The sequence below is a fragment of the Pelophylax lessonae genome, assembly GCF_965119305.1.
Source record: "Pelophylax lessonae genome assembly, chromosome: 6".
NCBI lineage: Eukaryota > Metazoa > Chordata > Amphibia > Anura > Ranidae > Pelophylax > Pelophylax lessonae.
This window is the reverse complement of record NC_138773.1, coordinates 45,325,446-45,560,680: the sequence shown is the minus strand read 5'-3', so window position 1 is coordinate 45,560,680 and position 235,235 is coordinate 45,325,446. Positions and strand designations below refer to the sequence as shown.

General features: G+C 44.2%; 4 protein-coding genes across 4 annotated transcripts; 1 reads left to right on the top strand and 3 right to left on the bottom strand.

The window, feature by feature from the left end:
* Positions 1–22,855: 22,855 nt before the first annotated feature.
* On the bottom strand, positions 22,856–101,145 carry RHOT2 (ras homolog family member T2). The gene is made up of 19 exons (XM_082260969.1): positions 101,017–101,145; positions 94,937–94,995; positions 88,602–88,683; positions 86,328–86,371; positions 84,105–84,158; positions 81,917–81,969; positions 81,717–81,825; positions 81,528–81,629; positions 78,572–78,670; positions 76,719–76,827; positions 74,312–74,432; positions 65,256–65,340; positions 63,546–63,691; positions 60,378–60,478; positions 48,830–48,960; positions 38,570–38,650; positions 34,000–34,122; positions 25,994–26,190; positions 22,856–23,523 (listed from the first exon to the last, which is right to left on the bottom strand). Exons 1-19 carry the CDS (start codon positions 101,051–101,053, stop codon positions 23,406–23,408), a joined length of 1,851 nt encoding a protein of 616 aa, XP_082117095.1. The 5' UTR covers positions 101,054–101,145; the 3' UTR covers positions 22,856–23,405.
* Positions 101,146–114,912: 13,767 nt separating this feature from the next.
* WDR90 (WD repeat domain 90) lies at positions 114,913–191,155 on the bottom strand. The gene is made up of 43 exons (XM_082261190.1): positions 191,040–191,155; positions 188,879–188,970; positions 187,627–187,803; positions 183,414–183,552; positions 176,220–176,390; positions 175,384–175,507; positions 173,931–174,001; positions 173,708–173,817; positions 173,448–173,633; positions 171,676–171,732; positions 171,285–171,353; positions 169,635–169,745; positions 169,293–169,438; positions 169,020–169,077; positions 164,229–164,347; positions 162,740–162,901; positions 162,521–162,651; positions 160,659–160,775; positions 160,005–160,240; positions 158,501–158,640; positions 158,281–158,411; positions 157,148–157,278; positions 155,264–155,425; positions 153,949–154,077; positions 145,069–145,202; positions 142,701–142,777; positions 142,490–142,618; positions 140,127–140,309; positions 137,276–137,352; positions 137,012–137,114; positions 135,071–135,192; positions 134,733–134,892; positions 131,349–131,539; positions 128,165–128,333; positions 127,969–128,080; positions 125,252–125,423; positions 125,041–125,163; positions 123,350–123,515; positions 123,137–123,267; positions 122,658–122,801; positions 120,497–120,616; positions 120,007–120,091; positions 114,913–115,093 (listed from the first exon to the last, which is right to left on the bottom strand). Exons 1-43 carry the CDS (start codon positions 191,047–191,049, stop codon positions 114,936–114,938), a joined length of 5,535 nt encoding a protein of 1,844 aa, XP_082117316.1. The 5' UTR covers positions 191,050–191,155; the 3' UTR covers positions 114,913–114,935.
* Positions 191,156–196,367: 5,212 nt separating this feature from the next.
* Positions 196,368–213,075, top strand: LOC309557289 (zona pellucida sperm-binding protein 4-like; the record flags this gene model as incomplete). Its single annotated transcript, XM_082259948.1, has 13 exons — positions 196,368–196,545; positions 198,531–198,652; positions 199,360–199,453; positions 204,052–204,204; positions 206,111–206,298; positions 207,295–207,395; positions 207,468–207,595; positions 211,001–211,190; positions 211,310–211,457; positions 211,971–212,046; positions 212,125–212,247; positions 212,402–212,518; positions 212,930–213,075. The coding sequence occupies 13 exons, from the start codon at positions 196,368–196,370 to the stop codon at positions 213,073–213,075; spliced, it is 1,764 nt and encodes a 587-aa protein (XP_082116074.1).
* Positions 213,076–228,167: 15,092 nt separating this feature from the next.
* On the bottom strand, positions 228,168–229,526 carry LOC309558577 (tripartite motif-containing protein 16-like; the record flags this gene model as incomplete). Its single annotated transcript, XM_082261654.1, has 1 exon — positions 228,168–229,526. The coding sequence occupies one exon, from the start codon at positions 229,524–229,526 to the stop codon at positions 228,168–228,170; it is 1,359 nt and encodes a 452-aa protein (XP_082117780.1).
* Between the last annotated feature and the right edge of the window lie 5,709 nt (positions 229,527–235,235).

Below are 235,235 nucleotides of genomic sequence, written 5' to 3'. Positions count from 1 at the left end.
ATAATTAATAATACAAATTGAATTTGTGTACAGTATTGCATGACCATGAAAATGTCAGTTAAAATAATGCAGCGCCAAAAGGCAAAACATACCCTGGTCATGAAGGGGGGTAAATCTTCCAGGGGGCAAGTGGTTAAAAGGGGGTGATTCTTTTCTATACCCACTATACATGAAGCTTGCATGTTCTCCCTATGCTTGTCTTTAGCTGGCCATACATTATACAATTTTCTTGTTCAATTTTCTTTAGATTTGTGTTCAACTTAGTGGTGCAAGGCAAAAAACAAATGACCAGGTGCTCCTGGGGTGCCTGTTGGGTAGGGGGTGAAAACTGCCTGTGAAACTCCCAAGGGATTGCTATGCTGCCAGCCAATAAGCATGGGATGGATGCTGACACAGAAACGTACGTTTGATGGCAGCGCATAGGAACACCGGGATCCAAGGGAAAAAGCCAGGTAGACGTCCAGTATAAAAAAGAACAGTTTATTGGTGATGGAGACCAGAAAAGGATAGTCAATTAAAATGCATACATCACCCTGGGCTGGAGTTAGACATGGGCTCTGGCAGCGTAAATGTTGGAAAATCAACCGCCAAATACCGCTGTGTGGTGTGTGTCCGTTTGTCCGCTGTGTTTCTGGTGCGATGACGTGTACCGGAAAGACGTCACTCGCTATGAGGAACCAGGAACCAGGGTGGAACGCAATCAATCTTGTTGCCGTGACTACATGTTTTGCGCGCATGGGCTTTATCAAGTCACGGAAGGGAACGACAACAAAGAATTTAAAGCCAGGAGGAGGGGCGGAGCTGTAAATAAAGACCGTGAAGAGGATTAATATGTACTATTAACCTGTCGGTGCCCTTATCTTACTCCTGACTAATAGGGATGATCGAACTTTTGAAAAGTTCGGTTCGACCAGAACACCCGAACTTCCCGAAAGTTTGGGTCCGGATTCCAGAACCCCATTGAAATCAATGGGACCTGAACTTCGGTAATCAAAAAACACCATTTTGAAGCCCTAAAACCCAATAAATGCCCCTAAAAAGTACCTAGGGTTCTGGGTCATGTCCCAGGGACTATTAATCCCACAAAAAAAGTTCTTAAAAATTGTCGTTGTCGATAGAGAGCTAATTATTGAAAAAATTATTGGAAAAAAATTTTGATTTCTTTGGATTTCGTGTCTGGGGGGTCTAAAAAGTGTACCTATGAAGTTTCAGCTCTGTAGCATGTCCAGAACCAGAAAAAAAAAAAGATTGTTTGTCTTAGAATTGCAGTAGAGCAGGCATATGGCTCCGCTATTTTCACACCTGGCCGTTTTTGTTGCAGGCGTTTATTGGGCTTTTTTGTGGACGTCTTTGGAGGCAGGCATAACATCTGAACTTTTGTATAGGGGTATATATACACACACACATATATGTATCTATACACATACACACATATAGGTGGGAAAGTAGCGGAACCCTATGCCTGCGCTAATGAAATTATTTGCAGGCATAGGGCTCCACTCCTATCACACCTATATATGTGTATGTGTATATATACATATATGTGTGTGTGTGTATATATACCCCTACACAGAAGTTCAGATGTCATGCCTGCCTCCAAAGACGTCCACAAAAAAGCCCAATAAACGCCTGAAACAAAAACGGCCAGGTGTAAAAGTAGCGGAGCCCTATCCCTGCTCTACTGAAATTCTAATACAAACAATCTTTTTTCTATGGCGGTCACCCTGACATGGAAGAGTTTGGTCACCCTGCCATAGCAGTCAGAGTCAGTTCACCCTACACTACACTACGGTCACACTGACACTTAATTCTTTCCCTACAGAAACTAGATTATTGAATCTAACTATAGTGGTATATAGTACCCTAACTACACTAGATATCCCTTTCCTCACACTAATAATTGCTAAATTACACTTTTGCAGCACGAGTAACAGAACTGCTTCCACACTCTTCCACAGCCCCTATATTCCTCCTGCCCCCTCAATTGGCTTTTACTGATGGTTCTGGTCCAATCACTGGCTTTTAAAGCCCAGTTCCTGTCCCATTGCATTTTGGTCGGTTCTGGTTGCCGAATTCCAAACTTTTTCCGCAAAAAGTTCGGAATTCGGCCGAATTTCGAACAGTCAATGTTCGGGTCGAACCGATGGTCGATCATCCCTACTGACTAACAGAAGAATTTAAAAATGTAAAATCCGCACAAGTCCTCTAAAATTTAGAATGTTATTGATATATGTGCAACTTTAAAACATGTAGAGCCATAGGCTTCAGGCTTTGATGTGCACATGTAATCTCTACATGTTGCATTTTTTTGGATTTAACAGAAACAAAACACTCAACTCCAAAATGGATACGGCTCAACCCCTGCCCACAAAACTCATAAAGGGGAGAGGACAATAGAATAAGAGAATAATTGATGAATACAAATAAATATAAAGTGGGAGAATAATTGATGAATAATAATACATGTGAGGCTGTCTCCATTCACATAAAAAAATTGACCTTTATTATAAACAATCTTCAAAAACACATATCACATGATATAAAAAAAAAATAGTGGGATGCAGGAAACAGAAAAATAAAAATCTTTTGAATAGAGAGTGAAACAGCATGTGGTTGGGTAAGGAAACAAGCCTGACCGGTTATACGTACAGAGTAACTTAGAAAACATTTGTTCATATGAGTACCCACACACGGGGAATATTTACTTACAGCCTGTATGAATGTATATAACCAGACTCTATTCAATAGAACCAGCGCTGTAATTGGGTACTTGGATTTATTCGTTGTTTTCATGTATAAGGACACATATAATCATGTATTGCTAATATGCTTAACCACTTGCCGACCGCCGCACGACTATCTACGTGGGCGGTCAGCCCCTCACAGGCAAAGTGACGTAGGTCTACGTCGCTCGCCTGTGAGGGTTTAGGGAGCGAGCGCGCGCCGCCGGAGGCGCGCTCCCGCTCCCGCGTGGTCACGGACCCCCCCGCGCGTGTGACCGGCGGACCCGATCGCCGCCGGCCACTCTGCGATCGGCGGGGGAGAGGGAGAAAGTCAGGCAGCTTGTGTAAACAAGCTGCCTGTCATTCTCCTCTCTGTATGAGAGATGATCACATGGATCTACTATGTAGATCCATTGATCACTCTGCATACAGTTGAAGCCCCAGCCAATCACAGTTAGAAGCACGCCCCTAGGGACACACACAGCCCCTCCCTCTCAAATAAAGTTAACCCCTTCACTACCAGTGTATTTTTACAGTAACAGTGCATATATATAGCACTGATTACTGTAGAAATGTCACTGGTAACCCCAAAAGTGTCAAAAATGTCAGTCAAGGGTCCGATCTGTCCGCCGCATTGTCGCAGTACCGCAAAAAAAATCGCAGATCGCCGCCATTACGCGTTAAAAAAAAAAACAACAAAAATGACAAAAATCTTTCCCTTTGTTAGTAAACGCAATAACTTTTGCGCAAACCAATCAAAATACGCTTTTTGCGATTTTTTTTACCAAACATAGGTAGCATAAAACAAATTGGCCGAAAATATTAAAAAATTTTGATTTTTACATTTATTTTTGGGGGAATTTCATATAAAAAAAAGGGAAAAATATTGCTATTTTTGCAAAATTTACGCTCTTTTTTTGTTTATAGCGCGTGATCAAAAAATCGCACAGGTGATCAAATACCGCCAAAAGAAAGCTCTGTTTGTGGGAAAAAAAGGACGCCAAATTCGTTTAGGTACAGCGTCGCACGACCGCGCAATTGTCCGTTAAAGTCACGCAGTGCCGAATCGCAAAATACCCCCTGGTCAGGAAGGGGGTAAAATCTTCCGGGGCTTAAGTGGTTAATCCACACTTTGGAAGTATAGTGGATACTGGTGTGCTGCTTGAAATTCAGTTTACAGTTCTATTTTTTTTATTCGTTTTCATCCGTTTTTCATTCTTTGTCATCCGTTTTTTTTTTTTCAGTTTTTCATCCTTTGTCATCAGTTTTTTATCAGTTTTTCATCCTTTGTCATCCATTTTTTATCAGTTTTTCATCCTTTGTTATCCATTTTTTTAATCCGATAGGGCTCTTTCACATGGTCCGCATCCGTAGGCGGATCCGCGCTGCTCAGCGGGGATCGATCCGTGATCTCCGCTGAGCCGGCGGATGACAGCTCCGTCTCCGCTTGCAGTGCGGAGAGGGAGGTGTCACAGCCCCCGCTGCTCTCTATGGGGACCGCCTGTCCGCTCTCATCCGATCCCCAGGATGGATGGAAAATAGGGTTTCCATCCGTCCGGATTTCACAGACAGGATCGGATGCGGATGGCAGCGGGTGTCAGCGGACATGTCACCGCTGACATCCGCTGCTCCATAGGGCTGAATGGGGCATCCGATCAGATCCGCCTAAAAAACTGACAGGCGGATCTGATCAGACCGCCCGTGTCAAACAGCCCTTATTCATCCTTTGTCATCAGTTTTTTATTAGTTTTTAATCCTTTGTCATCCATTTTTTTTTTATCAGTTATTAATCCTTTGTCATCAGTTTTTTTTATCAGTTATTAATCCTTTGTCATCAGTTTTTTATCAGTTTTTCATCCAATGTCATTAGTTTTTCATCTGTTGTCATCCGTTTTTTATTCGTTTTCATCCTTTGTCATCAGTTTTTTAATCACTTTTTTCATCCTTTTGTCATCAGTTTTTATCAGTTGTCATCCTTTTTTATTCATGGTCATCCAATCTTTTTTTTTTTAATAAATGAAAAATACGGCTTTCATCCGTTCAAAAAACGGATGTTGACAGAAGCGGATGAAAATGGATGTAAATGAATGATCATCCATAAACATCCGTTTTTCCATAGGAATGCATTGATGTCCATTTTTCATCCATCAACGGATGGATGAAAAACAGACAAACGGACAGCATGTGTGAAAGGGGCCTCAGTGAGAGTTCACTCACTATATATGGAACCTCCTCTGGACCAGGATTAAAAGTGCCATTAATGGGATGTGAATACGCCTGTGCGAGGGAGGTAAGGAGCCACATATTTCTTTTTGAGAAACTCCTTGTACTCTCTTTTTGTTCACCTCCTCAGGCCCACACATGCTTCAATCTCTATTCAAAGGCCCCTTTCACACGGGCTTTCCGATCAGGTCAATCTGTCAGCTTTTCTGGCAGACCTGATCTGATCCTCCATGCATCTCTATGGAGCAGCAGATGTCAGCGGTGACATGTCCACTGACACCCGCTGCTGTCCCATCCTGTCCGTGAAATCCAGACGGATGGAAACCCTATTTGTCCATCCATCTGGAGGATCGGATCGGATCAAAACAGACAGGCGGTCCGTTTTCATCCGATCTCCCATAGAGGAGAGCGGGGATCTGACAGGACCGCCTCCGCACAGTGAGCGGAGACGGAGCTGTCATCCACCTGCTCAGTGGGGATTGGCGGATCAATCCCCCGGTGAGCAAAATAGAGTCCGCTGGGCGGAAAGCCTGTGAGAAAGGACCCTATTAATCGCCGATCATTTCCATTACAGAACAGCGCCTAGAGCTGCATAAATTCCAGTATATATACCATAATATGTAGACGCGATAACTTTTGCATGAACCAATTAATATACAGTGCCTTGCGAAAGTATTCGGCCCCCTTGAACTTTGCCACCTTTTGCCACATTTCAGGCTTCAAACATAAAGATATAAAACTGTAATTTTTGTGAAGAATCAACAACAAGTGGGACACAATCATGAAGTGGAACGAAATTTATTGGATATTTCAAACTTTTTTAACAAATAAAAAACTGAAAAATTAGGCGTGCAAAATTATTCAGCCCCCTTAAGTTAATACTTTGTAGCGCCACCTTTTGCTGCGATTACAGCTGTAAGTAACTTGGGGTATGTCTCTATTAGGGATGATTGAACGGTTCGGGACGACCATCGGTTCGACCCGAACATTGACTGTTCGAAATTCGGCCGAATTCCGAACTTTTTGAGGAAAAAGTTCATGATTCGGCAACCAGAACCGACCAAAATGCAATGGGACAGGAACTGGGCTTTAAAAGCCCGTGATTGGACCAGAACCATCAGTAAAAGCCAATTGAGGGGGCAGGAGGATGGTAGGAAAGTGATTGGAGTGACTAGGGGGTCCAGAGGCCAATCAGTAGTGAATACGCCCCCCAGTATATAACATAGCCCCGCCAAATCTCTAGCACTGTAATACAGAGGCTGTGGAAGAGAGTGGAAGCAGTTCTGTTACTCCTGCTGCAAAAGTGTCATTTAGCAATTAGTAGTATGAGGAAAGGGATATCTAGTGTAGTTAGGGTACTATTTTCCACTATAGTTAGATTCAATAATCTAGTTTCTGTAGGGAAAGTGTTAAGTGTCAGGGTGACCGTAGTGTAGTGTAGGGTGAACTGACTCTGACTGTTATGGCAGGGTGACCAAACTCTTCCATGTCAGGGTGACCGCCATAGAAAAAAGATTGTTTGTATTAGAATTGCAGTAGAGCAGGGTAGTGGCTCCGCTACTTTTACACCTGGCCGTTTTTATTTCAGGCGTTTATTGGGCTTTTTTGTGGACGTCTTTGGAGGCAGGCATGACATCTGAACTTCTGTGTAGGGGTATATATACACACACACATATATGTATATATACACATACACACATATAGGTGTGAAAGTAGCGGAACCCTATGCCTGCGCTAATGAAATTATTTGCAGGCATAGGGCTCCGCTTCTATCACACCTATATGTGTGTATGTGTATATACATATATGTGTGTGTGTATATATACCCCTATACAGAAGTTCAGATGTTATGTCTGCCTCCAAAGATGCCCAAAAAATGCCCAATAAAATGCCCAGGTGTGTGGTTGCAGGCGTTTTTTTTGCATTTTTTGGGCGTCTTTGGAGGCAGGCATAACATCTGAACTTCTATATAGGGGTATATATACACACACACATATATTTATATATACACATACACACATATAGGTGTGATAGGAGCGGAGCCCTATGCCTGCAAATAATTTCATAAGCGCAGGCATAGGGTTCCGCTACATTCACACCTATATGTGTGTATGTGTATATATATATATATATAACCCTATACAGAAGTTCAGATGTCATGCCTGCCTCCAAAGATGTCCACAAAAAAGCCCAATAAACGGCTGCAACAAAAACGGCCAGGTGTGAAAATAGCGGAGCAATATGCCTGCTCTACTGCAATTCTAAGACAAACAATCTTTTTTTTCTGGTTCTGGGCATGCTATAGAGCTGAAACTTCACAGGTACACTTTTTAGACCCCATAGACACTAAATCCAAAGAAATCTCATTTTTTTTTCAATAATTTTTTCAATAATTGGCTCTCTATCAAAAATATTTTTAAGAACTTTTTTTTGTGTGATTAATAGTCCCTGGGACATGACCCAGAACCCTAGGCACTTTTTAGGGGCATTTATTGGGTTTTAGGGCTTCAAAATGGTGTTTTTTGATTACTGAAGTTCGGGTCCCATTGATTTCAACGGGGTTCTGGAATCAGCACCCGAACAGCTCGAGCTCAGTGAGGTTGGTTGGAGAGCGTTTGTGAACAGCAGTTTTCAGTTCTTTCCACAGATTCTCGATTGGATTCAGGTCTGGACTTTGACTTGGCCATTCTAACACCTGGATATGTTTATTTGTGAACCATTCCATTGTAGATTTTGCTTTATGTTTTGGATCATTGTCTTGTTGGAAGACAAATCTCCGTCCCAGTCTCAGGTCTTTTGCAGACTCCATCAGATTTTCTTCCAGAATGGTCCTATATTTGGCTCCATCCATCTTCCCATCAATTTTAACCATCTTCCCTGTCCCTGCTGAAGAAAAGCAGGCCCAAACCATGATGCTGCCACCACCATGTTTGACAGTGGGGATGGTGTGTTCAGGGTGATGAGCTGTGTTGCTTTTACGCCAAACATAACATTTTGCATTGTTGCCAAAAAGTTCGATTTTGGTTTCATCTGACCAGAGCACCTTTTTCCACATGTTTGGTGTCTCCCAGGTGGCTTGTGGCAAACTTTAAACAACACTTTTTATGGATAGCTTTAAGAAATGACTTTCTTCTTGCCACTCTTCCATAAAGGCCAGATTTCTGCAGTATACGACTGATTGTTGTCCTATGGACAGAGTCTCCCACCTCAGCTGTAGATCTCTGCAGTTCATCCAGAGTGATCATGGGCCTCTTGGCTGCATCTCTGATCAGTCTTCTCCTTGTATGAGCTGAAAGTTTAGAGGGGCGGCCAGGTATTCGTAGATTTGCAGTGGTCTGATACTCCTTCCATTTCAATATTATCGCTTGCACAGTGCTCCTTGGGATGGTTAAATCTTGGGAAATATTTTTGTATCCAAATCCGGCTTTAAACTTCTCCACAACAGTATCTCGGACCTGCCTGGTGTGTTCCTTGTTCTTCATGATGATCTGTGTGCTTTAAACGGACCTCTGAGACTATCACAGTGCAGGTGCATTTATACGGAGACTTGATTACACACAGGTGGATTCTATTTATCATCATCAGTCATTTAGGTCAACATTGGATCATTCAGAGATCCTCACTGAACTTCTGGAGAGAGTTTGCTGCACTGAAAGTAAAGGTGCTGAATAATTTTGCACGCCCAATTTTTCAGTTTTTTATTTGTTAACAAAGTTTGAAATATCCAATAAATTTCGTTCCACTTCATGATTGTGTCCCACTTGTTGATTCTTCACAAAAAATTACAGTTTTATATCTTTATGTTTGAAGCCTGAAATGTGGCAAAAGTTCGCAAAGTTGAAGGGGGCGGAATACTTTCGCAAGGCACTGTACACTTATTGGAATTTTTTTTACCAAAGACATGTAGCAGAATACATTTTGGTTTAAATTCATGAAGAAATTAGATTTTTTTTTTTTATTGGATATGTTTTATACCAGAAAGCAGAAAAAATCTTTTCTTTTCAATTTTTTTTTTCATTTATATAGTAAAAAATAAAACACCCAGTGGTGATCAAATTCCACCAAACAAAAGCTCTATTTGTGTGAAAAAATGATATAAGATAGAATGTTATTTAATGTTGCTTTATTTTCGTATTGCTATGATATGTGCGCACATGATCTTTCTTATTGCTGCTTTTGATTTTTGACGATGTACCTTGTTGGCAATGTTTGTTTTTGTAACTTTTTCATTTATCAATAAAACGTTCCTGTTAAAAAAAAAAGAAAAAATTATATAAATTTAATTTGGGTACAATGTTGCATGACTGCGCAATTGCCAGTTAAAGCAGCACAGTGCTGAATAGCAAAAAATGCCCTGGTCATGAGGGGGGTAAAACCTTCCAGAGGTCAAGTGGTTAATAAAGCTCTACTTTGTATTAATTTTTACACATTCTTCATAGTTTTGTTTTTTTCTCACTCCGTTTAGAAAAATATATTGTCACTCCAGATATTTGAAATGTTTGCCAATGTGTTTAACTTGTTGAAGATAATTTGCCAAGAAAATGTAAGTGTGAAAATTCACGCAGCTTGTGCATACATGTGAGCGCCCACATACATGCAGACAATAAATAAACAGCCAGAAGGATGATGACACTGCCGGCTACATGATGACTAAGAACCAGAGGAAACCAGCAGCTTCTACTGCACCTGTGACCTTTGGTGCCTTCTACTCTAGCAATGGGACAGGGCATAAAGGAGAATCACAGGGCCCCATAGCAAAATTTGATGGAGCCCTCCCCTGCTCTCTAAAGCAGGGGATAGTATCATCTGATGTCTATGTATAAAACATCTGTTGTGTGGATGTGACAAACATTTACACAACCAGGGAGAAAATGACTGTGCTGCTTCTACTATGTGTGATTCCTACATTGTCAGCGCCATCTAGTGGCCATTATGTGTTTTTTTCCCAGAAATAAATCAATCAGGAAAAAACAGCATTGTGGCCACTAGATGGCACTGGTGGTACAGGAATTACACAAAATAGTATGGCAATTTTTTTTTTTTTTAATTCTTTATTTAAAGGTATGCAAAGTGTAAAGGAAATTTCTACAGCCTGTATATTATTTTATTATATTTTGTATGTATTGCACACTGCACTCATTGTGCACATGGCCCTAATAATGTTTTCATTACATGTCTTTCGAGTCCTGATTAGAATTAGCCTGCCTATGTTACGCCCCTTGTTACCATAAAAGTACAATTGTAATAATAATGTGATATCTACGTAATCATGTGTATAAAAACCTTCAATTGCGTCAAATAAAGCAGAACAGTTCATTTCGGAAAGATGTATCTTTTTGTGTCTGTTCCCTACTGCAGTAGTTATTAATTTGGAATGGAACCACTAATCAATATGAGGATAGGGGTTGCCTAGCTATAAAATGTCCAGAACACAAAGTATACAGAAACAGTAGAAAAATATGGCTTTAAGGTCCAGGTAATTGTTTCTGTGGTACAAAACAGGAGATAAACCAATGTAGGTTGATAGTTTTTAGGCTCGGTTCACACTGATGCGATGCGGGAAGGCTGCGAATTCGCAGCCTGTTCCCGCATCGCACACGCACCCCCGGCAGTTCACACTGCCATATGCGATCCGCTGGGGGTGTCAATGTAATCTTAACGACACCCCCAGTTTGATCGCATATCGCAGTGCGATCGTGCAGTTCGCACAGGATCGGATCGCACAAGTCTGAACCGCTGTGCGATCCGATCCTGATGCGGCAGCAAAAATGCCTCCTGTGCGTGTTTGCTGCGGGTGCGATGCGAATTTAGCCATACAAACTGTATGGCTATACTCGCACCGCACAGCTGATCGCATGTAATGTCGGAGCAGTGCGCTCCGACATGACATGCGAACCCCGCACACGCAGTAGTGTGAACCGGGGCTTAACCGAAACCTATACCACCCGTCTGTTCATAAACAAAACATGTTCTGCAATACAAAATAAAAGGTAACTGTAATAGAAGACAGTGCCACGTGGTAGACTAGTGTTTCTCAACCCCCTTTCAGTCAAGGCACCCTTTAAAAATTATGGACAGTCTCGAGGCACCCCATTCTAAAATGTAAAAACTTTTCTAATTGTTTTACATATCGCAGCAACAGCCACACGTGACGTAGGACACCCAACGTTAGAGGTGATTTATTCTTCAAAAGCAAATATACTTTTGCAAACTGGTACTGACTAGTATCCAGTGTTTCTCTTCTCCTCCAGTTTTCTCCATCACTCAGCTAATGTGACCTCAACACTGATGGAGAAGGGCAGGGGAGGGTAAAACAAGGATGCTATGCAGGCAACTGTCATTCTCCTTATCAACTGATGATGCCATTAGTCGTTAGGACGCCGGCAGCTAGAAGGTTTTAAGGTTGCACAATGAAAACCTGTGGCTTTGTGTAACTAAAAGGAAGGCTTTATCCATATGTTGGCTTGTATACAATTTTTGGGCAATGGTCAGGCATTTTGCCAAGGCACCCCTGAAGAAACCTCAAGGCACCCTGGTTGAAAAAGGCTGTGGTAGACAATGTCAGAAGGAACAACCACCCTATGAACCTGTTGGCAGGGCCACGACCTCCACCGTCATCTATCTCCTGGCCGGTATGAGGAGGCAATGAGCTCCCCCTCTCATGTGGGTAACGGTGGCTACGTTCATGATGTTCCCACCAACTGACGTGTGCATACCAATAGGCATTTTCAATTGTTTGCAGACAGAAAAGAGGACACTATCAGTGTCATGGAAAAGAAGAGAAGAGAGGAAAGGGAGAGACAGATGGGGGGAAAAGGAGTAGAGGGAAAACTTGTCACCTCGCTATCTCCGCAGGGAACAAATATTCACCCTCCAGATCTTCAATCAAAGGAGCTTGTCAATAGCTTTTTGTAATCCTCCGAGTAAACAAACTCGTGCCAACAGAACTATTTTTTGAGGAATTTATTCCGTAGACCTTTTTCCGTGGCCACGAGGTCTTCCATCTTGTTGATTTCGGCTACTTTTTTCAGCCAGGAGGTCACCGGAGGAGGTTGTGTCTGCTTCCAGAAATGCGGTATGCAGCTTTTTGTTGCTGTGAGCAGCAGGGGTACAATAGAGCGCCTGTAATATTTGCTCGGGAACTCATGATGGTGCAAAAGGAAGAGCGCAGGGTCCAGCCGAAGCCTGTGGTTAGAGAACGTTTGGGTTATACCTAGGACCGCAGTCCAGAAGGGATGAAGACGGCAGGACCAGAAAGTGTGTAGAAGGGAGCCAGGCTCCTCCCCACATCTCCAACAAAGATCCAAGCTTCGAGGTAACATTCTGTGAATCCTAGTCAGGGTATGGTACCATTGGGTCAAAACTTTAAACCCGGATTCCTGATGCTTGGCACAAATAGAGGTTTTGTAAGAACACAGGACCTCTACCTGTTTGTCCGTAAAGGTTAGTCCTAGGTCTCATTCCCAGCTAGAGATATAGGATGGCCTATAACCAAGAACTGAAGAAGCAGCAGCACCCTTTTTGTTACCCTCTACCACTCCTGGTTGGGGGGCTTCCTTTAAGTCAGACTTAGGAGGGGGAAGACTCGTGGGGCATAACTGACGTGGGGCACAGACTTGAAAGGTTCGGACACAAGAGGAGAGGGTACAGTAGCCTGGGGGGACACAGAGACAGCAACAGAAGGAATACATACAGACACAGGAGGGGCGGCCACAGAAACTGGGGAGGGATCCTGAACAGGACCATGGGAGTCGGTCACGCCAGAGGAGGATGGTACACCAGGGGCCTCATCCTCCAACCTGTCCAGCTTCAACAGTTCACATGTTACCTCTTTCTCCATATTGTGCCAGGCCTCAGGACATCGACTGTAGGGATGGCCAAAGCGCAGGCACAGGTTGCACCTTATCATCTGGGTGCAGTCCTTGGCCACATGAAACTGTCCCGACACATTGAACATATTAATGCCCCTTTTTTCCACAGCGGTGACACAGCTTTGGCTGACAAGGATAGAAAATAGTCATCCTATCCCTCCCTATGAAAGCCGAGGAGGACAGGTGATGGACAATCCCATCCTTGGCCAACCTGACCGTTACCGACCAACCCCCAGTCCAGATGCCACGTTCATCAAGGATTTTATCTGGCTTTTCAAAACCTCACCATAATTCTTTAACCAGACCTTTAAGTCCAGAGCTGGAACACTCTCATTAGTGACCTTTGTGAAACAGCAACTGACCTTTCCATTCAGGTTTTGACCTGCACAGAGCCTCATATCATTCCCAGAACAAGTCAAGACCCTCTGGCCTGGTGAAGCTAATTGTGTACTCCCGGCTCCCAGCTACATGTATTAGGGCATAAAGGTCTTTTGCCCCAAAACCCATCTCCAAAATCATATCTACCACCACACGCCGTGCTGGAGGGATTGCACCACCTTCCCATTTAAGAATGACTACATTACGCCTTGGACCTCCAGCAGAAGCCAGAGACCCAAAACCACAACCAGGGGTGCTCAAAGTGGCAGCGTGTGGTGGAAAACCCTGCTTGGAAGCAGAGTTCCTCTTTGGCTGTAGCCCTGGCTTGATAATATTGCCAGGAGCACAGCGTACCACCTGAGCAAATGTAGGCTTATCAGGGCCAAGGCCCCACACTGATGTAACTTTAGCCTGTATATTACCATTATTAATAATTGCTTGGACTGAGCCAGCAGGATTGTCCATTACACCTGTATGGGTACGATTGTCCATTACACACATATTGGTGGGATGGTCCATCACACCTGTACTGTAGCAATTGCGATCAGACACACAAACATCAGGTATAGTCACAGTTTCTGCTGCAGTACCACGTCTCCTGATGCTGTGCTGTAGAGTCCTGCTCAGCAGCTGTGACTGGACAAACAGCTTTGGACTTAGCAAAAGGTGGGTAAATGGGTTCTGCTGGCACTTGTAGTCCCTCAGCTGAAATGTCATTTTGTAAATGCAGTTTTTCCCGAGAAGAAACATCAGCAGGCAAAGTATTGCTGGATATAAAGTCACCAGCCTGGGTGTCATTGGGCAAACCCTCATTAGTCATGGTGCTAAATGGCACAAAATAGTTTTATCCATTACTTGGGGCTTGATAGGCTTTACTTTATCAGGCACATTGTCAAGCATGTTCTCCTCACCATCATTCTGGAGGACTCTTCTCCTGCCTCTAATCCCTCAAAAATCTTCTTCAGAAGTGATGTAATGTGCTGGTTTACTTTCCGTGTGTTTTTTCTTCTCTGAGCATGCCCAGTCTAGCTCATCAGATTTTTGTCTGCCGAAATCTGTACTGACTGACGGAAAACCGGCCGTTGTGTTGACGGCCAGCAAATATTTTATAGCCTGCACACCAGATTTTTTTAGGCCGAAAAGTCGGAGTCGGTTGTCGGAAGCATCATACTAACAAGCCGAAAATCGGCCGATTGGACGTTGGCCGAAAATTCCCGAGGCGTGTGTATGAGGCATAACTCTCCTCTCCTGAAATGCTCTATGCTGTTCTGGAGGACTCTGCTCAGTTCATTGACTTTCACCTCTTAAACATGCTACAACTCACTTCCTTCCACTACTAGACCAATAAAATAAATCCCCAGGTGACATTGCAGCCATTATAAAACCTTTATTTCACAGAGATCGTCCAATATTTAATAAGGAAACATTTGTTGCTTTCATTCAATTTCAGCCCAGAATTTTAATCAGCTTTACACTGAGTTTCAACATCGTTAAAAAAATACATGAATATCCTCAAGACGATAAATTCAAATACTGTCAGTCTGTAGCCAACGGAGATGATTAATAAAATATCGCTCTTTATTTTTATCCCTCCGACAGGATCCGTGAAATTGCAGAGTGCTTAGGGAAGAATATGCTGCTGTGACATTAAGGGGGGAGGGGCTGCACAGTACTTTATCCAATGTACAACTACAGGTACCAGCATGGCTTTTCAAGAGGCCTTGCGTAAAACAAAGGTGACTGACCACAGTTCTCCTTTTAACACCAAATGGAACTTGTATTCCAACAATCCCATAACACGAGGAACTCTGGCTGAATCTGATCATTTTTGAAGTGTGCTGTTAAAAAGAGAATTCCAGCTTACCTGTTTCAATCAGCAGAAACATACAAAAGCATTTACTAAGCAAATAACAATTAGGATTGGAAAAGAAAAAAGAAAAAGAAAACAAGGGCTGTGTGATTTTATTGCTCACCTTGAACCTTTCTATCCCTCAGTATTAGATGGTTCTAAAATTGCAAAAGCTACTTCCAGCCAGCCGTCCTGATATATTGCCAATGTGTGCGAGATTAATTCTTGGGGATTACAGAAGAGGCTTCAGCTCCCCACTCTTGACCACGCATGGAAGACACACATTGTGATAGGCATAGCAGTGTGGGATAGCTTGAAAACCTGAATCCGGCAAGATGTGGATCTCTTTTTTTACCTAAAATAGGATCAAATATAAGCAATGGAAACCTCCAAGTTTCTCTTGGGAAAGGTTTCCTTCTTTGACTGGTAAGAGGGTCCCAACGAACTGGTCTGCTGGATTTGTGAGGCTGGCAGGTCATGAGATGTGTGACACAAGAAGCCTTCATTCCCCCCAGCCCCGAACTGCACACAAGATTTCAGAGAGACAGGAAAAGGAACGTTAAGCTGGAAATTGATCTGTCCAAAGGCAGTGGGAAAATAATATAAATGGCAGCTCCAGGATACACTTGTAGCACCCTCCTATTCAGGTGCTAGATAGGTAGCATAGTTTTGATTTTGGCTGCTTATCAGCAGAATTGCAGGCTAAAGTTATGTGCTTCCTGCTTATCAGGGAGCAGGATTAAACAGTTAGGCCTGTCGCATGTTCCCAGGTGTGATTCATTTGGTCTGAGGGAGTGTCCTCACTGTATCCAATAGGGGAGCCTGTTGGACGGTGGAGGAAACCCAGCCAGTGACACACAGGCTTTTATGACTGTCCCAGTGGGTTGGCACAAGCAGTGGTGCATCCTGGGATAGGTTATAAAAGCCAGGGGCACATGTGACAGGGGGTCTTTGGGCAGGAAGCCAGGTCCCAGGAGGAGGGTGACGGCTGTGTCCCCTCCTGTTGCTGAGGAAGGTGGTCACAGGCGGTCAGCCTAGTGCACCAGAAGTGTGTTGCTGAACCAAGAGGTCCTGTGGATACTGACAGTGGAGCAAGTGGCAGAGCGACCTGAGAAAATACTGTGTCCGTGAGTACCAGGGAGCTTGCCAGGGGTCTGCCCAGGATGGTGACCACTCCAGGAGGGTGTCAGTGGACAGAAGGTCAGCGCACACAGTCAGTGAGAAAGGGGGTGCCAAGTTAGATCCTGAAGAGTAATTAAAGTGCGAGTACATATTCTTTATCTTCACTTCAGTGGCAAGGTGAAGCAGCAGCCTTGCCACATTTTGCAGTCAGTTGTCCTCAGGAATTGTGCATAGTTCAAGTTGGAGTATCCCACTCATACCTTCTCCCATCCAAGTTCGAAAATAATAAACAGAAAACCAAATCCCCTGGACTGTTCATTGTCTGATCCAAGAACTGTTAATGCCGTGTATCCGCTATCAGTTGCTAAGGTTAACCCAGTGGACCCAAGAACCTGTAATTCTCAGCGGCTCCCTAGGGGGAAGTGCTACACACTCTACACAGAAAATGCAGACTATGTGTGGACCAGATAGAAGTTCTAGCAACACTGGAATGTATTTATATAGATAAAACATTAGCAGGAAACTGTTACTGCAATGTCAATTATAATGCAATGACTTCTGATTCCACACTCCTCAATCAAAAGCCCAGATTTTAAATATTCCCTTTAATTTGGTTGCTTTTAGGATATGTCTGCTTCAGAATAACAGGGCCACCTTAAAGGGGTTGCTGCCAAGCCAAAGACCTGTGTGAGAAAGATCTGGGAGACATGGCTATTCCTATACTCAGGAATAAGTTCACCTACATCATCCTTAATGCCTCATACACACACCATCAGATAATCGCACAAAAAAAAAAAAAAAACGCTTTAGAATTGATCGCACGATAATCTGATCGTTAGTACACAGCTTTCGACAGTCGATCAAGACATTTCGTCCAACAAAATTCGAAGGGACAAAACTTTTGTCGTACGATAGCCTAGCGAAGGACAATCGTTTAATCAATACAGTATGCGTCCGCTAAAAATCGATAGACAAAGACCGCGCATGATCAGAAACACAAAAATAATCTGGAAAAGGCCTGGCTGCCACTGTTTTTGTTTTGCACCATCTGATACGTAGCTATGCAATCAGGAAGCTTTTCCAGAATCATACGAAAAAAAAATCATATGTTTAGTACACATTGTTGAATTCAATACTAGTATCATGCAACAAAATGCGAACGATAAGTCGTTCGATTATCTGATCGTGTCTACGAGGCATTAGCCAGAGAATGGCTGCTTTCACCAGAGCCTGATCACACAGATGTATTTTTAGATGCAACACATTCCTATAAGCACCGCTCCTCATTTTACATTTTTATTAGGAAAGAGACTAAAACGGGGCGATGTGTGTCCCACTTACAGGATAGTAGGAGACCCGAGGAGAGGCTTGCAGCTAGGGATCAGAGGTAGCACAGAGTCTAATATTGGCTACATGTCATCAGCTTTATATCTATTTGGAGTAAGTATTCTCTCCAACTCCAATGTGACAATGCTGGGTACCTGAGCAGCCAATCATCAAGCACCAGCGCTGTCACATGGGAGGAAGGGGAGCAAGTCAAATGATCCCTAGAAGCAAGTACCGGATGTTATTCCACTTCCATGGGCAAGGGAGTGAACAGAATAGAGGCAGATTGTGGGGCCACCGTTTATTTGAACCAAATATTTGACCTTCAAGGTCATACCCTACATCACTTCTTGGACAAAGTTTTTTTCTGAAGGGGGGTCCAGCTCTCTCAATCTACACCCTCTATCATCTCTGCAATTCCTTCCATCATTGTATCCCTTTTCATCTCTGCACCCCCCCCTTCCACCATTGTACCCTTTTCATCTCTGCAACTCCTTCCACCATTGTACCCTTTTCACCTCTGCAACCCCTTCCACCATTGTACCCTTTTCACCTCTGCAATCCCTTCCCACCTCTGCAACTCCTTCCACAATGGTACCCTTTTCACCTCTGCAACTCCTTCCACCATTGTACCCTTTTCACCTCTGCAATCCCTTCCCACCTCTGCAACTCCTTTCCACTGTTGTTCCCTTTTCACCTTTGCAATCCCTTCCACCATTGTACCCCTTCCACCATTGTACCCTTTTCACCTCTGCAACTCCTTCCACCATTGTACCCTTTTCACCTCTGCAACCCCTTCCACCATTGTACCCTTTTCACCTCTGCAACCCCTTCCACCATTGTATCCTTTTCACCTCTGCAACCCCTTCCACCATTGTACCCTTTTCACCTCTGCAACCTCTTCCACCATTGTACCCTTTTCATCTCTGCAACTCCTTTCCACTGTTGTACCCTTTTCACCTTTGCAATCCCTTCCACCATTGTACCCTTTTCACCTCTGCAACTCCTTCCACTATTGCACCCTTTTCACCTCTGCAACTCCTTCCACTATTGTACCCTTTTCATCTCTGCAACCCCTTCCACCACTGTACCTCTCATCTCTGCAACCACCCCCCCTTTAAACCATTCCACCCCCTCCACCTCTGCAACCCCTTCCACCATTGTACCCTTTCATCTCTGCAACCCCCTTGCACCACTGCACTTTTTCACCTCTGCACCCCCCCTTTAAACCATTGAACTCCCTTCACCTCTGCAACTCCTTCTACCATTGTACCCTTTTTATCTCTGCAACCCCTAACCACCATTGCCCTCTTTTCACCTCTGCAACCTCTTCCACCAGTGTACCCCTGCTCATCTCTGAAACCCCTTCCACCATTCTACCCAGTGCCCCTCTGCAACCCCTTCCATCACCCCCCACCCTCCTTTAAACCATTCCACCCTTTTCATCACTGCAACCCTTTCCACCATTGGACCCTTTTCATCCCAGCACAGCTCACCTGAGAATTCAGGAATCCCGTGCCTGCTGCAGAGCACATTGGGCAGTAAGTGGAATTTGGGGTGGATCCAAATGAAGCTGTAAGCATTTAGAAGGTTCATACACATTTTTACCAATAAAATTCCATGACTTCAAGTAAATATTCATGACCTAATGTTTCATGAAATGTCTATGTAACTATTGTAATTTAAGCAATATTATCAACTATATTCGAATATACTGGAGGAAGAAAAAGATTTGATGGGCGCTCCTGCTTGGGGATAAAGATTCAGTTCAGGCAGTCATGATGGATATGGTGCAGCCAGACTGGTATGGATGGCACAGATGCACAAATGCGGCGCTTACATCGAGGGCAGCTCTTTTTTAGGCTGAAGCAACAGTCCCACGAACAGACAGAAAAGAGAGAAAGGCGCCACTCAGTGTAGCAGATGTAAATAATTTTATTGACACATATTAAAAACTTACATGGAGGTAAGCATCTATCTTCATAGCTCGGCGTCCTTACGGGTCCGCGGTGTTTCCGTCCCTGAGGCGGACCCCGGAAGGACTCCGAGCTATAAAGATAGACGCTTACCTCCATGTAAGATTTTAATGTGCGTCAATAAAATTATTTACATCTGCTACACTGAGTGGCGCCTTTCTCTTTTCTGCATATTCGATTATACAGTGATTGTGAAACAAATTTCCATGACTTTTCCAAAACTTTGTGGGTTAAATTATTTTCCAAAACTTTTCCAGGCCTGGAAATTGCCATTTTAAAATTCCATGACTTTTCCAGGTTTTTGTCGACCGTATGAACCCTGCAATTAAAGCCGCCCCAGGCCCAAGACAGGGAACTGAATGAATGCCATTTACAACATAGTAAGTTCAGTGGCTCATTTTGGTTTTGTAGATCAGATGGGGATATTCAAACCCCTGGGTTATCCATTATCTTAATAGAGGTATAGGCGCTATAGGTTGCAGAGGTGAATGTTGTGTGCCTGCTTGAGGGAAATAAACTGGTTGTAAATATAATGAAGACATCTTTCCTAGCACCCAAGTTCCAAAACTATAAATACGGCTAAACTGGATTTGCACTGTTTCATTGTTGGCCTGCCTGTCCTTATAATTTCCCCTACTGAACATTCCCTATACATAGGCAATGAGAAAGTAGATTCAACTATCACAGGGCGATATTTCACTGGTCCAATATTAGCACATTTATTCCTCAAGAAAAAAAAAAAAAAGAGAAGACTTTATATAAATGAAAATAAAACTTGAAGACAAGACATGTTTCACTTTGGTCTTCACTGGAATCGTTCCAACAAGGCAAAGTTTAGAGGGTCAGCCCACTTTAAAATCTGTCATTTGTTTATTCAGGGCAAAAATAACAGGTTCTCTTGATTAGGCACCCCCCAACCACTAATATTAAACTTTTGGCACTCCCTCGCTGCTTCATTCATCTGTCAGATTTCTTGAAATTACTTAATGCATCCAGATTTGAGGGAGTATGCAACTGAGGATCCCAGGATGCAGTCGTCAGACCAGGACAGCCAATCGCCAGCGGGCACACTGCCACATGGGGGAGGCGAGAAGGTCACCAACACTGTGTAAACTCCAACAGAGACAGACAAGGATTAGACACAAGACTCTTAAAAAAAATTGAATCAGTAAGTGGTGTGTGTGGGGGGAGGGGGTGGCGTCCATACAAGGGAAACAAAAGACCAGCAGCACTCTGATGACATCAGCAATGATAAATCTTTATTGTTCTGAACAAAGAACACAGGTGGACTGCCAAGATTCTTCTCACCTGACATATTTCACCTGGAAAGGGCTTCATTTTCGCTCTTCGACTAAAGCCGGCCATGAATATTCAGCAGGGATCAGTAGAGATTTGAACCATGTATGGGCAAGCCGATTGTACCCAAGTTGATCGATCGACCGACTTGGCTACAACCAGGATGTTGGATATTGCATGTGAACACTAATTTGCCGGGAGAATAGAATGGCTCTATGGGAGAGATTCTTTACATCAACACTAACTGTGTTGATGGGTGAATCAACCAATTTTCTTTGGGAAAAAAAAAACGCTACTTTTTTGGTCAGCTTAAACATTTTCCAGGTGAAACGCAACACCAGTGAGGAGGGTCCAGGCAAACCTTCTGTGTCTCTTTTTCTGAACAATAAAGTTTTTTATTGCTAATATTAACTGAGTGCGGCTGACCCTTTTGGTTTTGACATGTGGGGAGCGGGGAAAAGCTCCATTCGGGCGACACCTGGGTCCAGCGGAAAAAAGGCAGACTGTGGACTGCACCGGCCTCTCCTGGTGCTTTAAGAAAGCAATTCATGTCAGGGAGCTAGTGGGGACTAAACACCCCAAGAACTCCAGCATTAAAATCTCTGCAGTTCCCAGCTGCACCCATCTGATTCAGTCATTATAAGGGTCTCCCACTTTCTCGGTTTGATTTTTCTATTAATAAATGATGAGAAGTGAGACTTTTTGGCATGGCGGAGCCGGTAACTTCAGAGTGTTAATATCACCATTGCAGTACCTAAGAGGTATAAAAAGCCAGAGGGTAAATCAGTCCCAGCTGCCTAAATATCAGTTTAAGCCTTTAAAAGGGAACCCCACCCTAAACTGTGACTACTGGTCCCCATGACTAAGCCCCATGGGTGGGACGAAACGAGGATGGCCTGGATGGAGGCGGTTTCACTTTCCACACACAGGTATGTAGTGATGTGTAGGATTTTTCTGTCTTTGCATTGGTTGGCTGCATGAGCTTCTGGCTTCCTATACCTTCCAGAGGCTTAAAGCCTTACGCCAGGAATACTATGACTTTAAATAGTTTGTCTGGACCAAGCTGGCCCAAACAAACGATTTCCTTTACTAATCGATGCAACGGCTCTGAGTGCAGTATGAACTGTATGTAGCATTAGCTGCATACCGTATACAAGGCTGTATTCTGGCAGCAGGACAGGGACTTCTTGTACCATTCCCAAGACAAAAGGAAGTCAGGCTGAGCACTGTTAAGCCATTCACAGGAAGCCTTGAGCTTTTATGAATTAATAAAAGGCTTCCCCTTATTGGCTGAGATTGAGATGGTGACATCATAGGAAGCATTGGGTTTTTATGAATACAAGACTTCCTCTGATTGGCTGAAGTGGAGATGGTGACGTCATCCACCCGCCTCTCCACCTCAGCCAATCCGAGGAAGCCTTGTATTCATTCATAAAAACTCAAGGCTTCCTGTGACGTCACCATCTGCACCTCAGCCAAAGGAAGCCTTGTATCGATTCATAAAAAAACAAGGCTTCCTGGGAATGGCTGAGCAGAGCTCAGCCCAGTTTGATTTTGTTTCGGGAACAGGGCGGGAAGTTCCCGTACCGCTGCTGGGACACAGCGCTGCATACTGTTTATAGCTGATGCTACATACAGTTTATACAGTGCTGACAGCCGCTGCATCACTTAGTAAAGGATAACGCTAATTTCAGTCAGTGTGGTCCAAGTAAACTATTTAAAGTAATTAGTAGTTAGGCTATAAGAAACCAAGATTTGCTGACAGCAATCAGACATTGCCCTTTCATGCCAGGCTAAAACAAAGAGTCACTTTCTCACAACTGGATTTCATCAGTCAGGTATGTATTCCAAAGAGACCCTATCACTTCGCCCATTTGATGCTCACCCTTCCAGAAATAACCTCCAACTTCTTTTTCTACCTAAATTGGCATAAAATATCCAGTATTTCCAGGTATAGGTGGGAGCAGGTGACCTCCTCCTGTGTGGCAGTATTTGGGTCTATTATGCCGAGCACTGTCACATGGCCGAGGGGGGTGACATCAATGTTCCCTTTAGGTTACAACATCAGCTGACAGATTGTTGAAATGCGATCAGTGAGGTGGAGTGAAATTTCAAAAACATTAACACTTTGCTCTGTATCGACCGATTGACAGTGTCTCATTAAATTACTGAGAACCCTCTGACAATGATATTCCAACCAAGCTGACTGGTAATGGAAGCAGCGTTCTCTCTTTGCCGAAGTCCAGAAGAATTGAAGAAGTTGGCATTGGATTCCACTTGCCGGCAATCACTCAGAATTAAAGCATCACTTCTGATTGGAGTAGTCCTTTAATAGACTAGAAAAGCAGTTAAAATAAAGAAAAAAATAAAAAAAAAAACTTAAGAAGTTGGGCCTGTTGAGTTTAAATTAGAACAAAGTTCCTCTGTGTCACAAGAGGGAGCAAAAGGTTAAGAAGGGATGATAAGATCTGGGTGACCTGTGGGAAGGGGGCTGCCCCTTTTAACAGGAGGCTCCCCCTTCAAACGTAGGCGTTTAGCCGATATAAAAAGCAGATGTTCCCGTCAGTCACAGTGATTAGTGCTCGAGGGAGTTAAAAGTCTTCAGGCTGGTTCGTGTTGGAGAAGGAAGAGGTAATGATGGCTATTTGCTGCGTAGAAGTGCTTTGTAGAGCGTGAATCCCACAACAGCGGCGACTGTGGCTCCCAGCGCCACACGCAACCAGAACGATGCTGTGCTGAGTTCAGTGTCATGGAGGTGGCTGCAAAGACAGGCAAGAGAAAGACATTGTCAAGGCCTCTCTTTGCGATGACATGCTGATATGCATTTCACTACAATACATGTCGTTTCTGCTCTATTTAACCCTTTTATGACCAGAAGTCATTGAAGCCTAGGTGTCCAGACTTAATTTAGGGGTGTCCCTTAGGCCCCTTTCATACTTGTGCGAATTGTCTTGCGATTTGGGACTGCAAAGTCGCATGACAAGTCGTACTCCATGATTTCCAATGAGTATCGTTCATATCTGTTTGACTTCAAAGTAGTCTCTGCACTACTTTGGGTCGATTTTAATGCGTTTTGAGGTCCATTGGCAATGTCCAAAGTCCAGTCAAAATCGCGGTAAAAAAAAAAGGCAGTAAAATTGCGCGACTTTTAGGTCTCATAAGTGTGAAAGGGGCCTTAACAAATGCCTGCAGCATTGGGAACCTGTTACATATTCCACCCTAAAAATGGGTGAAACATGTAATGTTCCCAATGCTGCAGCCACTGCCCGATTCCTAAATCCCCCCCCCCCCCCCTCGTGCCAGCAGTACAAAAAATGTTCCCAACGATAAACTTATCCTCTAGCACAGGTCATAAAGGAAACAATGTAAAGTTTACCTTTGGGAACATTTCTTGTACTGCTGGCACGGGGGGAATCCCATTTTCTCTTTCGTTCATTGACAGACACAGCTCCTGATATTCATAACCATTGGGACATCCCACAGCAGTGATAAACACGAGGGGTGGAAAACAGCAAGAAATCCGGACGGATGGAAACCCTATTTTCCATCCACCCTGGGGATCGCATTGGATGAGAGCGGACAGGCGGTCTGCTCTGATCCGATTCCCCATAGAGAGCAGCGGGGCTCTGACACCTCCCTCTCCGCACACAGTCCGGAGAGGGAGCTGTCATCCGCCGGCTCAGCGGGGATCGGCGAATCGATCCCCGCTGAGCAGAGCATGGTCTGCAACGGAATGCGACCGTGTGAAAGGGGCCTTAAGGTCTCATTTTTTTGGAATGACACCCCAAAGCATCTACAGAAAACAATTACACTACAGCATGGAAAAAATAGAGCAAGAACGATTTGTCTTGCATTGATACACCATCACATTGTATTGCTGTGACACACATACGTTACCACCACTCAGTCTGGAGTAAATGGCCCCCCAGGACAGTTGAATTCGTCATTGACATGCTTGGTTTATAAACAAAGCCGTGTGATGACTGTGTCATAGTTCCAGGTCTTCACTGACAACTGGGAACCAATCAGTGTGATTCCTAATCATGTGATCATCCTGGTAGCAGTCAGTGGAAGGGTCTTACAGTTAGGAGGGAGCAGAGGTACATACTTCTTGCCATAAAAGGGGAAGGTAGACTATGGGGGTAATAACGAAGTCTCGGTTCACACTGCTGCGATTCCAAAGTCATGCAACTTTGTCCTGTGACTTGGATGCTTTTTAGGAGCCTGTACAAGGGTTGAAGTCGCATCCAAGTTGGACCAAAGTAGTGCAAGAACCTTTTCTACTGTCAGAGTGACTAGTGTAGCATCAGTTAAGACGGCTCTCATAGACAAACATTGCATTTGACGTATCATGCTAATTGGGTTCTCACAAGTCAGATCCCATGTGGTAGCAGAGTGAACCGAGCCTAAAACTGAAGCGTGCAAAATCTGGTGCAGCTGTGCATAGAAACCAATCAGTTTCCAGATTTTATTGTCAAAGCTTAAATTGAACAAGCTGAAGTTAAAAGCTGATTGTCTACTATGTAGAGCTGCACCAGATTCTGAGTGCACCTGTTTTAGTAAATCTCCTCCTAAGGCCTCTTTCACACAGGCGGACCGTTCAGGACCGCCTGTCCGTTTTTTTGGCGGATCTGAACAGACGGTCCCCCCATGCATCTCTATGGGGGATCGGATGTCAGCGGAGACATGTCCGCTGACATCCGATCCGTCAAATCTGGACGGATGGAAACCCTATTTTCCATCCGTCCAGCGGATCGGATGGGATCGCATGAGAACAGACCGACGGTCCGTTCCCATCCGATTTCCCCCATAGAGATGCATGGGGAACTGACAGCTGTGTCTCTGCACACAGCGTGGAGACACAGCTGTCATCCTCCTGCTCAGCGAGGGATCAGCGGCTCGATCCCCCGCTGAGAAAAACGGAATCCGTCCGACGGACGGATAGTGTGAAAGGGGCCTTAATGTCCCTCTGCATGGAACATCATGCAGGGGAACGTAATTCAGTTTGTACAATTCCAATAAAAATCACTGCTTTCTATAATGGCCATCAGGCAAATCCGTTGTTACGAAGGAAAAAACAGTGCCTTTCAGGTAAGTTCAGTATCCATGCCTGTAACAGATCAGGGCTGAAAATAAATAAACGTGCAAAAGAGAGAACATATTCTCTTCCCGCAAAGCCCCACCCTCTTGTTCTTTGGCATAAACCATGTCCCTAGGCCGGATACTCACGGGAAGGCAGCAGCTGCAGCTAGCTTGTTGTAGATGGTTTTGTCCATGGTCCCCTGGCAGCTGAAGTGGTAGGGAGGCGGCAGGCGATGCTTGTGACAGAACTCAGAGGGTGAGATCCCATGCTGTTGCTTTACTTCACCTAGGTCCCACTTACACCCTACAAACATGCAAGGCGTCTGACTCTCCATGTAGTGTTGCTATAAAAGGAAGAAGGAGACACAGATGAGTTGGCGCACACAGGTGACCCTACCTGGGGGTACTCATTATTGAATGTTTTTTCTAAAGGGACTTTAATAAAGTGTACCTAAACTCAAGAGCAAACATGTAATACAGTGGGGAAAATAATTATTTGATCCCCTGCAGATTTTGTAAGTTTGCCCGCTTACAAAGAAATAAAGGGTCTATAATTGTTATTATAGGTGTATCCTAAATGATAGAGACAGAATATCCACCAAAAATCCAGAAAAAAACACAATACAAATGTTATAAATTGAGTTGCAGTTCAGTGAGTAAAATAAGTATTTGATCCCCTACCTGAGCTTTCACTGCGTGTGTTAATTGTAAGTACTAGTATGACATATATGGTGGCAGGGTAAATTTGCTTTGGAGATCTGAACAAAACATCAGTCTCCCATTCTAAAATACAGTTGTGTTCAAAATTATTCAACCCCCACTGAAATTGATTGTTTTGGCCAGTTTGACATTGATTTTGATCATTCAGTCATCCTGCTTACAATTAAATCAAAGAGGCACGTGTAGGTCAGACAAATATAACATAACATTTATAATGAAATAACCACAAATGTTTTTTCTGTGCTCACATCATTATCACTTTTATTCAACCCCCAAGTGACATTCAATCTTAGTACTTAGTACAACATCCTTTTACAGTTATAACAGCTTTTAAACGTGAAGCATAGCTTGACACAAGTGTCTTGCAGCGATCTACGGGTATCTTCGCCCATTTGTCATGGGCAAAAGCCTCCAGTTCAGTCACATTCTTAGGCTTGTGCACTGCAACTGCTTTCTTTAAGTCCCACCAGAGGTTCTCAATCGGATTTAAGTCTGGTGACTGTGATGGCCACTCCAAAATGTTCCAGCCTTTAATCTGCAACCATGCTCTAGTGGACTTGGAAGTATGCTTGGGATCATTGTCCTGTTGAAAGGTCCAACGTCTCCCAAGCCTCAGGTTTGCGACGGACTGCATCACATTGTCATCCAATATCTCCTGGTACTGAAGAGAATTCATGGTACCTTGCACACGCCGAAGCTTCCTGCAGAAGCAAAACAGCCCCAAAGCATGATTGACCCCCCGCCATGCTTCACAGTAGGCAAGGTGTCCTTTTCTTCATAGGCCTCCTCCAAACATAGCGTTGATCCATGGGCCCAAACAGTTCTAATTTTGTTTCATCAGTCCACAGAATACTATCCCAAAACTTCTGTGGTTTGCCCCCATGACTTTTGGCATACTGCAGTCGACTCTTCTTATTCTTTGGAGACAGCAAGGGGGTGCGCCTGGGAGTTCTGGCATGGAGGCCTTCATTACGCAGTGTGTGCCGTATTGTCTGAGCAGAAACTTCAGTACCCACATCTGACAAATCTTTTTTTTCAGTTCCTCAGCAGTCACACGGGGACTTTTCTCCACTCTACGCTTCAGGTAGCGCACAGCAGTCAAAGTCAGCATCTTTTTTCTGCCACGACCAGGTAGCCTTTCAACAGTGCCCTTTGCCTTGAATTTGCGAATGAGGCTTCCTATGGTGTCTCTTGGTATGTTTAACATCTTTGCAATCTTCTTATAGCCATTGCCCTTCCTGTGAAGAGTAATCACCTCTTCTCTTGTCTTCCTGGACCATTCTCTTGACTTCACCATGTTTGTAACCACACCAGTAAATGTCTAGAAGGAGCTGAGTATCACAGTCATTTTAAAGCTGCCTAATTGGTGCTTATTAGGCTTTATTGCTGCTCCCTGACATCCACAGGTGTTTTCAATACCTGATTGAAAACACTTCAATTAACCTCTGTTCTTCAGAGTGGTAGTCTTTAAGGGGTTGAATAATTGTGTCAATGAAGAATTCACAAAAGAAACATTTACTACTGTATTACAAAACCAATTGATGTCATTTTATTTGCATATGGTTCTTTAAGAAGTCCTTGTAGGATTTCATTCTGAATACAATTGCAAATGTACACTAAATTCCCTAAAACCCTTTACAGCATTGGGGGTTGAATAATTTTGAACACAACTGTACCTCTAGGAGGAGATTCACTCCCAAAGCTCGCCATCTGGGCCCGTGCTGGATTTTTGCTATTCCAGTGTAGGTTTTATTATCCCAAATCGGACTATATGAAGTATAACCTGTCATCCGCTGCAGTTGTTTGGATTTATTCCAGATTTTCTGAAGCATTACATATGTGGGCATTTGTTTATTAGGCTTCTGGGCTGCTTGTGCCTCCAGACCCTCTGGAATAGAGTTAGCTCCAGTGCCAACAAGTAAAAGGCGAGCAGAGGGGCTTTTGGGGGCAGGTGACATGGAACCTATTAGGTATTGGAGTTGGGCAGCTAAATCATAAATCCAGGGGTTTGGGAGTGCCAAACCCCCTCTATACTTAGGAAGCGGATCTAGCTTGATCCTTGGGGGCTGAGTACCCCAGAACAGCGAACTAAAAAGAGAGTTAACCACCCAAAACATTTTCAGAGGGATCACCACTGGGGAATTGTGACAGCTTGGTCACAATGTATAATGAATAGAATACATTTATTCACACGTAATGCTAGAACCTTAGCTAGGATCTTCATATAACACTGTATCAGGGAGATGGTCTATAGGAGCTCGAATCTAGGGGGTCCTTTAGTGGTTTTAGTAGTAATATGACATTTGCCCTCGACATATAGGCAGGCAGGCAGTTTGTCTTGATGGAAGCATTGAAAACCTCTAGCAGCTTAAGTAGAATTGACTCCCCATAAGTGGTGTATACCTTCATAGGGGTACCATCCCCCTCAGGAGCCTTGCACATAGGGAAAGAACAGGCCGCCCCCTGCAGCTCATCCAGAGTGATCATAGCGTCCAGGGGCAAACTTGCCTCTGGGAATAAAGTGGGTAGGGGAATATCATTGCGGTAGCTCGCCAGTGCCTCAGTAGAGTAATTGTCTTTAGAGCCATAAAGATCTGTGTAGAAGGAAGCTAGTTCAGTGAAAATTTGATCCGGTTCATTAATCACCTGGCCTGTGGAGGAACGGATGGCTCCAATAGCTGGAGAGGATTGTTGTGATCTGGAAATTTTTTCCAGTAGGCGACCCATTTTCTCCCCTTCCTCATAGTATGGCATTTTTGTGAAGAAGCGTTTCCATTCTGCAGCGAAGGATCTTAACTGGTCCAGTGAATCCTGAGCCGATATCCAAGCCTCCCTCGTGGACTCAGAAGGGTACAATACATAGACATTTCCAGTTGATGAACCTGGCTCTCCACATGTTCGAGAATGGATGATTTACGCTTGACAGCATTGATTTCAGACGTGCCTCGGAGGTACGCCTTAAAGGCTTCCTACTTCAGCATGATAACTTCGCACTGGCTATGGGTATAAAAGAATTGGTCGATTTGGGAGGATATACGCTCGTGGGAAGAGAGAAGCTTAATCCAAAAGACATTTAGTCGCCATGGAGCCTTGGTCAGAGATGTAGGGGGTTTGGTAATCAGCCATAGTGTCAAGCGGGGGTGATCTGATATTCCCCAGGGATAGTACTCTATCCGAAGTGTAATGGAGAATGTGGGTTGTGCCTATGCAGAGGTCTATACGCGAGAGTGATCCATGCTTCTTGGAGAAGCAGGAGAACTGTCGGGCATTAGGGTTCCGAAGACGTCATACATCCATCCAGCCCACCTCCGCCATGAAATGGCTAAGAGTGGTACCCCTCCCCAGGGAGGAGGATGGCACCGGAGGATGCCTGTCTTGGTGAGGGTCAAGAAAGCAATTGAAATCCCCAATGATCAACACTGGAATGTCAGGTTTGTCATTCAGATACGTCAGCAATAATTGCAAAACTTCCCTTGAAAATGGGGGAGGAATTTAAACACAAGCTAAAGTCATTGTTAAATTATATAGTTTACAATGAAGAAATATAAAGCAGGCATAGGAGTCTACCAGTGAGTTCAATTCCTGGTAAGCAATTGCTCTATGTATCGTGGGTGGATTGATACGCCACACCAACCCAGGAGTAGTGTAAATAGTTCACTGTGTCTTGCGTCAGGTGAGTTTCCTGAAGACCTATAATACCTGGATAGAACTTCCGAAGGCAGGAGGTAATCACTGTGCGTTTCAGTGGGTCACTTACCCCTCGGACATTCCAGGTAACCAGTGGTGTGGTTGTCATGGTAGCCATTGGGCTGTGTAAGTCATCAGGAGTAAGCTCCATAGAAGCCAGTAGGAAGTGGAGACTGGTAAGACAAGATGCAACTTGAAAAGATTGTCATGAAGTAAGATTTTTTGGATTGAACCACTGAAAGTGAACCAACTGTGCATTAGGCAAAGCTGATGAGAACGAGCTTTGTAATATTAGTGACTTGGCCATGTCCAGTACAGTTGGAATGAACTCGAGTTTCACTGTGCCCGAGGGGTCAATAGGTGGGGAAAATGTCATGCGCCAACCGGGTACAGAGAACAGTTGCCACCAAAACAGTGGCTTATAACAGTTGGAGCAGTGCAGATGGAGCAATTGTGTGTATGAAAACAATGCTCAGGGCACTGGGGTAGTAAGAAAAGTTAAGCCCCGTACACACGCACCGATTGTTGGCCGTAAATTTTCGGCCAACGTCCGATCGGCCGATTGTCGGCTTGTTAGTATGATGCTTCCAACAACCGACTGCGACTTTTCGGTCGAACAAAATCTAGTGTGCATGCTATAAAATTTTTGTTGGCCGTCAACAGAGCGGCCGATTGTTCGTCAGTCAGTACAGATTTCGGCCGACAAAAATCAGATGAGCAAGACTGGGCATGCTCAGAGAAGAAAAAACACACGGAAAGTAAACCATCACGTGACATCACTTCTGAAGTTGGTTGTTGTTGGCCGAAAAAATAAGTGTGCAGTCTAGAGCACATTTCAACCAATACAACACCACTGGACAAAAGTCGGCCGATCGGTCGGCCAACAATCGGTGCGTGTGTAGGAGGCTTTAGTAGCAATCTTTTTGCTGGGCCGCCGCGATCACTGCATCTTTTTCACCCCTGCAGGTCATCATCGGCACCTGGGGAAGAAGAGGATCTGTCCAGGCACTGCTAGCAAGCAGGGGGCAGCGGTTGTGGTCAGTAAGGAGCAGGAAAAACGGTGAGGGAAGGATCATGTGAGGATACACAGCGGGAGCTCTGTGATATGTGCCCACTCTCATGCCGTTGCAGGCCACACCCCCCCCCCTGATAACATTGTCTGAGATAACACTGTAACGTGCACAGGGCAGCACTGGATTTAGGCCATAATCAATATGTATTGTTTGCTCTTATTGAACAGATAAAACAAAATACTCTCAGCCCCGGTTCACATTTATGCAATGCGGGAAGGCTGCGAATTCGCAGCCTGTTCCCGCATCGCACACGCACCCCCGGGAGTTCACACTGCCATATGCGATACGCTGGGGGTGTCAATGTAATCTTAACGACACCCCCAGTTTGATCGCATATCGCAGTGCGATCGTGCAGTTCGCACAGGATCGGATCGCACAAGTGTGAACCGCTGTGCGATCCGATCCTGATGCGGCTGCCAAAAAGGGTCCTGTGCGTGTTTGGTGCGGCTGTGGTGCGAATTTAGCCATACAAACTGTATGGCTAAACTCGCACCGCACAGCCGATCGCATGTAATGTCGGAGCAGTGCGCTCCGACATTACATGCGAACCCCGCACACGCACAAGTGTGAACCGGGGCTCAATGGCAAATTTAACCCCTTCCCGCCTGGCCCGGCATCCCTTTAACTGGGATATTACGCCTGAGAAACCGGAAAGTTTGCCTAATCATGTGACAACTGTGATTGACTGTCACAGTGGTCGCATGATTGTGTGTAGGTCCTGCTGGCTCCTAATCATTAGTATACACCAAAAGCTGTGTTTAACCAGTTCAGCTCCAGAGCAATTTTTTTTTAATTTTTCGCATACATGTAAAAATCTTAACTTTTGGAAATAAAATGACTTAAAACCCCAGAAAATGATATATTTTTTGAAAGCAGAGGCCCTGTAGAATAAAAATGTGATCGTTGCAAATTTTTATGTCATATGATATTTGGGCAACTGTTTACTAAATGCATGCGCCGCAATATCGCCAAAAACGATGGTGCCCAAAAATCTCTACAGGAGACGCTTTAAGAAGCCTTTACAGCTCATCAGTTTAGAGTTAACTAGGAGCTCTTGTGCTAAACTTATAGTTCTCACTTGGATGTTCGTGGTGACATGTTACACGTGTGGTGCAACCACAGTTTACACGCATGTGTGCTCACCCTGGGTTTTAATATATTTTATTTTTTAAAACTTTTATTTTATTTATTTTCACTTGATTGCTATCACAGGGGCTTAATAAATCCCTATATGATAGCATTGGGCAGATGACAGGTACATTTTATGGAGACATTAGGGGGTCTAATAGACCCAATGTCTCCTCTTCCCTTCATACCATTAAACCAAGCCCAGATTGGCTTGGTTAGAAATTGTGCATCATTGTTTGCATGGATTCGCCTCGGTCCCACAGGGATCTCTCTCCCCTAGCTGGCGGCTGTGTTCCTGGGCGACAGTTAAAGCGGGAGAGACCTGGAACAATGGGAATGAGGGGGGGGGGGGGGCGGCACTGCCGTCTCTGTGAAAGTGATTGGTAGCTATGGAGCTGCCACTTCACTTTCACTTTGAAGCCAGGAGCCAGCTAAACAAAACCTACACAAGCTGATGGCTGCTATCAGCTTGTAAATGAAAGGGTCATTTTTTGGACATACATAGTACATACAAAGAGCTGAACTGGTTATAAGCTAGGTCTCTGCAATGGAAGCACGCAATGAACATTCTCTAATCATAGAAGCCTCTGCTGCCGGTAGATGCATATGTGCAGCATTTGTCGCATATACGCCTTACGTTAGTGGCAAGAGGTTAACAGACCAAAAGGGAGCAAATCATTCAAGTTCATTTTTAGGGTATTACATACATTTTAATGTGGTGAAGGGGAAGGGGGAAGTGAAGAGGGAGGGGGAGGGGAGGGGGAGGGGAAGGAGGAGGGGGAGGGGAGGGGAAGGAGGAGGGGAAGGGGAAGGGGGAGGGGAACACACAGCACACAGGAACAGAGTTGAGGCTGTCCATCACAGGCCAACACCAGCAGATGACATGGCTCCCCAAATCATCACTGACTGTGGAAACCTCACACTGGACCTCATGCAACTTGGATTCTGTGCCTCTCCACTCCTCCTCCAGACTCTGGGACCTTGATTTCCAAATTAATGCAAAATATTCCACAGTCCGTGATGAGAGCTGATTGGAGGGAATACACCTCCCTTCACACAGCACACAGGAACAGAGCTGAGACTATCAAACACAGGCTGTGTGCTGGAGCTCCCTCCCCTGTCACCTTTTTTCTCTTGGTGTCAAGAAAACTTTCAGAAGTGACTAATTCGGATAGCAGAGGAACAAAGCATCAGACAGAAATGAGTGCTCCTAATCCATAGTACACACTTGAAGGATATGCTTTGTTCATATTTCATGTCTGAGGTTTACAACCCCTTAAAAAAAAAAAAAGAAAACACTGTGTGGGAATGATAGTGCAGAACCTTGCTATCCGAGTTGCTATGTAACATTATTGTGTATGGTCTGACCAGATTGCTTTTTCTGTTTAATCCTTTTCTGGTTGTCTTCTTTTTTGTATTTGTTTTTCCTAATGTTGATCTGTATACTTGTAAAACCCTAATAAAAAGAAATGTTACAAAAAAAACCCCCTGTCATAGCCCATAAGATGGCTTCCTTCGCCATGACAGATACCTGTGAGGACTCACCTTGTATATACTGGCGCAGTAATTGAAGGATTTGGGGTCACTGACATCATACATTAAACAGGCCACATCACAGGCAGCATCTGACTGTTTCAGGAACTCCGTATCCACATCCACCTCAAATAGCTGGGGAGAGAGAATATTTTAAAGGGGTGTCTGAATCTTGCTTAAAAAAAAAACAAAACATTAAATTCCCCTACAAAAAAAAACACCTAAAAAGAAACAGAGAAGCTGCAAACATAGGCATTGTCAATTTCTCTATCCTTCTTATAATACGTTTTTCAGGAGGGTTTACTACTCCTACCTACTGCACCATAAATCCAAGCCCATCAATAACAAATAAGTCCCATCTCCCATGACAATGGACTTTACCCTCCTTTGCATACGGCTGCCAAGTCATGGAAGACTTTGCATTATTCTGAGAGGCTGAATGACATCTGAGCCAGTGAAAAGCCAACTGAAATGCCGGCACCTAGAGATCACCATACCGGCAGCAGCCTTCCAAACCTTCCTGTTATGGTCAACGCCAGGCCGTTCTGACAGGCAAAGCTCCACACTATTGGGTAGTGTAGGAGTTTACTGCCAAGCCCCACCCCTACACAGGGTTACTGGCCAATCACTAGGATCAGAAGCCTTGCTGGCTAATAAGAAGGCAAAGGAAGCAGGAAGGGGTGGAACTGAATTTGTTAGTGACCAGGTGGTTTAGGAGGCAGCAGTCTCCCACACTTTAGCCGAGTGACAGCTGGACTATAGGGAAGTTAACCACATGAAGAGCAGGCCTTTTTCTGACACTTTTTGTGAAAATCTGTTTTTTTTTGCTAGAAAATTACTTTGAAAACCCAAACATTATATCATTTTTTATTTTTAAAAGGCCCTAGAGAATAAAATGGTGGGTGTTGCAATGTTTTATGTCACACAGTATTTGTGCAGCGGTTTTTCAAATGCTTTTTTTTTTGGGGGGGGGGAAATACGCTTTATTTTATTTAATTATTTTAACGGACAAAAACACAATAGAATACCCAAATGTTTGGTCAAATATAAAAGATGTTGTTACGCTGAGTAAATAGATACCAAACATGTCACGCTTTAAAATTGCACATACTCGCACCACGGCAAAAAACTATATACATTTTATTATCCATAGGCGAAACTTTAAAAGCCTTTATAGGTTACCAGTTTAGAGTTACACAGGAGGGCTGTTACTAGACTTATTGCTCTAGATTTGATGTTTGCAGTGATACCTCGCATGTGTGATGCGATCACTGTTTATGTATGTGCGTGGGACCAACCTGTGCGTTTGCCTTTGCGCACAAGCACAGGGGGGCAAAGACGCTTTTAAAAAATGTTTTTAAAATGTTACACTGTAGTCCCTTTAAATTTTTTTTTTTTTTTAGCACTTTTATGGTTATCACAGGGAACATAAATATCCCCCATGATAGCAATGGGCAGTGACAGCTACTCTTTACTGATAGATCTGGGTCTATCAGACCCCATATCTCTCTGCTGACCTTAAAAGCTTCGGATCATACCAAGATTGGTATGATCCGATGCTTTTTTCAAACTACGAATGGTTTGTTTACAACTGGCGAAACCGGAAGTGATGAAACGCTCATCTCTTTTGGTTTCTCAGACCATAGAGATGATTGGGGCTGTTCCATGTTCAGCTCTATGGTCAGCCAATGGAACCGCTGGCTACACATTGCAGTCTCCTGGTAGGACAACAGAGCCTGGAAGAGCCACGGAAGGCAGTAAAAAGGGGGTTGGGTGATAGAACATCCCCTCCCGTTGCTTTTAAAAGCAATCCAGTGGCTAATTAGACCCCTGGAATTGCTTTTACAAGAAAGCCGTCCGTTAGCTGAAAAAAAAAGATACAGCTGCAGGCATCATCCAAGTATAATCACTCAAAGTTCAGCGATGTACCAGTACTTTGCAAGTTGGCAAGTGGTTGAAAAAAAAAAAAAAAACACCCTTTTAGGGAGTTCCCTCACACTGCAAGCAAAGGTTAAAGGCTTGTTTTATTGCCAAGGGTTTCAGAAAAAAAAATACTTTTTACTTATGTTATACCTCATTCCTGACGCCTCTCTTATTGTGACCGGTGCCTCAAAGCCTCTTCTCTTTGGCCCTCTGGATGGCCGTCACAGCTGTGATAACGCCATGTACAATAGAGGAACAGCAGTCCCACAGTGTAAGTGAGGACACCGAGTGTAAGCCCACCACCTACAGCCTAGGAGTGAAGACAGCACAGCACCAGCTGCTGGGGGAGCGAGGGATAGGGCAGGTAAAAGTGGTATCCTAGGCATAAATGACCATTTAACCCTTGCAGTGCAGTGGAAGCCTCGTTGCAAGGGTAGCTTGTTTTCCCAGGTCTCCGAAGTTCAGCTTAAAGTAAGTGTGCATTAAATATTTTGGTGAGGGACACGGCGTCCTTACAGACAGCGTCGGCTCAGAGATTCAGGTCAGGCTGCTCCTCTGTGGGATGACATAATTAAGCTGTCAATTAAAGGAAGAAAGAACGGGACCAGAGCGGTAGACATCGTGGCCTTGGGATTGCAGACAGAAGCGGATGTATTTTCTGCTAATGCAAACATGACAATCTGACTTCTAAAGAGATGAATTAATATTTCTCTTGCTGTATATGTTCCATTTCAACCCATTCCCAGGACATATGGAAAAAAACAATCTGTTCCTTTATATCAGTGTGTCCCTTCTGCGTATTACTGAAATAATGTCACTGTGAAATCTGTGTCATACTTAAAGTATAACTAAAGGAAAAACTTTATTTTTGTATATCATTGAGAGGGATTAGAACTCCTGTCATTTTTTCTTGCTTTCTGTGCCCCCGTTAGGGAGATTCACCCTATTTGTCCTGTTTACCATTATCTTTGAAACAAAGAAAAAGAAACCCCTAAATTTTGGGTTGTCCTCAGAAAAGTAATAGAGGGGAACTCTTCCAATGGGGATACTAGTTCTGGAGACCTTGGGGTCCCCAAGGAATTTCCTTACTTGCCAGGGATTTCTTCTCACTTCCTGTTTAGCTATGGGACAGGAAGTGAAGGGAAATCTCCGCAATGGGACGCAGATGACTAAAAAAAAAAAAAAAATCTGAGAGGGGCTATAACCCTCCATTACTCTATCCAAAATGAAAGGAAAAAAAAAAAGTTTTGCCCATTGTTCTGCTTTAATAAAGTAGTGAAGGCACAAACTGTGCAAAGAGGGAAAAAAATGAGGGTACTAAGAACTGTCCCATTTATTTGGATTTAGCTTTAGCACCTCTGAATTTAAAGGACATGATGTCAAAGCTAATGAGACATCTCTTTTCTACTTAAAGGGAAACTCCACTTTCAATATATATATAAAAAAAAAATACTAACGCATTTGCAGTCACTACATATTATTTTAAGAAACTTGTGCTTTGTCCATGCAGGGGAAAATTAAAGGGTTCACTTTATTGCCGACCCCACCAGCTGCACACAATCCATCTTACCTTTGTTCCTTCGCCATTCTGTTTGGTCATTGGGAAATAAGTGTCATATTGGGTATGGGGGGGGGGGGGGGGAGAGACGACATGTGACTGACTTCCCATCATCCACTATGAAGTGTGCTGGTTCTTCACTGTCACATAGGGGTCACGATAGTCCTCTACCCTGTGTAAAGCCAGCCATACATGGATTGAAATTCAGCCGGTGCAGCAGATTCGATCCATCTATTGGTAGGCTGATTGTACCCAAGTTGTTCCATTGACTGACTTGGGTACAACCAGGCTTTCCGATTTTTCACATGCGATTACTGCCAGTGGTTATAAGCGCTAGCAGTAATCATTGTGGTCTCTTGGCCGGGAAGACTCTCCATGACCCCCCCACCAGCAGAGCACAATAGCGCTGCAGGGGGCATTCCCTTATTAACACTGACTGTGTTGATGGGGGAATCAAGTGATTTTCTTTCCTTCCACCATGAAAATCAAATCATCTATGGGATGCTTAAGCTCCAAGTTATAATACAACACAAACAAGGTTAACTTTCTTTGTTCTGGAGGGCCAAAGGGATTGGTGGGCCAGCCAAGGAATTAGGTATGTGCAGTTTGTGAGGCTGGCACTCTATGAATGGCGGAGGCGAACCGCTTCAGATCAGCTTACTGATTTTCCCTTCCATGGCCAAAGAAATCCAAATAACTCTCTTTTACTAATTACAACATTGCTCAGATGGTGAGTCATGAAGAAGGAGCCTCCCATTGAGCAGTAAGTTTAACCACTTGTCCTCTGGAAGGTTTTACCCCCTTCAGGACCAGACCATTTGTTGCTATTCAGCACGGGCTACTTTAACTGGCAATTGCCCGGTCATGCAACACTGTACCTAAATTAAATTTATATAATTTTTTTTTACACAAATAGAAGTTTGTGAATATCCATGCAAGGCATATAACGGACTTTTACGGATAAACTAAAATTAACTGGATAATTCACATCTTGCATGCAATGGATATTTTAATTACACATTTCTGGTGACACAGTGCTGAGGGACCTTTTCATAACACAACACAGACCAACTATAATGTGAAAAAGCTGGTACTACTTACTATAAGATACTTTTCCTGCCCCCCAACTAGCACTGTGTTGATGGAGTAGAAGGAGGCTTCCCCACGGTTCCGGTGCTGCTCCTGAGGAAAGAGGCGATAAAAGGTTCACATGAGGAACAGACATAGGGAATACATACCACTAACATGGTGGCTGGAAGGGACCAAAAGCTGACGGGGACAGTCAAAAGGAAACACAGGAGGTGATTGTAATGCTCCCAGTTTTCTCTTAATTAAAATAATAAACATGTCACACGTATCTGCTCTATGTAAAAGCGCAAAGATCAGCCCCCAATCCCCCTCTTTTCGGGTCCCCTCCCGGTAATATTGGATCCTCCCTTTTGCTGAGTGCCCCCATAGGCAATAGTGCAGGCAGGCTCAATCCCAAGCCGCCCTGTCTGCGTCTATTGACACATATATTGGGGCTCGGCCCCGCCCCACGCTCCATCATAGGATTTGATTGACAGGAGCCACTCCCTCATCACAGGATTTGATTGACAGGAGCAGAAATCAATGGCTCCCACTGCTACCAGTCTGCCCAGTGAGGAGGGACAGAGCCCCAGCTCTTGGGCACAGTGCTGGATCGAGATTGGGCTCAAGTAAGTATAAGGGGGGGGGGGGATCCTCTGGCACAGAAGGTTTTTTACCCTAATACAGATAATGCATTAAAGTGGGTGTACCTTGTACAGCTAAAGCATCAGAAGCCAGCTGTCCCCTGTCTTGTGAAGAAAGATGAATCCAGCATTGTTTAATCCTCCTCGCTTTCTTTCATGCTTTCAGAGTGACACATTAAAAAAATTTGTGTTGCTGCACTCCCACTCCTTTGACTGACAGACTTGTGCGTGTGTACAGCTTTTCCTAAGTTACCTCCTCTGGCTCTCCCTTGATTGGCTTGATGGATTGCTACTTGCCATATTCTCATTGGTCAGTGTAAGACAGGTAGTGATCTCCACGAGTTCCTATTGGTTGGTACTCATGAGGGGCGTGGCCAGCCAACAGGGATACTGTGCTTTCTGGGGGGGGGGGGGGGTGTAGAGATGGGAGGCAAGTCTGCTGACGTCACGACCTTGCCTCCTGATCTCTGGGATGGAGACGCCCACCGATCGGCACTATTTTGTGGGTGCACACAGGCACTGGGAACAGAAATGACAGGTAAAAAGTACAGTGATTTGCTTTAGACCCGTGGACACCTTGCTGTGGCACATGCATTTTTGGGTGCATGCAATGGAGGTTTACAAGCACTTTAAGGTAAAAAAACAAAACAAAACAAGAAAAAAACCTTATAAGTGGAAGCAAAGTTCCATACATTACTTTTACCTATAGGTAAGCCTATAATAAGGCTTACCTATAGCTAGTCTACATTACATGCAGCCAGTGACATCATTAGCGCATGCGCCCAGAAGGAACGGCCAGTCTTGCCGTTTCTTTTAAACCCTGTGCCATAATCAGTGACTCCGTGACGATATCGCGGCTCCAGCTAGTCACAGATCCTGGAGTATGCGAACCCGGAAGCAAGACAGGTGAAGATGGGAGCCCACTGCAGCTCTGAGACTCTAGATTTAAGGTAAGTTTAACATAATGTGCAAGCCGTGCCGTTCCTTCCGAGGCTTGTGCTGTAATCAGCGGCTCCTGCACGCATGCGCGGGATTAATGTCATTGCGGCTCCGGTCAGTCACATAGCCGGAATCTGCGAACCCGGAAGCAAGACGGGAGCCCGCTGCAGCTCTGAGATCTCAGCGCGGGAAGGCTTAGTTTCAAGGTAAGTTTAACATAATGTGCTAGTAATGCATACTGGCACACTATGCCTTTACCTCCCCCCTCCTCTTTTCTGTTTACTTTGAGGTATAGTTACCATACACTCATAATATCCATTTTGCCTTTATACAAACAGAATCCATGGTAGTTGGTACGCCTCCCCATATGTGACCAGTGAGGATCTAACCCATCATTGCCTCTGATATATATTCAGAGACTTTCCTGGTACTCTAACATAATTAGCCCTTATTTTTCGTGTAGGGGCTTATTTTACCCCCAATATGAAATTTATTCCCCACCACTGACATTGGTCCACCTTAAAGCGGAGTTCCGGGCACAAAAACATTTTTTCAGTGAACATACCCCCGGGACAGTCATGGCTAGTACATTCCACAATGGCTAGCCTCTGATCTATCCCGGTTCGCACTTACCTGCAAGAAGAAATACTCACTTAGAAAATTTCTTCCACAGCGTTGCCATCTCTGTTGTGGGCAGCTGAAGCCGGCGCGATCCTCTTCTGCGTCCTCTTCCGCGTCTTCTTCTCCCAGAATGCGCCTTCACCGGCCCCTCTCGTCACTTCCGGTGCGGCGCCGCATTCCTACACAGCTTCTGGGCATGCCCAGAAGCTGTTTAGCAGGGAATGCGGTGTCGCACCGGAAGTGACGAGCGGGGCCGGTGCCGTCGCATTGATTCCTGGGAGTGAGGACGTTCAGCTCCCAGGAATCATTGCAAACTGGAAGAGACGGCGGAGCCGCGGCCACAGAGGGAGGAAGTGAAAAAAGGTGAGTATTTCTTTCTACAATTACGAGGTAAGTAAAAAAAAAAAAAAATAATCCTAACTATCCAATTCCTTTTCAGGTGAAGCAAAGCAAGCGGATGGGCACAAAAAAAAAAAAAAAGTCGATTTTGTGCCCGGAACTCCGCTTTAAAGGGCTCCCGTGGATACCTGCACAAAAGTGTGGTTCTCCTGCCTGCCTTATTTTCAGGTCAGCATAATCATGAAACTGTATACTAATGTAAAATTTGATGTGATATAAAATTATGATTATAATGTATACATTTCTTTCATATTTCTTTAGTGCAGCATCTACCTGGTCTTTGTAGTGCCCTGACGAAGCTATAATTGCGAAACGCGTTGGTTTTTCAGGGACCTCTAGACTGCACATACATTGAGATCCGTTGGTGTGGTATATTGTATTCATCACAAGCACATAGTAATCACGGATCCATGTATTTTAATATGTCTGTTATTTTATTATGTTATTTTTGTCTTTTTTAACCATATGGCAATAAAGTTGTACATGTTTTGTACATAGTGGTGTTGTGATTGCATCCCTCCAACCATACACATGCCGATATATAGTCCCGCTTTTCTGGACCTCTCGGTCTTTGGGTTTCCTTTTTTGTTGCTTTACCTTGCAGGGTGTAAAAAAAAAAAAAAAAGTCCAGCGGTTTACAACCGCTTTAAGGCTTTTAGAACTACTTTGAATTCATAATCCAAGAAAATAAGATGCTGGCCACAGACATGAGAAGTAGGCTAGAGAAAACTACTCTGATCAACCACAGATTTCATTTTCTTCAGATTTCAGCATAAACAAGAATGCCCTGTAAAGGGCATCCCATGTTATCTCATATCTATGGTCATGTCTATACGTGGAAAAGAGGAAACCACAAAAGCAGGGACACAGCCATAAGCATGTATATATTCACAAACAGCTACTTTGGGTGGAACACCACCAAAAACCTGGTTAAGGCTCCGTTCACATCTAGGCGTTTTGGGGCGTTTTTGGGGCGTTTTTCTGCTCTAGGATCAGCTCTCAAAACGCCCAACAAGACAAATCCTATTCATTTCAATGGCCCCTGTTCACATCTGAGCGTTTTGACGCTGTTTACAAAACGCCCAACGCTCAAAAAAGTACATGAGCTTCTTTTTGGGCAGATTACAGGCGTTTTCCATTGATCTCTATTCAATCTAAAAACGCCTGCACAAAAATCGCGGTAAAAATCGCGGTAAAAAAACGCCGCAAAAATCGCGGTAAAATCGCAGTAAAAAACGCGCGAAAAACGCTACGCTCAGGTGTGAATGTAGCCTAAGGGTTTTTTGCCATCTAGTTGGGAAGATGTTCCCTCACCTCTTGTCCAGTGGCACAGGAAGTGAGGGAAAACAGTTCCAACAGGTAAAAACACAAATAAAAACAGAAAATTTTCAACAGAAGTGAAACAGAAGAGATAGTAAGATCTGTAAGGTTTTAATTGCAGTCTGCATTCCTGTTGGGTAGGACATCCCTCACTTCTCGTCCCAGTGATTGTGGTCACAAGGAATGGAAGTGAAGGAAAACGTGCGTGTGTTTGTGAGTTACACAATACACTTACCTTTCCCCGACTTACTACCAACTGCATCTAGCTGAGGGTGACGTAATGCTCCTTCCAGCCAGATCTCAGAGAATGTGGGCTTGCCCAAATCTGCAGGTGATCCTGCACTATGTTGCAGTGTCTTCCTGCAAAATTTGGGCTAATCAGCATTCCCCGGGATCTTGTTGGCAGGAGATAACGTCACTCCCTGCACTATGGGAATCGGAAAAGGTGAATATATTGTCTATTTTTCCCTTCACAAGCTCCTTTTTGCATTTTTATACAGCATTTAAAAAAGGGGGAGGGTCACAATGAAGTGCAAAAAATGGATTTTTGTAAAATCTTACCGTAAAATCCTTTTCTCTTAGCTCATTGACAGACGTAGTCCTCGGTGATACAGCACCTTCGGGTTATGTTGCCTCCACAGGAGCAGGACTAGACAGGAAATTAAAAAGCTCTGGCCACACCCTAGGGGCAGTCCCAGAGGGTATATCCTCTCTCTCTGCCTCAGCAAATCAGTTATGTGAAAAAGCAGTCTTTAGAGATTTTAACCCAACTCAAAAAACAGAGGGGCGGGGACTACGTCTGTCAATGAGCTAAGAGAAAAGGATTTTACGGTAAGATTTTACAAAAATCCATTTTTCTCTAGCGCTCATTGACAGACGTAGTTCTCGGTGATACAGCACCTTCGGGACGTCCCAGAGCAGTATCACAACTGAGGGGTGGGAAAATGAAATCAAATCCCAATCTAGAAGGCCCAACCGGTGCCAACTAGAAGTTTACAATGCTCATCCTTAATGATGAGACTCAACAAAAAAGAGAAAAATTTTTTTTTTTTTTTTTTTTCAAACAGAAAAAAACCCTCGAGGTAGACCACCGGTCTCCTCAAATTGCGGCCTGCAAAACCTTGCGGCCAAATGAGGCATCCGCCGATGCCATCACATCAATCTTATAGAATTTTGTAAAGGTATGTACCGACGACCAGGTGGCCGCCTTACATACCTGGACCACTGACGCCTGATGGCGAAAGGCCCAGGAAGTACTGAGCGCTCGAGTGGAGTGCGCCCTAACAGGGAACGGAGGACTCTGACCCTTAATAGAATAAGCCTGTACCACCGTTTGTCTAATCCATTTGGCAATGGTCGCGGCAGATGCAGGCAAACCCTTTCTGGGGCCATCCGTGATCACAAAAAGTGAATCCGTCTTACGGAAAGATTCCGTCGCTTTCAGGTATACCCTGATTGCCCGAACCACATCTAAGGAATCCAACGCATGTTCCCGATGATGCTTGGGCTGAGGACACAAGGAAGGTAGTACAATATCTTCATTCAGATGAAAATCTGAAACCACCTTAGGAAGAAAAGATGGCTTAGGATGAAGTACTACCTTATCCCTATGAATCACTAGGTATGGGGACTGGCATGATAATGCAGCCAGTTCTGACACCCTGCGAGCAGAAGTAATAGCCACCAAGAAGGCCACCTTCTGGGATAAAGTAAGCAAGGGAATCTCCCTGATGTTTTCAAAGGGAGGTTTCTGTAGAACCGACAAGACCAAATTAAGATCCCAGGGCGGTAAGGGCGCGCGGACTGGAGGAGCCAGGTGCCGCACCCCCTGGATGAAATTCCGCACCAAGGATTTGGTAGCTAAAGGTTTCTGAAAGAAGATTGCTAATGCTGAAACTTGACCCTTGATGGTGCTCAAGGCTAGCTTCTGCTCAACCCCTTGTTGCAAAAAGGCCAATATTCGAGTCACCGAATAGGTACGTGGAGGAAATCCTAAAGATTCGCACCACGCAATATAAGTCTTCCATGTGTGATAATAGACTTTACTGGAAGTCGCTTTCCTTGCTTTAATAAGGGTAGGAATGACTGAAGCTGACAAACCTCTGTCCTTCAGTACTTGGGTCTCAATGGCCAGGCCATTAAACCCAGCGACTGTAAAGCATGATGGTAAATTGGTCCTTGAGACCACAGACACTCCCTGAGACGAAGTTCCCAGGGAACGTCTACGACTAACATGTCCAAGTCGGCCAGGCCGGCTTGAGGAGGCCAGCCTAGAATTTCTAGGACCACTGGCGCTGATAGAATCTGAACCAGGCGTCCCTAGAGGTATCTGGCCCCGACCATCCGAGAAAGTCTGGTCGTTTTCTGTTCCCACACATTTATCAGATACCTGATAGTTATCAGGAAAGGTGATCTTTTCTGGTTGAACCTCAGGGACCGAAGTCACCCGACTAGAGGCTACTTGGCCTATCTGGTCAACCAGATCCGATTCCTGTGAGGTATAGGGACTAATCTTAGGAAAAGGTAAAGGAAAAGATCTATTCAGGGAACGGTAACTACCGCTTCCTGTAGTACTTAAATGTTGGAAGGGAAGAATCGCACCGGTAGTAGTGGTTGATGCTCGATCTAATGTCCTGAATACCGGTGAAAACGTCCCCCCACCCTGAAACCGGGTGGGGGCGCACCTTCAGGCTGTGTACTCCTTTGCTTCGGGTTTGGCTGGGTTGGTCCTTTGCTTGTCCGACCAGCCCTTCTTGAACCCTCCTGGAGGAGTCTTGCCTTTCCTGCTAGTACCAGCCGGGCGCCCTTTATGGGCGGTAAAGAAAAGTCCTCGCTTGTTGCGAGGTCCCTTAGCTTTAGCAGCCTGTGGCAAAAAAGTGCTCTTGCCCCCAGTGGCATCCTTAACCACTTAAGCCCTGGAAGATTTTACCCCCATTCCGACCAGGGGGTATTTTGCGATTCGGCACTGCGTGAATTTAACGCACAATTGCGCGGTCGTGCGACGCTGTACCTAAACGAATTTGACGTCCTTTTTTTCCCACAAACAGAGCTTTCTTTTGGTGGTATTTGATCACCTGTGCGATTTTTTGATCACGCGCTATAAACAAAAAAAGAGCGTCAATTTTGCAAAAATAGCAATATTTTTCACATTTTTTTATATGAAATTCCCCCAAAAAAAAATGTAAAAATCAAAATTTTTAAAAATTTTCGGCCAATTTATTTTATGCTACCTATGTTTGGTAAAAAAAAATCGCAAAAAGCGTATTTTGATTGGTTTGCGCAAAAGTTATCGCGTTTACTAACAAAGGGAAAGATTTTTGTCATTTTTGTTGTTTTTTTTTTTAACGCGTAATGGCGGCGATCTGCGATTTTTTTTGTGGTACTGCGACATTGCGGCGGACAGATCGGACCCTTGACTGACATTTTTGACACTTTTGGGGTTACCAGTGACATTTCTACAGTAATCAGTGCTATATATATGCACTGTTACTGTAAAAATACACTGGTAGTGAAGGGGTTAACTTTATTTGGAAGGGAGGGGCTGTGTGTGTCCCTAGGGGCGTGGTTTCTACTGTGATTGGCTGTGGCTCTAGCTGTAAAGACACTGATCAACGGATCTACATACCAGATCCGTTTTATCAGTGTCTTTGCAGCGAAGAGAATGACAGGCAGTTTGTTTACACAAGCTGCCTGACATTCTCCCTCTCCCCCGCCGATCGCCGAGTGACCGGCGGACATCGGGTCCGCTGGTCACACGCGCGGGGGGGTCCGTGACCCCGGGGGGGCGCGCGCTCGCTCCCTAGACCCTCACAAGCAAGCAACGTAGCCCTACGTTAGTTTGCCTGTGAGGGGCTGACCGCCGACGTAGATAGTCGTGCGGCGGTCGGCAAGTGGTTAATGATTTCATCTAGGTTGGCCCCAAATAGACGATTCCCCTGAAAGGGGAGATTTGTCAAGGTCTTTTTGGAACCTAGGTCAGCTGACCAGCATTTTAACCACAGCACACGTCTGAGGATCACCGCTGACTTAGATGCATGCCCTAATAAGGGAGTAGTGTCCAAGGCTGCGTCACAGATAAACTGTAGCCCTTGTATAATCTGTTCCATCAAATCAGATGTCTCCTGGGGAATATCTTTTCCCCTAAGATCTTGGCGTACCATTTTCGCCCATTCCGTAAGTGTCTGGGAAACTAGACCAATAACAATTACTGGTCTAAATGCTGACCCTATCAGGGAGAAGATGGTGCGGGACTCTGCTTCCATCTTTCGATCCACCGGATCCTTAAAGGACGAAGTGTCCTCCACTGGAATAACCGTGGCTTTATTCAGCCTGGAAATAGGTGGATCCACCACTGGTGGTACCGTCCATTTCTTAATGATGGATTCCTCAAACGGATAGCGTCTAGCAATACGCTTGGAAATAGTAAAGGTACGTTTAGAATGCTCCCATTCTCCTTTAATCTGATTACCGAAACATTTAGGTACAGGAAAAACCTTCACCGTTTTGATGGGCTTATTAGTACCAAAAGGAATCTCTGTTTCAGTTGCCTCTGCCGGTAAAGCCTCAAGTTTTAAGGTTTCCTGGACTGCCACAACTAGTGCGTCCACCAATGCTTCTTCCTGAATTATAGCAGGAGAAGAAGCGTCCTCCTCACTGTCTGAGGGGGCTTTACCTGGGATAACAGCCCTTGCAGAGGAACCTGCAACTGCCGTGACCACCTCTGAATCAGAGTCAGAGGTGTCAGATAGTATAGGGGTAGGCGGGGGTCGCTTCCTTGACCCCCGTCCCTGACAGGCCGCCTCCACCCGAGCCACCATAGACTCCAAAATTGCTGTAAATGACTCTATACTCTGTGCACCGGCGGGTCCCGTGGCCCCCTCGAGGGAAACAGGTGGGGGAATATGTGTGGCAGGGTCCATGATAAATTCCAGTCACTTCCTGGATAGTATAATTCAAAAATAAAAACTTTTTTTTTTTTTTTTTTCTCAGACCCCCAGCGCCACAAAAGCCCCTTAGTGTTACCTGCTAGGGATCCCTATCGATCGAGAGAGAGAGAGAGAGAGATAGACCCCCAGGCTCACCACTTGATGCTCAGAGTTTAACTGCAACAGGTTACAGCGCTGTCTTGACAAACAGGAAGTCTTTTGGCTGGCTGCCCAGGAAGAAAGGAGGCGGCTCCGCCCCTCTGCACGCCTTCCGGCGCCTCCCCCAAGCTCCACGAGGTGTTTGGATCACCTCAAACATGGCCGCCCCCATGCTGGAGACACGAGGCTACGCCAAAATGGCGGCTCGTGCGATCCAGCAAAAAAAATGGCGGCGGCCTGTACTGAATAGCGGTGTGCTGCAGGGCACACAACACTCTCTCTGCATGGGGATATGGCGTGGTTGGCGGTACCGGCCCTGGCGGACCGCATGGCCATTCGGGAGGCCTGCAAATAGCTGGAGATCTGATTAGGAAGGCAGTCTACATGTCCGTGGCTTCTGACTGGTAGGTAGCTTATTCTTAACACCGTAAGATTCCCAGAATGCCACAGATTACATCTTTTTAACATGTATACAATTAGATTGTTAGCTCCCAAACCAAGCCTCCTGGCTTTTTGCACATAAAATCACACTCAAAGTAGGAGGATCTGTGTCATGTTATAGGATAGAGGGGGACTCTATCTTACCATACAGAGAGGGGCCCGCGTTCACCACAAGACCCGTCAGGGGAAAAGGGGGAACATACTACTCACCATACCGGAACCAGGCGGGCACCAACTCCTGACAGTACCCCTCTCCACCGGGGCGGGAGGGCTGTCGACCGATATGGACGCCGTGACTCATGGTCTTTGGCGTTTCAGCGAGACGTTTAACTCGCGTGGACAGTCCTTTAATGGGACTTTGTCGCGGCCGACCCAGCGCGGAGCTATGGCCTGCACGCGCTAGTAGGCTGAACTGGGGTGACCACCGGATCTCAACATCCAGCCCGTCGCCCAGTTCAGCTTTCTTGCTTGAAGATCTCACAGGAACACTGGAGAAAAAAAGCTGTCTAAAAAATCCTTTAAGAAAAAATTCTTGCCAGGACCTAAGATCCCAGCAAGGTATCTAGGTCCTTACTCCTAACTAGACAGAAAATAACTGATTTGCTGAGGCAGAGAGAGAGGATATACCCTCTGGGACTGCCCCTAGGGTGTGGCCAGAGCTTTTTAATTTCCTGTCTAGTCCTGCTCCTGTGGAGGCAACATAACCCGAAGGTGCTGTATCACCGAGGACTACGTCTGTCAATGAGCGCTAGAGAAATCTATTTAAAAGGCAACATTCCCTTTTTTTTTTAACATTTCCCACTAACACCAATAGAGGGCAGCTGGTTACAGAACAGGTCACTTACCTCAAGGCTCTGGCCAAGGAAGGCCCGCAGGAAGGCCGACTTCCCTGTCCCTCGAGGGCCAATGACCTTACACAAGAAAACGCTTCTCTGGGTCTGTCCCTTTTCCAGGTCTATCCTCTTCTCGCGGGTCACTAAGAAGAAGAAAGAACAATGCTGTACGTTTGTTTCAGATAAATCTCTAGATCGGGGGTCTCTAAATGTTCTAAACTAGCTCTTTAGACTTTAGGTGGGCTGGACTGGGACCATTGAATGTAGAAAATGTTCCGGTATCAGAGGGAGTAAACAATGCCCAATCTTTGTCGTCAGTGAGAGGAATTGTGCCCCATTGTTGATATCATTAGGAGTAATTGTGCCCCACCGTTAATGACATTAAGGGGAATTTTGCCCCACTATTGGTGTCATTAGGAGGAATTGTGCCCCATGAAGGGTGTCACTGGAAGGAACTGTGCCACATCAATGCTGCTATTAGGCACCATTGTTGGTGTCTTTGGGAGGAACTGTGCCCCATTATAGGTGTCATCGTTAGAAATTGTGCCCCATAATTGGTGTCATTGGGAGGAACTGTGCCCCATCAGTGATGTTATTGGGCCCCATTGTTGGTGTCATTGGAAGGAACTATGCCACATCAATTGGCTGTACTTCCCACTGAAAACGGAAGGGCTGGGAGTGTGAGGAGTCCGGCTATCTGGACGGGACAACTAATAATTAGATAGAGGGATTGAGAGATACCTGCGTGGACCGACTCTGAACCACTTTACCTATATCAGCTGGAGGACAATTAGCATATGTCCGAAGAGTGAGAGGAGCTTGGATAACCATACCTAACGCTCTTTTTGAGTGTTGTGGAGGTGAGCGGCCACTGCACTCAGTGTTGGATTGCGACCTCACTGGGACACACTCACTTTGCTGTGTTTGAAAGTGTGACCTCACCTGTAGATTGCACTGGAATATATCACTTAAGTTCGTGGCACCCTGCACTTTAATCACCGCATTGGACTGATATAAGCTTAATAGCTATTTTTTGGACTATTTATGCACCTTTAGTTTGGCACTGCTGCACTTGTTGAGTCCGTTTTTGGACACTCTATATTTGTTTACATCAATATTATCACCTCATGCTGCTATTTGCACATTTATATATCAATTTTGTTCATTGTTGATTATCATTTGAATGAGTAGAAACGATTCACATATTATTTATTTATTTGTATCTCACTGCTAGTCACTTGTGATTTTGCAATAGCACTTAGATTTGGATTCAGCAGACCGATCAGGATCGGATTATTATTTGAGAATATTTTATTTTACTTCTTCATCATCACTTTGATTTTCCTAATTTTCACACTGTATTTTAGTCATTTACCTACACATTTATATATTTATTTATTATCTGATTATTGTGATCTACAGCTGTTTGAGACTATTGGGTATTGATCACTGAAGGCAGATAGAGTGGTCCCCCTCATTTAGAGTTTAGCGCTGATTTCTTTACTTTTAATACTATTGTGATACGTGGGGACACTATCAAATCAGCTGCTTGCTCGGAGGAGTTCCATGTCCGATAGTAGTTTCCATTTTGAGCTTTCACAGTGTCGCTTACCTCATTATAGCGCATAGGTTTACTATTCCATATGCCACATCAATGGTGCCATTAGGCCCCTTCAATGGTGTCAGTGGATACAATAGTGTCCCAAGGACCAGATAAAAGCAAGCAAAGGGCCACAGTTTGGAGACTCATGTTCTAGATCATGAGTTTTTTTTCTTTTTAAGCCCGTAGCGTGTGAAACACACTCAAAAGACTTCACCCGGTGCATAAAAAAGTGCACACACACAAACGTGAGGAACACAAAAAGTGCACAGGGTGTGCGAATACAAATGGTCTTCCCTCCGAAGAGGTAGGACCCGAACCTCGATCCCCCGGGGCGCAAGACTCCTGACAGGGATTTAAGGTACTCATGGTCTGTCTGGCCGAAACCAGACCGACCCCGTTCTTCAGGGGGACTGCCGAAACAGCCCCCACCGAGTACTAAGTGGGGCTCCCCCGAAGGGAGACCCCATGAGAGAGGGCGGACTAAGCCAAAGGCCATATCCACCCCCTCCCAAGACTCAAGGCAAGGCCCGAGGACCCACACCCTACAAATCGTGCAAGTGAAAAAAAAGGTGATAGAAAGTGACAAACTACAAAGTAAAAGCACACACAAACAAAAAGGTGGGGGAGGGGAAGTGGAGAGGTGAATTAGTGCCCTTGTGAAAATACAAGGGCAGGCCTTCCGGCCGGAATAAAAATTCCTCTGGTCGAAGCCAAAAGGCCTTGCCCAAGAGGCAGGTGCTTAAAAAAGTGTGCGTAGGTGCAGTGACCATGGTGCCGAAAAACTCAAGGCGAGCTGCCCCTCACCAGTGAGAATTAAGGCACCCCTGGGCTGCCACCCCAGGGGCACATACACTACGGGCTCTTTCTACCCCGGCCCAAAGGCCAGACCAAGTGTAGCCCTATCCTACCAGGAGGCATCAGAACTTTAGACAGCTTAGGGTGAGCCTGCCTTCAACTGGGGACAAGCCTTTTGCAAGGCCAGATTCAACCCAGGAGGAAAGGCCCTCCCACCGCCATCCGCCGTTCCTTACCAATCACATCCAGGAGCAGTACTAACCAGTCGGACAAGCTGGTTTTCTCGCTCCCTTCAAACTGGTAGGGGCGGACCCATTCAAATCAGGAAGGCATTGGAACCATCCGGCTTTCTCTGGTTTGGCCTACTCCGGTCCTCCAGTTACGCCCAGAGCGCCCCGGTTAACTTCGGCCACCACCGATACTAACCTTCAGGTTCCATTCCAACACTGATAAGAACAGATACTACACTTGATCTTAGCCAAAAGGCCGAGAAGGTTCTAGATCATGAGTGTCCAACCTGCAGCCCTCAAGCTGTTGCGGAATTACAAGTCCCATGCCTCTGCCTTTGGGTGCCAAATTCCATCATGCCTTTGCCTTTGGGAGTCATGCCTGCAACTGTCAGCCTTGCAATGCCTCATGGGACTTTCCTAGCAATGCTTCATGGGTCCTGTAGTTCTATAAAAGCTGGAGGGCTGCCGGTTGGACACCTATGTTCTAGATGATAAAATCGACCTTATAGTCAAATGTTAAGCCCAACTCCAGCCACATTTTGTTGTTTTGGACAAAGTAAGGTACGGATAGTTCAAATACATAAAAAAGTGAAGTACTGCTCCAGGAAAAATCTCCTCCCTTGCTGCTCAGCTGCCTCTGAGTACAGATCAGGTGCCGACCTGTTTGCAACAGGGGTACACAGAAGCAATAAGGCTGGATGGCGGCACTCCGATGCAATCGCCTTTGATTCTTTGAAGTAAAAACAATAAATCATACAGCAACCGTTGATTTATTGTTTTTACTACAAAGAAAAGGTGATTGCATCGGAGTGCCGCCATCCAGCCTCATTTCTTCTAAGGAAAGGATAGAACCTCCTGTTTTTCATTTGCAATGCATGGGACAAGAAATACAGGGAAATCCCTCTAATGGGGACATGGACCAAAACAAAACACATTTTTTTTTAGTAGAATGAGGAAGTTTTAGAAACGCTGTAAGGTTATTACTATCTGCATCTTCCTGTCCCAAAGAAAACCCTTGTTTTATGTCTTGTTGTCATAAAGACAGGAAGTGAGGTGAAATCTGCCCAATGAGGTCAAGGAGAGCAATAGACATTTGATAGAAACGTTTACTATTCTATCCAACACTAAAGAAAAGTTGGGATTTAGGTTTCAGCCACGTGCAAGGTGTTGTACTAAATGGACAAATACAGAGCTGAAATACTTACATTTCCTGGAGAAAATGCTCCAAGCTCCCCCAGTGCCGCTTGAAGACAATTTGCCCCATGATCTGTATAAAAGGGGGGGCTTGGGATAAAAATCAACTGGCTAACCCCTCCCCTTCAGCAGAGATCATCTGAATAAATGTCTGGGCTTTTAGTTATGCAACCTGCACAGGTGAGAGATAGGAGCAGTATTTTCTCCAGGAAAGAACAGAATTTCCATTTATTGCACTTTAGAAATCCTTCTCACCAGTGTTGTCAACAGCTTTATAAGTGTACACAGTACAGGTCCACTTTACATCTTTCAACACTTAAGAAATATAAGACAATTCCTCTGACTCATCCTAGATAATAAAAACCTAAGGTTTTAGGAAAAAGTCGCTTCTTGGTACAAAATAAGGTGGAAGGTGGTGGTGACACGGTTATGTTAAGAAACGACACTTCCAAGGAGTGGGAAAACAGTGCTACTTATATAAACTAGACATTTAACTGCTGCATTGAATTATGGGAAGCCACTATCTCAATTCAACAGAAAACTGTGAAATCAGCAATTCTGTCGAAGCAGTGAAGCAGGAGTCACTTTCTACTGTTCCCAAAACATGAACTTAGCAAAAAGTGATTGTAAATCTTTATTTAATTAAAATAACAAAACATGTTATATTTATCTGCTCTGTGCAACCGTATTGCACAGAGCAGCCCCAAACTTCCTCTTCTGGGGTCCCCTGCTGGCGCTCTAGGCTACTCCTCTTCTCCTAGCGCCCCCATAGCAAGCTGCTTGCTATGGGGCACTTGTATGGGCTCAACCCTGAGCCAGGCTAGTTGCATACATTGACACACACAGCGCAGCTTGGCCCAGCCCCCCGGCTCCTTCCTCACTGGAATTGATTGAGAGCAGCAGGAGTAGATGTACAAATGTGTACATCTAAGGGAGCCTGTCATGCAGTACTGGATCACTGCAAAAGAACAGCGAGTTAGCGGATGGAAGCTCTTGTGCATTTCAGTTGTATACGGTGGGGAAAATAATTATTTGATCCTCTGCAGATTTTGTTAATTTGCCCACTTACAAAGAAACAAAGGGTCTGTAATTGTTATCGTAGGTGTATTTTAAATCAGGGCTCAAAATGTCAAGTCCTGAGCCAGGCCCTAAAAGTTACTCACCAGCAGTTGCCCCACCCAACCTCTACCCTACCCTCACCTGCCCCTAATTCCGCCCCGGTCTGCCATACTGTGATATAAAGGGGACTGCACTGTAAAGGAGCACTGTTATGATTATCACATTGCCCCTTGCAGTCACCGCTTACCAACTGCTGTGTGGCCTGGTCATCAACAGGCCATGGACCGGTACTGGGGTGGACCCCTGCATTAGCCAGCCCTTGTTAGCACATGTGGCCCAGGCCCGCTGAACAAATGCCTGGTGTGCTCTATAGCCAGTCCGGGCCTGGTTGTACATCATTGGAGGTATGAAGGTTTGATCTGATTGAACATGGTCGGGAAGCCTAATACCATTCCTCTATCCCCCTAGAGATGTGTTCACGGATCCAGAGACATGGAGCTCTGCACTTTGCTATGACTTGTGACACTTGTCCCCTGCAGTGATCTCACCTGTTAAACACTTTCCTGATCCCCTGCACAGGGCCGTGGCTGCTGGTGATGCTCTCCACTGGTAGGTTCTCGATGGTGAGCGCCACATGGTTGGACGTCTCAGGAATCATCGCTGTTCCAGTCTCAGTAGAGCTGGTTGGACAGCGCACAGAGGAGGAAGAGTGCCCCACTGCTCAGTGCCATAGGTATTGGCCTTGGTGAGATGCCAGACAGTGTCTACATACAGAGCCTCTCCTGTTCTCTGCCTCAGCATCCAGCCAGGGAAAGCCAGAGTCCAGCACTCTGTGAGGCCGGGAGTCAGCGCCGCTGGGGGGGGGTGCAGCGAGGATGTGAGAGGAGGAGACGAGACTGGTGAGTTTGTTAGGACATGCAGCCCAGTAGCCTGGCCACAACCTTCTCCTCAGCAGCAGCACTGAGTTCTGTGTCTAGGCTGGGGTGCCCTTAGGGTCCACTGGGTGCCACATCTTCTCCCCCCTGCAGGATTCTGGCTCCTGCTGATTCTGCCTGCTTCACTCGCCCTCACCTTTTTGTCCCTCGCCAAAAGCCAGCAGACGAATGGAAATTTTAAGGGCTGTTTTCTAAATGATAAAGACAGAATATTAGGCAAATAGAAAAAAAACACATGATTCAAATGTTATAAATTGAGTTGCAGTTCAGTGAGTAAAATAAGTATTTGATTCCCTACCAGCTAACAATAATTCTGGCTCCCACAAGCCGGATACAGTATGTGCTCATATGGTACACAAATTAGTCCTGCCAATTTCAGAAGGTGCCTCTAATCACAACTCATTATGTGTATAAAAGATACCTGCCCACAGAATCTCTTTCTTCCATTCAAACCTCATCATCATGGGCAAGACCATAGAGCTATCAAAGGATATCAGGGACAAGATTGTAGACCTGCACAAGGCTGGAATGGGCTACAAGACCATCAGCAAGAAGCTTGGTGAGAAGGCAATAACTGTTGGAGCGATTATTTGCAAACAGAAGAAATACAAAATAACCATGAATCCACCCTCGGTCCTGAAGCTCCATGCAAAATTTAGCCTCATGGGGTAAGGATGATCATGAGAAAAGTGAGGGATCAGCCCAGAACTACACAGGAGGAACTTGTGAAAGATCTCAAGGCAGTTGGGACCACAGTAACTAAACAAACTATTGGTAACACAATACGCCACCATGGATTAAAATCCTGCGGTGCCCGCAAGGTCCTCCTCCTCAAGAAGGCACATGTACAGGCCCATCTGAGGTTTGCCAATAAACATCTACATGATTCAGAGAAGGATTGGGAGAAAGTTTTGTGGTCAGATGAGCCAAAAATTAGGCTCTTCGGCATTAACTCAACTCGCCGTGTTTGGAGGAAGAAAAATGCAGACTATGACCTTAAGAACACCATCCCTACAGTCAAGCAGGGAGATGGAAACATTATGCTTTGGGGCCGTTTCTCTGCTAAAGGTGTAGACCGACTATGCTGCATTAAGGGGCCAATGGACGGGCCATGTATTTTAAAATCTTGAATGGAGAACCTTCTTGCCTCAGCCAGAACACTGAAGATGGGTCGTGGATGGGTTTTCCAGCATGACTATGACCCAAAACTTACCACCAAGGCGACAAAGGAGTTGCTCAAGAAGCACATTAAGGTCATGGAGTGGTCTAGCCAGTCTCCAGACCTTAATCCTATAGAAAATTTATGGAGAGAGCTGAAACTTCAAGTTGCCAAGCGACAGCCAAGAAACCTTAAGGATTTAGAGAAGATCTGTAAAGGAGAGCGAACCAAAATCCCTCCTGAGATGTGTGCAAACCTGGTAACCAACTACAGCCAACAAGGGTTTCTCCACCAAGTACCAAGTCATGTTTTGCTTCGGAATCAAATACTTATTTTACTCAATGAACTGCAACTCAATTTATAACATTTGTATCATATGTTTTTGATGGATTTTTGGAGATATTCTGTCTCTATTATTTAAAGAGGTTGTAAACCCACTTTGTTTACATTTACCCATAGGTAAGCCTACATTAAGGCTTACCTATAGGTGCTATAAATATCTCCTAAACTTGCACCGTTTAGGAGATATTTACATTGCATGCAGGCGATGATGTCATCGGCGCATGCGCTCTGAAGGAACGGCCACCCGTACCGTTCCTTCAGATCCCAGTGCCGTGAACGCCGGATCCCAGGCGCATGCGCGGGAGTGATGTAATCGCGCCCCCGGCCAATCAGATGGCCGGAGGACGAGATCCAGGAAGCAGGACGGCCTAACATGTCGGCCGTCCTGTCGGCACTGCAGGGGCTTCGTTTTTAGGTAAGTACTTCATAATGAGCTAGTATGCGATGCATACTAGCTCATTATGCCTTTGTCTTTACAGGTTTTTTTTTTTTCACATTTTTTTAAGTGGGGTTACTTCCTCTTTAAAATACACCTATGATAAAAACTATAGACCCTTAATTTTTTTATAAATGGGCTAATTTACAAAATCTGCAGGGGATCAAATAATTATTTTCCCCACTGTATGAGGTAAATGGTTATGTCTTGTGTATTTTGATTATATTCTTGCCACTGTGGTTGTTGCTTTTAGACCATAGGGAAAAGAGACTGGCTGCAAAAAAAAAAAAAAAAAAAAAAAAAAAAAAGAAAGAAAAAAAGTCTCTCTAGCTAGAGAAAACCCAACACAAACAAGTATCACGTCAAGAAATACCATCTAAGATGAATGGTAATGTTCTTTGACAGCTCATTGGTCCTAGGATATAAAAACATCGAACCAAGGAATTACAGCATTGCTACAAGGAGCAGCTTGTACGGCTATCATTGCATCCTGATGGTGATTAATTCTATAATAGCCTGGATAAGAAAGTGAGGAATGCTGGGAGTCTGATTCACATTATCCACAGCTGATACAAGACTCACATCTGCCAGGACACAGAGAGAATGTCAACATCTAAAGGGAAACTCTGAGCAAAATGTTTCTTTGGGTTAAAGCCGATGTGTGATGTATTCTTCAAATATATTCCTTGCTTCCCTTTCACCCCCGGATAAAAAAGCAATACAAACGTTTGATTGAAATGTTCTCCTTTTTAACTACTTCCAGCTCAGGCCAATCCTGACGTTTCTCTCCTACATGTCGTTTTTTGCTAGAAAATTACTCACAAGCCCCAAACAGTATATATATATATTTTGCAGAAGCCCCTAGAGAATAAAATGGTGGGTGTTGCATTTTTTTATGTCACACGGTAGTTGCGCAGCAATTTTTCAAACACGATTTTTTTTTTTTTGGAAAAAAATATATTTTAATGAATTTTAATGCAAAAAAAAAATATATATATATATATATATATATATATATTTTTTTTTTTTTTTTGCATTAAAATTCATTAAAATATATTTTTTTCCAAAAAAGAAAAAAAATCGTGTTTGAAAAATTGCTGCGCAACTACCGTATATATATAGTGACGCTTTAAAGTTTTGTACAGGTTACCAGAGTTACCCAGGAGGGAGGTTTAGCACTAGAATTGTTGCTCTTGTTATAATGTTCACAGTGATACCTCACACGTGTAGCGTGAACAACCTTTACACATGTGCATGCCCTGCGTATGCGTTCAATTCTGGGTGCAAGTACACAGGGGATGGGGGTGCTTTGAAGGAATTTTTGATTTCAGTTTTTTTTTATTTTTTTTTACTTTTACACTGTCCCTTTTAACCACTTCAATACAGGGCACTTTCACCCCCTTCATGCTACACTGTGCCAATATGAATTTTTTATATTTTTTTTCACACACAGAGCTTTCTTTTGGTGGTATTTAATCACCACTGGGTTTTTTATTTTTTGCTAAACAAAAGAAAAAAGACTGAAAATTTTGAAAAAAAAATCAAAAACAACAAAAAAATTGTCTTCGTTTCTGTTATACAATTTTTCAAATAAGTAACTTTTCTTCTTCACGGATGTGCGCTGATGAGGCTGCACCGATGGACATTGACAGACTGCACTGATGGGTGCTGAGAGGTTTCACTGATGAGACAGCACTGATATGTTGCACTGATGGACACTGATATGTTGCACTGATGGGGCTGCACCGATAATCAGTGCCCTGATCAGTGTAAATGTCCCCTGTAACTCGAAAGCCAGGTATTGGCTTTCCTTTCCTCTGACAGCCTGACCGTAGACTGACAGTACTATGGAAAGGAAATGACCATAACCAGCATTTGTTTACATGTGATTGGCTGTGATTGGACACAGCTGATCACATAGTAAAGAGCGTACTTCATTGGTTCTTTACCCTGATTGGTAATGAGCTTTGTCCCAGTGCACCACTCAGAGGAGTGCTGGGTGCCCCCGGGGGCGCGCATGAGCAGCACGATGCAAAGGACGTCATATGACATCCAGTCAGGATGGTAAAGCCACCGTCCGGATGTCATTCTGCAAGCCGAGTGGGAAGGTGTTCATTTTTTTAATAACTTGTTTTATACTTATCACAAGAAATGTAAACATCCTTATAATAGAAATAAGGCACGATAGCTCCTCTTTAAGGAGACATCTGGGGGGTCTCTTCTACCCTGCAAAGCATGAGATCAAGAAAACCAAACAAACAAACATTGATCTCATGCTTTCCAAAACAAAAAAAAAAGGCAGTATTTACATCTGACAGAAGTAGAAGTGACATCATGATGTTGCTTCCGGCCTCCCAGGACCATAGAGATAGCCGGGGACTTCTTGCCCGAGGCCATCTCTATGATAACCCGGTGGCACCGCCGGATTGGATCCCAGGCTCTCCGATTGCATAGGAGAGCCCGGAGAGGTGCCGGTGAGCGGTGGCTAATAAGCCGCTAGGATGGCTTTCACATAGATGGGAAACGCTGGCTGAGAAAAACAATACCGGGCATCAAAATAGCTGCAGGCCTCATCCCTGAGAGTCAAGGATGTCCTAAGATCTCCACCCAGGGGGAAGTGGTTAAAGTACACTGGTTTGTAGACCTGTGATGTCATCAGCAATGTCATCTTCGCTGGGTGTCTCTACTGATCTTGGCTTTTACTAAGCTGTGTTGTAGGAGCAGAGATGTATAGTAACGAAGTAGAACTACTTAAGTACTGTACTTAAGTACCGAAAGGCGGTATCTGTACTTTCCTAGAGTAGAATTTTTTTCTCCTACTTCTACTTTTACTTCACTACATTTTTTCGATGATTTCGATACTTCTACTCAAGTATTTTTTTTTTGTGCTGCATAGTTACTCGTTACTATTATAAAAATTACCACTGCCAGAACAGTAGATGGCAGGTTGCATAAAGCTCAAAAAAATGTGTATAATGTCATTTGTAAATCAGCGCATACGAAAATAAAGGCTGTGTATAATAAAAGCTGCTATACCAAATCTTTCCAATAAAAAGAAAATATGAAACAAACAAATAAATGATGCTACAGCGCTTAAAGTGCATCAAGAAACTACTAACAAACACAGGATAATCATTTGAATAAATCATTTGAAATAATAAAAACAATATGATGTTCAAACTTTTGACTTCTTTCTTTAATAACTACATAACACAGTACTTGTACTTCTACTTTCAGTACTTGAGTAGAATTTTTTTTTCAAAACTACTGGTACTTTTTACTTTTAGTACTTAAGTAGCAATTTTTTTGAAAAAACTACTTGCAATACTTAAGTAAAATAAATGTTGAATACTTTAGTACTTCCACTTAAGTAACTTTTTCTGCGAGCACTTCCACTTCTACTCAAGTCACTTTTTGATCGAGCACTTGTACTTTTACTCAAGTAGAAATTTCGAGTACTTTATACAAGTCTGTGTAGGAGGGGGTTGGAAGAAATAACATTGAAATATTACAGCTGCCTTCTCTATAGATTTATTTTGAAAACTCTTAATCAGCAGGGTGGCTCTTGGTCATGTGTATGTAAATTATGTTTACCTTGATAGGATGGATTAGTAGGCTTCCAGCTTTAGGAGTTAGCAGTTCTGGATGGACTGCATTTGCACCCAGTCTGTTCAACACCCACAATGACACAGACAACAAGAACATACCCACTGGTGCTCTATATGCATTGCCCAACTCTAAATATACCTGACCCTTCCTTAAAGTCAAATTTCCCTTTGGGGAACATGTTCTATAAACCACTCATACCTGTGATAGCGTGAGTCTGACTGTCCTGTTCACACAAAATGGGGTACCCTAAATACCCCAGGTGTTCCAGGCATCGGTGTACATCCAGGTAAGCCACAAGCCTGCCAGCAAAACAGAAAAAGAAAGAAAGTTAAAGGAGATTTTAAAACTTTTACAATTTGTTGTGTATCTGTATTTACCTCTTGCCGGCCACGTAATGCATATGTGTAGCAGCAAAAAGAGTTGGACTTAATACCAACACATGTATCAATGTGCGGCCAAGGTTTCTATGCTGAGAGCGCACTCCCTATGAGTTTCCTTCACAGTAAATGAGCTGTCAAAGATGACTGATCGATAGCCAGGATACTGACCCCTGATCATGTGACCACTGTGACAGCCAATCACAGTGGTCATACAATCCCCTCCTGCTCCCTAGAGTGGGCAGGTAGGTTTTCATTACATACCTTATTATCTACTTGACCTCTAGAAGATTTACCCCCCTTTATGACCAGACAATTTTTTCTATACGGCAGTGTGTTACGTGCAGTTAGGCAAGTCGTAAAGGTTTTGTCTCTCTCAGTTATTGGACAGTGAGAGGAGAAGCAGGAGATTGATGAGCTTATCTCTCTGTTCCTATTCTAATTACAGATATTAACAACTTGTCTCCAGAAAGATTTACCCCCTTTATGACCAGGTCATTTTTTGCAATACTTTACTGTGTTACTTTAACTGACACATGCGTGGTCATGCAACAGTGTACCAAAATAAAATGTATTTACTTTTTCCCACAAAGAGAGCTCTGTTATGGTGGTATTTGATCACCTCTGCGTTTTTTTTTTTGTGCTATAAACAAAAAAAGGCCGACAATTTTGGGGGAAAAAAAAAAAAAAAAAATATATATATATATATATATATATATATATATATATATATATATATATGTGTGTGTGTGTGTGTGTATGCATGTATGTGTATATATATATATATATATATATATATATATATATATATATATACACACACATATATATATATATATATATATACACATATAGTATATATTTTTTAGTTCATGCAATAAAACCTATCCAATAAAAGAAAACCTAAAGTTTTAGAAAATCTAATTTCTTCATAAATTTGGAGAACGCCAATATGTATCCTAGAACATGTTTTTTGGCACAAAAAAATCCAATTCAGCGTATATTGATTGCTTTGAGCAAAAGTTATAGCATCTAGAAACTTTGGAATATATATTGGAATTTTTATTAGTATTTTTTTTTTTTTTAGATTAATAATAGCGGCGATCAGCGACTTCTAGTGGGACTGCGATATTGCGGTAGACTATTGGATACTGACACTTTGTCAAAAATATGCACTGTCACTGCACTAATGACACTGGCTGGGAAGGGGTTAAATTCTAGGGCATCAAAGGGTTAAAATGTTTGCCTAGCCAGTGTTGCGTGTTTGTGTACTGTGTGCGGTGTTTTTACTAAGGGAGGTGATGGATTTTATTCGCTGCTTTGCAGGGAGTGAAAATACTTCTCATCCCCGCTGTCAGGACGGAGCTCTGCCTTGTTTACATAGGCAGAGCACCGTCCAGTCTCTCTCCTCAACGATCCCCCATCCACTCACCGGCATCCGCTGATTGGCTTATGCGGTGACTAATCAAAGCAGAAGCGTTGCGCCCCCTAGGTGGAAGTGAAGAATCACGTATATATGCATGTTCCTGTGCAGAACGGTCGCCCTATAGCAGTATATTTGCTATGAGGCGGTTGTTATGTGGTTAAAAACACAGTGATACTTCTCTATGAAATACAGGCAGACCATGGCTGGTCAGAGGCTGCTCCCTGAAAACATCACATCTCCTTGCTTCAGTACTCCTCTCTAGAATCCTTAGCCACGACACGAGTGGGCTGGCTCTTGGGAGGAGTTATGCAAATCTCAAATTGCCTTGATGGGTGAATGTCAGTCTAGATCAGCCTTTTTTAAGCAGGGTGTCCAGGCACCCAGGGGTGCCTTCAGGTTTCTTCAGGGGTGCCTTGACAAAATCCTTAAAATTGTATACAAGCCAGCCTGAAGCCTGCCTTTTAGTTATACAAAGCCACAAAGTTTCATTGCGCACCATTACAACCTTCCAGCCACTGCTGTCCTAACAATCAATGACGTCATTGGTTGATAGGTGAATGTTAAGTGCCTGCATAGCATACTTGTTTGCCCCTCCCGCACCCCTCTCCATCAGAAATGGGATCACATTAGCTGAATGAAGGAGAGAAGCTGAGGGAGATGAGAAACATTGGAATACTAGACAGTAACAGTGTGCATAAATGTATTGGCTTTAGAAGAATACATTACCTCCAACATTGGGTGTGTGGATATTGTCGTGTCCTGGAAAACTTTACGCTTAGTTTTTTATATATTATAATGAGGTCCCTAATTTTAGAGGGTGCCTTGACTAAAAAAAGGTTGAGAAACCCTGGTCCAGAGCAGTGAGTGTTCCTAGACAAATTGCATTTGCAGGCAGAACACACTAGATAACACCCACATGTGATGCTGAGCCTCCATTATTAAAGGAACTGAAATCTGATTAATAAAAGGGGCGAGCCTGGGACAGTCAATAGATGATGCTGGACATCTTACAACCAGGAAATGAGGCGGGCTCTATCTGATTTGCTGTAGCTTCTAATGCACATTGTGAGAAGCTCACAGTGTGCAGTGAAATCAGAGTAAGCAATATAAGTCCAGGAGAGGAGCCGCTACAACTGTGCCAGAATAAAGGGAGGGCTGGAGGTCAGATTTAGCCAGCAAGAATTGCTGAGCCACATAAGACACTCCAAAAATAAGATGTGACGCACCAGGGCACACGTACGCTAAAAGCTACTAAAAGATTATAAGTGTAGACCAACAGCAACCTACAAGGGTCAAGTCACACAGCAAGACAAGAAGGTCTTGGGAATGCAACTCTATCGGCTGTACATAACTAGACTTTCATTGATCAATTCAACCAATAACTTCTAACAACCAGGTCATGTAATATGAAAGCCATCCAACTGGATCCGACATCGTTGAAAGTGAAAAATCAAATTGCCGGTAAAGCAAATCTAGGCAAAGGAATAGCAGCACACAGAGGACTGTCACTGCATAAGACTAATGGAAACACAGAATAGATGATGAGATGGCTGTTTAACTTACGTCCACTGACACAAGTATCCATGCAGAGGCAGCAAGCCGTTCCCTGCCACACACACCGTGCTCGGCAGCTGAGGGCCCCAGGCTGTGTAAGGGAAAACACTGAAAAAACTTTGCAGCTCAGAAGGATTTAGAGCACCATCGCCATCCTGTGGAAAGAAAGGGAAATACTTTTTATCATGGGTATTGAACAACTGCGTCATCTACGGTGTACCTTCCACCTTTACTCTTTAAAGTGGAACTAAACCCACCAATTTAACCCTTTCCCGAAACAGTTACATTCAAGGCATGCTGAGAATGATAACTGTCACAGTTGCTTGTACTCTCAACTAAAATGTCGAGCCATGAAATGGCAAATTTCATAACTAGTCACATGGCAACTGCAGTTCAAACCGAGGCTAAGATGGCAGCTTCCTTGGCGGATGCGGATCTTCACCCTCCAAAACGCTATCCCTCTGCTTTCCCCCCTTCTCCAGTCCTCTACATAAATAATGATCTTTTTTTCCCCTTTAAGTACTCTTTTTTTAAGAATTTGTCCAATCACGCCACGCCACGCCCCCACCCTGGCCCCCCGTGCTCCCTGTGTCTATGGGATATGCATTTCAAATACACCAGGAGGCATAGCTCCAGAGGCACGCCGGCTGGACCCGGAACAACTGGCAGCCTATCGATGAGGTCATAGCAAAACATGGCGGCGTGGGACCGAATGCTGGTAGAAGAGGATCCCAGCTGGACAAAGGATCTGCTGGGGGGGTGAGGGGGGCACACCACCAGGTAAGCAGGGGTTGGGGGTGAAAATCTGCTTTAAGTCTTTTTAGGTTCCGGTTAATCACATGACCGGTATTGTACCTAGACACACCCCGCTATATCCCCCCCTTCCTACATTATTACATTTAATAAAGCAGCACTGTTATTTCTCCCCATTCCTACATCAATACATACACACATCAATACATACACACAGCAATACAATAAACAGCATGGCTATTCCTCTATTCCTATATTTAAGCTGAGGTTTATTAAACACACATCATACCTTTTCATGTTTACCCCCATCCGATCAGCATGCAAATAACATTTTCAGTAAAATCCCTTTGTTTTGAAGTGGGTACAACTGGGTTTGTCTGCTGGTTTTTGCTTTGAGTGTGCTGTGAGGGGCCAATAGACTCCTGTAAATTTTACAGCACTCTTCCAAGTGTTATATAAAAGAACACATCCCTGGTATCCCTTTAGATGTGTGTGTGCCCCCCCCCCTGCTGGTTTCAGTGCTGCACACTTGAGCTGTGCATTCTGCTGATCGGTTGCTCGACCATGCATGTTTAAAGGGATGTTGGAGATGTGTTCTTTCATATCATGCTCTGGAACAACATGCCTGATCTGATGACAGAGAAAGCGGATAGCTGTGAGCAATGGGCAATTACAGTACAGATCTTCAGGAGAGGGGATTGATGATTGAAGTCGTTCACACAGGAAATGAAGAGGGGCACAAGATAGCTGCTGTAGCTTCAAAGGGTTATATTATGGAGATGCAACTTTGGGGGGAATTAAGAACATACGGTTTTAACACAGCAGAGAACTTGCTACAAGTGTTGGGGGGGGGGGGGGAGGAGGTAAGGTTGGAGTTTAGCTTTAATACATTTCATAATAGGCAGCATTTCCTGGTTTCCCACATCATTAGATAAATAAGCCGTGCGTGTTTCACACTCCTCTCACCAAGTCATGCTTCTCGAATGTCTTCTGCAGGAATTGGTAGCCGAAGTGGTTGAGCTCTGTGGAGGAGTCGTGAGGAATGCGCAGTCTGTGGGGAGGGAAGGAAGAAATAATTATCATTGGAGACAATAGAAGAAAATGCGGAGGTGGAGGACGACAGCCTTCTATTAACCTCATAGATACTTACATAGGAAAACATGACAACAGGGAGATCTACTATCATCAAAAATACAGATCTAAAATCTGGAGACATCTGCTGCCTTCCCAGTGCATAAATAGGAAAGCTGATTGGGTTTACAGTACTGGGACGGCTTGTATGATACACAGCAAGATAACGCAAACATTGATTACAATAATAATGGAGGGACTGTAGTAGGGAGAGATCGATTATCGGCAGAGGCCAATATGCACTTTCCCCGATATATCGTTATCGGCCCCAGAACTGCCCGATATTGCCGTATTTTCGTGACGTCATTCTGCCTTCTTAGGCCGTCTCCCTCGCCTTGGACAGCCTCGTCTGGAGTCGGGACTAGTCTCGCGGGAGTGTATCACAGCCATACACCCACCCACAGCAGCCCGGTGCCAGCCAGCCAGCCACCCACATCCACAGGCCCTGTACCAGCCAGCCAGCCACAGGCACTGTACCAGCGAGCCACCCACAGGCCCTGTACCAGCCACCCACCCACAGGCCCTGTACCAGCCAGCCACAGGCACTGTACCAGCGAGTCAGCCAGCCAGCCACAGGCACTGTACCTGCCACCCACCCACAGGCCCTGTACCAGCCAGCAACAGGGCACTGTACCAGCGAGCCAGCCAGCCACCGTCAGGCACTGTACCAGCCACCCACCCACAGGCCCTGTACCAGCGAGCCAGCAAGCCACCCACAGGCCCTGCAGCAGCCAGCCAGCCAGCCACAGGCACTGTACCAGCGAGCCAGCCAGTCACCCACAGGCTCTTTACCAGCCAGCCAGCCACAGTACCAGCCAGCCACAGGCACTTTACCAGCCAGCCAGCCACCCACAGGCCCTTTACAAGCCAGCCAAAGGCACTGTACCAGCCAGCCACCCACAGGCCCTGTACCAGCCAGCCACCCACAGCCCCTGTGCCAGCCACCCGCCTACCACAGGGTACCAGCCAGCCACCCACCACAGGGCGCCAGCCAGCTAGCCAGCCACCCACCACAGGGTGCCAGACAGCCAGCCACCCACCACAGGGTGCCAGCCAGCTAGCCAGCCACCCACCACAGGGTGCCAGACAGCCACCCACCGCCAGGTGCCAGCCATCCATCAGAGAGTGCCAGCAAGTCAGCCACCCACCACACCGTGCCAACAAGCCAGCCATTAAGCATTAAACAAAAATTAACATGTTCAGTACCAGATTTGTGTCAAAAATTTTCTTTATTTTTCAAAACTTTAACTGTACAAAATATCGGCCCATATCAGCCGATACCAATATATTGTGACCAAAAGGAGGATCTGGTATATGGGTAAGTACTGTATGTCTCCTTTTATTGTTTGGCTGAACATAAATGAGCAAATAACCCTTTCAGTGCAGGCACAGCCCCACTGCAAGGGATCAGTTTTTTTTTGTGCGGAGTTGGGCTTAAAATGAATTTAAATTTTCTTCTGAACAGGCATCATCACAGGTCGTAACTCTCTTTTTTATGGTGTACATTGGCATGCAGTTTTGTGCATTGCACTGCAAAAAAATGCAACATGCCTTCATTTGCCTCAACACACCACACTAGTGTAGTATGAACAGGGCACATGGACATCACTTGTTATCCCTGAGTTGATCAGCATAGATCAAATCACAGTGTAAAGAAGACCCAAGGTGTTTTCACACATCCTTATAACAGCATCTTTACACTCATTCTTTAACCACCTCAATACAGGGCACTTCAACCCCCTTCCTTCCCAGACCAATTTTCATCTTTTAGCGTTGTTGCATTTTGAATGACAATTGCGCGGTCATGCAACCTTGTACCTAAACCAAATTTGTGTCATTTTTTTCCCCACAAATAGAGCTTTCTTTTGGTGGTATTTGATCACTGCCAGGTTTTTTCTTTTTTGGTGCACAAATAAAAAAAGACAGAAAAGTTTGAAAAAAAAAAAAAAGTTTTTTTGTTTAGGTTATAAAATTTTGTGAATAGATAAGTTTTTTCCTGCACTGATGAGCACTGATGACGCCGCACTGACAGGCACTGATGAGGAGACACTGATTGGATGGCACTGATGGGGTGGCACTGATATGCAGCACTGATGGGCACTGATATGCAGCACTGATGGGCACTGATCTGTGGCACTGATAGATAGCACTGATATGTAGCATTGGTGGGCACTGATAGGCAGCGCTGATGGGCACTGATAGGCAGCACTGATGGGCACTGATCGGAGGCACTGATGGGCACTGATAGGTGGCACTGATCGGCACTGATGGGGGGGCACTGATATGCACTGATGGGGGGGCACTGATATGCACTGATGGGGGGCACTGATGGGCACCTATAGGCAGCACTGGTGGGCAATAATGGGCACTGGTGGATGGCAATAACGGGCACTGGTGGGCAGCACTGATATATGGCATTGGTGGGCAGCACTGATAGGAGGGCACTACTGGCAGGCTGTTTGCCATCCCTGGTGGCCATCCCTGGTGGTCATGGGTGGGCATCCCTGGTGGCTCTAGTGGCACCCCACCCCCCCCCAGGGCTGCACTGGTAATCAATGTTCTGATTACCAGCACAGACCCCCCCTGTGAACAGTGAGTAATTAGAAATACTCACTGATCACCCCAGCTCCAGTATCGATCCTCTTCTTCTCCTCCCTGACAGGATCTGTCAGGGAGGAGAAGAGATCGAAGCCGTTACAACGGCTGTATTTACATTGCATGACGGCTGTGATTGGACACAGCCGTCATGTGATCAGGAGGGCCAATCACAGGGCCCTCCTGCCGCATCTTGTTGCGCTGTGTCCGAGGGACACAGGCACATCGAGATCGCGCCGCTGCGCGTGCACGCGGCGGCACGATCTCGCTCCTTCTGAAGGACGTTCCGGAACGTCCATTCAGAAGGACGAGACTCCCACCCGGCCGTATATGTACAATGGCCGAGTGGGAGGTGGTTAAAGTAATATTAACCACTTCTGGACCGGAAGGATTTGCCCACTTAATGACCAGGCCATTTTTTTGCGATTTGGCACTGCGTTATTTTAACGGACAATTGCGCGGTCATGTGACGCTGTATCCAAATAAAATTGATGTCCTTTTTTTCCCACAAATAGAGCTTTCTTTTGGTGGTATTTGATCACCTGTGCGATTTTTATTTATTGCGCTTTAAACAAAAAAACCCTGGCATGTCGGCCTCCTGGTGAGGCAATCCTGAGAACCATGACCCTATACTAACCTGCAGCAAAACCCATCTCCACCATCAGGGGCTCTGATTAACACCGGTTAGTGCTTAGATCCCACAGCTAGGGTAAGCCCACAGGAGGAAGCCTGAAATGACTACCTCTGTTTTATCTGGTTAGATTTCTTGACACCTTTGTATGGAAGGGTGTGACGTGTTTCTTGTTTCTATTTAGATGTACTGAACCTTTAATGAAAAGCACGGACACACTCATTGACATAAAGAGTGAATGAGGCTCCTGTTCCCTCTCACACAACCAATATGCAGGAACAGGTGCTGTAACGTCTGCAGTACGCGTGAAGAAACCAAATACACAGATGCTGCAGTTCATAGCAGATCTGAACTTGCTCTGTAAAATGTTCAATTAAATATAGTTGTAGTTCACACAATTTCTAGATGAAGATGCTGCCGTCACAATTCTTCGCCCACTACAGGCTGTACACAAAGAGGATCGTTCTATCCGACTGGAGCACTGCCAACGGTGTAGGTAGCTACAACTCACAGCAGAGGATTGGAATGAAAAGCCACTGCATACTAATGATTCCACAAGGAGATGTGTTGTTTAAAGTCATTGCCGCTGTCAGTATTGAGACACTAATTTTACCAATTTCCCATGACAAAATAAGCCAGATCTAATACAGATCTGTCTGATTACTATTTTATTGAGTCCATTTAAAGTGATAATAAACCCAAAACCAAAAATGTAATATATTGCAGATTACCAACCATGAGTGTATTCGTTTACTTTTTATAGGTTTTTCCCCTCTGTTTTCACCTGGTGATATGGCCAGTAACACACCTCCTGTATTAGAGTGCCACCACTCTGGATGAAGGAGCACAAGGGCACCTATGGCAGGTAGCATTGCTGAAGCCACATGACCCTTGACGTAACGTGAAGGACGGAGCCTGGGTGATCGCAGACTGGAAATTACGCTTTTACCCGTATCAGCGGTATTTTTTAAAGTGGTTGTAAAGCCTCAAGGTTTTTCACTTTAATGCATTCTATGCATTAACCACTTTAGCCCCAGCCCTATTTCGGACACTTTTTGTTCACAAGTTAAAACCAGTATTTTTTCCTAGAAAACTACTTAGAACCCCCAAACATTATATATATTTTTTTAGCAAAGACTCTGGAGAATAAAATGTCGGTCATTGCAAAATTTTTTGTCACGCGGTATTTGCGCAGCGGTCTTTAAAACGCCATTTTTTTGGAAAAAATTTGAAAAATCACATTTCACTGCATTTAAAAAATACTAAACAGTAAAGTTAGCCCATTTTTTTTGTATATTGTGAAAGATGATGTCACGCCGAGTAAATAGATACCAAACATGTTACGGTTTAAAATTGCGCCCCCCCGTGGGATGGCGACAAACTACGGTCAATAGAGATCTCAATCTGCGACGCTTTAAATTTATTTAAAGGTTACCAGTTTAGAGTTAGAGTGTAGCTCTTTTTTTTTAATTATTGCCCACGCTCTGGCGATCGCGGCGATACCTCACATGTGTGGTTTGAACAGCGATTTCATTTGCGGCTCGACTTGCGTATACGTTTTTTTTTGTGCGCGAGCTAACGGTGACGGGGACGGCTAAATTTTTTTTTTTTTTTTTTTTCCTATTTATTTTTTCTTTTTTTTTAAACTTTATTACAGGTTTTTAAAAAAAAAAAAATCTGATCACTTTTATTGCTGTCACAAGCAATGTAAACATCCCTGGTGACAGCAATATGTCGTGACAGGTACTCTTTATGGAGGGATCGAGGGTCTAAAAGACCCTAGACCCCTCCACTACACTTCCCTGTATGCAAAACGCCGAAAACGGCATTTTTGCATACAGCCGTTTTTCAAATCTGCCGCCTTTTGCAGCACAGTAACCCGGACGTGACGTCATGGACGCCGCCTCCGGGTTACGTCATCGGAGACCCGATCGATGCCGTTTCCGGCATTCATCGGGACTCCATCCAGCCGGCGGACGTGCCGGCTGGGTGCTCGGGGCTCCCGGTGGGACGGTAGCCCCGAGCAAAGCCGCGGAAGGCGGCGGGAGGGGGGGGACGTCCCCTCCCGCCCCCCCGGGTAACGATCGAGCGGCTCCCGAGCCGCATCGATCGTTACCGACGGAAAGCCGACCGTCGGCTTCAAACAACGGTACCGGGATGATGCCTCTAGCTAGAGGCATCATCCCGGTATAACCCCGCAAAGTCTGATGACGTAGAGGTTACGTGACTGGTAGTAAAGTGGTTAAGGTAAAAAACCTTCTGTGCTGAAGCTCCCCCCCCCAGACCCCTCCCCCTTTTCTCACCTGAGGCAGATCCGATACAGCGATGTGCCCAAGCATAGCGGCTCCAGACACTCTCTCCTCACTGGACAGACTGATAGCAGCAGGAGCCATTGGCTCCCACTGCTATCAATCAAATCATGTGACACTGGAGCGGGGAACAGGGCTGAGTCCCGCTGTCTGTGTCAATGGATGCAGCATCGGGACTCGGGAGCAAGCTCGCACAGGTGCCCATGCCACAGGTGCCCATGGAAAGCAGCTTTCTGTGGGGGCACTCAATGAAGAGGAGGGGCCTGGAGCTCCGGCGGGACCCCAGAAAAAGAGGATTGGGGCTGCTTTGTGTAAAACGACTGCACTGAACATTTAAGTATAGGCATGTTTGGTATTTTTACAAAAAAAAAAAAAAAAAAAAAGAAGGTTTACAAACACTTAAAGCGGTTGTATACTCATGAAAAAAAACAAACCCTGCAGGACAAAGGCATAATGAGCTAGTATGCATCGCATACTGGCTCATTATGAAATACTTTCCTTAGAACGAAACCCCGACACGGTCGTCTGGACAACGCTGAGGGCGCTTGACATGTTCCCTCGGCGTCTCTTCCTGGTTCGATGACGTCACTCCCGAGCATGCGCGCGGGAGTTTCACTTTCCGGCAAGAGCCGGCAAGGAGCTCTGAAGGTCTGCCGGACCTTCAGAGCGCATGCGCAGCTGACGTCAGCGGCTGCATGCAGGTTGAATATCTCCTAAACCATGCCGGTTTAGGAGATATTAATTGTACCTACAAGTAAGCCTTATTATAGGCTTACCTGTAGGTAAAAGTCAAATAGCGGAGTATACTACCGCTTTAAAGCTTTTAAGATGCACAATTGTTTCTTTAATATGATGTGAGTGCAGTTTTGTAGAATAAAGTGTAAGTTCCATTTATACTACACCATTGGAGGCTTTCTTTGCTGTGATACAGCATGGCCGCATGAGTATTCGTTTTTATGCACACTGAACGTTATCAAAACGCCAGTAGAAAGCTGCAGAAGGCATTTTTTAGCTATTTTGCAGTAGAGTTTTTTAGCTGTAGCGTTTTTTAGCAAAACTATACTCCCACAAAAGCTTATGGCTCAAAAACGCTGATAAACGCCCAATAGCAGCGTCTTTTTGGCGTTTTTAGGCTTTTATCAATGTTAGAGCATTTTTACAGCTGAAAAACTCCTCTTAAAACCCACTGGTTCTTGGAGGGTTTTCTAGCCAGACAACGCCCCTGCCAAAAACTGCTGATAACAGTCTATGTGTGCATGGACACATAGGATAACATGCTGGAGAGTTTACTGGCTGCAGAAAAAAACATCAGAAGCCAAAAACATCCAATGTGCATGAGGCCTAAGGCAGCCTTAAAGGGGACTTCACCCAAGTTTCCTGAAAGATAACTGAAGAGCACAGACAGGCTCCCTAGTGAACAGGAGGTCCTAGTGAACTCACTATAAATGCACAGAACAGCACCCATACATCTAGGAGAACCTGGTGGAAACATCACATGCCTTATAGGACCTTGCATTCCTTGTGGGTAATATTTCCAAGGTGACAGCATTGTTAGCACTGAGTTTGTACGAGAGAAAGGATCCTGTTATGGCACTTTATTTTTACAGGTTTCTGCCAAATTACACTGGAAGATGCATGATTCAAATGTATTCGCTGTTTACGGACATATGGCACCGATAGCAAGCACAGAAGTCTTTGGACTATATACATGCATGTCTAGGACAATTTTTCAGAACTGTATTACTACATGATAATTTGACCTTACGGTGTGATAATTACTATTTTTTGGTTTATTTACACTTTTCTTGTGGTAGTACTGATATAGACCCACGTGTGGTTGGAAGTTAATAAGTAGGGCAGCACTATAAATTCCCCTTTTGGGTGAAGTTCCGATTGTTTGCTTCCTCCCTCTGCCCCTCCTCAGCTGCAACATTTGGCCCCTTTTGGGGGGGGGGGGGGGGGGTAGGTACCTGGTTCTGACAGGTCCCTGCTCCCATGTCCGATCGCCATGCTAATCTGAGCTGAAAGTTTCCTTCCCCTGCAGTCTTCTGGGACACATCACAGGTCCCAGAAGACTATGGGACCATTCACAAGGCGCAGTGCGGCTCGTGCATGCACAGTAGGAAACCCGCTTCACAACCTGTTTCCCTTACTTGAGATGCTGGTTCCTGCACCTGAAGCGGATTTAAGAATCGGCCTGGGTGAGGACTCTGCTGGATCCCAGGACAGGTAATTGTAAAAGTCAGCAGCTACAGTATTTATAGCTGCTGACTTTTAATTTTTTTGGGGAAGCTAGAGCTCCTCTAATTCTTTGTGTTCACATATTATTGTGGGAACACAAAAAGTGTTAGCTGCTACCTTAGTATTGTTTATTGTTGTATTTTGGTAGAACAGGAGTTACAGGTGCATCTCATAAAATTTAAATATCATTAAACAGTTATTTTACTTCAGTAATTCAATTCAAAAAGTTAAACTCCTATTTTATATAGATGCGTTACACACAGAGTGATATATTTCAAGCATCTCTTTCTTTCTATTAATTTTGACAATTTAGGCTTACAGCTAGTGAAAACCCAAAATTCAGTATCTCAGAAAATAGAATATTACACAAGTCCAAAAAAAAAAAAAGATTTTTAATACAGAAATGTTGGCTTACTGAAAAGTATGTCCATGTACAGTATAGTATGCATTGAATACTTGGTCGGGGCTCCTTTTGCATGAATTACTACATAAATATGGCGTGGCAGAGGGAAGCATGAAGTTCTCTAGAATTTCCTGGTAGAGGGCTGCACTGACTTTGGACTTGATAAAACACAGTGGGCCAAAACCAGCAGATGACATGGCTCCCCAAATCATCACAGATTGTGGAAAATTTTGCATTTCATTTGGAAATCAAGGTCCCAGAGTCTGGAGGAAGAGTGGAGAGGCACGGAATCCAAGTTGCATGAGGTCCAGTGTGAAGTTTCCACGGTCAGTGATGATTTGGGGAGCCAAAGTGTGTAACGCATCAATATAACATATAGAAGTTTCACTTTTTGAATTAAATTACTGAAATAAATTAACTTTTTTGATGATATTCTAATTTTTGAGATGTACCTGTATTTTGTTTCTACCTTTCTTTAGCATTACTAGAAACAGAAAACAAGGAATATATGTGTGTCGAAAACAAAAATCAAATTTGCTGTTCTTCACGAATGCGCCTCCCCGTCCGGTATTTCTATGTTCTGAATTTTATAAATGCAGTTATTAAAAGCATAGTAAGAATGCAGGAATAATTCTACACAGAAAGAGAAAAGACAAGTAGATGAAAGGAAATCACTCACAGTCAGCATAGAAAATGAGGAATGGGAACTCACGGAGGGTAGAGGTAGTCGTCAGTAAGTTCCAGTGAATCATCATATCCAAAACGTCGCAGTATGGTCCAGGTGGTTTCGTGGCGTCCCCGCTGGATAAACAGGGTGTTGAGGAAGAGGAAACCTGAAGAGAAGATAAATTGTGGAAATGGGAAACCAAAGAACCAAAAAAAAAAAAGAACGATGAAAAAAAGAGTTTGTGTGACGGACCGCGTGCTTCCAATCCGTTTACACTGCAAACACTTTGAATAGCAGAAGTACCAGGAACACAATAAGGTGGCCTAAACCAAACCTTTCCTAAGAGAACATGGGGGCTTCCATTGACAAATTATTTTGAAAGTGTTAGATTATTATTACTGTACAGGATTTATATAGCGCCAACAGTCTGCGCATGATCATCATACTATCCCAATGGCTTCAATACTTTGGCATACTGAGGCATTAACTCAGAGCAAGCTTTCAGAACTCCACTATGAGTGCTCTGAGGAGAGTTCTGATGCGATTCTTGCTTTGTAATCACCATGCTTATTCTGGTTAGTGACACCTAACTTACCCAAGAAAGAGACAGCCAGGCATTTAGGGTGAGCAATGGCGGCCTCCATAAACCTCCTAGTAGCATTCCTGGAAAACGCTTTTAATTTATGCTCTTTGCTGATCAGTGAATTGCAGTCTGCAGCTCCATAACTTCCATAGAATAGCTAAGGGCTATTTCAAAGTGAATCCATCAGCTGCTCTAGCTTTTAGGCCTGGTTCGCACTAGTAAAGACATAAAGCCTCAAAAAGATATATCAATTTTGTTTTTTTTTACTAGTCTGGCATCCACCTTACCCCTGTCTTTGTGGCAGTTTTTATTAGCCCAGAGCAGGTATACCATGAACACACCAGAGCACTATGTAAAGTAAGGATCAGTGAAACAAAATTTATCCTCTAAGGAGCAAAGAGTTAAAAAAACACTGAACAGCCTCCCTCTAGGATCAAACAGAAAGAATGCAACTCCATTCACAAGAGCCTTAGTGACAGGGTCAGTACACCAAAAACCGTCTTTATCAGACGCTAAATGGGTGTACAAAGGGGAAAGCACCAAGAGCAGAATGTATAACATCCAGATTCAATTTATTTCAGATACACATTTTGCTCAAAACAGTACTCGATGAAGGGGGACACTTTGAACCGCTGTGTTGGCTTTTTATGATATAAGATTCTGAAATACAACTCAATCTGTGCAATTGACAACGTGCTTTGTTACTTGCACACCTAGTACTACTTGAGCAAATAGCCAACCTTCAGCAGATTGCAGGTGCAATGTTCAGCTCTTGTAGTCAGTGTAGTGGTCTGTCCATACCTTCGATATAGGCAGACAGTTACCGAATGACAGGAAGCTCAATGGACTACAAGAGTGTTCAGCAGCACTCTGGTAGTTCATTGAGAAATACAAGCCATCAGCTGCAAAGGCTGTCGGTACTTGTAGTTCATTCATTCACAGAACTCTGTAAATGCATGACATAGCCATGTGGGTAGAGCCCCGCATGACCACGTTCTTTTCAAATTCTGACAGCAGGTGCAATGAGAATATCCCCAGCCCACTGTCACAGTGAAAGGGTAGGAGGGAGAGCTGCAGGAGCAGAAATATGTTACATGTTCGACCCTATAAACGGTTGTAAAAAGGTAAACATATCCTTTAACAAAGTGACCATGTTGAAATAAAATGAATGGACTCTACAGACAAAAACAGAGCTGTCTTGTCTGCCTTGAAACAGCCACCAGGTCCACGGGATAGCGCAAAATAATGCTGGTGCATTGCTGTATACAGAAAAATTACATCTATCTTTGGTAGGACACATGACGTCCTTAAAGGGATAGTTCACCTTTACTACAAAACTGCCTATGCAGATGAGGGGCATCTGTAGATAAAAACAAACTGTGCGGCACCTTGCAATAGGTGTGGCCATTTATATACCTTATGAGGCCTGACTAGAATACTCCCAGGACATTGCTAAGTACTCCCAGGACATTGCTAAGTACTCCCAGGACATTGCTAAGTAAGGCCTAGTCATTACTGCTCACCTCCATTATCATGGGAGTGAGCTCTTAAATGCTGAGCTCAGAGCTACTGCATCAGGGAGAGAAAGAGTATTTGAGGGGGTTTGTATCAGAGAAAGAGCTTACTCCTGTGATGGTGGAGGTGAGCAGTAATTACTAGGCCTCACTTAGCAACGTCCTGGGTGTACTTAGCAACATCCTAGGAGTACCTATACACCTATAGCAAGGGTATTATTATTTATCTTTACTCAGAGTTGCAAAGTTTTTTTTATCTACAAACATCCCTTATCTGTGTAGGCAGGTTTTTTGTAAAGGACTATCCCTTCAAAGTCTTAATTTCATCATCCTTCAGTTGCACCATTAACCTTACCATCTAGCGTCAGTCCGTTGTCCCGTACGCCATCTGCTGTGTTCTTTTTTACAACCATCTTCACATCTTCTAAGGCTTGAGGTGCCAGCGGGTTCCCAAAGCAGGACTGCTATCTCCCGACAAACAGGACACATATTATACACAAATGCATAAATAACAGAAAATGGATACATTAAAGCGGAGTTCCATCCATTTTTTTTAACCTGCAAGCATTCCCACACCCACCAGCAATGCTATTGTAAATAGGTAATTTTTTTATTTTCTAAATACCTTTTTTTATTTTATTTCTTGCAGACCTTCCAGTACAAGCTGCCTAGGCGATTACATCACAAGGCGATTCCCACGGACTCCTAGGATATCAGCGTCACCTATCCCAGGAGTCCATGGGAATCGCCTAATACTGTATTCAGCGCTGAGCAGTGACATTAATGTGCAGGCGCGAGATCGGGATGTGCATGCTAGGTAGCCAGCTGCACCGAAACCCCGGAAATAAAGACTAGCGGGCTCCAGATGCCGACAAAGGCAATGGACCCTGCCTGTAGATCAGGTTAGATTTAAACAATTTAAAACAAACAAGAAGGAAAACACTACTGACTGTATCGAAATGGTACGTTAGAAGTAGTAACAATGACTGGGAGCATTAAAAAAAATTATATATTTGGGGACTGGAACTCCGCTTTTAAAGAGGACATGTATGTATATATATATATATATATATATATATATATATATATATATATATATAAAAAAACCCTCAACCAGTTTCTCCTTTACAGTTGAACAGTTGCTGATTAGTTGCTATGAGTGTCTCTCTTGAACTGTAGTTTTAGATAGTTTGGATCCACAATAATTTTTCTGTTGCAGACTATTTCAGCGGTTCTAAACCTTATTGGATTCCTTATCATAGTTAGGCAAGAGAAGCTTAGACTTAAAGTGGAACTCCAACCAAAAGGAGAAGCTCCGCTTTACTGCCTCCTCTGCCACATTTGGCACCTCTTGGGGGGAGGGGGTATCTGGTTTTTGCCACAGCGAACTGAGCCAGAAGTTTGGCCTCTCACTCCTACCCCCGGAGCTAGGTATGCTTCGCGCACGTGCCATAGGAAATCGGCTGTAAAGCCGCAAGGCTTCAATGCCGGTTTCCCTTAGTCAAGATGGCGGCGCCAGCATGCGATAACTGATTGCAAAATTTGCTGGATTCCTGCACAGCAGTACCCCTGGACAGTATTTGTAGCTAATGACTTCATCTTTTTTGGTGGAGCCTGGATCTCCTTCTTAAAAATATAATTCTAAGCAAAACTTTGATTGTAGCTTTGGATAGAGTATTGTAGGGTTAGAACCTCTTTCCTAATGTAACCAAACATTTAAAAATAAATAATAAAAACAAACAGTTATAATTTTGCAAAAAAATAAGTATAAGGCACCATTCAAATATCACAAAGCAGGAGCGAGTGTTCCAGCTAGGTGATTGTCACGATTCACTTGAATGGACTGCCTTATGCGCGTTTGTCAACCGAAAAAGAAGGTTCTGCTCCTTTTTGGGTGACAAGTTTCACGCAATTTTTAAAGGTGCTGTTTGCTGCATGTCAATTTTGGCAGAATGGTATTGAGTTTGGTGTGCCATTGAATAATAATGGCACCCAGACGTGCCTTGCAAGTTTTGCAGCAATTGGCATGTGTTTTTGAATTGCGCGCAGATCGCCGCGATTCTGCCCACAATTCCAAATCCCAAAGTGTGAATGGGGCCTAGGGAAACTAAGCAAAATGGCAGACACCGCAACAAAAAAGCATAAAGATTGTGGCTAATAGTAGATGAGCATATCAAGCAGATATAAGAACAAAGCCTGGGATGATACCTGGAAATAGTTGAGCTCATCATCGCTCAGGATCTGGTTGTTGTCCTGATCTGAGATAGTAAAAATTCGAGTCAGGGCTTTCCTGCACTGCGGTCTCAGCTAAAGAGACAAAACAGACGATGTAAAAATATGAATTATACTCAGACACCAACAAAGTAAGATCATTTGCAGCCTGGCAGCTGAAAGACATTGGATGAACAAGCCTTGTTCTAGAACAGTGGTCCTCAACCCTGGCCTACAGGGCCCACTAACAGGCCAGATTTTAAGTATTACCTTGGGGAGATGCAGACTAGAGTACTGCAATCACTGAGCAGCAAATGATATCACCTGGGATGTATTTCAGTTATCTTACAAATCTGGCCTGTTAGTGGGCCCTGAGGACCAGGGTTGAGGACCACTGTTCTAGAACACTACCTCCAAACACCAATAATATCATACATTACATAAAACAAACTCATACTACTACAACTCACAAACAAGGACAAGTGGTGTAGCTATGAGAACTATAATGCTGTCTAAGAAGATCCTACCTGCAAACATGAAAGAGAAAGCATAACCTAGAAGGTTATGGCAATAAAGGAACCAAAAAGCCCTCTGCTGACATTTTTAGGATATGTGATAGAATAGGGCCCCTTTCATACGGGTGATCCAATCCGGTCTACCTGTCAGTTTTTCAGGTAGACCTGATTGGATGGTCCATGTATCCCTTGGAACAGGCAAGTGTGAAAGGACTTGTGTGTTTACACCTGCCGACCTCTGGGTCCAAAAAACAAAACAAAAGGGGATCTGTCCTCTTTTGTTTAGGCGGTTCCGAAGGTAGTTGGGTGGAAGCGGACACCGGGGTCTGTTTACCCCCAGCGGCCCATAAAGCAGAGCGAGCTTTGTCCATGGTCACTCAGTCAGAAACTGAGAAGACATGGAGTTATCATGCCTCCACCCTTGCTCAGATCAGTAGGGGATTTGCGAGTGGATACCCTGATGATCGGAACAAAATCCACCCTAAAGCTGGCCATACATTACCACTTGCTTACTGGGCACTTTCCCCTCCCCTTCCTGCCCAAGCCAATTTCCAGCTTTCAGCGCTGGCGCCCTTTGAATGACAGTTGCGCTTTCATGCAACATTGTACCCAGATGACATTTTTAGCATTTTTTGAGACAGATAGACCTTTCTGTATACAGCAATCCAGAAGGCTGGATGCACGCCCTAGGGGGTGCGGTTCGGGGAGGATGTCCATCCATCTTTCGGCTATAGCGCGGTAAGGAAGTGGTTATACAATTTTTTGTATAATTTCCTTTTGATTTATCTTAAAACTATGTAGTGCAAGGGCCTGCCCAATTGGATACAAATTGAAAAAGTGTTGCTTTAGGTTTTACCTCATATTATATGGTGTTTGATAAATCTAAAAAAAAAGAAAAATTGTATAATGTATGGCCAGGCTAAGACTTGAATATCTTATGTTGTAAGAAGCCTTTTCTGTGCTACACACACTGGTTCAGTAGAGGACTTTCTAGTTTGTTAGTTCCTACTTACAATAACCTTTTGGGTTATACAGTCTCATCCCAAGTCCTACTTCCACTGAAGCCATTGTTTTCTTGAACTGCACCAATGAGAGCCAACAAGACTTAACCGCTTGCCGACCGCCGCACGACTATTTACTGCGGCAGTCAGCCCCTCACAGGCAAAGAGACGTAGTACTACGTCGCTAGCCTGTGAGGGTCTAGGGAGCGAGCGCCCCCGGAGGCGCGCTCCCGCGCGGTCACGGACCCCCCCGCGCATGTGACCGGCGGACCCGATGCCGCCGGTCACTCGCGATCGTCGGGTGGAGAGGGAGAAAGGCAGGCGGCTAATGTAAACAAGCCGCCTGTCATTCTCCCCTGTGTAGGAATAGTGATCATACGGTTCTACTATGTAGGACCGTTGATCACTGTTCCTACACCTCAAGCCACAGCCAATCACAGTTAGAATCACGCCCCTAGGGACACACATAACCCCTCCCTCTCAAAAAAAGTTAACCCCTTCACTGCCAGTGTAATTTTACAGTAACAGTGCATATGTATAGCACTGATTACTGTAGAAATGTCACTGGTAACCCCAAAAGTGTCAAAAATGTCAGTCAAGGGTCCGATCTGTCCGCCGCAATGTCGCAGTACTGCAAAAAAAAAAAAAAAAAAAAATCGCAGATTTTACGCCATTACGCTTTAAAAAAAGACAACAAAAATGACAAAAATCTTTCCCTTTGTTAGTAAACGCGATAACTTTTGCGCAAACCAATCAAAATACGCTTTTTGCAATTTTTTTTACCAAACATATGTAGCATAAAACAAATTGGCCGAAAATGTTAAAAAAAAATGTTAAAAAATTTTGATTTTTACATTTTTTTTGGGGAATTTCATATAAAAAAATGTGAAAAATATTGTTATTTTTGAAAAATTGACGCTCTTTTTTTGTTTATAGCGCATGATCAAAAAATCGCACAGGTGATCAAATACCACCAAAAGAAAGCTCTGTTTGTGGGAAAAAAAGGACGTCAAATTAGTTTAGGTACATCGTCGCATGACCGCACAATTGTCCGTTAAATTCAAGCAGTGCCGAATAGCAAAATAGGCCCTGGTCAGGAAGGGGGTAAAATCTTCCAGGGCTTAAGTTTAAACAGCTGTTTGTATTTTGGAACGACTTTATAATTTTAGGCTGTATCTGTGATATAAACCAGCTAGTCTGACTGTAGAGTAAGCTATTGAGGCATAAAGAAATTATTTGCATGTCTCTCCCAACTATCCTGAAATCTAGAAAAAGTCCTCCTTTTTATGGGATACGTGATGGAATGAGATGAGTGAATACATTCTGTTCTAAGAAGGCTCTATACCTGTAGATCAGCATCATTTAGTTTTATTATATGTATTGCATACAAACATCTCTCTGTATATTCTCTTTATCTACAGTGCATCTTTAATTTACCTGCTTCTCCTCTGGGTCATATAAAGGTGCTGTGGGGTGTAGTACTGCTTTCTGGGCATAGTAGAAGACTTCGGAGATGTTCTTGAGGTTTTTAGCTGAACACTGGGAAGTGGAAAAAAAGAAAAGGATTGTCACTCTTAAACTTCTACACCCAACAATACACAGCACATTTCACACCAAGATCTTCACCTCTACACATGTCTCAATCTCTGAGAACTGGTTCATGATGGGCAGAATGGACTCCATGGAACTGCCACACTGCAGGTCTGATTTGTTCCCCACAAGGATTATGGGAAGTCTGTATGGAAGACAAAATTGACAGATCAATACGGTTTTTAGGAATAACATATTAGTTGGAGTAGGGAGTGTGGTAAAACAGGTGTCTTTACCGAAAGTTGCGCTCTGCCTTGCCATTGACCATGGGAATCCACTTTGACGCGATCTAAAAAAGAAATTTTATTAACCTCCCTGGCAGTATGATTATGTCAGGAATTCTGTACCAAAAGCGGTACAATTTTTTGCATGGAAATTTGGCGTTATGTATTATAGGCCTACAATTCTTAGTAATAACTGACTTAAACCTGACCAAAACAAGAGTCTAGTAGACATCCCAGATGTGATAAATTTGAAACACAAACACATGAATTATAATCGAATCAATAATATAATTTTATTATATAATATAATAAATACATATATTATATAATAAAATAATATTATTGATTAGATTATAATTCATGCGTTATATATTATATATGTGTGTGTTATATATATATATATATATATATACACATACATACATACATACATACATACATATACACACACACACACACATATATATATATATATATATATATATATATATATATATATATATATATATATATATATATATATATATATATATATATATATATATATATATATATATAATATAATATAAATGTTATGTGTTTGTGTTTTGTGCAACGTTTCAATTTCCCTCCCTAGTTCCGCTCCCATGTAGCATTGCTGCTGCAGGGAACGGAACCAGGAAGTCATCACACCGACGGAGGAGCTCGGCTGGCGATCACAGCAATGGGAGATCATCGCTGGATCGCCAGGAGAAGGTAAGAGACAGCGCTGCAGGCTCTGCTCATCTACCCCGAGCGTGACTCGGGGATACTGATAATAGCATGGAAAATCCACCCCGAGTGACGCTCGGGGATACCGCTAAGCAGGTTAAAGAAACACATGAGGGACCTTTTACATATTATAAAACGTTTTACAATTTATGAGGTTATAGCCTTACTGCAGTTTTGGGGCTTGCTTATACTCGCTTTAAAATGTGGCATTGGACATACTTTTTAAAGCACTCTGAACTCCAATCAAAGCACCTGTCAGTAAATAAAATGGTAAGCTTACAGTCCTGTTCACATGTTGTGTTTACATTTGCTTCAAAAATGATACCCGTGTCGATTTCTTTGTGCTTCAAAATGTCTCCAAAGCCTCCAAAGAAGTCTATGACAATGCTCGCTTAAAGCACCTGAAGCTTTTGAAAGGCTTTTATTCACAATTGGCTTTGTTTTGTTTTAGAGGCATTGCAGGTATAGGATTTCCCAGGATGCTCTTGGAAACCAAATAGTGAACTGGAAAGACATCAGCAGCAGTCACTTTGGGTTTATGTGTTTATATTCTGGAAGAGTCTGGTGCAGACGTCACATCTGGTGTGCAACGTGGAGCAACAGGAAGAAAAGCGAGGTCCACATTGTGTGCAAAATGGGAACGCTATAGCAGAAGGTGAGCAGGGACCAGAGAGATAGGACTGAACAGCAGAGCTGGGGGGCCAAAGCAGGAAAAACTAGCAGATATCATTCATGCTGCGCAGCATGGGAGTAATATAGCAGGAGGTGAGCAGGGACCAGAGAGAGAAGAGGATCAGCAAACCAGAGGATCAGCAGAGCTGGGGTTACTTCTGAGCAGGGGATCTGCTGAATGAGGGTATTAAAAAGCTGGAGATCTGCTGAATGAGGGTACTAATAAGCAGGGGATCTGCTTAACGAGGGTAATAATAAGCAGGGGATCTGCTGAACAGTGGTACTAATAAGCTGGGAATCTGCTTAATGAAGGTACTAAAAGCAGGGGATCTGCTGAACGGAGGTACTAATAAGCTGGGGATCTGCTTAATGAGGGTACTAATAAGCAGGGGATCTGCTGAACGGAGGTACTAATAAGCTAGGGTTCTGCTTAACAGGGGTACTAATGTTGCCATGCAATCCAGTACATCATATCTTCATTTTAGCGCAGCTCCGGTCTGTGTTGCAGTGTGAATGGGACACACAGGAAACAAGTGTTTTCTTTGTGTCCTTGTGGTGACAGGCATTTTACAATGCAGTAAAGCGCCTGCCAGCGCACAATGTGTGAGTACAGCGTAAGTTGGCTATAGAGTTTGCGTGTGTGGTAGAAACATTAAAGTACTATACATTTTTTGGGAAGTAACTTGTATAAATGTCTCAATGAATTGTACTGTACCATAGGATTCTTTGACTTTATATAAAGTGGATTAACATTTTTTTTTTAAATGGAAGTGCTTACCTTCTCAATGGTATGTAAATCTGTGACATCATAAACAACGCAGACAACGTTCGCCTGCAAAGTGAAAGAACTTCAGATTAAGGAAGTGGTAAGTTAGTAGAGGAGCTTGATAAAAGGTAGGTGAAGAAACAGAGAGAGTGAAAATAAAGATAGAGACAGATAAAAGGAGAAAAAGAACAGATACAGGAGAGAGAGAGAGAGAGAGCGAGCGAGCGAGATAGAGAGGAGAGAAAAAGAGAGAGAGATAGAGAAAGAGAGAGATAAAGATAGAGAGAGAGAGAGAAAGAGAGTAAAAAGAGAGAGAGGAGAGGAAAGAGAGAGAGAGAGAGAGAGAAGAGAGAGAGAGAGAGAAAAAGGAAGGGAGAAGAGGAGAGAAAGGAACATTCTCTTTAACCACCTCCCACCCGGGCCATTGTAAATATAGGAGAGGATCGATTCTGCAGCTGGGGTGATCAGTGAGTATTTCTAATTACTCACTGATCACAGGGGGGGTCTGTGCTGGTAATCAGAACATTGATTACCAGTGCAGCCCTGGGGGGAGAGGGTGCCACTGGAGCCACCAGGGATGCCCACCCATGACCACCAGGGATGCCCACCATGGCCACCAGGGATGGCAAACAGGGCTCAGAGAGCCTGCCAGTGGTGCCCCCCTATCAGTGCTGCCCACCAATGCCATCTATCAGTGCTGCCCACCAGTGCCTGTTATTGCCATCTATAAGTGCCGCCCACCAGTGCCCATTATTGCCCACCAGTGCTGCCTATCAGTGCCCCCCATCAGTGCCACCTATCAGTGCCTATCAGTGCCACCGATCAGTCCCCATCAGTGCCACCGATCAGTCCCCATCAGTGCTGCCTATCAGTGCCCATCAGCGCTGCCTATCAGTGCCCACCAATGCTGCATATCAGTGCTATCAGTGCCACATATCAGTGCCCATCAGTGCTGCATATCAGTGCTACCTATCAGTGCCCATCAGTGCTGCATATCAGTGCCACCCCATCAGTGCCACCCCATCAGTGTCTCCTCATCAGTGCCTGTCAGTGCGGCGTCATCAGTGCTCATCAGTGCAGGAAAAAACGTATCTATTTACAAAATTTTATAACCTAAACAAAAAAACTTTTTTTTTTTTTTCAAAATTTTCGGTCTTTTTTTATTTGTGCACCAAAAAAGAAAAAACCTGGCGGTGATCAAATACCACCAAAAGAAAGCTCTATTTGTGGGGAAAAAATGACACAAATTTGGTTTAGGTGCAGTGTTGCATGACCGCACAATTGTCATTCAAAATGCAACAGCGCTAAAAGCTGAAAATTGGTCTGGGAAGGAAGGGGGGTTTAAGTGCCCAGTATTGAGGTGGTTAAACTAGGGTACTCAGCAAACACTCTCTCTGCATGTCCTAGACTCCTGCCAAACAGGAACTTGAGAATGAGGTGGTAATTTATAGAATCTAGATGAAAGATAGGTGAATAAATGTTGAAAGAGATAAACAAATCAAGGGAAAAGGAAAAGAAAAGAAGAAAGAAAAAATAAAGAAGAAACGAAATAGTGAGAAGAAAAGAAAAAGGGAACAGGGAAGAGAAGAGAAGAAGGGGAAAGAGAATAAAAGAGAAGAGCAAAGAGAAGAGAAGAGGTTAGAGGAGAGAAGAAGAGGATAGAGGAGAGAAGAAGAGGATAGAGGAGAGAAGAAGAGGATAGAGGAGCGAAGAAGAGGATAGAGGAGCGAAGAAGAGGATAGAGGAGAGAAGAAGAGGATAGAGGAGAGAAGAAGAGGATAGAGGAGAGAAGAAGAGGATAGAGGAGAGAAGAAGAGGATAGAGGAGAGAAGAAGAGGATAGAGGAGATAAGAAGAATAAAGAGAAGAGAAGAAGAGGAAAGAGAGGAGAATAGAAAAGAGAAGGGGAAACAGAAGAGAAGAGAAAGAGAAGAGCGAAGAGAGGAGAGGAGAAGGAGAAGAAGAAAAGAATAAAGAAATTCTCTTTAAATTGGGGTTTGTCAGTATACGGTCAGATCAGGTTACAGACCCCATGTTAGCAGGAAGCAATGTACTGAGCCATTGGAGAAGAGCTGACTTTGCACTTTGGCACTCTTACATACTCAGCCTGTGCCTAATTCAGTCAGCTTACTTACTAAGCCAGGAGATTTCCATAGCAGGTGAATATATACACTGCATGCAAAAAAAAAAAATAAAAAAATACTTTAGTAGTAAAACCAGATTACATTTTACTCACCTTTGCAATCTCTTCCCTGAGCTCATCCTCTGTCTGTTCCACTTCTACACAGGGAGAAGAGAGTTAGCAGCATCCATTAAAGGAAAAAAAAACAGCTAACCTACATTCACACTAGCTGCATGCTAAAACAATTCATTTTAGCTTTTTAGCCAGTGTCTGCTGTGTGTTGGCGGTGGAGGGCATTGCGTTTTTTCAACGCAAATGCACTGGCTACTTTTTTTTTTTTAAACCTTAATGGAAATGACATTTTATTAATTTCTACCTACTGTACCGGAGAGACTGTGCAGTGACCGGTCGGATGAGCTCCGGTACATTTCTGGAAAAATGTCTGCATGTTTGTGCAAAGCACTGCAATCCACCTGAAGAATGTGTTGCAGTGTGAACAAAGTACACAGAAAATACCTGTTATCTATGTGCTCTTGTGGTTGCTGGGCTTGATCCAATATGGAAAAATATCAGCCACCACACATGCAAAGCATTCTCTAATTGGATAAGGTGGCGATCATGATGTCACGGACCTCTTCTCTTCACCTCATCACTAAGAAAAATGCAAAGCATTCTCTGAATGACAGTCATGACGAGCAAATGACCCCCTGTGGTTAATATGCAGAAGGGCAGCCACTGGTCACAGCACCTGGAAGACCGCAGGCATCTGTGTTACTTGTAGCTCCGGTTACCCCAGTGATTTACAGCAGTGGTCCTCAACCCTGGTCCTCAGTTCCCACTAACAGGCCAGGTTTGCAAGATAACTGAAAAACAACGCAGGTGATATAATTTGCTGCTCAGTGATTGCAGTACTCTAGTCTGCATCTCCCCAAGGTAATACTTCAAATCTGGCCTGTTAGTAGGCCCTGAGGACCGGAGTTGAGGACCACTGATTTACAGCTTCTACACAAGCAGATCAGGTATCACATATGCATATTTACATTGTACCAAGCTGGCCCTGTGACATATATCATCCCGCGAGTTCAGTTTTAATTGTGCCTAATCAGTACTCTGACAAAAACAATCAAGCATTCAGGATGATTTAGGCTCCTTTCACACGGCCGCTCCGTGTGAAAGGTCCGCTGCGGGACTTTTTTTTTTTTTTTTTCAACGGAGCGGATGACATTTCTGTCATCCGCTCCGTGTGCCCGCATATCATCCCATCCATTTGCGGATGATATGCGGACCTAATGTAAGTATATGGCACTGCGGATGACACCGCTGACATCCGATTTTCCTTCCTTTCCGTTTTTTACACGGATGGAAAAATGGGGTTCTGTTCCGTTCCAAAAAACGGAACAGAACTGAAAGGAGGAAAATCAGATGTCAGCGGATGGTATTCCGCTGACATCCGCAGTGCCATTCACTTACATTGATGTCCGCAAAAAAATAGGATGATTTGCGGACACACGGAAAGCAGCGGAGCGGCCGTGTGAAAGGACCCTTACTAAAACTGGAGCGTGCAAAATCTGGCGCAGCTCTGCATAGAAACCAATCAGCTTCCAGGTTTTATTGACAAAGCCTAAGGCTAAGTTCACATGTAGGCGTTTTGGCGCGTTTTTCTGCTCTAGGATCAGCTCAAAAAATGCCAAACAAGACAAATCCTATTCAATTTAATGGCCCCTGTTCACATCTGAGCGTTTTGACGTTTCAAGCAAAACGCCCAACGCTCAAAAAAGTACATGAGCTTCTTTTTGGGCAGATTACAGGTGTTTTTATTTTTTTCCATTGGTCACTTGTCAACCTAAAAACGCCTGCACAAAAACGCTTGTAAAACGCCTGAAAAAAACGCCCATAAAAATGCCTGAAAAAACGTCTGTAAATAGCAACGGCAAGATGTGAACGTAGCCTAAATCCCAGTTCACTCTGGTGGGGCTTTGAAATCGTGGTACTTTAGCAAAAGGCTGTGACTTTTCATGAGATTTGGAACTGTAAAATCACATGACAAGTCGCACCGGTGTGAACTGGGACTAATTTAACAAGCTGAAGTTAGAAGCGGATTGGCTACCATGCACAGCTGCACCAGATTATGAACTTTCTAATTTTAGGTAAATCAACAGCTTGAATATTCCCCCCACCAGTCATCAGAGGGGTAGCTCTGACATGAGGAAGCTAAGCTTCTGCCCCTACCAGGATGACGACCTCCACACAGAAATACTTTTCAGAACAAGGAATGGAATGTTTGTAATATAGAAAGAGAAGCTGCAGGAGGCCCCAGAACATATTGATGGCTAGTTTGTTGCTCACTGCTTACACAGCGTCCCCAGTATTGGTCTTCTTTATTTATACCTGAAAAATCCACAATGTGTGTTGGCACTTTTTCTGGGGTCACATCGGCTGGTATGGTGATTTCCTCCGCTCGAGCTGGAACCTAAAATAAATTTTTTGAAAATAATGAAAATCCGTGCTAGGATTCAAATAGGCCCTAAGACTCCAACACAAAGTATAAATCAAATGGAAAATTGGTAAAGTGCAGTGCTAGAGGAAGTGAATAAATAAATCCTGACTATAAATTATCCAATCATATAACAAATACAAATGTGCAAATAAAGCAAATGATCAGCTGTGATATACTGTACATTAGCAATTCATATAACAATTACCCAATAAGTAACAGCCAACAAAAAAACACAGGCGGCCCTAATGACGAAACGCGTAGGGCGTAGACAGAACACACACTACCATGCATGCACACCAATCTGCAGCCATCTTGGTTACTGGCACAGTGAAATTCTCTGATGTTACACACACAGCATGCTCTGCAATACATTGTAAGTGCAGTTACATATTAAAGCCAGTTTTTTATGTACATTTACACTACGGGACCTGTGGTTTTTTTTTTCTCCTTTACTGTGACATGAGTTACTGGTCTTGTTGAAGAGGATCGGAATGTCCATCTAGTGATTCGGGAACAGGCTGCAGTGGTTATACACCTTTGGGTCCTTTCACACGAGCTTTCAGCCTGGCAGACTCCGTTTTGCTCAGTGGGGATCGATCCACCGATCCCCGCTGAGCAGACGGATGACAGCTCCGTCTCCGCTTACTTTGCAGAGATAGTCCTGTCAGATCACCACTCTCCTCTACAGGAGATCGGATGAAAACGGACCGCCTGTCCGTTTTCATACGATCCCATCCGATCCGATACTCCAGACGGATGGAAAATAGGGTTTAATTCGTCTGGATTTCATGGACAGGATCGGATAGCAGCGGGTGTCAGCGGAGATGTCGACGCTGACATCTGCTGCCCCATAGGGGTGCATGGGGGTTATGATCAGGTCCGCCTGAAAAAACTGACAGGAGTACCTGATCGGAAAGCCAGTGTGAAAGGGACCTTACTCACATGGGAGTCTTCTGAGGTGCCATTAAGAGAGCAGAAGGCATATGACCACTTTATATTTGGGGTCATATAATTCTGGTAAGCCTTGTTTGCACAATGGGGGGGTTGTGTATGACACATAAAGCTTTAGAGCTGGAGATCTTATCACTGGCATTCATACATTTCAATTGGCCTAGCCCTTCCTTCATCTACTATACTAGGCTTGTCCTAATATTATATTGCACTTGGGGGTGAGATCAATGCTGTTGAATCTGTAGTGCAGACTCTGGCACACTTTCATTTCATTTATGGTTTGAACTTTTGCATGCTAACATTTTTTGCACATTGATACATTTGGCACTTTACTTATATATTTGCACTGTTTTTGTATTTTTGCATAAGAGTGGCGGATGTATTTAATAATACAAATATTGCACAGATTTTTGTGTATTTGTACAGTGGCTGTTACATACTGTGTGATTGTTATAGGAATTGCTAATTTATATAAAATACAGTTGATAATATTATTTTGACATTAGCACATTTGTAACTGTTATGTGATTAGATAATTTGGATAAATTATAGTTGAGGATTTATTTATTCACTTCTTATAGAGCTTCACTTTAAGTCCCGGTTCACACTAGGGCGACCTGTGAGGCGACCTGGTCGCCTCACAGGTCGCCGCAGGTCGCCTCCCATAGGGAAGCTGCGGACCCGTTCTAAAAGGAGCGACACAAGTCGCTCCGACCTAGAAAAAGGGTCCGGAGCTTCTTTGGGGCGACCAGGAGGTGACCGCCATAGACTTCAATGTTATGAAGTCCGTGGCGGCCGCTCCAAGGTCGCGGCGCGCTGCTCGCACCGCGACCTCGGAGGTCGCGGTGCGAAGTAGCGTCGCCCCTATGTGAATGGGGCCTGACAGTTTTCCAATAAATATTTATGACTTTCTAATTACATTTTACTTGGGTGGTACAATATGAAATAAATAGCAGAGACAACAAAGCTAAAATCCAAATCATCAAAAAGAAGCTAGTTTCTAAATTTAAAAAACACGAAGAATGAATAAAGTGTGTTTGCCGCATGCTCAGCCCATAAAGAAAGTAATGGGCATTCATTTTTTTTTTTTTTCATGCCAGCAATTAATTAGAGGGGGTTAGCTGGAAGCAGTTTAAGGGGGTACTTTGTTTGCCCAGATTTGGACTAGGGTCGATCTGGTCCTGGTGTCTGAAGACACAGCAGACTAAGATACAGATTTACATCATCTACAGCAGCCACATCCTGTAAATGCACCAGCAAGAAATACAGAGGACCTGCAGTCTTCTAACATAATTTGTAATAAAAATATATTTGCCATTCTGAAGCTTCCCTGCAACCACTTTGCATATTATTTTATATATACTTTAATTCTGTACTTGCCAAATACACTGCAGAAATCTCCCTCCACTAAGTCTGGCTGCAGCCATTTTAACTGAGGGCGGCTGAAGCTGCTGACTGTTTACTTTCTGGATTTACAAAGAGGCACACACACACACACATATATATATATATATATATATAGACACACACACACACAGTATAACAGTGTAATTTTGCTGTCCCCTCAAAATAACTCAACACACAGTCATTAATGTCTAAACCGCTGGCAAGAGAAGTAAGTACACCCCTAAATGAAAATGTCCAAATTGGGCCCAAAGTGTCAATATTTTGTGTGGCCACCTTTATTTTCCAGCACTGCCTTAACCCTCTTGGGCTCCATGCCCAAGAGGGTTAAGGCAGTGCTGGAAAATAAAGGTGGCCACACAAAATATTGACACTTTGGGCCCAATTTTCACCAGAGCTTCACAGGTTGCCACTGACATCCTCTTCCACTCCTCCATGACGACATCACGGAGCTGGTGGATGTTAGAGACCTTGCGCTCCTCCACCTTCAATTTGAGGATGCCCCATAGATGCTCAATATGGTTTAGGTCTGGAGACATGGTAGGCCAGTCCATCACCTTTACCCTCATCTTCTTTAGCAAGGCAGTGGTTCTCTTGGAGGTGGATTTGGGGTCGTTATCATGTTGGAATACTGCCCTGAGGCCGAGGGAGGGGATCATGCTGTTCTTCAGTATGTCACAGTACATGTTGGCATTCATGGTTCCCTCAATGAACTGTAGCTCCCCAGTGCTGGCAGCACTCATTCAGCCCCAGACCATGACACTCCCACCACCATGCTTGACTGTAGGCAAGACACACTTGTCTTTGTACTCCTCACCTGGTTGCCGCCACACACGCTTCACACCATCTGAACCAAATAAGTTTATCTTGGTCTCATCAGACCACAGGACATGGTTCCAGTAATCCATGTCCTTAGTCTGCTTGTCTTCAGCAAAATGTTTACATGCTTTTTTGTGCATCATCTTTAGAAGAGGCTTCCTTCTGGGCCGACAGCCATGCAGACCAATTTGATGCAGTGTGCGGCGTATGGTCTGATCACTGACAGGCTGACCCCCCACCCCTTCAACCTCTGCAGCAATGCTGGCAGCACTCATACGTCTATTTCCCAAAGACAACCTCTGGATATGACACTGAGCACGTGCAATCAACTTCTTTGGTCGACCATGGTGAGGCCAGTTCTGAGTGGAACCTGTCCTATTAAACCACTGTATGGTCTTGGCCACCATGCTGCAGCTCAGTTTTGGGGTCTTGGCAATCTTCTTATAGCCTAGGCCATTTTTATGTAGAGCAACAATTATTTTTTTCAGATCTTCAGAGAGTTCTTTGCCATGAGGTGCCATGTTGAACTACCAGTGACCAGTATGAGAGAGTGAGAGCGATAACACCAAATTTACCACACCTGCTCCCCATTCACACCTGAGACCTTGTAACACTAATGAGTCACATGACACCGGGGCATGACACCAGGGAGGGAAAATGGCTAATTGGGGTGTACTCACTTTTGTTGCTAGCGGTTTAGACATTAATGGCTGTGTGTTGAGTCATTACACTGTTATACAAGCTGTACACTCACTACTTTACATTGTAGCAAAGTGTCATTTCTTCAGTGTTTTCACATGAAAAGATTTAATAAAATATTTACAAAAATGTGAGGGGTGTACTCACTTTTGTGAGATTCTGTGAATATATATATATATATATATATATACACACATACATACACACACACACACACACAAATCGATATACAGACAGACACAAATGCACCACTGCTTGCCTGTATTTCTCTTCTCTGGATGAATAGATCTCTGCAGTCTCCTGTTATCTCTGCCCTCACCCAGCCCCCTTCCAGCTCTGCAGCCATCATTGGCTCTCCTATGACTCATCCCTTCTCCTTTGCTGGCAAACTCTCACAAGAGTTACAGATAGCTGTACATGATGTCATTAGCCCAGGATGTTTACCAGACAAGAAAGAAAAAGTGGGCTATATAAGGTATTTACTGGCAGAAAAAGAATGTTTTACTATCCAAAGTTAAAACGTCAAGGGCAAAAGATTTAATAGATGGGAAAATCCTACCGACAGACTATGTGCCAGAAGAGACTGGAGACCTGGGGACATGCTGGCATTGAGGTAATGTGATGTGATACTACAGCCCTTCTTCCCCCATCCCCCCCCCCCCTTCTTGTTGCTGTGTCTAATTGTGTTGATTCATGACACATAGACGATGGTCTGGACTGGAGACATCTCTCCGCAGGGGGTGTGTATTGAGAGACTGCCTGTTTACCATAATCTCATTAGGTTATCTGTAGCCTGTTTCAATGTACAAATGTTCAGTTCCCATTGGTTGTTCCTTGTCCCCTTCCCCTCTTTGGCAAGGCTAAGGGGAGTGTCCCTAACTGTGTGTAAAACTGTATGTCTTGGAATTTAATAAACAGCTCTGCATGTTTAACCCTCAACACCTGTGTGGATTGTCTCGTGATTGAGGGGTTACGGGCTGGGTATGGCTAATCGGCAGGCCGTGGGTGAGTTTGGAGGACGGGAGACACCGGTCTGGCGGATGTGCCCACCGGGGGTATCTAAGATCCGTCACAGTGGGGGCAGCGGTGGGATGTCTCCTGCAGTCCAGGACATCCAAACCACCACCAGGATTCAAGATCTGGGCAGCTGCCGAAGAGTGATACGGGGACCAGCCAGCATGAGAGCTGAGTTCGGGAGGAGGCTGCAAGGCATGCGGGAGCAACATCGGGGACCAGCGACAGAGCACACCATGCTCGGCTGGGAGGATGTGATCCGCCGGCAACTCTGGCATGAGGCGCTAAGCCACGAGCGGCGCCATCAGGGGAAGATCCTTCCCTCCTCCGCAGAGATGTACTGGACGCAGTACCGTGCGTGAGAGGTTACATAGTTAGTAAGGTTGAAAAAAGACATCAGTCCATCCAGTTCAACCTATGATGCGTGTGTGTGTTTGCTTTTAACTGTACATTGTATACCCCTGTATGTTGTGGTCTTTAAGGTGTCCATCTAATAGTTTTTTGAAACTATCGATGCTCCCTGCTGATACGACTGCTTGGAAGAGAATTCCACATCCTTACTGCTCTTACAGTGAAGAACCCCTTACGCACTTTAAGGTTAAACCACCTTTCCTCTAGTTTTAGTGAGTGGCCACGTGTCTTATTGTATCTCCTCTCTCTGAATAGTTTGTTCCTTATGCTCGGGTCACCAGTACAGTATTTGTACATTGATATCATATCCCCCCTCAATCGTCTTTTCTCCAGAGAGGTGTTCCTGAGGGAACGACCGCGTGATGAATGGAAGACGGAGCTCGGAAGATCCGTCACACCCCCCCTCCCCCCGCCAAAACACTTCACTCCTCACTCAATCCAGCACCATGCCCTTCTCTTCCTGCATTCACAGGACAGAGGCGGCAGCAGCAAGAACCACTGACTCCTGCTGCTGTCAATAACATCCTGTGAGAAGAGCATAGAGCAGGAGGTGGGGTCAAGTCATCCTGTGTATGTCAATGAATGCACACAGCCCTTCCCAGAAGCGAGCCTGTAGATGCTTCCTATAGCGGTGCACAGAGAAGAGGAGGAGTTAAGAGTTCGGTGAGAGACCTCAGAAAAGGAAGATCGGGCATAACATTGCACAGAGCAGGTAAATATACAATGTGAATTATTTAAAAAAATTTAAAGAAAAAACTGCTTTAACCCAATGTGTTTAACAGCACTTTAATATGTATCAGTAAAAAGCCTCCCTTTCCTTGTTATCCTAGAATAAATAGGTCAGATACATGGTGTACACAGTCTGCTGGCAGCCAGGCAATTCCCAGAATTCTCAGCAAAAGGCAAACGTGAAGTGAAAAGCACAAACCTCATCAGGGAATTCCTCTCCCACCAGAGCCATAATCAGAGACGTCTTCCCCACTTGGGCTGCAGAAAGAAAGAGAAGATTAATACAGAGCAAGATACAACTGCAGCTCATGTTTTCTCCGAGTTATGGAGAACAATTCTCTTATATAACGGACTCTCCATGGATAGGAAAACTTCAACACAAACAGCTGCACCGATTTCTGCTTAAAGTGGAGCTTCCAGATACAACAAGCCGTATTTATCAGCCCTATGGAGCAGCACAGTGGTCATGGAGGGGGAAGGGTGCTAATTTAATTCAAAGAGTGAAACTCATATATTTTATATAGATGAGTTACACACAGAGTGATCTATTTCAAGCATTTCTTTCTTTTAATTTTGATGATACGTAGTTAGTCTGGCTGAAAAAGACACAAGTCCATCTAGTTCAACCAACAGAAGGAAACCATGATTAAGATTCACAGCTAGTGAAAACCCAAAATTCAGTATCTCAGAAAATGTAATTATTACATAAGACCAATTAAAAAAAGGTTTTTTTAATATGGAAAAATTGTCTTACTGAAAAGTCTGTCCATGCACAGCAGGGGTGGGGAACCTACAGTTCGGGGGCCGTATGCGGCCCCCGAAGTCATCTGGTCCGGCCCCCCATGCAGCTGAGTCTGTGTCTCTCAGCTGATCTGTCAGAATGGAGCCGATGCTTCCTGTATAGTTCCTGCTCTGTTATGACAGTCCGAGTGAGTCACAGGCAGAGTGATATCAAATGCAGTACCAGCCAGAGTCAGCAGTACCGACAGCATTACCAGCCAGCAGTACCTACAGCACAGTACCAGCCTGAGCCAGAAGTACCCACAGCAATACCAGCCAGCAGTACCCGCCTGAGCCAGCAGTACCAGCCAGCAGTACCCACAGCACAGTACCAGCCATCAGTACCAGCCTGAGCCAGCAGTACCTACAGCACAGTACCAGCCTGAGTCAGCAGTACCCACAGCAGTACCAGCCTGGGCCAGCAGTACCAGCCAGCTGTACCCACCATCAGTACCAGCCAGCTATACCCACCAGCAGTACCCGCCAGCAGTTATTTTCAAAACTTACCACCACAAAAAAGTCGACTGCGCTTCAGACTGACCGACGCAAACCTGGAAAAGCTGTTGCAACATCATCAATACCAGCTAACATCACACACCTCACCAAAGAGAAGCAGTTGCAGCCATCACATTAGGGGTGAGTTAATTAATTGTTTGACCAAATATAACAGGCTAATTTTTAAAGGTGATCATTTTGTACGGCCCCCGAATGATTTTATAAATACCCAAATGGCCCTTGGCAGAAAAAAGGTTCCCCACCCCTGATGTACAGTATAGGATGCACTCAATACTTGGTCAGGGCTCCCTTTGCATTACTGCATCAATGTGGTGTGCCATGGAGGCGATCAGCCTGTGGCACTGCTGAGGTGTTATGGAAGCCCAGGTTGCTTTAATAGGGGCTCATCTGCATTGCTGGGTCTCTCATCTTCCTCTTAAAAAACCCTCAGATTCTCTATGGAGTTTAGGTCAGGCGAGTTTGCAGGCCAATCAAGCACAGTGATACCATGATCAATAAACCAGGTATTGGTGGTTTAGGCAGTGTGGGCGGTGCCAAGTCCTACTGGAAAATGAAATCAGCATCTCCATAAAAAATGATCAGCAGAGAGAAGCATGAAGTGCTCTAGAATTTCCTAGTAGAGGGCTGCACTGGCTTTGGATTTGATAAAACACAGTGGACCAACACCAGCAGATGACATGGCTCCCCAAATCTTCACTGACTGTGGAAACTTCACACTGGACCTCATGCAACTTGGATTCTGTGCCTCTCCACTCTTCGTGCCGGTTCACACTGAAGCGGCACGACTTCGGGGCGACCTGTGAAGTCCCGTGCACCGCGACTTCAGCGCGACTTGCACGTCCTTCATAAAATGAATGTCTATGCAAGTCGCTCCGATGTCGCCCCGAAGTAGTACAAAACCCTTTTTCTAAGTCGGAGCGACTTGTGTCGCTCCTATTAGAACGGCTCCTGTACTACACAGTGGGAGCGACGGTGCGTGACTTGTCAGACTGACCAAGTCGCCTGACAAGTTGTACTAGTGTGAATGGAGACTTCCTCCAGACTTTGGGACCTCGATTTCCAAATAAAATGCAAAATATTCCACAGTCAGTGATGAGAGCGGATTGGAGGGAACACATCTCCCTTTACACAGGACACAGGAACAGAGCCGAGACTATAATTCACAGGATGTGCGCTGGAGCTCCCTCCCCTCTAACCTCTTTGATCTTGGTGTCAGGAAAACTTGTGGGAAGTGATTCATGGTGATAATGGAACAACAGACAAAAAATATGCTTAATGCTCTGGATTAAGACAAGTACACTATAGAAGGATATGCTTTGTTCATATTTTATTTTTGAGGTTTACAACCACTTTAACCCCTTCCGCACTGCTCACTAGAGCACTACTGCGGCAAAGTGGCTCAATAACGTCTGGCGACGTAGACCTACGTCGCCAGACATTCCCCTCTCTCGGCGGCATGCACGCGCCGCCGGAGGCTCGCTCCCACTGTATTCAGTCACAGCGGGAGTCGGGCCAGGGGAGGAGAGGTGGCGATTGCCGCTGCTCTTCCCCGATCATCGGGGAATCGAGTGTGGAGATCCGCCCGCTTGTGTAAACACAAGCGGGCGGATCTCCTAAGTGACAGACAGGGTCAGATTGCAGGGTTCAGCATAGCTGAACCTGCGATCTGTCCTTGTGTCACATAGTCCCCTCCCCCCACACACGTCAGTAAGCACCAGGCATACATTAACCCCTTGATCACCAATAAAAATTAACCCCTTCCCTGCCAGTGTCATTTTTACAGTAACAGTGCATATGTATAGCACTGATTACTGTAGTAATGTCACTGGTACCCCCAAAAGTGTCGAAAATGTCAGTCAAGGGTCCGATCTGTCCGCCGAAATGTTGCAGTCTCGCAAAAAATCGCAGATCGCCGCCATTACTCGTTAAAAAAAAAAAACACCAAAAATGACAGAAATCTTTCCCTTAGTTCAGGCATGTCCAACCTGCGGCCCGGGGGCCGCATGTGGCCCAGAACCGCAGGCAATGCGGCCCACTGCCCCCTGACAATTTTATTTTTTTTTTGCTGGGGAGGAAGGAAGTCGAGTCGGGGGCACGGCCACAGAGGCAGCCTCGGAGGGGATCATCCACTAGTTGTGTTAAGTTAGTGCTGGGGGGGGCTGCAGCACGGGAAAGGCTCGGCGGCGTTTTATTACTTATATACCTTAACTATAGTATATATTTTATATGCGGCCTGAGAGAATTTCTGTACACTCAATGTGGCCCAGAGAAGACAAAAGGTTGGACACCCATGCCTTAGTTAGTAAACGCAATAACTTTTGCGCAAACCAATCAAAATACGCTTATTGAGATTTTTTTTTACCAAACATAGGTAGCAGAAAACAAATTGGCCAAAAATTAAAAAAAAATTTGATTTTTACATTTTTTTGGGGGGAATTTCATATAAAAAAAATGTGAAAAATATTATTTTTTCAAAATGTATGCTCTTTTTTTGTTTATAGCGCAAAAAGTAAAAATCGCCCAGGTGATCAAATACCATCAAAAGAAAGCTCTGTTTGTGTGGAAAAAAAAAGACGTAAATTTTGTTTGGGTACGGCGTCGCGCGACCGTGCAATTGTCAGTTAAAGTCGCACAGCGCCGAATCGCAAAAAGTGGCCCAGACGTAAGACAGCAAAATCCTCCGGTGGGAAAGTGGTTACGATGGCTATACCCTCCCTCATAGATTTCTCCATCTATGCTAAACAGTGTTGATGGAAGAATCCCCACTGCCAGCTTTTGTATTATGACGACAACTGGATGTCTGAATACCCAAACAGTGATTTCATCTGACTGGCTGCAGTCGCTGTTCGGCCGACAATTTTTAACCCAGCTGTTTTGATTTTTCTGTTCCAATATATTTTTAATGAAGTTAGTTCAAAAATCACAGTTGCATACATACATAAAGAAAGTACTTCGTTCCATAGAAATACATGTTATAATGTAAAATTGTGACACGGGGATAGGAGAATTGCAAGTAGAAATAGTGAAACCGCACTCAGGTAGATGAAAGCAAATGATGTGTTTTATTCTTCAAAATCATGGATATACAGACAGTGCAGGGAACAGATGATCCAGGTTAACGCGTTTCACGGCTCACATGGCCGCTTACTCATAACCGTAGATATCCATGATTTTGAAGAATAAACCACATCATTTGCTTTCATCTACCTGAGTGCGGTTTCACTATTTCTACTTGCAATTTTCCGGATGACGGGTCTTACCAGCACCAGGTCGGACTGACACACCTGAGCGGCTTGTTCCTTCCTTTCTTTACGGGGATAGGAGAAACAACAGTAAAATGCAGCATGAAAAACATATGTATGGTCCAACATAGAGCTGCACGATCATTAAAAAAACAATCGCGACCTCGATTCAACCCCCCTCACGATCTTAATCCGGCATTTCCACGATTCAGCGCAGAGCCGTTCTCTGCTCACAGCTGAAAAAAAAATAAATAAAAAAAGGCAGCTGGTGTTCTATCAGAAAACCCTACCCCATCAGATTTCCCTACCGACGTCATTTCCGCCTCGGGTTCGTCATGCACCAGCTGTAGCCGCGTCACACATCCTACTGCGCATGCACGGAATAGGTCGGGAATTCTGAGAACATCGTAAGGGGTGAGGGAAAAGTCCTACTGCGCATGCGCGCCAACGGATCGGGCAGCGGCATCTCTTATAACAATCTCCATGGCACGCACTGCGTCGAGCCGACAATGGGACAATCCTATTCCCTACCCTCACGCGCACGCCCACTGTCTCATTGTTGGGTCGGCGCAGTGTGGGGCACGGAGATCGGATTGTCGGCTCGGTGCAGTGTCGGGTCAGAGCAGTGTGGGGGATGGAGATCGGATTGTCGGCTCGGTGCAGTGTTGCGTCAGCGCAGTGTCGCGTCAGCGCAGTGTGGGCCATGGAGATCGGATGGATGTTTGTGATAAGAGATCCCACTGCCCGACCCGTTGGTGCGCATGCACACTGGGACTTTTGCCTGACCCCTTACGATGTTATCAAAATTCCCTACCTATTCTGCGCATGCCCAATAGGACGTGTGACGCGGCTACAAGCTGCTGCATGACGAATCCACAGCTGATCTCAACCGGAAATGACGTAGGTAGGGAAATCTGACAGGGTAGGGAAATCTGATAGAACACAGGCAAAGTTGATCACAGCATTGTTCAGCACGGAGATAAAATGAAACATTGTATCATCCATCTTTGGCCGCAGCTGTAGCTCACCTGTGTGAATGACATCTAACAGGTAACAAGAGGCAGGATGGGACTTCACCGCCACCGCTGTGCTGAGTGCCAAGCATTCATCCCTCCCCCAGCAGCTACAACCAAGGTTATGACAGGAGGAGGGGCAGAGGAGCTGGGCCAGCACAGACAGTCGCAGAAGAGGAGAGGGCTGTGTTAGAGAACTGACTTTTCCTAGAGATGTCAGACTTTCTAGCAACCAAAAACAATAATTGATGGAAATACAAAGCAATGCAGGATTTGTCTGTGCTCTGAGCCGCCATGTTTGTAAAGGGCAGTTCCAGGAGCATGCTACTTCTACATCACCAGTGTCACCTGTACATCACCTGTGCTGCACATTCTATGGGACAGGTGAAGGAGATTGCACGATGTGTTGGGGGAAGGGGGGTGCTGGTTTTATTGATTGATGAATGGGGGGGGGGGGGGTCCTGCGCCCCCCCCCCCCCAGGTTCTCCTCCTCAATAACCTCTATAGGATCACCTGACACACTGTCAGAGCCATTCTCAGGCCGTTGCCCCCAGCAACCACTAAAAACCGCCCAGGGTTGGTTGCTACGGGCAACATGCCCTCCATGACCCCTGCGGGTGACACAGGTGGAGGCAGCACCTGTCAGGGGTGACATTGACACTCTCCCCACCCTGCTGAGACAGGTAATGGTGTCCCCCCCCTCCCCAACGTGACTACCCCGGGCTCACCCTCCCCTAGGAGGAGGATCCTCACGTCCCGCTTCATGGCTCCAGCGCCGCCAACACCTCCGACTTCCGGGTGCCCAGGCGGACCGCCAGTGACAGAGCCCCGCCACTTCCGGCGTCCCTCTCCACCAGCCACACGTCACATCCGCCCCCGGGCGCTTAGCTTCTGCTTGCCATAGCAACAGAGGGGGGTGGGCGGGGCCGCTACCTGCCTAGGAGCACGTAGGCGGGGGTGGGCGGTGCCTGGGCTGTTGCGCTTTGGACAGCCTTCTCCATATGCCGAAATAGAAGAAAGACTGTTGCCCATAGCAACCAATCAGCTCACTGCTGTGGCTAAAATACAGCGGTATTGGTTACATAGTCTAGCTGAAAAAGATAAACCAATAAAGTAGTCATGGGAAACTTACTTCTCCTCCCCCCCGCCTAAAGTCAAGCATTTTGTTTCAAAAGTTTGGAGACCCCTGACCTACATGATCAGAACCCCCCAAGATACATAAGCAAATAGCTATATATGGACAATTATGTCACCGCTGTCTCCCCCTGTTCAGGGAGCTGTCATTTGTGTTAATGTGGGAGATCGGTCATGTGTAGTGGATTTTTTTTCTCGTCTAGTAGAACTTGTTATTGACGATGGATTTACAACAGGGGACTTTTTTTGCGTTTTTTTTTTAAAGAAAGGAATTTCTAAGTTACAACTCTTATTTTCTGTGAATGAATTCCCCATAATCATTTATGTAGGGGGGGAGATTGGTATCTAGGGGCCCTCTTATCAAGCCTCTGCCTGCAGACCCCCAGGACTACTGGGCAAGGTTTGTGGGAAAGAGCCCCTTGTCTTCATCAATGTGGGAACAAGGTGCTTTGTCAAGTGGGGGTCCCCCCTGGCAAGGCGTGCCGCCCCTATGTTGAGGACATGCCCTAGGGGGGACATGCTCATCTCCCCCTTTCCTGGCCTGCTAGGCTGCATACTTCATCATCCCCCATATCCTCATCCTCCTCCTCCTCCTCCTACGTATCCTCCCCATCCTCCGTATCCTCCTCCTCTGTATCCTCCTCCGTATCTCCTCCTCTGTATCCTCCTCCGAATCGTCCTCCTCCGTATCCTCCCCATCCTCCGTATCCTCTGTATCGTCCTCCTCCGTATCCTCCTCCTCAACTTCCTCCTCCTCTGTATCCTCCTTCATATCGTCCTCCTCCTCTGTATCCTCCTCCTCCGTATCCTCCTCCATACCCTCTGTATCCTCCTCCGTATCCTCCTCCATACCCTCTGTATCCTCCTCCGTATCCTCCTCCATGCCCTCTGTATCCTCCTCCGTATCCTCCTCCATACCCTCTGTATCCTCCTCCTCCTCTGTATCCTCCTCCTCCGTATCCTCCTCCATACCCTCTGTATCCTCCTCCGTATCCTCCTCCATACCCTCTGTATCCTCCTCCTCCTCTGTATCCTCCTCCGTATCCTCCTCCATACCCTCTGTATCCTCCTCCTCCTCTGTATCCTCCTCCTCCGTATCCTCCTCCATACCCTCTGTATCCTCCTCCGTATCCTCCTCCATACCCTCTGTATCCTCCTCCTCCTCTGTATCCTCCTCCATACCCTCTGTATCCTCCTCCTCCTCTGTATCCTCCTCCATACCCTCTGTATCCTCCTCCGTATCCTCCTCCGTATCCTCCTCCTCCTCTGTATCCTCCTCCATACCCTCTGTATTCTTCTCCTCTGTATCCTCCTCCTCCGTATCCTCCTCCTCCTCTGTATCCTCCTCCATACCCTCTGTATTCTTCTCCTCCTCCTCCTCCTCTGTATCCTCCTCCTCCTCCGTATCCTCCTCCATACCCTCTGTATCCTCCTCCTCCATACCCTCTGTATCCTCCTCCGTATCCTCCTCCTCCTCAGTATCCTCCTCCATACCCTCTGTATTCTTCTCCTCCTCCTCCTCCTCCGTAGCCTCCTCCTCACCCTCTGTATTCTTCTCCTCCTCCGTATCCTCCTCCTCTGTATTATCCTCTGTATCCTCCCCATCCTCCGTATCGTCCTCCTCCTCATTCTCCGTATCATCTGTATCCTTATCCTCCTCCTCCTCCTCTGTATCCTCCTCCTCTGTATCCTCCTCCTCATTCTCATCCGTATCCTCATCCTCCTCTGTATCCTCATCCTTCTCATAATCATCCTCCTCATCCTCTGTATCCTCATCCTTAGCAACTCAGTTACAGTAAGCTCAGTAACAATAAATTGCTTTAGGTCCTTTCACAGCACATTGGAAAATACACCACCAGGCATATTGCTGCAGGCCCTATGATGTATGGGGAGCCTGCAGTACTGGATATAATGAAGGGTTGCTCCCCATTCAAACTAGGAAAGGACGGACAATGCATTTTGTATATGTGTATGTGTGTGTATGTATATATATATATATATATATATATATATATATATATATATACACACCCTGAACCGTCTGTACCAACACTCATTTCCTCCTTAGGTGTGGAATCAGGTTAAAAGCGAGTGTCTGTTCCCTCCCGTCTGTTTCCGCTTCTATACCTGCATTGCTTTGTATGGATTCCTGTGATAAGATTATCAGTTTTCGTTATACCATGACTCATTGTGATAAGCACATTAGACCTTCACCATCCTCCCATAGATAGATATATATATATATATATATATATATACAGTATATAGTCTACCTGCACGTCTCACAGACACATGTACTGTACCTCTAGGTTACAAAAGAAGAAAATAATTCTATACAAGAATAAGGTTGGTGTATCCTAGTAATGTATCAGAATTATATGATTCATAGGTAATACATATGGACCAGCACAGATCCCAAATTATTAATGCAGAACTAAACCTTCATTTCCTTTTCAGCCAAGGAAGCTGCCATCTTGGTCTCGGTTTGATCTGCAACTGCCATAGTCCTGCACATGTGATCAGTCATGACTCCAGCCATTTGATGTTTTGACAGATTGGATAAGAACACAACCAATGTGACAGTTACAATTCCTGGGACACCGGAAATGTAACAGTTTTTTTGAAACTGTTATATTGATGGATTTAGTTCAGCTTTAAAGCGGAACTGAACCCATCGATCCAATGGTTTCCCAGCTGGTTGTGCTCTGAATTGGATTGTTAAACCATCAAATGGCTGGTTACATAGTTAGTAGTCAGGTTGAAAAAAAACACAAGTCCATCTGGCTCAACCAATAAAAAACAGTGAAGAAAACCCAACCATACAATCCTATACCCGCAGTTGATCCAGAGGAAGGCGCAAAAAAAAAAAAAAAAAAAACCCAGCAAAGCATGATCCAATTTGCTACAGCAGGGGAAAAAATTCGTTCCTGATCCCCAGAGAGGTAATTGGATATTTCCTGGATCAACTTTACTTTTAAATATTAGTATCCATTTATATTATGTACACCTAGGAAATAATCCAGGCCTTTTTTAAAGCAATCTACTGCAGTGGCGTAGCGTGGGTTGTCAGCACCCGGGGCAAGGCAAGTCATTTGCGCCCCCTAACCCGCAGGATTTTAGCACTCGAGTCTCTTCCACTAGATTAGTTAAAGAAACCCTTACCCCCTAAGCACATGTATTGTTTGTTATGAAAATACTGATGTAATTACTAAGTAAGTAAAATGCATCTAAATACAAGTTTAAATGACCAGCATGCCCCCTTTCATTGCAGAGAGACCAGCATGCCCCCTTTAAATGCAGAATTACCAGCGTGCCCCCTTTCAATGTAGAATGACCAGCGTGCCCCCCTTTCAATGTAGAATGACCAGCGTGCCCCCTTTCAATGTAGAATGACCAGCGTGCCCCCTTTCAATGTATAATGACCAGCGTGCCCCCTTTCAATGTAGAATGACCAGCGTGCCCCCTTTCAATGTAGAATGACCAGCGTGCCCCCTTTCAATGCAGAGAGGCCAGCGTGCCCCCATTCAATGCAGAATGGCCAGCGTGCCCCCATTCAATGCAGAATGGCCAGCGTGCCCCCATTCAATGCAGAATGGCCAGCGTGCCCCCATTCAATGCAGAATGGCCAGCGTGCCCCCATTCAATGCAGAATGACCAGCGTGCCCCCATTCAATGCAGAATGACCAGTGTGCCCCCATTCAATGCAGAATGACCAGCGTGCCCCCATTCAATGCAGAATGACCAGCGTGCCCCCTTTCAATGCAGAGAGACCAGCGTGCCCCCCTTCAATGCAGAGAGATCATCGTGCCCCCTTTCAATGCAGAGAGACTTACCTGCAGCGGCGGCTTCTCCTCAGTTCCCCGCGTCTCCTCGAGTCCTCCCGCCTCCTCCTCAGCCAATGGCATGCGTTCGCCTTTTGGCCAATCAGGAAGCGGGTCTGGGACCCGCTTCTTGATTGGCCAGGAAGATCCGTGTGACAATAGAAAATTTTCATTCGCTATTGTCACACAATGGGTGGGCTCGGAGCGCAGGGTCCACCCTTTTTTGAAGCCTATTAGAGCCTCTGGCTCTAATCAGGTGATTTAAAAAAAACACTCTGTGACAGTGCCAGGCTGCTGACTTACTTGCTGCGAAATTGACCGAGCAGTGAGGAGAGGCAGCATAGGAGGGGCTTGCAACGCCACCCCACCCTACACCAATGGACAGGTGAGACACAGTCCAGCCCCGCCTGACCCGCCATTTTCAGCCATAGGCCGGCCACGCTGGAAATCTCCCAGCCTAAAGATGGAGGCAGCCGCAGACAGTGTGTGAACTGTGTATGTCAGAGTCAGACAGACAGAGTGACACTGCAGATGCGCCCCCCCAGATGTTGCGCCCGGTGCGGCCGCCCCCCCTGCACCCCCCACGCTACGCCACTGATCTACTGAGCTGGCCAGAACCACCTCTGGAGGGAGTCTATTCCACATTTTCACAGCTCTTACTGTGAAGAAACCTTTCCGTATTTGGAGAAAAAAATCTGTTTTCCTCTAGCCATAAAGAGTGCCCCTTGTCCTCTGTGATGACCTTAAAGTGAATAACAATTTATGTATTTATAACATCCCTTATGTATTTATACAAGGAAATCATATCCCCCCCATAAAGTGGAGTTCCACCCTAAAATTGAACTTCGGTCCATCGTCTTGCTCCGGGTCACCTGAAAAACAAATGGATAATCACAATTTTTTTTTTTCACTTACCTTGTTTTAGAAGAAAATATACTCCCCTTACTTCCTCTTCCTCCCTCTGTGGCCACGGCCGCCGCCGTCACTTCCTGGATGGCAATGATTCTTGGGAGCTGAACGTCATCGCTCCCAGGAATCAATGCGCCTGCACCGGCCCCGACGTCAGTTCCAGTGCAGGCGCGGCATTCCCTGCTAAACAGCTTCTGGGCAGAGAGGGAGGTGTCAGATCCTCGCTGTCCTCTACGGGGGTTCACCAGAGATATGTAGCAGAATACACATTGGCCTAAATTAATTGAAGTAATTTGATTTTTTTTTATATATTTTTTTATTGGATACGTTTTATAGCAGAAAGCATAAAATATATATATTTTTTCAAATTTATTTTTTGTTTATAGCGCAAAAAAGGTGATCAAATACCACCAAAAGAATGCTTTATTTGTGGGGGAAAAAAAAGACAAAAATGTTATTGGGGTATAGTGTTGCATGACTGCGCAATTATCAAATAAAAAAAGTAATGCAGTGCCATATAGCAAAAAAATGGCCTGGTCATAAAGGGGGGGGGGGGGTAAATCTTCCAGAGGTCAAGCGTTTAAAGTATAACTAGGGGCTGTTTCACACAGGTGGCTGAGCTGCGGTTCAACCACACAATTTTACCATTACAGCCAGACAAGAGCTGTACACATGCTGGGGCCCAGGCGATTTTAAACCCCCCTATGGTTGTCAGCCATGGAAGCTGCCATCTTGACCTCTGCAACTGCCATAGTGCTGCACATGTGATCAGTTACATCAGCCAAATTTAATGGTTTGACAGTTTAAGATCACAAGCAAATATGACCGTTATCATTCCCAGAATTTAACAGTTTTTTTAAACTGTTAAATAGACGGGTTTATTTCCACTTTAAAGCGGAGTTCCAGCCATTTACTCACCTGTCCAACGGTCCAGCGATGCGGCCGCCGGAAGCCTCGATCCTCTCCCTCGGCGCCGGCATCACTGCTGTGGGCACCCGGCTGTTACAGTTTGCGGCTTCATAGCCGGGTACCCACTGCGCATGCGCGAGTCGCGCTGCGCGCCGTGATTGGCCGGCAATCTTCTGGGACCTCTGACGTGTCCCAGAAGATTGCAGGGAGGGAGGGGGAGAGGAGAACTTCCGCTCAGGGCGCTGCGGCGCTCCGAGCGGAAGTGGGAGTGGGTACCTGTCAAAACTAGGTACCCGCTCCCCCCCCCCCAAAAAAATGACATGCCAAATGTGGCATGTCGGGGGGTCAGGACTCCCTAAAGCGGAAGTTCCAGTGAGATGAATGAGAGCACACAGCAACCACAAGCCAAAGTGCTCAACTTGTAGTTGTGGCAATTAAAAAAAAAAAAAAGAGAAGGTGTCAGGAGGCAGCAGTAGCCCCCCGAGTGTCTGTTCGCCTCTGCTGTACTGCCCACTGAAAAGCGATCCACTGCAGATCACTTTTCAGGGGGCGGTAAGCTTACCTCCTGTCTAAAAGAAGCCAAAATTTTTTTTTTTTTTGAGGGACATTTTATCAGAGACTCGTTCAAAGTATAGTCCTTGTACTGTCCTCTGTAATGAATGAGTCCACCTCAGGTTAAAACAGGGGGGTACTTATCTCCGGAGTCACTACCAAGGGTACTTCTTCCAAATAGGTTCCATCAGAGAAGAGTCATCATTAAATTGCCAAAAGATTTTGGAGTCCCAGGGGAGCAGATAGGGAGACAGAGCGGAGACAGAGCGTAGGGTCTCCTTAGGGCAGTGACTCCGGAGATAAGTACCCCCCTGCTTTAACCTGAGGTGGACTCATTGTTTACAGAGGACAGTACAAGGACTATATGTTGAACAAGTCTCTGATAGAATCCTTCGTCCCTCAGAGTGAGATTTAATACTAGATTGGGGTCACTGAAAATATATACCCTTACAGCTACCCTCTATGGTGACTATATACTGGGGATTGACCGATATAGTTTTTTCATTGCCGATACCGATATTTTGGTCATCGCGTATCGATCGATATTTTCACACACTAAAGAAAATTTTTTTTTTTAACTTGACAGGTACTCTTGTGGAGGGATCTGAGGAGTCTAAAAGGCCCCAAACCCCTCCTCTGCACTTAAAAAAGCATTCAAAACGCCAAGTTTGGCTGTTTTGAATGCTGTCATTTATTTTAATCTGGCTCCAGTACCCGGAAGTGATGTCACTCATGACATCACTTCCGGGTTTTTGCATGGAGACCCGATCAGAGCCGAATGTGGCTTTGATCGGGTCTTCAGCGGCCGTATAGGCTGGTTGCCCGAGTCTCCCGATGGGACGGGAGACCTGGGCGAGCCGCGGAAGGCGGCGGGACGTGCCCTCCCACTCCTTGTAATGACAGCCGAGCGGCTTCTCAACCTCATCAGTTGTCATTACAAGACAGCCAACTGTTGGCTATGGACGCCGGTACCGAGGTGATGTCTCTAGCTGCAGGCATCGCTCCGGTACAAGCACTTTCCGAAATATCTTTCACCTCATCTTTCACCTTGGTGCCCGATTCCAATATATCAGGGAAAGTGCATATCGGCTCTCGATATATCGGCTTTGCCAATAATTGGTCATCCCTACTATATACCATATGCGAAACATCAATTACTGGATGATATTAAGAAGATGGTATGCTTGTTAAAGTGGACTATGCCTGTTTGCACGTTGCTATGACCACTTAGGGTTAATATATGCGAGGGAGGCAAAGATTCCACTATTTGGATGTTAAAGACATTTACTGTATTTATTATACCTCCTCTAGACCACAAGTATAGCACCGTCATACCTACTGAATTACATCCAATATATATGAACGTGGCAAAGGAGGGAAGCTGATATTTTAAAGCCTTCAAACACAATTTATGAACTATCCATAAATGTGTACTAGTGATCGGTCGATTATCGGCAAAGCCGATATATCGAGGGCAGATATGAACTTTGCCCGATATATCGGAATCGGCCTTTTGATTTACCGAAATTTTGCTTGTACCGGAGTGATCCCTGCAGCTAGAGGCATCACCTCGGTACCGACGTCCATAGCAGACGGTCGGCTGTCTTGTAATGACAACCGATGCGGCTGAGAAGCCGCTTGGCTGTCATTACAAGGAGCAGGAGGGGAGACGTCTCTCCCCTCCCGCGGCTCGCCCGGGTCTCCTGTCCCACCGGGCCCCCGGGCATCCTACCTTCACCGCCACCGTCTGACCGGGTCTCCATCTGCACCGCCGCTGTCTGACCGGGTCTCCATTTCTTTGAATTCGGCGCCGCCGAGTACCCAGAAGTGATGTCATTACATGACATCACTTCCGGGTACTGGTGGTGCCGAATTAAAAAAAAACTTCCAGCATTCAAAAGAGCCAAACTTGGCATTTTGAATGCTTTTAAGTGCAGAGGAGGGGTTTGGGGTATTTCAGACCCCCAGATCCCTACACCACAGTACCCGTAGACATAAAAAAAAAATTGTAAATGTCCGAAAATATCGGCCGATACCGATATCCGATGACTAAAATATCGGTGGTAAAAAAAAAAAAAACGATATTGGCCGATCAATAATGTGTACCCCATATCTACTTAAAAGGAGTGATCACCAAGTATACCGAAGTCACGATGCTTCAATCTATGCACCAAATCTTTATTTCATTATCACTTTAGCCATCAGATCCTTTCATCCATCTGCACTTTACATAGGTTCTGTTGTGTATAGACAGATATCAAGCTTATTTCATGTGTATACATGTAGTGCAAGGGAGGTCGGTGGGGAGTAGTGGGTTTAGTATATATGTTTTTAATGTGTCTTCATGCATGTACACATTATTATTATTATTTCAGGTACTTATATAGCGCTGTCAATTTACGCAGCGCTTTACATATACATTGCACATTCACATCAGTCCCTGCCCTCAAGGAGCTTACAATCTAAGGTCCCTAACTCACATTCATACATACATATTTTAATCTTTTTATTAAAGATGATGATTGTTTCCAAATGCTAATGGGATAAACCGCACTTTTTTTTTTACCTCCCTGCAATTTCAAACATAGACCAACTAAGGGTACTTTGGGTTTTTGTATATTAGAATATATGAGAGTGGGTAGAGCTTATATCCATCGGTTTGAGTTTTTGTTTTTTATCTTTTTATTCTGCGTAAAATAATCTTTCACATTATTCAAAAAAAAAAAAAAAATAAATAATTGGGGTAGACGTGTTTTTTGTTTAAATTCATTAAAGTGCATTTTTTTTCCAAAAAATTCCAATTGCAGAACTGCTGCGCAAATTTTAACAATCGCCATTTTATTCCCTAGCATGTGTGTCAAACACAAGGCCCGAATCTGGCCCTCCAGGCCATTTCATGTGGCCATCGCACCTCTCCTGCAGCTGCAGGAGAGTTCTAGCCCTCCTCTATCTAGACCCTGCTCTTTCTGCTTCCCAGCAACGCCCCCGCTTCTTCCCAGCATCAGCACATGGTAAGGGGGGTGTACTGTGATATAAGGGAGGGTGGGGAACGCTTGACTTCTGATGATGAGGGGGGTGCTCTGGATATCTAGTCTTACAGTTTCAACCGGCCCCTTTGAGGGCAATCCTAATGCGGATGCGGCCCGCAAAGAAATTGAGTTTGACACCTCTGCCCTAGGATCTCTGCTTAAAAAAAAAAAAAAAAAAGTATAGTCTTTGGGGGTTAAGTAATTTTTTAGCAAAAAATACAGATTTAAACTTGTAAAACAGAAAGTGCCAGAAAAAGCCTGGTTGGCAAGTGGTTAAACTGAATGAGCTGTTTTACAAGGAGAGGGATTACATGCTGTAGTCTGCTACGGAAGAGTCCTGTTATACAACGTATGAAGAGACTTTAATGCCTCCCACGGCCACGGGTGATTGGAGCACATCTGCATTCTGGATATTGTACGCTGTGCCGGGCCAGTTAGGACAAGTCCAGGAGCATCAAACATTCGTAAGAAAACAAAACTCAAGAGACGCGTAACTTTTACCAACTTTTTTTTTTATCAAAAGTGAACCATAATAAAACAGAACATGTTAAAAAAACAGTTTAAAATCATTTCATCAGCAACTGAAATGTGCAAATAACATTTTAAATAAAAGTTTTTGTCAAAGCAACGTTTACAATCTATGTACAAAAGGCACTTCTATTCGCAAACGATTGCTCTCACTACTTTTCTTTGCTTTTAAAAATATCCTGTCACAAATATATACTTAAATACTTTTCTTATTGGTAATTAAAAAAAAAATAAAAAATGTCATGCAGTATGTTTTTGGGGTAGCATGCCCCCCTGGCTGCACATTGAGGTTTTACCCGCTGGCTGCTGTGTCATTATAGGACATAACAATGACAAAGCAGCCAGAAGGTGAAACCAAGAGAGCAAAGTTTGTCACCAAAAGGACAGGTAAATAGTATTACTTTCTCAACAGGGTGCCTCTATTTCAGTAACTTTATACTAGTGATGGGGTCACACTCAGGGCTGTCTTTAACGCAGGGGCAAAAGGGGGCAGCTGCCCCGGGTCCAGTTGTTGTGGGGCTCAAAGCAGCTGCCCCTTGAGCCCGCAAATATTTGATAAGTGGATTCAAGAGGACCCAAGAAAATGTTTGCCCAATCAATATGAAAGATGGCCCTGGTCATACTAAAGGGAAGTTGGCTGAGATGTGGCACAGCTGGGTTTCCAGAACAGTGACAGAGGATTTGATTGGCTGCCTTTCAGGGAAGCATTGCTAGTTCAGTGACAGTTAGGTCAGTATGTGATGCCGAAGAGGTCTTCTCTGCCCCCCAGAACTAGCACCACTTACAGGAGCTGGGCAGAGATAAATACTCTCAGTAATACAGGTCAATTGGCAAGTCCGGTAGGTCTTTATTTGCCGCAATAAAAAGTAATCAAAATATTCAACGCATTTCGTCGGCTCGTGGGGTCTCTCTTCATTAGGGCTTGTAGTGAAGAATTACGCCCAGTTTAGGTATTTTAAAGTGTTAACTCATCGTTTTTGTTTTGTTTTAAAAGGTGAGCTAACACCATACACCCTCCTTAACCCCCCCGGTCCCTTCTGTACTTAACTATGTGGGTGCCGAGTTGTCAGTGCCCTTGCAGCCTGTGCAACGGTCAAGATTTTGAACCCCTCTTCTTTCTGCAGCACTTAGGCACGGGTAAGAGTGTTGCTCTGTCCTGGCGCTCACCAATCAGAATCGCTCTGATCTGTCCCGGAAGCCCTGCAGTGAGAAGAACAGGGATTTCAAATCCATGAAACCTTACATGGTCTGCATGGGCACTGACAGCTCAGCATCCTTGGAGGCAAGTACAGCGAGGACCGGAGAAGATGTACGGTGCTATCCTTGGAGGCAAGTACAGCGAGGACCGGAGAAGATGTACGGTGCTATCCTTGGAGGTAAATACAGCGAGGACCGGAGAAAATGTACGGTGTTAGTTCACCTTAAAATGAAATGGTAAACACTTTAAAAATAGCTGACCCAATGCAGCTCTCTGCCACAAGGCTCTGGGTTCCACATTAACAAATTAAAGGAGGGTATTTTTCAAAAAAATCTGGAGCAGCTGTGCATGGCAACCAATCAGCTTCTACCTTCATCTTGTTCAGTTAAGCTTCAAAAATGAAAGCTTGAAGCTGATTGGTTGCCATGCACAGCGGCTCCAGATTCTCCAGTTTTGATAAATGTCCCTCTACGGTGTTCTATAAAAATACGCTGCACTTATTGTTCCAAAGTCCAACTCTGGCCAAAACTTAGTATATCGTTTTGAGCACAGTGGGGGAGTAGGGATAGGCTTGGTTCACATATATTCAGTACAGATGTGTTGCTGAGTGTTATGGTAAGGCAGCCCATTTATTGCGATAGGCTGCCTAACGCAAATCTCACCAAAGAAGTGCAGGCACCTTTTGTTTTTAATTGCGTGGCATCCAAACACATGGTAACAGTTTTACGCACTGCGCGGCATCCAAACACATGGTAACAGTTTTACGCACTGCGCGGCATCCAAACTCATGGTAACAGCTTTACGCACACATTAGAAAAGTGCATTGGGGTGCCAATAAGAATTGCACCACTGTAAAAAGGATGCACATTTTTTGTGCGCTGCAGAAATGCGCACAATTTTTTTTATAGGTTTCTGCGTCGCATAAATGTGAACTTAACCTTAGGGCTGATCAGGTTTTAATTGCACTACCTCAAGAAGTGGTGGAACACTTTCCAATAAGACACAATGCCCCATTTCTTTCTGTTCCAGGAATAGCCACACCCTCTATTTCTTGCAGGGTGTCACAGGGACAGGAAGTAAAGGAAAAATTCCCCAAAGGGCGACACAGATGGAAATAAACATTTGACAACAACTTAACAACTTTTTTTCCCCACTGTATCCACAACTTAAAAATACAAATAAAAAAAATATATTTCAGGCTTCAACTAAAGTCAGAATTTCTGCTTTTTTATCAACAGACTATGGAGCTTGATAATTAAAAACCATCAGCTCTCTATGGGATCGCTTTCTTTTCTTTTAACATTTACACAAGAGATATTCTAGTGTGTATTTGTGCCTGTTTTTTTTTTTTTTTCTTCAAAAGGAATGCCTGTCGGTTACTGATAAGAAAAAATAAGGATTGCCCTGAGGGACTTTACATGAGGTGCACACATGAGTCACTTGAAATGTAAAATACATATTTATTGAAAAAATGTCACAGTAATTGTCACTGTAACAAATATATAGAAAGGTACATAAATGCAAGACATCAAACAATGCCTAGTAGTCATGTCATAAAGTAGCAGAAGTACATTGCGTAAGTCAATAAAAAACTCTGTTCCATCGGCTTCCGAACCGGACACTTTCACTGCCGCCATGTGATAGCGCTGTTTCAGCACTGCGATGTAAGTATGGTTTTTCCCCATGTGGGCTCTTTGGAGTTACCATGCATCACTCGCTACTACTCTGCATTTTACTACTCCACTTTACATGCATCCTCGTATCTTTTTCAGACATCTGCATCTACTCCTGACGAATGGGCATACTACGACCCATGAAACGCGTAGAGTTCCAACAATGCTTTTACTCATTGTATCAATTATCTCTACTGCTACATTTGTTCACTAATCTCTTTTTGAGTTTATTGACTTACGCAATGTACTTCTACTACTTTATGACATGACTACTATGCTTTGTTTGATGTCTTGCATTTATTTACCTTTCTGTATATTTGTTACAGTGACAATTATCTGTGACATTTTTTCAATAAATATATATTTTACATTTCAAGTGACTCATGTGTGCACCTCATGTAAAGTCCTACAGGGCAATCCTTTTTTGTTATGTGCAATACGGGATGGAGGTGTATCACTTTTTGACAGTACTGAAACCCCCCCTTTTTCTTTTGTTGGTTACCGATAAGTATGGTAGCCAATGTATAAGAATAGCCTGTATTCCCTAAATGACAGCCAATGAAGTCAACCCTAGAGAAATCATGGCCTTTTAAAATACCAATTCTCAAGTTAGAGGCATTTAGTGAATTTAGCTTTTTAGAAAACAAAGTGATTGCAGGTCCTAGGGATGGCTGAAGGTCCAATCATACCAGCTAGGTACTAGATTTGGTTTTCTGTTGCATTGCCAGTAAGTGCACAAGTAGTAAGGAAAGTGAAGAGACCCACAGCAACCAATCACAAATAATCTTCTGCTCACCCGGCCTCTAAAACTTCTGATTGGATGCTATAGACTACTGTTACTACTTTGCTGCCATATTGAATAAGTCCAACAATCTGACCAAAATAAAACAGGAATCATGGCTGTAGTATATCCCAGACAAGCACTTGGTTGTAGGACGCTGTGAAGAGCAGGTTGCCCGTTGGAGATACTCGGCATAGATGTACGCAGTCGTCGTGTGCAGAGAAGTCCTGCTGTGTGCCAGCTGAGGTGTCAATGATACGCAGAAGCCTCTCTGTGAAAAGGAAATGGAGGACAGTTAGAGTGGAACTTTAGTAGGAAATGAAGTCCTGCTAGGTCACTTCAGGCTGGGCCCTTTTGCAGGTATAGAGATGTAAAATATTAAAAAAGAAGTTCCTGTACTGTTTAAAATCCAGTAATGCATTGTCTCTGCACATGCTCAGTTGCTCTCTATTTTTAGGCACTGTGCCAAATTTGTAGAGGCCAATCTGCTGACAGCCTAAAAATGTACTGTTGCTCGGGGGCTCTGGGCTTCAGCAAAATGGCAGCCTCCTGCAAGAAGAAACCGGTGTAACGCTAGAAAACCATACCTCGTGAAAATTCCATACCCACGTCACTTCCTGGCAGAAACGCAATGGAACAGCTGAGCAGCGTAGCAGTGCGCATGCTCACAGCTCCGGATACGTGATTGAACAGCTGGAGGAGCTTAGCATTGCGCATGCTCGGAGGGTATGGAATTGTCATGGTAGTGTGTTCGAACGTTACACCGCATCAGCTGTTGCGGCGGTTACAACATGAATCATCTTCCCTCCTACCCCTGTCACTTCCCTGATCTTGGCTACTAAATGTAAAAGCGGCGGGTGTATGAAATCTAAAAGATGGAGATCGCGGCTCTGTGATTTATATTTCCATAGACCCGCCGCCGCTTTTACATTTAGTAGCCAAGATCAGGGAAGTGACCGGGACAGGAGCGAAGATGATTCATGTTGCAGCCGAGATGTTTTAATGTAACCGCCGCAACAGCTGATGCGGTGTAACGTTCGAACACACTACCATGACAATTCCCTACCCTCCGAGCATGCGCACTAGAAAGCTCCTCAGCTGTTCCATGACGTAGGTGAACCGGAAGTGACGAGGGTAGGGAATTTTCACGGGTATGGTTTTTTCACGGAACACCGGCACAATACTGGAGGAAATTCATAGCGTACACTAATTTTGGTAGCATAATTAAAGTAATTGTAAATTCTCATTTATTTTTCTATTAACCACTTAAGCCCCGGAGGATTTGGCTGCTAAACGACCAGAGGGTATTTTGCGATTCGGCACTGCGTGACTTTAACGGACAATTGCGCGGTCGTGCGACGCTGTACCTAAACGAATTTGGCGTCCTTTTTTCCCACAAACAGAGCTTTCTTTTGGCGGTATTTGATCACCTGTGCGATTTTTTGATCACGCGCTATAAACAAAAAAAGAGCGTAAATTTTGCAAAAATAGCAATATTTTTCCCTTTTTTTTTTTTATATGAAATTCCCCCCAAAAAAAATGTAAAAATCAAAATTTTTTAATATTTTCGGCCAATTTGTTTTATGCTACCTATGTTTGGTAAAAAAAAAAAAAAAACGCAAAAAGCGTATTTTGATTGGTTTGCGCAAAAGTTATTGCGTTTACTAACAAAGGGAAAGATTTTTGTCATTTTTGTTGTTTTTTTTTTTAACGCGTAATGGCGGCGATCTGCGATTTTTTTGCGGTACTGCGACATTGCGGCGGACAGATCGGACCCTTGACTGACATTTTTGACACTTTTGGGGTTACCAGTGACATTTCTACAGTAATCAGTGCTATATATATGCACTATTACTGTAAAAATACACTGGTAGTGAAGGGGTTAACTTTATTTGAGAGGGAGGGGCTGTGTGTGTCCCTAGGGGCGTGATTCTAACTGTGATTGGCTGTGGCTTCAACTGTATGCCGAGTGATCAATGGATCTACATAGTAGATCCATGTGATCATCTCTCATACAGAGAGGAGAATGACAGGCAGCTTGTTTACACAAGCTGCCTGACTTTCTCCCTCTCCCCCGCTGATCGCAGAGTGGCCGGCGGCGATCGGGTCCGCCGGTCACACGCGCGGGGGGGGTCCGTGACCACGCGGGAGCGCGCCTCCGGCGGCGCGCGCTCGCTCCCTAAACCCTCACAGGCGAGCGACGTAGACCTACGTCACTTTGCCTGTGAGGGGCTGACCGCCGCCGTAGATAGTCGTGCGGCGGTCGGCAAGTGGTTAAAATAACAAACCTGTTATACTTACCTGCCCTGTGTAGTGGTTTTGCACAGAGCTTTCCAGATCCTCCCCTTCTCGGGTCTCTGGCTGAAGCTCCTGGCCCCTCCCTCTCGTTTAGTGCCCCTGCAGCAGTAGTTTGCTATGGGGGCACCCAAGCTAAGCCGCAGCTCTGTGTATCCATTCAGACATGGCATTACAGTTCGGCCCCACCCCCTCTCTGTCCAGATTGGCTAACAGTTTGATTGACAAAAGCGGGAGCCAATAGTGACTGGACGGCTAAAGCATTCGTGGATATTGCTAGATTGAGAAGGGGCTCAGGTAAGTATTAGGGAATGCTGATGCACACAGAAGGTTTTTTATCTTAATGCATAGAATGTATTAAGATAAAAAAACCTTCTGAGTTTAAAAATGCTTTAACAAGTTACGGACCGCCCGCCGCACTTATACTGCGACAGGCAGCCCCTCCTGCACAAACTGACGTAGGGTTACGTCGGTCGTGTGCCTGGTGCTGGGGTGCAAGCGCGTGACGGCGGTGCGCTCCTGCCCCCACTAGGCAGCAGGGATGCCAATGCAAGCGGCTGACAGCTGCGATTGCCGCCAGGCACCCGCTATCGCTGCCCACTGAAAGAGAATGGACAGCTATTGTAAACACAACTGACCGTTCTTCTCTCTGAAATGATCACGGAGCCCTGTGATCCTTCTATATAGGATCACAGGTCTCTGATCATTTCACAAGCCCCGCCCCCATAGTTAGAAATACGCCCCTAGGTACACATTTAACTCCTTGATCACTTACTGTGTTAACCCCTTCCCTGCCAGTGTCATTATTACAGTAACAGTGCATATTTTTAGCACTGATTACTGTAGTAACGTCACTGGTCCCCCCAAAAGTGTAAAAAAGGTCAATTAGGGGTCCGATCTGTCCGCCGCAATGTCGCAGTCCCGCTAAAAATCGCAAATTGCCGCCATTACTAGTAAAAATAAATAAAAATGACACATTTTTCCCCTAGCTTGTAGATGTGATAACTTTTGTGCAAACCAATCAAAAACTACAAATTGGCCTAAAAGGATGAAAAATTTTAAATTTACACATTTTTTGGGGGGGAATGTTATATAGCAAAATGTGAAAAATATTGTTTTTTTTTTTTTTTTCCAGAATTGTCACTTTTTTTTTTTTCGCTGTAAACAAAAATTGCAGAGGTGATCAAATACCACCAAAAGAAAGCTCTATTTGTGGGGGGGAAAAAAAAAGGACATCAATTTTATTTCGGTACAGCGTCGCACGACAAGTGCAATTTTCTGTTAAAAAAAACGCAGTGCCAAATCGTAAAAAATGGCCTGGTCATTAACCGCTTGCCGACTATTTACTGCGGCGGTCAGCCCCTCACAGGCAAAGCGACGTAGTACTACGTCGCTAGCCTGTGAGGGCCTAGGGAGCGAGCGCGCGCGCGCCCCCGGAGGTGCGGTCACGGACCCCCCTGCGCGTGTGCCCGGTGGACCCGATGTCCGCCGGGCACTCGCGGTCGTCCGTTACACCGGAAGAAAGGCAGGCGGCTAATGTAAACAAAGCCGCCTGTCATTCTTCCCTGTGTAAGAATGGAGATCACACGGTTCTACTATGTAGGACCGTTGATCTCTGTTCTTACACTAGTAGCCACAGCCAATCACAGTTAGAATCACGCCCCTAGGACACACTTAACCCCTCCTTCTCCAATACAGTTAACTCCTTCACTGCCAGTGTCATTTTTGCAGTAACAGTGCATATGTATAGCACTGATTACTGCAGTAATGTCACTGGTACCCCCAAAAGGGTCAAAAATGTCAGTCAAGGGTCCGATCTGTGCGCCGCAATGTCACAGTACCGCAAAAAAAAATAAAATAAAAAAAAACCCAGATCGCCGCCATTACTTGTTAAAAAAAAAAAAAAAAAAAAACACAACAAAAATGACAAAAATCTTTCCCTTAGTTAGTAAACGCAATAACTTTTGCGCAAACCAATAAAAATACGCTTTTTGCGATTCTTTTTACCAAACATATGTAGCATAAAACAAATTGGCCGAAAATGTTAAAAAATTTAGGATTTTTACATTTTTTTGGGGAATTTCATATATAAAAAATGTGAAAATATTGTTATTTTTGCAAAATTGTCGCAATTTTTTTGTTTATAGCGCATGATCAAAAAATCGCACAGGTGATCAAATACCACCAAAAGAAAGCTCTGTTTGTGGGAAAAAAAGAGGACGTCAAATTAGTTTGGGTACAGCGTCGCACAACCGCGCAATTGTCCGTTAAAGTCACGCAGTGCTGAATCGCAAAATAGGCCCTGGTCAGGAAGGGGGTAAAATCTTCCGGGGCTTAAGTGGTTAAGGGGGGAAATCCTTCCGGTCCAGAAGTGGTTAATAATGTGGAATGTATGTTTTTTGCTAAAGAACATTATTTATCAAGTTGTGTATGGGTAAATTTCTGCTTTAATTTCTGCTTTAAGAGAGTAAAGATGCTTGAGTGTCATTGTGATCAGAGAGGAATGTCACCATTACATTGCAGTAAGGGGCACCTGTCATCTATGCAGTGCAGACCACTATACACAATTTTGAAATACACACAAAAGGAGCTGTTTTACCTGCCAAATTTTTTTTGGCAATCCAGTCATGAGAGATAAGCATCTCTGCCATACAGCCTAGCCTGTAATTGGACAGTGAAAGAGCACGAGATTGAGCTCATTTGTCTGTCACTCTGCTCTCTCTTCCCATCAGCATGTTCCTTGCACTGCAGCACAACTGTTAGCCTCTCGTAGCAACAGGAGTCAGATGTCAAGTCAAAATCAGGTACAAAAATATATTTGAGGGGGGGGGTATACAGAGATCTCATATTCTTGTCTTGTCCACAGCAACATTAACATATTGAACCTACCGCCACTGCCCAGGGCAAGAAGTGATGCTGCAGGGGACATAGACAGGGAGGTGGCGAAGTGCGCCAGAGGGATCCTCAGCAGAACCTGCACAAGACAAATAAAGTGAAGTCCTGTGAGCACACAGATCAATAGAGCAAAGCCAGATAAAAAGAAGAATAAACAGTGACAACTGGTGGATCTGCTGTGCCAAGAAAATACAGTTGCTCTTCTAAAAATGCTAGATGCCTGGCTTCTTCTGGCTCCATTACTTCCTGAGCCTCTGACCAGTAAAAAAAAAAGAAAGAAAAAAAATGCAGCCAGTGAAGTCCAAACTCATGTTCTGTCTGCTTGTTCCTGGCCAGTAACTCAAAAGTACTGAACCCATCATTCTTAAATCAGCATGACAGCCAGATAGATAGCATTTTATGGAGGCAACAAAGGAAGCTTTATTATTTTTCTAAACACAGACTTAATTTAAAGAAAACAGCTGCTAGAGGCACAGTACATTACCTGTTTCTGAGCCAAGGTGTAAAACAAAACTTCCTTCTCCAACCCGAATCCAGTGTACACCACTGTGCCCGACTGCCATGGGCAAAATTCTGCCAAGGTGGGCAAGGGCAAATCAGGGTCCTTAGGATGGAAAAAAAAAAATAGCTTTTTAACCACACTGCATAATAAAAGGATTTCTACACATTTTTATACACACATTGAGGCTTAAATTTGATTATTTTTATAAAAAAAAAAAAAAGAAGATGCTAAAATGTAACAGCCAGCCAGAAAGTTTGTTCACCATGCTTTGTTAAAACTGAAATGTAATGTGCCAATATTTTTGGCCTTCTTTGGTTCATTGCTACATTAACCTGCTAATGAAAATTTTCATTACATACTGTATTTTAGATTCAATAATGACATCACTGGATCTCTGTGCTTCTATATGCAATGCAGGCAGATAATGGTTGGTGGGAGGGGCTGGAGGGTGCTGTACATAGCTTCCTGAAAACATCACAACACCCTGCCAAAAACTCCAGTAGTGGGCTGGTTTTTGAGAGGAGTTATGCAAATATCAAACTTCCTTGATGGGCTGGTGTCAGTCTGGAGGAGTGGGTGTTCCTAGACAGGCTGTATGTGCATGCGTAAAACAAACACAAGAGGGCGCCTCCATCTAGGTGTAGTGATTTATTAAAACGAGTTAAAGAAAAAAATGCACCCACTAGTAAAAGTGGATCAAGGCTGGTCATAAACCCATCTAGGCCTCCATAGGATCACTGTGAGGCTTAAGAGCTGGGCAGGCCTATGGTTTGAAAAAGAGACGGTAACTGCTGCCCTGAAACATGTAGCCACACCCCCTCCACTTTATGTCATCACCCAGCCGAGAGAGGTGCTGATTGGAGCCACAGCCATTTTGCTACACCCGGAGGCTGCTGTCTATGTTCCAACCTAAAGCCTGACAGCTGTACTTCCACCAACAGCTTACCAGTCAAACCCTACTTTACCCAAACTCTGCAGCCCCACAGTGATCCTATGGAGGTCTATATGGGTTTAGGACAAGCCTTGGTCCACTTTTAAGTAGTAAGTGTATTTTTAATATCGTTCATTCTTTTTTTTTTTTTTTTAAATCCCTTCACCTAGGTGGGGGCGCCCTCTTGTGTTTGTTTTACAATATGTGCATTAGGATCTCAAAACCTAAATCTGAGAGGAGCTGCATCCACTTTACCGATCACTCTCTTAGCCCTCTTATGTGCCCTGCTAAATGATGGTTGGGTTCTAGTCAGCGCAATAGTCAATTCATTTTTCTTTGCATTTGTATGCGGATTGCCCTAGATCAGGGGAGTCAAACTCAGTTTCATCTCGGGCCGCATTAGCATTACGATTGTCCTCAAAGGGCCGGTTGAATCCGTAAGACTAGATGTCCCAAGCACCCCACCCCCTCTTACATCAGATACCAAGAGCCTCCCACCATCAGAAGTCAAGAGTTCCCCCATCCTCCCTTACATCACAGTACACCCCCCTTGCCTTGTGCTGCTGCTGGGAAGAAGTTGGGGCGTTGCTGGGAAGCAGAAAGTGCAGGGTCTAGAGGAGTACGAAGGGAGGGCTGCAGCTGCAGGGGAGGTGCGAGGGCCAAATGAATTGGCCTGGAGGGCCAGATTCGGCCCGGGGGCCTTGTGTTTGACACATGTGCCCTAGATGATGCCCATGTGTGATCCTGGGCCTTTTCATTCATTAGAACCAAAGGGCAGCCCAGGGACAGGAAGGCTGGGGTGGGAGCTGGTGTTTTAGAGATTATGCTGGACATCCTCCAGCTAGGAAAACCGGAAGAGGTGGGCTCTATCAGACTTGCTGAAGCTTCCAATGCACATTGTGAGAAGCTCACAGTGTGCAGTGAAATCAGAGTAAGGAATGTCTGTCTAGGAGAGGATCCTGTACAACTGTGCAAGACTGAAGGGAAGGCTGGAGGTCAGATTCACGGTGAGAACATGACCTTGAGTTACTGATGGATCAGGCAGGGTCTCGGGCTGCACTGCACAGTGGTCTGCAGGTGTCTGCTGCAGCTAAAAATGATAAGAATTTATATAACAACTTTTCAGGCATGGGACACTTGCTGGAAGGATGAAGGATAAAGAGTGGGGGGGGGGATAAAGAGGTTATCACACATAGAATTCTTCAATCTCACCTCCTCACTATCCGGAGCTGGGAAGCTCATCCAATCCAACAGCTCGCATTTATCCTTTGGCCAATCAGAAGCCCAGACGCTTACACGCCTGTCCTGACTTGCAGCCAACCAGACCTCTCCTCCCGGTAGGCCCAGTTCTTCAGGCTACACAAACAGAAAACATTGTTATTTAGGAAGACAACTTTAAATAGAGAACTCCAGTCTAAATAAAAAGTGTTCTAAAGTTTCAGCCCCCCCTCCAAAAAAAAAAAAAATTGAATCTATGGCCGGGGTCTCAAACTGGTGACCCTCGAGCTGTTGCAGAACTACAAATTCTCATGAGGCATTGCAAGGCTGACAGTTACAAGCATGATTCCCATAGGCAGAGGCACGCTGGGACTTGTAGTAGCGCAACAGCTGGAGGGCTGCAGTTTGAGACCCCTGATCTGACCTTCTGTGTCTCAGCAGCTGCTCAAATAATCTCTAATGCCAATAGTTACCCTTCTGCGTGAGCACTGTATAATGGTGATTGGGGATCCTTTGTGATCACTTAGTACTCGGACTGTCATTCCTGTACGGGTGCTGCTGATCGCCATCAAGCCATCCTTTCCACCCGACATCAACACTTCACCTGCGTCATTAGAGACATGACAGTCATTCGTGCTGCTGCTATAGCCTAGCCTAGGCCACAATAGGTTAATAAGGTCACCTACCACTCAGGGAGAAAGCAATGGCGGTGACAGCACAAGGGTGCGGGTGAATCTTCATCTCCATCTCGGTTTTGGACACGCTGAAGATTCGGATGGTCCCATCGCTGTACCCAGCGGCAATCCTCTGGCCAGATGCATTGTGGGGGCTCCAGTCAAGACACAAGCAGCTCTGTGCACAACAGTATGTATGTTATATTAAACGAACCACTTCCCATCCGGGCCAATTCTGGCATTTCACTTATACATGTAAAAATATTCATTTTTTTTTTGCTAAAATAATTACAAATAATTACACAGAACTCCAAACATTATATATATTTTTTAGCAGAGACCCTAGTGAATAAAACGGGTGTCACATGGTATTTAGGCAACAATTTTTCAAACCAATTTTTTTTGGGGGAAAAATGAATTTTAATGCAAAAAAAACAAAAAATCCCACAAGATTAACCCCATTTTTGATAAATTATAAAAGATAATGTTACACTGAATAAAATATACATACCCAAAAGGTCATGCTTTAGAACTGCGCACACTCATAGAATGGCACAAAACTAAGGTACTTAAAGCGGAGTTCCACTGAAAAGTGACCCCCTGACATGCCACATTTGGCATGTCATTTTTTGAGGAAGGGGGGGGGGGGGGAGCGGGTACCTAGTTTTGACAGGTACCTGCTCCCACTTCTGCTCGGGCCGCCTAGGCGGCTTGGGCAGAAGTCCTCCTCTCCCCCTCCGTGCGATTGCCTGTAAATTATGGACGCGCATCCGGCTAGGGAGCCTCAAGCGGTCACTGCTGGGTGCCCACAGTAGTGATGCCAGCACCACGGGGAGAAGATGGAGAGAACCGAGGCTCCCCCCTGGCCGCATCGCTGGACTGTGGGACAGGGGAGTCAGCAGCTACACTTATTGGAAGAGGAAGAAGAAGAAGTGACATGTGGGGTCAATAAGACCCCAGATATCTCCTCTACCCGAAGAAAAGGAAGAGAAGAAAGAAGAAAAAAAAAAAAAAAGAAGAAAAGAAGAAAGAAGAAAAAAAAAAAAAAAAGAAGAAAGAAAAAAAAAAAGAAGAAAAAAAAAGAAGAAGAAAAAAGAAAAAAGAAGAAAAAAGAAAGAAGATAGAAGAAAAAAAAAAAGAAGAAAGAAGAAGAAAAAAAAAAAAGAATAAAGAAAAAGAAGGAAGAAGAAAGAAAGAGGGGAGGGAGGGACTACAAATCACCAAAAAATAGCAGGGTTTACAACTGCTGGAGCTGCAAAATGATGTCACTTCAGGCCTCCCAGATCATAGAGATTTCTGGGGACCATCCAGTCCATGGCAATCCAGCGGTGCCGCCCACTTGGTTATCTGAGTCCCTGATCAGACAGGAAAGCCCTTGCCCTTGGGTTGCGTCCCCTCCCACTGCCTGTAAAAGCCATCCAGCAGCTAATCAGCCACTAGGATGGCTTTTACAAAGGAGGGAATCACCGGCTGATAACAAAGATATCTGGATGATGTCTGTATCTGCAGGCATCAACCAGATATCACCACTTCAACCTAAAGACATCATATGATGGGCTTCTAGCGGGACGTGGTTAAAGGGCTGCTGTACTGAAGATACATTTAAAGCTGAAGTTTATTTTGCCTAGATTTATGCATTCCCTTCCATTGGTTCCTCCCTCTCATGATAAAGGCAAGGGGAAGTTTACCACCTCTATCATTACCTGATTAAGTACTTGGAACTGAAGAAGCAGCTCGAAGCTGTGCAGGGACCAGACACGCACGCTGCCATCCTCCCCACATGTGGCACAATGAGCCTCTCCAGGTGCCACCGCCAGATCTGTCACCTGAACAAGTAATGGAAACTTAAAAACACATGAAAAAAGGACAGTACTTTATTAATCCGTCCCTCCAGATCATTCTCTGCCATGGTACCTTGTTCCTGTGACCGCTGATCAGACGGATGCTGGTACTCTCTACCCAGCTGATGTACCATAACGTACCAGCCGTTGTGCCCACAATGCCCATTTCCAAGGCATCATCGAATGCTGCGCTAACAATAGCGCCATCTAGTGTCATCTCTTGCTCCATCAGGACAGAAGAGGAACTAAAAAAGAGAGAGATAGACAAGTTTATTGGCCAACCGTGCTTCAGTGTTTCTTATACAGGGTCCATAGAACATTCCTGTCCATATATGTGGGAGGATGCCAAAGCACCAGGAAAAAAGCCAATCGTGAGAGAATATACACAGCCGAGAACAGGGCCCTAGAGGAAACTCTACCCAGGACCTCACTGCTGCAAAGAAACAGCTCTGACCACATTGTCCCTGTACTATTAAAGAGATCTTTTCACAAGGCCATTCATTTTCACAACAATCTTCCTTTGCTTTTATGATATTTTAGGCATGTTATTTCCAGACACGCTTGTGTGGAAATCCAAAAGCCTTCAGACTGCTGCTGGGTGCTTGGATATAGTTACATAGTTAGTCAGGTTGAAAAAAGACACAAGTCTATCTAGCTCAACCATTAAATTAAAAAATAAAAAACCCAACCATACAATCCTATATACACAATCACACAATCCTATACCCGCAGTTGATCCAGAGGAAGGCGAAAAATCCCAGCAAAGCTTGATCCAATTTGCTCCAGCAGGGGAAAATATTCCTTCCCGATTGCCCGAGAGGCAATCGGATATTCCTTGGAGCAACTTTACCTATAAATATTAGTACCCAGTCATATTATGTACACCTAGGAAAGAATCCAGGCCTTTCTTGAAGCAATCTAGTGAGCTGACCAGAACCACCTCTGGAGGGAGTCTATTCCACATTTTCACAGCTCTTACTGTCAAAGCCAGCGACTATAAATCAGGATGGAAGATTGGTACTTGGGACAGAAGATCCTCCCTGGGAGGAAGCTTCCAAGGAATGTCGGCGACCAGCCGCACCAGATCGGCATACCAAGCCCAGCGAGGCCAGTCCGGGGTCACTAAGAGGACCAGAATCCCTTCTGCCTCGATCCTGCGTAGAAGTCTAGGCACCAGCGCCATCTGTGCCATCTGCCAGAGGATCCTGTGACCGAGCCATAAACCTCTGCATCTTTCGGTTGAGCCGGGACGCCAACAGATCCACCTCGGGTATGCCCCACCGGAGACACAACTGATGAAACCCCTCCGGATGAAGGGACCGCTCCCCTTGGTCCAACGCCTGCAGTAATCTGCCTGCCAGTTTTCCACCCTGGGAATGTCCACAGTGGAGAGGGCTAAATTGAACTGCACTGCCCACCGTAGAATGCCGGCTACCCCCAGAGCTGCCAGGACACTTCTTGCGACCCCCTGGTGATTGACATACGCCACGGCCATGGCATTGTCTGATTAAATGTGCACTGGACATCCCTGAAGACAATCCGTCCAATGTTTCAGGCACAGTCTGATCGCTCAGAGTACCAAGACATTGATCGGTAGTCTGGACTCTTCCAGTGTCCAGACCCTCTGAGCAGAAATTTTTGCCAAGGACGCCTTCCCAGCAGCTTGCCTTCCTTCCTGGGGACCACTGGCCTCCATCTGGTGGGGCTATGTTGCGGCTGACAAGGTCTGCGCATGCTCACTGGCCAGACTGGGGTGACCACTGGATCTAGATTATCCAGCCCATCGCCCAGTCCGGCAGTTGATTGTAGCTCTCACAGGAAAAAAAAATTATATCTAAAAAGAAAAAATTGCCAGGACCAGAGATCCCAGCAAGGAACTAGGTCCTTACTCCTGACTAGGCAGAAAAAAAAACAAAGTACGTATAGCAGAGAGAAGGAGTATACCCCCTCGGACTGCCCATAGGTGTAGCTAGACTTTTTTTCTGCCTAGTGTCCTGTAGGGGGTAGTATAACCCAATGATTAAGAAGAGCAGGAGCTGTGTCAGTAAATGAACTAAAGAGAAAATATCATTTTTTTTTTTGCTGGAAAAAAACAAGGGCCCTTTAAGGCCGTTGGGCGCAAGCGACGTATGACGTTGCTCCGGTCCGCTAAGGCCATAGAGTCGAGTGGGGGCCATCATGTCCTCACTTTAATTCTTGCACAGCACCTCTCCTGCCGCCCATAAAAGTGAAGTGAATCCGCCGCTGGGACCACTTTTATGTGAAGGAGGGCTGCCGGCCAAGAAAATACCAGGGTTATGGCAGCTATCTGCTGCCACAATACTGGTATTTAACGTCAAAGTACCGACACAAAACTGCAGAGGATGGTCTGGAAGTGGTTACTACAAGAAAGGACTTTGCTTGCTTTGGAAGCCACAGCTTGGCCTTGCATGTTATTAAGCTTCCAAACCCCCCAAATCCTTCTCCACTAATCAAGGTACTGGGCCTCCATCCAGTACTATGCTGCCTCCCACTCCCCTCTGCAGTTATTATGAGACCGGCGGAGGCAGAGCCATGGTCACAATCCACCTGTTGGCTCCCTGCTGTTGAATGGTCGAATTGCGATCAACGGCTTGCTGACCCCGACCTACATAAAAAGATATGTAAAGGAGTGATGGAGCTGGACCAGCACAGACAGTTATAAGACACTTCTAAAAGAGGAGAGGGCCTATGATGTGTAAGGAGCGGTGTGCTAAAAAATTTACTCTTTGAATATGGGAGGGTGCTGCAATGGGTATTTATTATACGTACCTGGCTTCAGATCCCTTTTCTCTCAGCTCTTGAACCACGGCCACTGCCCAGAGTCTGAGCCGGCGACTGTTACTGCCGGACACCAGCCTGTTTCCCCTGCACAGAAGGACACCTAGTGGAAAAACAAGGCATTACACAGAGCAGCACAAACAGAGCTAATCAGCCAGCATAGGAGTGCTGAATTGCTGACACTCACCAATCTCTCCCTGGTCCGCTTCCCACGTCATAAAGCAGCGGTGACTCTGAGCATCCCATACACATACCTGCCCTGTGCTGCAGCCGGTATAGAGCAGGGAGGTCAGGTTATAGGCCAGGGAGGTCAACTCTGCAGTGCCAACCTCATCTGGCACCGGAGCTCTGTACACCTGAGGAAACACAGGGGGCTAGTCAGAGAGGGAGTGGACAGAAAGTCTTAAAGTGGATGTAAACATGAGTCATGAAATTTGACTTAAGCACATGTATCTGTAGTGTTTTTTTATCTCTCTTTAAAGCCATAAGTCTCGTGTCTTTCTGCTGCTCCGTTCTTCTGTTATCAGCCCAACCAAGATAAAACCAGCCTGAAATTTGTGTCGGGATAGGTGCTATAAATAGATTAGCAGAGAGCTGGTCTATTCACAGCACAGCTCTGCACATCCCTTCCTTCCTCTGCCTATGTGTTTGATCAGTGTGACATCACTGGGTCCTTGTGTGCTTCTCTATGCAATGCAAGAAGACTGCTGTACATAGCGTCCTGAAAACCGAACACTGTCGTAACAAGAGGAGCCTTTACAACTGTGCAGGACTAAAGGAAAGCTGGATTCAACTTTAAAGCGATTGCAAAGGAAACATTTTTATTTAAAAAAATAAAAATAAAATAAACACACGTCATACTTACCTGCTCTGCACAGTAGTTTTGCACAGAGAAGCCCCGATTCTCCTATTCTCTGTCCCCAGTCGGTGCTCTGGCCCCTCCCCCTTGCTGAGTGCCCCCAAAGCAAGCAACGTGCTGTGGGGGCACTCAAGCAAAGCTCCTGAGACAGCTCTCTGTCCATAAGACACAGAGCATGGCTCAGCCCTGCCCCCACCTTACTGGCTCTGATTGACAGTAGCAGGAGCCAATGGCTCCTGCTACTGAATCATTTCATAGCTATAGATTCATAGTTGGGAAGACAGAAGACATTAGTCTATCCAGTTAAACCTGTGTAGGTGTATGTGTGTTAGTGTCGATAATCATTTCCCTGTATGTTGTGTTCACCAAGATGCAAGTCCAATAGTCTCTTAAAATGAAATACTCCCTGGTGTCGCCACCAATTGTGGAAGAGAGATCCACATCATTGCCCAGACAGTGACCCTTCCCTACTTCCTGGAAACTGCGCCGCGGCAAAGTTTGGCCCCCTCCTCCTACCTTCTGCCGCCGAGCCAATCCGAATACGCAGCGCGCTTCGCGCATGCGCAGTAGGGACCCGCCCATGATACCGCAAGGCTTCACTGCCGGGTTCCCTTATCGTCGATGGTGCCAGCAGCACCTGGCAGCTGATGGAAACATTGGCTGTGGTGCCAACATCGCTGGACTCCAGGACAGGTAAGTGTCCTAATATTAAAAGTCAGCAGCTACAGTATGTGTACAGTATGTGTAGCTGCTGACTTTTAATTTTTGGAAGTGGAGGGGGGGGGGGGAACTCCGCTTTAAGATTAAACCGCTTCTCTTCCTATCTCATGGTGTGGCCTCATGTCTTCTTACACTCTCTGAGACTATGCCGAGATCACCATTGAGGTATTTATGTATCGCTTTTATATATCTCCTCTCAAGTGTCTCTTCTCCAGGGAGAAAAAAAAGTTTAGTCATAGTCATAGTCATTCCTCAAAATTGAAGTCTTCCAGTCTCATTAATTTTGTTGCCCTTCTCTGGGCTCTCTCCAGGTCATCCTTCCTGAGGATTGGTGACCAGAACTGGACGGAATACTCCAGATGTGGCCGGACCAGAGTTTTATAACGTGGCAGAATTATCGATTTGTGTCTGGAATACATCCCCTTTTTAATGCATGCCAATATTCTGCCGGATTTGGTAGCTGCATCTTGACATTGCATGCTATGGCTCAGTCGGTCTTCTACCAGGGCCCCCAGATCTTTCTCCATCCTGTTTTCCCCCAGAGGTTCTCCCCCTAGCGAGTAATTTGCATTTCTTTACATTTTTTCAACATTAAACCTCATTTGCCATGTAGTTGCCCACCCCATTATTTTATTGAGGTCCTTTCTGTAAAGTTTCTATATCCTTATGTGAAGGTATTGCCCTGTTTATTTTTGTGTCGTCAGCAAAAACGGAGATTGAGCTATTTATGCCGACCTCCAGGAAGCTTAACTCCAGCTTGTCCTGATCATTGTGCTCCATTGGCAGTTCCTCCAGCACCTTTCCTCATGATAGAGTTTAGATCATAAGAATCTTTGTCAAAATAGTATCTTCAAAGAGACCCTAAAGAAGAGGTCAGCAATATTTGCCTTTAAGCACAGAAGAGTGAGCTGGTTCTTTCGGTTTACTCCAGGTTACCTTTAAAAGTCCTGCATAAAGACCAGACACCACAAGATGCCCTCTTTTATCAATTACCTACCAAACAGAGTGCAGTTTAAAATGCTTCTAGAGGCAGAAGGTGTTTTACCTTACTGCATTCTCTGCATTAAGGTACAAAACCTTCTGCAAGAAGACCCCCCTTCTACTTACCTAAGCCCAATCTTGATCAAGTGATGTGCTCGAGAGCAGGGGCTCTCTTGGCTTTCTCCTCATTGGCTCAGACATAGCAGAGGGAGCCATTGGCTCCCGCTGCTGTCAATCACCGCTAATGAGGAAGTGGCAGGGCTTAGCCATACTCTTTGTGTCTTCTGGACACACAAAGCCAGCTTGGGAGGGACCATGCACGAGTGCCCCTATAGGAAGCGGCTTGCTATGGTGGGCACTCGGCGGGGGACCCGAGAAGAGGGTTGCTCTGTAAAATAAACATTATACAGAGCAGGTAAGAGTCGGTTCACCCTGAGGTGGCACGACTCCTTACTACTTCGGGGGCGACTTGTGCATTACATTGCACCACGACTTCGGAGCGACTTGCAGGGACTTCACATAATGGAAGTCTATGCAAGTCGCTCCGAGGTCGCCCCGAAGTAGTACAGTACCCTTTTTCCAAGTCGGATCGACTTGTGTCGCTCCTATTAGAACAGGTCCTGTAGCGGTCAATGGACCGCGAGGGAGCGCGACTTGTCAGGCTGACAAGTCGCCTGACAAGTCGCGCTAATGTGAACCGGCTCTTAGTATAACATTTATGTTAGTTAAAAAAAATAAATAAAAAACAGCCTTTAGACTCACTGTAATATTAAAGAAAACTAAGTAATTAAAAAGTGTTGAAGTCACTCACCTTCATCTGCGTGGACATTCCCTGTTCTTCTATACGCCAGAAACTCACAGCTCCAGTGCCCACACAGGAAAAGCTGTTGGCATGTGCTGGATTAAAGAATATGGTGTGCACAGGCTGGCATATCCGACTGCTGGCCAACAGCTCATAGGTCCTGGTGCTCCACAAAGCAAGCTTCCCATCTCTAAAATCACCTGATGGACAACAAAAGAGAGGCATGGCTCAGTAATGCTATATTTTGAGGTTTGATTCTAAGTTATAATCCTACAAAAAAAAAAAAAAAAAAAAAAGTAGATAACCTAGGTAGTAACAAGGAAAATAAATGCTATTCGATGTGGTCATGCACACTAGGGAGCTGGGATGTGGTATATCAGTATGAGATTAGGGAACTGGCCAATTCCATTTTGTATATGCCTACTGTAAGGTTATATTGTGAAAGGATTCAATGTGACAACACAGCTCAGAGGAGCAAAATAACTGCTGAACTTGTCACACCCAATTCTTTCCCATACTAACCTGTTTGAGGTTTTATGGCAACACACAGATTTACTAAAACTAGTGAGTGCAAAATCTGGTGCAGCTCTGCAAAGAATCCAGCTTCCGAGTTTTATTGTCAAAGCTTGACCGCTTGCCGCCCAGCCACCAACAGTAGTTGTACTGCGAGTGTGTGGCAGCTCCAGGCCAGTGCTGTGCTGTAATTGGACACAGCATGAGTTTGGCAGCGAATTTAAGCCAATGGTTTGGGCTTTAGTCAGCTGACTGGCTGTGGCCAATCACACAGAGTTCTGCGTTTACAAAAACACAGAACTCGGTTTACTGTGAATAGCGATCTGACTTTTTCTCCCTGCAAAGCATGGAGAAATAACAGCCAGATAGTTAAGTAAAAGCAGCACAAGTTACACATTAGGCACACAGTTAACCCTTTGATTGCCCCTAGATGTAAAACCCCTTCCCAGCCAGTGTCATTAGTAACAGAGAAGTGCTCTAGAATGTCCTGGTAGAGGGCTGCACTGGCTTTGGACTCGATAAAACACAGTGGACCAACACCAGCAGATGACATGGCTCCCCAAATCATCACTAACTGTTGAAACTTCACACTGGACCTCATGCCACTTGGATTCTGTGCCTCTCCACTCTTCCTCCAGACTCTGGGACCTTCATTTCCAAATGAAATGCAAAATTTTCCACAGTCAGTGATGATTTGGGGAGCCATGTCATCTGCTGGTGTTGGTCTACTGTGTTTTATAAAATCCAAAGTCAACTTAGCCTCTACCAGGAAATTCTAAAGCACTTCATGCTTTCCTCAGCTGACCGGCTTTATGGAGATGCTGATTTAATTTTCTAGCAGGACTTGGCACCGCCCACGCTGCCAAAACTATCAATACCTGGTTTAATGATCATGGTATCACTGTGCTTGATTGGCCAGCAAACTCGCCTGACATAAACCCCATAGAGAATCTGTGGGGTATTGTCAAGAGGAAGATGAGACACCAGATACAACAATGCAGACGAGCTGAAGGCCGCTATCAAAGCAACCTGGGCTTCCATAATACCTCAGCAGTGCCACAGACTGATCGCCTCCATGCCACGCTGCATTGATGCAATAATTCTTGCAAAAGGAGCCGTGACCTAGTATTGAGTGCATTCTATACTGTACATGGACATACTTTTCAGTAATCCAACATTTCTGGATTAAAAACTTTTATTTATTAGTCTTATGTAATAGTCTAATTTTCTGAGATACTGAATTTTGTAAGCCATAATCATCAAAATTAAAAATAAATAAAAGCTTGAAATATATCACTCTGTGTGTAACGCATCTATATAAAAAAATATAAGAGTTTTACTTTTTTTAATTGAATTACTGAAATAAATTAACTTTTTGATGATATTCAAAATTTTCTGAGATGCACCTGTATATCCTTGTCTGCAATAACATTGCCGTGACTTTTCTCCAAAAAGATACATGCACTGCACTCCGCAAGCCTTCACATAACCATTTATATAAAGTCACCTGCCTGAGCTCCTCCCGCAGGCATGTTACTGGGCTTAATTGTAAAGTAAAGAAGAGACTAGGGAGGGGTTTAAAAGGATAAGTTCACCTTTTAACAAAAAATAATAAATGCAAATTTTTTTGCAGGTTAAGAAAAAAAAAAAAAAGTGGATTTATTATTCTTTGTTCCTAAAGCATTGCACCAGCGGTCAGCAGATCGCTGGCACCATGCAGGTCTCCTGCAGATCTGTCAGTGTATCTGTATGCCCTTACATCCCGTACGGGCAAGCAGATACAATATGACAGGAAGAGAGAATGAACTACCACAGCACATCACAGCGCCGTGGTAGTTCATTGAAGACTACAAGCCGACAGCCTCAAAGTGACGCAGTGAGTGACGCAGCCGTGAGGGCAGAGACCTGCTTGGCCACATTTGTTTGTATATTGTGGCAGCTAGGGGGGGGTGGGTTGAAGAAGCTCCTCGCTAGCGGTCTGATCGGGGAATCTGAATGAAGATCCTCCACCACCACTATGCAACCACATGTGTATGCGAAGAAGCCTAAAGGACCAGGAAAAGTCAAAAGGGGGGGGTGGGGGTTTGGGGTAGAAGATCCCCACTAGCCAGGGTAAACATTTCCTCTGATGTCCCAACCAATGGCGCTGTGATCCTGAATGAAGATCCTCCACCACCACTATGCAACCGCATGTGTATGCGAAGAAGCATAAAAAGGACCAGGAAAAGTCAAAGGAGGGAGGGGGGGGTTAGAAGATCCCTGCTGGGGGGGGGGGATTGCGGGGGCTGGTTTGCTCATAACATGTTACACCCTGAATATGGGTGTAAGATGTTACCAAAGGTGAACTTATCCTTTAAACGCATATCTAGTCATTATTCAAACACGTGCTGTCTGACTTGTGTAAGCTTTCTACATGAACTCTTACCCATCTATAGCTCAGAACTCATCAGGCTCTGTGCCTCACTCTACGAGAGCCCAATACAGAGTGGAACACATCAGAGGGAGGAGCTCAGACAGGCAAAGTAGCCTTTTTTAAATAAATAAATGGAGGTCATTAACGTGTGGTTTAATTTTCTGGATTAGATCGGCTGGCGAGGATGGACCAGTACAGTGGAGCGACCCTATTACTGAGATCTGGAGCTATGCATTATAGGATTCTGTGGGGCTGATTTACTAAAACTAAAGCGTGCAAAATCTGTTGCAGCCGTGCATAGAAACCAATCAGCTTCCAGGATTTCTTTTCAAAGCTTAACTGAACAAGCTGAAGTTAGACGCTGACTGGCTACCATGAACAGCTGCTCCAGATTTTGCACTCCTCAGTTTATTAAATCAACCTTGTGTGTTTTACCACTGCAGAGAATGTAAAGAAAGGGTACTGACCAACAGTGATTAGCAGTCTGTCATCTCGGGAGAAGTTCATAGCCTGAACTTCAGTGCTATGGCACTGCAGAATTTTAGTACATGAGCCATCCTGTGTGTTCCAGATTCTTATTTGACACAGAGAAGAACCATCTCCAGAGCCAGAGGAGGAGGCCAGGACCTAGAGATAGACGGGAAAAGGCCAGCATGTTACAGACAGTGATTAGATGGCAAAACTAAGAAGATAAAACATAGAAGTGAATAGGGGGGGAGGGAGGGAGGAGGAATGACCACGACGACTACTTAACTGTAGCAGGAGAACTGAATGAACATGAGGGAAGTCTTGACAATACACTCACCAGAGCATCATGAGTTAGTGCCAAAGTAGAAATCTCCTCTGGATGTCCCAACCAATGGCACTGTGATCCTGAATGAAGATCCTCCACCACCACTATGCAACCGCATGTGTATGCAAAGAAACCTAAAGGACCAGGAAAAGTAAAAAAGAAGGTTCACATACAGTGGAGAAGGTATGAATTCAAAGCCCAGCTGAGCCTTCAGGTGAAATAAACCAAAATACATTTTAGGTACATCGAAACAAAAGTAGAAAAACCTGATCCCTGCCAGCAGCTGCATAGGAGGACTACTGCTTTGTGGGGAAACAGTTGTCTCTCTGTAGACAATTGCCCCACACAACAACCCCATCTAAGTCAGACCTATACCTCTGAAATTGGCAATGTTCCTTGCTGATTGCAAAGATATGACTCAGTAGATGGTACGTTGGACCTCTAGATACAGACCGCTGCTTCCAGAAAGACAACAAGAGTCCGGCAGGGCTGACAACACTGCTTGGGATTTCAGTGCAGCAGGGTCAGTGTTGTCAGCTCACAATATGAATTTAAGAGCCCACTAGAGCTTTGGCAGATCAATCTGTGATTTTCTGCGACATGCATTTTACAGCAGAGAAACAGAAGAGCTCCTCAGGTGGTTTAACTCTCCAGCTTCTACCAAAAACTGAAATATAAGTTTCTGGTGTACTGATCCTTTAACCCTTCGCTGCCAGGTACGTCATTCGAACCTGACAGTGTGGGGTGTTTACACACACACTCCCAGTTTCCAATTGTGTGTAAATCTGACAAGCAGACTGACTCCGTCCCGCATCTCAGGCTCCATTTTCCCATCTGTGGACCTGGGACCAGCATAGCCGGTGTTGCCAGGTGGGGGTGAACTGAGTGGACACACATGCGCTCTCCTCCCCTTTTTACTGACCCAGAAGCAACGTGTTTGAGGTAACTTCTGGGTCTCCCTGTCAGAATAATGTAATTCAATGCAATTCAGTGGGGCACAGGTGAAACTTCCATGTCTTTTAGCCCACAGATTTCGCATTAAAGAGAATGGGTCATCAAAAAAAAAAAAAAAAAAAAACAAAAAAAAAAACCACACCATCATATAGGGAACTTTTTATCCCCTATGTCAGGGGTCTCCAAACTATGGCCTTCCAGTTGTTCAGGAACTACAATTCCCATCATGCCTAGTCATGTCTGAATGTCAGTTTTACAATGCCTCATGGGATGTGTAGTTCCACAACAGCTGGAGGGCCGTAGTTTGTAGATCCCTGCCCTATGTGATGAAAAAGGAAAAAAAAAGTTAAAGTGAAAAAAAAAAATAAAATATTTAAACGTTTAAAAAACGAAAGTTACACCCAATCACATAACCCCCCCTCCCCCCATACCCACATATACATGTGTACGAACGTAAACACGTGCATCGGGGGCGCCTATGCATGAAAACGTTAACTACGATACACATGTTCCATATCGTCGCACACGCTGGACTGAGCAATATTTCTAGCACCAGACCTTCTCCTGAACGCTAAACTGACCACCTATAGGGGGCTTTTAAAGTGTTGCTTATAGAAAATATAGGTTTACATTTGTCGCCATTTCACGGGAACATGCAAATTTAAGGTTTGACATGTTGGGTATCTATTTACTCAGTGCAATCTCTTCTTTTATATTTTACCAAATGATCGGGTAATTTGTGTTCGCATGCCCTATAATTAACTTTAGTTAATTTCTTACTAAAATTTTGCATTTCCTAGACCTTTGCGGTAATAATATGCAACATAAAAAACTGAAACTATAACCATTTTATTCTCTAAGAGGTCATGTTTTTGGGGTTTTATGCAATCTTCATAAGGCCTAAAATGTTTTAAATGTGCTCATAAAAATGCAAAAACGGCAGCGAAAGGGTTAAAGGAGAGACCAAATTGCCAAAAAGTGTGAAAACATTACATGTACCTGTATCAGGGTTCCAAGCTATGTTCCCTCTACCATTGCCATTATAGCCAATGACAGCTTTGAGGGCCAACATCTCCTGGCCAGCTGGAGGGTGGCTCAATCCCTGCACAAAACACACACGCATATCACTATGAGAGCAAAGCCACACAGACCTTTATCCTAATTATTCTTAATTTATCATTATTGAACTTTTTTTTTTTTTTTTTTTTTTTTTTAAGAAGCCCTCGTTTAGACAAACTAAAACTTCAGACTGGAGATTCTTACCTTGGCCGGGCTTGAGGTCTTGTATCGAGGGTTGAAATGTGAGTAGGTATCTGGCCGTGGTAGGTTCTGCCTTACATCTAACAAAGAAAAAGCAACCGTATCAACTGAAATGTCCTTCTGTAATGGCTTTGGATGACTCCTTTGTAACAATAGCAAAGCATTTCATTCATTTAGTGTGTTTATTGCCAGCATGTGTGAATAAGGCCCAAAGTGTACCTGTGCTTTGTCCATGCAAAGCTCACTTCTATGTCAACTCATGCTGTTGCTTATACTTTCCTTTGCTTCACCATCAGTCCCTTGGCTCTACTTGCCCATGGCAGAGAAAGAAGGGAGGAAGCCCTCTTGGTGCCTTTGAGCTTACACTTGGCAAATCACTTTTTCCCCACTTCCACATTAAAAAGAAGGGACATGAGCACTCAGAAGTAACAGTTATGGTACTTTGCAGCCTTGGTGACCAGAACAAAGTTTGAATGAAAGAGGAAAGCATTAGCAGCTGACGGAACCAGCATTTAAAAAGGTACCGGTTACTCTACCCTGTATGGGCAAAGCACAGGTTCACTTTATGCAGTGTTTTCTACTACAGCTACAGAGCTCTCCTTTGGGATCCCTTCACTAATAACAAGTCCTGTATATTTTCTTATCCCTAATCCTGATGAAGGTGGTCTTTCTGAACACCCAAAATTCATTGGATTTTTAGTGAAGTGGTTGTAAACCCAAAACACTATGCTTTTGCACAGTTTAGTGGATAATGTTGTTATAACCTCATTCCTATTGTGTATACCTCCCAAAAAGGCATCCTCTCCCTCTGTATTCACTTTCGGATTTCTCTCTCTCACGCATATATCTCTCTCTCTCTGATGCATCTCTCTCTCCAATCTCTCCCTCTGACGTGCCTCACTCTCATGTCTCAATCTCCCTATGATGTCGCTCTCTCCCTCCCTCTCATGTCTCTCTCTCTCTCATGTCTCTCTATCCCTCCCTCTCATGTCTCCCTCCCTCTCATGTCTCTCTCTCTCTCATGTCTCTCTATCCCTCCCTCTCATGTCTCTCTCTCTCTCATGTCTCTCTATCCCTCCCTCTCATGTCTCTCTCTCTCATGTCTCTCTATCCCTCTCTCATGTCTCTCTCTCCCTCTCTCTCTGATGTCTCTCTCTCCGTCTCCCCCCCCCCCCCCGATGTCTCCCTCTCTCTGATGTCTCTCTCTGATGCCTCTCTCTCCCCGCCTCTCTGATGTCTCTCTCTCCCTCTCTCTGATGTCTCCCTCTCCCTCTCTCTGATGTCTCCCTCTCCCTCTCTCTGATGTCTCCCTCTCCCTGATGTCTCTCTCTCATGTCTCTCTCTCCCTCTCTCTGATGTCTCTCTCTCCCTCTCTCTGATGTCTCTCTCTCCCTCTCTCTGATGTCTCTCTCTCCCTCTCTCTGATGTCTCTCTCTCCCTCTCTCTGATGTCTCCCTCTCCCTCTCTCTGATGTCTCCCTCTCCCTCTCTCTGATGTCTCCCTCTCCCTCTCTCTGATGTCTCTCTCTCCCTCTCTCTGATGTCTCCCTCTCCCTCTCTCTGATGTCTCTCTCTCCCTCTCTCTGATGTCTCTCTCTCCCTCTCTCTGATGTCTCTCTCTCTGATGTCTCTCTCTTTATGCCCTGCTGATTCAGTGAGCTTTGTACCTTGATCTGGAGAGAATAGTGAATGTATACACACCCCCTGAACACAGGCTCAGGTCATTACAAAGGCCATCAATCAAAGAAAAAGGGGTGTGGTGTCATGATTTTTTTTTTAATCAGGAGAGTGGGGGATTTCATATGACAGGCTGTTGTTCTACCTAACAAATTATGCACACCGCTCAGGGAAGTAATGAGCTGCTCACCCCCATCAATACGTAGATAAAGGGAAAGGAAGGCCGCACACCACAATGGAATCAACGCATTTAAAATCCTTCGTCACTATGCCAGACAAAAAGACAGGAGCACTGTTGATGCGTTTCACACAGACAATTCATGCTTACTCATGAGTGTGAAACGCGTCAACAACGTTCCTGTCTTTTTGTCTGGCCCAGTGACCAATGAAAGATTTTAAACACTTTGGATTCCGTTGTGGTGTGTGACCATCCTTTTCCCCTTATCTCTGTTCTTCTACCTGCCATACTATGCACAAATGATTTGTGTCCTTGTTCTTTATAAGATTTAGTGTTCTGTTAGTATCTGACTTTCCAGGTTTCCAACTACTATAAAACTGGACTTCACAAACATGTTTAAGCTCTAAGCTATAAAAAACATTTGAAATTACATTCTAACCCACATATGTCAAACACAAGGCCCGCGGGCCAAATCCGGCCCTCTAGGCCTTGTCATGTGGCCCTCGCACCCAGTTTTTCAGCTGGAATATGGCGGGACTCTATTCTGCCACCTCCAACTTTCACCCTCCGCTTCCGCTCCCTACCAGGTGAAGCAAAGCCACCTGCAAAAGGAGGTACTAGAACCAGGCAAGGTAGGAGAAGATGCACTGTGCATAGAGTGCCCCTGCACTCTGTACACAGCGCACCCCTAAACTTTGTATGTAACGCACTCCTGAACCCTGCACATAGTATAATCCTGAGTTCTGCACTCTGTACGTAATGTACTCTTGAACCCAGCACTTTTTACGTATTGCACCCCAGATACAACCGGCCCTCTTAAGGCAACCATACTGCTAATGTGGCCCTTGATGAAATGGAGTTCTAACCCCAAGGCTGGGTGCTGTTGAATCTAACATCAATAAAGTTTTATCTAGCTTGTGTTCTATAGCGGTTTAGTTCAATCAAAGAGGCTGTAGAAGCTTATTAAAGCCTAGAAAAGGAAATGGACAGTCGCCTTAACCTTCAGCAATGCTCCCGACATTCCTGGGCAGCTTGGTGCGGTTGGGATGGCTCTCTATGATTATCAGTGAAGATTGCCCATCACTTTCCTTTGGATCCTGGATCTCAACCTCTTCTACTTTTGATTCTTCATGCAGTACTTTGCCGAGCTCCACATCCCCATCATCGGATTCCGAGAGAAGGCCTGAAAGAAAGCATACAATGACAAAACTGTAAAAAGAGTGGTTCGGGTCTTTTCTCTCATGGAGAATAAAGAGAACCTGACACAATAATATTATAATAATTCAGGGAAGGCTGAACTGTCATTAGATGGGGCCCATGGAAGGACATTCTCCTTACACATAGCTGTTATTTTTCTTACCTTGCTCATACTTCCCAACAAGTTTTCTCCACTCCACCCTTGCATTGCACGACTATTTAAGTGGAGAAAATACCCAATTGCATAAAAGGCATGTATAGTGGTTTTGTATAGATTTTACTTTGTTTACTATGGTCAGGACTAAAAGACAACATTTTGAAAAAAATATATATTATGTTTTAGTCAGGTAACTATAAATTTTACATAATATTCTTATTATGTATTCTTTTTTAGAAGTCCACTGCAAAAAAAAAAAAAAAAAAAAAAAAAAAAAAAAAGGCTTGTGATCAATAGAACAGGCTGCAGATTACACACAAGTAAAAGCAATGGTCAGATGACTCATTATAAGGTTTCACTCAGACTGAAGGTAGGCATCTTCTGTAAAATGTAAAATGGTTAGAAACCCTTACATATACCCGGTGAAGTGACCGGCCTCAGGTAATACACAGAGATGAAACAAAATCATCCTACACAAGTTGTACCTGTTTATCTGCAGTTATCTCTTCTCTACAACTGTTTAAAGTACACAATTTATAAAGCTTGTTTAAATGGTCAGGAAAAAAAAAAAAGGAGGGTAAAAAGCTGAAATTACACACAGTAAGGAGAGTTCTGAGAGCTGATTGGAGGGAAAAGACACACCCTCTTCACAAAAGCACACAGGAAAAGAGCTGAGGTTGTCAATCACAGGCTGCATGCTGGAGCTCCCTCCCCTTGTAATCTTTTTAGCTTTTGGTTTCAGGAAAACCGGTCACAAGCGATTCATGCTGATAGCAGAGGATTAACAGACAGAAATTGCATTTAGCCCTCGTTCCCACTGAACATGATTTTGAAATCGTGCAAGCTCATCTGAACTCGTACGATTTCAAAACTGCATTTCAGTCCGACTTCGGGGAGGAGGGGGGGGTGACTTCAAAGACGTCTGTGAAGCTTCATGTACAGATGTCTATTGAAATAACTCACAAAGTCGCCAAAAGTAGTGCAGGAACTTCTTTTGGAAAATCGGTGCAGAGCCACAAAGTTGGCTTCGCACTGATTAGGACTCTCCAATTGTCGGCACTAGGCTGTGATTTGACCTGTCAAATCACGCCGATGTGAACCGGGGCTTAGTGCCCTTTATTAAAGCGGAGATCCACCCATTTTTTTGAAGGTCCAATCACTCTCATGCCCACCCTCAATGCTGTAAAAAAAACGTCAATTTTTAAATTTTTTTATTTGTACATACCTTTTATACTTTTTCTTCTGCAGCACTTCCTGGTGCCACCGCCTAGGCGATTACGTCATTGCAAGGGCTCCTGGTATAGCGGCGTCATGTATCCCAGGAGTCCTTGTGAATCGCCTAGTGACGAAATCTCAGGAACGAAAAAGACGCGAACGGGAGGATCGGGATGTCGTGATTGACAGGTTGCTATAGCAATGGGACGGGAACTTCCGCCGACGATGCCATTGTTATGGCAACCTGTCGGGAAGATAGAGAGCCGCTCAGTGCGCAGGGGCGAGATTGGGAGGTTCATGCTGTGTAGCCAGCTGCACTGAATCCCGGAAATCAGGAGAAGAGGGCTTCAGATGCCCACAGAGGACATGGAACCTGCCTGCCAACGAGGTCTGGTTAGTCTTTAAATATTTAAAAAAAAAAACACAAAGTACAGGGACTACACATAGGACATGTTCTAAATGTTGCTATAATATATATATATATATATATATATATATATATATATATATATATATATATATATATATATATATATATTTACACACACACACACACACACATATATATATATATATAGAAACTGTAAAAAGCAGACTAAACAAAGCCCCGCATGGTAGATGAAGTGAAGAGCATAGGTTGGACCCTGAACCAAAATTTGGCCATCTATTACTATTGAACAAAGTAGTTTTAAAAACAATTCAAATTTCACAACTTTTAGCACACTGGTTAATGAAGAAGATAAAAGTTTCAAAAGTGACAGGTCCTCTTTGAAAAAGATTTTAGGTCTCCTGACCTGCAGTATCCATTCGTTGCACCGGGCTGATGTCCAGACGAGGAGGCGAGGCATTACAGGGCCGAGGTGCCCTATCACGTGGCATCCCACTGGAGATGTAAGTGGAGTCTCTTCTCTGCTCTATAAAATCTGGAATTCCACAAAGAGGTTTATATTCTTATCAGTAAAAAACATCACTAAGCATAAATGTTTTAGTCTATGATCCACTAACCTGAGCTGGAATGGAGAGTCCTGGGTATATTGCAAGCTAGGCCTGACTGATGGACAGAAGGCAGACATGGAGCAGAGCTGAGGATAAGAAGATATATATGTGGCATTAGCCATATAGTTATGTAGGGGAGTGTAACACATATCCAAAAATTAGAGCAAACCCCCCCCCCCCACCCAAAAAAAAAAAAAACAAAAAAAAAAAAAAAAAAACAGACAGACACACAATAAATTTTGATGTTCGAGAGACGGTAAACCTATAAGGCTGCATACATATGAGTTTCGAATTATGGGCAGAATCACTGCAATTCTGCCCGCAATTTCAAAAACACCCAGGTGTGAATGACAAAAAAAAAAAAAAAAAAAAAATCACACATTTCAGATCCCATTCATTTGAACAGCACCTAAAAATGCAGTGTGTTCTCTCTCTCTCTCTCTCTCTCTATATATATATATATATATAAATCGAGGCAAAAACGGCATGTGGTGAAGAATTTCGACCAAAAGAAAAACTCCTGAACCGGTTTTTGGGTAACAAGCTTCATGCGATTCGGTTTGCCGCGGTTTATCACGCAAGAATCGCACCACATTTTTAGGAAATGTGCATTGTGTTATTTGTCATTCATACCTGGACGTTTTAAAATCTCAGGCAGAATCATGGCGATTCAAAACGCCCATGTGTGAATGCAACCTTAGGACCTAAATACCAAGAGGGTCATCTAAGTTTACAAGGGTATAGGCCTATAGGGTATAAGAAGAAGTAATACATAGGAAGAAGTAATACAGAGAAAAGAAGGAGTCAGGTCAGCCGTTCCCTTATTAATACCCTCTGGTGGTCAAACTTTGTTACTCATTGCAATGTAAGTGAAAGTCATTAGACATGTTTAACCACTTACCGACCAGCTGCTGTAGTTTTACAGTGGCAGGTCGGCTCCATTATGCGAAAAGACATACCTCTACGTCGCTTAGTGTTAATAGATAGTGGGGGGCACGTGCACATTGGCCAGAGGGGGAGCCAATCAGTGGGTCCAGCGGACGCAAAGTCCGCTGGCTACCCACAATCGCTCCCCATAGTGACAGAATGGCGGTCTGCCGATGTAAACAAGGCAGACCACTGTTCTGTCAGAGATAAACACAGGGATACGGTGTTCCTCCTATTTGGGAACACAGGTCTGTGTCCATCCAGTGAGTACAACCCCAATACAGAAAGCACCCCCTAGGAGCACACAACCTTTTGATTGCCCCTGGTGTTAACCTCTTCCTGCCAGTGTCATTAGTACAGTAACAGTGCATATTTGTAGCACTAGGTGTCCAATCTGTCCACCGCAATGTCGCAGTCCCGCTTAAAATCGCTAATCGCCACCTTTACTAGTAAAAAATAATAATAAAGAAGACATAAATCTATCCCCTAGTTTATTAGACGTGATAAATTGTGCGCAAACCAAACAATATACACTTAATGGGATTTTTTTTTCAAAAAATTTGTGGCAGAATACATATTGGCCTAAATTTATGAAAAAAAACATTTTTTTTTTTGGTTTAAATCTGAACATGTTCATTGAAAGAGCTAATCACATTGGCCTCTGTTCCATGTTCTTCAATGTAAGAGACAGAAAGTCTGTTACTGGTGGTCTCCTGCTATTGTCTGTGTATTAAGGTGTGATGTGTTTTCTGTTAAGCAGGTCTGTCCCATTGCTAATTGTTAATTAACTCACCTATTGTTTCTGTCCAGATGGCTAGGTAAATAGTTCAGGTTAATTATATTTCTGTACACAATTTCATCTGCATACAATAATGTAATCAGGCACCTGTTTAATTTCTACTGATAATGTAATCAGGCACCTGACCTGTGTGTGGTATATATTCGGTGTGAGTTTGCTCAATAAATGTTCCAGATCTATACAAGCTAAGTTCCAGTTAGTTTTGTATGGGGCGGTGTAATATCTGATATCTATATTCAAGACTGAAGGAAGCGGTATTCTGACGGAAGCACACAAGAGTATTGTGGGGTTACACTACCTATAGAGAGAAGTCTTATTCTAGGCCTTTCCCTATAGGTAAAAGTCATAAATGGAAGTTTACTCCCATTTTAAAGCTCATGCTCCCTGCTGATTGGAGAGCTTGAATTCTAACTCAGCAAGGAGTAGGTCAGACCTTTGCAAGCGTTCTTCCACACAGAGGAGTACTTTCTTGCAGCATGCTGGCAAGGATAGGCTTTTCTACTCTGTGTCTGCTTTATATGGAAAGCAAACTGTGCACAACTCTTGCTTACATGCACCTAGAATGTATTTAGCCAATAGTCACTGAACACTCAGATGAGTATTATAAAAAAAAAAAAAAAGCAAAACAAAAAGGAGGAATCCAAAATATACCAAAGATCTGGGGTGTCAAGACCTGGAGCCGCCTCAAAATCCCAGATAAATATAGCGTCTCCGGCAGAGATGACAGTCTGCTGATTAGGAGAGAAGTCCACCTGTTGTACTGGCTCTGAGTGACCGATGAACACCTGAAAGGAAATTGCATACAACTAAAATGAAAGTTGTGAAACAATGCCTGGAAAACAAAATCAAACTATATGTAAAACACCATTGAAGTCGCACGTCTTTATACATTCACACCAGTGGCCTGCTGGAGGTCATTTTGTAGGGCTCTGGCAGTGCTCATTCTGTTCCTCCTTGCACAAAGGAGCAGATACCGGTCCTGCTAATGGGTTAAGGACCTTCTACAGCCCTCCTAGAGCAACTGCCTGTCTCCTGCAATCTCCTCCATGCTCTTGAGACTGTGCTGGGAGACACAGCAAACCTGGCAGTGCCACGTATTGATGTGCCATCCTGGAGGAGTTGGACTGCCTGTGCAACCTCTATAGGGTCCAGGTATTGCCTCATGCTACCAGTAGTGACACTGACCCCAGCCAAATGCAAAACTAGTGAAAAACAGTCAGGAAAGAGGAGCAGGGAAAAACATGTCAGTGGCCTCCACCTGTAAAACTATTCCGGATTTGTAGGCCGTCTCATTGTTACCCATCTAATGCACCTGTTAATTTCATTCACACCAAAGCAGCTAAAACTGAACAACCCCCTCTGCTACCCAACTGACCAGATCAATATCCCAGGAGTTTCATTGCCTTGATTATATATACTCTGATTAAAAAGCGTTCATTTAATTTTTTTGGAGCAGTGTAGATTCATTACACAGAGTGATATATTTCACGTTTTTTTTTCTTGCTTTATTTTGATTATAGCTTACAGCTAATGAAAACACAAAATTCAGTAACTCAGAAAATTTGAATATTGTGAAAAAGTTCAATATTGTAGACTCCTGTTGTCACACTCTAATAAAGCAAATTAACTCAAAACACCTGTAAAAGGTTTCCTGAGCCTTTAAATGGTCTATCTGAATCAGTAGGTTGCACAATCATGGGGAAGACTACTGACTTGACAGTTGCTCAGAAGACAATCATTGACACCGTTCACAAGGAGAGTAAGTGACAAAAGGTCATCGCTAAAGAAGCTGACTGTTCACAGAGTGCTGTATCCAAGCATATTAAAGGAAATTTGAGTGGAAGAAAAAAGGTGCACAAGCAACAGGGATAACCACAGCCTTGAGAGGATTGTGAAGCAATGGCAATTCAAGAATTTGGGGGAGATTTACAAGGATTGGATGACAGTTGATGTCAGTGCTTCAAGAGCCACCACACACACACACACAGACAGACGTATCCAGGACATGGGCTACAAATTCTCGCATTCCTTGTGTCAAGCCACTCCTGAGGCAACGTCCGAAGCATTTTACCTAGTCGAAGGAGAAAAAGGACTGAACTGTTACTCAGTGGTCCAAAGTCCTCTTTTCGGATGAAAGTACATTTTGCATTTCCTTTGGAAATCAAGGTCCCAGAGTCTGGAGAAGGAGTGGAGAGGCACAGAATCCAAGTAGCATGAGGTCCAGTGTGAAGTTTCCACAGTCAGTGATGATTTGGGGAGCCATGTCATCTGCTGATGTTGGTCCACTGTGTTTTATCAAGTCCAAAGTCAATGCAGCCCTCTACCAGGAAATTCTAGAGCACTTCTGGTCAGCAGAGGGAAGCAAGATTTATGGAGATGCTGATTTAAATTTTCCAGCAGGATGTGGCACTGCCCACACTGCCAAAACTACCAATACCTGGTCACATGATCATGGTATCACTGTGCTTGATTGACCAGCAAACTCGCCTGACCTAAACCCCATAGAAAATCTGTGGGGTATTGTCAAAAGGAAGATGAAGGACACCAAACTCAACAATGCAGATGAGCTGAAGGCCGCTATCAAAGCAACCTGGACTCCCATAACACCTCAGCAGTGCCACAGGCATACTATAATGTACATGGACTTAACTTTTCAGTAAGCCAGCATTTCTGTATTAAAAATCCTTTTTTGGGAATTTTTCACTAGCTGTAAGCCAAAATAATCAAACTTTAAAAGAAAAATGCTTGAAATACATCACTCTGTGTGTAATGAATCTATATAATATACGAGTTTCATTTTTTGAATTGAATTACAGAAATTAACTTTTTGGAGGATATTCAAATTTGAGATGCGCCTGAATTATATGGTATAGCCGCTAATAATAATCACTGTCTTCTCCTGGTGGGGACTGCTTCCCCGCCGGTAGAAGACAATGGCTTGGCAGGAGGGATTGACCGCGTTGATTGGAGAATTTAGCAAATTTATTTCCTGCAACCTGTGAGCAAGTATACTTTGTTGGGCGTAGACTATTAGGTGACCCTGAATTGGCAAAAAAACCATAGATTCAGGGAGCCAATATTAGTTTTCCAGTGGTGCCAATGGAGGAGACAGACAGAGTATATGTAGCAGGATTCCCAGCCGTTTTGCTGGATATGGGTCCCCCTGGATCACTGGGTGCAACAAAAGGACCTTTGTGCATGTTCCTCCAAGTGTGAGCACTGAGACAACGACAAGTCCAGTAGCTTTGGGTTTTTGTATTTATTGAGAACTTGGATGGGAGAAGGGAATGAGTGGGATACTCCTTTGGCTCAACTATGCACAACTTGCTGGGAACAACTGAAAATGCTGATTGGCGCTGACTTGACGCTGGCCAAATGCCGGCTATTGCTGGCTTGATACCTGTTAATCCCTAACTGACTTTGACTGCTTTCTTGCATAAAGAAGTCCTCTTTGAGCTCCCTTAAGCACTCCTTGCTGAGGTAGCTTCTTGCATGACTGCTGCACTGCTGAACACTTCAGGGCCCACACCGGCGACCCCTTTTTACTCACTTATCTTCAGGGCTTAGACACTGGCAACCCCTTTCTATGCTTTCTCTACTGGTTAGTTGGCTCCAGGATCCCTCTGACCTTCTGGAGTGGTCCACTCTCCTAGGCAGGTCCCTGGGCGGTTTCAAGTACTCATGACACTGTTTTTCCCCAAAACTTCTGCCCAGCAGCTCCACTCGGTCCACAGTACTCTGGATCCTTCTCTGCAGCCCAGCTCAACCTTCGTCCTCTAGACCGACTGCCCAGGATACCTTCACTACTGCTGACAGCCGTCACCCTTCTCCTGGGACTCTGCTTCACGCCAAAAGACGCCCTGTCACATGCTCCCCTCAGACTTATAACTCATCCCAGGGTGCATTGCGGCAAACTCCACCTACTGAGATAGCCATAAGGCCTGGTGTGCTATTGGCTAGGTTTCCTCCACTGTCCAATACGAGCCATCATTGGAAACAGTGGGGAGACTCCCCAGGCTCAACAGGTCACACCTGGAAACAAGTGACAGCCTAACTAAATGATCAGGCCCCCCTGATATGCAGACAGGGCCACCCGTATGCTCTTTCCTAGCACCTAACTACCGTAGGAGGTTGCTACATATAAAATAACACATCATAATGCAAGGCTTTTGATCACTAAGGCCCCGTTCACACTGGGGCGATCCGACTTGCCGGGGCGACCTCAGAGGTCTGGAGTGCAGCTCGCACCGCGACCTCGGAGCGGCCGGCACGGACTTCATAACATTAAAGTCAATGCAGGTCGCCCCAAAGAAGCTCCGGACCCTTTTTCTAAGTTGGAGCGACTTGTGTCGCTCCTATTAGAACGGGTCCACAGCTTCTCTATGGCAGGCGACCTACGGCGACCAGGTCGCCCCAGTGTGAGCGGGGCCTCAATGTGCGTTTCATGCAAAAAATGGATTTTTGTAAAATCTTACCGTAAAATCCTTTTCTCTTAGCTCATTGACAGACGTAGTCCTCGGTGATACACCACCTTCGGGTTATGTTGCCTCCACAGGAGCAGGACTAGACAGGAAATTAAAAAGCTCTGGCCACACCCCAGGGGCAGTCCCAGAGGGTATATCCTCTCTCTCTCTGCCTCAGCAAATCAGTTATGTGAAAAAAGCAGTCTTTAGAGATTTTAACCCAACTCAAAAAAACAGAGGGGCGGGGACTACGTCTGTCAATGAGCTAAGAGAAAAGGATTTTACAAAAATCCATTTTTCTCTAGCGCTCATTGACAGACGTAGTCCTCGGTGATACACCACCTTCGGGACGTCCCAGAGCAGTATCACAACTGAGGGGTGGGAAAATGGAAATCAAATCCCAATCTAGAAGGCCCAACCGGTGCCAACTAGAAGTTTACAATGCTCATCCTTAATGATGAGACTCAACAAAAAAAGAGAAAACAAATTTTTTTTTTTTTTCAAACAGAAAAAAACCCTCGAGGTAGACCACCGGTCTCCTCAAATTGCGGCCTGCAAAACCTTGCGGCCAAATGAGGCATCCGCCGATGCCGTCACATCAATTTTATAGAATTTTGTAAAGGTATGTACCGACGACCAGGTGGCCGCCTTACATACCTGGACCACTGACGCCTGATGGCGAAAGGCCCAGGAAGTACTGAGCGCTCGAGTGGAGTGCGCCCTAACAGGGAACGGAGGACTCTGACCCTTAATAGAATAAGCCTGTACCACCGTTTGTCTAATCCATTTGGCAATGGTCGCGGCAGATGCAGGCAAACCCTTTCTGGGGCCATCCGTGATCACAAAAAGTGAATCCGTCTTACGGAATGATTCCGTAGCTTTCAGGTATACCCTGATTGCCCGAACCACATCTAAGGAATGCAACGCATGTTCCCGATGATGCTTGGGCTGAGGACACAAGGAAGGTAGTACAATATCTTCATTCAGATGAAAATCTGAAACCACCTTGGGAAGAAAAGATGGCTTAGGATGAAGTACTACCTTATCCCTATGAATCACTAGGTATGGGGACTGGCATGATAATGCAGCCAGTTCTGACACCCTGCGAGCAGAAGTAATAGCCACCAAGAAGGCCACTTTCTGGGATAAAGTAAGCAAGGGAATCTCCCTGATGTTTTCAAAAGGAGGTTTCTGTAGAACCGACAAAACCAAATTAAGATCCCAAGGCGGTAAGGGCGCGCGGACTGGAGGAGCCAGGTGCCGCACTCCCTGGATGAAATTCCGCACCAAGGATTTGGTAGCTAAAGGCTTCTGAAAGAAGATTGCTAATGTTGAAACTTGACCCTTGATGGTGCTCAAGGCTAGCTTCTGCTCAACCCCTTGTTGCAAAAAGGCCAATATTCGAGTCACCGAATAGGTACGTGGAGGAAATCCTAAAGATTCGCACCACGCAATATAAGTTTTCCATGTGTGATAATAGACTTTGCTGGAAGTCGCTTTCCTTGCTTTAATAAGGGTAGGAATGACTGAAGCTGACAAACCTCTGTCCTTCAGTACTTGGGTCTCAATGGCCAGGCCATTAAAACCAGCGACTGTAAAGCACGATGGTAAATTGGTCCTTGAGACCACAGACACTCCCTGAGACGAAGTTCCCACGGAACGTCTACGACTAACATGTCCAAGTCGGCCAGGCCGGCTTGAGGAGGCCAGCCTAGAATTTCTAGGACCACTGGCGCTGATTGGATCTGAACCAGGCGTCCCTAGAGGTATCTGGCCCCGACCATCCGAGAAAGTCTGGTCGTTTTCTGTTCCCACACATTTATCAGATACCTGATTGTTATCAGGAAAGGTGATCTTTTCTGGTTGAACCTCAGGGACCGAAGTCACCCGACTAGAGGCTACTTGGCCTATCTGGTCAACCAGATCCGATTCCTGTGAGGTATCGGGACTAATCTTAGGAAAAGGTAAAGGAAAAGATCTATTCAGGGAACGGTAATTACCGCTTCCTGTAGTACTTAAATGTTGGAAGGGAAGAATCGCACCGGTAGTAGTGGTTGATGCTCGATCTAATGTCCTGAATACCGGTGAAAACGTCCCCCCACCCTGAAACCGGGTGGGGGCGCACCTTCAGGCTGTGTACTCCTTTGCTTCGGGTTTGGCTGGGTTGGTCCTTTGCTTGTCCGACCAGCCCTTCTTGAACCCTCCTGGAGGAGTCTTGCCTTTCCCGCTAGTACCAGCCGGGCGCCCTTTATGGGCGGTAAAGAAAGGTCCTCGCTTGTTGCGAGGTCCCTTAGCTTTAGCAGCCTGTGGCAAAAAAGTGCTCTTGCCCCCAGTGGCATCCTTAATGATTTCATCTAGGTTGGCCCCAAATAGACGATTCCCCTGAAAGGGGAGATTTGTCAAGGTCTTCTTGGAACCTAGGTCAGCTGACCAGCATTTTAACCACAGCACACGTCTGAGGAACACCGCTGTCTTAGATGCATGCCCTAATAAGGGAGTAGTGTCCAAGGCTGCGTCACAGATAAACCGTAGCCCTTGTATAATCTGTTCCATCAAATCAGATGTCTCCTGGGGAATATCTTTTCCCCTAAGATCTTGGCGTACCATTTTCGCCCATTCCGTAAGTGTCTGGGAAACTAGACCAATAACAATTACTGGTCTAAAAGCTGACCCTATCAAAGAGAAGATGGTGCGGGACTCTGCTTCCATCTTTCGATCCACCGGATCCTTAAAGGATGAAGTGTCCTCCACTGGAATAACCGTGGCTTTATTCAGCCTGGAAATAGGCGGATCCACGACTGGTGGTACCGTCCATTTCTTAATGATGGATTCCTCAAACGGATAGCGTCTAGCAATACGCTTGGAAATAGTAAAGGTACGTTTAGAATGCTCCCATTCTCCTTTAATCTTATTACCAAAACATTTAGGTACAGGAAAAGCCTTCATCGTCTTGATGGGCTTATTAGTACCAAAAGGAATCTCTGTTTCAGTTGCCTCTGCCGGTAAAGCCTCAAGTTTTAAGGTTTCCTGCACTGCCACAACTAGTGCGTCCACCAATGCTTCTTCCTGAATAATAGCAGGAGAAGAAGCGTCCTCCTCACTGTCTGAGGGGGCTTTACCTGGGATAACAGCCCTTGCAGAGGAACCTGCAACTGCCGTGACCACCTCTGAATCTGAGTCAGAGGTGTCAGATGGTATAGGGGTAGGCGGGGGTCGCTTCCTTGACCCCCGTCCCTGACAGGCCGCCTCCACCCGAGCCACCATAGACTCCAAAATTGCTGTAAATGACTCTATACTCTGTGCACCGGCGGGTCCCGTGGCCCCCTCGAGGGAAACAGGTGGGGGAATATGTGTGGCAGGGTCCATGATAACTCCAGTTACTTCCTGGATAATATAATTCAAAAATAAAACTTTTCTTTTTTTTTTTTTTTTTTTTTTTTTTTTTTTTCGACCCCCAGCGCCACAAAAGCCCCTTAGTGTTACCTGCTAGGGATCCCTATCGATCGAGAGAGAGATAGACCCCCAGGCTCACCACTTGATGCTCAGAGTTTAACTGCAACAGGTTACAGCGCTGTCTTAACAAACAGGAAGTCTTTTGGCTGGCTGCCCAGGAAGAAAGGAGGCGGCTCCGCCCCTCTGTACGCCTTCCGGCGCCTCCCCCAAGCTCCACGAGGTGTTTGGATCACCTCAAACATGGCCGCCCCCATGCTGGAGACACGAGGCTACGCCAAAATGGCGGCTCGTGCGATCCAGCAAAAAAAATGGCGGCGGCCCGTACTGAATAGCGGTGTGCTGCAGGGCACACAACACTCTCACTGCATGGGGATATGGCGTGGTTGGCGGTACCGGCCCTGGCGGACCGCATGGCCGTTCGGGAGGCCTGCTAATAGCTGGAGATCTGATTAGGAAGGCAGTCTACATGTCCGTGGCTTCTGACTGGTAGGTAGCTTATTCTTAACCCATAAGATTCCCAGAATGCCACAGATTACATCTTTAAAACATGTATACAATTAGATTGTTAGCTCCCAAACCAAGCCTCCTGGCTTTTGGCACACATAAAATCACACTCAAAGTAGGAGGATCTGTGTCATGTTGTAGGATAGAAAGGGACTCTATCTTACCATACAGAGAGGGGCCCGCGTTCACCACAAAACCCGTCAGGGGGAAAGGGGGAACATACTACTCACCATACCGGAACCAGGCGGGCACCAACTCCTGACAGTACCCCTCTCCACCGGGGCGGGAGGGCTGTCGACCGATACGGACGCCGTGACTCATGGTCTTTGGCGTTTCAGCGAGACGTTTAACTCGCGTGGACAGTCCTTTAATGGGACTTTGTCGCGGCCGACCCAGCGCGGAGCTATGGCCTGCACGCGCTCGTAGGCTGAACTGGGGTGACCACCGGATCTCAACATCCAGCCCGTCGCCCAGTTCAGCTTTCTTGCTTGAAGATCTCACAGGAACACTGGAGAAAAAAGCTGTCTAAAAAAATCCTTTAAGAAAAAATTCTTGCCAGGACCTAAGATCCCAGCAAGGTATCTAGGTCCTTACTCCTAACTAGACAGAAAATAACTGATTTGCTGAGGCAGAGAGAGAGAGGATATACCCTCTGGGACTGCCCCTGGGGTGTGGCCAGAGCTTTTTAATTTCCTGTCTAGTCCTGCTCCTGTGGAGGCAACATAACCCGAAGGTGGTGTATCACCGAGGACTACGTCTGTCAATGAGCGCTAGAGAAACATTTTTAACACACCCACATGAAAATGAGGGCATAAAATGAGCAAGCTTAAGTTAAATAAATTAAAAGGTTTTGTGTGTGGATGTAAATGCCTTCTATTCTGTATAGATGTGTTGCTGCAACACTGGGACCTTGCATAAGATTCTATCCAGTCAAAAGTTCTGTGCTGTATGCTTGAACACTGAAAATAATAACATCTGCTGGAGGGTAGACAGACATAGGTAAAAATGTGCAAAGTACAAGGAGCCTATAAAGAAACAGCAATTGATTTAATAATACATAAACTGTAAAAGGAAAAACAGTAAAACAATCCCATTAAAATATGGATGTTACCTGTGGGTGGAAGGTTCCAGGCGACACATGGTCCCACACTTTGATAATTCTATCTCCTGCAGTCAGCAGATACTTGTCATCCTCACTCAGTGCCAGTGTGGAGCAGTACTGCTTGTGCACTTGTGAAACCTAAACAAAGTAAAATGTATATAGGACTGAAATTGGACAGCGCTAGTCAGGTTATATCAAATAAACTTTAAAAAGAAGGAGCTGTACTGTGGAAACTATGCTTTAAAAAAAAAAAAAAAAAAAAAAAAAAAAAAACACAACAAGCAGCAGATGGAGAATGGGCTAGTCACCAGGATTTTCTGTAATCAAACTGCCGCTGATATTTTCTCATTTCTTACTATGCCTTGTTCTGCATTGTGCCTCAGGCAGCAATTTTGGTAGAGAAGCAGGGCTTTGCTTCCTCATTTCAAGGCTCCCCTGATGACTGGTGGGAGATTAAAGAGGAGGGTGGAGCAAGCACAGATCCACTGAATAAATTGGGCAAAAGCAAGGAGATTCTTGCACTGCCAGTACTCAGGTACAGCTTCCGCACCAAAAAGGAGAAGCGTGAGCAGAACGGTCGTGGCATCACCAAATCTCACTCCAAACCTCCTGAGACTAGCAGTCAGAGGCAGCAGAGATCTCACACTGAAAATACGCAGATGATGAGTGCCTAAGCAAAGTCATGTCAGGAAGTGTATTGCTATTTTTTTAGAAGACAAGATAAAAATGTAGATTTTTCAGGGTTCTGCCAGTGCAAAATTAAAATTTCTACAGGTTCCCTATGAGCCAGCATATCTTGATCGTTTGAGTTTAAATCAACTTTAAATCTGATCTCAAGGCAGATATAATAATACGCCAATAAATTCAGTTATGTATTAATTCAAAAAATATATTTACTAAAACACCAGAATGCTCACTATACAACTACTCATCACTGCCCTCTTTGCCTACCTGAGTCTAATCCCTATAAGCTCTGACAGTGACCACCTCACCTTGTCCACACGATTGACCACTAAGGCACCAAGCACTGAATCCTAGAAGAAAGGAAAGTCATATGCTCCCCCATAACCTAAGTTTTGTGCATTTCCAAGAGCTCTGACAGACAAACAGAGCAGAGAGAAGCAGAGAGCGAAGAAAGAAATGTCAGTGGTAGGAAAGGTATTTTTTTTTTTTTTGGAGGAACCCATCACATTCCTAAATGGGCAAGGCGATAGGTTCCTTTAAGACACTTTATATAAAATAGCAAAAATGTGTACCTGTCCATGTGCAAGTTAATTTAGGCTGAACAGTTTTTGTTTCTGAATGGATGGTCCAACATTCTCACCTCCTTTATGAAACGGCCAGTCTTAGAGTCCAGCCACAGAATCTTGTCTCCAGAGGTAGACACGAGCAAGTGATATGGACGTTGAGAGGTGAAGGTCAGGCTCATTGCACAGTCTAGCTTTGTGCTGTCCAGATCCAGTATACTCACATCTACACGCAGGAGCTGTAAAGTAGAGGAAGGAAGATATAAGGGGACAGAAACAAATCACTTTGACTTCCATTATAGAACACATATTGGCATTTTAATCTCACCAATTATATATATATATATATATATTTTTTTTTTTATTAGGTTTTTTACTACTATTGGAAACTCTCCAGCAATACAGATGGATAATAAAAAAAAAAAATAATTTTATTTAGTAGAGTAGGGGAAGACTAGAACCCTTCCCAGATTATTTTGGGTGTGTCCTTGTTGCAGATTTTTTTTCTCTCAGTTCTGCTTGGTAAAAGTTCTTGTCCTTCTCCAGCCAATCCAAAAAACGAGAAAAAAAAGTTTTTGTCCTGGCATACACTATTTGTAACCTAAAGCCCTGTACACATGCACAGATTGTTGGCCAACCGATCGGCCGTCTTTTGTCCAGTGTTGTTGTGTTGGTTGAAATGTGCTCTAAACTTGCACTGGACTTTTGTTGGCCAACAAAAACCAACTTCAGAAGTGATGTCATGTTCTGGTTGACTTTCAGTGTGTTTTTTCTTCTCTGAGCATGCCCAGTCTTGCTCATCTGATTTTTGTCTGCCGAAATCTGTACTGACTGACGAACAATCAGCCGTTCTGTTGTTGGCCAACAAAAATTTTATAGCATGCACACCAGATTTTTTTCGGCCGAAAATTCGCAGTTGGTTGTCGGAAGCATCATACTAACAAGCCGAAAATCGGCCGATCGGACGTTGGCCAACAATTTACGGCCAGTTTTATTACTTGCTAAAACAAAATCAGCAGACAAAACTACCCTGTCTATAGGATGACAAAGCGGCTGTGCAATTTCACTCCAGAACAAACAGCGTTGCCACCCTCCTAAAAGAAGTTGAGGAAATAGCAGATCCACAGGTAATAAAACAGTTACAGGGGAAATTTGAAAGCCAAGCAAGAGTAACACTAGTCTTTAGAATACACTGACACATTAGGACTTTAGTATTCAGTTTGAAGCCCCACATAGGATATACTCAGGATGCTGACAAAAGTGCAATCATTCTAATAGCTCTATAACCATGAACAATCAACAAAGCATTCACTTTTTCTTGTGCTAAAATAGACATGCATTTGAGTATCAGCCTGCTGTCATGAGCCTTGTAACAACATTCACTTTAAGGCAGACCAGACCATACATTATGCAAATTTTCTTTCCTTCAACCACGGGTTAAAGGAAATAAAAAATCGCTCAATTTCCCCATCAACACAATCTGTGTTGATGGTGGAATACCTCCCACTGTAATATTGTATTCTGACAGCTGGAGGTTTCCCTGCCGCCTGAATACATTGATCACTGCTATTGGCTACAGCCGCAGGCAATGATCAAACGAAAAAAAAAAACAAAAAAAAAAAACACCCAACAGGCTTGGTTGAACTGAACTCGACCAATAGATTGACTTCAGTACAACTAGCCGGCCCATAGATATTGCTGCTGAAGCTGCCAAATTTTTATCCATCTATGGTGGGCTTCAGTCAGCCTGACAGAGACTGCACAGTCACCTTCCCTCCTGCACCACACCGCTGCCTGTATACAGATGGACAGTTGCCAAAGCAGCCACAGATGAGTTGGGAATGGCTTACCAAGAGTGTGGCAGCTTGGAGGAAACCACTGATACTTTAATACCTGTCCTCTGAATGCTGCAAAGGGGGAGGAGGGAAATGTTTGCTTTCTGCCCAAGATTGCCTAATTACCTCATCTAGTGACCTGGCATCCATGATGGTGACAGTGTACTCTGTGGGTCCGACAAAGGCCAAAAGACGTCCATCCTTGCTCAGACACAATGCCTGAGGACCTCGCTCGGAGTTCTTGCACACCACATTACCTAAACAGGAGATTATTTATTTTTTTTTTTTAACAGAAACTTTATTGATGTTTCAAACAACATTCACAACACAGTATACAGAAGATTATGCAGCGAAGCAAACAGGGTACAAATCAAAGATCAATATTGCAGAGTATTCAAGTATAAACAATCAAATCAGGAGATTGACAGGTACCAGGATATACAATAAAGACCGTATAAATGCTTGCCCCATATGGAGTAGTAGGCACATTGACCAAAAGAGGTGAATCCCCAGTGGGTAAGCGAGGGGGGACGAGGGAGAGGGAATAGAGAAGATGCGGAAGAGCAGGAGAAGGAGGGACCGAAGAGAGGCGAGCGGCAGGAACGCCAGGAGAAAACAAGGTAAACGGTAAACAGTAGAGAAGTAGGGCACAGACAGGAGATTTTTTTTAGTAGCGTAAATTTACATATTAGAAGACGTAGAAGCATAAAAGCAGCGTGCCCAATAGTGAATAACCAGAACTGGTGCATTGTTTTTTGGAGGGGGAACAGCCAAAGTTATAGCAGACACTGAGGGGTTGATTTATTAAAAATGGAGAGTGCAAAATTTGGTGAAACTTTGCACAGAAACCCATCCGCTTCCAATCTTTTGATCAAAGCTTAATTGAAAAAGTTGAAGTTAGAAGCCGATTGGCTACCATGTTGCACTAGATTTGCACTCTCCAGTTTTAGTAAATCAACCCCTGAATGCCTGAGTGTGCACAAGTGTGCATTTCTAGTTCTCAGTTGCAGCATTTCTCTTTGCATAGAGTCTTATGCCTGAGAATGTTAAAAGCCAGACTGCAGACTCATGGGGGCTAATAAAGCGGGTAAAAAGCCGAAAGCACCTATCAAGATATGACCAAGGGATCTGTCCACTAAAGCTATGCCTCTAGATAAAAGGAACAGAAAAAACACACAATATTAAGCAAGGAGGAACAATGGGAAGTCTAATTCCAGTGTCTGCCCCCTGTGTGGTTTATAGGCGTTTTCCTCACTTACCGAGCACACGCAGGACATGCTGCTCCTTGTGTCCGATGCTGTACAAGGCCAAGGATCCCAGAGAGCAGGAACTGTACATAAGGCCCCCATCTGGGGAGAAGAGGAGACCTGTGATAGGACTGCGGTGCTGCCTGTTAGGAGAGAAAATAAATCACTCAGACTGACACAACCTGCCAGATAAGGTAAAGCTGAATATATAAATTAGAGAAGACAAGCTTACTTGTGCTCTGCCTGCAGACTTGTTGTTGTGACATCAAAATATCTCACAACCCCAGTGCTGAAGCCACAAGCCAGGGCCTGCCGGATGGGGTGAAATGTTACAGTACATGGAGTCTCCTCGCTGGCTGTGAAGTCATACAGCTGAAAAAAGTAAGTGAAAACTTAGCAATGCACAATAGCAGTGACCATTTTCTTTGATGCAATCTATGAATTACCAGACAGGACAGAGAGATAGAGATTGGATATATATTTAAGCTTCTAAAAAAAACGTAGCCTTGAAGCTTTATGGGGATGGTAGTGGGGTGAAACATCAGCTTCTTCTATCACTTTAAGTGCCGGTTTACACTACGTCGCTCCGACTTCGGAGGCGACCTCTTAAGTCGCGTGCACGGCGACTTCGGCGCGACTTGCACAGACTTCATATAATGAATGTCTATGCAAGTCGCTCCGAGGTCGCCCCGAAGTGGTACAGGACCCTTTTTCTAAGTCGGAGCGACTTGTGCCGCTCCTATTAGAACGGGTCCTGTAGCACTGCATGGACCGCGACTTGTCAGGCTGACAAGTCGCGTTAGTGTGAATGGACACTAAACACTAGGGAGCACGTTCCTACATGACCAAATGGGCTCCCCGGTCTCATTGGATCCTAGGCAGTGCCTGCTGGGCTTGTTCCCAGATTTAGAAGTAGATAAAAATTCTTTGAAATTCATACATGAGACGTTGTTCAGTGCCCGCAAGTTGTTAGCTCGCAGTTGGATGCAGTCCTCGCCTCCTACCCTGGCCGCGTGGATTGCTGACATCAATGCTACTCTGCCATATAAGAAGCTGATATATGTTAATAGGGGGTGTCCTGCTAAGTACCATAAAATTTGGGTTAGATTGCTACAGTCGTCACTGACGTGCGCTTCCTAAGAGTCCACTCTACATATCGTATAGTTGAGGTTATGTCTTCTTATACTGCACGCACTGGATGGCTGCTGAGACGCATGATGTGGCTTGGATGGGCCCTTCTGGCCCGGGTGGGGGTCCCCATGGCAGTTTTTTTTTTTTTTGGGGATTTTGTTTTGGGGGGGGGGGGGGGTTTGTTGTTTTTGCATATGCCACTTAATTATGGTAGACAGTATTGCATTTCTCGCTTGTCTTTTTATATTTGCTGTACAATTTTGTGGTTTAATAAGTTTTGCTTTTGATTAAAAAAAAAACACTAAGGAACACAAAAGCAAGATCGCTATACCCAAGTTCCCAGCTTTGCTCTCCACTTTACATTATAGAGAAAAAATGAATTACTTGGCTGCAGCAGGACAGAACTTGAAGATCCAGGTGGATATTCCAGTGCTGGAATCTACAAGTGATACAGAGGTGATTCTACCCAGCAGAATTCACCAAGAACTAAAATACCCATTTGGAGTGAAATTACCCTTTAGGCCTCAATATAGCTTACTGCGCTTTGTCACACAAAATAAGGATATATGTGTATGAGAGAACTTGTCAGGATGCCATCATCTCACCTGTTGCAGAGAAGACATGTCCCAGATCCGTATTGTGTTGTCAGTGGACACGGTGGCAAGCTGGTAGTTAGTTGGGTGGGTAGAGAAGGCCAAAAGGGAGTCTGTGTGAGATCTCATTAAAGTTTGGTATCCACGAGTGGGAACATCCAGGACCCCAAGCTCACCGCTTCTAGTGCAGGACAATACACGGAGACCCTCTGGACTGATGGTTACACAGCTTACAGGACCCTCATGTTCTAAAAGAAAAACCAACACAGATCAGCATGCAGAAACTAGGTAGGCTCAGACCAGCTCAGCATAGAGATCATCACAGAGACCAAGCATGCTCAGAACAGTTAAGCATGCAGAGACCAGATCAGCATGCAGAGACCAGGTGGGCTCAGATCAGCACACAGATTATTAGATAACAAGCACTTTCGATGGTCAAAAATGCATCATATATGACACACTTTCCCCTTTCTCAGAAAAAAAAGGGAGATAAGCAGATAGTGTGTGTGTTCCCAATATGGCTAAATCATGGCAGGCTCAGAGAAAGGCAGATTTCACACTACCATCACTTTTGCTGAGACATATGCATAGCTTTATTCATGCACATGTACATCCAATCCATAGGGATGCTGGCCCTTTAATCCAGACATCTACTGAACAACTCACCTGCCTCTAGAAAAACCCCTGAAAAGTCTAAGGGCCACAGACGTAAGTAGCCATCTTCAGATCCAGTTGCACAGTAGGTGGAAGAAATGGACAGACTGTTTATGGCAATTCCGGGACCTTAAGGGACATAAATGAAGTATTACAAAACATAGGCATAAGAGAGGAATAACATTATCACTGCATTTTAGGAAATGAGATAGTCTGATCTTATGTATCTTAGCATCTGCTTCCAGTACACCACTGTACGATAACCTTATGCAGAACCAGACCTCGTAATAGCATCCAAAGTCAAATCAATCTCAGAAAAAAGGACAGGTAGATCGAAGGACTTTAAACGACAACAAAACAAGGGCGCACCGGCCTAGTGCATTATCTCTTAGACAGGTTTATTAAAATAATAGATTAAAAATACTCACAAACGAGTTTTCTTGATAAAAAGCACATTAAATAGAATAAAATCCTCAGCAACAAGATCGGGATTGAATCGTCCCCTGAAGCTGTGCAGGCTTACGCGTTTCGAGGCAGCGCCTCGTCCTCAGAGCCTCACGTTTGTGAGTATTTTTAATCTATTATTTTAATAAACCTGTCTAAGAGATAATGCACTAGGCAGGTGCGTCCTTGTTTTGTTGTCGTTTATAGTGTTTTCCGGACCACCCTGATCCAGCGAGGGGCTGCAAGGCTGAAGTATTATCAAGTTGCCGTGTCATCTGTTATCATCTACAAGCCTACAGTCAGGTTGGACAAGAGGATTGCATGGGAATAGGTGCTGCAGCGACAGTACATTTGCTTGTTTGTTTCTAGATCGAAGGACTTGTCACCAGTATGGCCTGTAGTCTCCATCTTTCTCTGATACTCACTAACTATGCCTTGTTCTGCATGGTGTAAATCTCCTGAGACTAGCAGTTAGAAGTGGCAGTGTCTGAGATCTCACACTGCATATATACAGCTATGAGGCTACAGAGTAGGAGTGCCTAGGCACACTGACATACCAGGAAGTGCACTACTATTTTCAAGAGGGGATTCCAGATAAAAAGGGGTACATTTTTCAGAAATATTGCTTAGGAACAACATCTCTAAATTTTCCTTATAAACATAAAATCTTAATTTTTCGAGTTCAGCTCCACCTTAAAGTGATACTTAAGTTAGGAGAGAGGCTACCTACTCTATGCAACCACACTGCACAAAACTCACCCTCTTTTGCGCTTCTTGCAAGTGCCTTGCCAGCACTGTCCTCTACTCTCTCCTCTGGGTGCCTTTTGCAGCAGACCAGGTATTAAGGCTGGGACACATGCGTGTACGTTTTCCCGAGCCAGGCTGTGTGCATCCATAGATACACACAGCACTGGTAAGCCTCATGCCCACTTTGTACTAACGGGAGTTTGGCTGAAAGCAGCAGGAGCCTATGGCTCCGTTGCCCTCGGTTTTTTCTGTGAAAGGAGAAGTGAGGGGAGCAGTATTGGAGCAGTGACATGGAGCCAGGTAAGTGTTTAGGATGGAGGGGGGCTAGGACAGATAGTGGGTTGCTTTTACCTTTTTAAAATACATTAAGGATGGCATGAACAATTGTTTGACCTTGGAATCGTAGTTCTTCCCTGTACACACGGCGAAATGCTGAAGAGGCTCAGCCTTTTCGCCAACACTGTCACTTTACCCTGAAAGAGCAAAGTTACAGTGTCTCTCTTTAAATCAGATTTGCCTGCATTGCCGTGTGTGTATGTGTATATATATATATATATATATATATATATATATATATATATATATATATATATATATATATATATATATATAAAAATAAATAAATAAATAAATCTTTCCACCATACACGATGCTGCTTTGTTAAAACATCAGGGTGAACTCACCGGTGTTGAAGGTCTGCTTCTCCCGCCTCTCGCCGTGTTTGTCTTGAGTTGGCTGCAGGCGTCGCACATTACACAACACCATGTTCTTGTAGTCTATTTCCAAGATGTGGCCACTGTGGCTGCACACATAACTGAGGAGACACAGAAGCAGAAGAATTTGGAGCAACAGCTGACATTATACGTTTAGCAATTGCATTTCTTGTAGTCAGTGTTACTTACAGTGTCCGGTCCTCCGGCTCTCGATCAGGACTGTGGACGGCCTCAAATGCCAGGTCCGTAAACTCTAGAGTGTGATACTCGCCCAAATTAACTGGGCATGACCGCAGTGAACCGCTGCGCACCCTCCATAAACGAATATTGTCCTTACCACATGATACCATCCTGCAGAGAGCAAATTTTGTTTACAATACAAAATGTCAGTAAACTTCACTTTACAGCCAAAGTAAAGTCTTTCACCATAACATTTTCTAGTGCTGTATCACCAAATATAATATTTTATTGCTTGAAAAAAAAAAAACTTAAAGGATAAGTTCACCTTTTTAAAAAAAAAAAAAAAAAAAAAAAAACTATATGCACTTTTTTTGAAGGTTAAGAAAAAAAAAAAAAAAAGAAAATCTTACATTTAATATTTTTTTTTCTAAGGAGCCTGCAGAGCATTGCACTTGCCATCAGCAGATCAAGGGTGCAATGTCAGGCTCCTGCAGACTCTCAGGATAGCTGTCTGATAGTAGCTCAGATATGGGCAGGCAGTTACTTGGCAGCAGGAGGATTAACTCACCAGCGCCCTTATAGTCTATTGAGAGCCGTTAACCACGAAGGTTGATCGTATTTGTACTCTATTCCAGTGGTCCTCAACTCCGGTCCTCGGGGCCCACTAACAGGCCAGATTTTAAGTATTACCTTGGGGAGATGCAGACTAGAATACTGCAATCACTGAGCAGCAAATGAGACCACCTGTGATGTAATTTAGTTATCTTGCAAACCGGGCCTGTTAGTGGGTCTCGAGGACCGGAGTGGAGGACCACTGCTCTATTCAATCACAGAAAACCGTGACTTAAAAACACAGGCTTGTGGTGAAGCCCTGCACAGTCGCACTGTTTTCAAATTGTGACAGCGGGAGCAGTGAGATGAGACCATAAAATGGGTGAAATATGTACCAAAAGTGAACGTATCCTTTAAAAAAAACTTTTTCTTAGTGGAAATACTTTCTGTCCTCCCATTCCAGTGTGCTATGCTGGCATAGATAAGTAATGGACAAGTGTCCTCATGCAGCTTTTTAGAGCGGAGAGAAGAGGGGGTGTCCGACTAGGGTGGTATATATTTGAGTACACAAGGCAGCATGGTCATACTCTGGATGCCTATTGGACTGTGCAGTCAAATATAAGACACACTGGGGTTGATTTACTAAAACTAGAAAGTGCAACAGCTCTGCATGGTAGCCAATCTGCTTCTAACTTCAGCTTGTTCAGTTAAGCTTTGACAAAAAAAAAAAAAACCTGGAAGATGATTGGTTCATATGCAAAGCTGCACTAGATGTTGCGCTTTCTAGTTTTAGTAACTCAACCCCACTGCTTTATTGCTAAAACAGAAAGAGGCAGCAAGGCTAAGAAAATGCAGGTTATTAGTATAATCCGACTGAATATTTCTGTGATTTCAACTGGGCTTTGAATTGCTTACCATTCCTTACTGTACATTGGATTACACTTACCTGGTGTCATCGAAGAATGCGATCTTCATAGTCTGGATGTCCACATCTGTATGGGCCTTTGCCAGGACCACAACTTCCCCTCCCCGACTGGCCTGGGAAGTGTTCCAAACTACCACCAACTGTGCAGAGATTAAAGACATTGTAGATATAATATTCATCATCTTTTATTTGGACTGACACACATCTATGCTCCACTCACAAATGATAGTTGCAAAAATGGCCACACCGCCCATTCAACTAACCACCACCCATAAAAATTTCCATCATTGCCAAAAACATACTTACTTACAAAACAGACCAACCAATCTTTCCAGTGAAAGACATAGGCCTCTTTCACACGAATGATCCGATCAGATCCGCCCGTCAGTTTTTTTAGGCAGATCTGATCGGATCCTCCATGCATCCCTATGGGGCAGCGGATAGAGATATATACACACACACACAAACATATATACATACACACATATACACACACACATCCCTTAAATGAAAATGTCCACATTGGGCCCAATTAGCCATTTTCCCTCCCTGAAGTCATATGACTCGTTAGTGCTACAAGGTGTCAGGTGTGAATGGGGAGTAGGTGTGTTAAATTTGGTGTTATCGCTTTCACTCTCTCATACTGGTCATTGGAAGTTAAACATAGCACCTCATGGCAAAGAACTCTGAGGATCTAAAAAAACAAAAACAATTTGCTTTACATAAAGATGGCCTAGGCTATACGAAGATTGCCAAGCCCTTGAAACTGAGCTGCAGCACGGTTGCCAGGACCATACAGCAGTTTAACCAGACAGCTTCCACTCAGAACTGGCCTCACCATGGTCCACCAAAGAAGTTGAGTGCACGTGCTCAGCGTCATATCCAGAGGTTGTATTTGGGAAATAGACACGAGTGCTGTCAGCACTCGTGCAGAGGTTGAAGGGGTGGGGGGTCAGCCTGTCAGTGCTCAGACCATACGCCACACACTGCATCAAATTGGTCTGCATGGCTGTCGTCCCAGAAGGAAGCCTCTTCTAAAGAAGATGCACAAGAAAGGACGCAAGCCATTTGCTGAAGGACATGTGGTCTGATGAGGCCAAGATAAAGGGATTTGGTTCAGATGGTGTCAAGCGTGTGTGGCGGCAACCAGGTAAGGAGTACATAGACAAATGCAGGGTTCATACACATTTTCACCAATGAAATTCCATGACTTTTCCATGACTTTTCCATGACTTCACGTAAATATTCATGACCTAATGTTTCATGAAATGTCTATGTATACGTGTTAAATAAGAAGAAAATCTATGTCACACCCAGCATGTGTCACACCCAGCACACCCAAAATGCAGCACAGTAATCTTTTAAGGCCCAAGCGACAGTCATGAGGTGCAGGCAGACTGGTATGGATGGCACAGATCTGATGGTGCACAAATGCGGCACTTACTTTTGGGAGAAAGAACAGTGGTGCTCCTGCTTGCCCAAATAAAGCTGTTCAGGTGGCAGTGAGTCATGAGCGCAAACCTTTAGACTGAGCGGGGGGGACGTCAATGCAGAGTGACCAGCGTGCCCCCAATCAATTGCAGAGTGCCACAGCAATGCCCCAATCAATTGCAGAGTGCCACAGCAATGCCCCCAATAAATTGCAGAGTGCCCACAGCAATGCCCCCAATAAATTGCAGAGTGCCCACAGCAATGCCCCCAATAAATTGCAGAGTGCCCACAGCAATGCCCCCAATAAATTGCAGAGTGGCACAGCAATGCCCCCAATAAATTGCAGAGTGCCACAGCAATGCCCCCAATACATTGCAGAATGCCCACAGCAATGCCCCCAATAAATTGCAGAGTGCCACAGCAATGCCCCCAATAAATTGCAGAGTGCCCACAGCAATGCCCCCAATAAATTGTAGAGTGCACAGCAATGCCCCCAATAAATTGCAGAGTGCACAGCAATGCCCCCAATAAATTGCAGAGTGCACAGCAATGCCCCCAATCAATTGCAGAGTGGCACAGCAATGCCCCCAATAAATTGCAGAGTGGCACAGCAATGCCCCCAATAAATTGCAGAGTGCCCACAGCAATGCCCCCAATAAATTGCAGAGTGCCCACAGCAATGCCACCAATAAATTGCAGAGTGCCCACAGCAATGCCCCCAATAAATTGCAGAGTGGCACAGCAATGCCCCCAATAAATTGCAGAGTGCCCACAGCAATGCCCCCAATCAATTGCAGAGTGCCCACAGCAATGCCCCCAATAAATTGCAGAGTGGCACAGCAATGCCCCCAATAAATTGCAGAGTGCCCACAGCATTGCACCCAAAAAATGCAGAGTGCCCACAGCAATGCCCCAAATAAATTGCAGAGTGCCACAGCAATGCCCCCAATAAATGCAGAGTGCCCACAGCATTGCCCCCAATAAATTGCAGAGTGCCCACAGCAATGCCCCCAATCAATGCAGAGATGCCAGCTTCTCTCCTGCGTTAACATGCTGGTGGAGCAGGAAGTCGGCATTGCGGCCCGGGTAAGGGATGTGCTGCATTACGAGCAAGTGAACAGCTTCCGACCTCCTGAGTGGATCTTCTGGTGTTTGACCAGCCGTGACATGGCCCCCCCCCCCCCCCCCCCCGCGACCCCGTGCACTTACCTCACGGACAGTCACAGTCACTCTTCAGTCCCCGGCTTCCCGCGTCTCCGTCCTCCCGAGTCCCGTCGCCTCCTCCTCGGCCAATGGCATGAAGTTGGCCTTTCGGCCAATCAGGAAGCGGGAGGACCCGCTCCCTGATTGGCCAGGAGGAGGATCCGCATGACAATAGCGAATTTTCATTCGCTATTGTCACACAATGGGCGTGCTCTCGGGGTGCACGCTCTGCTCCCTTGCCGCCCCGTCTGCGCCGTCTAACTAGGTGCTTGCGCGGGACGTAATTTACACTGCGCGTCCGCGCACGCGCGCACCTTAAAGGGAACACTGCCAATGACAGGCAGCAGGGAGGGCCGGGCCGCGGTTTGCCTGTATGTGACTGGCCAGCAGCAGCAAACCAATCACAGGCAGCGGCCCGCCCTCCAGTGACGCTTCCGCCGCCTGTGATTGGTTTGCTGCTGCTGGCCAGTCACATACAGGCAAACCGCGGCCCGGCCCTCCCCGCTGCCAGCGATTGGTGCTTGGTGTATGATCTACTCCTCGGCTGCTGCGGACCCGGAAATGTGCACAAGCATAAAATAAAATAATTACACATTAATTCGCAATAAAAAAAGTTTTAAAGCATCCGCTCCCCCCGCCGCTGCCCGCCGCTCCCCCCCCGCTCCTCCCCAGATTTCCATGACTTTTCCAAAACATTTGTAAAATCATACTTTTCCATGACCTTTCCAGGCCTGGAAAGTGTCATCTCAGAATTCCATAACTTTTCCAGGTTTTTAATGACCGTACGAAAATGTGTCTTGCCTACAGTCAAGCTTGGTGGTGGGAGTGTCATGGTCTGGGGCTGCATGAGTGCTGCTGTCACTGGGGAACTACAGTTCATTGAGGGAATTATGAATGCCAACATGTACTGTGACAAACTGAAGCAGAGCATGATCCCCTCCCTTCGGAGACTGGGCCGCAGGGCAGTATTCAGACATGATAACGACCCCAAACACACCTCCAAGACAACCACTGCCTTGCTAAAGAAGCTGTGGGTAAAGGTGACGAAATGGCCGAGCAAATCTCCAGACCTAAACCCTATTGAAGTATAAGGCATCCTCAAACAGAAGGTTGCGGAGCGAAAGGTCTCCAACATCCACCAGCTCCGTGATGTCATCATGGAGGAGTGGAAGAGGACTCCAGTGGCAACCTGTGACGCTCTGATGAACTCCATGCCCAAGAGGGTTAATGCAGTGCTGGAAAATAATGGCGGCCACAAAAAATATTATACAAGAAAAATGGTCGCACACCAAACAATGGCTCACGATGAAAGGCTTTATTTAACAAGGATGCAAGGTACAGCAAAATGGATGGTAGACATGTTTCACACGACTCACAGCGTGCTTGTTCACATGTCTACCATCCGTTTTGCTGTACCTTGCATCCTTGTTAAATAAAGCCTTTCATCGTGAGCCATTGTTAGGTGTGCGGCCATTTCTCTTGTATCCTGTTTGCGGTGGCGATCCGGGGTCCTGCACCCATAGCTGCCTGTGAAGCTCCAACTGCCTGAGTGGTGTACATCTCTTTCCCCACACAAAATATTGACACTATGGGCCCAATTTGGACATTTTCACTTAGGGGTGTACTTGCTTTTGTTGCCAGCGGTTTAGACAAGAATGGCTGTGCGTTGTTATTTTCAGGGCACAGCAAATTTACACTGTTATACAAGCTGTACACTCACTACTTTACATTGTAGCAAAGTGTCATTTCTTCAGTGTTGTCACATGAAAAGATAGAATAAAATATTTACAAAACTGTGAGGGGTGTGTTCACTTTTGTGAGATACTGTGTATAATTATCTATCTATATCATATATATATATATAATATCCATCTATCTCACACACACATATACATACTGCTGCTTGCTTCAATTGTGGTCTAGCGCAGTTTCAACTTTATTTCAAAATCAATGTGGGAAGGCACTGGCTACATCACCAAGACATTAGTGAGAGGGAAGCCGATTAAAGTTGGTGCTTTTACATAGCTTTTCAGAAAGGGGATTAAGATGATAAAGAAGATTTGTCTGATTTGGGGTGAAAGGTTCACTTTAGGAAGTTTTTACAAGTGGATGCAGCAGACCTAGGCTTGGCTAGACTACGTTTGTGAACATGATAAAACAGCTGATTACACCACTTACATTTTTGCCATGTCCATCCTTCCCAACTCCACATAGGACAGAGCCACTGTGTGAGAAGCTGTAAAATATATTGTAGATCAATTAAAGGTTTGAAGTTTGCATAAAATATAACAAGGCATATTGTCTGCAGATGGTCTATTACAATTTCAAATTCCCACAGGTTGCCTTTTATCCGAACATCCTTATTCTTAATAAAAAAGAAAAATAAAAAAAATAAAAAAAACTCACAGGGGAGGGGGCACACGTTCTGTTGAGCAGGCTAACAATTCTCACCTTAGGTACGACATTGAATGAGCGTGAGTTTTGAACATAGCAAGACAGCTTCCTTTCTGAAAGTGCCACAGGCGAACCATACTGAGGGTTCCAGTCTGGGCAGAGGCCAAGAGGGCACAGTTTCCACTAAACGCCAGTGCTGACACCTGCAAGGAGAAGATAAATACGCACCATTTGCACCTATACCGACAATTTTAACAAATTTAAATGACAAAAATAAAACCCTATAATTCTAATCTCTGAGTGCTAAATTCGGATCTTAAACGGCAGTTCTGGCTGTAGCTTTCAACAAGCTTGTGTCATGCTTTTTCCTAAAACATAGTATAATCAGGAGTAACAAACCTTGTCCGTGTGTCCCAAGAAAAAACGCTGCTCTCCACTTTCAACGTTGAAAACTACAATAACGGCATGGCAAGGATAGACCACAGAACAGCCAGTGTGAGTCCAGAGAGCCTGGAAGACAAAGAGGATTCTGGGATTAGATATGAGCACAGCAAATGCTGGGCAGGATGCAATAAAAAGAAATATATGAAAACAAATGTACATTAGGACACAGGAGCAATATATGAGGGACACCGCAAAGAAACGTAGGGTTACCATATAATCACAAGGTACACAAAAATGAGTAACAACAAAACCTGCAACAATACAAAAAATAAATCAGCAATATATAAAAGGAGAGTAAAGATGATTGCATTAAGAGAGACATAAGAAAAATGTTTGAAGGACAGAATACAGCAGAGGTCTCTGAGACACAGGAGGAGATATTAGAAGGCCAGAAGGAGGGAATCTTTTTGGTAGAAGCATGAGCCAAGTTGGATAGACATGATACTGGGGCAATGGAGATTTGTATGAAGAATAGCAGAAAGGATCTTATTGATAGAAGGAGGAGCAAGGTTGAAAGAACAGAATACAGTTGATGATTTTGGGATACAGGATAGCATAGATGCATGGGCAAGGTTGGAAGGACAGGATACAGCAGAGGATTCTGGGTTAATGGATATTTATATGAAGGATAGCAGAGAGGACCTTATTGATAGAAGGATGAGCACGGTTGAAAGAACAGAATACCGTTGATGATTTTGGGATACAGGATCCATATCAGAAGGATGGCATAAAGGCATGGGAAAGGTAGGAAAAACCAGGATAAAGCAGAGGATTCTGGGATACATTAGCTGCATGAATAGGAAATTGCAGAGGACTGTATACAGAGGGATGAGCAAAGCTTGAAGGACAGGATACATTCAAGAATTCTGAGATTAGAAACAATATAGAATGTTAAAGAGGAGCTCCAGTCTCCTGGTAATTTTTTAATAAAAAGCCACTCATCTGTCCCACGATCCAGCACTTTGCTTACCTCGGCTGTTTTAATCTCCTCTTCTGTTCCCTTGGCCAGCATCTTAACCGTGCGCAGACGGCTGAGACAGCTTGCGGCTTCACTGCTGGATGCCCACTGAATGGGCTACTGATGGTCTTTTTGGGACCTGCCCCAGAAGACTGCGTGAGGGGGTAACTTCTACTACATCGATCACCCAGGCGATCTGAGCAAAAATTAGGTACCCCCCCAAAAGTGCCATTTCATTTAGAGGAGCAGGGGGGAGGCCTTAAAATCAGAGCATCCCCTTTTGGGTGAGGCTCCGTTTTCAGGCTTCAAGTGGTTGTAAATCTCAGATATTACATAAGAAAAAGTAGTGTCCCTTCCCTCCAATCAGCTGTCAGAGCTCTCCACACTGAGCTCTGCAGAGTGCAATTTCAGCTCTCCACCCTCTTTTTCCTGGACTCTCAGGCAAGCTTTGTGAATTTTGGAGTTGAATGGATGTAGAGAAGACTGCAGATAAACATGTACAACTTATATAGGAGCATTTTTTTTCAACTCCGTGTATCACCTGAGGTCAGCCAGTCACTTCACTTGCTATATGTAAGGGTTTACAACCACAGTGCTCAGAATAATGCAAAAACACCACAAAGCTGACATACAACAACAAAACTTACAAGGCGTTCCGTGCAGCCTCCAAAACCAATTATTTTTCTCAGTTTCAGGATAGGATCTGGAAAGAGTTTCTAGGAAGAGAAGTGAACGTTACAATTTGCAAAAAGTTTTGTGTGCCAAAATAGCAAGCCATCTTCTAATGTTTTAGCCACAATGGCTATGAAATGGTGGACTTCCAATACCCCAAGCTCCTGTAGGCATGTGAAGGAAGAGATGTAAATGGTGACATGCAGCCCCACCATGTCCTACCAAACTCTACTACCTTAATTCTTCTACATATGTAAGAAAAAGTGAGCTGATCATACTGTCAGAATAACAGCTCATGTATGCTCTGGTACGGAACTATTTTACAACATAAGTACTCATTTCTGTATACATTGCAGCAGAACACACCTTTCCCTCTGTTCCTGAAGATAAGGGTACAGGTCTATGAGATGAGGTGCAGATCACCTGAGAGGTAGAGAAAAAGAAGAAGAAAAAACTGTTATACAGTGTATCTGGAGTTTTAAAATCTTAAAGTGGAACTAAACCCTACTACCTTTTTCAGCTGAGGGAGCTGCCATCTTGGCCTCTATAACTGCAACGGTACTGCATGTGATCAGTTATGACACCAGCTATTGGATGGTGTGACAGTTTAGTTGAGAGCATAAGCAAAATGTGACAGCTAGCATTTCTGTCATGCCCGTCATGGGTGTAGTTCCACTTTAAGATATATGCAAAACTGAGATATAGACAAGCTCGCACTTCCATTTTAAACCCTGAAAAGGGTAAAGCTGAAGTTTTTATCTGCTTATATTTTGCCTTCCATTAATTGTACAGGGGAGGAGGGGCACCCATTTCCTGCAATGTCCAAACACAGGAAGATAGACCGCACTCCGAAGTGAAGATCAAACGGACTTTATTGAACAAAAATAATGTTCCACGGTACAGACATCAAGGACACACGAACAGGAGCAGTTGACGCATTTCAAACACAAAATTTGCTTACTTATGACTGAGTTATAAGTTACGAGTAAGCAAATTTAGTTTGTGAAACGCGTCAACTGCTCCTGTTCGTGTGTCCTTGATGTCGGTACCATGGAACATTATTTTTGTTCCATAAAGTCAGTTTGATCTTCACTTCGGAGTGCGGTCTATCTTCCTGTGTTTGGATATTGCTGGGTTCGCGGACTAGACGTGCACCCGTTTGAAGACTTCATTGCTTATACCCGAGTAGCAGCAGCTCTGTGAGCTATTTGTGACTTTGATTTCACCCATTTCCTGCCCCTCCTCATCTGTATGATTAAGTCCAGTGTTAGGTAAAATGCGTCATTGGAGGAGGTCCCAGATAGGGCTCCCTGAAGATCCTCCTGGAATAATAAAGATTTATAAACAATGTTCTGACCGCTGATTTTCTCTGGTTTACTTATTTTTTTTTTTTATTAAAATGAGAAGTATGGCCAAAGCTTTTTTTGGCCATACTTCTATGGATCACAGGAGTGTAGTTCGTTCTGCACTCCCATGACCCATTTTCAGCTGATCCGGGGCGCAAAAGTCTTCCGTCAGGTGACCATGGGCGCAAGAGTCTGCCGTCAGCTGCCATCACTCAATCAGTCCAGGTGCTGGATTCATCCTGATTTTACAGTTGGGATCCACCCACAAGCCTGGACAGACAGCTGGCTTGGCCTCTCAGTAAGCCATTGGGAGACTGCGCAAGCTGTTACCAACCCCTGCACAGCCTGGTGCTCCAGTGAGCGCTGGAGGAGCAGAGAGCCAGTGACTGGCAGTCATCGCTCTCTACTCAGAGCAGAGGGGAGAACAGAGATCAGCAGTGTTTGATTGCTCAGTTCTCAGTGCAGAGGCAGCGGGGGGTCTCTCTCACTTATTTTATTTAAACCTGAACTTCTCTTTTAATGTTTAAAACTAAATACAGGATCTCTTTAAGTACATATAATAAAGAATGAACAACACTTGCAAGCTTTCCATGTTGGAAAAACACACCAAGCAAACTTGAGTGTCTTTAGTAAAATGCAGAAACAGAAATTCTTGCAGAATCTTTATTAAATGTCCCTGACTGCTACCATTTGTTAGACAAGGAACTTGGAATCAGAATTATGTGGATCTCCCAGACACTCCTCCATGATATGGTGAATACACAGGAGCTTAGAATATAGGGTGCAACTCACTTGCTCAGAGTCATGGTTATGTCTGAGGATAGTGAGGTTGCTGCCATTGTGTGCATAAACATGGATTCCTCCATCGTCCTCCTCTGCAGCTGTGCTCTCCGAGTCCTGGTCCTCGGCATTCCTTCCTCGCACAGATAAGTACCGCTCTGGAATGGAGTCTACACGAAGAGGATTAACCCGCGGAAGCTGAGGAAAGGATAAGGAGGTAAGTAGAAACAGAGAATATAATGAGAAAAGATGGAACCAGAGGTTCTGCTCACCGGTCTGGGGGTGGTGATCTGCTGGATGAGGGACACCCTGTCCTGCACTGGTTTACTGATAGCGACGGAGCGTGGGTATTCCCGGACAGGACTGCGAGGTAGGGGGGCACCTAGGGGTTACAAAAATCAAAAAAGGTCAGCTTGAGAGTCAGAGCAAAGATTTTGGAGACGTTATTAGGATTTTTTGTTATAAAATGGCAGATATAAAAGCTGCACATCTCACCGGGGGCTGCAGAAACAGTCTGTCCTTTCTGAATGGAGTCATATGGCAGCTTAGAGCCATCTGAGGGAAATCTAGAGGAAAAAGAGTCAAGGCATCCGTAAATGACAATGACAAATTTTTTGTAATCACAATCCTAGGTAGCAATATTGCAAATGTGCACCTGGGTTATTCTTTAGAGCAGGGGTCTTCAAACTATGGCCCTCCAGTTTTTCAGGAACTACAATTCCCATCACGCCTAGTCATGTCTGTGAATGTCAGAGTTTTACAATGCCTCATGGGATGTATAGTTCCACAACAGCTGGAGGGCCGTAGTTTGAGGATCCCTACTTTAGAGCAACCATTTTCAACCTGGCTTCTCTGGAACTCTAGGGGTCCTCAAGAGGTTTCTAGGGGTTTCTTTTATCTGTGGCGGATTATCCTCTCATTGGAGGATACCTGGACATTTCTGTGTCCAATTCCACTTGGAAGAGCCAGTGACTTGTCACCAATGATATTATGGCTGTCAGCAAGGGTGGAATTCTGCCTACTACTGTAAAAGGGACGGTCTTCCCACTAACTACCAACGCGAGGGGCATTTTTTCCCCACTGTCCCCCAATACATTGGGGTAGTTAGCACTTCCAATTAGCAGCACTAGGGTCATTGGGTTTAAATCCCAACCACAGCACAGAGTTTACAGATTCTCCCTGTGCCTGCGTGGGTTTTATCCGGTTATTCCGGTCTCCTCCTAAACTCCAAGAGCCATGCTGGTAGGTTAATTGGCTCTGGTATGTGTGTGTTAGGGACATGGGATAAAAAGGTTCAGTAAAGCTGCTTTTGACCAATGTCCCTATGGAGCCCAAATCCAGCCATAAACAGGGCCTTGACCCAAAGCAGGCACCATGCCTCGTCATCTACTGAAAATAAGTCCCACCCAAGCATCCAGCTGTAAAATGCTTGAGCTTTAGAGATCAGTGGCAGGTCTGGACAGCAGAATGGAAGGGATTTGGACCCAGTTTTAACTACAGCAGATGTAGTACAGCCTAAGCCTGTGATCCTAAGGGCTTTATCCTGTGGCTGTCAGGGACCAAAGTGTTGGTGCTTGAGGGGCTGAAGAGAAGAAATGGCAGCTCCCCTTTCTACCAGGGGCTGTAAGCCGATCAAATGAGCAATAGATGACAGGGGAGCCGCGGTTCACCTCCAGAAACACAATGTGCTCGACCTGAGGATAAACAATAATGTATGGGCTTAGCTTTACTTCAAGAGCATGCCAAGGAGAAACTTGATTGGTCCCTATGTACTAAACAGTTTCCTAATATCAAGTCTGCCTTACAGAACTGAAAATTGAAACAAGGACACTGAAAACAAACTGTCACACTGTAAATTTTGTTTGCAGAGTTGGTTGATTCTGATTGGCTATTATAAACGAACACTGAGTTGAGTCACAGGGATTTTATAAAGTCTTTTAGTCCTCACCGTATGAAGTCATAGTAGTCATGCCATTTTTCTCCCTTCGGTACTGGAAATGCCATCTCACGAGGCATTGCGGAGACCCCTTGTGGTAGAGTTTTGGAATGTCGTGCTTCTATGAAAGATAGGTCTGAAATGATAAGGTAAGAAATATTCAGCCAGGGGGGGGGGAACAGCTGTATAAAGGCTGGAAATAATTCTACGACAACATTATGTGGTTTAAAAGATAAGTTCATCTCTGGGAAGAGGCTAGATGTTCCACCCGTTTTTAGGGTGGAACATGTAACATGTTCCCAATACTTCAATCCCCCCTCACTCTCTGTGACAGCAATGCGGGGAGAACTTCCCCATACCAGCTGTCAGTTTTTTAAATCAGCGCAGCTGTACGGGGTTCTGCCCACATGGTCGCATCATTCATTCACAGAGCCCTGTGTTTGAATGAACTACAAGTCCCAACATCCTTTGATGATATTGGCTTGTAATGCTCAATGAGCTAATACAACGCTGGGGAGCGTCGTGGTAGTTTGATTCTTCCTGTCAGTGTATCCGCTTGCTCGATTTGCTGATCGCTGATGCAATGCTTTACAAGCTACCAAAAAAAAAAAAAAAAAAGTGCATTTATTTTTTTTATTTTCTAAAGGTGAACTTATCCTTTAAAATATCATTCTTGATGATTTTAATAGGGCAGAGCAATGAGGATTAGCAGGGCAGAATATTTAACAATTACCAGAATCAGTGCATCACCTATATTTTGCATTTCATCACCATTTGCACTGTCATATGCAGCCACCCTGCACAATAAGGTCATAGATAGAAGACATGGTATGGCCCGGGGACCTTACCAGGCTGGAAGACCAGGTCACTGGTCATCAGATTCTTCACTAGCAGACTTGAGCACAGCTTGACGCTCCTCAGGTGACTGTACTTGCGGCTCAGATACACAGACAGGATGTACTGGAGGTCCAGCAGAAGGCAGGTCCAGCGGGAGCCTGTGGGGGCCGGACCAACTAAGCCTGGTAAAAGCAAACAGATTCACGTAATAGGAATTATGAGTTTTTAATATTTAACTAATAAGAGTGGGTAAGAAATGGAGGTCAAAACAAAACAGGACATGGTACAAATATTTGGTACAGAGACACACAGTAATCAGTAAAAATTACAGATAAAACTGATATTAAAAAAAAAAAAAAAATATACACATTATAATCCTGGATAAATTCCAAATTATAAATGGCAAAAGTTCATATAGTCCATGGGGTACTATGCCAACACTAGTGGCAGCTCCCTTGAGAGTGAAGTTCTCTGGAAAACAAAAATGAAGGACAACAAAAAGGTGCGACAGACGAAGTGTAACAGGTAGAGTCAGAAAGGGCGTTTATTAAAAAACGTCAGCCAAATGGCTACTCGCATAGTGCAAACATCAAACAGGCATGTAGGTAAAAAGAGTCCGTGGTCACTCAGGGAGGCCCCGGGATCTGTCTCAGCCTGTTTGGGCAGGGTAGGTGGATAAGCCGGCCAGGACCCTGCTGCAGTGTGAGAACCAGTGTGGAACGCACTCGGTGTTGTGTCGGATTCGACGTCAGGACATGGCAGATGACGCGTTTCAAAGCTTCCGCTTTTTCTTCAGATCTGGATGGCTATTGGGACTGTCAATCATATAGGCTCACACAAGACACATCCGGAAGAGCAAATATATGAAGCCCGATCCAAAAAGACCAATAATAAATACATACACATATATATATATATATATATATATATATATATATATATATATATATATATATATATATATATATATATATATATATACACACACACACACACACACACACACACATACATACAGTTGTGCTCATAAGTTTACATACTCTTGCAGAATTTATGATTTCTTTGCCATTTTTCAGAGAATATGAATAAAACACAAAATCTTTTTCTTTCAATCATGGTTAGTGTTTGGCTGAAGCCATTTTTTTTTTTATCAATCAACTGTGTTTACTCTTTTTGAATCATAACAACAGAAACTACCCAAATGAACCTGATCAAAAGTTTACATACCCTGGTGATTTTGGCCTGATAACATGCACACAAGTGGACACAAAGGGGTTTGAATGGCTATTAAAGGTAACCATCCTCACGTATGATCTGTTTTCTTGTAATTAGTGTGTGTGTGTGGGGGTGTGTGTGGGGGTGTGTGTGTGTGTGTGTAAAAAATGTCAATGAGTTTTTGGACTCCTGATAGACACTTGCATCTTTTATCCAGTGCTGCACTGATGTTTCTGGATTCTGAGTCATGGGGAAAGCAAAAGAATTGTCAAAGGATCTGCGGGAAAAGGTAGTTGAAGTGTATAAAACAGGAAAGGGATATAAAAAGATATCCAAGCAATTGAGAATGCCAATCAGCAGTGTTCAAACTCATGAAGGAGTTGAAAATGAGGGGTTCTGAAAAATTGTTTGGGATGCAAAGAAAAAAAGCACAAATACTTTCAGGTGAAATACAGGACTCTGAAAACATGTGGTGTGGTTGTTTCCAAGATGCACAATAAGGAGACACTTGAAGAAAGATGGGCTCCTGGGTCAAGTCACCATAAGAAAGCCATTACTACGCAAATGCCACAAAGTATCCCACTTACAATACGCCAAACAGCACAGAGACAAGTCTCAAACCTTCTGCCACAAAGTCATTTGGAGTGATGAGACCAAAATTGAGCTTTTTGGCCACAACCATAAACGCTACATTTGGAGAGGAGTCAACAAGACCTATGATGAAAGGTACACCATTCCTACTGTGAAACACGGAGGTGGAGCGCTGATGTTTTAGGGATGTGTGAGCTACAAAAGGCACAGGAAATTTGGTCAGATTTGATGGCAAGATGTATTCGGTAGGTTATCAAAAATACTGGAGGAAAATTTGCATTCATCAGCCAGGAAGCTGCACATGGGACGTACTTGAACATTCCAGCATGACAATGACCCTTAATATAGGGCCAAGTCGACCTGTCATTGGCTACAGCAGAATAAAGTGAAGATTCTGGAGTGGCCATCTCAGTCTTCTGACCTCAATATCATTGAGCCACTCTGGGGAGATCTCAAAACGTGCCGTTCATGCAAGACAGACCAAGAATTTACAGGAACTGGAGGCTTTTTGCCAGGGAGAATGGGCAGCTTTACCATCTGAGAAGATAAAGAGCCTCATTCACAAATACCACAAAACACTTCAAGCTGTCATTGATGTTAAAGGGGGCAATACACGGTATTAAGAACTGGGGTATGAAAAGATCAGGGTCATTTGGGTAGTTTCTATTGCCATTATGATTTAAAAAGAGTAAACACGGTTGAATGATAACAAATGGCTTCAGCCAAACACTGAACATGAGTGAAAGAAAAAAGGTTTCGTGTTATCATTCATATTCTCTGAAAATTGGCCAAGAAATCATAAATTCTACCAGGGTATGCAAACTTAAGAGTACAACTGTATATATACACATACACACACACACACCCCATCTGGATGTAAAATAGGTAGATAGCAATAGAAAAAGGACAATAAGACAGAGAGGGAAATGGTAAAATGTATGTATATAAATGTGATGTGATTCATACTGAATTAAATGGACCTTGGTAAAGAATATTATTATTTATGCGATCATGAAATGGCTTGGCTAAAAATGTATTATATCTAGTGGTAAGGTAACCAATTACTTTTATCAAATTACACACACACACATATATATATATATATACATACACACACACACACACACACATATACACACACACACACACACAAGTTATAAATGATAAAAGTAATTGGTTACCACTGGCTATAATAGGTTTAGCCAAGTAATTTAATGATCACATAAATAATATTTTTACCAAGGTCCATACAATCCACTATGAATCACATCACATTTATATACATAAATTTTACCATTCTCCTCTGTTTTACTGCCATTTACCTATTTACATCCAGATAGGTTGTGTGCTGTTTAATTAATTATTTTTTATTTTCTTGAAAACGTTCCTTGTAATTGTTCCGTTTTTAATTTGATCATAGTTCCATGTCAGCATAAATGTAATGTATCATAAATGGATTACTGTTTATTGTGATAATTACACATACATATATTTTTATTATATACAACAATAATGGTCTTTCATATATTTCCTCAAGATAACTCTTCCGGCTCTGTCTTGTGTGAGCCTATATAAGATTGACAGTCCCTATAGCCATCTAGATCTGAAGAAAAAGCAAAAGCTTTGAAACGCATCATCTGACATGTCCTGACGTCACATCCGGCACAACACCGCCTGCGTTCCACGCTGGTTCTCACAGTATGCAGCAGGGTCCTAGTTTATCCACCTATTCTGCCCAAACAGACTGAGACAGATCCCGGGGCCTCCCTGAGTGACCACGGACTCTTTTTACCTACATGCCTGTTGAGCTTTGCACTATGCAAGTAGCCATTTGGCTGACGTTTTAATTAAACTCCCTTTCTGACTCTACCTGCTATACTAAAGGCCCGTACACACGTACCGATCATCGGCCGAAAAGCTTCGGCCGACGACCGATCTGCCGATTGTAGGCTTGTTAGTATGATGCCTCGACAGCCGACAGCGCACATTCGGCCAAAAAGAATCTGTCATGTAAGCATTAAAATTTTTGTATGCCAACACCAGAACGGCCGATTGTTCGCCAGTCAGTACAGATTTCGGCCGACAGACAGCAGATTTGCAAGACTGGGCATGCTCAGAAAAGAAAAAAAACACAGGGAAAGTTAACCATCACATGACATCACTTCTGCAGTCGGCAGACAAAATTCTTGTGCAGTCTTTTGCACTTTTCAACAGACACGACAGCCCGGGGACAAAAGACGGCCGATCGTTCGGCCGACGATCGGTACGTGTGTACGGGGCTTTAGTCTGTCGCACCTTTGTTGTCCTTCATAAGAAAATGGAGGTGCTTAATCTCATTGAGTGTGTTGATACATGAGGGTCATTGGCACTGATGCTTTATACCATGCATTAAACCTATTCCACCTACACTCAGGTAGACTTAATTTTATCTTTAAACACCTACGCACATAGCAATAATTTTTTTTTCAAATTAGCTGTCCAGTCAAGATTTTTGAGTGGATATACAGGTGCATATCATAAATCTAGAATATCATCAAAAAGTTTATTTTTTTCAGTAATTCAGTTTAAAAAGTGAATGCTACACAGTGCTGTGGATGGTGGTCTGAGAAGGCTTGTAATGCTGTGCACAGTGCATGGGACAGTGGTTGTAATGCTAAACAGTGTTCTTGACAGTGGTCTATGGAGGCCTGCATTTCTGCACAGTGCTCTGGATGGTGTTCCCTCTGTGAAGGCCTATATTGCACAGTGCTCTGGATGGTGCTCCCTCTGTGAAGGCCTATATTGCACAGTGCTCTGAACAGTGGTCTGAGGTAGGGCTGGGCGATAATGCGATATCGATATATATCGCGATAGTACCGTTTTCGATATCAATAACGATAACCGGTTCGATACTTGAAAGTACTTTTTATGCCCTGGGGGTCCAGCCAGTTCGTAGTCCGCCGCACAGTAACCACCTAACTCCCCACCCAGTAGCGGACCACCGCCTCGCGCCGCGCCTGGATGTGACGTCAGCTGCGGGCGCGCTGTGATGATCGGTACAGAGAACTCCCCTGGCCTGGATGTGACTTCAGTCAGCTGCCGGGAGAGGAAGCGGGCGGTGCGTACTGGCCAGGGGCTGTGATAGGATAGTACCTATCCTATCACAGCCCCTGGCCTGTACAGACGCACCGCCCGCTTCCTCTCCCGGCAGCTGACTGACGTCACATCCAGGCCGGGGAAGTTCTCTGTACCGATCATCACAGCGCGGCGCAAGGCGGTGGTCCGTTTCTGGGTGGGGAGTTAGGTGGTTACTGTGCGGCGGACTACGAACTGGCTGGACCCCCAGGGTGTGGGGGCTGGCTGCACAAGGCAGCATAAAAACGTACTAGTTTCAAGAACTGTAACAATTAAGAACTGGCTGGACCCCCAGGGTGTGGGGGCTGGCTGCACAAGGCAGCATAAAGTACTTTCAAGAACTGTAATAAGAACTGGCTGGACCCCCAAGCCACAACCCCGGATCCTCTTGTACCATGCCAGTCACCCTGCATTCTCCTGCACCATGCCAGCCACCCTGCATTCTCCTGCACCATGCCAGTCACCCTGCATTCTCCTGCACCATGCCAGTCACCCTGCATTCTCCTGCACCATGCCAGTCACCCTGCATTCTAACCCTAGGGTCCTTATTTTAAATGGGTAATAAAAAATATCAATATATATCGATATCGACCGATATGAAACACTGATATCGTGATACAGTTTTCAGCCATATCGCCCAGCCCTAGTCTGAGGAGGCCTGTAATGCTGTGCACAGTGCACTGGACGGTCTGAGGAGGCATGTAATCCTGCACAGTGCTCTGGACAGTGGCTGAAATGCTACACAGTGCTCTGGATGGTGGTGTGAGGGGAGGCCTGTAATGCACAGTGCTCTAGGATGGTGGTGTGAGGGGAGGCCTGTAATGCACAGTGCTCTAGGATGGTGGTCTGAGGAGGCCTGTAATGCTGCGCAGTGTGCTCGACGGTGGCTGTAATTCTAGACAGTGCTGTGGACGGTGGCATGAGGAGGCCTGTAACGCACAGTGGTCTGACTCGGAGAGGCCTGTAATGCTGCACAGTGCTGTATGGTGGTCTGAGGGGAGGCCTGTAATTGTAATGTAAACACCCACAGTGCTCTCTGCTCTGGATGGTAGTTGGTGGGAGTGGGACTCTCGTCGGTAGGCCTTTGCACAGTGCTGCTCTGGACAGTCATCTGAGGACTCGGAAGCCTGTAATGCTGGATGCACAGTGCTGCAACTGCTGTGAAGCATGCTACGGACTCTACTCACTTGCTTGGAGTGGAAGCAGGCGGAGCTCTGTGGAAACCGGAAGTTCACGAGGGTAAACGTCCCTGCCTCACAATTTCGTTTGTGATCGAAAACGTAATTGATTTTCATCATAGTTTTTGTCAGTGGACGAAAACGTGGTGTACTTTTCGTTACTGTAAAAAGGCCGCTGACAAAAAATGGTTTTCGTTGACGAAATTACCACAGACTCTCAGATTACAAGAAACAAGTTTCTCTGGTCTGATGAAACAAAGATTGAACTCTTTGGCCTGAATGGCAAGCGTCATGTATGGAGGAAACCAGGCATCATCACCTGGCCAATGGCATCTCTACAGTGAAGCATGGTGGTGGCAGCATCATACTGTTGGGATGTTTTTCAGTGGCAGGACCTGGGAGACTGGTCAGGATCGAGGGAAAGATAAATGCAGGAATGTACAGAGACATCCTTGATAAAAACCTGCTCCAGAGCGCTCTGGACCTCAGACTGGGGCGAAGGTTCATCTTCCAACTGGACCACGACCCTAAGCACACAGCCAAGATAACAAAAGGGGTGGCTAAAGGACAACTGTGAATGTCCTTGAGTGGCCCAGTCACAGCCCAGACTTAAACATCTCTGGAGAGATCTGAAAATGGCTGTGCACTGATGCTCCCCATTCAAACTGATGGAGCTTTAGAGGTCCTGCAAAGAAGAAGAATTGGAGAAACTGCCTAAAAATAGGTGTGCCAAAATTGTAGCATCATACTCAAAAAGACTTGAGGCTGTAATTGGTCAAAGGTGCTTCAACAAAGTATTGAGCAAAGGGTGTAAATACTTATGTGATTTTTTTTTTTTTTAATAAATTTGCAAAGTTTTCAAAACAAACTTCTTTCAAGTTGTCATTATGGTGTATTGTTTCTAGAATTTTGGAGGAAAATATTGAATTTAATTACATTTTGGAATAAGGCTGTAACATAACAAAACGTGGAAAAAGTAAAGCGCTGTTAATGCTTTCCAGATGCACTGTATTAGAAGAGGTGAACTTCGCAAAGACCTTGGAAAAAAGTTTTGGAAAACCTGTGATACAGAACATCCACATTGTTAGTTCTCTCACACACACTCACCATCACGTGCTGCCTGCATAGTGCTGTCATAGACTGACCCTTTTATAGCACCGCACACAAATGGGAACTGTAGCCATGTAGCTGTGGATTTAAATTCCTTGAAAAGATTGGAGAAGGAGATGCGGATGGTCTGGCTATCCTGGAGATGAGATGAAAAAAAAAAAAAAAAGATAATGAAGTGTGCACTATATTTTATACATAGTCATAGTCCTCAGAAAGGATGTGTTGGAGCTGGAGAGGGTCCAGAGAAGGGCAACTAAACTAATTAGGGGATTGGAGGACCTGGATTATGAGGAGCATCTGCAATCGCTTGATTTATTCTCCCTGGAGAAGAGACGCCTGAGGGGGGACATGATAGCAATTTTTAAATAGCTCAATGGGGATCTAGGCTTAGAAGAAAAGCTGTTCAGTCGCAGGGATTGCATGAGGACTCGGGGGAATACAATGCGATTAGAGGAGAAGCGTTTTAACCTCAGGCAACGTGGGGGGTTCTTTACTGTTAGGGCTACAAGATTGTGGAATTCTCTACCACAAGAGGTGGTCTCTGCAGGAAGTATGGTGGCTTTCAAAAGACTCTTAGACGTACATCTCAAGGATCAGAACATTCAGGGGTATGCGAGATGATTACAGCCACACACACCTACACAGGTTGAACTGGATGGACTGTTGTCTTTATTCAACCTCACCTACTATGTAAAATAAATAAATGTGGCATGCAGGTAAGAAAAAGTTCCTTTAATAAAAAAAATTAATAAATAAAATAAAATTATATAACCCTAAGGTTTATTGGGTTAAGTATCAGTTAAAGTAGAACTATAGGTAAAACATTTTTTTTCAAAGTGTGGATGGAGCTAGGGAGGGTTATAACCTCCATATGATTTTTTTTTTCCCCCCCTTCGCCATTTGTGTACCATTTCATAGATTTACCTTCACTTCCTGTCCCATAGACAAACAGGAAGTGAGAGGAAATCCCTGCAAATTGGAGTCTCCCAGGTCATCAAAACTAGTGTCCCCAATAGAAGACTTACCCTCTATTACTTTCTGGGGACAACCCAAAATTTGGGATTTTTATTTCTACTTGCACTTTTAATAATAATGGTAAACAGGATACAGAGGGTGAATCTCCTTAACAGGGACACAAACAGCAATAAACACTGAAAGGGGTTCCAATCACTCTCCACTCTATCCAAAACTGGAGGATAAACGGGGGGGCTCAAGGCATTCAACTGGACTGATGTTTTGACATTAACCACTTTAAGACCAGGCCTAAGATTTGTTGCTTAAAGTTAAAATCAGTATTTTTTGCTAGAAAATTACTTAGAACCCCAAATATTATATATATATATATATATATATATATATATATATATATATATATATATATATATATATATATATATATATATATATATATATATATATTAGCAGAGACCCTAGAGAATGAAATGTTGCAATATTTTATGTCGCACTGTATTTGAACAGCGGTCTTTCAAATGCAATTTTTTTTTTTAAGAAAAAATACACTTCAATGAGTTAAAAAAAAAAAAAAAAACACTAAACAGTAAAGTTAGTCCAATTTTTGTGTATAAATGTGAAAGATGTTACGCTGAGTAAATAGATACCTAACATGTCATCCTTTAAAATTGCACACACTCATTGAATGGCGACAAACTACGGTAATTTAAAATCTCCATAGGCGACGCTTTAAAAATGTTTAATGGGTACCTGTTTAGAGTTACAAAAGAGGTCTATCACTAGAATTATTGCTCTCACTGTAAGCATCATGGTGATACTTCACATGTGGTTTGTACACTGTTTACATTTGCAGGCATGACTTACATATGCGTTTGCTGTGGCGCGTGGGCACGGAGGGATGGGGGCACGTTAAAAAACAATAAAAACTTTTTTTCTTATTTATTTTTTTACACTTTTCCTTAAAAAAAAAATAAAATAAAAATTTCTGATCACACTTTTATTACAGTCACATAAAATGTAAACATCCCTTGTGACAGTAATGGGCAGTGACAGGTAATCTTTATGGAGTGATCTGGGGTGTAAAAGAAATTTGAAAGTATTCAAAATGCCAACAACGGCGTTTTTGAATACTGTGGATTTTTTTTAAACTGGTGCCCTTGGCTGCCGAGTGAACCGGAAATGACATTGTGATGTCGCTTCTGGGTTACGACATTGGAGACCCGATCAAAGCAGATTCTGCCTTTGATGGGGGGTCTCTGGCCAGCTGACATGCCAGCTGGCGGCTCAGGTCTTCCAGTGGGACGGGAGAGCCCAGAGAAGGAGGAGGTCCATAAATATTGGGACATCGACACAATTCTAATCTTTTTGGCTCTATACACCACCACAATTTATTTGAAATGAAATAAACAAGATGTACTTTAACTGCAGATTTTCTGCTTTAATTTGAGGTGAAAGGTGTAGGAATTACAACGGTTTGTATATGTGCCTCCCACTTTTTAAGGGACCAAAAGTAAATGGGACAGATTAACAATCATAAATCAAACTTTCATTTTCTAATACTTGGTTGCAAATCCTTTGCAGTCAATTACAGCCTGAAGTCTGGAACGCATAGACATCACCAGACGCTGGGTTTCATCCCTGGTGATGCTCTGCCAGGCCTCTACTGCAACTGTCTTCAGTTCCTGCTTGTTCTTGGGCCATTTTCCCTTCAGTTTTGTCTTCAGCAAGTGAAATGCATGCTCAATCGGATTCAGGTCAGGTGATTGACTTGGCCATTGCATAACATTCCACTTCTTTTCTACAAAAAACTCTTTGGTTGCTTTCGCAGTATGCTTCGGGTCATTGACCATCTGCACTGTGAAGCGCCGTCCAATGACTTCTGAAGCATTTGGCTGAATATGAGCAGATAATATTGCCCGAAACACTTCAGAATTCATCCTGCTGCTTTTGTCAGCAGTCACATCATCAATAAATACAAGAGAACCGGTTCCATTGGCAGCCATGCATGCCCACGCCATGACACTACCACCACCATGCTTCACTGATGAGGTGGTATGCTTTGGATCATGAGCAGTTCCTTTCCTTCTCCATACTCTTCTCTTCCCATCACTCTGGTACAAGTTGATCTTGGTCTCATCTGTCCATAGGATGTTGTTCCAGAACTATAAAGGCTTTTTTAGATGTTGTTTTACAAACTCTAATCTGGCCATCCTGTTTTTGAGGCTCAGCAATGGTTTACATCTTGTGGTGAACCCTCTGTATTCACTCTGGTGAAGTTTTCTCTTGATTGTTGACTTTGTCACACATACACCTACCTCCTGGAGAGTGTTCTTGATCTGGCCAACTGCTGTGAAGGGTGTTTTCTTCACCAGGGAAAGAATTCTTCTGTCATCCACCACAGTTGTTTTCCGTGGTCTTTTGGTGTTGCTGAGCTCACCGGTGCATTCTTTCTTTTTAAGGATGTTCCAAACAGTTGATTTGGCCACACCTAATGTTTTTGCTATCTTTCTGATGGGTTTGTTTTGTTTTTTCAGCCTAATGATGGCTTGCTTCACTGCTAGTGACAGCTCTTTGGATCTCATATTGAGAGTTGACAGCAACAGAATCCAAATGCAAATAGCACACTTGAAATGAACTCTGGACCTTTTATCTGCTCCTTGTAAATGGGATAATGAGGGAATAACACACACCTGGCCATGGAACAGCTGAGCAGCAAATTGTCCCATTACTTTTGGTCCCTTAAAAAGTGGGAGGCACATATACAAACTGTTGTAATTCCTACACCGTTCACCTGATTTGGATGTAAATACCCTCAAATTAAAGCTGCAAGTCTGCAGCTAAAGCACATCTTGTTTGTTTCATTTCAAATCCATTGTGGTGGTGTATAGAGCCAAAAAGATTAGAATTGTGTCGATGTCCCAATATTTATGGACCCGACTGTACATCTCTGCAATACATGCACATTTCTCATGCTATATCCATAGAGCAAATAAGAAGTTCATTGTTAGGGATTACAAATACTTCACCTTTGCTTTTTTGTAGCAGTGTGAAATCAGATATTTCTTTTCAGAAATACCACTTATTCAAATTATAGTTTTTTTTTCCTTTTTTCTTATAAATTCTGGCAAATATGATTGGTCTATGTGACCCAAGATAGACCTCTGCTTTCAGGATGCTGAACCATATGACAGAGCTGCTCTACTTTAGCTGAGTGACAGTTTCATAGATCAGGTCTTACCTCTGCGCTCACATCTATGTGCACCACAAAGTGTTTTCCAGGTAATGGTCTGAACAACACGTACAGATAGCGACCCGTCAGGCCCAGGCTCTGGGAATTGGTTTTGGGGAGCTGGATGTAGTTCCCGGCAGGGATTGAGCCCCGGATTTTGTATACTGTACACTTTAGAGTTTTATCCTGGAAATAGAATAAAGATAGGAATGTTACTGCTGAGAAAATGACCATCATTCAGAAAAGAAAAAAAATCAATAAAACATTAAAAGACGCAGACCCCTTTAACACTTTTGTGGTTCTGGTAGCCTACAGTTTTTTAGGTGGAATCTGATCGGCAGAGTCACCTCTGACTTACAAGTCATCAAAGTTCCACCCCAACATTTTTTTGTGTTCTCACTCCTCTTGTTGCATTATCATTATAAAAAAAAAAAAAAAAAAAAAAAAAAAAAAAAAAAAAAGATTAAAAATGCAACAAGGAAAATGTTCAGGAGGATTCTACACAGAGATCCTACCACTGGAGTTCCAAACAAACACAAGATACTGTTCAGTGATTTTACTCTCAGTATCCTTTTTTTGGGTGGGCTAATCCTTGAAGCTAAATTCCAGGATTTCAGCCAATTTGTAAAAAAAAAAAAAAAAAAAAAAAAAGGCATAATACGAGCTAAATCAAAGGAGGTGCATGACATCTCCTGAACATATCTCTATTATTTCTATCTGACGTGTTTTTGGCTCTGCCAGAGCATACACTGATACTCGAGGCTGAGAGAGAGGAACATAGCTATGCACACCCTCCACTCTGCTGCCCATTCAGAGAAGCCTTTGTATTTTTAGAATGAGCTCACATAATACAAAGGCTCCTGTGATTGGGCAGGAGGAGAGGCGTTGCAGGTATAGCAGCTGCACCGACTCTAATGTTTAAGATGCTTAGATGTAGAAATACACTGAAAGCTGTCTTCTGAGAGGGCAAATGAGCTGGCAGATGTAAGTAATAGAGATAAGCCTAGGAGATGCCATGCACGTCCTTGAACTTAACTTATAGTGTGCCTTCACTTTTTACAAAGGAGCTGAATTCCTGGAATTCAGCTTTAAAGGCAAGATTATTTATTTCCCCTGAACTGTATTTAAGTTCACATAAGGACAAAAAAATATGGGCAAAGTTGAACTGCCGGCACAGTATGTTCCGAGATGTTCCTATCCGCTCTCAAGAATAAAACTTGTAAAACTTCCTTCCATATCCATACGTGGTCAAGAAGATTACCATGACACTGGTGACATCCCCTTCCTTGCTCGATCTCTTCCATTCTTCCAGACGCACATGCTTGAAGATGTTCACAAATGGATGCTGCCAGACTTGGAGAACAGGAGACAAGGTGTGAATATATACTCATGAACAGGACACATATAGGCTGATATATTATAGGGAGTGCAGAGAGGAATGCGGATATGAAAGGTGCAGTAACAGTTTTAGATGGATTCTGATGGGCTACCAAAAGGGCCACTGCATTCAATGTGAATCCAAGAGAGATTACTGAGAAACTTAATATATCATGGAGTACAGACTCCGCTCATTCTTCACATTACACCAAAGACCTCCAATTACCGTATATACTCGAGTATAAGCCGAGTTTTTCAGCATGTTTTTTCATGCTGAAAATGCACCCCTCGGCTTATACTCGAGTCACTGACTGGAGTGTCTTTTTAAAAATGGCGCCGCTCGGCGCCGACGTCTCACTGCGCATGTGCCGCATGCCCGAGAATAGCCGAACACCCGAGCATTGGCGGCGCATTTGCGGTGACGTATGGCGGCGCCGGGTGGCACGATTTTTAAATGGAAGACGGCACCTCACCGACAGGTAAACGAGACGCCTCCGCAGCCCCTGCATTTCCTCATGCAGTGCTGCGGGCATGGTACAGGACATTCTCCTGTACCATGCCCGCAGCACTGCATCTCCTGTGCCATGCCTGTAATTACTGTTCCATCCCTATACCTACTGTGCCATGCCTATACAATGCCTGTACCATGACCTGTGACATGACCTGTGACATGCCTGTACCATCACCTGTGCCCTGACCTGTGACATGCCTGTACCATCACCTGTGCAATGACTGTACTATGACCTGCGCCAACTCCTGTACCATGCCCACAGCCCCTGTTTTGTGTCTCGTGGTGGTCCAGTTGGGTTCAGTAGCTGCTGCATTTCCCACCCTAGGCTTATACTCGAGTCAATAAGTTTTCCCACTTTTTTGTGCTAAAAGTAGGGGTCTCAGCTTATATTCGGGTCGGCTTATACTCGAGTATATACGGTACTTCTACATTGGAAAATGACATCTTCAACTATCCATATACCCAGCACGGCCCCCCCTCCCCCATTGGCATTCACCCAGCACTTACCTCCTCTGTTATTATCCACCCCGCAATGACTCCCCCCCGTCATCATGCACCCAGCACTGACTTCCCCCCGTCATCATGCACCCAGCACTGACTTCCCCCCGTCATCATGCACCCAGCACTGACCCCCTTTTATCATGCACCCAGCACTGACCCCCCCCCCCCCTCTATCATCCATCCAGCACTGACCCCCTCTATCATCCACCAAGCACTGACTTCCCCCGTCATCATGCACCCAGCACTGACTTCCCCCCGTCATCATGCACCCAGCACTGACTTCCCCCCGTCATCATGCACCCAGCACTGACTTCCCCCCCGTCATCATGCACCCAGCACTGACTTCCCCCCCGTCATCATGCACCCAGCACTGACTCCCCCCATCATCATGCACCCAGCACTGACTTCCCCCGTTATCATGCACCCAGCACTGACTTCCCCCCTCTATTATCATGCACCCAGCACTGACCCCCTGTTATCATGCACCCAGCACTGACTCCCCCGTTATCATGCACCCAGCACTGACCCCCCTCTATTATCATGCACCCAGCACTGACTTCCCCCCTCTATTATCATGCACCCAGCACTGACCCCCCTCTATTATCATGCACCCAGCACTGACCCCCTGTTATCATGCACCCAGCACTGACTCCCCCGTTATCATGCACCCAGCACTGACCCCCCTCTATTATCATGCACCCAGCACTGACCCCCTGTTATCATGCACCCAGCACTGACTTCCCCCGTTATCATCCACCCAGCACTGACCCCCTGTTATCATGCACCCCGCAATGACTCCCCCAGTCATCATGCACCCAGCACTGACCCCCCTCTATTATCATCCACCCAGCACTGAATCCCCCGTTATCATGCACCCAGCACTGACTCCCCCGTTATCATGCACCCAGCACTGACTCCCCCGTCATCATGCACCCAGCACTGACTCCCCCCTACAGTAGGACAAAGCACAGCTGGGTGACACAGAACATGTCCGGGCTTCTAGAAGGGCCACATTCAGTAAACAGTTGCTCACCTCCAGCCATCTCTGCAGTCTACAGCTCAATCCTCCCGCCTGGACAGCCGCCTCTGCACCGGTGACGTCACTGCTCTGGTTATCAGGCGCGGGATGATGACTTCACGGACGCTGAGGAACTGTAACCGAGCAACCGGGGTCGTCTGTTCCACAACCCCCGCCCACCGTTGTTCTACGGGCTCAGCCATCCTAACCCCGCCCCCGGAAGGTATCACCCACCAATAGACAGCGCACAGAGCTGTCAGCAGGCAGTGTGTGAGGGGATGAGTCACTCTCAGGACTCAGCAATAGAGTCTTACATGGACAGAGATCTGTAGTAACAGATATAATCCTGGTGAGAAATCCAGGCAGAATCTGGAAAATTATAATAAAGAATGTATAATAGCAGAGACCCCATAGAAGGGATGTGTACACCATGGGGCTGACTCCTTTACAATAGTGGCCTCCCTTGCCACCCATCTGAAAAGCCAATTACTGTGGATCGCTTTTCAGAGAGGTGATTGATGGGAGAAATGTCTCTTTCTCACTTCCTGTTTTAACCCAGAAAAGCTCACCCCATCACACTGCTACCATGTGCATTGCATGCAGTCACAGTGCAGCCCCCAATCATGGTTACATAGGTTGAAAAAAGACACAAGTCCATCTAGTTCAAACAATTAAAAAAACAAACCCAGCCATACAATCCCTCATACACAATCCTATACCCGCAGTTGGAGAGGAAGGAGAAAAACCCCAGCAAAGCATGATCCAATTTACTACAGCAGGGGAAAAAATTCCTTCCTGATCCCCCGAGAGGCAATCAGATATTCCCTGGATTAACCTTACCTATGAATATTAGTACCCAGTTATATTATTTACACATAGGAAAGAATCCAGGCACTTTTTAAAGCAATCTACTGAGCTGTAGCAATCTACAGCTCTTACTGTGAAGAAACCTTTCCGCAATTGGAGATAAAAGCTCTTCTCAGAATCAGCCATGCTCAGCATGCAACAATAATGGCTGGTGAACGCATCAGGAGGTATCATTTATGTACACAACCCCCCTCCAGCCATGCAGGGATGCCAGTTTTTGATTATTAAAGACCAAACTCCGGCCAAATCAAACAAATGATCCCTTGAAGCAGCACTGTGCTGGCACTGCAAGGGTTAACAGCTTATTTTGTCTAGCCACTTGAAGACCGGGCCTATCTCTCACATTTGTTGCTTAAGCCCCGTACACACGTGCAGCTTGTCGGCCGAAAAGATTCGGCCGACGACCGATCGGCCGATTGTAGGCTTGTTAGTATGATGCTTCCGACAGCCGACAGCGCACTTTCGGCCGAATAGAATCTGATGTGCATGCTTTAAAATTTTTGTAGGCAGACACCAGAACGGCCGATTGTTCGCCAGTCAGTACAGAATTCGTCAGACAATCAGCATATTTGCAAGACTGGGCATGCTCAGAGAAGAAAAAACACACGGAAAGTTAACCATCACATGACATCACTTCTGCAGTCGGCTGTTGTTGGCCGACAAAATTCGTGTGCAGTCTTTTGCAGTTTTCAGCAGACACGACAGCCCTGGACAAAAGACGGCCGATCGTTCGGCCGACGATCGGTACGTGTGTACGGGGCTTAACTCTGACATTTGTTGCTTACAAGTCAGTATTTTTTTTGCACGAAAATTACTTAGAACCCCCAAACTATCTATGTATTATTTAGCAGAGACCCTAGAGAATAAAATGGTGGTTGTTGCATTATTTTATGTCACACTGTATTTGCGCAGCGGCCTTTCAAACACAATTTTTTTTGGGAAAAATACACTTTTATTAATTTAAAAAAAAAAAAAACAAGTAAAGTTAGCCATTTTTTTTGTATAATGTGAAAGATGGTGTTACGCCAAGTAAATTGATACCTAACATGCTGCGCTTTAAATTGCGCACACTTGTTGAATGGCAAGTTGTTATCTGTTTTTCATCCATTGTCATCCGTTTTTACATAGAGATACATTGATGTCCGTTTTTCATCTGTCAATGGATGGATGAAAAACGGACAAACGGACAGCATGTGTGCACACATGCTGTCCATTTTTCATTTTTTTAATCCATCCGTTGACGGATGAAAAACGGACATCAATGTATCTCTATGTAAAAACAGATGACAACGGATGATCATCAGTTAACATCCGTTTTCATCCGCTTCCGTCAATGTCCGTTTTTTTGAACGGATGAATGCCCTATTTTTCATCCGTCAAAAAAATGGATCGGACGAAAAACGGATGACAATGGATGAAAAACGGATGACAATGGATGAAAAATGGATGACAACGGATGAAAAACGGATGAAAAATGGATGAAAAACGGATGACAATGGATGAAAAACGGATGACAACAGATGAAAAACGGATGACAACAGATGAAAAACGGATGACAATGGATGAAAAACGGATGACAACGGATGAAAAACGGATGACAATGGATGAAAAACGGATGACAACGGATGAAAAACGGATGACAACGGATGAAAAACGGATGACAACGGATGAAAAATGGATGAAAAAAAAACGGATGAAAAATGGATGCAAAACGGATGGAAAACTGATACATTTTGAGGCGACTGAACTGATGAACTGAACGGACCGTATGTGTGAAAGGGGCCTAAGGGCCCTTTCACACGGGCGCTCCGTATGTCCGCAAATCTTCCTATTTTTTTGCGGATGATTTACGGACATAATGTAAGTCTATGGCATTGCGGATGTCAGCGGAATACCATCCGCTGACATCCGATTTTCCTCCTTTCAGTTCTGTTCCGTTTTATGGAACGGAACAGAACCCTATTTTTCCTCCGTTCAAAAAACGGAAAGGAAGGAAAATCGGATGTCAGCGGTGTCATCCACTGACATCCGCAATGCCCATAGACTTACATTATGTCCGTATATCATCCGCAAACGGATGGGATGATATGCGGACCTACGGAGTGGATGACACAAATGTCATCCGCTCCGTGAAAAAAAAAAGTGCCGGAGCGGATCACAATGCGGTCCGCTCCGTGTGAAAGAGCCCTAAGGCTCCTTTCACACACTATGTCCGTCAAACGGACTCCGCTTTTCTCAGCGGGGGATCGAGCCGCCGATCCCCCGCTGAGCAGAAGGATGACAGCTGTGTCTCGGCGCTGTGTGCGGAGACACAGCTGTCAGTTCCCCATGCATCTCTATGGGGGAAATCGGATGGGAACGGACCGTCAGTCCGTTCTCATCCAATCCCGTCCGATCCGATCCGCTGGACGGATGGAAAATAGGGTTTCCATCCGTCCAGATTTGACGGATCGGATCGGGTCGGATGTCAGCGGACATGTCTCCGTTTACATCCGATGCCCCATAGGAATGCATGAGGGGACCGTTCAGATGCGCCAAAAAAACGGACAGGCGGATCTGAACGGTCCGCCTGTGTGAAAGGGGCCTAAGGGGGCAAATCCTTCTGGTCCAGAAGTGGTTAATAAAGTTTTTACCTCCCCCCATCCACAAGTAAAGTGTAAGGTGAACACTTTCCATCTAGACAGAAAAATAAACGATCATAAAATACAGTAACAGTTTGTGATAAAAACAGAGGTTTTAGTTGCCCAACATTTGCAGATATATGTGGAAGTCACACGACCTTATCAGGGCCCCTCTGTGCAGCCCTTGCTCTAGTCCTGATTGGGGCTTTATTAACAGCTTCCCACCCGGCCCTCATTTTACTATAGGCTGTAGAAGTACTATAGAACATTCACCGGTCTGGGTGGACATCATATGACATATTATTACCCTTCCACATTCATATGCAATGGCCAGAATATTCTACTCCTAGGTAATGTAGCATGGAAAATATGACAACAGCCTTCTACTGCCATCTAGTGGTGAATTACCAGAATGGCTTACAGTACTTCATAGGAGACTTTGGGGTGGATTTACTAAAGGCAAATAGACTGCGTAGTTGCTCCAGAACTTAGTAAATGAAGTAAACATTCACTTTGCAAAGAATACCCAATCACATGAAAGGAAAATGTTTTAAAAAAAACTTGTTGATTTGGGCCCATGGCAAGGGCAATAAAGATTATTAGTCAATGATTGTGATTGATGAACCTTTCAAGTACCTGTTGTAGAATACAACCATTGCAGTAACAGTAATAGAGGGCATTACTGCTCCAGTCATATGAGGGGGGTGCAGTCATGTCTAGGATATATAAACCTCCAGTAATAAGAGGTGGCGCAGTAATATCTATGGTATATAAACCTCCAGTCATAAGAGGTGGTGCAGTCACGTCTAGGGTATATAAACCTTCAGTCATATGAGGTGGTGCAGTAATATCTAGGGTATAAAAACCTCCAGTCATATGAGGTGGTGCAGTCACGTCTAGGGTATATATACCTCCAGTCATATGAGGTGGTTGCTGTAATGTCTAGGGTATATAAATCTCCAGTCATATGAGGTGGTGCAGTCATGTCTAGGGTACATACACCTCCAGTAATATGAGGTGGTGCAGTCATGTCTAGGGTATATAAACCTCCAGTCATATGAGGTGGTGCAGTCATGTCTAGGATATATATACTTCCAATCATATGAGGTGGTGCAGTAATTTCTAGGGTATATAAACCTCCAGTCATATGAGGTGGTGCAGTCATGTCTAGGATATACATACTTCCAGTCATATGAGGTGGTGCAGTCATGTCTAGGATATACATACTTCCAGTCATATGAGGTGGTGCAGTCATGTCTAGGGTACATATACCTACAGTCATATGAGGTGGTGCAGTAATGTCTAGGGTATATAAACCTCCAGTCATATGAGGTGGTGCAGTCATGTCTAGGATATACATACTTCCAGTCATATGAGGTGGTGCAGTAATGTCTAGGGTACATATACCTACAGTGATATGAGGTGGTGCAGTAATGTCTAGGGTATATAAACCTCCAGTTATAAGAGGTGGTGCAGTAATGTCTAGGGTATATAAACCTCCAGTCATATGAGGTGGTGCAGTCATGTCTAGGATATACATACTTCCAGTCATATGAGGTGGTGCAGTCATGTCTAGGGTACATATACCTACAGTCATATGAGGTGGTGCAGTCATGTCTAGGATATATATACCTCCAGTCATATGAGGTGGTGCAGTAGGGTATATAAACTTCCAGTCATGCATGGTGTTGCAGTAGTGCCTAGGATATATATATACTACCAGCCCTATAACTAATGGGTTAATATACCTGGGTTCTTGCTCACACCTGTCCAATCAGCTCACTGATCCAGCCTCTTATTGGTGGTATAAATCTCTGTCCTGCTGCAGATGGGGGAGTTGTGATCATCAGTTAGTATGGGGCTCTCTGTTGCTGGTGTATTGGGCATCCTATGGAGCTGTCAGTTACCTGGCTTAGTGCTTTCTGCAGAGATGATATTGGATCGGTTGTCTGGTGTGCATTGTGGGCCCAAAGACATGAGATTTTCCCTTCCTGTGGAATTAGAAGTGTTTGCAGCTGATATTGCAGTACTGGGTGAGTAAAGGGTATTCGTCAATGATTGTGATTGATTTCTTACCTGTTGTAGAAGACAACCATAGCAGTAACAGTCACAAAGGGCATTACTGCTCAAGTCCTGATCTGAGGCCTTATGATACGGTGGTGTATAGTACTCCTGTTAGTGTACCTGTGGCCAGACCATGGACCTCAAACAGTTTCCATCTCCTAAAGTGGATCTTTTCCCTCTTCACAAAATTTCACATCAGCATGCATTGCTGTAGATGGATGGGAAATCCCTTATTGCTGGACCACAAAAATAGTGTGGGTGTGTGTGTATGTGTGGGGGGGGGGGGGGTGTTTGGGTCCTCTGTTGTCCCATTGGAGATTTCCCTTCACTTCCAAAATGGAAAGTTTCTTTTAATTTCATTTTTTTTTTAAAGCTGAGCTGCAGGCATGGATTTGCTGTATAGTTAGTTTGGGCCAATGTAAGTATGCATGTTCTCTAGAGAAGGGATGTCTTGTGCTTGGAGACCTCACTGCTGCATAGTGACCATAGGGGGTGCTTATAGAACTACACTGAAATGTCAAAGAGCTGTTTAAGTCTGTTCTATTGGCTGTGATACGCTGTGGTAGATTTAATCAACCCAGGCTGGGGTGTGGGTTTTTTTTTTTTTTCTTCTCCTCCACACATCATTGCAGCATAGTGTGAATTTTTGCTTTCTGTGTTGGGTCCTGGACCTTGGACAAGGCCACCCAGCATAGCCCAATGCATCTGGTATGGTGTGAGTTAACCATAAAGGAAACCTTTGAGTGAAACATGGAGGCTGCCATTCTGCAAATTCTATCTGCCTGCCTCTTCTGGGTCAGACTAGACTGGAGGGTAGAATGGGTATAGGGATAAAGGGCTTTCCCTGCTCAGCAGCCTTGCTTCAGGCCATGGACTCAAAGTATTGACACCTGTGTCAGCCTGATAAGTCAGTCAATCAGCGTTTTCAGAGGATGTGCCCTGGTAGACTCACTGTCTCGGGGGGGGGGTTACTAGAAGACTACATGCACATGGCCATACAGGAGTGGTTGTCAACCTATGAGCTATAGGGGGGCCTCAACTGACATCACCAAAGGCCACACATAACGTTTAATATATGTAATGCTTGAGAGGACTGTCAGACTGCAAGCCTAGTAGAGGAAATGAGGGTCAGAGAGTGTGGACAGGATACATTGTTGGCTGGAAATACTGCAAAAGACGATAAACTGGGATGATGTTGCATGATGGAAGAGATCAATACTGTTAACCTAATCAATGGTCCCACTACGGACTTCTGAGGGCTTGCACATCCTATACCAAAGGATAACATGCAGCCGTTGGGCATCAGGACCATACATATGATAAAATAGACCTATACTTGTAGTCCCAAGGGCTGCATATTTCTTGATTATAAATTATTTTGTGAATCTGTAATCTCTTATAAATGGCTGTGGATGTATTTTCCCAAATGCAGAAGTGGTGTAAAATTAAATCCTTGTGCATGTAACCGTGTACACAAGGCTCACCATGGCTTTCTAGATCGCGGTTATAACCCCCGGGGTTATGCCAATGACTTCTAATCACTGCAAAAACGTGGGATGTTTGTGATCCCTGTTCCTTTCAAGGGCAAACCAATCGCAGTGAGCTTGCTTAGCGAATCACGGTAAAACCACGCAAACAATCGCAGGATGCCTGCTGCCCAAACATTGCGCCATGAATTGATTGGTAACAGACCGCAAGTGCATTTTGTGGCGATTGGGGATCACAGGCATAATCGCAGCGTTTCCTTCCGCGATCCAGATTGCAATGGTTTGACCAGAGCCTTAATTGTGGGAAATACAAATAAAGGAGAGGTGACCTTTCAATACAAGCTAGTAATGCAATTATGGCTTTCTCCAGTATTAATCTAATAGCAGATTGCCTGAACATGTATAATGGTTTCTTTGATACTTTTATACTGAACATATCATTCAAATTCATTATTTGCCTCTTCCAGATAATAAAGATGAAGCCCGCTCTCTCCAGAATGACACGGCATGTGGTCTGTGGATAGGACGGGACATGGAGAAGACCCTACTTGTCACTGCCACCTATGATGGGTGCTATGTAAGGGAAGAGGTGGGTAAACCTCATGTTGCATGTTTATAGATTGCTCTAGGAGAGGAGCATTGGCACATTAATGGGGATCTCACTCAAGGCTCAACGTAGGGGAAAACTGGATTAGAGTAATGCTGGACTTGGGTTAAAAAATGATTACTAGAATAGTAAGCTTCAACTAATGGGGGAGAATCAAATTTAGCTTTTTTTTATATAAAGGAGTTGAGTTACCCTTCACACCAGCAGTTCCAGGGAGCATCTGGACAATGGGGGTGTAAAGCAATGATTTGTATGGCTCTGCCCACAATGAGGATTAAGTCTTGTTTTTGGATATGATGGAAAGATGTGTTTTTTAAGAAGGGTTTACACACAAGAATCTATACCAGTGGTCTCCGAACTGTGGCCCTTTGCTTGCCTTTATCTGCTCCTTGGATCACTATTCCTCCACTGAGACACTATTCTGCCAACTGGCACCAACAAAACTGGGCACTTATCTTTCAATCATACCAACAATGGGGCACTACCCCCCCATACCAAATGTGGTAGCGGGTATCTCCACTGTCAGGAAATTTTCCATTCCCGCTAGCCAGTTTGGTCCCCTTATTTCTGAAGGACAAACTGGCCCTTAAGTTTTTAGCGATTTCTGATCTAGACCCTTAAGTTAAGGCTTCTCGAGTAGTAGTACTTTGTAATTTGCTGTGGCTACTTTTGCTCCTTTTACTTTTAAGGATGAAGACTATGTGATGACTGTGATCCTTGACAGACTTGACCATGGAGAATTGGATCATCAAAAAAAGGATTTAAAGTGTCCCTTAAAACCAGGTAAAGGTTAACTAGCATGCATTAAACCAAATCTGCTAGAATACACTTTATTGTAAGACTCAAACAGTCCTGCGTAGTTTATATATATATATTTTTTTTTTTTATTTTTTTTTTTCCTGGTCGGATCTGGGGTGGGGCTGTGCCTAGCCCCCACCACCCCTGACGCTACACCAAAACATCTCCCATCCATACAAAGGTACTAAGATCTCCTTCTCACACAGCACAAACTCTAGCTGAAATCCAATTTCCTTATACACCGCTATGGTCCGCACAGTGTATAGCTGGCTGCTGGAGCTGAGCTGCCGTTCTGACCAGGGAACTGCAACACTAGAACCAGCTACACACTGCAGATCATAGCTGTGTTAGGAAATCCATCTTCAGCTACAGTGTGCTGGGAGGGGGAGAAGAAGCAGATCTACCATGTAGGGATGGAAGAAGTTCTGTCCGCTCTCCCTCAAGTGGTGACCCCTGTCCTCAGCCCTGCTGACTCTACTCTAAGCCCCGTACACACGAGTAGAAATTCGGCCGGGAAATTTCATCCCACCGATCTGCTGATTTTCGGCTTGTTAGTATGGTGCTTCCGACTTTTCGCCCGAAAAAATCCTGATGTGCAGGCTATATAATTGTCGACTGTCAAAACACGTCCGCTTTTCATCTCATTAGTGCAGACTTTGATGGGGAAAAATCTTATGAGCAAGACTAGGCATGCTCAGAGATGAGAACACAAAGAAAGCAATCCAACACATGACATCACTTCTGAAGTAAAATTCTGTCGTGCGGGAAAATTCGTATGCAGTCTAGAGCACATTCCAACCAACAGACACCACTCTGGACAAAAGATGGACGACCGGTCGGCGGAAATTCGTTGCGTGTGTATGAGGCTTAACTGATTCCTGTCCACTACTCTGCTGACTTCCCATCTACCCTACTGACATTTTTATACTGCACCCCCACATCAGACAGGCTACATCCAGTCCTGCCATATAACATTGATGTTCTTTCCCAGGAAATACAGTACATTCCAGTATGACTCAACATGGATTATCTGGAATGTTGTATAGCTATAGGCAGGTACTCTTGTGCTGTCTTAAAGCTCTTAAGTGCTTTGCCAACTTAGTTTTTAAAAAAAAAAAAAATCAGAATCTAGCATTGGCCTCTTCAGATTACAAATGCTACATTACCATATTGTTCATTTTACAAGGCTATCACTGAAACTAGGTTCACACCTGTGCTTGCGTTTTTGGTGTCTGAGTTTTCATGCGTGTCTTGCATGTGCTTTTGATGGGTTTAAATGCATTTGCATGATATTGTGGTCTTGGCCAATGGCAAGCTAGTTTTTTATTTTGTTTTTTATGCGTAGTGACAATGGAGCAAGAATGGTTGAATGCAGAAGTGGACTTTAGTAGGCATACATTACAGCCTTTCTCAACCGGGTTTCTTTAGAGGTTGCTAGAGCAATGAACTTTCTACCTCCCAAATAAGTTACCATTAGCAGGGGTTTCCTGAGACTGGAAAATTTTGTTATGGGTTCCTGCATGTTAGATTGAGGCTGCATTATTTGTATTAGTTATATCCAGAAGAAACTATGGTAAGGTTTCTTTCTGAGTGTTCAAGTAAGTCCAAATCCTCATACACTTCATGGGCATGTCCTGCTAAACCATCTCATGCTTGGTGTATTTGTGGGTGTTGGCTGGGTTATGGAGGAAAGGTCTTACCCTCACAAGCCAGATTAGCTTCTTTGTCATCCATGCTGTGGCCTTCTCACTTATGTGCAGCCTGTTGAGTAGATGTCCAGAATGTGTCTTGTCATGCTACAAAATGCACCAAAACCTATGTGCATGCTTGCCATCTGAGGTCAAAATTGCACCACAAGAAGTGCTTGCAGCTCTTTCACAATCTCGCTAAGAAAACCTAGGCATAAAAAAATGGCTTGCCATGCATTGCACTTTAAAAAGCATTCAACAAATTGCAGAGGTGTGAAGAGCCTTGCAATATGATAGCTTCTGGTTGAGGTTTTAAGATTTTTATAAGATAGTTGAAGTGACGCATCCAATCTTGGGAAGAACAAAAATGGGTGCTTCCAATGTTAACCTTTTTTTTGGTAATTCTCAAAATTTGCAGACAAATCATAGGTGAAGGACAAATGGGTCAGGCAGAGCCCTGGCTTCTAGGCTTTGTCACAAATTTTGCATGTAGTGTAGGGACAGGTACCCTGTCTGATGGGTACAGAATTGGCAGCAGGGTAAGGCTTGCAACTTCCTGCTTGGGTATGAGACAGCCAGGCTACTTCCTGTCCCTCGAGCAGTTGTATTGTCTTCCCAGGTTTGAACAGTCTTTTATCGCACTTGGACAGTGTCTTTGTTGCAGCAGCACCCCACCTACACATTTCTCCCTCCTAAAGGTAGCAGTTGAAACCCGTTCACAACTAGCAAAGGAAAAGAGCACATGGGTGTAGCAGTACACTGAGCACAAATTCCCCTGAATGCAATCCAGCTTGTAAGCACAGAACCATGTATTAATGGAATTTGCCAGGGTATGTGGCAATCACAATTCTACATGAATACATCTGGAAGGTATGCCAGCCCCAATCTACCATGGGTGTCGGGAGTAGGGATGATCGAACGGTTCGGGTCGACCATCGGTTCGACCCGAACATTGGCTGTTCGAGGTTCGGCTGAATTTAGAACTTTTTGCTGAAAAAGTTTAGAATTCAGCAACCAGAACCGACCAAAATGCAATGGGTCAGGAAGTGGGCTTTAAAAGCCGTGATTGAACCTGAACCATTAGTAAAAGCCAATTGAGGGGGCAGGAGAATGCTAGGAATGTGATTGGAGTGACTAGGGGGTCCCTAGACCAATCATTAAATACGCCCCCCAGTATATAAGATAGCCCCTGCAAATTCCTAGCATTGTAATACAGGGACATGGAAGAGTGGAAGCAGTTCTGTTAAATTTGCTTCAAAAGTGTCATTTAGCATTTATTAGTGTGAGGAAAGGGATATCTAGTGTAGTTAGAGTGCTCTTTTACACTTTAGTTAGATGCAAAAAATTAGTTTTGTAGGGAAAGTGTTAAGTGCCAGGGTGACCGTAATGTAGTGTAGGGTGAACTGACTCGACTGCTATGGAAGGCTGACCAAACCCTTCCATAGGGTGACCGCCATAGAGAAAAGATTGTTTCTCTTACGTCACATTCAGAGCACTGATATGGCTTCTCACCGGTCAGCTTGCTTTTTGGCTGCAGGCGTGTATAGGGATTTTTGAGCACATGTTCGGAGTCAGGCATGACATCTGAACATGTGTATAGGGGGTATATATACACACCCATGTATGTGTATAGGGGGTATATATACACACCCATGTATGTGTGTATATATACACATGCACATATATAGATGTGAAAGGAGCAGAAAACTATACTTGCGCTAATTAAATAATTAACACCAATATGGTTACACTCCTATAACACCTATATATGTATAAGTGTAAAATACATATGGGTGTGTACATGTATACCCCTTTACAGAAGTTCAGATGTTTTGCCTGCCTCCAAAGAACCCAAAAAACGCCCAGGTGTTGCAGGCATTTTTTTTGGGAGTTTTTGGAGGCAGGCAAAACATCTGAACTTGTGTATAGTGGTATATATACACATGTACTTGTATGTATTTTTACACTTGTGTGTGTGTGTATATGTATATGTAGCAAAGCCATATCCCTGTTCTATAAGTGACATAATACAAACTATCTTTTTTTTTTTCTGGTTCTGGACATGCTACAGGTACACTTTTTATAGAGGGGGAAAAAAAAAAACATTTTTAAGAACTTTTTTTTTTTTTGTGTGATTAATAGTCTTTGGGGCATGACCCAGAACCCTAGGCACTTTTTAGGGGCATTTATTGGGTTTTAGGGCTTCAAAATGGTGTTTTTTGATTACCGAAGTTCGGGTCCCATTGATTTCAATAGGGTTCTGAAATCCAGGCCGAACTTTCAGGAAGTTCAGATGTTCTGGCCGAACCGAACTTTTGAAAAGTTTGATCATCCCTAGGCAGGAGATGCAGCTACAAATACATTCTAGAGACCCTATAGTGGCTGCACAAAATATAAACTAGAAGGGCACCAGCAAACCTTTTGCGAATGGGACTATCGCCAACAGAAGACTCGTTCATTCATTGCTCGAGCTATCAACTAGTCCCAGGTTTTAGTACTTGTGTTTGCTTAGGGTGATCCTTGGCAAGGCAGTATAGCTTCTTCATATCTGCAAATGCAGGCAAAACATCTACGTATTGGGTACATTTTTTTTTCAAGCATCTGTGCCAGTAAACTACTGTATTCCAGGTTTTCTGACCCAATTGCCTTGTGGTAATTGGATCCTGTGGCTTCACATTCAGGGAGGGGGGGGCTTTAACTTGCCAATCGGATCTGGTTAGCCTATCAAACGTACATGACTTGTGTGACTCGGTGAAATGGTTTCCACTTTTTATGACTGAATATCTTTATCAATATGGGAAGAGCTTCCAACCATGAATCTAAATTCATTAAATCGCATACCTTAACTTTGAATGTAGACCTGGCTGCTCTAAATGGCTGTATGGTATTTTCCAGTTATGGATGCCCCAAGTGCCAGTGACTGTGCAGCTATCCAGAAAAGTGACCGTTTGCCTTGTGCCAATAACTCGGTGTCCAGGGATGTGTGTGAAGGACTGGGATGCTGCTTCTCACCTAGTGACTCTCCTCCCTGTTACTTTGGAAAGGAAGGTGAGTCCATGTTGGCTTTGACCAGTGTATCCAGTTTACAGAATGACCAACTGAAAGCAATGTCTTAACCTGCAAACTCTCAGAACAATTATTGGTGACTGCTTTTTGGATAATGCCTCCATCTCTAGTGCTTCCTTTACAGATTCTGCTAGCCTGCTGTGCAAAATTCTGGTAGCAGACTTGAGTTTTTTAACTGGAATACGGTCTGTATTGTCATGGACATTGCTCACCTGTTTCAGTATTGTACATGGACATAAAATGGCAAGACCTTGCTCAAATCTAGATCTGATGGTGGACTGGGGCTCGAATGCCTGTAAGGTTTCTATTATCTCTACTATTAAGGGGGGGGGGGGGGGGTTATAGCGGGTTCCATACTTTCTATCCCTGTTGCATAATGGAAATTTTCCAAGGACCGCACTAAAACATGACCAACTTTTAGCCCTTCCCAGTTTTTTTTTTTTTGATGTGAATGCTCACCAGTGGCTCTTCATATATTGGTGTGTTCTTGGATGAACATTCAAAGTAAGATGAATGCTAAAAGAAAAATCGACAGTCTGAATTGAAGCAGAAAAGCTTTTCATCTTCCTGCTGATACCCATAAAGGAAGGATGTAGTTGGAGCATCTTGTAGAACTTCTACTTCTCTGTAGGCAATAGCTACTGAACAGCTCTCCTTTAATGAAACCCTGACATCTTCACAAATGGATGTAGATTAAATGCTGGCAGTTTTTTTCAACATTAACTTTGAATTTGCTAGAACATGCAATGTTCTATGGATCCATTCCTAGCATAGCTCACTCCTTGCACACCATTGCTCTCCTCTTCTGAGGGTCTAACTACTGTGCTGGTCCAGCTAACCCACCCCCCCCCCCCAATTTCTACAAAACCTTTTTGTGTAGCTTCTGGGGGAGAAATAAGTGTCCCTTGAGTAACGGCTCTAAGGCTAATGATCCCCACATTAACCACTTCTGAAACGGAAGGTTTTCCTCAATGACCAGGCCATTTTTTGTCTTGGCACTGCGTTACCTTAATTTACATCTGCGCGGTCGTGCAGCGCTGTACACAAATGTCCTTTTTCCCACAAATGGCTTTCTTTTGGTGGTATTTGATCACCTTGGATATAGAGCTGTAAACAAAGCGACAATTCCGCGGGTGAGACAAGATTTTTCACTTTCTGCTATAGAACGTACACCAAAAAAAAATGTACATATCAAATAGTTTCATCATTTTAGGCCAATATGTATTTTGCTACATTTTTGGTTTAAAAAAAAATAAATAAAATAAATAAAAAAATCCCAATAAGAGTATATTGATGGGTTTGCGCAAAATCGCATCTACAAACTAGGGGAAAGATTAATCGGGTTTTTTTTTTTTTTACTAGTAATGGCGGCAATCTTCTGTCTTCATGAGGAGTGATTGCGGGTTCCTGGTGGCAATCGCGTTTTTTTTTTTTTTTTTGGAAGCCTGTAAAGCATTGCACCAGTGATCAGCACTTTGTTGCTGCCGCACAGGTCTCCTGCGGATCTTTGTGTATTTGGGTGCTTGTACATCCCATATAGGCTATGCAATATACTGCCATGGTAGTTCATTGAGACCTACAAACAGACAGCCGCAAAGGATGTCCAAGGCTTGTAGTTCACACAAGCGCTGTGTGGGCAGTAGCTGCAGCATTGGTGACGTGTTACATCCTTAAAATGGGTGAATCATGTTCCCAAAGGCAAAGTTATTCTTTAAAGATGGTGATGCATGAAATATAAGTGCATATATAATCTCATAGGAAATGTTTGTTAAAATGGTCTGAAAATTGGGGCGCTTTGCAGTAGCAATTTACACACAATAAAACCATCCTTTAAAAAGTTTAGATTCTGATATTCTTTACATGTAAAATTGACTTTACCTGTTTGCAGTGACCGCCCAATGCACAGTTGATGGCCAGGTTCTGGTAGGAATTTCTAAAGATGTGACTATTCCATCCCTAATCCTGGAATCTGCACGTGTTGTCAGTGTGGACTCTACATCATGCCCTGGACTGAGCGTTTCAAGGAATTCTGCTTTTGTATCATTCAGGTTTCCTCTTTCCTGTGGTGTAAAGAAGGTGAGATTTGGGGGGGGGGGGGGTCCTGTAATAGCCTATGGCCCAAAGCTGATATTCTATGATCAAATAACATGGTATGTGTTTGAAGCAAATTGGTCACCTTGAGAAAAAAATTTCAGTTTTAAAATGGAAATGTAAGGCAAAGTGTGTGTGTGTGTGTGTGTGTGTGTGTGTGTGTGTGTATAGAAGTGATCACATTTCCTGTTTTCAGCTGCATAATGCTGGCCATACACTAGCCAAAATATTTGAAAATCTTATTTGGTCTGATCCATTTTTTTTTTTTTTTTTTTGTCCAATTAACGGGCCCAAATAAAAAAAAAAAATCGGTTTACTTTTCAGAGCCGAAAATAACGAAGGAACAGTTTGGAAAATTCTGCCAAACGATAAATTGAAAGGTTAATGTGTTCCTCGCCCGAACTGTTTGCACTAGGTATATGTGACAAACTGAACGCAAAACCGATCATTTATGTCCATTGAATGATTTATCATTCGAAATTCGGTCATTACATGATGGCACGATCATTTGCTCTCACGGCCTTTTTTTTTTTTTTTTTTTCTCTCTCCTCCCCGAATGGAGTTTGAACGATTTTTCTGCTAGTGTATGGCCAGCTTAAGACTCAGGGGGAGAAGCGGTATACTGAGCTTCCCAGTGAATGGCAGGGGCATGTCAAAGTCTGATCATTGGAGAGACTACACTGTTCCCACCATAGCTGGAGAACTGACCACTGTGATCTCCTGCTTAGTGTGGTCAGTTTTTATTAGGAAAGCAAGGGGACTAGCAGGATCACCAGGGATTTTACACAAAGGAACGATACAAGGAGAATGTGATACTTTCTCATATTCCTCAAGTACATGGTACAGCAGGCTCATATCGGGAATATGAAGTGTTGGGATAACAAATGCTTTACGTTTACAACTCCCATACTGCTTACTCCATAATGTAAAACCTATGTAAGCCATGTCAAGAGATGCCTGTGACTAATCCTCTTGTTTTAGCTCTCTGGGAAGGAGATGGTGGTTTATGAAAATACCTTTGAAGCTACAATAGAAACTTTGACATGGCAAGGTGCTTTAATCACAAGAGACAGCACCATGAGGTAAACTACATGGGCAGAGGGTGGGGGATTACCTTGCCAGTTTTAAAATGCTGACTCTTATTTCTTTAACAGACTCATGGTTCGTTGCAATTATTCTCAATCTGCTCCTGCCCCCCTGATGGTTGAAGTGGTTACTCTTCCACCTCCTCCGCCCGTATCCACCACAGGACCCCTGTTCCTGGAAATGAGAATAGCTCAAGGTAATTAGCAATGGGATGTCCACATCCAGGCTTTGTTGAAAGGCTGTTCCAGAACCAAAAGTTGCAGATTCAGAAATCTGTAAACATTTTAAATGCAGAATTAGAAATGAGTTGTCTTATGCCCAAGAAATTGAAGTCTTTTCTATATGTAGGGGTCATCCCTGTAAAAGTACCCAAGACTATGTAGCACTGCCCCTAGAGGACTGCTGAGAATTACACCTTCTGGGTTACCCTTAGCAACAGACAGCAGATAACAGCATTAAGTTCTTGGCTCAGTCAATAATCAATCCAGGGGATTTTTTTTTTTTTTGGAGAACTTGGATAGGAGAAGGGATGAGTGGGATCCTCCAACTAACAACTATTCATAATCTGGACAGCTTACTGTAGAATGCGGCAAGGCTGCTGCTTCAATTTGCCACTAAATGAAGGTACTTTTAAATGCTCCTGTATAAATCTCTTCAGGGTTCTGAAAATGGCACCCCCTTTTCTCTCAATGCCTGTCTGCTGACCCTAGCTTCTGGAGTAGTCCCCTTCTTGGCAGACCCCCAGGCAAGTTCCTCTGTACTCAGACACTGTTTTTCCTGAGTCACCGCTGCCTCAACTCCACTTGTCAGCATCCACTGGACCTCTGGGTTCAGCCACATCTTCAGGTTCACCAGGCCGACTGCCTGTGACCACCTACCCACCTACCACAACTGCAGGATAGACAGCCGTACCCTCCTTCTGGGACTTGGCTTCCTGACCAGACGCCCTGCCACATGTGCCCTTGACTTTTATAGCCTACCCCAGGATGCACCACTGTCTGTGCCAACCCACTGGGACAGCTACAAAAGCCGGTCGCTGGCTGGGTTTCCTCCACTGTCCAACATGCCTCCCTATTGGACACAGTGGGGACACTCCCTCAGACAAGATGACTCGCATGCAGAGATGTATAGTAACTAAGTAGAACTACTGTACTTAAGTACCGAAAGGCGGTATCTGTACTTTCCTAGAGTATAATTTTTTCTTCTACTTCACTACATTTTTTTCGATTTCAATACTTCTACTCCAATATTTTTTTTTTTTTTGTGCTGCATAGTTACTCGTTACAATTATAAAAATTACCACTGCCAGAACAGTAGATGGCAGGTTTCATGAAGCTCAAAAAAAGTGTATCTCGTGGACTTTTGACTTTCATAACTTTAATTAACTTTAAACTTTTGACTTCTTTCTTTAATAACTACATAACACAGTACTTGTACTTTTACTTTCAGTACTTGAGTAGCAAAATTTAAAAAAAACTACTTGCAATACTTAAGTACAAAAAATGTTAAATACTTTAGTACTTCTACTCAAGTCACTTTTTGATTGAGCACTTGTACTTTTACTCAAGTATGGGTTTCGAGTACTTTATACAACTCTGCTCACATGTGGACACGCAACAGGCATAACTAATAAGGCTCCCCTGATGAAGCAGACAAAGCAAACTATTTTACCTGCCTAGCACCTATCTAGGAGGGTGCTACAACTGTATGAGATCAGATTTGATAAAGTTGTAGGTGGGGCCACAATCGGTAACCGCTTGGGAGGGATACCAGGCACACAGGCTTTAGCAAAGTGGTGACTGTTGGGAGCTGTAACAGTCACAATAGGTAAGTGATTAGCACACTGTAAAACAAGTCCGTTCTGACCAGCTCTATTGTATTGCACTATAACCTTACTAGAGGGCAGCTCTGTTGAAGGGGTGGTGGTATTATGCAGAAAATGGCACTAACTTATAGGAGGGAGTCCCCAGAGTGGTTAAGGAACAGCGTTCTTCACCCTATGCCTACTTGGGGAAACTATCCCTGCGCTATTCACTGTGCCTGAATGTGGAATCCCTATATAAAGCTCTACCTTATGATGGCTGCTGAAACTCTGCATTAAATCGGATATCTGCCTTCCCTATAGAGTACTAATTGAGTCTCTCTAAGAGGACAATTCCAATTTAACAGACTTCCCTTTTCCTGTAGCATCTGCAGTGTCTCCTACAGGGTGACTTCCAAAAATGTAATCATGAACAAATCTTTGCTAAGAGTTCCTAGAAGAATAGCAACTGAAAAGTGTTCCCTAACCGGAGGTTCCTGTGCATAAAGCTACAGTAATATTGGACCTTGGCATTGAACTTTTTAAGATTCTTCTGGCAATGATCACTTGGATTTATAGTAATGTGCGCTGTCAAGTCACATTTTTCAAATCGGTGCTGAAAAAACTATCACAAAATGGTCCTATGAGTTTCAAGGGAAGCCGATAATACTACGAAGTCTTATTGCTAGTAAAAGTGCATGGACAAATCAAAATGAATGCATTAAGGACCTATCCCTACTGCCTCGTAGCTGTAATGGTGCTTTTCCACTGCATGGAACTGAACGGTTCGGCTTGCTTTTGTGCTTTTCCACTGCTGGTACGGTGTAGGAACGGTTCGGTACGGCGGCGCTTTTCCACTGCATGGAACCGAATGGTACGGCTCTCAAAAACCGTACCTCAATTGTGGTTCCAAGAGGTACCATATCCCACAATCCTTTGCATGCAGTCACTACTAACCACTGATTGGTCAGAATTGTTGTTATCCCACCCACTTAACTTTAGTACTACTTTAGTGGAAAAGCAAACCGTACCGAACCATACCATGCTGTACCAGCAGTGGAAAAGCAAACCGGGCCGAGTAGAGCTGAGCCGGTACTTGCAGTGGAAAAGTGCCATAAGGTGACATTGTTAAAATGCAAGCTATAATACAAATCCCTGTCTCACATGAGACTGAGTTTTTTTTTGGTAGAACATAGGACTTTGAAGGAGCATAGAAGACCTTTCTTTGGTCAAATATGGGGGTTGAAATCAATGTGGAAGAAATGTCCACTGGGCAGCTAAGGGTGCCTTGAGGTGTCATGAACCTCAATGACTAAAATCTAGGAGTACTTGATAGATGAGGCAAGCAATATATAATTTGGCTTTAAAAAAACTTATTGGACCACTTGCATGGATGTGAACATGTAGATTTACCACAAGCTTAAATATGGGAACAGACCATTTTGAGGGACTTTTATAGGAAAGACTATGAAGATGAGAATGAAAACCCAAGCACAAACCTTGCAGTGGGTAAAACAAAAGGCACTGGTAGACTAAGGAATCATGACTTTGAAGGAGAGCTGAAATATAGGAAACTAAAGTTTTTAGAATGGGAATTCTCAGGGGAAGGCAAGGCCTTCCATATGCTGTAGTGCTGTGCCAACAGATGCACTTTCTCTAATGGTAAGTACATGTTATAGTAATTTAAACTGTACCTTTTTGTAGGTTATCCAAAACCATGTTCTTGGGAAAAGAGAACAAGACTCTTTAACATGGTTTTAAAAGATCAGTACTAAGTCTTGCATCATTTATCTCCTTCAGATGCACAATACAGTTCATATTACCAGGATGAAGACTATCCTTTAATCAAAGGTCTCAGGGATCTAGTTTTCTTAGAGGTCAGACTACTAAGGAGAACAGACCCAAACCTGGTTTTGATCTTAAATGACTGCTGGGCCACCCCATCCTCTGACCCCACCCAAGAAATGCAATGGCCTCTTCTTGTTGGCAGGTAAGGTCAAAGTCAGCGTAAAATGTCTAATGCGTGGGGTGTTCCCCCCCCCCAAAAAACATTGCTTTGAGGGGAAAAAAATGCCAATCAGAATGTGCCTCCACTAAATGTCATTTCAGCTGCCCTTACACTGGGGAGGAAAGCAACTACCTCACTGTGTTGTCCCCTGTTGGAACTGCAATTGATTTCCCAAATTTCTACAAGCGCTTTATTGTCAGTGCCTTTGTTTTTGTGGATGAACCTACCCAAACTGCTTTCAGTGAAGAGGTAAGTCAACCATATTCTCATGCTTTCTTGTACAGATGTTGCTGTTCTGTGTACATCCAGGCTGTCATGCTTTGACATGGGACTCCCAGGCTGGTTGGCTGATCTTGAATGATCATGCAGATTAGGACTTCAGTTAATGCATGTTTGTTTAAACTCTAAACTGTCTGAATTGACTATCCAACGTATGTTTTCTAGTGTCTTGCTATAAAGCCGGCTCATAGCAAGGCAGTGCAAAGAGCATGTCCAGGGCTGCCATTACCCATCCCTTTCTGATAATGCTGGTACACTAGTCATTTGGGTTCAGCAATGGTTTGGTTGCTTACCTGGATATCTGTATACTGACCCTAGGTCACCAGTGATGCACAACTTAAGGATATGACCATAAAAGGGTATTGAAGCTTGAGGAAATATGACAGCCAGGAAACTCGTATGAATGCAAAGTAGCAATGGCATCCTCAAGGCCTCAGAGGCTTTCTCGAAGGTTGCAGATTAACAAATTGTCTTTTTCTGCAGGTTTACTTCCATTGCAGTGCCTCTGTGTGCATCCCATCTGCTAGAGATGCTTGCAGTCCATGTGGCCAAAGGCGGAGTAAGTATGCCATCTTTCTACTATTAAGGGAATGGCAAAGACCAAAATGTCAATTGCTAATTATGACCCTTTTTCTAGAGCGAGCTGCCAAGGAGCCAAAAGGGCAGATTGTGGTATCAAAAGGTCCTATAAACGTTGCCATTGAAAGTCGCCCTGATTTGAAGATGAATGGGTCTATTGAAGGGCCTATAAGTCGTTCTGGTAGGAGTTTAATTTACAATGGTTATGTAGGGCAACATATCTGCAATTTGGATGACTGGCTGTTTTCCACTGTATTAGTTTTGAGGAAACTGCCTTTAAATTGTATGGCATGGTCACATTTTTTACCTATGAATGACCCAAACTATCTCTACAGAACTCTGGAATTTCAGGATGCTGAATGAGACCAATGCAGGTTTTATCGGTGCTGAAGAAGGGCCTATTGATGGAGGCTTGATTGAAGCAGAAAAACTAATTCCCAGAAGAGCAAAAGGTAATGAAGCACATTGCTAGATATGCAGACAGACACCGTCCCTGTATAAAATGGCTTGGCTACAGTATACCAATTGCACTAAATACTCCTAGGATGGTGCTATAGAAGTAGTGATCATCAAGTGGTTAGTAGCAACATCAAGGGTGGTGCCATCAAGCCATGCATTGATGGGTACACATTGCAGAAGGCTGTAACTCATGGCGGGACTTTTCACTTTGTCAATCATTTGCTACATAATGTAGATGGCTTTAAATCTAAATATGCTTTTAGCATCCCTACATCAGTTTTACACACTTTATTGCTGTGCTGTCCTTAATCTTGCTGCATAAGCTGTCTTTGTGGACCAAGGCAACTACATCTTGTAAACCAATTATGAAAATTGGGCTGCCTGACACTTGTCTTTGTTTTCAGGTGCCACAGATGAAAAGCCGAATTTCCTGACTTGGGTGAGAGGCGCAGCCGTAGGAGGTGGCATATTAATGGTGCTGGTTACCATTCTGGGCATCTGGAGGTGTCGTCGAAGCCAAAGGCCCTCAATGCATACTGTGAAAATTTAAATAAATTATTTCCAATTTTCTAAATCTTATGTGATCTAGCTCTTTTATTAGACCAAGTTTAAAAACTGACCTATAGTGAACTATCGGTCTTGAAGTTTTGGGTTAACCAAAGATACATGCTCGCTACCTTTCCTGCAGCTGTCCCACATTGTCCAAGCCTGATAACTAGGTAATCACAGGACTGCTGATTACAAGTGGACTGCAGACTGAGTGAAGAGCAGTGAATGTCACCGCTCTGCTCTGACCCTCACTGGAGTTCCTTGCTGGAGAGTGGGTGGGCATATAGGTGCTCTGAGTTGCACACTTAGAGCTGGAGCCAGCAGTCAGACAGCTGGGTGGATCCTGACCATGTTGGCTCTAACTCGAAGGTGAAAGTTAACAATGGCTTCTGGCTAACGGGAGCAAAGGTCACTCCTGTGACCCACAGAACTATGGCTAAAAAAGCTTTGGTCACACTTCTCTTGGGATTAATGGCAACTTGACTGGGTGGGAGATGAGGTTTAGTTGATAAACCAAAAAGAGGCTGGATTTTCAGTTGACTTGGTAAATGAGGTTAATCACCAATGGGTCACTTTTCCATTTAGCTCATAACACTGTCCACTTGTGATTCAGCTCCACACCTTGAGACTCTTTCCCCCAATGCTTGCTTGTGCTGATCTAGGGAGAAACAGTCTGGTCACCATTAATAGTGTTATGAGCTGAATGGAGGAGTGTTTTTATGAGCTGAATGGAGGAGTGACCCAGTGGTGATTAATCCCAAGGGGCTATACTGGAGCTATGTAGTAGGATGCAAGGCCCTTTTTGAATTGGAGGTTCCACCAAATGCAACCTACCAGTGCCTGGATCACACACCAGCAATTTCTTGCGGCGTCAGGGAGCTTGGATTTGAATTGCCTAGGCTGCCACTGTAACAAAGTCCGGCTCCTATGATCCACGTCATACTGATGACTTTCACAGTATTAGGCAGAACACTGATCCATCCCAGAACCTGGTCTAGGAGACGGGATTTACTTACATTTCATTCAGACTCAAGCCTTGTGTGTATTGTACACAAGGAGAGGAGGGAGAAGAGGACTTTGATGCCCTTCCCCCTCTGTCTCAGACCACAGCGCACCCGCTGTGCACCCAAGATCGGTCCTGAGCACCGCTTCAGCCCACCCCCCCCCCCCGGGCAGGCAGCCTTCTGGGAAATTTCCCAGTAGGCAAGTCTGGCCCTGACTGTAGAGAAGTAGCCTGGAGGACTAGTAAGAGGCAGTGGCAGGCTGATAGTGCCTGAAGAGGTGGTGCTGGGATCAGTAGCCACAGGGATGGGAGCTGGACACTGCATATGCTACACAACCCAAGGGGCCTGGGGTCCCTGCCTATAAAGAGCTGGCTGTTGCTTTTTTGCCAGATTCACTAAGGTGTCCCACCTGCATCTGAAGTTCTGCAAGCAAGTTTGCCTGGAGGCAGTGAGGAGTGTATAGGTAGTTGTCCCTGAAGAGATAATGACGTCAAGGCCATAATACCCCTATCCTCCAAGTTGTATACCCTCAAATAAAATGCAAAAACAAAGTACTGGACTGTTTTCAGACTCTGGGAGACTAACAAAATTGCTGTGAAGGGTGGGGGATATCAGACCAAAATGAGGGACACTGACTTTGTTTCAAATATGAACAGTCCCTTACACTCAGGCACAGAGACGGGACCCAACTATGCACTTATGACCCAAGATTGTCCTAAACTGTGCTACATGACTTGGCTAGACAAAGGTAAGGTTCTTAATCTCCCACCTATGTGTCCTTTTCTGGTCACCCTGGCAGCTCAGCCCAGCCAGGATCTCTAGCATAGAACACAGACCTACATGTTGATCAGGGGTGTTCTCTTCCCATACCTGAATGCTGCCAGGGCTCCATCCACAGCTGGTAAAAAAGGGCGCTAAATCACCAAGGAGGGGCATCAAAGGGCACTTGCATTCCCAACAAGCTCCAATTATCCAATCAGATGCAGCTGCTGTTTGGGTGTTTTGACAGCTGGTGGGGTTTGGTGACAAAATACAATAGCTGCAATGGAATATTTATCTGTGTAGGGTGGATGGAGGAATCTTAGATTGCATATGTGTATGACCAGCTTTATCCACCATTGGCTGGGAAACCCTTTTTTTTTTTTTTTTTTTTTAATATATTTATTGCAGTATAAAACTTTCTAGGTATCAGTAAAGTGACAAATAAGGACCCCTACAGCTTCTTAACCTGACACTAAATTATATCCTTACTCTGCAATAAAAATCCATATACAGCCTCTGCTTTATGGGCCTGTAATCTATTTACAATGAAATCATGTCTTACTGCCTTGGTGAGCTCCAGAACTTTTTCCCTTCCGTCTGCATGGAATGAGCACAGTGCACATTAGTTGCGGTTCTGTGCACTGCCCTATGCACACTACAAATCCCATGGTCCATAGTTCATCTTGGGAGCGAGCAAAAGAGCACGGCTACGTTCCTACATATAGTGGGATAATGGAGAATGCATGTAGCCTCTAAGAGGAAGTCAGATCACAGCAGGAAAAGGTTTGGAGAAGTAAAGAATACAGAAAAAAAATTAACTGCTTTATTACAGGCCACTGTCACCCCCTTCTTGCCCAAGCCAATTTTCAGCTTTCAGCGCAATCACACTTTGACAATTGCACAGTCATGCAATGCTGTACCCGAATGAAAAACTTGTATTTTTTTTTCACACAAATAGCGCTTTCTTTTGGTGGTGTTTAATCAAAAAAAAAAAAAATTTACTAAGACAAATCTTGGAAAAGTTTTAATTTGTCGGTAAAGAAGTAATTTTCTCCTTCACTGATGTGCACTATGCTGTGCTAATGGGCACTGATTGGTGTCACTGATGGGCATTTTTGTTTTTTCTCTTTACTGTAATCGGGGCACTGACTACCTGTCCTGGACTCCCCTTTGAGGAGGAGCTGCTGATCGGCTCTCCTCGCCACACTCTTGAGGTGAGGAGCGCTGATAAATGGTACTTCCTCATTTACATGTGATTGGACACAGCTGATCACATGTGTAAAGAGCCACGTCATTGGCTCTTTACCAAGATCGGGGTTGTGGCGTGTGGAGCGCTGACCTTGTGCACATATATAATTTTTTTTTTTTTTTATATTGCTCGTCAGGATGTCTCCCTTTTGGTTGTGGACTGGTCTCATTGCAGAAGCTGTTGCCAGCTTTAAGTGTTTAGACTGATGTTACAGTTCATAAGCGGCTCCAGACAGGTGTGCCCTCCTGCTGGGCCTGAATAAGTTGCGTTTGAACCTTTCTACAATATAACTTCCATGCCTTACTTGGACTATGTGTTTACTGCCCACCACAGCGCGCTGCACCTTGCTTACATGGGGCAGAGCCCTGTGGCGTGTCTGTGCATGCTCGGAGATTTGGCACATCCACAGGAAAACTGTGGCTCTGCCTGGTCCCATATACCTTTTTTATTTTTTTAATGCATGTTTGAGATCTCGATTCAAGATGGTGCTGCAGGCGCATAAAGAAGATAATGCTGGACTCCATGCACTCAGAACAGTGGCGGCCCGTGCATAGGGGGCGCCAGGGCGCCGCCCCCCTACCCCTAAAAAAAAAAAAAAAAAAAAGAAAAAAAGACAAAGTGAACAAATAAAGTTTTACAAAAAAAAAAAATTGGGTTCGCCGGCCTCTGTAATGAAAGTGGTGGCTGGGGGGGGTGGGGTTACGTCCCAGAAGAGGCGCCGATCGGCAGCCTTCTGGGGGCGTAACCCGAGCGCAAGTCTTTGCGATTGGACACCCCCACTTTCGGATATCCTGGCTGTGATTGGTCCAGTCTCCAGCCTGGACCAATCATCATCCAGGACATCCGATCCCTGACGTCACAATGGGGGCGGGGGCGGTGCCGGTGCGTGAGTCAGTCACTCACCGTCACCGCCGCTCGGAGGACGAGGGAGAAGCCGCTCATCTTCCCGCCGCCGAGAGGACGGACTGGATCGAGGAGGGAAGAACCCGCCGCCGCCAGGTAAGTGCATTAAATTGAAGGGAGCACGCACGCTGGTCTCTGCATTGATTGGGGGACAATGCTGTGGGCACTCTGCATTTATTGGGGTACAATGCTGTGGGCACTCTGCATTTATTGGGGTACAATGCTGTGGCACTCTGTAATCATTGGGGTACAATGCTGTGGGCACTCTGCAATCATTGGGGTACAATGCTGTGGGCACTCTGCAATCATTGGGGTACAATGCTGTGGCACTCTGCAATCATTGGGGTACAATGCTGTGGCACTCTGCAATCATTGGGGTACAATGCTGTGGGCACTCTGCAATCATTGGGGGACAATGCTGTGGGCACTCTGCAATCATTGGGGGACAATGCTGTGGGCACTCTGCAATCATTGGGGACAATGCTGTGGTGCTCTGCAGTGATTGGGGACAATGCTGTGGCGCTCTACATTGAAAGGGGCATGCACGCTGAACTCTGCATTGTGGGGGCACAGCACAGTGTTTATTGCATTGAAGGGGGCACAGCACAGTGTTTATTGCATTGAAGGGGGCACAGCACAGTGTTTATTGCATTGAAGGGGGCACAGCACAGTGTTTATTGCATTGAAGGGGGCACAGCACAGTGTTTATTGCATTGAAGGGGGCACAGCACAGTGTTTATTGTTTATTGCATTGAAGGGGGCACAGCTTCAAAGTCACTATTTTTTTACTGCGTTTTTTGGCGCGAAGCAATACCTATTACATTTTTCTTTTTGCGCCCCCAAAAATTTTGAGCACCAGCCGCCACTGACTCAGAAGTATTTTTTTCAATTTTCTTTGCATACAGCACGTGTGTCATACACAAGGCCCGTGGGCCGAATGCGGCCTCCAGGCCATTTCATGTGGCCCTCGCACCTCTCCTGCAGCTACCTTCTCATCTCTGACCCTACCTTGTCTCTGCAGTCGGCAGCAGAGAGGAGGACAGGACTCCTCATACAGATTCTGTACCTCTCCGTTCAGCTGCAGCACCACCTCATCTCTGCCTCCCCTGGTCTCGGCAGTCAGCAAACTCCAGCCCTCTTCTAGTCCTCTGCCAGACCCTGCACTTTCTGCTTCACAGCTCCATCCCCAGCTTCTTACAGGAAGCAGCACAAGGTAAAGAGGGTGCACTGTGATGTAAGAGAGTGGGGGACTTTTTCACTTCTGATAGTGGGGGGGCTCTTGACATCTGACGTAAGGGGGTGTGGGGTGCTCTGGAAATCTGGTCTTACAGATACAACAGGCCCTTTGAGGGCAACCATAATGCTGATGCTGCCCGCAATGAAATTGTGTTCGACACCCCAGGCATACAGAGACAAGAGTTATGGTTTATAAATGTCAGTTAGGATAGGTAGGATGAAGTTCCTTTTTAACTAAGTATTATGCTACACTGAAATTTTCATCCAAACTCTAAACAATTGCATTTTTTATATAAAGAAATAGTATAAAGGAAAGGTAGTGTAGAAGAGAGAATTTTTTGTTTTAACCAATTGTTTTTTGCTTATTCATTGTGTTTGGAGTGGTGGTGGGGGGGGGGGGGGGGGGGGTGTGTGTGTTCTTTGCCTCCATATTAGAGCTGCACGATTCGGGATAAAATATGAATCACAATTTTTTTGCTTGGAATAAAGATCATGATTCTTGGCATAATATCTTTTCACATTGTACAAAAAATATTGGTTTAACTTTACTGTTTAAAACTAAATTCTTTGTAGTGTATTTTTCCCAAAAAATTGCGTTTGAAAGACTGCTGCGCAAATACAGTGTGAATAAAATATTTCAATGACCGCAATTTTATTCTCCGGGGTCTCTGCTAAAGAGAAGAAAAAAAAAAAAAATATATATAAAATGTGTGTTGGGGGTTCTAAGTAATTTTCTAGCAAAAGTACAGATTTTTAACTTGTAAGCAACAAGTGTCAGACTGTCTTTAGGTGGTTAAAGCGGAGTTCCAGCTGTTTTCGTGTTATTAAAAGTCAGCAGCTACAAAAAGTGTATCTGCTGACTTTTAAAACACGCACTCACCTGTCCCACGGTCCAGCGATGCGGCCAGGGGGAGCCTCGGTTCTCTCCGTCTTCTCCCTGCGGTGCCAGCTTGCGGCTTCACAGTCAGGTGCGTGTTTGCTAGTCGCGCTGCGTGTGCTGAATGGACAGGCGATCTTTTGGGACCTCTGACATGTCCCAAAAGATTGCAGGGTGGGAGGGGCTGAGGAGAACCTCCGCCTGAGCGGAAGTGGGAGCGGGTACCTGCCGCCCCCCCCAAAAAAGACATGCCAAATGTGGCATGTCAGGGGGTCAGGACCACTTTAAGTGGAAGTTTGACTTTTGAGTGGAACTCTGCTTTAAACTGCCCTCATTTGTTCATCTCTTTTGATATAAAAGAACCAAATGATACAATGTTTCTTTTTATCTCTTAGCGCTGAGCAATGTTGATAAACATTTGCCGGCTGCTATTTTGTTTTTGACAACTCTGAGCAGAGAACGGCTCTGCACTTTTTTTTAACATGAATCGTAGAAATACCAGATTAAGATCGTAAGGGGGGGGGGGGTTGAATTGAGATTGTGATTTTTTTTTTATTTTTTTTAATAACCATTAATCGTGCAGCTCTAATCCATCAGGTCTAGGGAAGGGCATTTTTTAAGCCACTCTGTCAGTACCAAATTCACCTCTAATTCACCTTCCCCATAAAGGAATGTTGAGAGGTATGATTCACCATTATAACATTTACAATTTGTGACGTACTGGGGCTGATCTGCAAAAGACAATTAGGCCCGGCTATTCACGGAAACCTTACAGGATAACTACATGTCGCAGTTGGTGGATTCCCCTACTAGAGAGAATGCTATCCTGGATCTATTGATCACTAATGACCCAGACATAATCTCGGAGGTAGGAGTCCAGGACAACCTGGGCTCTAGCGATCACAGGATGATCACATTTAGTATAAATAACAATATAAAAAGGCAAGTGGGGAACATAAGAACCCTAAACTTCAGAAGGGCAGACTTTCCAAAATTGTACTCATTGATGGAAAGGGTAAACTGGGACCAAACCCTGGGATCACTGACCACAGAGGAAAAATGGGAATGCTTTAGAACAATATTAAGCAAAGGCATCTTGCAGTGCATTCCTATGGGGAATAAATTTAGAAGAGACAAAGCCAAACCTGGCTGGCTAAACCGTAGCGTTAAAAAACTTATTAGGGGAAAAAAATTGGCCTTCAAGAAATATAAATCAGAGGGCACCGTATCGGCCTTCCAGCAATACAAGGAGGAAAATAAGAAGTGTAAACACGAAATCAAGATGGCTAAAATCAACTTTGAGAGACAAATAGCGGAGGATAGTAAAAAAAACCCAAAGAAATTCTTTAAATATATCAACAGCAAAAAAACTAGGGCAGAGCATATTGCACACATAATTAGCGATGATGGGAGGATGGTTACAGAGGACACTGAAAAAGCAACCGTGCTGAATTCTTTTTTCTCGTCAGTCTTTACGCAGGAAAAGGAAGGGTACACTGACCATGACTGTATGGTTAGTAGTAATACACAGGACTTGCCACTATGGCTAACAGAGGGGGAAATCAGGGAAAGACTGGATAAACTTAACACAAACAAATCACCAGGCCCGGATGGCGTACATCCGAGAGTGCTCAAGGAACTCAGTATGGTTATATCTAGACCACTGTTCCTGATCTTTGCTGACAGTATTAGGACAGGAGATGTACCAGGGGATTGGAGGAAGGCTAACGTGATTCCGATATTCAAAAAGGGCCAGAGACATATCCCGGGAAATTATAGGCCTGTCAGTCTGACATCAATAATATGTAAACTTTTGGAGGGGATGATAAGGGACTATATCGTAGAGTATGCTAAAGACAAAAACATCATCAGTAGTAACCAGCACGGGTTTACAAATGGGCGATCTTGTCAAACCAATCTCTTAGCATTCTACGAGGAGGTAAGCTGTGAGCTAGATAGGGGGAGACCAGTGGATGTGGTGTACTTGGATTTCGCTAAGGCGTTTGATACAGTTCCCCACAAGCGCTTAATTTATAAAATAAGGTCTGCAGGTATCGACAGCAGGGTTTGCTCTTGGATACGGAATTGGCTAAAAGGCCGTGTCCAAAGGGTAGTAATAAACAGCGCATACTCAGACTGGTCTGAGGTAGTAAGCGGGGTGCCCCAGGGCTCAGTCCTGGGACCAACCTTGTTCAATTTATTCATAAACAGCATTGAGGACGGGATCAGTAGTTCGTTATCAGTTTTTGCAGATGACACAAAATTGGCCAGGGCAATAACTGCACAGCATGAAGCAGATATCCTACAGAATGACCTGGACAAAATTACCGAGTGGGCAACGACATGGCAAATGAGGTTTAATGTGGAGAAGTGTAAGGTTTTGCACTTGGGGACCAAAAACATAAAAACACAATACACGTTAGGAGGGGAACCCTTGGGGGAATGAAAAATGGAGAAGGATCTGGGAGTCTTAGTTGATGATAGATTAGGCAACAGCATGCAATGCCAAGCGGCAGCTTCCAAAGCCAACAGAATATTAGCATGCATAAAGAAAGGGATGTATTCCAGAGATAAGACTATAATCCTTCCACTTTATAAAACTCTGGTCCGACCGCATCTGGAGTATTCTGTCCAGTTCTGGTCGCCAGTCCTCAGGAGGGATGTGTTGGAGCTGGAGAAAGTCCAGAGAAGGGCAACTAAACTGATTAGGGGGTTGGAGGACCTTACCTATGAAGAGCGGCTGCAATCGCTCGATTTATTTTCCCTGGAGAAAAGACGTCTGAGAGGGGACATGATAGCAATTTATAAATATCTTAATGGGGATCTCAGCTTAGAAGAAAAGCTGTTCATTCGAAGGAATTGCATGAGGACTCGAGGACATACAATGCGATTAGAGGAGAAGCGTTTTAACCTCAGGCAACGTGGGGGGTTCTTTACTGTTAGGGCTACAAGATTGTGGAATTGTCTACCACAAGAGGTGGTTTCTGCGGGTAGTATGGTGACTTTCAAAAGACTCTTAGACTTACATCTCAAGGATCAGGAGATTGAGGGCTATGTTAGATGATTACAGTCACACACACCTACACAGGTTGAACTGGATGGACTATTGTCTTTATTCAACCTCACCTACTATGTAACTATGTAACTATGTAACTGTGTGCTTTGCAAAGTACAGTTGCACTCTGCAAGTGTGGTTGCTTTAAAGCTTAGTAATAGTAATTGAGGTAAAGATCTACTTTGCAAAGAATACCCAATCATGTGCAAGGGAAAAAAAAACAGCATTTTTGCTTGAATGTGATTGGATGATGGAAGTCAGCAGATCTTCCACTCATTTATTAAGCTCTGGAGCAACTGCAAAAGTCTATTTACGTTTAGTAAATCAACTCCACTGTATTTGTTGAACATTCTATATGTTTTTAGTAATTTAGGTATTACTAAAGGCCAAACTTTTTTGTTTGTTTTTAGTTTTGGATAGAGTATTTCCTGATCTATCAGCACCACAGGCTATAGCCAGCAGCACTGATCAATGTAGTCAGATGACAGGGAAGTCTTCCCGCTGTCATAAAACAATAACTCAGAAAGGAAGGAAGGATCTGCCCATCTACATTCAGCATGTGCATGGGGGAACTGAGCCCATTTTTTTTTTTTTTTTTGTTCAACATTCTAATGTACTAAAGACTAATGTATGGGCTGCCTAAAAAAAAAAAAAAAAAAAAAAAAAAAAAAAAAAATCCTAAATTTAGGGTTGTCATTAGAACAGGAATAGAAAGGAAACTAGTTCTAATGACAACCAGTGATTGCCCTCACTTTGGGGGGGGGGGGGGGGGTTCCGCTCATTTCCTGTTTTTACTATGGGGCAAGAAGTGAAGTGGTATCTCCCCAATGGGACAAAAAAAGACAAGGGTGATAATCTCCCCCTACACTATCCAAAATAACACAAGTCTTGCCTTTAGTTCAACTTTTACTACCATTCTTCACCCTGATGCATTACTATTTTATTTGCAACTTTGAATTCTTCTGTTTCCACTCATTTTTTTCAAATGGCAATGATTCATTTATGATATAACATCCTATGAAAACAGCAGACATGGCTGCTGAGGTTTCCATAATCTAGCTGTAGCTCAAAAAACACATGCTTAGTTCAGTACAGTGCAGCTTACAGTAACCTCTGGGGAGAAGCAGCGCATGCACAGCGGTCTTTTTTCACACTTGGCTTAAACTGTCATGTAAACACATTCAAGGAAAGTGATTAACCCATAATCCTATGAACTAATAAAGAATACAACTAGAACGATAAGATAAAGTGGCAATAAAATATCTATAATAAATTATATTTATTAGCAAACATGATTTGACAGATTTGATTATTTGCTTTTAATTCGATGTAGAGCAAACTATGACTCTAGATATTACACTAAACAGTTTTTTTTTTTTGGGTTAGAGTGGTAAAGTATTGGAAGGAACCCCTGTTGGGTTTTTTTTTTGCTTTCTGGGGCTCTGTTAATGAGATCTCACTAACTACTTGTCCTGGTGACAACAGTTTCAATAAGCCAGTAATGAGGGAATCAAACAGACAGAACACTAAATTTTTTTTTTTTAGGAAAGTAGGGGAATATCAGAATTTCCTAAGCTATTCAAAACTACAAATGCATGATTTACATACATTTAAAATGGCTAGATTGCTACTGTTTATCCACTGTGTGTATGTATGTGTGTGTGTATATATATATATATATATATATATATATATATATATATATATATACACTGTCTGGCACAAAAGTATAAGCTTTTTTGATTAAGAACAGTTACTTTTTAAAAAGTAATACACAGCTTATATTAACACCCCATCATATTTCATATCAAGACCCATAAATACTGTACACCAGTGGTCTCCAAACTGGGGCCCAGGGGCCAGATGCAGCCCTTTGCTTGCCTTCATCTGGCCCTTGGGACACTATTCCTCCCCCCAGGATACCAATGATGGGGCACTATTCCTCCCCCCCAGGATACCAAAGATGGGGCATTGTTTACTCCCACTGATGCCAGGACATTTTCTACTCCTGCTGGCAGTAATCTGCCCCCCCCCCCCCTAAAGTCTGAAGGACAGTAAACTGTCTCTTTTGTTTAAAAAGTTTGGAGTCTTCTGCTGTACACCATCGACATCATATAACCTACAAAAAATATATTCTTATAACTACAGCTTATTTATAGAATTCCAAAACCATACATATAAAATTACACAAAATATATAGAAAAATGAAATAATCACAAATGGATACTCTACACCAGTGGTCTCCAAACTGGGGCCCAGGGGCCAGATGCAGCCATTTGCTTGCCTTCATCTGGCCCTTGGGTCACTATTCCTCCCACTGGATACCAATGATGGGTCACTATTCCTCCCACTGGATACCAATGATGGGTCACTATTCCTCCCACTGGATACCAATGATGGGTCACTATTCCTCCCACTGGATACCAATGATGGGTCACTATTCCTCCCACTGGATACCAATGATGGGGCACTATTCCTCCCACTGAATACCAATGATGGGGCACTATTCCTCCCACTGGATAACAATGATGGGTCACTATTCCTCCCACTGGATACCAATGATGGGGCACTATTCCTCCCACTGGATACCAATGATGGGACACTATTCCTCCCACTGGATACCAATGATGGGGCACTATTCCCCCCCACTGACACCAAAGATGGGGCATTGTTTACTCCCACTGACGCCAGGACATTTTCTACTCCTGCTGGCAGTAATTTGCCCCCCCCCCCCCCTAAAGTCTGAAGGACAGTAAACTGTCCCTTTTTTGTTTAAAAAGTTTGGAGTCTCCTGCTGTACACCAGTGACATCATATAACCTACAAAGAATATATTCTTATAACTACAGCTTATTTATAGAATTCCAAAACCATACATATAAAATTATACAAAATATATAAAAAAATGAAATAATCACAAATGGATAAATAAAAATAGACTTGGAGCTCAATTCACAAAGCTTTAAAATGGAACTATAGACAAAAATCAAAAAGGACACATATGATGCAGTCTGTCATTGGCATTATCTTATTATATAAATCCTCCTGTAACATCCTGTTTTATCACTTGTTCACCCTACCAGAAGATCCATTATTTTCCATGTCCTATATTAGGATGACAACACTTTGTTCCTAGGTAAAATCCCACAGAAGCTGTCACCCTGCTGACAGGATAATCTTAAATGTACATGTCTTTAACTGGACAATTAGACAAAAAAATAATGGCCAACTTTTTGTTACAAATTTTTCTTTTTGAAAAAAAAAGTTTTAAGCCATATAAATAAAAGGTGACTGCTGGGGGTGTTTAGGGCCCCTTCCACACAGACGGACTGATCGGGTCTGCCTGTCATATTTTCATGTGGACCCGATTGGACCCTCCGTTATCCTCTATGGAGTGGCGGATGTAACGACCGCCGACATTCAATCCGATCTGCTAAAAACTGACAGTTTGGGATCCGTTTCCCATCTGTCTCCTGGATTGAATGGCAGCTGGGTGTAAATGGACAGGTGGTCAGTTTACATCGGACAACCCATAGAGGAGAGCAGGCTGTTTCCGCTCTTCATAAGCAAAGCAGACACAGACCAGCCATTGGCCTGTTCAGCGGGGATCAGCAGACAACGAAAGGGGCAGAATGGGTTTTCCTAACCCCTGTAACAAACTTTTGCTTGACAACGCGGAATGCGGAAGTGGAAAAATAATGGCAGGATCATAAGGTAATAAGAAGAATGGGGGGTAATGGCGCAAACTGAATGCCAGTAATGTTTAGGCAGTCCTTACTGGACTGGGGGGTGGGGGGTTATAATGTGAGTCCAATAAAGGTTCTGGTCCACTGAGATGGCTGCTGATAGTAAAGAGAGAAGCAATTCTGTCATAAGATACAAGGGAAGAGAGAAACCCAAGGGCCGATCTGAGTGTAGTAATAAAAAACCTTTAGACCCCATTCACACAGAGGCGACGCTACTTGCTGGGGCGACCTGTGAAGTTGCGGTGCACGGCGTGCATCGCGACCTCGGCGCGACATGCACGGACTTCATATCATTGAAGTCAATGCAGGTCGCCCCAAAGTAGTACAGGACCCTTTTTCTAAGTCGGAGCGACTTGTGTCGCTCCTATTAGAACGGGTCCTGTGCTAATCAATGGCAGGCGACCCACTGCGACTTGTCAGGCGACCAAGTCGCCTGACAAGTCACGCTAGTGTGAATGGGGACTTAATGAGAGATAAAAACAATTTTACTCACAAGAGTATATTGAGTACAGGCATCAAATATCTGGAGGAGGTCCTGGGCATCTGTCACCCAGGGAGTCCCTCTGGGTCTTGCACCAGCTCCGCCAGGACCCAGAGGGACCCCCTGAATGACCGATGCCCAGGACCTCCTCCAGATATTCGATGCCTGTACTCAATTTACTCTTGTGAGTAAAATTGTTTTTATCCCTCATTAAAGGTTTTTTATTACTACACTCAGATCGGCACTTGGGTTTCTCTCTCCCCTTGTATATCATAAGGTAATAAAACTATGTTACATGGGGTGGGGGGGCTCAGTAAGGCCTTGTTCACACATGCAGCTAGGGGACAATAAAAATAGGTCGTTGAGCTGTGGCTTACCACCCTCCTTACGCTGCAACAATGGCCCAGACAGGATCCTACACATGTCGCAGCAAAAAGTATACCTCATGTTGCAGTATTGCCATTAAATGTGACTAATTAAATTAAGGGGGCAATGCAATGAAGCTGTAATACACACAAGTGGGGCGCACTAATGTGGGCTTTTCAGGTTTGAAACAAGCAATGAAGAGGCAACTCATCACCACCCTACTGCCTGTCAACTACCTTTTGAAAAGCTATCCACCAAGGATCCATTTTCAGAGGGGCGGCAAGAGCTTCCGCAAGTGTGAATGAGCCCAACGCTACTTACAAACTGTATCATATATTTATTTTATTTTTTGCCCATAGTACTCCCTTAACACAATGATAAGTATCTTGCTTTTAGCCATGTGATTGTAGTACTCAAATATCATCAGACTAAACAATTACTGTCAATTTTTTTTGAAGAGTCCTTCACCTAGCAATTACAATATATAGCAGTAAAAATTATATCTAGAATCATTTGATATGCTGTATATATGCCATTATGCAATTTTTAAATTGTTCCACTGTACCTGTGCCGGCTTTTGAATTATTAAAATATGTAGATTTCAAAGGTTGCTCATTGCCAGAGAAAAGTATTTACATCTATCTACACTTATCTTCACAGAAAGGTTACAATCAAAGTTCGAACCATTTTGCAAGGTATACATCTAATGCCCAAACAGGTTGAAAGGACCTGTTTGGAAGGCACATAATAAAAACTGTTTACAGATATATCACATTGATTTACTAAAACTGGAGAGTGAAAAATCTGGTGAAGCTGTGCATGGTAGCCAATCAGCTTCTATCTTCAGCTTGTTCATTTAAGCTTTGACAAAAAAAAAAAAAAAACTGAAGCTGATTGGTTCCTATGTGGAGCTGCACTGGATTTTGTACTCTCTCTGTAAGAAATCAACCCCTAAAACAGGGTACACACTAGTAGAAAATCTGCCGAAAATTCCCGCCCAATGTGAAATCGTCCGATTTTCTCCTAGTGTGTACACAACTTCAGCAGCCGATGCCGACATTTTCAACGAAAAAAAACGGAGGGACAAACACCAAAATTTTTTTCGTCCGTCCCCAGACGACCGATTTTCATTTAATGTGTATGCAGTATGTCCATGAAAAATCTGATACGAAAGACCGCGCATGATCTGAAGTTGCTGACAACCTGGAAGTCTAAGAACAAATGTTCCAAAAAAAAAGAAAAATTGGACGAGAAATTTCGTGAACATTTATACTAAAAACAGTAATGAACGCTGAGAAGACAGAGAAAAATCGGAGGATATTTCGTCTGATTTTCGTCAAGTGTGTACGGCCCTTAAGGGGGGAAAGTAGTCATTATAAAACAAAAGCCTTAATGTACTACCCGCTTTGTTTCATTTAGTCTATAATTCGGAGGGAGCAGTTTTCAAATATGTAGAAAGCAGCATGGAGAGGCTTGGCGAAGGCAGCAGTGTAGGTATGTAGATGTCTAGTTGGGTTCACCTGATAAAAGGATATATAACCACCATCATAGTCCAAGTGTATTCCAACAGATTTCACTATAGAGTCAGTGGAAATTGTGGTCTGGATGTTGTTGTGGGATGCTCCGAGGAACTTTTGATAAAATATGGTCCAGGATTTATTATTATACCCAATAAAAGACTCATTGCCAGGGATTTTCCTCTCGATGCTGTTACATGCCACACCAAGAATCCATCTTGTGGCCCCACTTACGTCCACTTCCCAGTAATGTTGTCCTGATGTAAATACGTTGGTGCTTAAAACCTGGCAAGATTTAAATCTCTCGGGTGTCTCAAGGTACTTTTGAGAAGTGGCAGAGTAAGAAGCCGATTTAAGATCACCGGAAAGAAGGATTTTGTTGTGAGCTGTATCCACGTCTAAGGAGAGGTCGGTCTTCTTCAGATTGGAAAACTGACGTATGGACTTAAGTTCCAACACACTTTCAGCAAAGCTTTGAAGTCCCATGTGTAGTAAGAGAGAAATTGGGCTCTCATCTATACTTGCTGTTAAGTTGGGATCAAAGTCGCTGCTGCTGGACTTTCGCGAGTTCCTGCGTTTGGTTTCTTCATGAGGAGTTCCCCTGAGCACAGTTAATGGATCTGTCACGTTATGTAGCTCCTTGATGCTGCCTATTTTTTTGTTGAGCTCATCCTTGGTTTTTTCATGTTGCTGGATTAAGGCATTCACTCTGAACGTAGCCTGCTGCTCTTGTCTGGAGACCTCACTGTTAGCTCTTGTTTGCAGAGCTTCGAGTTGCTCTTTGATATCTCTAAAGAGAGCCGCCACTCTTTCATTTACACCAGAAGCGGCTTCTTGAACACTTTCACGATTCTTCAGCAGCTTCTCAAGCTTTTTCTCATTCTCCTCACTCTCCAAAGTCAAGTTGTCTAACATGTCCTTCAGACTCGCCTTTCTCTTTTCAAAGGCATCCTTTAGGGGATCCACTTTGTGCCCTCGATGATCTCCAATAATACAGCATGACACACAGATGCAAGCCCCATCCTTGGAGCAGCAGAACTCGATGATCTTATCATGAATAGGGCATTTCATTTCTTTAATAGAAATGGTGGGCTCCACCATGACATGCTCTTGAGACTTGCTGTGTGTCTTGAGATGTTCTTCACACATCGAGGCTTCGCAATGAATGCATGTTTTAGTGGCAACCACAGATGTCTGGACACAGTAAGTGCAGAAAATCTCCTTCTCCTTCTGCTTGGTAGAATCTCTACGCTCCATATTCTTCTTAAATCGTCGATGAGGTTGAAACTGAGGCTTTCAAAAAGCTATAGTGTTTGAGTTGCAGTGCTCTTTATGCTGTGCTTTTACACCCAGCTCTTACAGCTACTTAATTAAACTCTGGTTTTATAGCTTGGTACAGGAGGCACATTCTGTTCAGCCCTTTCAAAGAGCATGCAATAAAATAGATATCATAGCAACAACTCAGTTATTGGTTACCATAGAAAAAATTAGAGCCACAGAGTCACATGATGATCAAAGTCCATATACTATAACTAGACAAACAGAACTTTTCTCTTGCAAAAAAGAGCAATGGCCATGTCTCTCTGAGGCAAGCTAACAATTGTGATACTATTACATAGACTAATGCCTCATCTGAATTTCATTTTTTTAGGTTTAGATACACTTTAAAATAAATACAAAAGAGTTGTGCTAAATCTAACCTTACAATTCAAAAATTACATTAAAAAAATAGATGGTGAAAAAAAAAATCCATAATTCTAAAATAAGTGATACCAGTGAAGTGAAGAATATCTTCAATTGTATTCCTCCCACAAATGTGCAATTGATATCACCTGAAGTGAAAATCCTCCACCTAGATAAGATGGCCTCTTACCATAACACGGAGACCTGTAAAGGTCAATAATGCCTGTGGGGTAACCCCACCAGAGCCTCTATTATCGAGGAGACCGGGACATTTCTAGAGATGGTTTCCACACGTCCACCACTGCATTCATATAGATGTCGTTTCCCATGAAAAGCAATAAAACTCGCCATAGTGTAAAACCTCATCGATTTATTTTAGGGAGTATAAACTTTGCACTCACGGCAGATCCATAAAAACAGCTCTTGTAAAGAAGCATTAGATGCTGGTACTTCAAATCCACCCGTCCTTCCGGGACACTGTACGCGGTGACGTCAGCACGTCATGACCCAACGCGTTTTGTCACAGGTGACGTCGTTCTAGGGGCACGGGCGGTGTAATGTAAGAAAACCATACCTCGTTAAAAATTCCATACCTCACATCACTTCCTGTCAGAAACGTAATGGAACAGCTGATCAGCGTAGCAGTGCGCATGCTCGGAGGGTATGGAATTTGCACGGTAGTGTGTGTAACGTTACACCGCCTCAGCTGTTACATTAAAACAGCTTGGCTGCAACATTATTTATCCCCGCTCCTACCCCTGTGACTTCCCTGATATCGGCTAGTAAATGTAAAAGCGGCGGTGGGTGTATGAAATCTAAATCACGGAGATCTCAGCTCCGTGATCCGCTTTTACATTTAGTAGGCAAGATCAGGGAAGTGACAGGGGTAGGAGCGGAGATGATTCATGTTGTAGCGGAGATGTTTTAATGTAACCGCCGCAACAGCTGATGCGGTGTAACGTTATAACACACTACCGTGAACATTCCATACCCCCCCGAGCATGCGCACTAGTAAGCTCCTCAGCTGTTCACTGATGTAGGTGCTGACGTAGGTGCACCGGAAGTGACGAGGGTATGGAATTTTTATGGGTATGGTTTTTTTCACGGAACAGCGGCATATTGACTCACTCACCGTTATATACTGGTCAAACAAAACCAAGCCTCAGTCTGAACCTCAGGCAGTCGAAGCGGCTACAGCCATCTTAGACCAGGGAAGACTTACCACTTCTTTCTTTGATCCTCATATAGCAAAGGGGCTCCTAAATTTAATAGTATTTAACAATCCACATCTAAAGATTGGTTTATAAATAAATGAAACTCAAACATGAAATCCAAAAATAACGTAAAAATACCCGGACCTAAATTTTAATAAATCCTGTAACGTACTTAAGGGAAAAATGTTCAAAGACCTCTAGTGGTCAGTCCTAAGATTGCTCTTTTGTAACTTTGGTATTTTCCCAAATAAAATAAAGAAAAAAAAAAATAAACAAAATTATGAAAATATAAAAAAAAAATAGAAAAATAAAATTGAAATAATATTAGTGAAAATGAATACCTACTTCATTTGTGCCAATCAGGTGCAAACAAAATATTTCCTCCATTAATATATGTGCCCGATGTGGACATCAGCTACCTAGCTAGGCCGACATGATGATGCACACCCAGGGGTCCTGTCCATGACTGCCTGTGTTCACAGGAAGTCAGTCGAATGACGCTGCTCATCATTCAAACCCAGAAAGTGATTGGTGCTGAAACTGAGAATAGTGAATTTGCAAGGGACGCTCCTAGAGAAATGCAATGAGACCTGTAAATCTTTTTCATTTTGAAATATACTGGGCTACTTATTTAACCACTTGCTGCCAAAGAATGTCACTGTATGTTCTTTGAGTTTCAGTTGTCATACCGGGATAGGGCCTGCAGCTACAAGCATCTTCCTGGTGTATTGTTTTTGGCCGGCGATGCTCTTTTTTGTAAGTGCAAACCTAGTGGCTAGTTAGCTGCTGGATCGCTTTTATAGATGGCAGGAGGGGGTCTTCCCCCTCTCACCTCCTTCCACCACCTTCCTGGGCTCTCCCATCCCACCGAGGAGCCTGGGACTGCAGCCAGTGGTTCCCCCAGCTGACCATAGAAATGATTGAGAACCAGAGTGTCCCCATTTATCTCTAGGGCCTGAGAAACCAGGAGCGATGAGTATTTTGTCACTTCTGCTTTCGGTTGTGTTTACTGGCCATTTAGAGGCCAGTAAAGCAGCCGGTCAGACTGATCTGTGATCGGTTCCTTTGGAGGCAGGAGGAGAGATCTCTCCATAAAGAGGACCTGTCATGGCCCATGCTATCACAAGGGATGTTGTGATTGCAACAAAGTTAATAAAAAAAAAAAAATTAAAGAGACAGTGTAAAAAAAACTTTAAAACAACTAAAAAAAAAAAAAAAAATGTAAACACCCCCACCCCTCCTTTGCTCACATGCAAAGGCCAATGCATACGTAAGTTACGTAAGTCATGTGTGCACACATGGGAAGTATCGTCACAAACAAGAGCAATAATTCTAGCACCAGACCTCATCTGTAACTCTAAACTGGTAAGCTGCAAAGGCTTTTAACCGCTTTCCGACCACGCCCTCCTTTTTACTGTGGCAGGGTAGCTCTCCTGCGTGGGAAGCTAGGGGGTGAGAGTGCGCCGCCGCCGCGCTTCCGGCCCCACTCGACAGCGGGGAAGCCGATGCACGGGTCAGGCAGTCCGATTGCTGCCTGCCACCCGCGATCGCTCCCCGCTGAGAGAGAAAGACGGGCAGTTGTTGTAAACACAGCTGACCGTTCTTCTCTCTGGAATGATCACAGAGCACCTGTGATCCTTCTATATAGGATCACATGTCTCTATGGTCATTTCAGAAGACACACCCCCCCACAGTTAGAATCACTCCCCTAGGCTCACATTTAACCCCTGGATCACCCACAGGGTTAACCCCTTCCCTGCCAATGGCATTAGTACAGTAACAGTGCATATTTTTAGCAGTGATTACTGTAGTAATGTCACTGGTACCCCCAAAAGTGTCAAAAATGTCAGTTAGGGGTCCGATCTGTCCGCCGCAATGTTGCAGTCCCGCAAAAAATCGCAGATCGCCACCATTACTAGTAAAAAAAAAAACAATAAAAATTACATAAATCTTTCCCGTAGTTAGTAGACACAATAACTTTTGCGCAAACCAATCAAAATACGCTTATTGCGATTTTTTTTTTACCAAAAATATGTAGCAGAAAACAAATTGGCCTAAAATGTTAAAAAATTAAAATTTTTAAATTTTTTTTGAGAATGTTATATAGCAGAATGTGAAAAATATTGTTTTTTTTTTTTTTCAAAATTGACGCTCTTTTTTTGTTTATAGCGCAAAAAATAAAAATCGCACAGGCAATCAAATACCACCAAAAGAAAGCTCTATTTGTGGGAAAAAAAGAACATCAATTTTATTTGGGTACAGCATCGCATGACCGCGCAATTGTCCGTTAAAGAAAAGCAGTGCCGAATGGCAAAATAGGGCCTGGTCAGGGAGGGGGCAAATCCTTTCGGTCTTAAAGTGGTTAAAACACAGCCTATGGAGATTTTTAGGTATTGTAGTTTGTTGCTATTCCACGAACGTGTGCATTTTAAAGCGTGACATGTTTGGTATCTATTTACTTAAAATCATCTTTTATATTTTACCAAACAATTGACTTGAGTATTATAGTGTGTTTTTGTGCATTAAAATGAATTAAATTGTAATTTAAAAAAAAAAAAACAAACTGTTAAAAAAACAACTGTGCAAATACCTTGTGGCATAAAAATAAATTGTAACACCCACCATTTTTTTTTTTTTTTTTATGGCATCTGCGTAAAAAAATAAAAAATGTTTGGGGGTTTCCAAGTCATTTTGTAGCAAAAATATGTTGATTTTTACATGTACGGGAGAAGTGGTTACAAAAAGTGTTGAGTTGGGCTTTAAAGGGTTTTAATTTTTATTCATAATAACCCATACATAAAAAGATGCAACCGCCACTACTGAATACCAACATCCACCCTAAAAAAATAGCTTTTTGCAACACACACAGTGGACAGAATAACTGATCCCATACATTGCTATCAACGATATTTGGAACATTTTCATGAGCCATTAATACTGTATTGGCTCTTTGCAAAATTATTTAAAAAAATTGCTGTTTATCACTTTGGCTCCAAAGTTTATATTTGAAACCCTGAGCAGCAGACGTGACTGTCTTTGAGGTATGCATGCGTAAAAGCCATAAAGTAATTGCACATTTTACTCCACCTGTTATTTACTTAGTAATATTGCTTCAATACCATTGAAGGTGTTGTAACCTTTGCATAGGATTTATGGCAGGCATATATCTTCCGTCACTCACATTGGGTAGCACATCTCCCATGAGCACAGAATGTTATTAATAACATGTTTTTCATGACATTCAGGTCTTTTTTGAAAGTTGAAGTAAGTTGTAGAGCGCTAAATCTCTTAAAGTAGTAAATGTTCTCAGTTAGGTCCTAAGCAATGTAGAAGGAATCATTCTCCTTAGGCAGATCAAATGAGTGGTGGTTGAAGGTCAAGTAAGGACTGGGTGTATGAGATGGAACAAAAACAGAACGTATAAATTCCAGATTTAATTTTATTCAGACTCTTATATCATAAAAAGCCAGTTTCAGGGGTTTAAAGAGTGTCCCTTTATCAGGGCCTGGTACTGCCACTCTAGGTGGTTTCAGCATCTAGATTGCTTTTCTTAACCTTTTTTAATGCAAAGGAACTCTTGAAATACACTATATTACCAAAAGTATTGGGACACCTGCTTTTATACGCACATGAACTTTAATGGCATCCCAGTCTTAGTCCGTAGGGTTCAATATTGAGTTGGCCCACCCTTTGCAGCTATAACAGCTTCAACTCTTCTGGGAAGGCTGTCCACAAGGTTTAGGAGTGTGTCTATGGGAATGTTTGACCATTCTTCCACAAGCGCATTCGTGAGGTCAAGGCACTCATGTTGGGCGAGAAGGCCTGGCTCGCAGTCTCCACTCTAATTCATCCTAAAGGTGTTTGGGTTTGAGGTCAGTCAGTCAAGTTCCTCCACCCCAAATTCGATCATGTCTTTATGGACCTTGCTTTGTGCACTGGTGCACAGTCATGTTGGAACAGGAAGGCGCCATCCCCAAACTGTTCTCACAAAGTTATGAGTATGAAAGTGCCTGAATGTCTTGGTGCCTTAAGAGTTCCCTTCACTTAGATGTAAAGGCCAAGCACAACC

Bases quoted from the DNA above. Each gene is read 5' to 3' on its own strand.
- WDR90 (XM_082261190.1), bottom strand. The intron at 158,412-158,500 runs GTAAGCTTGTCT...CTCTCCTAACAG, and splicing joins AGTCTGCAGGCAGAGCACAA to GCAGCACCGCAGTCCTATCA. The intron at 140,310-142,489 runs GTCAGGAGACCT...GCTTTCTTTCAG, and splicing joins GCAACGAATGGATACTGCAG to GCCTTCTCTCGGAATCCGAT.
- RHOT2 (XM_082260969.1), bottom strand. From the start codon at position 101,053: ATGAAGCGGGACGTGAGGATCCTCCTCCTAGGGGAGG. The intron at 86,372-88,601 runs GTATAAATAAAG...CTCCCTGTGTAG, and splicing joins ACACATTGTGGATTTTTCAG to AAGTGGAACAGACAGAGGAT. The intron at 84,159-86,327 runs GTGAGTAAAATG...TTCACTTTGCAG, and splicing joins TCAGGGAAGAGATTGCAAAG to GCGAACGTTGTCTGCGTTGT.